General features: G+C 40.4%; 1 protein-coding gene across 1 annotated transcript; it reads left to right on the forward strand.

The window, feature by feature from the left end:
* Nucleotides 1–105,109: 105,109 nt before the first annotated feature.
* Nucleotides 105,110–106,854, forward strand: ZNRF4 (zinc and ring finger 4). The gene has a single exon (XM_031947798.1). The coding sequence runs from the start codon at nucleotides 105,584–105,586 to the stop codon at nucleotides 106,631–106,633; it is 1,050 nt and encodes a 349-aa protein (XP_031803658.1). The 5' UTR covers nucleotides 105,110–105,583; the 3' UTR covers nucleotides 106,634–106,854.
* Nucleotides 106,855–288,358: the final 181,504 nt, after the last annotated feature.

Raw genomic sequence — 288,358 nt, forward strand, 5'->3', positions numbered from 1 at the left:
GCTAGGAGAAAGTCCACTTGCTATATACATTTTATACATCATAGGAGACAGGTTAAGGATTTGAGTGGACCTGAAAGGCCATCTGGTTTTACAGATTAGGAAACTGAGGTTGAGAGCCTTAAGGGAATGATTCGAGGTCCCGGAGGTTGTGGACAGCAGGGCCGGGTCTCGAACCCACTGATGCCGCCACGCCGCCTTCCCGAAGCACATCTCCGCGCCCCATTGGGCTGGCAGGGCGCCCCTCCCCTCCAGCCCGGCCCCGCTCAGCATCCTCCCGGGCCAGCCCCGCCGCCGCCTCCCCCGCCCGCGCCTCTCCGGCCGCCCGCATCCCGGCGGGGGCCTGGGAATGGAGGCTGAAATGACCCGGTGATTGTCGGCGGAGGCCTCTGCTCTAATTTCCCCGGAATAGGTTTTGAGCGGCTAATGCGGCCCCCACTGCGCGGGAGATGGAGGCAGCGGCGGGGTCTCCGTAGGCGACGAGCATTCACTCAAATGGCATTGTCTGGCTCGGCTCCCCGAGGCCCCGGGGAGCCCTTCACCCAGGGAGGGGGCTGCGCCGGCAGCTGGAGAAGCCGCCGTCGGAGGCTCTGCGCAAAGTTTACTTTCTTTCGTGGGGGGAGGGGTCTTGGAGGCACTACACCCCCTCCTCACTCCCCTTTTCCCCGAGTAGGGGGGGAATCCATGGCTTGGGGTATCAACTTTCTGGTCTCTCGGAGTGTGTGAGTGTGTTGCGGGGGGGGGGGCAGAAATTATCATTGAATCTCAACTCTTTAGTTTCACAGAGAAATGGACCCCTGAGATCCAGGGAGGGAAGGGACCCCCGGTGCCACAGATGTAAGTGGCAAAAGCAGGACTTGAATCCAGCTCTGTTTGCCTGTCTCTTTACTGTACTGAGCAAATGGAGTAATCAGACTTCAACCTGGAGTCAGGCCCCAGGGATGATGCAATTCTATGGACTTTATGGCTTACAAAGCACTTTCCAAATAACAGTCCTCTGAGATAGCTAGTACAAGGATTATTTTCCCTGTTTTAATAGAATCATAGATTTAGAGCTGAAAGGACCTTGGAAGTCACCTAGTCCATTAACCCCCTCATTTTTACAGATAAAGAAACTGAATTCCAGAGAAGTGATTTGGTTCAAGTCACACGATTAGACTTGAACGATGGAGGGGATTTCAGTATGATTCAATTGAAAGAATAATGAGTCTTAGGGTTCAAAGAGCTGGGTTCAAATCATGTATCCTCTATTAAATAGAGCAAATCACTCCCTCTCCCCTGAGCCTCAGTTTCCTAAAATGTAAAAGATAGTGGGTTCCCCCCCCTTTTTTTTAAAATTTCTGATCTTCAGCTTGCCAACTAGGTCTCCCTCCACTGTATCATTTGGTCTTTCATGGGCAGAAGCCTGAAGTTTTGTGGATCAGAGGTTTACTTAATCAGCCAATCATCTAGCATGAATTCATGCCAAGATAGGCTAGAGAGACAAAGACCCCCAAGCTTCTTTGTAGCTCCACAACTTCTGAACTTCTTGTGCTAGCAGGTGCCCTAGACACTCCAGCAAATTTGGGGACGGCAGGGGAATTGAGGGAGGGGGAAGGAGAGAGAAGGTGAGAATACTGGGAGAGAGCAGGGTTAGCATTCCTATCTAAACACTAAGGGGAAGGAGCTACTACGCTCCTATTTTTGGTGGCATCCAGCATATCCCCTCTTCCGGGCTCAGCTCTTGGCCCTTGTCCTCTGGGATTTTAGAATTCTGATCCAGGAATAACACCTCTTGCTTCTATGCTGCTTTCCCCATAACCATCATGGAGAGGAAGGTAGTCCAGAGGAAGGAGAGACACAGAGAAAAAGTTCACATACTGGCAGTAAGTAGGATGGCTGAGATTTGAACCCATGTTATCCAAATTCAGTGTTCATTACACTATCCCAAGCCACACAGCTGCTAAGTAACAGAGTTCAGACTAAATCCCAAATTCTCTGACTCCCCTAAAAGAAATGAAGTGCTCAAGTATTCTAAGTCTCATTTAATGCATTATCCCCTCCCTTCTCAACTTGTCTTTAATTTCAGAATTCCCCATCAGAGATGGAAAGGGCTAACTTGACTTCTTAGATCCTACAAACTTAAATTCCTTGCTCAGCCTCAGTTTGCCCATCTCTGAAAATGGGAGAATAGTACTTATACTCCCTCCCTTACATGGGTTTGGTGAAGCAAGTAATTTTCTTTCTCCTCTAGGACAAGCAGGTGACTCTGGAGTCAAAGATGTTCAGGTCCTGCTTTTATATTGGGAGAAGATACCTATCTAAGGAATCTCTGGCAAAGTTCATTGATGGAGTAGGGGGATGTAAGTAATTAGGCTCAATGGGAGTCTAAACCACAGCTCTGGTAGGGAGGAGCCTGCCTGAACACTTTCATTCTTTGATTCTCTCTCCCCATCCGTATCTTTTCATTCATGCCCATCTCCTTCTTTCCCATACCCTTTTTTTTTCTCCTTGACATCTTTCCACCTTCTTCCCATCTTTCCTGTTTCCAGTTGCCTTCCATCCTCCCTCTGATCTTTCCAATGCTCCCCTTTTCTCCTGTTTCTGCCTCATCCACGCCCTCTCTTTCTTCCCTTCCTTTCTTGTTCTCTTTCCCTTCTCTCCTCCTTTTCCTCTGCCTTCATCTCTCTTCTCCTCTCTCCTCCATCCCTTTTTCTACCCTGTTTTTCACTTCCAGTCTCTTCTCCTCCTTATTTCCTCCCCTTCTGCTCAGCCTTTCTTCCCTCTCTTTTAAATCTCCCCTTCTTCCCCTTGTTTGCCTTCCCTCTCCCCTTCCTTTTTCTTTCTTGGATCAGGAGCAGCAGCTCAGGAAGCACTGGGAATTCATCCAACACTTAAGAGTTTGAGTCAACAAGCCCTGATTGTGTCAATTTGCTCACTGCCCACAATGTTCTGTGCTAGGGTGTGTGTGTGTATGAGTGCATGTGTGTGTGTGTGTGTGTGTGTTTCTGCTCATGCATGAGCTCGAGTGTGTGTTACAGCACATCTAGGAGTCAAAGAAAGACCCAGGGCCTATTGTGGCCAGAAGGGCTCTCCTGGAGATGGTCTTGTCCAATTTCATCATTTAAATGATGGAGGAGTGAGGCTTAAAGAAAAGAAATTTGCTCTGGTTTAGAGCTCTGTGTGTGGTGGAGATGGGATTCAAAGCCAGCCCATCTAGTGCTTTGTCTGGGACTCTTTCCATTATTCAGCATTGTCTCTCCTGGAAGACCCACCAGCTTCAGGCCCTGGGGAACTCCCCTCTGACTGGAGCTGGAAGGTCTGAAATTCATGTTAAGCACTGAGAACCCCAGAAGGAAGAGGCTTTGGAGGCAGATTTAGATGACACCATAGTGAAAAAAGATTTCGAATCTATGGTTTCTAAGGCCCCTTCCAGCCCTAAACCCTGTGATCTTATATGACAAGCCCTGGATTTGGAATCAGGAAAGCTTGGATTTAAGCACTGACTTTCTCTGTATCCTTAGGCAATCCACCTCCTTCCCCAGGCTTTGGCTTCCTGGGCTGTAACAGGAGGGATTTGGATTTGGTGATTTCTAAGATTCAATTCAGCAAACATTCATTGTATACTCTCTTTGTGCCAGACATGGTGCTAGGCGCTAGAGATACAAAGGCAAAAATTCAAACTCTTCTCTGCTCCTGGGGAGTTTACATTCTGTTAAGGGAAACAAATGAGATACCAACTAGTTAAGATTGGAAAGGTTGGTTATCAAAGGGTTGGCCACCAGGGCATCCATTTTTCTCATTGGAGAGGACTTATTAAGGATGGTGATGATGATGATGATGGCAGGACATAATAGCAAAATGAATATGGAATACTCATATTCAAATCATGCCTTAATAATACTGATTATGTGATAAATTAAGCATTTTAACATTCAATGTTCTAGGTGAATCTCTTAGACTAATTGCAGAGAAGGTGCTCACTTGCATTGGTTTCCTTATTTGGGAGTTCCCTCTCTTACTAAATGGGGTAGGTAGGTGTTGGAGTCAATCATATATTGGTCCAGGAGTCAGGAAGACTCATTTTCCTAAGTTTAAATCTGGCCTCAGACTTTTAGTAGTACTTAGTTACTTAGCTCTGCTTGTCTCAGTTTCCTCATCTGTAAAATGAGATATAGAAGGAAATGGTAAATCACTCCAATATTTTTGCTAAGAAAACCACAAATGGAGTCATGAAGAGTTGGACATCACTGAACAAAGAAATCTTATTAAATGGTTATTAGGGATATGAATTGTGACTGGGATAAGTACTGAACCTGTGATTTAATTAGCATGGGGACCTCTCTCTATGGATTGGTTTAGATACAGAGTGGTCCAAAAGTTTTATGTTTAAAACTACACAAAGACTTTTGGGTCACCCTGTATAATGGTAATTTGGGATTAGGCTAGCACCCTTAGAAATGACGTTAGGCTTAAGGAACTCAGATCTCAGAATAAGCGATCATGAAGACGATGGAAAGAAATAATAGGAACTGTGCAACCCATCACTGCAGGCTGTACAATTTAGCACTTTCCCAATACCTAGCAAGACATGACCTGATGGCTAGAATTATACATCAGAAGCTCATTATCTTTCATGAACTGATAGATGACATATCCATGAATGACAAATAGAGACCCCAAAACACTCAAGAAATGCAACCAATAAACCACACTGGAACAAGACTCCCATCAGAACACTGAACTGTTGTCTAGAATCATTGAGACATAATACTGTTCTAGGAAAACAAAGGAACAATGTTTTTAATTGGTTGCCCTATCAAACACCCAGAATTTCCAAGCTACACGTAATGAGATAATTTCAAAATATAGAGACCTAGCAGAGAAGAGATCAAAATCATGCTAGAACAGGATGAGGTGCCCAGCAGCCCTGTTGTTCTGCTGATGGTACCGAGGATACTTTCGATGAGCCTGCAGAGGATAAAGCTCACATTCTACTACTTTTATTTGGCTACAAAGAGCCGTTATTTTATCCACCTGGGCAACAGTCTGGAGAACATTAAATGTGAAAGAATAAAGGCAGGACCATAGCTTGTCTCTGGACCATTTCTATCTGAATCCCATCAAAAAAAGACAAGAAGAATGAGATAATAAAAAACAATAGCTAACATTTATGTAGTGCTTTATGGCATGCAAAAGTGCTTTACAGACATTGTCTCATTTGGTTCTCACAATAACCTTGTGAAGCAGGTGCTTTTATTATCATTCCATCAAATAACAAGCATTTATTAAACACCTGCTATTTGCCACGCACAAGGGATACAAACAATCTTTGTATTCATTGACCCTACATCAGTGGTTCTCAAAGTATGGTCTAGAGAATCCTGGGGATCTCTGAAACCCTTTTAGAGGGTCTACAAATTCAAAAATAGTTTTTATTTGCAATATGGTAAATGTCTATAAATATAATCCAGATAAACAAAAATGCTTTGGAGAGATCCTCAATAGTTTTTAATAAGATAAAGATACTGAAAACAAAAGTTTGAGAACCACTGCCCTACATTCTATTGAGAGTGAGCTAGAAAGACTTGTTCATATGAACATTGACAAAATATAGAAAAAAGAAATACTAGGTAATTTTGCAGGATGGTGGTGCTGGTAGGGAAGGAGATACTAATAGCTTGGGGTGGTGGTGAAGAGGAATTGAGAAGGACTTCCTGTGGAGGTTTCTTTGTAGATAAGGTAAACAAAACTCAGAGGTCACTTAGATGACAAAGGCAGGATGCAACCTTGGGCTTCCCGGTAATAACTCCAGGGGTCTTTCACAATCTTGTTTCCTAAGGTTTGGAGGGATTGGGATAGGAGCTAGTGGAGGAATGGTAGAGGGAGTCACTCACAAACAGAAAATCATGAGTCTTTGGGTGACAGAAGAATTCCAACCAGGCTTTGACTTTTAATTTGTCAAGGATCTAGGAGTTGTGTGTGTGTGTGTGTGTGTGTGTGTGTGTGTGTGTGTGTGTAAATTGAGACTGGTCTCTTTATGTCAACGAGGCTAGAAGGGCAATGGGCACTCATGGGCTGGATCTAAAGTACTGATCAGCACAGAAGCTTTTAATCTGCTCTGTTTTTCTGACGTGAGTCAGCTCATTTGACCTTAGGCTGCCTGTGCTCCCCAGGATGGGGGTGGAGGTTCAGAATGCTGGTGCTGGACAGCTCAAGGACATCCTGAAGTTCAGAACTCCCTAACTCAAGGATCCATCAGCCTCAGCTTCCCTTGTGTAGCAGGGATTATGATCATACTTGTACCACACCAGAGCAGATCTGTGTTTTTATGAATACAGGAATGCTTTTCTTGAAAGCAGCAGCCCCTAGCCCATTTATAACTCAGCAGACAAGTCTTGGCTGCCTGAAATGGTGAAGTGACCTGGCCAGTCACCCAGCTAGTGAGTTACCAGATATGGGATGCAAACCTAGGTTTTTCTGTCTCAAAGCCAGACTCTTTATCCATTATGCTTCTTTGCTTTTTAATAATGACACTTAGACCATAGATTTAATGCTGGATGTATCCAAGAGATCATTTAATTCAACCTGTAGTGCTGCAAAACCAACGCCAAACATTTATTAAGTATGAACTGTGCTGAGAACAGAAAGCACGCCAACCTGAGCTCAAACTGGGGCCCTCTCCTCCGCTCCCCCTCTCACCCCCTCGCCAACCCCCATTGAGCCCACAGTCCAAGAGTACTAGCTTTGGAGTCAGGAATTCTAATTCTGGCCCTGACACTTGTAAAATGGAAATAATAATACCTACCTCCCAGAGGGTTTTGTGAGGACCTTGCAAACCGGAGAGCCCTGGAGATAAGTGAGCTGTTGCTATGGAGAACAGTATGGTTTGAAAGCGGCCTGCTGATCCTCACGCTATGGACCTCATTTGGGTTGTGGGAAGGAAAGTGGTTGTTTTTTTTATTTTTTTATTTTTGTAACCTGAAACCGCCATGGAAAGGTGAGTTGCTATTATATCCCTCTCCTTTTACAGATGAGGAAACTGAGCCTCAGAAATTTTAACATATATATTTACACACACATATATATATATAATTGGTAAATTCAAACACACACACACACACACACACACACACACACACACACACAGAGAATCTTGTGTTCACAATTCTTGACAAATTAAAAAGCAAAGTCTGGGTGGAATCCTTCTATCATTCAAGGATCCATGATTTTCTGATTGTATGTAATCCTTCTACAATCCCAGGAGAGTGATATGCATGCTAATCCCAGAGATTTCCCAGAAAAGGGAAAGGGGGATTTGGAAGAGAATTTAGAAGGTTCTGTAGTAGAAAAAAAGAAAAAAAGGGGGAGGAGAGCATCTCTTTCAGAATCCTATGAACCTGTGATAGAGTTTTAGATTTTAAAGTCCTATTCCTGACTCACTATTAGACAATGTCCCTCACTTCTCTGAGGCTCAGCTTCCCAGTCTGTAAGTAGGGAGCTTGGATTAATTATCCTTTTTGGTCTCAGTATTCATATGTGATTTTTAAAATTACTGAGAACCCCAAAGAGCTTATGTATTATATTTATTGATATGGTATTAGAAATTAAAATGGATAAAATTATAAAATGTTGATCAGTTATTTAAAAATAATAATAAACCCATTGCATATAACATTTTTTATTTTTAAAAAGCTATATTTTCCAAAACAACAAAAAATTTTAGTGAGGAGAATAGTATTGTTTTACATTTCTTTGCAAATTTCTGTACTACCTAGCTTAGAAAACAGCTGGATTCTCATTTCTGCTTCTCTGTTCAATCCATTGTGATAAGTTGTTTTGGTTGAAGTGTATCAAGAAAACTTGTCCTCACAGAGATATGTAGTTAGAAAAGGGAGGAATATTTTAATAGGCAAACAGTGTCTTAGTATTATTATGAAAATAGTTTTGACCTCATTGATTCCCTGAACTGATCTCAGAAACCCCCAGGCATCCTTGGAATATACTCTGACAACTGCTAGATTACTTGATTTTTAAGTTCAATTTGTTTCAATTTAATTTAACTCAATTCAATCCAACAAGCATTTATTGAGGACATAAATACAAAAAATGAAAAAAAAAAGTATTCTCTTTCCATTCACTGCGTTGATACCAGGTCCTGGGAAAAGGATTTACTTTCAAAAGGTGTTAGATTAGAAGAACTAATTCTCTAGGAGGAAAGCCTTCAAAACTGTCTGTCAAGGGTCTGTCCTTGATCCACTTCTCTCTATACAATCTTTCTTTTCATGGTCTCATCCAATCCCATGACTTCAGTGATCACTTCTGGACAAATGACTCTCAAAGCTATATATCTAGTCCTTACTTCTTCCACAGCGCCAAGTATACACCTTCAACTGACTGGAGGATATCTTCTTCTGCTTCATAAATGCCATAAATATCTTATTGCTAAGGCAGCAAAGTGAATAGAGCACTGGACTTAGAATCAGTAAGACTCATTTCCCTGAGTTCAAATCAATCCTCCAACATATACTAGTTGTGCAACCCTGGTCAAATCACAATCTTGTTTGTCTCAGTTTCCTTATCTGTAAAATGAGCTGGAGAAGGAAATGGCAAATCACTCTAGTATCTCTGCCAAGGAGACTCCAAATGGGATCATGAAGATTTGGACGTGACTAAAAAAACAACTGACCACCACCAATGAATACCCTTTAACTCATCATGTCCTGGATGAGATGATTATTTTTCCCCAATCATATTCTTCCTTCTTCTGTGTCTGTTACACTCCCAATTTCTCCATCCCCTGTGTCCTTGACTTTGACCTTGGGATTATCTTGCATATTTCTCAATCTTTGAAGAATTCCACTTCTCAGCATCTCTTGACTCTGTCCTGTTCTTTCTAATCTTCATCCCCATACTGACCCTAATAACCTTCCCCTGGATTATCTCATTAGCTTCGGTCTTCCTGCCTCTACTCTTCCCCCATATTTGATCTTACGATGTATTTTTAGGTCTGGAAGGAACCTTAGAGGACATCTACTAAAGTTATCCTTATAGATAAGGAAACTAAGGTCCAGAGTGTTTAAGGGATCTGTCAAAGGTCATACCAGAAGTAAGACATAGAACTGGGATGGGAATCTACTCCTCATATGGGTCTTAGAATCATCTTCCACTGATCTGGTCAGGCCCTCTGCTCTAAATTGCTCAGTGGCTTCTAATTATCTCCTGAAATAGTTCAAACTCTTGCTTGGACTCAAGGTTTTCCACTCCCCTACTATCCTCTTATATTTCCAACCTCAGCTCATGATACTCTCCTCTATTCATTTTAGGCTGTAGTCAAATTTCTCTGACCTAGTAGACACTGGATAGGGATTCTCCTCTTCTGCTTTCATGTTTTGACTCTTGTCAAAGGGCTATATTTTGATTCCTTCTTCTCCCTGTTCCCCATCCATCATGGTACCTCCTTTCTGAGATGACCTCCCATTTACACTGTATTTGGGCAGTTAGGTAGTACAGAAGAAAGAGTGCTGGGTTCAAATCCAGCCTTAGACACTTAATAGCTGTATGACTTTGGACAAGTCACTTTATGCTGTTTGCCTCAGTTTCCTCATCTGTAAAATGATCTGGAGAAGGAAATAGCAATCTCTTCTAGTATCTTTGCCAAAAGAAAACAAACCCCAAACGAGGTCATGAGGAGTTACCCATTATACCACATATACCTTGTATATACATAGGTAGGATGTGTCTCTTCCATTAGAATGTGATTTTTCTTTCTTTGCATTCCAAGTACAGGACATATAACTGTTAATAAATGTTTGTCGAATGACTAACCAGTTTATTGTTCCCTATTCTCTTCTCCACTTCCCTCATGAACTCCAGCTCATCTTTTAAAGCCCAGTTCAAATACTGGCAACTCCAAGAAGCCTTCTCAAATCCTCCCATTTCCATCAGTAGTGATCTTCTGAGCCTTCACAGACTTTGTTTGCATCTCTCCAATGCACTTACTGTGTGATATTGTGTCTAATCTTCCCACCAAGAGCAAGGGACCATGGCTTATCTTTGCTTTGTATCAGAGCCCAGAGCTCTGTACCCAGTAGACACTTAATAATATTTGCAGCATTGAATAATAGCTGAAGTTTCTGTATCACTTTACAGTTGGTTAGGAAGTCATTCTGTACCCATTATCTCATTTGATCCACACAACAACTGTGTGAGGGCGGTAATGCAAGCATTATTATTATAGACATTTTAGAATAGGGACTGGATCTGTGATTCTACCAATGGAGTGGGCATTTTCTTTTCAACATACAGTGTTAGAAGTTGTATGGCATTTAAAAAATTTGAGGGATATAGTTTCTGGTAATTTAATCATTTTATTCATAAGGCTAATGTGTTTATTAATAAAAACAAGTCAGTGTGTCTCTCAAATGCCAAAGACTCTCATGGAACCCACTCAATGCTTATATGTCCTTGGAAGGGAGGGTGTTTCTTAGGCTGACAATCAACTTTGATTGGTTAACAATTAATGAGAAAATGAATATTATGAGAGTCTGGTTATATTACAATGAGGATCTTGGGCTATTAACTTGGATCATTCAAATCTTGGTCAAAGAGACATCAATTTCCATATCCCCTGGCAAAAGGGAGAACCCACATTTTTTCAGACTTGTCTGAATAAACATAATGAGCAAGAATCTACCCATTAATCTAAACTTAGAATATTTCTTACTGTCTGATTAGATAATAGCCTTGAGTAAATCTTTGCCTACGATTTCCCAAACTAGTTGATTTCTGGATGAGGAAATAGAAAGGGGAATAAAACCGTGGTTCTTGATTTCAATAATGAGTTATTAATACAAGAGAAGAATAATCCTTTCTGTCAGTTGTCTAGAACATTAAGAGGGTAAATAAGTCATCCAGTCACACAGACTTGATAGAGACTATCCTTGAACCCAGGTCTTTCTAGCCTCTCTATTTTCTTGGTCATATTATCTCTCTTACTCATTTTGTGGATGTGGAAACCATCCCTCAGCGACAGGGAGAGTTTTGCTTTTGCATAGACCGCTTGACTCTTAAGTCTGAACTTCACTGATAAAGCTTGAGGTGAACCTCCACAACCTCCCCAGTCTCCCTTTCCATCCTAATCTCCTCTTGCTTCTTCCCATACATTATGTGGTCCAGTTTGATGGATGATTCTTCCCAACGTGCCATGGGCCTTCCTTTCCTGTCTCAGCCTTTGGTCTTCCTTGGTCCTTATCATTATTTAAGCTCTATTTTTCTTTTAAGGGCTAAATGATACCTTTTTGGGGAAATCTTTTTTGACCTTTCACCCCTCACCTTCACCCTAACCTACCAGGATCTCTCTTCCTCTAATTCCCTCCAGCTTGACAATTTGGGCCCGATGCAAACATAGTGAGTTCTTTTTGCTTCAGATTGGAAGTCCCCCAAGCAAAGCTTGAGTCTGTCCCTCTTATTGTTCCCCCTACTAAAGTTCATGGTGAACTTTGTATCAGAGGACCTGAGTTTGGGGGCTAATTCTGCTCCTTGCTATCCCTGTGGCCTCTGAAAGTTACTTCTCTCTATGTGGGCCTCAGTTTCCCCACACAGAAAATAAGAGGGTGGTCCTAGATGAAAGGCTCCTAATGTTTTCAATGTCATGGGCCTTTTTGGCCATCAGCCTGGTGAAGACTATGAATCTTCTCAGAATGATGTTGTTAAATGCATACAATAAAATATATAGGATTGCAAAGGTACCACAAAACCAACAAATTCATAGACTCCAGGTTAAGAACCCCTTACTAGATAATTTCCATGTTTCTTTAAGGTTCTGTAATTTTGGGGGACCTCAGTAAATATTCATGTGTGAACACGGACAGACAAAGGCAAAGAAGAGAGACAGAAGCTAGAGACAGGGACAGATAGAGACAGAAGCAGAAGCGGGGGTGGGGGGGAGAGGGAGAGAGAGAGAGAGAGAAAGAGAGAGAGACAGAGAGAGAAAGAGAGACAGACAGACAGAGACACACAGAGAGATAGAGAGACAGAGATGAAGACAGAAACAGATGGAGAGATAGACAAGAGAGAAAGAGACAGAGAGACTGACAGAGACACAGAGAGAGACAGAGAGACAGAGATGGAGACAGAAACAGAGATGGAGAGATAGAGACAAGAGACAGAGAGAAGCAGAGGACAGACAGATACACAGACAGAAAAAGACAGAAAGACAGAGCTGACAGAGACACACAGAGAGACAGAGATAGACACACAGAGAGAAAGACACGCAGAGAGACAGAGACAGAGAGAGAGACAGACAGAGAGTTATAGGAGGAGGGAGGCACAAGGCCCAGCTATATCTCTGTGGCTTGACCTGGCTTGACTGTCAGGACTCGGGGGGCTGCTCAGGGCTATGGCCCGGAGACCCTTTAAGCCCCCTGAGCTGAGCACTGTTCAGCCTCTATTGTGGGGCCTGAAAGATGCAGGTGTTGGAGCTCTTTCTCAGGCTGAATGGTCTCTCCTTCCCCCACAAGGGCCGCCTCTTTGTGGAAGCAGCCAGTGCAATTCTAAGTTCCGAATTCTGAATTCCAGATTCGGCAGGGCCGGCATTGTATCCCTGGATCCGGGCGCCTTTGTCCTTCCCTTCTCTCCCCGGTTAATCTAATCGCTTCCTCCCAGCAAAGAAATAAATGAGAATAGCATCCAAACGCAGGCGGGACTTCCATTCACAGGCATTTTTGCTGCCTCTCTGAAATATTTACAATGGTGAGGATGGTGGGGGCCGGGGCCCAGGCAGAGGCGAGCTGAGTTTGGGTAAATAGGGTTTTGAGACTTGGCAAGACAAACCCACCAGTCGGGCTCCTGGATCCCTCTGGGCCCTCTGGGCTGACACCTATTTGCCCCTTGATCAGCTCTCCATGCAAGGCCCTGGACTGGTTATCTGGGACTGGTCTCCCCCTTCTGGGGGGGTCTGGGAAAAGGGGGACTGAAGCACTGGGGAGAACTGCAGCTAGACTGTAACAAATGAGGAAGGAGGCAGAGGCTGCTAGGTCTGTGGTAAGTGCTAGAGGGAGCTGGACTCTGGCCTACACTTAGGCTCAGAATACTAAAAGCTGGGCAAGACAGGCCCTCCAACCTGGGGCTTTAGAACCAAGAAGCCCAGATGGCAGAGTTGTGGCAGTGAGTGGGATGGAAGGTCAGTGTGGGCAGCAGAAGGGAGAAGCCCCTGGAGACCGCAGGTTGAGTTTTTGGTGGACCCAGTCAGGAGAGCTGCTGGACTTCCCTCAGCATGGGCATGGGAGCAGAGGGGGCAGATCTGGGGCTGGTCCAGGACTGGGATTTGGAAAAGGAGTAGCAGGGACAGCACAAAGGGACATGGTTCTCCGAGGTAGATAAGAGCGTGAAGCTGAACAAAGTCAGGGAACAAAGTCAGAGCAGGGGTGGTGATCCGGGAAATGAGAAGGAAATGTGGGGGACTGAAGGCTGTGCTGAGGGTAGTGAAGAAGTGGAGTGGGAAGAGGCAGAGCACAAGGGAAGAGGAAAGGGTTGGGTTGTATGGCCACTTTCGGAGTTCTTGATCATGGAGGTGAAAGGGTGAGCCATATTCTGCACAGAGTAAGCCATGAAGGAGAAGAGTTTGCTGGGTGGAGGTGAGGCAGCAGGGGAGAATCTGGTCTCAGGATATCAGAGGGATGAACCAGGGAAGGTACATCCTGATTCTGCCAAGGGTGCTGGTCAGCAGCATCTTCCTCATCTTTCTCTCTCCTGGTGCCCTCTCTGACCAACGTGAGACAACATAAGGATCAATAAATCATTTCAGCAAAATTGTCTAAACCTAGACCGACCCCGAATCCCAAATCCCAGCACAGCCGAGTGTAGCTTTTGGGGGCTACCAACTTCTCACTCCAGCTCTTCTACAGGATCCAGCCATCCCCCAACTGCCTTGTCATCATGTCAGTTCTTCCACTTTATGAAGCAGCCCTCTAGTTGTTCCTAATCCCCTTAGGCTGTACGGTCTTAAGAAGGATTTAGGGAGTCTGGGTATTGATTTCTGTACCAATAGGTTTTGCTCTATGATCTTTTTCTTCCCACCCCCATCCCCCACTGCCAAACTTAAAGATTATTTATATGCTAGAGATGGATACACCATAATCTACTCAATTAGGGAGTCTCCAATTAAGTACCAGATTTATCTCTTTACTTTGTCAAATTTAATAGTAGTTTAAGGATAAACTTCAATGAAACCCTTACTTCCCCGCTGGGCTAATTAACACCCACTTAGGATCTTAAACCTTTGATGGGTGTTTTTCCCCCCAGAGCATGATGCCTTATAAATCAGGGTGAATTTAGGGTGCAGGCTGCTGCCGCCAGATTTAGGGGACCAAGAGAGAAGAGGGCCATGATAAAGAGGGTGGCTATAGGACATGGCCAGGGCTGGAGGGGTGGCCCTGTAATAGTGCCGCTATGGGAGAATTAAAGACTTGCCTAATTTACCTGGACATTATTAGGTCTCTTAGGACTCAATCTCCATTGGCTGCTATAATAATTACCAAGACCATTGCCATCATCACCGTCACTATTACTATCATTTTTATCATCCTCTTCCCCTCTATCATCATCATTACTACCCCTCTCAACACCATCACTATCATGGACCACCAGTATCACTACTATAATCAATTATGACCATTATTTTCATCTAATCCCCATTGTAATCAATACCACCATCTCCATAATCACTATCAGAACCATCATCATCATTCCATATTCACTGCCACTGCTGGGCTAGCAACCAGTTCCCATCCTGGCTAACTCTCTTATCACCACCATGGTCTCCACTATCTCCATCTTCCTCCCTATCAACATTATCATCATCCCCATCATCATCCCCACCATTATTACATCACAAAAACAACTATCACCATTATCACTATCAATATTCTCATATAATCACCACTGTTTCTCCCTCCTTTCTTCCCTCTCTCTCCCATCTCTTCTCTCTGTTTCTTTCTTTCTCTCTTTATCTCTCTGTTTCTATCCCTGTTCCTATCCCTCTCTGTTTCTCTTTTTTTCTCTCTTTTTGTCTCTATCTCTGTCTCTCTGTTTCATAGTCTCTCCCCTCTGTCTCAGCTTTTCTCTGTTCTCTCTCCCTCTTTTTTCTTACCTTTTAAATCTATTAAGATCTTATTCCAACTAGCTGACAGAATCCAGAATCTGCTATAAGAAACATAAGTTGTATGATTTCATCTCAGTTGTGCAAATCTCGTCTCCTTTTCTTTTCCTATTCCTGCCATCTACAAGTAGGGACAAGATTTCCTGAGGCAGAAGGGGAGCCCTCAGATCTCTAGTCTTGGGAGATCAGCTGAGAAAATACCCCCAAGTTCTGTTCTTCATGTTCTTTGCATTCTGAGGGTCACAAAAGATATCAGGGAATGATTGGTTTGGATGGAAACCGAATTTCAGAGCCAAAAGGTCCTTAGAGGATAGAATATATAGCCAGAAGGGAACTTAGAACAAAGAACATAGAACAGCAGAGTAGAAAGAGACCTCAGAAGAGAGAATCTGAAGTGTCAGTGCTAGAAGTGTTAGCTATCATTTAGTCCAATTTCTTTATTCTTATGGAGAAAGAAATGAAACCCAGGGTAGTCAGGGACTTTCCTGAGACTACTCATTTAGTCACTGGCAGACCTGAGACTTGATCTCAGATTTCTTTTTTAAATTTAATTTTTGAATTTGAATAACATTTTATTTTTCAAATACATGTAAAGATAGTTTTCAACATTCATTTTTTAAATAGCTTTTTATTTACAAGATATATGCATGGGTAATTTTATAGCATTGTCAATTGCCAAACCTTTTGTTCCAATTTTCCCCCTCCTTCCCACCACCCTCTCCCCTAGATGGCAGGATGACCAATACACAAAATTTGTTTTTTTTTTAAAGACTTTGTGTTCCAAATTTTTCTCCCTTCCTGCCTTACTTCCCCCTCCCCAAGATAAGTAATCTGATATAAATTAAATATGTGAAGTTCTTATAAACATATTTCCATATTTGTCATGTTGCACATGAAAAATCAAACCAAAAGGGAAAAAACCATGAGAATTAAAAAACCCAAACAAACAAATGATGAAAATATTATATTATGATCCATATTCAGTCTCCATAGTTCTCTCTCTGGATGAGGATGGCATTTTCCATCCCAGTCTATTGGAGCTGCCTTGCATCACCATATTGTTGAGAAGAGCCAGGTCCTTCACAATTTGATCTCAGATTTCTTAATTTTATGGGTAACCCTCCCAAGGAGCAAATTTCCTACCCTGACAGCAGGTCTGCTTTGGGTGGCCCAAAAGGACAAGGTACCTGTCAGAGCTGGTGCAAATATGGTGGAAATTTCAGTAGCGGAAATACAAGAGATATAGCCAGCTCTAGAAAATTCAGCTGGAAACTTCTAGGCCCCCAAGAGGAAAACCACAGGGTTTTCCCTTCTAGTCCTAATCAGGGGACCTAGGCTGGAAGAACCAATAATCCCCATAAAGATTAGAAAAATCCTTTTTCTGGAGTCTGGGGACCTAGGTTCAAAGGCTATCTCATTATGTGACTTTGAGTAAATCATCCGTTTTCTTGGACCTCTGGTTTTTCATCTGTATATTGAGAGAATCAGACTATAGCTTCGAGGACAATCAGTTTTTAAAGCACCTACTATGTGCCAGGCAAGAAAGGAATTCTAGGCCTGGGGAAACTCAAAGGTAAGAATCTGAGGGAAATAAAAAACTTCAAAGAGTTCTTAGTTCTGAGGCCCAGAAAGAGTACAAATCCCTTCCTTTCCTTGGCCCTCCCTTTGCTTCTCACAATATGAATAAATGATATCCAGACCCTTCTATTGCTAATATTCCATGGTTCTTGTGTTCTCTGGTTTTAACATTCCATGTTCTATCAACTGTAACATTCTGATTCTAAGACTTCATGATTCTAATGTTCAGGAGTCCAACATCTGAATATTATTAATCTGAGAATAGAAGCACCTAAGAGTCTAGTCTTCTGTGCTCAGACCCAGGGGCATTGAATGGTATGTTTTGTTTCTAACATTTTGAAATGCTGGTCGAGTGTAAGCAAGACTGACCTGCCCATGGGCAGGTGGGAAGAGCAGGAGAGACCTGAGCGGAAGGTGGCGGGAAGGAGGGGACCTGCGAGTGTGTATGTGAGAAGAATCCAGGAGTAATTATGGAAATAAACAAGAGTCAGCCCAGAAATGCAAAATGCAAATTCTGGCTGTTGTGAATTACATGACAGGCCGAGTGACAGCGCTTTATTAGGGGGATAACAGGGAGGATTCGAAAATAGAATAATCGTCGCAACAAAAGCAATTTTCCTCCTGAAATTTTCATTTTAAATGGATGATCTGGTTTTAATCAAGGAAGTCGTCCCAAAATGCTCTTAATTACTCCGAGTCAGGAGCACCATGGTAATTCAGTGTCTACGATCAGGCGGGTGATTAGATTTATACAAAACAGGCTGTTTGCAAGCGCACTCCAAACTTGAGTTGGCTTTTTTTTTTTAAAGGAAAAAAGAAAAAAAAAAGTTTCATCTGAGCCCTTTCACCCCAGCATGGAAGCTAAACTAAAATCATCAGTTCTAAACAAAGTGAATTTCCATCCTTTTTTAACCAAACGACATGGTATCCTTTGACACAGAAGGTTGTCACAGGTTGGGTTTTGTCTTTTAAAGGAACATTTGCTTATTATCCTGTGAAAGATGGTTTTAAGGTACCCTGAGCCCAGTGGGAATGGGAGCAGTTGATCCTGACCCTGGATAACTCCAAAGAGGTTGATTTTGGAACGGAAATAAGCTTTTAGAATTGCTGGTCACAGCATTAGCAAAAGCAAGAAGAAGGGTGGCGTTTTCAAAGCAACTGGTCTCCCCAAAGAGAATGGGGGAATATGGACTCAGGAAGCAGAGGCTTGTACATAGAGTTCTGGATAGGGGAAAAAAATTGAAAGGAAAGATCCTATTCCTGTCCCAGAAAAATCTTCCTATATCTATATCTATTTAGCTATCTCTCTGTGTGTATATAGACAGACAGATACACACACACACACACACACACACACACAGAGACAGAGACAGAGACTGAGACAGAGAGACAGACCGAGAGACAGACAGAGACAGAGAGACAGAGAGAGAGAGAGAGAGAGAGAGAGAGAGAGAGAGAGTCAAGATTCATAGATAGGGATACAGAGACAGGGAGATATGCAGAGATAGTGATAGATGAAGACACAGTGATTTTCATGATAATACAGAAAGAAGGAAAGGAATGCACAAAAATAGAGGGACATATAAATTAAAAAAGAGACACAGAGAGAAGAAGAGGCACAGAGACAAGTAGAGGTACATAGACCAATGCAGAGATATACATAGAGACATATACAGAAAGAGAAGTAGTATATAGAGAGATTCACACACTACACACATTCACACACCGTGTACCACCATACCACACACATCCATATACTTCTACCCTTACAGAGGAAGAACTGAGACTGGGAGAAATTAAACCATACAGCTTGTGATGCAGTATCTCAGTCAGTCCATCTGACACAAGATTTCTGAGAAAAATTCAGCATTATGTTTGTTAGTCCAGAGCTGCTGATGTGGGAAAGGGAGGTTTGAGGAAGTGATGAAGGTCAAGGGGTGAGAAAGGAGGGTCAGTCCCCTCTGTCCAACAGAAGAGAGAACAGCCAGAATCTTAGAATGCAAAATGTTAGAGCTGGGAAAGCTCTCTCTGAAAAAATAACAATAACAATAACAACCAAACCTGACATTTATATATCCATTTAAAGTTTGCAAAGCACTTTACATACATTATCTCATTTGAGCCTGACAGAACATAGAATGTCAGGGTTGGGAGGGCCAGAATAAATGAGAGCTTAATAATGATAACTGACATTTAGATAACTCTTCAATGTTTCCCAAAATGTTTTTACATATGTTATCTCATTTTAGCTTCCCAAGAACCCTTTCAGGTAAGTACTCCAGGGGCTTTCTCCATTTTACAGATTGAGGAAGTTGAGGTTAAAATAATATGGGGAAAACAGGAGGTAGAGATGTAAGGACTGGTAGGAACTTAGAATACAGAATGCCAGAGCTGGAATGAGATCTCTATTAATCTAGTTGCAATTTTTATTTTATAGAAGAAGAAAATGAGATATAAATGTGTTAAATGTATATGTACATTTAATATGTGTAATAGCTTGAACTTGAAGCCAAAATCTTAGTAGAGAGAAAGGGTATGGGCTTTGGAGTCAGTAGAGCTGAGTTTGAATCTTAACTCATTTCATTTCAGTTGCCGTGTCCAAATCATTTCACTTCCAAGGAATCAATTTTCTCACTGATAAATGAGAGAGATTATAGAGGTAAAATGGCATAGGGAAGAAGAGAGCTGCTTTGTGGAGTCTGAGAGCCTGGATGTGAATCCAGCTCAGCTACTTACTTATATGACATTGGGCAGGTTGTCACTTCCCTCCAGAACTCAGTTTCCTTTTCTCTAAAATGAGGGGTTTGGATTAGATGATCTGAGAAGTGTGATCTGAGTGTGTGGTGCCTCCATTATCAATCCCCTTCTCCTTGGCTTTTTTCTTCACAGATTCAGTAAGCAAAGCCTCTTTTCAAATGCCAGGCCAGGCTGATCTGTGACAGGCTGAGTAGGGGATGGGATTTTATGAGCTCCAGGAAACCTTTGCTACTGAGAAATCTCTTCTCCATCACTCCCATGAGTGTCTGAAATCCCCTCTTATACTTTAGTGGGTAAGCGTTGCCCTCTCCAAATTCCCTTTTTAATGCACTCTCCTAACAGTCCCCATCCACCCCACCCTTCATCTCCTCCATCCTGGAAGGGGGGGAACATTCAGTTCCCAGGGTAAATGGACTGGGGATAGCAGGGAAAGCCCTCTTTGCCAGGTGGAAGGGAGAAAAGTGAGTGTGTGTTTGTGCGCGTGTTGAATATTCCCCCCAAATAAGAAAATGAAAAAGGGAAGGGGAGAGGTGGTGAAGAGACAGAATTTATCAGTATTACACTTTGGCCAAGGTTGACTTTTTTTCCCTAGAGTCAAACATCCAATCTGAAACCTCCAGAGGAAGATACCTGTTACTGAAGACATTCAAATAGAGAACAGACTCTTTTTTGTGTGTAGTATTTATGGAAGAGATACATATTTCTGATAGGAAATGAATTAGATGACCTCCTTGGCTCCTTCAACTGTGGGTTTATTAATAATAACAGTAACTGATATTTCTACGCTTAATATATATTAAGGCTTATAAAACAATTCTCTCATAACAACTCTGTGGAGATGGTATTATGAATATTATTATTTTCTTTTTATAGATGGGGAAAGAGAGATAGGATATTGTGGTGGTGCAGAAAGCTGGTCACAAGATCCAGGAAGGCCTGCATTCAAATGTGGCCCCTGATTCATGCTGGCTATGTGATCCTTGGCCAGGTATTTAAGCTCTCAGTGTCATAGGCAACTCCATAGGTTTCAGAGGAGGTGCTACTCTGTATTGGTAAATGCAGTTTCCTTATCTGGGAGTTTCCCTATGTTAATAAAATCACAGAACTAGTTCCTTTCTCTACAGATGAAGAAATTTCAGAGTTAAGTAGCCCGTATATTGTCTGAGCCACCTTTGAGTGTAAGACTTCTGAGTCCAAATTCAGTATTCTGTCCACTATATCATTTGTTAGTTAAAAGGCACTGATGTGGGGAAGAGGACTTGAGGAAGTGATGGAGGTCAGGGGTTGAGTATGGAGGGTTAGGACCTAAGCATTTCATATTGGGAAAGTTGCCAATCTCTTTATATTCTGAGGTAGCAGCTTCAAAAGGCTCATTGAGTTTCTTGCCCATCCAAAAACTCTTAGCAAGTCACAGTTTGATGAGTTAAGTGTAAATGAGTGAACAGTACATCGGTTTAATTTTCCTTGAAATTCCCAGGGGTTGAGAGAGAAAGAAAGATAGAGACAGATTCTCTTTATATATTCTATATATACAAAGAGAGATACAGAGAGAAAGAAACATATACATAATATATACATATATATGAAGAGAGAAAAAGAAACTGAGGTTTTATATATATATTATATTATATATATATATATATATATATACACACACACACACACAGAGACAAAAAGAGAAACACATGGAGAGACAGAGAGAAAAAGAAACATATATAATGTGTGCATATATAATATATGTGCAGATAGAAAAAACTGAGAGATTATATCATGTATATTTAATATATATGTATGTGCATATATATGTATGTATATATATATATATATATAGAGAGAGAGAGAGAGAGAGAGACAGAGACAGAGAGACAGAGACAGAGAGAGACAGAGAGACAGAGACAGAGACGGAGAGAGATAAAGAAGAAGAGGTAGGGATAGACAGGTATATATATATAGAGAGAGAGAGTTACAGGGAGAGATGCAGAGATACAGTGTGATATACATGATAAGACAGAAAGAAGGAAAGGAATGAGCAGAGATAGACATGTAGACTAAAAAGAAACAAAGAGAAGTAGAGGCCCAGAGAAATAACTTTAGAAAGAGAGTACAGGTACACAGAGAAATGGAGGGCTATACACATAGAGACATACACAGAAAGAAAAATAGTTATAGAGAGAATTACACAGAGATGCAGAGAACTACAGAAAGATAGGTGAAGAGAGATACAGAGACAGAAATGGTGATGGAGAAAAAGAGAGGAACAGAGAAATAGGAACCCATAGATGTACATGGAGACAAAGATACAGAGAGGAAAGACAGGCAGAAATAAAGAAAGGGACAAAGAAAGAAGAGAGACAGAGAAACTGAGATAGAATCAGAGAGAGAAGAATATCAATGAAGAGAATGAGAAATACACATCAATCAAGAGACAGAATGTCAGACAAAAGGGGAGTCCTTCTGGAGACAAAGACATAGAGTCAGAGCTGCCTGGGGTGTGAGTTCCTTTCAAAGAGCCAAAAAAAGGCAGAATCAGAGGCTGGTGAACAGGTGACATGGCATCTAGTATTGTTGGCCCCTAGCATGGACTGTTTACTCCCATCTGGATTTGAGGTAGAGCCTCAAAGAAAGCTTCGCAGCAGGAGAGTTCTAGGATGGGAGGGAAGGGACAGAAGCTCCTGGATTTGAGGCACAGTTTTTTTCTTTGACTCTCTATTTAGCCCAGTTCTCTATATGACTTCAGGCTAATCCTTTCCTCAATCTAGCCTCAGTTTCTTTTTAAAATTAAATTTATTAATATTTTATTTTCCACAAAGTACAGGTAAAAACAAATTTTTTCATTAATAGCTTTTTGTTTTTCCAAATACATGCAAAGATAGTTTTCTACATTTACCTTTGCAAAACCTTATGTTCCAAAATTTTCTCCCTCCCTTCATCCCTTCTCATAGACAGCAAGCAATCCAAATAGGTTAAACATGTGCAGTTCTTTTAAACATGTTTCCATATTTGTAATGCTGCACAAGAAAAATCAGATCAAAAGCTGGAAGAAGGAAAACTACTAAAAAAAGGTGAAAATACTATTCTTTGATCTACATTCAGCCCCCATAGTTCTTTTTCTGGATGCAGATGACTCTTTCCATCACAAAATCTACTGGATTTGCCTTGAATCCACCTCATTTTTGAAGAGAATCAAGTCCATCACAGTTGATCATTTACTGATCAGTTACTGTATACGATGTCCTCTTGGTTCTATTAGCTTCCCTCAGTATCAGTTCATGTTAGTCTTTCCAGGCTTTTCTGAAATCAGCCTGATCATCTTTTCTAATATAACAACAATATTCCATTACATTCAGGTACCATAACTTACTCAGCCATTCCCCAACTGATGGGCATCCATAATATTCTGCCTACCTCACATGATTACTATGAGATTCAAATGAGAGAAAGGGTAGGGGCACTCAGTGAGTTATCTCAGTTTTGTGTTTACTCAAGAGCAGAGTTAAAGAACTCCCAAGAAGTCATAGAACTCAACCAATAAACATTTATTAAACACCTACAACATGCCAGGCTCTGTGCTAAGTGCTGGACATACAAAAAAAGGAGGCAAAAGTTTTTGCTCTCAAGGAGCTTACAATCTAATAGGGAGGACAACTTGTAAACAAATATAAAAACACGAATACAGGATTTTACCCAAGGTCAATGAGCAAAGGACTCAGCAAGTTCTCATATCAGAGGTACTAAATCTCCTTTACATCACAGATACCTTTGTCAAGAAAACTCCAAATGAGGTCGCAGAGTTAGACATGATTGAAACAGCTGAGCAACTATAACAACAATAGTAGCAAGTTGTTAGGAAGTTTTTTCTTATCCTAATCTTAAATTTATTTATAGTTTTATCCCCTTCCCACCTTTGTCTGTAGTTTTGTGCTCTGGGGCTAAACAGAACAAATCCAGTCCCTTTTCCACATGAAAGCTTTTCCAGTTTTCCTGGCTCTCAGAACCTTCTCTTCTCCAAGCTAAACACTGCCAATTCCTTTAGCTAATCCTTAGATGACATAACCTCAAGACCCTTCTCTATCCTAGTTGTCCTTCTTTGAAGACTGTCCAGATTGTCAATATCCTTCTTTAAAATATGGGAACAGCGTTGAATACATTACTCTAAATATGGTCTAACAAGGGCATAAGAGGGTGGGACTGTAACCTCCTTATTCTTAGAAACTCTGGATCAGTGCAGCCTACGCTTGAATGCTATTTCGCACTGTTGACTCATAATGAATTTGTGATCCACTAAAACACTTAACTCCTTTTTGGTTTACCCTGTTTTGTACTTGGGAAGTTGATTTCTTGAACTCAAGTGTAAAACTTTACTTTTGTCCCTGATAAATTTCATCATCTTCAATTCAGCCCAGTGTTCTAGCTCAGTGTTTCTGGACAGGGGATCGCCATAAAATGGCTTCAATGATCCCCTCAGCCCATTCTCTCCCCACTTGCCAAGTTCCTACTTGTTTTTTATGGATTATGCACATGCATGTCAACCCATGGGATGGACATACATGCAAGTATAAATGCACACGTTATGCATGCATTTGTTGACCCTTGTATGATCGTACTGTGGAAGGGCAAGGTTACATACTCATGGTTTGCAATGGTGGATGAATATCAAAATATGGCATGATCCTTTGAGAACAATGTGAGTATTGGACCTCAGAAAGAACTGAGGCTGGAGAAGAAAGCTAATGACAACAAAAAAGTTGTTTGCTTTTTTTTTTTTTGTGTGTGTGTGTATGGCTATATGGGGAAAAGGAAGAAAGGAAACAAGCACTTGTTAAGCACCTATTATGTTCCTATACAATCTCATTTGATCCTCACAACAACCCTGGATGAGTTAGATACTCTTATTATCTCTGTTTTACATCTGGGAAAACTGAGAAGACATTGGCCAAGTGACTTGCTCAGGATCCTACAGCTAGTATGTGTCTGAGGCAGGATTTGAACTCTGGCCTTCCTGAGGATCATAGACTCTTGGTGGAACAAGGTTCTAGGTGCCACTGATCCGATCCTGTCATTTTTTAAAATGAGGAAACTGAGGCCCAGGGAGATGAAATGATTTGGCCAAACTTATATAGTAAATATCAGAAGTGGGATTTGAATTCTGGTCCTTTAACTCCAGATCTCTGGTACCATGCTGGAAAAAAGATAGATCTAAAAAAAGCAGGACAACCTCATGTTATGGAACAATGGCAAAGGAAAAGAGAAAGGACAAGTCAAAGAACTCTGATTTTGCTTCTGTTTATCTGCCAAGAAGCATAAGACCTCACCTGGAAAGACAGAATTAAAAATAAAATAGCATCAATATGCAAGGCAAGCAGGAAGCAGGAAGAGAACACCTCACTGCCACTGAGAAGTTACCTAACTATATCACTATTGACTCACAATGAATTTGTTGTCCACTCAAATACATAAGTCTTTTTCAATCTACCCTGTTTTGCACTTGGAAAGTTGATTTCTTGAACTTAAGTGTAAGACTTTACTTTTGTCCGGGATAGATTTCATTGCCTTTGATTCAGTCTAGTGCTCTAACTCAGTCCTTTGGGTTGTTGGAAGAACTGGTAGATATGATTCTTACTCCTCAATGAGATATTTATAAAGTGCCTAGGCACTCAATAAATGCTTATTCCTTTCTATCCTCCCCTCCTTTGATTGGTGGTCTTTGAAAGACCATGGAGAATAAGAGATTTCAAAAGAGAAAGATAAATTTTCTATATTTTCAAAGAGAAACATAATGTTCTCGTTTGGTTTTCTGGAGGTCTTTGGGGCAGCCTTCTTTTCAGCAGATTGATCACCACAAGAATGTTAAATCCAAAAGTCTTTATTGTCTCCTTCGCCTGGTGCTCAGCTAGCTTTCTCGTGGCCTTCAGAAGGGACTTGGTTTCAGTGGAGAAAATGCAGGAGAATAGGCCAGCCACCACAAGGCTGATGAAGATGGAAATGAATCTCTCTCTCTCCTTGGCTCCCAGAGCTTGAGTTCCTGCCTCCTGTTAGCTTGTCCTCTCTGGCCCTGACTCTGGCTGAGGCTCCCAGCTTATATATCATAGGTGTGAATCTTGTAGAGCTATATTAAGTACCAAGTACATGTACTGAACTAGAGAACTATTAATCACCATGCTAAACTAGATAACCATTGTCTCATCAATTCCACCGACTTAACACCTTGTAAGAATTCTTGTTTCAGAGTTCTGGCCCAAAACAGAAAGAGTAGAGATCAGAGTAAAATCAAATGGACTAAGAGTTGTTAAGCACCTACTATATGCTAGATCTGTGCTAAATGCTAGAGATAGAAAGAAAAACAACAAAACTAGACTAAATTCACTCCCTCAAAGAATCACATTTTAAACTTAACTTCTGCTGCTGCTTTAATTCTAGAACATTTAAATGGATAGTTATGATACATCTAGAAAAGCAAGTAGGGATAACTGCGAGCTAACTGAATTTCATCAAAAATAGATCGATTCAGTTTAATATTCTTTCATTAAAAAAGTGTTACTACATTGGTATGTTAGGTGAATGCTATAATCTGTCTGTAATTTAATTTGACAGTTTCTTTTGTGTTCATGGGTGAAGAGGGAAAGGAGATGGAGAAATGTGAGCTAAGAAACAATATGAGCAAATGGATTTATTGAAATGCTGTACCCAAAGAATAGTCTTTAATTATTAGAAATCCATTTGGAAAAAGGTTTCTACTGGAGTGCCACAGGGATCTATGCTTAGGAGGGAACAAGCATTTATTTGTGCCTACTATGTGCAAGGAGCTGTAAAAAGTATTTCACAAATATTATCTCATTTGATCTTCTTAACAGCAGTTGAAGAAACTGGGACTGAAAGGTAGTTATTATTATTTATATTTTATACTTGAAAATTAGGTAGGTTAAGTCTGAAACTGAACTTGAACTCAGATCTTTATTACTTTAGTCCCAGTCATCTATTCACTAATAAACCACCTATCTTGGCCCCGTATTGTTTAACACAGCACAGAAAATTAAAAAGCATACTTATACAAGCCTTAGATGCTACAAAGCTGGAGATTTATCTAATAAATTGGATGATAAATAGGATTCCAAAAGACTTTGACAGGTTAGATCATTGAGCCAAATCTGGTAAAATTAAACTTAAAAGAGACAGGCAGATATCAAGCATTTATTAAATACTTCCCAGACACTGTGTTGGATGCTAAGGATATAAATATAGGTAAAATGGAAGACATTCCCTGTCCCAAAGAACTTCTGTTCTAATGAGAAGAGAACAAATAAATGAGAAGTGAAAAGTGGAGGGGTGGCAGGATGGTACCTGCTCATGAGCATGGGGTCCAACTCTAGAGAGTCCAAATCAGAGCCAGGGAGGAAGTGAAGTCAAGGCCCATCCCCCAAATGGGAGTCCCAGGAAGGGAGGAATTTGCTGATGAGAGAAAGGAGGAGTCATGGTAGAAGGGATGTTCCAAAGTGAGAAGGTAGCTGAGTCATGGTGTTCAAATCTAGGTTGAGTCAGAGTCATAGCCAAAAGGGGGAAGATGATAATGTTATTGTTTTTGTTGCCATTAGTGGTATAGTGGATAGAATACCACGCCTGGAGTCAAGAAGACTAATCTTTCTGAGTTCAAATCCTCCTTCAGACCTACTAACGTTATGGTTCTGAACAAGTCACTTCACTTTTTTTTACTTGTTTACTTCAGTTTCCTCATCTGTCAAATGGCAAACCAGTCCAGTATGTCTGCCAAGAAAACCCCCAATGGAGTCAGGAAGAGTTGGGCATGACTGAAAAATGACTGAGCAACTAGAAGAAGTTCAAAGAAATGTGACTATCACATCATTTCTCCTGTACAAAATCTAGTGATTTTAGTGAATTTCAAACTCAATAGAAGTCAGTGATATGTCAGTCAAGAAAAGACTTAGGTTTACTTAGCAGGAACTTATTGTCCAAGAATAAGGAGATAAAAGTTTCACCATTTCTGTCCTGGCCAGACCCCATCTGGAGTAGTATGCTCCATTGTAGGTATCACATTTTAGGAAAGACATTGACAAATCACTGGAGCAATAGTAAATGATGATTTGGAATCAGAGATCTTAAGTTCAAATCCTCACTCTGCCACTATTTACATGCGTGATCTTTGGAGTGACTTAACCTCTTGGGGTCTCAGTTTCCTCATTTGAAAATTGAAAAGGTTGAACTGGAAAATCTGTGAGGATCCTTCCACTTTTAATATTCTCTTTTAAGCTGGAGTACATTCAAAGGCAGGGAGGGAAAAGGTGACTGGGGACCAAGATGTTGAAGGAGCCTTGCTTTCTCATTATATGATGATTGGTTGGAGGAACTAGAAATGTTTGGTCATAGGGGGGACATAGTAAATGCCTTTAGGTATATAAAAAGATGTTATGTGGGAGAGGGATTCATTATGTTCTGCTTGGCTCCAGAGGACCCAACTGGAGGCAATTTGGGTAGAGGGAAAGTTTCAAAGAAGCGCTTTTAGGTCTGATATCAGGAGACATTGTCTAATTGAGAGCTGTCCAAGGTTAGAATGGGCTGCTTTGGAAGGTAAGGGTTCTTTATGACTGGAGGGCTTTAAGGAAAGGATGGATAGTCACTTGTTGGGTATGTTGTTGAAAGATTCAGAGTTGACCATCATTTGGTCTGCATTAGAAATTCTTAACTTTGTTTTTTAATCCTTCTAGTTCTGAATCTAGAGTCAGGAAGATCTGAGTTCAAATGCAGGGTCCTCCATCTATCTTTTAAATCTATAAAAGGGGGATAATAGTAGTACTTTCCTTCCAAGGTTGTTGTGAGGATAAAAGGAGATAATTCTTCTAAAGGGCTTTGTAAACCTTAAAGATATAAATGCTATCATTTTAAATTTAATTTAATATTTAATTATTATTATTAAACAGATTTTCATGGTCATTTTTCAAAATATTTGGTTTCTTTTGTATCCTCTATTTGGTTTTATTTGGTATATTAAAAACTTTCTTCTGAGAAAGGGTCCAGACTGCTAGAGGAATCCAGGGCATAAAAAAGATTAATTTCCTTTAAGAGGTCACTCAGATGATCTCCGAGGACATCCTTTGAGATTTTGTATATGCTATCTGTGTTGCTTATCCTTAGTTTCAAGCATGCACAGATCCATCTACCACCCACATGAAAACTTCCAATTTTCTAGCACTTCAGGGTTTTCGAAGCATTTTCTTCTAATACAGAAAGTGCAATTACCATTATACCCATTTCACAGATGAGAAAGGTTCAAGGAGTTTGGGTATCTTTCCCAAGATCACACAGCTGGTAAGGGACAGCACTGGGACTTGAACCTTTATCTCCAAGTACTCTTTCTGCTGCTCCAAAGTAGTTAGACTTCTGTGGGCACATTCTGTTCTGCCCAAGCGCGTACCTGGGAATACTTGGGCAATGCTATATTGTTGACAGTTGACACATATGTAGACACATATGCCTGCCATTACCATTTCTTGGTTTGGTTCTTCCATCTGCTGTTCCGAGCTCAGACATCCATTTATCATTGTTACTTACAGGACCATTTAAAGCAGGCAGTTAGCCTCTTCTCTAGACGCCTGGCATTTCTTAGTGGGTTTACTTATTGCAAACAAAAGTCTATTTTGAATCTCCTTCCATGGCAGATCCATCACCCCCTCAACGTGTTCCCAGATCCTCCTGCCTGTCTGCCCTCCCAGCCTATCGACAGGATCAGGCCATATGCACAAAAGCACATGTTTGCCCATCCCAGGCTTACTTCCACATGTGACAGCGCTGGTCTCCAAACTGTTTACCTCTGGTGTGCCTCCTTACTCAGGAAAGTAGCCACCTGTCACTTGGAAAGGGCTCCTCCCAGACGAGGAAACCTGGATCATCTGGCGCAGGATCCCCACAACTGCAGTCTCTTCTCTGGCATAAGGGTGAGAATGGGGAACTGCCTCTTTCCCTTGGGCTGCATCCTGGAGTCTTCTTCTTAGGGTTAACTGTGCGGGCTCACAGAGCAGGGTCTAGCTGCTTTGGAGATGAGCCTCAGAAAAATCAGGTTCCTACTAAGGACATGAAGGTGATTCTGCATCACAAAAATCTAAGCAAGAATCTTGCTTAGTTCAGGATTTAGAATTTCTTCTGAGGCTCTTTCTCTGAAATTACTCCCTCCCCCCCACAGTAATTTCTCTAACGCCAGAGTTCTTAGCTTGTTTTTAACCTTTATCTAAGAAGGGCTCAGTGGACTTTGTCAAATGAATACATGACCCAAAATGGTTAAGATTTTCTGCTCTAAAGGGTGGTTTTGAGAACTCTCTAGAAAATATATTTGGGTCATGTGCAAAAATATTTGTAGCAGCCCTTTTTGTAGTGGCCAGAAACTGGAAATTGAATGGATGCCCATCAACTGGAGAATGGCTGAATAAATTGTGGTATGTGAATATTATGGAATATTATTGTTCTGTAAGAAATGACCAGCAGGATGATTTCAGAGAGGCCTGAACTGATACTAAGTGAAGTGAGTAGAACAAGGAGATCATTATACATGGCAACAAGATTATACAATGATCAATTCTGATGGACGTGACTCTTTCCAACAATGAGATGATCCGGGCCAGTTCCAATGATCTTGTAATAAAGAGAACCATCTGCACCCAGAGAGAGGACTGTAGGAACTGGGTGTGGACCACAACATAGCATTTTCACTCTTTTTGTTGTTGTTTGCTTGTATTTTGTTTTCTTTCTCATTTTTCCCTTTTTGATCTGATTTTTCTTGTATAGGAAGATAATTGTAAAAATATGTATACATATATTGGATTTAACATATATTTTGACATATTTAACATAGATTACTTGCCATCTAGGGGAGGGGAGGAGGGGAAGGAGGGAAAATTTGGAACACAAGGGTTTGCCAGGATCAATGTTGAAAAATTGTTCATGCATATGCTTTGAAAATAAAAAGCTTTAATAAAAAGGAAAATATATTTGGGTTTCAGTTCTGGAATTCCATGGACAATCTCCTTGAGCTCAGGTCCCAGACTTCTCCAAGAATTCTTCTTGGAACTAGGTTCTGTAAGCTGCAAGACAAGCCAATTTGGGTTTGAGTTTGAGAATTCTTAAGACCATCCATTCAGGCTCTGGTGCTGGGATTTTCCCGACAATGCACTTAGGCATTGTCAGCTCTGGAATTCTCTAGATGATCTATTTGGGCTCTAGCCCAACAGCTCTCCAAGCAAACTAATTATGTTGAGGTGCTAGGATTCTTCAGTGAGTCAATTTGACTTTAGCTTCTGGAATTTTCCAGACCTGGGTCCTGATTCCAAACCTCTCCTACCCCGCTCCCTCATGACCTTGCTTCCTTGCTTGCCACGTCACCTATTTGCTTTTCCTTCCCCTTAAAGAAACTCAGCTATTCAAACAGTGCAGAAATGTCAGACAGGAAAATTAATTGAGCCTTCTGAGGGCTGCTTTCTCCTCTGCTCAGCGTCAATAATCGCCAGTAAAAGGGAATTTATGCGGCTGGTGCTGGGCTGTGCACAAAAGCAGGGAGGAGAGGGGGAAGTTTGCTAAAAGTCAAACCCTCTCCAGGGGCAGGCTGGCAAAGCCTCTGCAGAGGGAACATGCCGTCTGTGCGGTGGGCTCCTGCCCTCTCTGAAGGTCTCTGTTTGCTCCCCGGGTTTGCTCTTCAGGAGAAGCAGCCACAATGGAGTGGAAAGAATGCTACACTTGTTGTCAGTAGACTTATGTTCAAATCCTGGGCTCAATACTCACTGCCTGAAGACATCCATGTTTAGTCTAGGGCAGCAAAGACCTGACAGGGACATGACTTAGGGGACGTCCCCTTTCTGAGCCTTCATTTCCTTACCTGCAAAATGGGAATGGGAATATTACCCAAGTCAGAGGATTGTTGGGAGGAAAGGGTAGAAATGGGAGCTATAATTCACTGTAGGAGAGCCCTGGGGCTTGGACTGCTGAATGAGGAGAATGAATGAAAGAATGAAAAAGCATTTATTAAGTCAGAAGAACAGAGTGAACTGGGGCCATGTGCTCCCAGGGGAGACTCTGTATGGTTTCATGGCAACAGTACTGAATCAGGAATCGCAGGGGTTGTGCTCAGACTTCAGCTCCAGCACTTGGCCAAATTTCATTTTCTTCTTACCAAATAAAAGACGTCTTAACACTTAGAGAGCTGGGCTGGACTTTGGAAGACCTGAGTTCAAGTGCTAACTTAGCCACCTCTTGAAGCCCCAGGTAACACTCTAAGACTAGAGCGAAAGCCTAAAATAAAACAAAACCTTTATTAGGCTTGTTATGTGCCAAATCCTTTGCTAATTGCTGGGATAGATGCAAATTGAAAAAGTGAGACGGCTCCTGCTTTCAAGGAACTCAAACCATTGCAATTAGAGGATCAACCAATGGGCATGTCTTGACTAGAGAGGGAATTGGATTGAAGGGAGGCAGAGTTGCAACCTCTCTCTTCCTGAGTCTCTGAAGCCCAGAGGCCAGACAGAAGTGGAGATGATTGAATGTTGATGGCCCGAACAACCTTGCCATCTTTGATGTCTGACCAAGTCCTGAGCTTACCACTGCACCTGCTTCAGCAGCCATTGGGGCTATTGGAATAAATTGTCCTCCACCTGTTCCACAGGGGAAAGTCTTCATAGGTAAGGGGACATGCATCCCCCTGACTCAGTGACAGGTTTGAGGCCTGTTAGTTACTCTCCGCCTGGGTTAGCCCATCCATCAGAGATGGTTTTATGGGGCTGTGATGCTACAACTTCTTGGAGCCACAAATGAGAACAGAATGAGCCAGGTGGGCTCTAAAAATGAGAGCAGCCCTGAGAGGGCTCAACAAGCCCTTGCACTAGAAGTTCTCTGAACATCCCATCCACCCCTGTAATTAGGGGAGACGTAATACATAATACATAAAGCAGATTCAGCTCTGGAGGGTAGGGTGGGAGAGGGAGGCAGGGCAGCTGTAACTTACAGAGCAGATGACAGCCCCCATTGGTGATAGTGTTTCACAATGGGCTCACTACAGCAAAGAAATCACAGCCCTAATTGAAGATTCAGCTCTGGAGGGTAGGGTGGGAGAGGGAGGCAGGGCAGCTGTAACTTACAGAGCAGGTGACAGTCTTCAGTGGTAAAACTATTTTACAATGGGCTTACGATCTCCATGAAATCACAGGCATAATTTAAAAAAAAGACACTATGCCAGATACTGAAAATACAAATTTAAAAGAGAGACAGTCACTATTGTTAATGAGAGCCCCATTCTCATGGTGATGGTGGTGGTAAAAACATATATGGCAATATGGTGGCCAAGGGTTTGGGGTGTCTCATCCTAAAGTAGTACACTATCATGCCCTTTCCAGAAGCAAGGTAGTGTTAGTTTATTTTTGTTTCCAGCACAAGAGGTAAAAAGAAAGACAGATGGTAAAATGGCCAGAGTGGTTGGTGGGCTGGGCAGAATGCTAAGCATGGGTTGGTCTGCAGCTGGCTAGCTACATGTAATCAACTAGGTGACCTTGAACTCCCTCACAGAATCAAGACAGAATGGCCTCAGGGCAGTGGTTCCAAAATGGAGGAGATGCACCTCCCTGAGACCAGGGCAGGATTTCTAAGTGGACAAGGCAGTGGGAAGGCAAATGGTGAGGAAGAGAAAACTTTCAACGTGAGACTTTTCCTTATCTCCTCCAGGGCTAGTGCCTCCCTTCCTGCTTCCTTGTCCCAAATGAGATGTATTTATTTACTTTGCATGTATTTTCAACATACTTATATCTGTATATGTTGTTTCCCTGGTTAGACCATACGCTGTTTCATTCTTGTCTTTGTTTTTTCATCCTCAATGCCTGGTACTGTGCCAGATTCATGATAGCAGAGTCATAATAAATGCTTTGTTGGCGGATCAAAGCTTTTGCCTCATTGTTTGACCTCTGACTTCAGGGTCAGTGCTCTTTCCACTGAGCCACCTGGTTGTCTTTGTTGATCTCATTTTTGATTTTCTTCTTTAAGATTTAGAATGGAAAGGGATCTTAGTATTGGGAAAGTCCTAGAATGGAGGTCAGAATACCTGGATTTGAGTTCTTGGTTTGACTTAAGAATTTAATAAAATCATGGGTTTTGAGCTAGAAAGGATCCTAAAAGTAAACCCTTCATTTTATATATGAAGAGACAAGCTGAATGATTTGCCCAAGATTACATAGATTAGAAACGACAGAGCCAGGATCTCAGGCTTCTATCCCCCATCATCACCTTTGGGCAAAGTACAGATAGAAACCTTAGAGATAAACTAAGCCATCTCCCTAATTTTACAGAGTAAATCAATGCTCAAGAAGTTGTGACTTGCCCAAGTACATTTGAGTAGTGAGGGGCAGAGACAGAATTTAACAATAGCTAGCTAGTGTTTATATAGCACTTCAAAGTTGTAAAGTATTTTCCAAATAGTATCTCATTTGGTTCTCACAACAACCCTGGGAGATAGTTGCTATTATTAGCATCCCCATTTTACAGATGGGGATACCGAGTCAAATAGAGGGTTTTTTAAAAATGATTTTAAGTGTAAGAGGATGGATTTGAACTCAGAGCTTCCTGACTTCAAGCCCAGTGTTCTATGGCACTATGATACTACAGGACTTTAAAAGGAATATTGATTTCTTCAAATAGAGCTTTGGAAAACCTGGAATTGATAAAGTCATTTGGACTCAAATGGAGTGACTGGATTGTACCTTAAACCCCAATCCCTCTGGCTCTAATTGGCTAATAATGAGCCCCAACACAAGTCTTAGTTGGCCATTGGGTTTTGTTGACTCTAAGTGTAAATAGTATTTCTGTTCTAACCAGAAACCCTGAGGATCTTCCCCTTCCAGATTTATTTTTTTCTTTTTCTTTTTTCTGTTTTTTTGAGTAAGTAAAGAGGCCCTTTTTTGCTTCATTTTTTTACCTAGCCTTAATCACTGAATAGGTATTGCCTCAGACAGACTGAGACCGAGGAAAGATCTTAGCTTAAAAAGATGAAGATTTTCCCCTGCAACCAGGGCCATCTCTAGACATCCTGATCTATGTCTGGCCCCTGGAGGAGAGAGGGAGGTTGGTGATTTTGTATAGCCCTGCGCCACTTAAATCCAAATCAGTTGCAAGTCAAGACATCATCTTGTTTTTGTCAATAGTCCTCTTTAAGAATGAAGGACAAACAATTCCCTACAGCCAAACTGGACAACTTCTATTCCCCCCAAATGATTCTGAATTTTTTTTATTTTCATGCAAATCCCTCAATCTGTAATGCTTTTCTTCTTCCTATCCTTTCCCTATGTTCACCAGTTAAATTTCTGTGAGTCCTTTAAGGCCAAGGTCTAGGGGCAATACTTCATGGAAGTTTCCTTGAACCATGGGGTGAAACTTCTAGAGGGATCCATCAGGATGGGAAGGAGATCGGAGGCCATTTCCTGAATGGATCTGGGACCAGGAATGCTTAACCTGGTGGAGAAAGGACTTTGAAGGATATGACAACTGTTTTTCAAAGAGTTGTCATGGGGATGAAGAGTTCACTTTATTCTTCTTGACCCAGAAGCAAGAAGTTTCAAGGAGGCCAGTTTAGCCTTGACCTCAAGGCAGACTTCCCAACGAATATAGCTGATTGGCCAGTGTTTGGAATGCTACATTGCAGACCCTTTTTAGGGTCATGTGGCCTAGAAGCTCCTTGATGTTGCTTTTGATTATGAAACTCAAAGATTCTAAGATTCTCCATAACCAGAACTGAGTGTTTCCCCCCTTGGATTTTCACGGGTCAGTGTTTGTCCTCCTGTATCATGTCCTGTCTCATATTCCACTTCATTACAGTTTGGTACATTTGAAACCAGAAGGGACCATAGAGAACAACGTAAGTCCCTCATTTTACAGAGAAAGAAACTGAGGCTCACAAAGGGTAAATGACTGGCCTGAGTAGCAAAGATGAGATTTAAACACAAATCCTCTGACTCCAGATAATCCCTATGTCACAATGCATTATCCATGGGAGCATGAGGCTCTGCCCCAAGGCTTGCTTTCCAGTACTTTGAGACTGAGAGACCTAATTCCCAGCTCATCAATTCAAAACACCTAAAGACCAAAACTGAAATGGAACAAAAGAGAACAGAGACAGAAGGCTGGATGCATTTGTGTCTTATCTGCCACACACTCACTGTGTGACCTTGGATGAGTCCTTTCCATTTTCTGCACAGCTCTCTTCTCCAAAATTCAATTAAATTCAGTTCAATTCAATTATGTGCCTTCTCATTGCAAGACATTGTGCAAGGTTCTGGGGATACAAAAACAAAATCAAAACAATTCTATCCTCCAGAAGGTTACCAGAGAGGAAACAACGTGTATACAAACACTGTAAGTAAATACAAGGTAATTTGAAGGGGGAGAGAGTACAAACACCTTGGGGGAAGGGCAGCGCATAAGATTGGGGAAGGCTATGCTTAGGGGATAGTGCTGAGCTGAGCCTTGTAGAGAAAGATAAGACTGAAGACATATAGATATGAAGAGGGATTACATTCTAGGGAGGAGGAACGCTTGAGCAAATGCATTGGAGACAGGAGATGGAACACTGGGCTGGGCAACAGCTAGTAGTCCAATTTGGCCAGACAATAGAATATGTGATGGAGAGTTATATGAAACAAAATTGGAAAGGTGGGTTGGAACCAGATTGTAGAGGGACTCAAATGCCAGGCTATCCTGGAGCCAGTGGGGAGACAGGGACAGCTGTGAAGCAATGGAGTACCACCATTGTCAGTTCTGTGCCATTATGGAAAGATGATTTTGTTAACTTGAGGAGGATGGATTCAGGAGGGGAGACTAGGTGAATGGAAGGAGGATGGATGTGAGACATGCTTTGAAATGTTAAAACACAGGTCACAGGAGAGATAATGGTTCCCACGTTAGAAATAGGGAAGGGAAAGTGTCCTGTTTTGGATATGTTGAGTTAGAGATGATGATAAAATATTAAAGTGGAACTGTCCATGGTCAGTGTTGGAATCTGGGCAAGAGGGTGGAGCTAGATGTATACATCTGGGAGTCATCTTTATCAAGGTGGTAATTAGACTAATGGAAACTAATCAGATCACTAGGAAAGAGATTGAAGAATAGATGGTTCTGGACAGAATTTTGGGGAATCTCCATCCATATCCATTTCAGAACAGGTGAGAGTTGATACTTTACTACTGAGGAGTAGTGAAGGCAGGAAGAAAACCAAGTCAGATAATGCCATAAAACTCAAGGGAGACGAAAATATACAGAGGGACATAGTGAGCCACAGTCTTAACAGCTGGATAATTCAAGGAGAATAAGTACTGGGAAGAGTTTGTGACATCATCAATCACTTTGGAGGATTCAGCTTCAGTGATGTGATAAGAGGGCAGATTATAAGGCCTTTAGAATTGAGTCTGTGTTAATGCTGAGGACGGGGGTTGCCTCGATGTGGTGATGCTCTGAATCCCCTCTACCAGACTGTGAGCTTCATTTGGGCAAAGGCTCATTAGCAAGCATGGCAGTTTTCTGTCAGCCCCAGCATCTTGAATACAGTAGGTGCTCAATGAACATCTATTCAATTGAATTTAGATTACAAAGCTACGGTCATTCCTGGACTGAAGCTTTTGAACTAAAATTTAAACTCCTATGATAGTGATAAGGAGGAGATGAAGAATGGTGTTGGGAAGGGAATGGTGCTGATCACGCCTTATCTTGTAACTTCATGTCCCTTCCCAAAGAAGACCTGGGTCAGGCAACATTTCATCTCCAGATTTTACCTGGAGAGGCAACTATTTTAATACTCAAAATTACTGTGTTGAGCTGATTTTTTCTTCTCTACGTCTTCTTCCTTAAGACTATATCAAGTCCTGATCATAACGAGGTACTGGCTCTTCCAAAGAACATCTATGAAAGACTGAATGGTCTTTATTTCTGGAGAGCTTCAAGAACAAAAATAATTTCCCACCCTTCAGGTCTGAGCTTTTGTCCTCCCTGAATATGATAACAGGGGCAATGATCAGTAACAATAACCATACCAATAACCATATACCCTTCCCCTCTGACATTGATTATTATTGTTATTAGTACTAAGAATAATTACTATCACTCTCCAAATAGGCTTTATTTAAGTCAAAAGAAGGAAGGGACCAATTCAATGCCATATATTCCCCCACTAACAAGTTCTTAAATGAATCATAAGAGAAGTGATTCACTTTGGGAACAAACAAATGCACATAAGTGAACTTGGCCATTTGATAGACTTACTGATGGAAGCAGGAATTGGTTGGTTGAATAAGGGGGGGGGGTCATAATTAGCTGATTTTTAAACAGCCCTTACTGTTTGCAAAGTGCTTTGTGTGCATTATCCCATTTGGCCATACAATAACACAGATAGTATTGTCCCCATTTTACAAATGAGGAAATTGAGACTCAGATAAGTAAATGACTTACCCACAATCACACAGTTATTATATGAGAGATAGGATTCTTTCTTTCCTGATTCTCAGTGTCGCACTCTCTGTCCAGGTTTTTCCTATTCTCTGTCCAATCCATATCCCCAAAGGGATCTTCTCTGTATCTTGCCCAAGACGTGGCCATACAAACATCTGTTTGGGGAACATCCTGAGCTAGCTAGCACAAGCCCCTCTGGGACAACTCTGATTGTTGAGCAGGGTTTTTTTCCTCTTACTTTGAGATAAAAATGTGCTTCCTGTGACTTTCCCCCAGTTCCCAATTCTGCCCTCAGGCATCAAGCAGAATCTTTCCTACGATAGAAAATGCTTTGTCTTTGGAGTCTGGGTAATTGGGTGAGATTCTTAGCTCTGCTACTTAGTTAACTATGTCATCTCAGTCTTTCCCTTTGAGAGCCTCTTTGCTCTAGGTCATTGCTTCCAGTGGTTCACACTCTATTTCATATTAGCTGACTGCAAAGGGTGTGGGAACAGGTATTCATGTATTCAAGGATTCACTTATTTCAGACCTTGATGGACCAGTGTGAAAGAAATATAAAGAACTGCTTACTCCTTTAGGAGATGTGAAGCAATTCTTCAATCAACTTAATGGAATTTTAAAGTGGCTGGCCATTGATTGGCTAAAGGATCAACCACACCTGTGGTGACCTTAAAAAGTATAAGCAAGCTCTATATTGAGTCATTGATTTCTGGCATTCTAGTCGAGTGATGTTAAACTCAAATAGAAAGGGAGGCCCTCACTAACCCAGACATAAGGATTCCTGTGGACTGTATATCGATTTAGTTTTAAAATGTAATGTTAACTATGTTTTATTGTATTTTTATTTATTTTGTTTAATGTTTACCAATTACATTTTAACCTGGTTCCACCTTACTCAGGAGTGTTGTGGGCCCACAGGTCATACGTTTGACACCTCTGGTCTGGAAGAGAGCCATTGAAAAAGAAAGAACCGAGTTCTTGGCTAGGAATTGTTCCCTGCGTATTCTCTTGCACCCGGTTCAGAAGGACCCATTCCCATCAATCATTGTGTCTTGCAATGGGGAAACTTACCCAATAGAATATACTGCACCCAGCAGAAAGAAGGCCCAATGAGTTCATTTATGGACACAGTTAAGCTGTGTAGAGAACAGATCAGCAGAATTATTTGTCTGGCTGAGACATTGGCACAGAGGGAGTGGCAGGAGGATGCCACGAAAGAAGAGGAATCATCAGAACATGATAGTGCCAGAGGTATGAGTTACATTGGCATCTGTGTTCCCTAATGTCCGGACCTGTCTGCTAGTATACCCTACGTGAGTACTTGCATCTGAAGTTACATTGTGCTTGTAAGATAGGTTATGGGACTAATGTTTTGCTGCTATTGTTCACATTATATCATTTCAGTAAATAACTTTGCTCTGAGCTAATTGTGTCCTCTGGCTAGTTAAAGAGAAATGCATTTGTTGGGGGTGAGTGAATTATAATTTTGAGTAAAATATACACAGAGTACCTTGCACCTGGGGCAGTCATCCCTTGGAGCAGAGGTATCAAACTCAAATAAAAAAGGGGGGGGGCCTAAATGGTTTATAAGGATTCTGGCAGGCTATATATTGACTTAGAAAAATCACACAGCATATTAACATTATTCATGTAGTTTTGTATTTTTATTTATTTTGTGAAATATTTCCCAATTTTGTTTTTTAATCCGGTTTCTGGACATTGGGGAGCGTTTTGCATATGTCTGACACCTCTATCTTGAAGTATCCAATTTGAATGTGAATTAGGAGAGTAGCCACAGAGGGGCCGCTACATTGCCAATGAGACTACAGCCACCTAGAAAAGTCAAATAATTTGTGGCAAGGATACATTGTAAGTGAGGGAGTTAGGATTAGAAACCTGTGGTAGAGAAGGAAGACAGGGCTTTGGAAGGAGAAGATCTGAGTTTATAACTTGTCTCCCTCACTGACCAGCTGGGCAAGTCACAACTCTGTGTGCCTCAGTTTCCTCATCTGTAGAAGGAGGAAATTGGACTCAAAGGCTTTGAAGGTCAGTTCTAGCTCCAAGTCTAAGGTCTTGTTATTTAAAATACAAAGCCTTTTCCTTTGTTTCATTGTATCTTATCCCAGTATCAAAAGCACACAGGCAGATATTGAATGAGATGAAGCTGGGACTGTGTGTCTGCCTTCTGCTGTGACGCCCCTTCCTGGCCTGAGTCCAACTTCACCCTCCCCCACATCCAACTTTCCTGACTCATGACCAGAGATCAAGGACCGGGGGATTTAACTACAGGATTTACTGACCACGGTTTTCCTCCCTACTCTCTCTGGGAACTAGAAGATGCTACATGAGCTTTTTGATCGACATGTTTTTTGCACAGAGAAAGCTGGAAAAATTATATTTTGCCAAAAGTGTCAGCCTGAGATAAAATATTTCCCACTGCTCTCAAAAGCTTGGGTATTTTAATGCCAGCTCTGCTCCATCAGGGCCTTTAAACTCCAAGCTTTGGCTCACCCTCCTTCCCTTTCTCCCTGTGCTTTCTTCATGGTGCCTGTGACAATTCCCTCCCTCCCTCTCCCCCCCCCCCCATCTCCCCTTCCTCTCTTCGTTTTTCTCTTCCTTCCTCATTTCTCAATTCACAATCCTTTCCTTTGACAGTCATTCTTCCCTTGTGCTCAGTACTTTTCTCTCTTTCTGTGTCTATTTTTCTCTTCTTTTCTCACTGATTCACTTATTAATTCCCTCCCCCCAGTCTCTGTCTCTCTGTTTCTCTGTCTCTGTGTGTGCCTCTTTCTGTCTCTCTGACTATATCTGTCTCTCTCTCTCTGAGTATATCTCTGTATCTGTCTCTGCTTTTTTCCCCCTCTCTATTCTCTCTTATTGTCTTTTTCTGGTTGCTTCTGTCTTTCTTTCCTTTTGTCTCTGTATCTCAGTCTCTGATTAGAACAAGATATAGAAATGATCAGTCTGACTCCCTCAGTTTTCTGATGAAAACAACTCAGACCCAGAGAGATCAATGGAGTTTCTTCAACTTATCCTAATTCTTTCTTTCTCTCCTTATAGCTTAGTCTCTGTCCTTTCTTTCTTCCTCTCCCATGCCTGGCTTTTAAAATTTCTCTGTGTTTATCTCTCTCACTCTGTTTCTCTCTCCTTTTCCTTCTCCTCTTTGTGTCCTTGTTTTTTTCTCTCTTTATCTGGCTCTTCCTTTTTTTATTCTGCTCTGTCTTTCCTTACTGTCCTTTCCCTCTGTCTCATCCTTATGTTCTCTTTTTCCCTCTCCTCCTCACCTGCATTTTTCTCCTATTTCACAGTGCTAACATCCTTCGTTATGCCCTCAGTTCCCCTCCTGGTTTTGATCTCCCTTTGACCACCACTTCTTGGCCCCCAAAGCTTCACTCCATTTCCATATTTAGCAATTCACTCCATGTATTCTCTTTATTCTCTCTTGCATCCCCTACCACCTGCTTCTCCACCTCTGTCTATATCTCTGTGGCTGTCTGTTTTCCTGCCTCTCTTGGGCTGTATCTATCATAGCACAGAATACTTGGAAGGGAACAGAAAGATGCAGTAAAAAAAAAGTTGAAAGTTTCCAAAAAATCTGGATTTTTGGCATTACATAAAGGCAGCTTAAATTTCACCAGACTCAGCTCTCTTTTTTTCTCCTTCCCTTCCTCTCCTCTTTATCATCAGGTCTATTTGTCTTTTTCCTGACCCATCCATAGACTATATGAGGCTGATATGTGTGATTTCAGAGGTTTTGGCCAACTTGAAACTTTATGAAATTTTCTATTTACTACTTGTGTGACCTTGAAACTCAATTTCTTTGTTTTTAGAAATGAGAGGGTTGAATTGTATCATCTCTAGGTCCTTTTATCTCTAAATTCTATGATTTTCTCCTCTCCCTTATCCCTGCTCCTCTCTTCTCTTCTCTCTATTTTTGTATCTCCTTTCTTCTTTCTCCCTGTTTTTGTCTCTGTACAGTGCAAATTATGTTAGCCTGGCTTTCAAAGTTCTCTGTAATTTGGTACTGACCAACCTTTCTAGCTAAGTTTATTTCCCACTTGCCTTTCATGTGTTGTTATTGTTATAAGGTCATTTTCAGTCACATCTGACTCTTTGGGATCCCATTTGGGGTTTTCTTGACAAAGATACTGGAGCTGTTTGTCATTTTCTTCTCCTCCTTTTATAGAGGAGGAACTGAAGCAAACAGGGTTAGGTGGCATGCCCAAGGTCACATAGCTTGTAAGTGTGCTAGATCTGAACACATAAAGACAAGTCTTCCTGATTCCAGACCTAGTGCTCTATCCACTGTGTCACTTAGCTATCTTCCTCCTTTCATGTTCCCTATCCTAAAGTGGACTATTTAGGAGAGAAAGTGTGATGTATAAATATTATACTGCCTTTGGAGTTAGGAAGAGCAGACTGTAAATCACTTATGTTCTCCAAACCTCAGTTTTCTCATCTGTAAAATGGGTACCTCACGGGATTGTTGTGGGACTCAGATAAAATAATGTGTCTAAAATGCTTTGCAAGCTTTAAAATGTTATATCAAAGCCAATCATCATCATTGTTGTTGCTTGTTATTCCTGAAAGGCATATTTTCCCAGCCTCCCTAACTGGAATAGCCATCTCACTCCACCCCACCCCACTCTAGTAACTTCCTACTCATCCTTTCAGGCCCGATTTTAGGTGCTTTTTCTACCAGAAAGCCTTCTCTGATGTTATGATGACCTTTCCCTTTATAACACTTTTTTGTTCTTTGCACATTTTATTCGTGAAAATTACTAATATAGTGGTGAGTACACCAGACCTGGAAATGGGATACAAGAGTTTTAGCTCTGACTTCTCTATGTGTAAGCCTCATTCAATAAATAAATCTGTTGCACTAACTCCCAGAGGTACCAGAAAGGACAGTCTTTGTCCGAGTCCAAAAAAAAAAAAAAAAAAAAAAAAAAAAAAGGCAATTAATGCTACTCCCATGTCCTAGTCCATCTCCTACCTATTTATACAACTTTTGTCTCCTTTCTTTGACTGTGAGCTCTCTCCCAGTGAATCTGAATTGAGTGTTGATGTAATTTAAATGTATACATACCTTGACTATGACTTTAAACAAATAAATCACTTATCCTCTTGGGTTGTTACTTTCCTCTTCTTTAAAATAGGGAAGTTAACCCCATGACCTCACAGTCCCTTCAAGCTCTATATCTATATGCTTTAGGGAAATTCAAAGATGGAAGGTTTCTAAGAAGAGGTAGGATCTGACCATGATCATTCCCACCCCCTTCACCCCAGGCTGTCTCTGAATCTTGCCTAATTCTTATTTTATGCAGGTATGGCAGAACTCTAGAGTTGTCTTAGCTTCAGTACCCTGAACAGCTCCAGAACCCTGAATAGCTCCAGATGTTTTTTTCCCCTTGGAGATGGAGAAGAGGAGGGAGTGGGGAGGCATTCACAACTTGACCATTGAAACCTGGAATCTTCTGGTCCTATCAGACTGATAATTCCACCATTAGGCCACATAAAGTCCCCTGAAAACATGACTAGCTTTCTGTGCCAAGGGACTACAGCACAAATGCTACCAAATTCAGAAAGTAAAATAGACCTATTCAGCTTTTAGGAGTTGTTTTTGAAATGAAATAGTACCAAGGCTTTTTTCAAGGATGAAGTTTGGCCTTATGTCATTAGACAATGACAACTGCCCTTTCCCTTTCCATCCCTTCCCAACCATTCCCAGACTTTGACTCCTATAAAATGACAATGTTAGATGAGATGATGTCTAAGCTTCTTTTGTATAATTGTGACATTTTATAGCCTAAACTATAAGGGGTCCTCCCCAGTTCCCATCTTCTATTTGTAAGGTATTTCCCACTAGTATGAGTAATTACAGAATAAGTGATCTCCTCCATCCAAATCCCTCAATCTTAGTCCTTTGAAGTAGTTAAGCACCTTCCCAAAAGAAGTCAACAAAGTGACTGATGTCCTCCAGTCATAGGGGTGCTTCTTAGGCCACCCAAGCTGTTGGTAGCATCTTCCTTGAGATGGGGGTGAAGGCACACTCTATCATATGTGAAGAATCAACATCAAGATCCCAGTATCCCAATTGATCAGTAATGAATAGAACCAGCTACACCCAGTGAAAGAACTATGGGAAATGAGTGTGAACCACAACATAGCATTTCCACTCTTTCTGTTAATTTGCTTGCATTTTTGTTTTTCTTCTCAGGTTATTTTTATCTTATTTTTAAATCCAATTTTTCTTGTGCAGCAAGATAACTGTATAAATATGTATACATATATTGCATTTAACATTTACTTTAACATATTTAACATGTATTGGACTACTTGCCATCTAGGGGAGGGGGTGAAGGGAAGGAGGGGAAAAGTTGGAAGAGAAGGTTTTGCAGGGGTCAATGCTGAAAAATTACCCATGCATATGTTTTGTAAATAAAAAAGCTATAATAAAATAAAAAAAGATCCTGGTATCCCTTCATAGCTGGCTTCCCAAGAGTGAGACTCTTGGACACTCCCATTAAAGAAACAAGGAATTAGGAGAAGAGACAGTGTGACAAAATAGAATGAGTATTGACTTTGGAGCCAGAGGACCTGGGTTCCAATCTTGTATCTTATCTACCTGAATTTAAGTAAGTCACTTAACTTCTCTGATCCTCAGTTTCTGCATATGCCAAGTGAAAGGGTTGAATTAAGTGATTTCCAAGTTCCCTTCATATTCTAGATCTATGATCTTATGAATGTTATTTAAAGTAAAGAAATGGGTAAGTAGAGTGTCCTGGGTGTTATTTCTATGGATGAGACAATGCAATGTCATATTAGGAATCAGAAAATGTGGTTTCAAATCCTTAATTTTTTATTAAAGCTTTTTATTTTCAAAACACACCCATGGATAATATTTCAACATTCACCTTCTGTTCCAAATTTCCTCCTCTTCCCCCTTCACTCTCCCCTAGGTGGCAAGTACTCCAATATATGTTTGACATGTTAAAATATATATTAAATTCAGTATATGTATACATATTTATACAATTATTGTGCTGCACAAGAAAAATCAGATCAAAAAGGAAAAATGAGAAAGAAACCAAAATGCAAGCAAACAGCATCAAAAAGAGTGAAAATGTTAGACTGTGATCCACACCCAGTTTCTGCCGTCCTCTCTCTGGGTGCAGATGGCTTTCTCCATCACAAGATCAGTGGAACTCGCCTGAATCATCTCATTGCTGAAGAGCCACGTCCATCAGAATTATTCTTAGTATAATGTTGTTGCAGCCATATACAATGATCTCCTGTTCTTTTCACTTAGCATCAGTTCATGTAAATCTCTCCAGGTCTTTCTGAAATCATCCTGCTGATCATTTCTTACAGAACAATAATATTTCATCACATTCCTATACCACAATTTATTCAGCCATTCTCCAACTGATGGGCATCCACTCAGTTTCCAGTTTCTGGCCACTACAAAAAAGGGCTGCCATAAACATTTTTGCACATGTGGGTCCCTTTCCCTCCTTTATGATCTCTTTGGGATATAAGCCCAATAGAAATACTGCTTGATCGAAGGGTATGACCATTTTGATAGCCTTTTAGGCATAGTTCCAAATTACTCTCCAGAATGACTATATCAGTTCACAACTCCACCAACAAAGTATTAGTGTCTCAGTTTTCCCACATCCCCTCCTACATTCATCATTGCCTTTTCCTGTCATTTTAGCCAATCTGAGAGTACCTCAGATTGCCTTAATTTGCATCAAATCCTTAATTTGCCCAAACTTTAATTTTCTTATCTATAAATTGAGGATAATTATCTTTGCATATCTGTTTTTCAGGATGTTGTGATGAAAACACTTTATAGATCTTAAAGTGCTTTAGAAAAGTAAATAACTGTCTCATTTGTCATTTTTACCTATTATTTCCCCTTTTTCTTCTGTCAAAGGATTTGGAAAGAAATTTAAATGTTATCTTTTCCAGCTTTCTTCGACAGACAGCATACAAAGATTAAATGATTTCCTCATGGTTACACTCCAACAGAGACAGGATCTGAACCCATGCCCACTAAATCTAAATTTAGTGCTCTTGCTACAATATGGGGAGGATGGTTTATTCATGGATATAAATCTTTAGGAATTTCCCACTAAACAGAGATAAGATACTCCCAGGTTCTTTAGGAAAGTTATGCCTTTGGGAAAGTAAGGCCTTTGCCTAGACTTTACACTTCAGGGGGAATCTACAGTTAACAAAAAATGCGACTATACAGTACTGTTCTTTGGGATTCCTTAACAAATATACTCACATGGATTCAGCATTGCAGCCCTCAGAAATGGCTTCCTCCCTTCATTAGGTAGACAGGCTGCCTATATAAAAATTCATGTTCTTATTTTTGAGTTTAAAACTACAGTGACAGGAAAGGAGGGGTCTAGTTAGTGATCTGTCAGATAAACCAGTCCATTTCTTAGACTACTGGATGTTGAATCAAATAAATACTATCTCTGCCATTTACTATCTGGAAAAATCATTTCTTTCTGGGCCTTAGTTTTTACCATCTTTAAAATATATAGATTATACTATATTATTTCTAAAGTCCATCAGAATTCCAAATCTATAACCCTGTGACAAAGCCTAAATGGTATTCCTAAGCGGCATCTAGGTTGTGCAATGGATAGAGCACTGGCCATGGACTAAGGAAGACTCATCTTCATGAGTTCAAATCTAGGCTCAAATATTAACTTGTATGACCCTGAGCAAACCATTTAACCTGCCTCAGTTTCTTCATCTATAATATAATCTAGAGAAGGAAATTCAAATTACTCCAGTATATTTTTGCCAAGGAAACCCCAATGGTGGTCATGAAGAGTCAGACATGACTGAAAATGATACAATAACAACACCTTAATTAGGTTTGCCAGTCTCTGCATTTCCCCACCCAGCCCTTTGAGCAGAGGGAGAAAAGACTCCCTCCCCTTCCCTCCTTTCAAATAGATCCCATTATTCCTATTTTTTTGGCCTGCATGAAATTATGGAGAATAAATGACTTGGGGTGTGTGTGTGTGTGTGTGTGTGTGTGTGTGTGTGTGTGTACGCGCCAGCACCCATAAAATATTTAGAAAGCTTCTAACACATTTATGACCATAATTAATTGGAGGAGAAGGGGACATTAAAAAATGACTTCCTGATGGCGATGACTGCTGGGTTTCCATGGCTTTCCCACCACGTATGACTCTCCTCCCCCTGGGATGGAGATTGAAGGCTGGGGGGAAGCCAGACTGAGCTCTGCCTCTGTATTCCAAGAAGGATCAGAATGAGGGAGTTGAAAATATCACCGTCCACTATGCTGATCAGACTACATCTGGTGGATCAGCATTTGATGAAGGGCATTAACAGTCTGGAGTACATCCAGAAGAGGGTGATGAGGAGAGGGAGGAGACTGGAGGCTAGATTTAATAGCAGGAAGTGAAGATGTTTGGCTGGAAAAGAGAAGACTTAAAGGAGACATAATCACTGTTTTCATGTTATCTTGTGGGCAAGAGTAAATGACTCTCTCTCTCTCTCTCTCTCTCTCTCTCTCTCTCCATGCCTGTGTGCACTGCTATCCAAAAATATTTAGAAAGCTCCCATACTTATGGCACAAGAATGAGAGACAGTGTTAGGTGAATTCAGAGTGTTGTGAATGATTGGACCTAAAGACATCACTAGTGTAAAGACAATATGGTATAGGAAATAGAGGTATGGATTTGGAATGGGGAGGATATAGATTCAAGTTTTGCTTTTGACATTTGTGTGACAATGGGCAAGCTACTTTAACCTTTTTTTTATTATAGCTTTTTGTTTGCAAGATATATATATATGGGTAATTTTTCAGCATTGATCCTTGCAAAACCTTTTGTTCCAATTTTCCCCTCCTTCCCCCCACCTCCTCCCCCAAATGGCAATTTGACCAATACATGTACTTTAACCTTTTTCAACCTGTTTCCTCAGTTACCTCACCTGAAAATTGGGGATTGTAGTACCTCTACTACTTACTTCAAAGGGTTGTGATGAAGCTTAAATGAGATAATGCTTATAAAATGTTTTGCAAACTCCATACAAATTTATGTTATCATTAGTAATGTTTATGGCAACTTGGAGGGGAAGTCACTAGAGCAGAGCTCAAGAGATCTATCCTCTTGCTTTCCACATTTTTATCAGTGACTTGGGTGAAAACACAGGAGGTATGTTTTTAAAATATGAAGATACCAAAAATGGGAAGGATAGTTAATGGACTAGGTGATAGGTTTAGCATATAAAGAGTTTTCTAGGTTAGAATGGCAAATCAACTATAGGGAGTTAGGGACTAAATCTGCATTTTCACCCAAGTAATCTGACATTTCCAGATTTGAAAACTCCGTTTAGCAATCCAGATAGGCACTTGAAATCTGCCATGCTGGATAGTTACTTGGGTGGTTGTACTGAAAAAGTTAACTGACTTGCCCTGGGTCACACATCTATCTGTCAAAAGCAAGTTTTGGGCAGAGGTCTTTCTGTTCCTAGGCTGGCTGGTTATCCCCTAGGCCATGTTCTCTCTCTAATAAGATGAAATTTAAGAGGGGATAAATGTCAATTCCTATATTTAGGTTAAAAAAATCAATTCACAAGTTTAGGTTAGAGAAGATTCGACTAGGTAGCAGTTTATGTGGAAAAGACTCTGTGAGCAAGAGTTTCAATATAAAGTTTTATTTAAATTTTTAACTTATTTTTATTCAGAATTTACCAAGTGCTAAATAAAATACACACTTTCATATACATAGTAGAACAGAAAAAGAGGATTATTCATGAAACTGTAAATGTCTATTACATAGAGCTTTTGTTTCCTTTTAAGTATAGAATATATTCAACATATAACTTTCAAAGCTCCTTGCTTGTTTCTGTTTTCCCCTGGTATTACTTCTGTTCTCTTCTGCGCATTAAAAATTCCTCAATGACTCCTTTTGCCTTTTTTTCTTTTTAAAAACCTTATTATTAGCCCAGGCTCTTCCTAATTCTCCTCACTCCAACTGAGGGCAAAAACCCAAATCTTTTGTAACAAATATGCATAGTCAAGCAAAGCAGATTCCCACACTGACTTTATACCAAAAATATGTATCTGATTCTACATCTTGAGTCTATCACCTCTCTGTCAGGAAGTGGGTAGCATACTTTATTAATAATTCTCTGGAATTATGGTTGATTATTACATTGATTAAAGTTCTTAAATCTTTCAATGTTGTTTTTTATAGCTACATTTCAAAGTTATATTTATTTTTTAATAATATTTTATTTTTCCAAATACATGCAAAGATAGTTTTCAATATTCACGTTTGCAAAACCTTGTGTTCCAAATTTTTTCCCTCTTTCCCCCTTCCTCCCTCCCCAGGACAGCAAGCAGTCTGATATAGGTTAAATTACATAAATTATATATAGAAATATAGTTTAAAATTCTTCTAAACACATTTCCACATTTATCATGCTACACAGAAAAATCAGATCAAAAGGGAAAAAAACAAGCAAGCTCACAACAACAAAAAAGGTAAAATAATGTTGTGATCCAGATTCAGTCTCCACAGCCCTTTCTCTGGATGCAGATGGTTCTTTCCATCACATATCTATTGGAATCGGCCTGAAATAGGGCTGCCACAAATATTTTTGCACACGTGGGTCCTCAAAGTGAAATTTATAATGTTATTTAGCTAGCTAGCATTTATATAGTGCTATAAGGTTTGAAAAATGCTTATTAATCACATTTGATCCTCACAACAACCATTGGAGATGTGTATTATGATCATCCCTATTTTACATATTGTGGAACTGTGGCAGATAGAGGTTACGTGTCTTGCCCAGGTCACACAACTAGTGTCTGAGGCAGAATTTGAACTCAGGTCTTTGTGACTTTGTGGTTTAGCATCATCCTTTGCTTCACCTAACTGCCTCTATTATTATTGTTGTAAAAACTGTCCTCCATATTCTGTTCATTTTACATGCATTCATCATATGTCTCACCAGGTTTCTCTGAAATTGGACTTTTATCATTTCACAGAGCATGACAATATTCCATTGCATTCATGTGCCAAGAGTTTTCTAACCATTCCTCAACTGATGAGTATTCTTTTCACACTGTTTGCTATAACAAAAGAATTGTTATAAATATTTGTGTGTATGTATATATATGTAAACATATGTATGTTTGTTTCCTTTTGTTTTATTTTTTGGGGGACATGCAGCTAATAAGGACATTGCTGAGTCAAAGGGTATGCAGCATTGAAAATCTTCTTGAAAAGATTTCCAAACTACTTTTTCGAATGACCGGACCAATTCACAGCTCCACCAACAGTGCATGAGTGTGCTTGTTTTCCTATAACCTCTCAGATAATTATCATTTTTCTATTTTGCTATCTTTGATAACTTGACAGGTGTGAGATTGGACCTCAGAGTTGTTTTAATGTGCATTTTTCTAATTATTAATGATTTGTGGAATTTTTCAAGTTGCTGATAGCTTGGATTTCTTTCTTTGAGAACTGTCAATTTAACTGGCATTTTATTACTTTAGGAATGACTCTTGTTCTTACGTGATTGAATCAGCTTATTTTCTATCTTGAATTAAGAGACCTTTAGCAGAAAAATGCTGCAAATGTCTCCCACTCCCAGTTAATTGTTCCCTTATAATTTTATCTGCATTGGTTGGTTTGTGTAAGGATGTTTAAATTCTTGTAATCAAAACTGTCCAATTTATCTACTGTGATCATCTCCATCCCGTCTTTGGTCATGAACTCTTCCCCATCCCTCCTTACAAAAGGCATTTCCTTCATTGCTCCTCTAATTTGTTTATGATGTGACCTTTTCTATCTAACCCAGGTGTCTATTTGAAGCTTATCTAGTTTCAATATGAGTTGACAGTGCGACATTGCAGTCAAGAAAGCTAACATGATTTAGATTGCATTAAGAAAGGCATAGTGCAGAGAATGTGGGAGGCTTTTAGGTAGAGGGGTGGACAGAGTTGGGTGTGGAGTCAGAAAGACCTGAATTTGAATTCACCAGCTGTGTGATCCTGAGCAAGTCACTGGCCTTTGAGATTTTCATCTATCAAATATAGGTTAGGTTTGATGGCTTCTAAGGTCCATCCCAAATTCTAAAACGATGGTCCTTTTTTTCTCCTCCATTTTTGTGATCTGTCACAGGTTCCTTCCTGTTCCCAGAGGCTTATCCCACATGCAGGGTGTGGGGGTTGAGTTTTAGGTAGCACATCACAAGAAGGACAATGACAAGGGAACAACCACTAACATGGTGAGACGCCTGGAAGCTATGTTAGCACTGATTGAAAGGCTGGAGATTTTTCCCCCAGAAGGGAGCTGACGGGAGGTAAGGAATGACATGACATCTGCTTTCAGATAAAGTATTTATTTGAAGGATCCTCATAAAGGACAGGGTTTAGATTTACTCTGCTTGGGCCCAGAGGACAAACTTAAGAGCAAGAGTGGAAAAAGACACAAAGTAATATTTCTGACTAATATAAGGAAAGACATTAGAACTGTTCAAATATACAGTGAGCTGATTGGAAGGAATTGGGCTCTCCATGTGTAAGTTCAATGGCCTCTGACCAAAAATCATAGCTCTCCTGCTGGAAGGGACTTTGTAGGGTATTGAGTCTATCTACTCCACTTTCATTGTACATATGTAGAAGTCAGATTAAGTGATTTGTCATATCTATGGCAGGATTTGAACTCAGATCCTTATTGTGTCCAAGTCCAGTGTCTTCTCCATTGTACCCCTCTACCTCTCATAATAAGTCAGGGACATCTGATTCTAAATTCACCATGCTTTCTACTATACCAGGCTAATTTCACATAATGTGATAGAGGGTAGGTCTGGTCAACCAAAGATTAGAGCACATCTGCTCCAAAGCTCCTCCCAGCTCTGAGAATTTAGGTGTTTAGGATCCAATCCAATTTTAAAAAGTACTTATTAAGCAAGTTTTACTGAACGGCACTAGGCTAATAAAGACAAAATGCCCTTAAGGAGCTTCCATTCAACTGGGGATACCTTGGGATTTACCCTTCCTACTCCCCCTCTGAGCCTCTGCTTTCTCGGTGACAAGAGGCCCGAGATGATTAATACTAAAAGCTGGCGCAAGACCATGCATTGCTCACTGGAAGGGACCTTGGAAGACATCTGGTCCAACCCAACCAAATCCAAGTCCAGCATGTTCTCTCACTTGTACAGCCCCCTAAGGTTGGCAAAGTGTCATACAGGAAAAGCATAGATTCTCAGAACTGGAAGGAAACCACGAGGCCAGCTATTATAAGCCTAAACCTGAGCAAGAGCCTCCAGGGAGGGAGGACCCTTCCACGACATCCTGGAGCAACACACTGACCTCTGAGACTACTGGTTGTCAAAACATTTTTTCTTTGCATTGAAGTTTAAATTTGTCTCTTTGAAACTTTCATATGTTGGTGTAAGTGTTGCCCTTCCCAAGTTGGAGCAGCTAAGTGCTACGACGTGTAGTGTTGCAGAAAATCAGAAAGAGCTGAGTTCAAATGCAGCCTCAGATACTTACTAGTCCTGTGGTCTGGGCTACTCACTTAACCTCTGTCTGCCTCAGTTTCCTTAACTGTAAAACAGGGATAATAACAGCATCTGCCCAATGTTGTTATGAGATAGTCTTATGGGTTAGATCTGATGGGAAAAGGGTTGCTTGCCTAGTTTAGTTTAATACCTGGCACACAGGAGGCATTTCATAAATGCTTATGGATTAATTACAGCAAGTTCATTTTCTTTCTTTCTTTCTTTCTTTCTTTCTTTCTTTCTTTCTTTCTTTCTTTCTTTCTTTCTTCCTTCCTTCCTTCCTTCCTTCCTTCCTTCCTTCCTTCCTTCCTTCCTTTCTTTCTTTCTTTCTAGAGGCCAGTACCTGACTGTGTCTTTGGGTTGAAATTAATCCTAAATTAATGTGAGAAAGGAAAGGACCGGATCAAGGTCACAATTGTCGGCAGCTTTACCTGGAATAAAAGCAAGACTCATAACTCCAGAAATGGCACTCTGTTTAATGACATTAAGGTTCCTCTAGGCTAGGGGGTGGAACTGGGAACTCATATGGCCAAAACTTCTTCCTGCCAGCCCAGATTAAAACCATTAATTGATAGATATGTTTTGAGAACTACCCTAAAGATTCTGCCTCTCATCACCTTCTGCCTCATCCCACACCAACCCCATGGTCCTCTATCTTCCAAATTCAACTCCTTGCAGCTAGGTGGATAGAACAGTAGATTTGGAGTTCAGATCTGAGTTGAGATTCTGCTGCAGACATAATCCTCTGTGTGATCCTAAGTAAGTCACTGAACCACTTTCTGCCTTACTTTTTACATCTGTAAAATGGGAATAATAAAAGCACCTAAGTCTCCGGGTTCTTGTGAGGATTAAAAGAGATCATATCTGTAAAATACTTTGCAAACTTTACTACTCTGTGTAAATGCTGTTGTTCTCACTGTTGTTATTTCACAGAGGAAGAAATGGCAACCCAGAAAAGGGGAAGAGACATGCTGAAAGATTATATGGTGAATCTGCTAGAGTCAGGAGTTGGATCCAACTCTCTTCTCCCAGTCCAAGTCTTTCCCCTGCCCCACATGGCTTCTGGGGACCTGAGGCTCCTCACAGCCTCTTGTGGGCAGCCCAGGGGAGCAGATCCTGCAGGGTCTGGGAGCTAGGATGCTCCAGCATGTGGCTGTGAGTATTACACCCGTGCCTTTAGTAGGAGGCCCCGTGTGCACCAAGCACAGATGCTGGTTATTTTAAACCTACTGTTCACTCATTAAAGCAGCTGTTTCCCATCCCCGAAGACGACTCAATTAGAATTAAATTCATCCAAGAATAAGAAACAATGTGACCATTTGGAAGTAAAACTTGTTAGCATTTAGACAAGCTGTGTGTGTCGTGGGCCCTGGGACTGACTGCTCCACGGGCTTCTCTCCTCATTGTCAAGTTAGGGGATAAGTCTGTTATTTCTCAACAATCGGTGTTGGGACCCAGACCTAATTCCGGCTTCCTACCATGACTGAGGACTGGGGTCTGCCAGAACCTGCCACGTGCAAGAGATCATGGGGTGACAGACTTAAAGGTGAAAGGGACTCCCTCTCCCTGAAAATAGGAGGAGACTTACAGAGGGAAATTAAGAGATCTACCCAAGACCACATGGATAAAAAGAATCTGAACTACTCTAAAGCAGGACAGCCAGACTGCTGAGCTGTTTTTCTCCATGGCTGCATGCACTCCCCAAGGGGCCAGGGAGCAGAAAGAGACTTTCTGCTACTCACAGGGGAGCAAGAAGCTCCAGAGAGGTCTCTGGTGATGAGCAGAAAGCCTTCCTACCTCCTACCCTATCTCTTCTCCCTTATCTCACCTTCTGCTCCTTTTAAATGCCTCTGTCTCCTATCCCTGCTCTCAGGGATCTCTCTCACACATTCTCTCTCCCTCTCTTTCCCTCTTTCTGTCTCTGTCTCTGTCTCCCTCTCCCTCTCTCTCTCTCTCTGTTTCTCTGTCTCTCTGTCTCTCTCCTTTCTCTTCCTTTCTCTCTCTGTCTCTGTCTCTCTCACCTTTCTCTCTCTTTCTTTCTCTCTGTCTCTGTCTTTGTCTCTCTTTCTCTGTCTCTGTCTCTGTCTCTGTCTTTCTCTGTCTCTGTCTCTCTCTGTCTCTGCCTCTGTCTCTTCTCTGTCTCTCTCTGTCTCTGTCTCTCTCTTTCTTCCCTTTTTTCCCTCTCTGTCTTTGTGTCTCTCTGTATCTCTCTCTGTCTGTCTCTGTATCTTTCTGTCTCTATCTCTCTGTTTCTTTCATTCTCTGCCTCTGTTTCTCTCTCTGACTTTGTCTATATTTCTATCTGTCTGTTTCTCTCTCCATTTCTTTACATCTGTTTCTATGTTGTCTGTGCCAAGGCTGCTCACAGTTCAATCCAGGTCAGTTCAATAATACTTCATGTTTGTTCAGGGCAGAGTGCTAACTAGCGTGAATACAAAGGTAGTATGGCAGGGACCCTGTTCTCAAGGATCTTCATTAGTTTTTCTATTAAAGAGCTTACAGTCTAATAAGACAGATAGAAATGTATGCAGATAATTCTGATAAAAGAGAATGTGAGATAAGGGCAAAGTAGAGGAGTCTGGACAAAGTGACATGAGAAATGTACAGTAGTAATCACTTTCAGCTGGGATGGGAGGAAACCTTCCACAGAGGAGGCTGTGTCTCCATTGGTCCTTGAAGGAAGGGAGGGACATCACTAAATGGAAACTGGGTTGCAGGGGAGAGTCTATTCCAGGCATGGGGAGAAAAATGTGAGTAAAAGCATAAGATGTAAAGGAGATGATTCAAGGAGAGAGAAAAGAGAGTAGTATTATGTGCCTAGAACATAAGTTACAGTCAGTTGGGGAGAGGTCTTAAATTCTAGTCAAAAGAACTTAGACTTTTATTTCATAGTCAACGAGTCAATGGGGAGCCACTGATGGTTTGGAACAGGGAAGCGAGGACCAGAGCGGTGTGAGAGGTACCTTAAGAAGATGACTCAGGCAGCATGTGAAGGATAGATTGGAGAAGGGAGAGACTGGAGTCATGGAAACAGGCTCAAATTTGGGCTTGTCCTGATTGTGGTGCATCTCTCTGATTACTAATGGATCACTCAGAGCCCCGGGCTGCAGAAAAACAATGTCTTTTATACACACACACACACACACATACACGCAAAATTATATATTTCTCTTTCTGTGTGTGTGTGTGTGTGTGTGTGTGTGTGCGCATGTGTGTGTAAACCCTGGAAAAATCAGTCCTCAAGGTGGTAAAAAGCAGTCCAAGAAAATAAAAGCTGCCAGGGAAAAGTAATTGGCAGGGAAGTTCCTGGGGTCTCAAAAACTCCCAGCCTAAATCCCAACATTTGTTTTTATTTCCTTCCTGCCCAAAGGGCCCACAGCTGGGCCCCAAACCAATCTGCTCCACAGTCTTGATTTGTAATGAGATGATGGGCATTGTGAAGGTTAGCCAAGCCTCCCCACTTCCACCATCAGGCCTACAACATGGCCTGCATTAGAATGGTGGCAGTGGGAGAAAGGGACTGATATAAGACATGGCAAAAACAGACTTGAAAGGACTTGGCAACTTGATACAGTGGAAAGAGGAAAGACTCAGAATCTAAGTTAGAATCCAATCTCTGATCCTTATTATGTGTGTAACCATCTGCCAATCATGTACCTTCTCTGGATTTCCCTTTTCTTCACTGCAAACTGAATTAAACTAGATCTTGGAAGTCCTTCCCAGCTAAGAGCTAGAAAGTTATTCAGTTGGTTTTTCAGTTATGTCTGACTCTTTGTGACCTTATTTGGGTTTTCTTGGCAGAGATCTAGGAATGATTTGCTATTTCCTTCTCCAGCTCATTTTACAGATGAGGAAACTGAGGCAAACAGGATTAAGTGACTTGATGAGGGTCAGATAGCTAGTAAGTATCTCAGGTCACATTTGAACTCAGGAGGATGAGTCTTCCTGACTTCAAGCCAATACAATATCTATTGTGCTCTTAGCTGCCCTAAAAATATATATTGAATAATGAACAGTGAAGGGGAAGATAAGGCCAAAGTTAAATCTCAGGTGTAAATCCTGGACAACCAGGAAGCAACTGATGAAATAGAAGTGATGAGAAGGGGCTGGTTTTGGGAACCAGGGGAAAGTTGACAAGTTTAAATTAAACCTGTAATGGATTTGAAGCCAGGAGAAACATTAGAGATCCTGCTTCAGATTCTCATTTTACAGAAGGAGAAACTGAGGCTCAGAATGTTGTTCAGTAAGTGGAAGACAGGAATTTGAACAGAGGTCCCCTGGCTTCATGCCTTGTTGCTTCCTTAGGGTTAAGCGTGTATACGACCATCCTGGTAGGGTTGTGTGACACACATTCGGAGGTGTGGGGCTAGAGCTCAGGAGAGAGATTAGGGCTGGATGTATAGATTTAGGATGCATCTGGAGAGAAGTGATCATTGAAGCTATAGAAATGTGGGTATCTGTAGTTAAAGAGAGAAAGGAGAGAAAGAGAACAGCAGAAGACAGAAAAGCAGCAACTTGAACGGCAGGAAAAGGATGATTCTCTCTGTTCCCTGGTCTGTTTTCTTCCAGCTCAGCCCAGATCTGATATTTTCTGTTTGAAAGGCCTTGCAGGTTGAACATTTTATGGTTTTGTGATTCTATACACCACTGCCTCCAACTGTTTTAACAGCTGAAAGTAAATAAATCAGTGATTTCAAGCTCAGAATAAAAAATGGCTGCATTTGTGGATTGTTGCTTTTTCAAAAATGCCCATGTGTAGATGAGCCTTCACGTGTCTCCCCTCCCCATATACAAAAATATAATTCAATTCAAAAAGCATTTATTAAACATTTATGGTGTTGTGCTAGAGAGACAAAGATAAAAATAATCTCCTCAGAGAATTTCCATTCTACTGGGCACAAACAATATATATACATATGAAGAGGTAAAACCAGATTACATGCAAAATAATTTCAGAAAGACTTGAATGGATTGATGCAAAGTGAAAAGAAAAGAACCAGGAGGACATTGTACATAGTAACAGCAATGTTGTATGTTGATCAACTATGAATGACTTAGTCCTTCTCAGCAATACACTAAACTAAGATAATTACAAAGGATTCATGATGGAAAATGCTATCCCCATCCAGATAAAGAATTGATAAAGAATGCAGATCAAAGCATACTATTTTTACTTCTTTTATTTTTTTCCATGTTTTTTTCCCCATTTGGTCTGTTTCTTCTTTCACAGCTGTGACTAATATGGAAATGTTTTACATGATTGCACATATATAACCTATATCAAATTGCTTACCATTTTAGGAAGAAGGGAGGGAGGAAGGGAGAAAAAATTGGAACTCAAAATCTTGTAAAAATGAATGCTAAAAATTGTCTTTACATATAATTGGAAAAACACTATTGAAATTATTTCAGAGGCACTTTTCTTTATCTAGGAAAGATTTCTTGTAGGCAATAGGGTTTCAGTCACTCTATTAATAAATATTTATTAAGCACCTATAGTATAGGAGGAGACAACTAGCAAATAAATATGTACAAACAAGTTTTGTGGGAGTTATTAAGAAAGGGAAGGAGCTAGAATTAAGAACGGTTGGGAAAAGCTTCCTATACATGGTGGGATTTTAGTTGGGACTTGAAGGAAGCAAGGGAAGTCAGTAGCGAGAGTGGAGGAGGGAGAACATCCTCAGCCTGGGGCAGAGCTGAAAGATAGAGTATCTTGTTTTTGAAACAGACAGGAGGTTGATGTAGGTGCATCAAAGAGTGCATGAGGAGGTGTAAGATGGAAAAAGATTGGATTGGGAACGAGCAGGGTTTCTTTTAGAGAAATTCCCCAAAGTAAAGATGAGGAAGGAGGTCAGTCCAAGCATGGGGCACAACCTATACAGAAACACCAAGGTAGGTCATGAAGAGGCAGCTACAGGGAATCATATATAGTGTAGCTTGGTGGGATTGTAGAGTGTTTGAAGGGGAGTAATATATATAATCAGCCTCAAAAGAAAATACTAATACTAATAATAGTAATAATATATAGCCTTTATATGCTGCTTTGAGGATTACAAAGGGCTTTTTACACATTCCCATTTGATGTTAGCTATTTTGCCCATTTTTACCATTGAGGAAACTGAGGCAAACAAAGATTTTTTAAATTCATTTGCCCAGGGTCACAGACTTAGTAAATATCTGAGGGAGGATTTGAATTCAGAAACTGACTTCAGGGCCAGAGCTGTCTTTCCCGTGTTACCAGGTTGTGAAAGGCTTTAACTGCATGAGTTTTTATTTTATCCTACAGATCAGAGGATCTCTAGCCTCTTGTTAAATTTTCAGTGTGAACATTTATCTCTCAGATTACAAATCAGGGCTTGATTTATTGTTTTGTTGATTGTCTAGACTTAAGAAAGTGATGGAGGAAATGTTACTCACAATGCAGATTCAACTGGAAAGTTTCTTGTTGTAGTACTTTTCCCCCCCAGGGTGCTGGTTGTTGACTATTTCCCAGCACACCGTTGAAACCCCTAGAGAGTCTAGAGCAGATGACAGACATGATTAGAGCTGAGTTGTGTGTAATGATCTCTGTGTAAAGTAGGGCGAGGGGAGATTTAAAGGCAGGGAGACCCATTAGAGGGACTATGGCATTGGCCCAGGTGAGAGGAGCTGAGAACTTGATCCAGGTTGATTATGTGTACACTTATGCATAGTGTGTGCACTGGATATGAAGTCAGAAGGCGTGGTTTTCAACTTCAGCTCTGCTCTTTCCTTAAAAATTCCTTTCTCCTTCTCTAGAAGCAACTAGCTACGTGGTCTGGAGGATAGAATGCTGGGCCTGGAGTCAGGAAGAACTAAGTACAAATGTAGCCTCAGACACTTACTAGCTGTGTGACCCAGGGCAAGTTAGTTAAGTGCTGGATGACTCAGGACTCTCAACTGTAAAATAAGGATTATAACAGCAGCTATTTCCCAGGGTTGTGAGGATCTCAGGAGACAAGATCTGCATAGTGCTTGGTGCTTTGGTATCTAGTAGGTGCTTAATAAATACTCCTTTCCTTCCTTTTTAACTTCCTCCATCCACTCCTTTCTAGGCTAAGTCTAAAAATGAGCTGGCCTAAACCAGGACTACTTAAATTTTCCCCACTCACAATCCCTTTTCACTAAAGAAATTTTTATGTAACCCCAGGTACACAGGTATGTAAAATAGGGATACACATTAAACATTTACTGATAATAAATTATAATTTCATGACCCCCATATGGGGTCTCAACCCATAGTTTAAGAAGCTTTGGTCTATACAGTCTCTAAGGTCTGGCCTAGCTTTGTATCCTAAGGGCCCTCCTGGGTGCACTGGAGAATGAGAAGTGCTTGATTTTGATCAGTGTTTTCCCTGACTCAAATGCTAATCACTCACATGAGCCCCGCTTCCCTTCTGGGTAGTAGAAGGCCGGAAGCCTTATTGCCTGACTCAGACAAAGAATCAGGTCTACTCTGGGAAACATCAGCCAGCCAACAGCTTCTAACTCTGCAGGCCCTGGAGGGGATGGGGAGACCCTGTGGGTTAGGTGTGAGCCGGAGGGCAGAGACCAGAGGAAATGGGGCTGGCCACTGTTTGCCCAGATCCTTCCAGTGATCAGAGTCGCTATTCTGAAAAAAAGCAAATCTATTTAAGGAGGAAGATGGGGCTTTGAATCTTGCATCCATGTGTGGGGTCTCCAAGGGTGGAAGTTACTTCCTCTATCCAGATCCCAGCATTATCACACCTTTGGAGATTAACTCCCTACTACAGGCAGCTGAAAAGCAAATGGAAAAAACCCAGTCAACCAAGCTGGATTTGCTGCCTTTTTTGGTTCAAATCCCAGCTGTATTTTACCTACTTGAGTGACTTTAGGTAAATTACTTCCTCTTTCTGGGTTTCAGTTCCCTTCTCTGCAAAATAAATCCCATGGTTTCTGTCGATGGAGTGTGTGAGTGAAGTTGAAGTCAGGGAATACCTGGGTTCAAATACCACCTCTGACAGACACATACTAAGTGACCACTCACTCAGTTTACTCCTCTGTAAATGGCCTAGGAGAAAGTGTGAGTCTCATGGATGCTGGGAAATGATCAACACAAATTTGAAGTTTGAAGGAAATTTGAGGTTTGTGACCACAGGAACATGCCTGCTTTTTGGATGAGAGAGTTGCTTGGGAGGGGGGAACTGAGAGGGCAACTCACCTTGCTCAGGGTCACACACAGACAATATGTGTCAGTGATGAGAGGAGAGCTCAGGTCCTTCTGATTCTAGCTTCATTGGTGCCTGCTGTGGGCAGCCACTATGCTCTCTCCCAGAGTTTCTTTTATGGGAGAGGAAATTGAGGCTCAAAGTGGACAGGTAACTTGCATAAAGTCACAGGGATAGGAAGCAGTAGAGAGAATTTGAAGGAAATCAGAGTATAGATTCAGTGCTTTGCCATCATTCTGTAACTATTTTAGATGGGAAGCCATTCATTATCTATCCTTCCACTGATTTATGTATTCATTCATTCAGCTTCCCATTATATGTGTGTCTGTCCACCTATCCACTCATCCATCCATCCGTTCATCCACCCATCCAATTATTCATCCAACCATTCATCTATCCAATCATCCATCCATCCAATTATCCATTCATCCATCTATCCATCCATCCAATCATCCATCAATCATCCATCCATCTATCCATCCAATCATCCATCTATCCCCTTGTTTATTCATTGAATGGTGAATGATACAAAGGTATAGAAAATATCATTTCTGCTTTCAAGCAGTTGAGAATCATGTTAGGGATATAGGTCATAATAATAATAATAATAATAATAGTCAGTATTTATATAGTACTTTAAAGTTTACAAAATACTTTGCAAATATGATCTCATTTGATCTTCACCCCCCCCCCCTCCCCTGGGAGGTAGATGCTATTATAATTATTTCCACTTTAAAGATGAAAAAACTAAGGCAGAATGAGGTGAAGTGGCATGAAAAGGGTAAATAATTCAGACCACATCCCTAAGAGTCAAATAATTTGTCAGAAAGTACATGCTCAAGAAAAGAGCAGAAGGGTAGAAAAAGAAGCCATTGTGGAAGAGCAGCTAGCTGAAGAAGGCTTCCTGCCAAAGATGAACCTTAAGCCCATGTCAGAGAGTCAGCCCAACCACTTAGTCAGCATAGAGGGTGAGGAACCCAGAGAGAAGTAGGTGTGGGGCTTTGAATGAGTCACTTTGTCTCGGTTTTCTCATCTATAAAAATGGAGATGATCCAGCTGTGTGACCCTGGGCAAGTCACTTAACCCCAATTGCCTCTGCAAAAATAAATGAATGAATGAAAGAATAAATAAATAAGCAAGTAAATAAATAGATAGATAAAGGAAAATGGAGATAAGAACACAGTATAATTAGGAGACGTTGTTAAGAAAGCATTCATGGAGTTCTTTAAAAAGCATTGTATAAATTTGAATTAATGTTATAACCTTTTGGTACCAGTGGGAGAGCATGGATGGCTCACTGTGATTTCCTTGCTGTTTCTGGGGACCTTGATCTTTGATTTCAATAGTTAAAGGCTAGCACCTAATCTATGACATAAAACACACCCACCAAATAAGCAGGAGGTCCAGCAGCAATAGGGTGCTGCCCCCGGGGCCTTCTTGCCTTGCCCTAGGCTCAAACACACTCTATTTAGATCTAGAGCTAGAAGCGATCATAAAGGTTCCCTAGTGCAGCTGCCTTGTTTTTACAGTTGCAGAACCTGAGGTCTAGAGATGATAAGGAACGTGCCCAATGTTACTCAGGTGTCATGTGAGAACATTTGAATCCAGGTCCTTTATAGGCTGGATTCAGGGTTCTTGGCAACATGCCTTGAGATAGGGCAGGGGCTCAGAGAGACTATGAGTGGAGAGGAAGGGAAGCAGCGGCCCTGAGAAGGACAAGGAAAATGGGAAAGATGAAGAGGGAACATATCGCTTCAGAACTACATGGAGCTTTTTAGATCTTTTATTCTAATATCCCCTTTCTACCCCTTTTACAGATGAGGAAAACTGTGGAACTTAAAGGCATGTGAGTAATAAACAGCAGAGCCAAGATCCAAACTTAGGTTACTCTTTCTACTCTATCATACCCACATTCCCTCATTTCACAGATGGGGGTGGGCAGAGGGGGCAGGAAATCTAAATGGAGGAATGAGTCAGAGCCAAGACCAGAGGCCTCAGGAACTGACTCCCCTGCAGGAAAGGGGGCTCTTGTTTGTCAGCAAGCAGCCTAACCCGGAGGGAGGGACGGCAGCCGCCCATCTTGCCATTCACCAAAATCGCCCGCTTCAGACACAGACAGGAAATTGTGCCCTCTGAGCTGCTGTGATCTGTCCTCAGATAAACGTCTCCCATCAGTGGCAATTCTGGCACGAGGGAGCCTGGGTTCTGTGTGAGGGAAGGAGGGAGGTCCAAGAGACAGACCCACCAACGGCACCTGAGTCTCGTCTCAGGGACCTACCTCCCCTGTGGCCCCAAGTTCTCAGCTCTCAGTTAGTCAAAGATGTCAAGATCCACTGCATGTTAATGCCAGGGATAAAGGGAAAGGATGAGAAGGGACCCGGGCCCTCCTTTAAAGGAGCTGGCAATTGAATGGGGAGATGGTGCACAATATAGTGGATGGAGCACTGCACCTACAGAAAGGAAGGAGTGAATTCAAATCCTGCTTGTGATTCTTAACCATGTCATTTATCCTCTGTCTGCCTCAGCTTTCTCATCTATTAAAAGGGTTCAATAATAGCACCTTCTGTCCCAGGATTGGTGTGAGGTTCAAATGAGATAACATTGGTAAAACACAAAGCTCTTTGAAAATTGTCACGATACAAGGGAAAGGGATTGGAGATAATAATAGCATCTTCTTCTCAGGCCCGGGTGTTTAAAAATTAATTTTTATTTTTATCCTGAACTTAGCAAACACCAAATAAAGTAGGCATTTGCGTATACATAGTAGAGCAGAAAAAAGAAGATTGTATGGGGAACTACAAGTCTCTGGTGTATATGGCTTGCTTTTCTTTTTAAATATAGAGTTGATCTAGCCAAGAACTTTCAAATATGTCTTACTCATCTGGACTTTCTCATATTTTCTCCATTTAAAACAAAAAAAGAAAAAGATGTTCAGATTAGCTTAGTGCTCAGTACACAGTAGGTGATTAATAAATGCTTGTTTCCTTCCTTCCTTTTTCATCTCTTTCTCCTTTACTTCTTTCTTCCTTCCCTCTCTCCTTTTCTTCCCTCCTTCTTTCCCTCCCTGGGTCCCGCCTTCCATTCCTCTTGTCCTCCTTTCCTCCCTCCCTTCCTCCTTTCCTCCCTCCCTTCCTCCTTTCCTTCCTTTCCTTCCTTCCTTCCTTCCTTCCTTCCTTCCTTCCTTCCTTCCTTCCTTCCTTCCTTCCTCCCTCCCTTCCTCCTTTCCTTCCCTTCCTTCCTTCCTCCCTCCTCCCTCCTCCCTCCTTCCTTCCTTCCTTCCTTCCTTCCTTCCTTCCTTCCTTCCTTCCTTCCTTCCTTCCTTCTTCTTTCCTTCCTTCCTTCCTGCCTTCCCTCCCTCCTTCCTTCCTTCCTTCCTTCCTCCTCCCTCTCTTCCTCCTTCCTTCCTTCCTTCCTTCCTTCCTTCCTTCCTTCCTTCCTTCCTTCCTTCCTTCCTTCCTTCCTCCTCCCTCCCTCCTCCCTCCCTCCTTCCTTCCTTTTTCCTTCCTTCCCTTCCTCCTTCCTTCCTTCCTTCCTTCCTTCCTTCCTTCCTTATTTTCTTCTCCTATCTTACCTGACATTTATGTGACTCTGGGCAAGTTGTTTTACTCTTTAAGCTTGTTCCTTCCACTGTAAAATGGAGGTGACTATCATGTTTCTTACTTCCCCCTTGTCATGTAAATAGTTATGCAGAAAGTGTTCCATGAACACTCAAGTGCTGTAGAAGAGGTATTATCAGTAGTGTTGTTATTACCAACCCACCATCAGGGGGCTGCATTAGGTAGAGAACCAGATCTGGAGTTGGGGAGATCTGAGTTCAAATTTAGGACAGACATGTATTACTGTGTGACTCTTGGCAAGTCATTTCCTTTCAGGGTAGTTATGATGATCAAATGAGATAGCACCATACATATAAATCACTTTACAAACTTTAAAGTGTTTAAAGTATACTTTGGTATACTTTATTGCACAGTCATTGACATTATTGTCATTATGGGGAGTGCCATCATCATTATCATCACCATTGTTAGCACCCCCACACTGTGCTAGTAGGTGCAGCAGAATGAAAAGGCTGGGCCCCAGCTTTCCGGATACCAGTGACTGCTTTTTTTTCCCCTAATCTCTTAGAAGCTCTCTCAAGGGGAGAAAATGAAAAAAAAAAAAAAAAAGGAGGGGCATTGCTTAACACAATGGATTTTGACTCCCAATCCATGGCAGGGACCCCAAGTTGTCACTTTCAAGATTTTGCTCCCTGTCCCCAGTCCTCCCTCAAACTACGTTTATCCCTTCCCTGAAGAAAATTCAAAGAAGTGCTTTTAGGAGAATTGGGTGGTGGACTGCAGCATCCAGTCTCCTTTGGAAAAGGGAGAAGTATAATTTGGGGGAGATCCAGATTTTGGCACAGCCTAGCAAGGTGTCTTACAAATGTGGTTTAGGGGAAGAAAGAATGGGAAATATGGGTCTCCCATTGACAATCTGGTAATTAAATACCTATTTATAGCTAACATTTATATAGAACTTTAAGGTTTGCAAAGTGCTTAGCATACATATTCTACATAAGTAGAAGAGATGACCTAGAGATTGCTCCATTGTCCTTCTGCTCTGGAGACAAGGATTTCTAGAATCTTAGCTACCAGGGGCAGCTGGGTAGCCCAATGGATAGAGTACTGGGCCTGGAGTCTGGAAGGCTCATTTTCCCGAGTTCAGATCTCTTCTCAAACACTGTGTGATCCTGGGCAAGTCAATTTACCCTGTTTGTCTCGGTTTCCTCATTTGTAAATTGGGCCAGAGAAGGAAATGGCAAATCAGTCCAGCATCTCTGCCAAGAAAAACCAAATGAGGGTCATAAAGAGTTGGATACACTGAACTATGACTGAACAGCAAAAGCTTCTCAGATCTGGGTGGGGCTGAACTCAGACTGCATCTTGTCCAGTCTATCCTCAAGAGTATCCCCTGTCTAGTGTTCTGGGTCAGTGATCAGTGGTCATAGTGCTTCTGCTTGGAGACTTTCAATTGAATTGATCTTTTTACCTGCCAGGAGGTAAAATCCTCCCCTTTCTTTTTTTGGAGGGGGGAGATTATTTTTCATCTCTTTGTACGAATCAGCAGCAAAACTATTATTTTGATAATGTGATTGATTACATTATAGCAAGATGTGGAACAAGAAGATTAAAGGCTGGCTCACAATTTTGTCACTTACTTGGTCTTTAATAAATCACTAGTTCTGTGGGGCTTAGTTTCCCCATCTGTAAAATAAAGAAATTGCTGTTACATTCCAAGGTTCTTTCCAGTTCTAAATGCTACAGACCTAAGAGGGCATGAAGGACAATCATCATGAGCTGGGAAATTAGTAACAGAAACTTGGATTTTCAGACTGCCAAAAAGTGAAGCAAAAGGCCTAGGGTGTCTCCTGGATTTGTGTCTGACTTTAACCAAGCTTCATCACATGCTAGAAGTGTTCTCCCAATTCTGACATTTTAATGTTCTTGGGCTTTGTCAGGTCTGAGATTAAAGAACAGAAAACAGAATATCAGAGACTAGGAGGGACCTTAGAACATAGAATAATGAAGTTTGGGGGAAACTTGGAATATAGAATTTCAAAGTTTAAAGGGCTCCTAGAATACAGAATATCAGAACTGAGAGAAGGCTTAGAATACAGAATAAAAGATCTGGGAAGGTCCTTAGAACACAAAATGTCAGAGCTGAGAGGGCCCTTCATAGGATGTCAGAGCTGGGAGGGCCCTTAGAATACAGAATGGCAGAGTCTGGAGAGCCCTTAGAACCTAAAGCCTGGGTGGGAGGGCCCTCAGAATACAGAAAGTCTGGATGGGAGGTTTCTTAGAACACAGAACATCAAAGCTAGGAGGACCCTCAGAACACAAAAGGTCTGGGTGGGAAGACCCTTGAAACACAGAATGCCAGCTGGGAGGACCCTCAAAACACAGAAGGTCAGGAAGGGAGGGTCCTTAGAACACAGAACAACAAAGCTAGGAGAAACCTCAGAACACAAAAGATCAGATCTGTGAGTGTTAGCCATGGTGTTTCCTTAAAGCATCTTTCCAGGTATTTGTGACATAGTGACAAACAAGAGCCAGCCATATTCAGAGAAAATTGCTAGCCCAGGAGTGGGGCCCTAGCATTGCGTACCTAATCAGAATCAAACCTTCCTCAGGAGACCCAAAGAAGAAACTTCCTTGGTGCAGGGGTGAAGGAGGGTAAATGCTTCTGGAATTCTGAGTTTCCTTTCTGCTTTTCAAAGGGTCTGCACCTGCCTCCCTTTTCCTAATTTAATTCCTTCCCTCTGAACTCGATTTCCCCACTGTCCCTTACTTTTCTTTCTTCCTCCCCATCCCCACCTTTAGTTTCCAGTTTCTCTGCTTTGTTACCAGTCTTTGGCTTTGTTTCCCCTCATTCTCTCATTTCCTTTTCTCTGTTCAGGTTTCTTTTCTTCTTTGTCTCTCTGTGAACCCCTTGGGCTGGAAATACTGAGAACGTTTCGTTTTAGAAAAAGACTATACAGGGGATACATGCCAGCCAACTTGAAGAATCTGAAAGGCTTGTCATGTGACTGGGCTGCCCAGTGGAAATGGAATGTCTCTCAAGAGGTAATAGCTTCTCCCTCCTTGAAGGGAGGTTTTCCAGCAAAGCCCCTATGGGGCTTGTTCTGGGGAGGGGGAGGTGAATTCCGTTAGCATATGGACTTTCCCCTTTTATTTTTTGCTTTTGCTCTTTGTTTCCCTCCCCCTCTCCTCACTCGTTTTTCTCCATTTCCTTCTCTTTTTTGTTTTTTAAAAAAAATTTAAAAATTAATAAGTATTTAATTTCCATCTTCTCTTTCCTTTCTCTCCCATTAGAGAAAAAAAAGGAAAGAAAAATAATAGACAGAAACATGGACTCTCAAAGCTAACAAATCATCCTGGCCAAGTCACATCTGAATGAGAACGTCTCCTCCAACCAACCTGATAAAAAGCCGTTGAGCCTTGGTTTGAGGATATCCAATAAAAGGAAACTTACTGCTTCCTGGGTCTGCCCATTATATTTTGGACAACTCTGATCAGAAGGAAGTTTTCCTTGTATATCTTTCCCGGATCTGACAGCACTGGACCTCAGTGCCAGATGGCTCCGCCGTAAAGCAGAGTGCCTCCAGAGGGGCTGACCTTTTGCAATGGATAGATATTGCCAAACCCCAAGGTAAAGTGGAGCAAAAAGAACCTCTCTTTCATAAGAATAACTCTTCAAATACTTGGAAAAAAAAAGATCAAGTTCCCTCCTCTGCAGGCTAAACATCCCTACTTCCTTCAGAGGATTTTCTTCTGCCAAAACCTTGGAACTCTTCAACATGCAAGTTGTTCTGATCTGGACATTCTCCCCTTGGTGCCCTGACCAGAATGTACTCATTGACTGATTGACCTGATGGATTCTTGACTCTGCTGCTCGTGCTCTGTGTAATGCACTGACACTCACAACCTCTCTGGCTCTGTTTCCTCGTCTACAAAAGAGGGGCGAAAACTAGGTGACCTCAAAGGGCCCTCCCAGTTCCACCATTTGAAGTGTTTGCTCCTATAAGGGGGAACGAAAGATTTTCTTGGGAAACACTCCCATCCCCGACAAGTGCAGGTAGGAAGGCTATGTCCTTACTGAGAACAAACCAAAATCTGCCAAGAGGAGATGATTACTTATTTTCCTCCCAGCGTGTCTAAAATCTTAACACTTTGGGGGAAGGAGGTTCTGGGGAATCCAAAGAGGGAATTATCACCTACATAAGGTGTTTCCTTTAATAAGTCAAAGCTTAGGTAGCATTTTAGAGTTTCTAAAATGGCTTACAAGTGTTATCTCATCAGAGCTTCAAAATCTCCCTGTGGGATAAGTACTATGGGCTCTATCTCCATTTTACAGATGAGGTAACTGAGAATGTGAGTGGTTAAGTGCCTTAATGCACTGCATCAGCGGCTGGCCGGGGCAGATCTTCAGCTCAAGACTTACTTGATTCCAAGTCCCACATTCATTCTACTACATCCCACTATAGACTGATAAACTAAATGTGGCAAGTTTTCTGGAGAGACACACCATTCATTCTCCACTCTCTGGTCTCTCCTGACCTCTTCCTGCTTGCCTGGGAAGGTAAAAAATTCCAGTCAGTCATGTTTCCTTCTTTTTGAGTCACTTGATGGTGATGTGAGACTTTTTGTGAACCCTTTTGGAGATTTCTTGGCAAGTATAGTAGAGTAGTTTGCCATTTCCTTCTCTAGTTCATTTTACAGACAAGTAAACTGAGGCAAACAGGGTCATATAGCTAGTAAGTGTCTGAGGCTGGATTTGAACTTGGGAAGATGAGACTTCCTGAGCCTGGACCCAGCACACTATCCATGATGTCATTTAGCTGCCACTTTGTCCCTTTGTTTAAGCTACTAAATGCTTTATAAGGACACTACTCTGAGGTTAAATCCCTGGGTGTGTCCATGACCCATCTGAACTGATTGCCCTATGAGCCTGGAGTCAATCAGTGAACAAGTATTTTTAAAGCATTTACTATGGAAAAGTCAAAATAGGGCCTGCCCTCAGGTAGCTTACCTTCTAAGTGGGGGGGACAATGTGAAAAAAACTCCAGACATAGAAGAGATATTCAGAGTAAAACCAAGATACTTTCTGTTGTACCACAGCCGCTGCTCCTTTTGTGCCAGCTTTGGGATGCTCTCTGCCTCTTCTCCATAGTGTGAGTAGCTATTCTGCACCCACCAATGGGAGCACTGAGCTCTGCTTCAAGGACAGAGAGATCAATGGTGAGATACAGCCATACATTTTAGGAGATATACTCATCTAAAAAGCCCTGGCTCAGGAGTTGGGCCACATGACCTCTCCCCATTCCCATGGAATTATAAATATCAGACCTGAGAAGGATATTACAAAGGGCATCTAGTTCAACTCATACCTGAATCCCTTCTAGTTCATCTCTGACTAGCCGACCTCCAGCCCTGCTTGAAGGCTTCCAATGATGGGAAAATCATGACTTTCTGAGGCAATACATTCCTTTTTTTTTTTTTTTTTTGCTGAAGCAATTGGGGTTAAGTCACTTGCCCAGGGTCACACAGCCAGTCTGAGACCAGATTTGAACTCAGGTCCCCTTGACTTCAGGGCTGGTGCTCTATCCACTACAGCACCTCGCTGCCCCAATCCATTCCATTTTTAGATAATTTATTTTTTAGACTAAGACCATACCTACTTTTCTACAATTAGAACTCCCTAGTTGTGTGAGATTATGTAGAATAAGTCAAGACTCCTCAAACACTCCAAATCTGATGTCAATATAACTACAATAAAATATGATATAATGTGAAGTCACATAATATAATATGATGTGACTTGACATAATATAATGCAATATATGATATAAGTAATATGATATAATAGAAAATGATCCTCTAAATCTTTCCTTCTTTAGGCTAAACATTCTCAATTCCTTTCCCTGTTTTTTGAATGTTGTGGTTTCCAATCTCACATTTGCTTAAAAAATGTATCAATTGATTAATTGACTGATTGTTCTGAAGGCCAATTTAATCCATTCAGTATCCTTTTTAAAATGTGCCCTTAGCATTGGACACAATATTCAGTTGTTTCCTCCATAAAGTGAAGGTTTAGATATATGATAATTTAGGATGCTGAAGGGCCCTAGAGATTATATAGTTCAATCCCTTTACTTTAAAGAAAAAGAAATAGACTCAGACAGGGAAAGGGACTTCTATTGCAAGATTTTCCCAATTCCTCTTAATTCTCCCTCTATTAATTTATTCTATATATAATTTGTTCATACCTATTGTTCACAAGTCATTTCTTCCAATAGATTGTGAGCTCTTCAAGGACAGGGACTGTTTTTTTTTTTAACTTTCTTTGTATCCTCTGTGCTTAGCACAATGCCTGGCATGCAATAGGTGTTTAATGTTTATTGACTAACTGACTTGCCCAAAGGTAGTGACTGGGGAAGGATCAAAGTCATTTCCTCTGACTCTAAATCCATTGTTCTTTCCATTAAATCACATTGCCACTCATGACTTGATATTGATTGATTGATGAATTGACTGTTCTGAAGAGTCTCTGAGACCACCTCACTCCCATCTCCATGGGTGGGGTTGTCATGGAGCCTTCTTCCTCCCACACACAGACCCAGAAAGAGCTAAAAGGAGCCTTTGAGAGCATTAGGTCATGAGCAACAGCATGATTCAGACTCTGAGCAATGCACATCTTGGGGGCATTTCCAGCATCAACTGGCCAGGAGCTGATTCATCTGGCCTTATTTAGACTGCCCACCCTCCGTCCCCAAGCACACCTGCCTTTCTGGTCCCACATTACTGACTTCTACATGGACCAGTGACCAGAAGGGGATGGGGAGAGGAAGAAGTACAAGTCATTGCCTTTGACTAAGGGCAAATCTCAGTCCAAGCCACCTCCATAGTCAGCTTACCAGCTTCTGTATGGCCCCAAAGCTGCCTTAGTACATCATGGGAGAATTGGCCCTTTTAGTTTCTACCACCCTGCTCCCTTACTGGTCATCTCTTTGGAGTTAAAGAACCTGGGTTCAAGCCCTGGCTTTGTTCCTTCCTACCTGGATGATCTTAGGCTTTAACTTACTTAACCACTCTGGGTCTCAGTTTCTTTATCTGTGAAAAGTACGATGTGATGATTTCTGAGTCACTTTCCTATTTTCTAAAAATAAATAATTTTAAGCCTTCATTTTTTTTCTTTCTTTTGGTAAGGCAATTGGGGTTCAACAACATGCCCAGGGTCACACAGTTAGTAAGTGTCAAGTATCTGAGGCTGCCTGACTCCAAGACCAATGAGCTAACCAATGTGCTACTTTGCTGCCCTTTAAACATTCATTTTCAAAATTTTGAGTTCCAAATCTCTCCCTCTTTCCAGCTCTTCCTTCATGCTTGAGAAAGCAAACGATATGATGTCAATTATACATATGGAGTCATACAAGAGATATTTCCATACCTAAAGTCACTTCCAACTCTAAATTCTATGAGTTCTTATTCCTTGGGCATGGACAAAGACTTGGATACAAGGTGCTGAGCAATTTCTGTCCATCCCTAAGCAATATTCTACCTTCTCCACATTACCAAATCTGATCTTTCCTAAAAGGCCCAATTCATGTCTTACCACTATCACTTAGAATTCCTTGACTACACAAAACAAATGATTCCTGCTTCCTCTGAATTTTCCTAGCACTTAGAATCATTATGGCACAGGTTGTTAATTGTAATCTACAGACCTTGAGAGACCGCTTGTATTGTTACTGAATCACCTTTATCTTGTATTGTTACAGAATCATCTTGTCACCTGATGACAGAGCTAGAAAGAACCTTAGAGATCTGAGAATCATACAGAATTTGTAGAATCTCTGAGCTGGAAGAGTTCATGGACAAAGAATGTAAGAGCTAGAAGGAGATTTGGAGATCACCTGGTCCACATGATCTGGTTACCTACAGACAGAGACATAAACTGAGAAGACAATGACATTGGAAATGCAAATAATACCATAATATTAGCATATTTAAAACACAATTATACTTTGATTACTCTTGTCTTACAGAGACTGGGCTTATTCAATCTCTCCATAATTATATGAAGGGAGGGAAAGAAAATGAGGTCTTCCTTTCTTCTGTCTTTCCTTTTTTCTTTTTTCCCTTTTCCCTTCTTTCATTTTCTTTCTTCCTTCTTTTTCTTTCTTTCTTATGAAGAAATATACCTCCCAATGACTATTACAGCACTATAGTAAATTAACAGTTCTGCTAAGATGGCTTCCCGAACAAAAGGCAGGCCACCCAACTCCCTCACTTACCTATTCCAAGAAAACTGAAATTTGATGTCAGATAAAAATAATGACTAATAAATCCAATGAGAAACTACAGTGAGTGACTTATTCTACTTCAGAATGGCCCAAAAAAGTTATCCAGGAGTCCACAGGCAATAGGAAAGGAAGCTTCTTAAACAGAGTGATTGCCAGAAGGACCAGATGTGTCAATGTATAGGCTCTATGTGTTGCGGACAGCAAGCGTGAAAGACTCCCCTGAAAAGGTCCCAGGATGATCAGAAAGCCTGAGAATGGGGACTTGAGAAGCTATATGGTAGTAGTAAACAGCAACCAGCATTCAGATCATGGCATTCCAGGATCAGAGAATCTAAGGTCCTTAATATTCTGTCCTAAATTGCCAGAGATCCATGAAAATTTGGGGTTTTTTGTTTGTTTTTGCTGCTGCTATTAATTTTGAGTCTAAAGGAACTTACCTCTAGAGTATAGAAGTCAGCATAAGAACCTACAGAATTTAGAGAGGGATCAACTAGAACAGACAAATCCATTCCAAAATGTTGTAAGGGGGCTGGAACCTGGTCCTGGTACAAAGCCCCAATTCAGGAACTGAATTGCTGGGGAAATGAGCAAATCAAAGAACACATAAAACAACATAAAAATATCTACTATGAATCCAACTCTACAACAATTGTAAGTAGAGGCTCAGGGGAAAAATGTATTTTTCACAATGACTACATTACTCCCTAGAAGAAATGGAGCAGACTAAATAAATAAACCTTTTGAGGAAAAAAAATAGAATGAAAATAAGTAGCTTACTAGAGAAAGTTGTAAACAATATCCAAGAAAGGTGTTCCCTGAAAACCAGAATAGAGCAAACAGAAATCAACAATTTGCCATGAGATGCATTGACAAACAAAATTAGAATATTGAAAAATAAAAGAAAATGTAAGATATTTGATATTAAAAAGAAACAAAACATCTGACCTAAAGAACAAGTTAGGAGTCAATAGACTATCTGAAAACCAAATTGTGATTTAAAAAAAAACTGGACGCCATATTTCAAAAAAATACAATTCACTATTCACTTCCTTAAAAAAAAAGGAAAAAAGTGTAAGGAATGTCATAGCCAAAATCCAGAGCTCTCAAGTCAAAGGAAAAAAAAAACCCACCACAAACTTTTGAAAACAGAATTCAAGTGTCAAGGAACTATAATGAGTATCACACAAGACTTGACAGCAACTACTTAAAACAAAAGATACTGGAATGCAACATTTCAAAAGACAAAGATACTGACTTAAAACTTATAATAGATTACCTTGTGAAGCTGACTATAATCCCATGGGATAAGGTGGGGGAAAGATGGACTTTTAATGGTAAAGAGAACTTGCAAGCACTTCTGATGAAAAGAACAGAGATAGATAGGAACTTTAAGAGGCAAACACAGGAGTCCAGAAAATCTAAGAAAGTAAACTTATTAGAGCATTTGGAAGGAGTTATAGGATGATGTAGTACAAACTTTCTAATAGGAAGAGAAGAAAACAAGATTCCCTTCAGAATTTTAACACCTTTAAAGAGTATTGAGAGTTAAATAAGAAAGATAGGGGTGCTTGGTGTGGATTGAACCTCTTCTAAGTGTTTTAAAAGGGGGAAAGAGAAAAAAGAATAAAAGGAATATATGAGTTGCAGAAAGGAGAATTTGCTATTTTTCATAGTGATGTGAGAAGTATATTTTTACAGGGAGGAAGAAGTAGGCATCAGTAAATTTCACTCCAATCTGAAACAGAAAAAATAGTATTGAACACACACATACACACACACAGATTCTGATGTAGGAGTGCATTAAACTCAACAAGGAAACAGGTAGGTGTAGAGTGTGGGGTGGGGTTAAGAAGGAAAATAATCCTTGTGAGGAAATAGTAAAAAAACAAAACAAACTTACTGATCTTGAAGGATATAGAAAAGGGGAGAAAAAGAAAAGAATTATACTCTAAGGAGGTGCTTTAGATTACCTTCTAGACAGAGAATGTCTGAACAAATAGGATGTGATGTAGTATATAATTGTGGCAGTAATGTAACTATCCAATCCTAAGAAATGCCAAAATGCATAATTTCAGAAAATTCTGGTTAGGATAAACAGACCCTGTTGTTGTTTGTCTTTCATTTTCAAAGAGGACCAATGATATCATGGATAATGTCTTAACTTGTGCGTGCATTGTGTTTAAGTGAGGCAAAGCTGCACAAAGTCGTCAACTTTACTCTCTCTTCCAGAATCATCAAAGTCCAGTGGCAGGAAAAAATCAGAATAACTGGTGGCCCATTCTCTATACCCCAAACTGACACTAAATGAAGTAAGAAGAACCAAGGGAATTTCTCTTGGTTTCTCAAATTTCTCAAAGAATGGTAAGATCAGAAAGAAAAAAAATGATCCTGAAAGCTTTATCAACCCCAATCAATGCAAGGACTGGAGGACCTATGATTGAAGCACATTCCCCCTCTCCTGACTGAGAGGTGATAGACTCAGACCTTCCCTTTCCTCTTCTCCCAGGGCAATCTCTTTTTCCACCCTTAAAGTCTTTTTCTTTGATATCATCACATCAGAGTCTATTAACAACCAAACTCTCAGTCGATGTAATACCCCCTTTAACTACCATTAACAGATACAGTTCTCAAGAGTTACAGATATCATTTTCCCATCCAGGGATGTAAACAGTTTAATCATTAAATTACAAACACACACACACACACACACACACACACACACACACACACACATTCCTCCTGTTTACTTTTCTGTGCTTCATTAAAGCTGTGTTTGAAGATCAAATCTTCTCTTTAGTTCTGTTTTTTTCAGTAGAAATGCTTGGAAATGTCTTCATTGAAGATCCATATTCTCCTCTGAAAGATGATGCTCAGTTTCACTGGGTAGTTAATTCTTGGTTGTAATCCCAGGTCTTTTGCCTTCCAGAATATGGTATCCCAGACCCTCTGATGCTTTATTGTAGATGCTGTGAGATCCTGGGGAATCCTGACTGTTACTCCTTTATATTTTAATTGCTATTGTCTGGCAGCTTGCGGCATTTTTTCCTTGAGATTATAGTTCTGGAGTTTTGCAGCAATGAGGTTTTCCTTGTGGGATCTCTTTCTGGAGAGTATTGATGGATTCTTTGAATGAGTATTTCCCCCTCTGTTTATAGAATATCAAAGTAGTTTTCCTTAATGATCTCTTGAAGAATGCTATCCAGTCTCTTATTTTGGTTGTGGCGTTCAGGTAGACCAATAATTTTTCAGTTGTTTCTCCTGGATCTGTTTTCCATATGGCTGTTTTTCCAATGAGGTATTTTTCATTTTCTTCCATTTTTTCATTGTTTTTTCATTTGTTTGAATGATTCTTGATGTCTCATAGAGTCATTAGCTTTCATTTGCCCCATTCTAGTTTTTAATGTGTGATTTTCTTCAGTTAGCTTTTGTACTTTTTTTCCATTTGATTAATTCTATTTTTCAAGGCATTTTCTTCAGTGGATTTTTTTTGCATTTGACTTATTGTGTTTCTTAAGGAATTGACTTTTTCAGTGGATTTTTTTTACATTTAGCTAATTGTATTTGTTGACTCTCTCTTGCATTCCTTTCATTTCTTTTCTCATTTTTTCCTACCTGTCTTATTTGCCTTTTAAAATCTTTTATGAGCACTTCCAAGAAGCCTCTTTGGGCTTGAGACCAATTCATATCACTCTTTGAGATTTCTTTTGTGGATATTTTGTCCTCTTCTAAGTTGGTGTTTTGGTCTTCCCTGTCATTGTAATAGCTTTCTATGATCAAGCTTCTTTTCTGTTTCTTGCTCATTTTCTTTTCTTTTTGTATTTGCTCTTTTGTGACTTTAAGGTTGAGCTCTGCTCCTGGGATAAAGGAAGTGCTGTCCCAAGCTTCTTGGGCATCTCCGAGCTTTGGCTTTCATCACAGGGGCCCCTTGAGTTTGCAGGGCTTAGCTTTATCTGCCCTTTCCAGGAAACAGCCTGGTTTCCCAGAATTTGCCTCTGAGCAGGAACTAAAGGCTGCCTCATTGGTCTGTTCCTCTCTTGAGTCTGGAACGTGGGTCTTAGTTGCTGATCTGCTATGTTTAAGACCCTCTCATTGGCTTTCCTAGACTCTATCTGAGCTGGACTGAACACTCTTTTCACAAAGACTGACTTTTCTTAAGTACTTCCAATTTATCTTGAGCTGGAGAGTGGTTTCATTCCACCAGACTCTGTTTAGAAGTTTGTTTTTTGGGGAAAACTGGGAGAGCTCAAGCAGCTTCTTGGCTTTACTTAGCCATCTTGGCTCTGCAATAGACTCCAGATGGGAAGGGAAACATTTTGGGACAGGGTCACTGTGAAGATTTGTTTTTCTTGACAATGTTTATTTGTAATAAGGGCTTTTTTATTTTTCAGTTTTTAATTGGGGTAGAAGGTTAGCATTAGTGAAGAAAAAAAGAGAGAGAGAACCATTTGTAACTTTTTAAATACACAGAACAGAACAAAAGGAAGTTCAGAGAGAAGTACAAACAGGACAATTTTTCAAATAATACACAAAATTTATTATATGCTTAAACAAGAAAATTATGAAATAATGGTTCACAATTTTGTGTGTTCTGCTGTGTGTTTGAAAGTGCTTGCTTTTGGTAGTTTGGTTTAGATAATTTTAAAAAGAGAGAGAAAAGATGGTCATTTAACAAGTAATACTTTTGAAGCTCCTGAAAAAGAAAAAAAAGAGAGATTAAAAAAGTGATGAATATGATGAATATAGGGAATTCTGGAAAGACTTATATGAATTGATGCAAAGAAAGTCAGCAGAGCCAATTAAAGAATCTATAAGATGACTACAATAATGTAAAAGGAAAGAACAACCTCAAAACAATCAGAATAGATATTGGCATTATGGATAAAGCGTTGGACTTGTAGTCAGAAAGATATGAGTTCAAATCTATCCTCAGACATTTACTGGCTTTTTGACCCTGCGCAAGTCTTTCTCTTTCTCACGTGTAAAATGGGATTGTTGTGAGGGGCAAATAGGATAATAATTGTAAAGCACCTGGAACATATGGAATCTATACAACATGTTAGTCATTATTATGAAATAATATTTTGACAAACTAAGCTTGACCCCAAAGAAAAGATAAATAACAACACCTCTACTCAGCTCCCCCCATTCCTATCCTATGCAAATGTTAGGGTCCATGGAAGTGAAACATTGCATATTGCAAGGGATCTGTTTTTCTGGTTTTTTCTTTCTCTTTTTAAAAAGTCTTTGTTATAGAAGAAGACTATTTGGGAAACAAAAGGATGCAGGAAAAATTCTAGGTGAGGTAAAACAAAAGATATCAATAAAAATCTATTTAAAAAAAATAAAGAGCTCCTCTGGCGCCTGAGCCAGCCTCCAAAACCAGGATCAGGGGAAAGAAAATAGCTCCAACCACTATGTTTCCCCTCCATAAAACAACTCACTCCTCCCAGTTCCTGAAATCCTGCAGATGCTGGACATTTAACAAGGGAGTAGCAGTGGCCAGTGATGGCATTGGGATGCTGTAAATGAGCAAAAAGAGGTATAGTGATGGTGGTTGGCAGGCTGCATGGTTTAACATTGCTAGACCCTAATTTTCACATCTAAAAAACTGAGAGATTTGAACTAAGTTTATTCAGTGACTTAGAGAGCTAAGAAATATTGAGCAGGCATGGGAATCAGAAAGGGAGTGGTAGAGGAGGCATTAAAAAGAAAAAAAAAAAGATCTAAAGACAATTGTTTAAAAAATGCTGTCTCATGTGTGAAACTGTGACCTAGTACAAAAATAGCTTGTACCCTGAGCTTCTCTCGGAGCAGAATATGATGTTTAATATTGCTGCAAGTTATCTGGGTGAATTGTACTGAAGAAGACAGGCTAGGGGACAGCCATGGGGGGATTCATGAGAGAAAAATTTCCCTCTTGGCCCATTGTGATAAGGGCTGGCCCTGCTTATGCCATACCTTGATATGGAATTATAAGAGCAAGGAAGGACCTTAGAGACTTGCAAGTCCATGGCATCATTGACTTAGCAAAGCCCAAACCCATAGCATCCCTCAACCCCTGTAATGGAAGGAACCATTATAAAGAAAACCAAATAGAATTGGCCACAAATTCCTTCATCCAATTAAGAACTGCACAAGAAGACTGAGAGAAACCTACAGAGGCTCTGATCAGATAAAAGCCAGGATAGGCAGAAATCTCAACATGCCAGAATCATAGAAAGAGATAGGGCCAGATTATAGCCCAGAGTAGGACCCTGTCAGCCTGCATCCCAGCCACAGAAAGGGCCACACAAATACCCATAGAGTCTACGCCTGGATCAAAACAGGGCAGGAAAATCCCTAGGGAATCACTTAGCTCAACCCTCTCATTTTATAGATACAGAAACCAGGACTCACAAGTGTTATTTGCACCTACTACGTAGCAGTGTCAGAATTTGAATCTAGGTCTCCTAATTCCAAATTTAGTGTTCTTTGTGAGGAGAACTTTTCTGTCACAATTCTCTCCATCAGAATGATTCACGGAACCAACCAATATGTCCATCCAGTCCCTGCCCTTCCATTCTCTTCTCTTAGAAACCCTTCACTAAAACACCTAGTACCCAATAGTAGAAGGAGCAAGAGCTCCTTGTCTGTTTTGTCTGAGCAAAAGTCTCAGTTTTGTCACAGACATCTTGTGTGACCTTCAGCAAATACTCTCTGTACTTGGGATCTCAGTTTCCTAAGTTGTAAACTTAGAGGGTATAATTGGGTGCTGTCCAAGGTCCTAATAACAGTTCTCTGCTTCCCCTCCTCCCCTCGGTTGTTAGTATATGCTTTAGTTTTCTCCATCCCCGTGACCAAAAAACTAAACCTAAAGCTGAAAATTTCCAGTACCAGTCACTACAGCTTTCCTCCACTTTTCCTAGTTCTGCCTTCTGATACCAAGCAAAAAAAGTCTCCCCCTTCTTCCACAAGGCAGTGAGATACCAGTGTAATGATTGGGGAAGGACAGAGAAAGACTCTTGGGAAAAGGTTTCTAGCCCCAGGAACCAGGAGACAGACATTTGTTGTTTATAATATGTTTTTTTAATTGAAAAGCAGAAGAATAATATGTTGGAAAGAGCCCTAGATTTGGAGGTAGAAAATCTGGATTTTCTATTCTGGCTCTGCTATTTACTAGTTGTGCAAGCATAGGCAAGTCTCTTCACATCTGTGGGGCTTCAATTTGGCATGTGTAAAAGAGAAGGGATTATACTGAATGATCTCTAAAGTCTGCCTTTTCTAGCTCTATATTTTGTGAGGCTGTGTCCTTTCTAGCCTTTCTAGCATAATCATTTCCATCCTAGCTGCACTCCTTTGGACTTTTCCATCATACTCCTATGTTGGGTACCTTTTCTCCTGAATCCTGTTTTTCAATTTCCTCTTGTGTGTGGTTTTCTCCCATTAGATTAGATTTGGGAAGAGGGACTGTCATTCTTTTTTCATATTTGTATACCTAGTGCTTAACATAATTCCTAGCACATAGGTATATAATAAATGGTTCCTAACCAAGTGACTGAAAAATAGGTACTGCTAAAACTTATAATCTACTTTACATACTAATTTTCATTTGATCCTCATGGTCCTCCTGTGAGGAAGCTACTATAGAAATTATTCATTATAGAAGATAGGGAAACTGAGATTCAGTGAGGTTAAATGATACATAATTACCCCAGACATTTATTAGCTGTGTAAACCTGGGCAAGTCACTTCATCTCTCTCACTTCAGGTTCCTCATCTGTTAAATGGAGATAATAATACCTCACAGGTTGTTGTGATGATCAAAGGAAATTTTACATTTCATATATGCATATATACATACACATATGTATGCATATATAAATATGTATATGTGTATATATAACACTGCAAACCTTAAATCTTTATTTAGAACTTGTTATCATTATTATTACCTGGATATTTCTAACAATTGTTGGTCAGTTGTGACCCTATGATTCAAATGGAGTTTTCCTGACAAAGATGCTGGAGTTGTTTGTCATTTACTTCTCCAGTTCATAACAATTGGAATTATTCAAATGGAGAATAGTATATTTCCCTTTCCAAAGGACCTTAGAAGCAATCTTTTCTTATCCCCTTATTTCATACATAAAGAAACTGTTGGGAGGTTAACATAACCACAGTCACACTTAGTTAATAAGCATTATAGAATGAATTTGAACACAGATTTTTTGAGTTCAGTGCCACTGATCTTGCTTCTATTCCTATCACTAGGAGAAAGAAAAATCTGGATGACCCTTTGTTAGAAATGTTTTACAAGGGATTTTTATTCAGGTTGGACTGGATGAGATTAGGAGGCCCCTTCCCACTTTGAAATTCTGTGATTCTAAAGTGTCTAAGCTCATTTTCAAAGCTAGGTCTCCTACTCCTGCCAACTTCAGGGATCTTTCCACATTACACTGCCTTGTGGAAAAGGAATGAGATTTGTCAGCTAGACATCAAAGGGCAGAACCAGGAACGATGTGGGAAGGCTGTAGTGTGCGGTACCTCAAACTTTCTAACAGTGAAGGTACTCTAAACAGGAATAGACTGTTTTGAGATATGTTGAGTTCTCTTTCACTGAAGGCCTTCAGATAGATGCTGGATAATGACTCATCAAAGATATTTTAGAGAAAATTCTTGGCTGGGTAGAACCTGGGTGCTCTGTGGTCCTTTCCTAAGATTCCATATTTAATTTTGATACCTGTGAGTCTTCTCTCTCTGGGAGGGCAGGAATTGATTTTATTAGTGTCTCAGTAGTAAGGGATGGACAGGACAAGCTTCCTGAAGGACATGGGACTTGATCTGTACCTGAAAGGCTTGAGAAAAGTCTGAGAGTTAGGGAGAAAAGAGCTATTTCCAGTCTGGATGATAGTTTGAGACAAAAGCATAGGATCATGGAGTTTAATATTGGAAGGGACTTTGAGACTGTCTGAACCAATGCCTTAATTTTATGAATGAAGAAACTGAGGCACAGAGAAGTGAAGGGATTTGCCCACGATCACATAGAAGGTAAGCACCAAAGGAGGGATTTAAGCCTGGTATAGAAATGGTTATGAATTGAAATTATGTCAGGAATGAAGAGAGATCTGATTTTCTTGGAGAGAAAGATTTGTGTAAGAGATGGTGTTGCAAAAGTAGAATAGGAAAATAGACTATGGGATACTTTAATTGTAAACCTAAGAAAACTATAGGCAGTGGCTGGAGGACATGGAGTACCCCTAAAATCTCAGTTATATAGTACTTGACACATAACTCTTGAGTAAGGTCAGCAGGGCAAAAAATTTTACTACCACTCCATTTTGTAGAGAAGAAAGCAGGCTTAGAGAAAGGAGAAATGACTTTCCTAAGATCTCACATCTAGTATATAGTAGAGCTAGGATTCTAATCCAGATCACCCATCAAGTAAACATCAGAATGAAAACTTATGCCATGGCTCCTGACCTCAAGTCCAGAACTCTGTCCATTCCCATTAGTCTAAAGAAAGAGAGGAACTGTATTCTATCCTGAAAAAAGCCCAACTTCAGAGAGTTGGCTCAGTGGATAGAATCTGGAACTTGAAATCAAGAAGATCTGATTTCAAATCCTAACTCAGAAACTTAGTAATGTGACTTCAAGTAAGTCATTTATTTACTTGCCTCAATTTCCTCATCTATAAAATGTGGATAACAATAGTACCTACCTCATAAAGTTGATTTTGAGGATCAAATATTATATGACACTTGTAAGGTATTTTATAATATAACTTCTAAGCAACATATAAATGCTAGCTATTATTATCACTGAATCCATCCCCATCAAACTCTTTAAAAAGGCACTCAATTAACTCACCAATGTTGTTATTTCAGATATTCAGCCCAAAGTAGAGAAATTCTTTCAGTTGACACTTGTGTCTCTTCTCCCTCCTGCCAGGTCTTAGTAAGTGAATTCACCCTCCTGCTGAACCCTGAGTATGGTGTGTATTTGAGGATTCCCCTGATATCAAATTGGTAGCAGGGCTACAACCCCAAATAAGTCTCCGAAGAGTTGTTCAAAAGTAATATCCCCCCAAATTATTGAGGTGACCAAAGATCTTTTGTTTATGTGGGTTACACCTATCAATATTTACTATATTAAACATTAAAACATAGAAATTTAAAAGATGTATTAATTCACTAAAATTATAATAAATCCATTAAGACAAATAACATTATAATGAAAACGTTGCTGAAAATGTGATGAAAATATATGGGAAAAATCACAGAGAAATTTAAATGTTTTCAAAACAAAAAATCAGTGAGAAGAGTGGTATTTTTTGAACCTATTTTTGCAAATCTCTTTAATGTTTGGCTTAATAGAAGACAGCTGGATTCTCAGACCTGCTTCTGCATTCAATCTTCTGTGATATGTTGTTTTGGTTAAAGTGTATGGAGAAAATTCAGCTTCACAAAGAAACATAGTTGGAAAAGGGAGGATTATTTTAAAAGGCAAATGATTTCTTAGTATTATTATAAAATAGTTTTGACCTCATAGACATCTTGAAAAGGTCTCAAGCCACACTCTGAGAATGGATATAGGTTAGAAAAACTCCAAAATCCCTTCTAAATATGACTATAAACTTCGGTGTCTATTTCTTGGCATCTGTAAAATGGGAACCTCAGTCAGTTAGACTATCTCCCTCAAAGGGTTGATGTGAACAAAGTACTTGCAAAACTCCAAAGATTATGCAAATATGAGGTATTCAAGAAGAGACTGAATGATCCCTTGAAGATAGTACAGGAGAATTCTTTCTTTATTGAGCTAGGTTACTCCAGTATCAAGATTCTAAGATTCTATGATCCTTCAGATTAAAGCTCTGGATTCTAGAGAGCTTCTTGTTACACATTCTCTGATATCTAAAGGGTAACTAGAAAGGGGTGACTGATGTTTAAAGTTCACCAACTCTTTTGTAATCTTACATATTAACTGGATCATCTGTGCTTAAGAGCCACCTAGTTCAACGCTCTCATTTTTGAAGTGGGAAAACTGAGACCAAGATAAATTGTGACTTGTCAAGGGTAACAGAGTAGGAAATGGAAGAGCTGGGACATACAGAATCAGAAGCCCAGAATCTGAGAGTTAGAAAGAATCTTAGCAGCCATTCAGAAGCAAAAAGACTATTTGGGGGAAACAACCATTGGTATTAAGTGATTTGCCCAGGGTCACACAGCTAGTAAGAGTTTGAGACAGGATTTGAACTCAGATTATCATTGACTCTAAGGTCAGCGCACTAACCACTATGCCACCTAGCTACCCATGCAAAAGGACTCTTGATCATAACATCCCTGGCAAGTGCTCTGCTTGCAAAACCGTGAAGAGGGAAAAGCCCTCTCACCTCTCACTGCATCCTATTCTTCTCACCCTATTAAACAACTTCAGGGATAGATTCTGAAGGACTAAAGAAAAACAGTGGAGTTTATTAATGTGTTGAGCACTTAGAAGCACAGCTTTTTATGGGCTGCTATTAAGAGATTGTTACAATATATTATATTCATAATTTACATAAACAGGGATGTTGTTTTCAACATCAAACATCTTGCAGCGTGTTTGTTGGTATCAAAGCCCTTTTACAAATACATCCCAATTTTATCTTCCCAACAGTTATGATAGGAGGTTAGAAAAGATTTTTCATCCCCATTTTACAGATAAGTAAGCTGAGGTCCACAGGCAAAAAATGACGTATATTTACCTACCTTATTTTTACTTTGTATTTATTCCATAATACATGCTGCTTTCCGCTATAGAGAGTAGTGACAGTTTCAGTCTTTGTCTTTGTATTTTCAGTGCAAGGCACAAATTAGGCACTTAATAAATGCTTCTTGATTGAGTTTTATATAAATATGAATATATATTTTGCATGCACTGTTATATATACATGTTATCTCCCCAAAAGAATATTTCAGTTGTGGGACGTTAGGGAAGTTACTTAATCCCTCTTAGCTTCAGTTTCCTCTTCTGTAAAATGAGGATATTGGGCTTGATCAATCAATTAATAAGCATTTATTAAGCGCCTCCTATGTGCTAAGCTGGATGGTCTCTAAGGACACTTTCACTTCTAAATCTGTCTTTCTATAAGCTCTCTGAGAACAACAATGCTTTTATCTGTAACTTTTTATCTCCATTACTTGATGCTTAATAAATATTTGTGATGGGGATTAGATGGCACAGTAGATAGAACACTGGACCTGAGTTCAAATCTAGACTCAGATACTTAATGCTTAACTAACTGTATGAATCTGGGTAAATCACAACCCCAATTGCCTCTAAAACAAAAATAAAAAATAAATTTATTGTTGTTAATTGCCCAAGTTCAGACTGTTAGCTGGTGGTAGAATAGGCATAACAATTTTATATATTTCTATGACATTTTAATATTTATAATGTTTATAATTTTTGTTTATAATACTTTAATAATAATAATTAATAATATAATACTATAATAATGTTTACAAACTTTTTTCTTCACAATGAACGGATAGTCAACCAATCAACAAGCACTTATGAAGCACCTACTATATTGCTAGTTATGATGATCGGATGGTCCCTACCCTCAAGGAACTTATCCATTCGATCATAGTAAATGACATGCACATGTATAAATAGATGCACATTCATACAAAATAAATACAAAGTAATTTATGGAGGAATGATCTTGCATCTGGGGCAGAAGGGCAGGGGATCCAGAAAAGCCTTGTGGAGGTTGGAGGATAGTTGAGCTGAGCTTTGGAGGAAATTAGGAATTCTAAGAGGAACAGATAAGAAAAAAGGACATTCTAGGTGGGGGTTATAGACCACCACAAAGACTTGGAGAGTGGAGATGGAGTGCTGCATGTAAGGATCAACAAGAAGGCCGGTTTGGTTAGCCCATAAGGTAATAATAATACTAGCCAGCATTCATCTAGTACTTAACACTTTTCATATATTTAACTTATTTAATCCTCACAACTCTGCCTGATAGATGCTATTTATTTTTCCCATTTTATAGAGGAGAAAACTGAGGGAGAAAGGGGTTAAATGATTAGCCCTAAATTGGAGGATTGGCTAAGTATCTGGATTTGAATTCAGATCTTGAGCTCTATTGACTGAACCACCCAGGGCTAAGTGGGAATAATGTAGAGTAGTGATATCAAAGTCAGATATATAACACGGGCCTACTAATCCATATATAAGGATCCCGGAGGCCACGTATTGACTTAGTCTAAAAATGTAGTGTTATCTGTGTTTTATTGTATTTTTATTTATTTTGTTAAATGTTTCCCAATTATATTTTAATTTGATTTGGGCAACACCGGGCAGTATTGCTGCCATAATTGGCCGGCAGGGTGAGGGTGATTGACAGCTCTAGATTGTAGGAAAAGAGTGGTGAAGCTCCAGATGCCAAACAGAGGAACCTATGCTTAATTCTAGAGGCAAAAAGGAGGTAATATAAATATTATTATCCCCTTGTTTTCCAAAGGAAGAAACTGAGCAGGATCAGAGATGTCAGCTGACTGCAGTAAGGAAATAGCCCTACAAGGTCATGAGGGAAGCCAGGTTTCCTACCTCTCAGTCCTGGTGCTCTGGACAATGTCCTGGAGAGAAGAGCATTTCATGTCTGAAAGAGATGCTCTGGTCCAAAGGGCTTGCTCAAAGTCACACCATAAATGTTTGGCAGATCCAGGATTCAACAGAATCCTCCTGACTTGCTGCTCTGGAAGTACCAAAGAACAGGCTGACCTGAGCCCGGCGCCGACCTGGCCAAAGATAGCAGACTGAGATCATACCTGATTGTGTGTGTGTGTGTGCTCCCCTGTCCCAGAGGAAAGGATCACATAAGCTTTGGAAGGGCCCTAGGAAATATGCTATCATTAGGATTATTATTGAGGGCCTTGGGGCTTCTCCCGAACCCTATCCCCAGTGCTCAGTGCAGAAGAGGGAGGTAGGAATGATTCTCTCAACATTCAATTTGGTGGGAGATGAACCAAGAAGAAGGAAAAGGCGATGGAAATGGCTTCCGGGGAAATGAGCGATGAATGATGGCAGGTGTATACTTGACTGACTGGTCTGATTGGTGTCTCTTTCCGCATCTTCTTCATTCTCCCAGCCCACTGGAGCAGCCGGCTGCTTCAAGGTTACTTAAGCGATAAATTATGTTATTTGGTTAACAGCCCAGCCAATCACACTTGCCGCTGACTTACTGAGCCTCCACCTTTCTTACCTCCAAGCAGCTGTGCAGGCCCCTCTGTCTCCCTTCTCTTGGACTTATTTCAGGAGGTCTAGGCCCATCAGTTCAAAGGCTGGTAGATGAGCCTCCGTGTGACTGGGAGTGTTTGGTGGGGGAGTCAGAAGACCCCCTGACTCCAATACCCACCACTTTTGCAGGAATGGAGCAAGTTGGGGGTCCCAGTTTCCTCATCTGTAAAATAGAAAGGGGAAGGTTGAATTAAATAATCCAGGTCCCAGTCCATTAACTTATAAATGCTGGTGGGTCCAAGAAGTAGCTGTATGACCTAAACTGCTTATGGAGAGGAACAGATTGAACTCCCTACCCTCAGGCAGCTTCCAATGTGGAATGGGAGCCATGATTCAGCCATGATTCATCCCAGTACAAGGAAATAATAACCTAGGATTTTAGAATCTACTTGCTGCCTTTTGTATATCAGGATGCTGAGTCTCCATGAGGGGAAGGGACTTGACCCAAATCACATAAGTATAAGAAATAAATGTGCCCTCTGAGGTACTTATTGGTAAACTTGGGAAAATTGACCAAGGCTTTCCCAAGGTGAAAACTTGACTTGATACTATCGGGGCCATAGGAGGTGGGGGAGTGGTAAGCCACAATAGTAGCTACTTATTGTGGAAAGAGAGAGCTGGCATCTGAGGAGCTGGGTTCCAATCCCAGAGGACTTGGATTTATTTTTGCTTCCTTGTGCCTCTATGAAAATGAGAAGGTTGGATGGCATTACTTCTAAAATTTCCTTCTAGCTTTAAATCTGATATCCTGACTGGAGGGAATAATAACATAAGCGTAAGTGAAGAGCTAGGATTGAGTAAAGGCTAGTGGTGGGGTAAGAGTAAACAAGATGAAGGGAGACCAGGGTACAAAATACACTGAAGAAGAGGTGGTAATATATTGTTGTTTATGGTCTGCAAAGCACTTTATTAATACATTTATCCTATAAATCCTAGTGAGTCTAAGAACTAACTGTGTGACCTAAACTGCTTATGGAGAGGGAGCAGGAGGGTGCTGGTAAACATTTAACAATCATCTTTTGGGGTAGGGGAGGGAATGGTCCCATAACACACTTTTAAGTTGAATCTACATTATTATTTACTATTTTTCCCTTGCTTTTTTAAATCTAGATAACTAACAAAATAATAAATCAAACTCTGATTTGTAGCTTTTTTCTACATCTGAGGTATACATGTTCACATCAAAAATGTAACTATCCACTCCTGAGATGCAGTTTGAGGTGGTTCCAACATACCCCTGCTCTACAATCTGGTTCCAACCTCCTTTCCTAGTCTTTTAAAAATTTTATTCCCCTTAATGTCCTTCGTGTATCAGCCAAAATAAATGCTCACTCTTTTCTGATTGTGCCTGATACTCTCATGCCTCCATGCATTCACAAAGTGTTTCATGCTTGAGAGGTACATTCTCCCTCCACTTCTCTGCTGTTTAAAGTTCTCTTCGTTTAAGGCTTAGCTTAGGTTCCTCATCCTCCATAAAATTTTCTGGGATTTCCCCTCCAACAAGCTGAAAGGGATTTCTCCCTCATCACCATATTTTCCCAGACTGTCTACCTTTACCTCAGTCAAGCCAGAACTTGTATCATACTTATTTAATAGAAAGCTGTCAAAGCTGCCCATTAGAATGAAAGTTCCCTGAAGGCAACATCTGTCACCTTGACTTTTAAGCAGGTAGATATGGCCAACGGAGAGTTAGCTTCCAAGACAGGAAGACCTTGGCTTACATATGGCCTTAAACACAAGGAAGCCCCTTGGTAGTAGGCATTTAAAATCCACTTAACTTCTCAGTGCCCCCGGACAGCTCTCTAAGACATGTACGGTGCAGAACAATTGCCAATCTGCACTGACTGGGGCACTGTCTCCACCACATACTTCCTGTACAAATAGAACCATAGGTCTATCCCCCCTTTTTTCCTGCAAATGAGTAAACTGAGGTACTAAGGCGTGAAAAGACACCCAAGGTCATCAGAATCATTTCTGCCCAAGAGTCTGATGGTCTGTGTCAAATAGGAAACAGCTGGCCTCCCACCATGTACTGGCCCGGGGGGCCCTGGGCAAGCCCTCCTGGCTCACCTCAGTGCCCACACCATGCTTTGGCCACTGAGTGGGGGACAGCCTGTCGAGGCACTGGCTCTCCTGTGCATGGAGCTATGTATGGGGAAGATGAAACTGAGCCAAAGTTGTCAAATCGATTTTATCCTCAACTTCGTTTGGCTCAATACTTGCATGAGAAAGCAGGCTTAGAGAGGGAGGGGAGGAAAAGGACAGTGTAAAGATGGTGGGGAAAAACGTTCTTCCAATATAAATATAGCTGGTGAAACAATATTATGTGTGTGTGTGTGAGTGAGTGTGTGTGAAATTCCATGGGCCAACATGAGCCAGGGAATAGGGATATTTACATTTATAGTATTCAGCTTCTCTAGGACAAAGTTAGGGGTGTTTTTTCATTTAAGGTGTTTCTAATAGCAGGGTTGCCTTCTGAGAACGTTCAAACTGGAAACCTTAAATATATAGAAGGCAGGTCTAGTAGGAACCTTAGAGAATAGATTGTCAGAGCTGGGAAGGTCCTTAGTACACACTTCAGGGCTCTTAATATAGGAGGGAGTCTTAGAATGATCTTAGAACAGAGAATATCAGAGCTGGGAAGGGCTTAGAACCCAGAGAGTTAGAACTGGAAGGGCCCTTAGAACCCAAAGTGTCAGAGCTGGGAGAGGTTTAGAACCCAGGCTTCTGCAAGAAGCCTTTCTTGATCTCCTTCAATGCTAGTGTTTTCCCTTGGTGACTATCCCCAGTATGTGGCTTGTTGTACACAATTGCTTGCATGTTGAATTCCCATTAAACTGTGAGTTCCTTGAGAGCAGGACTTACCTTTTGCCTTTCTTGTATCCCTAAGGTTTAGTGCAGTGCTTTGCATATAGTAGGTACTTAATAAATAATTGTTGACTGACTGACTAACAGAAGGTAAGGTAAGAGCTGGGATGAATCTTAAATCTAGAGGCTAGAAGAGACTTAGAGCATAGAATGTCACAGGCCAAAAGCATTTCTGGCCTACACAAGGACTCAGCCTCCATCACCTGTGGTCCACTAGGAGGTCCCCTTCTCTTCACTATGTCCCCAGAGTCACAGACACAGATCTGAAGTCACCAAACTGGCATGAATTTTCAGGTGTATCCCACCATTCACCTCTTGCACCAAGTGACATCTCAGTGCTGTTAGAATTTGACCCCAGTACTGGTAATTTGTAGGAACCTTGAAATATTGCCAAATAACAGGAAAACTGATCTACCAGGACTGGTGGTTTTACACATGCATGGAAAGTGTTTAATATGTACTTGTTTCCTTCTTTTCTCATGCAATGCTAAGGAGGGAAGAGAAATAAAAGCTGATTTCTTGGATTTCTTGAAAATTAATGTAGTGAGAAAAGCTCTGAGCCCCATCAAGAGACCTGGATTCTGATTGTGATTCTGCTGTTTGGTCCTAGCTAAGTCCCCTCCCCTTTCTGAGTCTTAATTTCCCCATCTGTAAAATGAAAAGGTTGGAAAAGATGTTTCTCTAAATTTTTGATTCTCTAAAATCCTACAATCCACTGGGGGCCCTTTCCATTATCAAATGCTGCTGCTCCTTGGGAATATGGGTTGCATGAAGAGAATTTTCATTTCTCCCCTCATCATTTATTACTCCCATCTTGATATACTTTCAGCCTCTTTCAGTTCCTTCTCTAGACCTCCCTCCCGCTAGCCTTAATTCCCACATTCCCACAGCAGAATGACAGAGAAAATTTATGTCCTTTTCCCCTCCCCCTGGCTCAACTAGACAGACTAGCCTCAAGTTCAGACAGCCAAATCTCCCCATTCATTCAGGCCTCGGGGCCTTGAAATAGGACTCTCTGTTTTAGAGCAGAAACATGGCAAGGTCTTTGAAAAGAATCACAGCATCTCAGAACTGGGAGCGACCTCAGAGGTCACTCGGTCCGACAAGTCCCTGAGTAGGAATCCTCTTGATGGTATCTCCTAGGAATAGCCATCAGCCTCTGTTCAAGGATTTATGCTGGGAGAGGGGAGGCAGGCTGGGGAGAGCCTGCACTCTTGCTGAATGGCTCTGATGGTTAGAAAAATGATAGTGTCTTATCTCTCGAACCTCAATGTACTTCCTTGCACCTGTTTCAACCTGAAATACTTGAAAGTAGAGACCATATTTCTCCTAAATTTTCAGTTCTTCAAGTTAAACATTCACCAATGCTTTCATGGCACCGTCTTCAGAGCTTGTTACCATCCTCGTAGTCCTCCCTGAGATGCTCTCCAGCTCATCAACACCTTCCCCAAAATGAGACACCTCCAGAGGAACACAATACTCCAGAAGTGTTTTAACCAGGGGCAGAATGCAGCCAAGCTATCCCAGTACCTCTTTCCTTCTAGACACTCTATAAAGCCAACAGTAAAGTGTCTTATCTGTCTATTATCTATCTCTAATTTATCTCTCTCCGTGCATCTACCTAATATCTCTCTGCATTTTATCTGTCTACCTATCTATTTATCTAATTTATCTGTCCATCCATCCATCCATCCATCCTTCTCTCTCTATCTAGTATCTATCTAACTCTATTTAATGTATATCCATCTATCTATCCATCGCTTCTCTGTCTAGTACCTATTTCTATTTTATCTCTATCAATCTACCTAGTACCTATCTCCATTTTATTTATCTCTATCTATCTATCTAGTATATCTATTTACCTATCCATCCATCTCTCTCCATTTAGTATCTCTATCTATCTTTCTCTCTCTTTTTTCTCTTTCTCATCCATCCATCTATTTATTTTGCTTCCACATCACATTTTTAATTCATATTTATCTTATGGTCCACAAAAACTCCTGGATATTTTTTTTCACGTGGACTGCTGTTGAGTCCTAGCCCATATTTGTCAAGTTGATTGTTTTTAAACCAAAGGAAGAACTTTATATATTTATCCATTAAACAGGTTACATTGGTTCATTTTTCTGCCCACTAAAGACTTGTAGGGTTATGACTCTGTCATCTAACATATTAGCTCTCCTTCTAGGCTTTAATGTCACCTTCAAATATGGCAAGCATGTCACTAGTGCCTTCATCCAAGTCATACATGGGAAATGTCAAACAGCATAGGACCAAAGACAGACCGGTCTCTCCAGCACTCCACAGCTCTCTCTCCCCAAAGCTCCTTGTGGGGTACAGCTCCAAATCCACCTCACTGTTACTATCATCTATCCAAGGGTATGCTGAGCCATCTTGTACTGGCTCTTTGGCCCTGAGTATTAAATTATCACTGTGAGTATTTATACTTCAGAAATTGGCCAATGCTACAAATCAGGGATTGAGTTATATAAATAACTCAATAAATAACTCAAATAAATAAATAGTAACTCAATCCTATTTTGTGGACTCTTTACATTTAAGAAGATGATGAAGAAAATGTTAATGTCAATTAAGTATTTTTCTCAGAGAGCTGATTATTTAACATTTACTAGCACGACCCTGCATTTATACTATATACCCCCTCAAAGATGGCAGAAAAGATCTTGTTAAATACTTAGCTAAAACCTAGTCATTTCATGTCTGTGACATTTCCTTGATTTACCTTATAATTATTCTGTTCAAACAATAAATGAGGTTAGCATGTCATATCCTCTTCTTGAAGAAATCATACTGGTTCTAAGTGACTACAGCTTCCCTTTCTAAATGTTCACAGCCCACCTCTTTAATAATATATCCTAGAGTATACAACTCCCTTCATTGGAGAAGCAGGAACTATGGATATAGAATATTACATATGTCAGACTTAGTAGAGTCTGTATTAAATTATCCAAACTATTATTTTCTCCTCCTTTTTTATTCTTTGCTACCAGCAATGGCTCTTTGGGAGGGATGGGAAGAGAAATATATTTCCCAATATACATATCCCTAGATGATGTAAAACCAAGAAATATTAATAAAAGCTTAGAAATTTGCTACTATGTTCTAGAATTTTACCAGGAATTAACTCAAGTTCACTGAGAAATGTAGATGATGTAAACCCAAGAAATATTAATATAAGTTTTGAAATTTGCTGCTATGTTCCAGAATTTTATCAGGAATTAACTCAAATTCACTGGTCTATGACTTACAAACCCCACCCTTTTGTAGAGGTCAATGAGACCTCCCACTACCCTGAGGTAACTGTTCCCATGCTGACTCTTTCCTCCTGAGGTAATTTTATGTATACAAGGTGACATTCCCCCTTCCTCCCATTAGCACCAGCACATGAGGCAGTCCTCAGCAACAGCCCCCCCGGAGTGCTTACCCCATGTCCAACACGTGCACCCCTTCACAGAGACACTGCACAGAGACCACCCCTGAGGTCACCAACTCTCCACAGTGGCTTCTCCCAACTGCTCCTTTCTCCTGAGATGGTTTATTGTCCTGAGTGACTTTCTCCTTTCCCCTCATGAGGTAACTTCTCATAGTCGGCCTCTTCTCCTGAGTTAAGAGCCCTCCCTCCCCCTTGCCCCCTGATGCAGTCATGTTCTCCATTCAACCTGCACCTTCTGAGGTAATGATATGACAACACCCTTTCCCTTCATGAGGTAACTTCCTGTGACAAGCCCCTCTCCCTCAGAGGTCACCAGTTGCATAGGGGATGTTCTCCTTCTGCTCAGGAGGAAGGCACCCATGATCAACTCTCTCCTAACTCCCTCCCCTACCACCAGTACTATGAGGTAACTGTCCTTCACCAGAGCATGTCTCCCGAAGTAACGGACCACATCCCTCCCTGAGAGGACCCCCTCCACGCTCTGTCCTCTCCTTCTGAGGGGACATTGATCATCCAGGGTGGCCTCCTCTGTTCTCCCCTTCAGCTGACTGCCCTCAAGATCTATCCCCTGGATAATAACCATACACTGACGCTCCTTCCCTCCCTCCAGACTACTGACACCCCCTCTTCCTCTTTAGTGCAAGAAGATGCTTAAACCAGCAGTCTAAGACCCCTACCCATTAGTTCTAGATTCTTTGTGGTTCCCAACATGCAGCTGGAACCCAGCACAAGAATTACCCATAAGGCATCCCAGACCCAGACCCTACCATGAGGGTATCCCCTCAGCGATGACCCTACTAAGACAGGTACTGTGCCTATATCCTGCTGTACAGATAGAAAGGAAGACATGTTTTCAGAGAGCTAGACCTTTCATGCCCACCTTTCTCTGTTTCTTCTGTGACCTTGGGCAAAACCCTTTGGCCCTCAGTTTTCCTAACCTAAGGCATAAGACAAGGAGGAATATTCACGGGCTGTGAAGAATGCTGGAAGTAGTATGCGTGCTTTCTGTTTCATTCTGCCCTCCCCCAGTCCACCACCTCCACATCAAAATCAAGCCCAGATTCCCACCAAGGCCTTGGATTTATATTCTTCAGATATAGCAGTTCTCGGTTTGGCTTTTACTATACTCAGGGGTGGCTCCAATTATCTCCAGGGGAGCCGCCAAGTTCTCAAAATACAATTAATCTTCATTCACCTTAATGTAAAAAATAAATGTGTGCAACATAGCACTTATAGAAGGGGAAGAACCACTGAACATCAGAGCCAGGAGGGAGCCTAGAACATAGAACACAGGATACCAAAGCTGGGAGGGATGGAGGAGGGACCTGAGCAAGCAGGTTGTCAGAGCTGGGAGAGATCTTAAAACAAAAATCCTAAAATGTCAGAGCTGTGGATATCTTAGAACACAGAATGTAGAATGCAGAATAAGAAGGGACTTTAGAATCTTAGCTCTGTAAGGGACTCTTCCAGAGGCCCTTGAGTCCAAACCACTCGTAATGCAGATGAGGAAACTGAGGGCTGGAAAGAAAAAGGTGACTGATTATTCAGAGATTCCATGGCAGAGCTCAGACTAGAACTCAAAACCAGCATGGTTAAATCAGCAATAGAGTGTTAAAGCCTTATAAAAGATGGTAATTACTTCTTCCAAGCCTCACAGATCAGGGCACAGAATCATCATTTCCCTTCTTAGCCCTATGGGTCAGGTGGATGTAAGGAGATAACACTGGGCAGAGTAACAGTGCACATGGAGTCCAGGTTCCAATCTGGGCTGTATGGTCCTGTACAGACTTCTTTCCCAATCTGGACCTCAGCTTTTATCATCTGTGAAATGGGAATAAAGAAATGAGCACTACAAACTTCCAGGCATTCCTGTAAGGAAAGCTCATTCACTGTAAAACCTCAAACATGATGGGAATATAAAGTTGTCATATTATTTTGATGGACCCAAGGCAGACTTTAGTTTCTTCCCTACTACAATTTTTCTCTGCCCTACTAGTGCCTGAAAGCCCACCATCGGAGTTCTATAGTTTTCTGCTTTGATCCCTGCTCAAACATCACACAGCACTTTTGAACCCTGCCTCCACTTTAGCCCATGTCCAGATGCTTCCCACAGACGAGCTCATGAGGCCACAGGGGCTACGATTTGAAAGCAAAAGTGTCCTTTTTTCCATAGATGCACAACTGGCTTTGTGTCCAGCCTGATTCCTCATCCTGTTGCCAAACTCTGATTGATCACCAGTTTCTTGGAAGACTGCTCCATCCCCAGACTGTATCAGTTAACAACCCACGTTCAGAGCTAGCCATAAAAACCTCTTGCAGCAGAGAAGAGGGGTAGGAGGTGAGGAGGGGGCGGGGAGGAAAGATGGCATCCAAGGACCCTGGCAAGGGGAGAGTAGTGCAGTTCCTCAGAGAAGAGAGACACAGGAATGCCTTGTAAAGGGAGCCCCTTGTTTTAGGGACCCAAAGAAGGGTGTAGCAAGCAAGAGGAAGGCACTAGAGCCTAGTTTACCACAGCTCAGAATCAGAGTTAAAGGAAGGCTGAAGAGGTAATGGGATGATGATGTTCTGGGAGAGAAGGTTGGGACGTGTGCATGTATGTGTGTACACATGTAGAAGGAAGTAAGGAGGGTCAGAGAGAATAAGAGAGAGGTAGACAAAGAGAGACACAGAGATAGAGAGAGAGAGAAACAAGGAGACACACAGACAGAAAGAGAGAGACAGACAGAGAGAAGACAGAGAGACAGAGAGACAGATAGAGAGAAACAGAGAGAAAGATGCTGACATGTCCCATATGTTCCTGGAAGTGCCTCTCCTCACTCTGTGCTATGAGCAACAACATCTCTTGACTCTCCATTTAATTACCGTTTGCTTAAAATGTCAACAGGCCACATATGGGATTTAATAGTTATGAGAGAGTACAGAGCAATTATGGGAAAAGAGCCCCTTTTTATGGTTGAGGCAGCAGAGAGAAACTGAGGAGAGAAAACTCAGAGAGGGAGCTGCCATCCAGGCCACCCACCTCAAAGCAGGATTTTTCTGAAAGACCCCTTATTTCTGGGGGCCCCCTCCAGGGTCCATCCCTTACTGCCCCTTGCCTCCTCACACAGATGGCCTGAATCGCCTATAGAAAACATTCCTTTTCATATCTCTCATCTTTAGCAGGTCCCTCTTTTTTGCTCTTGATGGATCCCCATTTCCTCACTACCCCCAGCCTTTCTACTGGACTTTTCCAGCTTCCCCAAATCTGGCTCTACTTCAGGGTCATCTCTAACTCTTCCCTCCCTTTAATCTCCCATATTCTATCTCCTTGTCTCCTCTCTTGTTTAAACCCTCATCATCTCTCACGGGAAGAGCTTCAAGAGCCTCTGGGATGGACTCAACTTTCTCTGCTCAGTCCATCCCCATGCAGCTGCCAAAGTTGGTTGCTTAAAGCACCTCACCATGTCACCCTTTTGCTTCCTTACTATTGCCCCTAAGATAAACTACAAACTCCTCAGAATGGCATGAAAGCCCCTCATACTTAGCTTCAGCCTCCCTTCCCAGGATAATTTCATATTTATTCCTTTAACAAACTCTCCTTGCAGGCAAACTGCTGTTCAAACTTAACAGTTGCCATTCTGTTTCCCACCTCTTTGCATTTGCACAGGCCCTCCCCATGCCAGAAATGCCCATTCTCCTCTTATCTCCACCTCTTAGAATTCTTAGATAAAGTACAACAGGTATTCATTTGGCCTTTCTATGAAGCTTTTCAATGAGATCCCTAGCCTGGGCTGTTAGGGTGTTTTGCCCTCAAGTAATTGCATGTTTGTCTATCTGTTTGTGTTTTTTAATTCTCACATTAGAAAGCAAGCTCCTTGAGGGAAGGAATTTTTAAAAATTCCTTACTTACAATGCCTGACACATAGTAAGTGCTCAATTAAGGCTTCTTGCCAGCCTACATTGCACATAGTAGTTGCTTCATAGATGCTCATCGGGTTGAATAGAAATTACTGTATAACCTTGGACAAGACTCATATTTCTTGGGGAGGTATGTATGTATTGAATCAGATACATCCGATCTCCCAGGAAAGAACTTTTACCAGTGAGAATCAGCAACTTTTTAGAAATTTAGAGAATTGATTGGAGTTAGTAGGTTAAATGGGGCAGCAAGGTAGTATAATGGATAAAGTTCTGGACTTGGAATCAGGAAGACTTGCCTTCCGGGGTCCAAATCCTGCCTCAACTAGCTGTGTGATCCTGAGTAAATCACTTACTCCATTTTGACTCAGTTTCCCCATCTGTAAAATGAGCTAGAGAAGTAAATGGCAAATTACTCTGGTATCTTTGCCAAGAAAACCCCAAATGGGATCATGAAGAATCAGACTTGACTGGAATGACTAAGCAACAATAAATTAAATGCTGAGGATCATACAGCTGTTATGTAATTAGAGGTGACATCCTGAAGGAGAGGTAGGGAAAGGGACTGCATGTGTCTGGCAATTCAGATAATCACCACAGCCTTAATCACCATTTCTCCTCAGCCCTTGTTGGGCACAGCCCAGGACCTTGAGCCAAAGAGCCTTGAGAATAGTGCCCCATGGACTACCAGGCCTGCTTCCAGCAAAACTGTTATTAAAGGAAGAAATCAGTGTGGAGAAGGGACCCACCTTCCTCATCGTAGCTGTGGCCCAATTGGCATCAAAAGTCAGATAGGGACAAGAGTTCTAGGAGTGGCAGCACCTCCCAGACTACCAGTCAAGACCACCTTGAGCCCAGCCCCAATAGCCACCACCCAGGGAGATAATTCTTGTGGTGAAGGATCCAGCAATCTCTATCAAGTGTCACACCTTGGACAGGCACACCAGCCTAGCTGAAGCAACCAGACTCCCTGAGGGTGCAAGAGGCACCATTAGCTACCATTATTATCTTGACCACTATCACCACTCAGACCCTGATGGAGAATACCCCAGACCCTAAATGCAAAAGACTTGAAAATGGCAAGTATTCCAGCTCAGTGCCCAAAGCCATTATTATTTTGAGAAGATATAACCTTGGCCACTGCTCCTGTAGGAGCTGCAGCCACAGCTACTGAAGATAGAAAAAAGAAACCTTGTTATTAAAGTCCTTGGCAATGTCAAACAGTTCTACATCAGAAATGGATAGGATTTCCATCAGTGGAAATGACATTTTAAAAGAGTCATTACCATCTGTTTTCCTGTTGTCCTCTAAGGACCATGGGACCTTTCCATCTGAATTGTAGTTGAAACCTTCCACAAGTGTTCTCTCCCTTATTAGAATGTGAGCTCCTTTAGGGCAGGAACTGTTTAACTTTTTCATTTGTATTCCCAGCACTTGGCACAGTGCTTTGAGTGAAGTAAGCACTTAAACTCATTCATTAATGTGTGACTTGAACCTAGGTCTTCATGATTCTAAGGTGAATTCTCTTATATGTTATGCCATAATGCCTTTCTAAGACTCATTTTAGGTATTCATTTTCCAATATGTCTAGTGTTTGTGGAGGGTAGGAGTGAGAGTGGGCTATGGCGGTATCATTCATGATTACACATAGCAAGTAAGGGGGTTGAGTTCCCTCATGGTAGATGTGGGCTCTAGGAATGGATCTACTTACTTTAAAAATAAATCTTAAGGTTTATGATTGGAAGAGATTTTTGATTCAGTAAAATATATTTATTAAATGTCCACTATTTGTACAATGCTGGAAATATAGAGGCTGAAACAAAAATAACTCCTGTTCTCAAATAGCTTACAGTTCAATAGGGAGACCACACCCAAAAAACTAAGAAAAAGCAATATATATGTATGCATATATTCAAGATGAAATCGCTGTCAGGGGAAAGGTACCAGCATTGAGGAGGATTAGAAAAGTCTTCGTTTAGAAAATGGAAATTTGATTGAGATTAAAAAACACCTAGGGAGGGTTCTTGGAACACAGAAATGCCAGAGCTAGGAATTTATTTAGAACATAGAATGTCAGAGATGAAAGGGACCCTAGAGACTACCTGGATCAGTAATACCTAATTTTTTTATATATTATGGACCCCTTTGACAATTTGGAAGCCTAGAAATCCTTTTTCAGAATGTTTTTAAGTTCATAAAACAAAACAATCGGATTATAAAGGAAACTAATGATATTGAAATAAACATGAAATTTCCACCCCACCTCCATACTAGTTCACAGATCCTCTGCAATCTACTCATAGACTCCAGAACTGCCTGAGATTTTCAGGTTAAAAATCCCTGATACAGATGTTCCACTATCTGAAGCCCAGCTTGGAGAATGGATGTGAAACCATCTTGGTTGGATGAGGTCTCCAAGGCAGTCACCAGGATCTCTGTTCTTGTTTTGGAAGCTTTCCTTCCCATCTTGAGAAAGGAGGTGCTAGAGGCTTTTCCTCAAGGAAGCCTTTTTTACTTGGGCGCTGGCCAAGGTGCTGATAATGGTCCCAATCTGACCTAGCTAGGCCAAAGGCATGCCAATAGATTCTCAAGTAATTTAGTCCCCAATTGGATATTGGGTGATTTCTCAGGAGAACCACCATGGCCAAGAAGCCCAAAAGGCAGGTGATGGTGGTGGTGATCCCTCCCACTTACTCACCAAAGAAGGCAAATAATAACCATGTACAGTATTTCAATAGAGAGCTACTTAGATTTATTGAATTTTATCAGTCAGTTTTATCAGCAGCACCTCCCAAGAGTTGACATGAGTCTTCAAAGGGATGCAAAGAAACAAGAGGTATTCCCCCCCCCCCGCCCCCATTTCTCACTTTCACTGTATTTGGCTTGGAGCATGATGGGATTGATTATAGGACCTACCTTTCAGTCAGGATGGCCTGGATTCAAATCTTACCTCTGACATATTCAAGCTATGTGATCTTAAAGACTTGCCTGAGTCACTGAATATTTAAGTGACAAAGCACTTGGTGCTCCAGGACACTATGAGGTAAGAGTTAGAGAAAAACTCATGACTCACTTTGATGGAAGCAGATTCCATACCAGGATCTCCTCACACTGATAACATAATAGATCTGGAGCTCCCAAAAGTTGCAGTTGCAGCAAATGGATACTGTACCAGAAGTCTAAAAATTAGCTTGAAGGAAATTCATCCAATCAATTAATAAGTATTTATTAAAGACCTCCTGTATGCTAGGCCCTGTGCTAGCCCCTGGGATTGCTGTTATTCAATCATATCCAACTCTTCATGACCCCATTTGGGATTTTCTTGGCAAAGGTACTAGAGTAGTTTGCCATTTCTTTCTCCAGATCATCTTACAGATGAAGAAACTGGAAGTTAGCATGTGAGTTAAGATATGAAGGAAGCTAGGGCTTCCGAACTAAGAAAGAAAGGAGAGAGTGTATACCAGGTGTGCCAAAGTTTGGCAATGTACGATGCAGAGGTGTATGTGAGAAATAGAAATAAGGTTAGTTTGATTGTGTGAAAATTGTGTGAAAAGGTCTAATAGTAGATAATATCATTTTCCACTCTGCCTCCTTCCCACCATTGGTGACAATTTATTCAATCTAGCCAGTCTAATCCTCTAGACATCTTTCTGTCACCTGGCCTATAGCCCATTGCCCTTTTATTCACTTTACTGACTATATCTTTGACTTCCTATCCTTCCTTTCCTATAGGGGCTCTCTTCCCCTTTTAGAATATGGGTTCCTTATTGAGTGTGGATCACAACATAACATTCTCACTCTTTTTGTTATTTGTTTGCATTTTGTTTCCTTACTCATTTACTTTCTTTTTTTGATGTGATTTTTCTTGTGCAGCAAGAGAATCATATAAATATTTATACATATTGGATTTACCATATTTTAACATGTTTAACACATATCAGATTGCTTGCCATCTAGAGAAGGGGTGGGGGGAAGCCTGAAACACAAGGCTATGCAAGGGTCCATGTTGCAAAATTATCCATGCATATGTTTTGAAAATAAAAAGCTTTAAAAATTGAAAAGAGGAATATAAGTTCCTTGAGGGCAGGCATTGACTGTGTTGCTTTTTATATTTGCACCACGAGCTTAGCACAACGTTTGACACATAGTAAGCACTAAATGTTTTCCCATTCAGTAAGCTAAAAAGAAAGATTATAGTCAGATTGTAATGGATGTTAAATGTCCAACAGAAGACTTCCTATTTTGTCTCAGAGGTCATAAAGAGCCCCTGTAGTTTATTGAGGAGGGGAAATGAATTGGTCAGCTTTGTGCTTTAGGAAGTTTGGCAACCACTTTGACTGAGTATGATGGTGCAATATGCAACCCTTGCTATGGAGGAGGCTCAGGCTAATGGACCTGGGGTGCAGGAGTTCTGAATAGCAGTAGGCTAATCTATTTGGGTGTCCATATTAGGTTGGGTATTAAAATGGTGAATCTATGAGGGCCAGATTGTCTAAGAAAAGTAGTTTCTTCTAACTAAGCTGAGTAGTTCCCGTGCTTCCAACCAAACTGACACAGGAGATCCAGTCTTTAAATAAATAATAAATGAATATCACTTTGACAGCTGTGTGGAGGATGAATTAGGCAGGTAAATTTAATGGAGCTGCCATGATAAGGGACTGAGTTGATGCAAATTTATTATTTGCTCTGACATCATTGTCCCTCCCTCATTTCACTGACTGCAGACTATGCTTCACATCCCACTGAACCATCTAGAAATGACTATTCCCTTCCCTCAAATCATTTTGCCATGCAATTTATGATTTATTATCTATATGCCTTCTTCATAAGAGTAGTCAGTCCATAAAGCATTTATTAAGTGCTTATTCCTATTGTGTCAGGCACTGTGCTAAGTGCTGGGGATACAAAAAAGGCAAAAGACAGCCTCTACTCTCAAGAATCTCAAAATATGAGATAAATCACATGTGATCTAAAGCAGTTACAGGTAGAGAGTACAAGTATTATTCCCATTTTATAGTTGAGAAAACTGAGAAGGAAAGACAGCATAGTCAATAAATCATTAAGCATTTATTAAATGCTAACTATAAGTCAGACACGGTATGCTAAGTGTGAGGGGTGCAAAGACTCTTGATTATGGACAGCCCCTGCTTTATACTCTAATAAGGAAGACAACACATAAAAGTAAATTGAAAATCAGAAATGTTGGTGGGGGTTTGGTGGCATCCATACATAGAAGAAAGAGTCTGGGGATTCAGTAGGGCCCTGAAAGGAATGAAGGAAAGACAACTGCAGTCCTAATAGCCCTTCCTTAAAATAGAGGTTCCAGCTATGTCCAAAGGGCTACAAAACTGCATTTGGTTCAGCAGTGACTGTACTGGGACTATATCCCAAAGAGCACAAAAGAAAGAAAAGGATCCACATGTGCACAAATGTTTGTAGCAGCCCTTTTTGTAGTGGCAAAGCTGGGGAATGACTGAATGAGTTATGATATATGATGATAATGGAATATTATTGTTCTTTAAGAAATGATGAGCAGGCTGACTTCAGAAAAGCCTGAAAAGTCTTACATGAACTGATGCTGAGTGAAGTGATCAGAACCAGGAGAACATTGTACATAGTAAAAACAAGAGTATGTGATGGTCAATTATACCAGACTCAGTTGTTTTTAACAGTGAGGTGATTCAAGGCAATTCCCATAGACTTGTGATGGAAAGTGCCATCTGCATCCAGAGAGGGAGACGGAACCTTTTGTTGCTGCTGTTATTTGCTTGGTTTTTCTTTCTCATTTTTTCCCCTTTTGATATGATTTTTCTTGGCAGCATAACGAATATGGAAATATGTTTAGAAGAATTGCACATGTTTAACCTATATCAACTTGCTTGCTGTCTTGGGGAGGAGGAAGGGAGAAGAGAAGGAGAAAAATTTTGGAACACAACCATTTACGAAGGTGAATGTTTAAGACTACCTTAAAGTAAAATACCATTAAAAATAGAGGTTCCAAGATGAAGCAATCAATTAGAGGAAGGGATTACAGGTCAGAGAGATCTTCCAGGGTGAGAAGATGGCTGGGCAATGGAGACATAGCATAGCAGAAATCCTGGATAAGCTGTGGAATTGCTCATTGCCTCAGTTTACTCATCTGTAATATGGCTGACTTGGATTAGATGATCTTTAAGGACATTTGGGGGCTTAAAAACTTTAGCAGTATGGTGTGCAAATCCAACCACTTGCACTTTCTAGGTGTCAGATCCCTTCACTTCCCAAGTGTCTTCATCTGGTAAGCTGATTAATATAATCTGATAGGATTGTTGTGAGAGCAAAATAAAATAATGTAAAGCACTTTGTAGTTCATATTTCAAAGTGATTGGGTAATGTGAGCTTCTCCTCCTTCTGGGCCTGATACTCCAGGGTAGATGATCCAGGGAATAAAAGGAGATCTCCTCTGGACGACAGAAGCTTAGAGGACCATTTCTGGAGGTCACAGTCTTTGGGGTCTCCCATGGTTACTCTGGCTTCCAGAGGGGCAGCAGGGGCCTTCTTCTGGAGTCTGGACCCAGATACCTCCATAAGAAAGTAGGATAGGAAGAGGGGAAGATGTCTCAGTCACCTTTAACTACCTGCTTCTATCTTTTAAGCCACGGCAGCCTACCTTACCTCCTTGGGGGGTTACCCAGAGAATCACAGAATATCAGAATTAGGAACAACTTAAGAAATCAGAGTATTCATCCTTCCCCATGCCATCCTTCCTACACTTTAAAAATGAGGAAACTAAGGCCCACAGAGAAGGAAGGACTTGCCCAGTTACATAGAGAGTAAATGGTAGGGTCAGGAATTGAACTTACATATCAGGACTAAAAACCCAAGTTCTCAATATTGGATTTCTTTCAGTTTCCCTTCCCTTCCCGTAGCCTGGTCTGTTCACTTGGGTTGAAGAGTTAGGAGCACCAGAGGTGCAGAGGGAGGGAGATGTACCTCAGCCTGTATCCCACTATGGATGGCAAGCTCCTTCCTGTGTCAGAAGGGTCTAGTCTATTCTAGTCTATTCTAATCTGTTCTATTCTGTTCTAGTCTATTCTAATCTGTTCTCGTTTATGCTAATTTAATCTCTCCTACTCTTTTCTTTAGTCTATTTTCTTCTACAAAATTAGCATTTATTAAATGCCTACTGAGTATAATATTGTGTGCTAGGGATGCAAAAGCAGAAAACCAATCCCTAACCTCAGGGAACTTAAATTTCTTTGGATGAAAAAAAAGCACAAAGTACTTTGGGAGGGGGAGAGAGGGAGGAAGCCAGAGAGAGAACAGACAGAAAAAATCTCATGGAAGAAGGAGGCAGTATCCGAGATAAACCCACGCCCCAGCCCAACTAGGGATTCAAATGTCCAGAATCCCCCGAGGCTTCAGGTCTGAGGCCATTAGGACACAGAAGTTCTGTTCTGGTTTCAGTGGCTAATGGGAATACAGAGAGATTAGTACAGATTTGAACCTGGACCTTAGGAGATCTCTGATGTGCACCAGATCCTGAGAAAGGCCCAGTAATTGGCAGGATCTCCCCTTCAGCCTGTCAGAAGATACTTGTGGGTATGTAGCAGCCAGCAATTCTTGCTTCTCCATCCCCACCTCCACCCCCAGCAGGTTAATTCTGGCTGCCAAGGCCTGGGGCTCTGGAGCCTGGGAAAGGAGTTGGAAGCCATTGATAAGTCCCAGAATGGGACCTTTCCTGAATCTCTTATTAGGGAAGGACTCCAACAAAACCCGGCCCGGCCCCTCAGCCATTCAAACAGGGTCCAGGCCCTCCTTCCTCCCCCTAGAATCTGGTGCTCCTGCTATTCAGGCCCTGGGCCTAGGAAAAGAAAATAAGGAGGAGGGGCTGGGGAAAGGAAGGGTGGCTGTGGGGAGATGGGAACTGGGCCAGAGGGAGGCAGGGAGATGAAGGTGGGATGTGTATGGAGTCTGGCAGGCTCCCCAGCCAGCTCGTGGGCTCTGGGGGAGGGGGAGAGGAGGGGGGCCTGTGAAAGGGAGAGCTCCTTCAGTGATGTCACAATGAGGGGCTAGAGAGATTCTAGGATCACTCACCTCCCCGGGCAGACAGGGCCCCCAAGGGGTAGGGGGAGAGACTAAGAGTTACCTGGCAGAAGCAGGCTGCCAACGGATGCAAAGGAGAGCATCCAGAAGGTGAGATGCTCCCTCCCCTGAGTCCCCAGAGGTTAGTGATTCTTTGGTGAGACTGCTGATTCTCTCTGGCCTCCCGTTTTTGCTCCATCATCCTGGGAGGCCCCCCTCTCCCTGTTATGGCCCCCCAGACACTGTGGCCCCACTGAAATCCTCTGACTGCGGCTCTTGCCAATGAAAGAGGGATGTAAACATCTCTCCAGAACTCAAGCCACCCACTGACAAGAAGCTGGGTCCCCACTCAAGCCGCACCACTCCCCACAGGAGCTCTAAGTGTGAGGCAAGGGGAGAGTGGGACCCCATTCGCCCCCCTGAGCAGGTCCCGCTGGGGTGGAACCCCTCCGGGACACAAGCCCCCCACCATGGGGGCCACGGCCTTCCACCTGCCGAGGCCCGTGGCCTTGCTTTTGCTGCTGCTGGAGCTGCCAGCGGGCAGGGCGCTGGTGCGGGCGGTGTCCGATGGCAGGGCCAGCTCCGTGGACTTCAGCGACGCCCCTGCCCTGTTCGGGGCTCCCCTGTCTGAGGACGGCGTCCGAGGCTACCTGATCGAGGCCCGACCACCCAACGCCTGCCAGCCCATCGAGGGCCCGGTGCCGTCCAACCACTCCCTGGGCTCCATCGCGCTGGTCCGGCGCTTCGACTGCACCTTCGACCTCAAGGTCCTCCATGCGCAGCAGGCCGGCTACCAGGCCGTCATCGTCTACAACGTCCACTCCAACGACCTGGTCAACATGGTGCACGTGTACGACGACATCCGGCAGCAGATCGAGATCCCGTCGGTGTTCGTCGGCGAAGCCACGTCCCAGGACCTGCGGGTCATCCTGTGCGGCCACAAGGACGCCCACGTCCTCCTCCTCCCCAACCACCGCCACTACTCGGAGCTGGACTGCCACCCCGTCCTGTCCATCTCCTGGGTGCTGGGCCGCGTGGTGACCCTGCTGATGTCCACGCTGCTCATCATCAGGAGAGTCTGGCTGTACTGGTGGCGGTGGCGGGAGCGCAGCGGCGCCGTGGCCAAGACCCCCGTCCGCAAGAAGATGCACCTGCGGGCCTTCACCTGCCACAACGACGTCTGCGCCATCTGCCTGGACGAGTACGAGGAGGGGGATCAGCTGAAAGTCCTGCCCTGCACCCACATCTACCACTGCAAGTGCATCGACCCCTGGTTCTCCCAGGCCCTGCGCAGGACCTGCCCCATCTGCAAGCAGCCCGTGGCCACCGCGGAGGAGGGCTCCGACTCCAACCCCGAGAGCCTCAGCGAGGACGAGTCGGCCAGATCCCGGCTGGACCACCGGGCCGCCGAGGTGCTGACCCTGGTCCGCCAAGCGCCCTCCCACACGGACAGCTCCAGTCACAGAACCGAAGGGTCCGAGGCCGAGGTGGTGCCTCGAAGGGAACCCTCCCTCCCCTGAGACGTCCCCTCAGGCCCTGCCCCCTCCTCACTCCCCGCCCCCTCTCCTTCTCCCAGCCAGCTGGCTGTGTTGGCTGCTCCTGGGACCCGGCTGAACACCACCGCGTGCCCGTGTCCGGCACGGCTTGGCTTGCCTCGGTAGAAGCCCAGATGCTGCAGTACCTGTTTGGAAATGCAAAACTTTATAGGCCGGAGACAATAAAATGCATTTGAAATCAGGTTCTCTGCACGTCAGATTGAAGCCTTCCTGGGCAGGTTCTCCTTGACCGTGTTATCTGGTTCTCGCCGCACCCCCGCCCGCCCAAGCCCGAGAGGCTGGTGTCCCTGTAGCCTTATAGAATCTAGAAGTGGTTTCCCGGTCCAACCAACCCTTTCCGTTTTACAAATGGGGAAACTAAGGCCGAGAGCCAGGATGTGACAAAGCCAGGGAGATAAAGCAATAAAGAGCAAAGTGGGCGCCTGACCCAAGCTCGTCCGACCCTCTTCCTTCCCCCCGCCTCCCGCACCACACACTGTACAATGATTCCCTCCCAAGGTATCAGATCTCCCTTCGGGAGATAGCATTTGGGGCACAAGAGCAGTGGCTGGAAGGAGGGGCAAGCCAGACTAGATGTCAGGGAGAGCTTTCGTTTTGCAGGTAGGAAAACTGAGGCTGGCAGGAGGATAAGGGCACACAGCGGCAGAAATCAAGACCGGCAGAAGCTTAGGTCTGAGTCTGCTGCCTCTGAACTTCAGTCCTGATGGGGAGGGGGTTTCACCACCTAGCAATAGGATGGTAGATCTCTGGCTGGCAGTCAGAAGACCTAGTTCTAGTCTTGGCTCTGTTATTGTTCATTAGCACTACTTGTGACCTCCAAGTTAATTCCCCAATCTGGACCTGAGTTTCTCCATCTATAAAATGAGGTAGGTATACCAGATGATCTCAAAAGGACCACTCTGTTCTTCATTCTAAGACTGTTCTTCCCAGCTTTGATAGCCGGTGTTCTAAGGGCCCTCCCAGCTCTTACATCCCATGTTCAAAGGTTTTTTTCCCAGCTCTCTCACCCTGTGTTATAAGGACCCCTCTCAGCCCTGACATCCTGTGTTCCCTCTCAGGTCTCTCATCCTGTGTTCTAAGTGTCCCATCCCTGACATCCTTCTAATGGCCTTCCCAGCTCTGAGGCTCATCTCTGTTCTAACCTTCTTTGTTCTAAGGCCCCTCCTAGTTCCGATGGGATCTCCTAGCTTTGATATTCTGTATTCTAAGCTCATCTCTGTTCTAACCTTCTTTGTTCTAAGGTTCCTTTTAACTCTGATGTGTTTTAAGAGCTCTCCCAGCTTTTATATTGTGTTCTAAGCTCATCACAGCTCTGACCTTTTGTGCCTTAAGGACCCTCCCAGCTCTTTGACATTGTATGCCTTAAACTCCCCCTCAACTCAGACATCTCTATTCTATTTTTTTTTTTTTTTTTTTTTTTTTGCTGAAGCAATTAGGGCTAAGTGACTTGCCCAAGTTCACACAGCCAGGAAATATTAAGTGTCAGAGATCGAATTTGAACTCAGGTCCTCCTGACTTCAGGGCTGGTGTTTTATCCACTACACCACTTAGCTTCTCCGACATCTCTATTCTAAATTCTGACAGTCTCAGCTTTGACTCTGCCTTCTAAGATTCCATACTGCTCTGGACCCCTGGTTCTCTGCTAGGCCCCTAAGACCAGCTGCTTTGGCTGGTGTGGTTGCCCCAGCTGCCCCACCCACCGGAGTGCCTGTGTTCCCCACCTCTTTCTTAGAGCCTAGCAAATCTCAAGTCTCCCCAAGCACCAGCTGAATGTTTGTGGAGCCCATTAGCTCTGCAGCCCCTTTCCATTAAGTCTGTTTATCTGATAGCTAATTATAATTCTGGGATTCTCCTTGGGACCTACCAGAAGGAACAAGCCAACAATAGTTTCAGACTCTAATCCTGCCTAATTCCAGCCTTGGCCCCAAGGCTACGGTGGAGAGTGGGAAGGGGGGTTAGGGAGGAGGGAGAGAGAGAGAGTTCCCACAGTCCTCCCAGCCCAGATGGGCCTCTTTCTCTCCCTCTGCTTATCCTAGCAGCATCTCTCTGCCAATCCAGAATCTCTCTAGTCACAGCTCAGGGCACCCAGCCCTCAGCCCTCAGCAGGGAACTAGCCCAGCAGGGTGGGCGCCACCCCTTTTCTGAGCTGTTTGAGCCTTTTACAGCTGATAGATGTGCACAACATAAAGAAGCCTGGAAGACAGATTTTGGTATTGTGACTATTTCCATTTTACAGATAATGAAAGTGAGAGGTAGAAAGATTAGGCAGCTTTGTCTTGAATCTGTAAGTTTGTAAGCCTGAGAGCTGAGATTCCAGCTTAGGTCTGAGTTCAGGGCTCTTACCATTGCACCTCCCAGCCGTCTAGACCCATCTGGATCTACTTTTCTGCAGTGAGGTGGCACACTAAATAGAGCAACTGAATGGGATTTTCACGAGTTCAAATTTGGCCTTAGACACTTACCAACTGTGTGATCACCTTGTTTGCCTCAGTTTCCTTATCTCTCAGATGAGCTGGAGTAATGGCAAATCATTCCGGTATCTTTACCAAGAAAACCCCAAATGAGGTCAAAAAGAGTTGGATAGAACTAAAGTGACTGAACACTACAACAATAACAAATCCAAAGTAGGGCAATCATGATTGCAAAGAGCCTTGAGTCCAGATCATATGAGGTTTGGTTGAAGGAATGTAGGATATTTAGCTTAGAGAAGAGAATATATGTTAACTGTCTTTAAATGCTTGAAACACTAACACAAGAAGAAATTGACTTGTTCTGCTTGGTCCCAAAAGAAAGAATTAGGAGTAATGGGGAAAATTGGAGGGAAACAGAATTTGACTTGAATTACGGACATTTTTTGGCAATTATATTTACCCAAGAGGGGAATGGACTGTCTCTTCACTGGAGGGCTACAAGCAAGAGTTTGATGACCTGTTAAATATGTTGTAAAGAAGATGATGTTTGTAAAGTGTTTAGTACAGTGTCTAGCATACAATAAGTACTTAATAATTGCCTGTTTCCTTCCCCTTCTCTCCTCTTTCCTTTACTTACCAATGGCATTGGATGCCTCTTGAAGTCCTTCCATCTCTGAGCAATTGTGATTCTTTCCCTGACACCTTAATATGGTACTTTCCCAAGGGTCTTCTTGTTATAAACTCTCTCTCTTGGCAATCTTATCCATTCCCATTTCTTCAATCATCATCTCAAGTGGAGTACTCCGTATCTATATTCTCTAATCCTTCCCTTCCCTGGAATGCCAAACTTCCAACTGACTACAGGACATCCCTATATGCATATCCGAATGGTACCCACGAGTGAACAGGTCCAAAATTGAGTTTATTTTCTCTCTGATCTTCTTTCCAACTTTCCTCCTTGTCTGACTTCACTCTTTACCCCTTCTCCCATGTTTATAATCTTCCTGTTATTTTTGACTCTGCTCCTTTCCTATATAACTAGTTACCAAATCATATCAATTCCATCTCTAATCACCTTCTATATTCCCAACTACCAGCCTGCCAAATTTGCATGAACTGAGATTATAGACTCATAGAGCTAGTGCTAGGAATTTGCCCAAGATCACACGGGCTAAATACAGCAGAGCTGAGATTCTAACCTAGCTCCTTCAAATTCTCCCTGCCTTTTTTTACCTTGTAAATACTTGTACACTTTACTGCCAACCACCTTTCTTTCCTCCAATGTCTGTTCAATAATGGTTAAGTGATACAGTGAAGAGTACTGGACCTTGAGTCAGGGAGAACCAAGTTCAAATCCCACTTCAGACACCAATCATGTGATCCTGGGCAAATCATTTAAACCCACCTGCCTCAGTTTTCTCATTTGTAAAATGGGAATAAAAATGGCACCTACTTCCCAGGGTTGTTATGAGGATCCAATGAAATAATATTTGGAAGTACTTCTCAAACCCTTAAGTGCCATATAAATATTAGCAATGATGATGATGATGACATAAGATGGAGATGGTTACATTTAGTGCTCAAAAATCTTCAATGGCCCCTTAGTAATTGCAGTTCTAACTCATCTGTTTGATGTTCAATGGACTTCCAGAGCTACCAGAACCCCCACCTTTCTAGTTTTATTTCAGTTTACTCCAGTTGCATTTGGCAAAACTCCAACTGAATACCTTTCTTCCCTTGGCAATTGCCCTATATTGTCCCACCACGACCATTTTTTTTTTTGCTCAGGATATTTTCTATGCCTACAATACTCTCCCCTTCTCTCTTCCTATTGAATTTCTAGGCCCCTCTTAAAATACAATTCAAATTCTACCTCCACTAGGAAGCCTTACTTGATAAACTCAGTTCTTCTCAAAACTCACAAAACACTTTGTACCCATCTGATGTAAATGTGTGTATTATAGTTACTGTATTTTTTAATCCCTTGACTGAACTATAAGTACTTTGAAGTTAGGGAATTATACAATCAAAGCATCACGGAGCTAAAAGAGACCTTAGATAGCTAAGAATGAAAATGAGTAGATACTCATCAGCTGGGGAATGACTGAACAAGTTGTGGTCTATGAAGAAATTGGAATATTATTATTCTATAAAAATGATGAAGAAATTGATTTTAGAAAGGACTGGAAAGATTTACATAAACCAATGCTGAGCAAAACAAACAGAACCAGGAATATGTTGTACATAATAACAGCAAGAATGTGCAATGATTTATTATTAAAGAGTTGGTTCTTCTCAATGGTTAGGAATCCAAAGGAATCCCAGTAGATTTTGTACAGTAAATGCCATGTGCATCCAGAAAAAGAACTAAGGAGATTGAATGTAAATCAACACATGCTATGTTCCTTTCTTTTTTCTGTTTTTTTTTTTTTAATCTGTCCCATGGTTTTTCCCTTTTGCTCTGATTTTTCTCTCCCAACAAGATTCATTAAGCAATATGCATTAAAAATAAATAAATTTTTAAATGAAAAAAGAGACCTTAGAAGTCATTGAGTCCCACCCCTCATTTTACAGATGAGGAAACTGAACCACAAAGAAGTTAGATCACTAGGGTGCCTAAGGTCACACAACTAAAAAGTGCCTAAAGTGGCACGTGAACCTAATTATTCTTGACTCTGAGGACAGTGAAGTGGCTCAGCATATAGAGCAGCCCTGTGTGACCTTGGGCGAGCCACTTATCTCTGTATGCCTTAATCCACTGGAGAAGAAAATGGCAAATAACTGAAGTATCTTTGCCAAGAAAACCCCACGGACAACATATATGGTCCCAGGAGTCACAAAGAGTCAGATACAATTGAACAACAGCAGTTTCTGGCTACAAGTGTAATGCTCCATGTATTGTGCCCCAACACCTCTCCAGTGAGATCGCATCTCATCTAAAATTTAAATCTCTTCCACTTCCAAAATGAAACTGTGTCCTCTGCACACAGAAGGAGATCAATTAATGCAGCTGTTGTATTTATTATTGTGAGAGTACTGTTTTTATAAATTATCTGTGGATTCATTTCCATTCCTTCTCCTTCAGAAACAGAGTAATGAAAAAAAGACCTGAACTGGGAGCTAGGAAAACTGGGACTTATTCCTTCCTCTCTGGCCCTTCTTGACAACCTCCTAAAGTTCTAGGCTATTGAGCAAATGTAAGTCACTTAATCTCTCTGTGTCTAAATTTTCTCACTTGTAAAATAGGGAAAAGGAAATTAGTGGCCTCTGCCGCCCCTTGTAGCCCTAAATCTACCTTAATGGCCTTCTAAAATCACTTCTTCTTTATGGGCCTCTTCCCATCTATGTTATGGGAGCATTGATGTATAAGATTCCTTCTGGCTCTTAGAATGAATTGATTGATGTGAGAGGAGTGAGCTCCCTGTCACTGCAGGTGGTTGAGGCTGGATGATGAAGGGAGTGATTCCTGAACTGGACTGATTTAAGAGGTTTCAGAAGAGTTCACTGAATTTTTTATGGACTTCCCTTTGTCACTGACCTTCCCCCTCAATCTGTGGTTCTCATTATACTTTCTCCACTTTTTTTCATTTTCCTTTTTTTCCCCTCTCTTTGATTTCATCCCCTCACTTTGTTGCCTACCTTTCCCTATCCTGTCTGACTCCTTCACACATATCCCCTCATTTTCTCTCCCATTCTTTCCCCACTCCCTTTTCACAATCCTTCCTTAAATGACCAATTTTCCAAATTGACCATTAGAACAGATAATGGGACCTATCGTGTAAGGGGGTGCAGAGAAGGAACTGGGCCTGAGAGGCAGCAGACCTGAGTTTGGGGCCTAGCTCCATCACTCTGTCTGTATGTCTGTCTGTGTATGTGCCTCTTGGGAGGTTTCAGAGATCTGTATCTTCCCCACCAGACTTACTTATCTAGATTATCTTATGTTTTGTTTTGTTTTCATTAAACTAAAGAGGAAATTCTTTACCTCAGTTGCTATCTATTCTTAATCCGAATGCTTGCAGCCTCAGTCAAACTGAGGCCTGTTGGAGACCTTAGCTTAAAAAGGCCCAGGTCTCTCACTGCATCCAGGGCCATCTCCAGTTCTCCTGACCCATATTTCCAGACCCAGATGGCTCTGAAGGAGAAAGTGAGGCACGTGATTTTGCACAGCCCTCCCTCACTTAAATCCAATTTACCTGCATGTGACGGTATCACCTCCCTGATGTCCTGATCCTCTTCTAGAACGAAGGACAAACAAGTGTGTGTGTGTGGAGGGGGTGGGTGGGGGCGCATTTATGAGACTTTACTGTTTGACTCTGGGCAAGCCACCTGACATCTCTGGGCCTTGGTTTCACAATTGTAGTATCTTAGACCTGGAAGGAACCATTTAACCATTATCTGAGCGGAAATCTCCTTCATGATCCCCTAGGAAGGAGCAGGTAGCCTTTACTTGAAGACCCCAAGACTTAAGGAACTCACAACTTATTACCTCAGGCATCACATTTCACTTTTTCAAAATCCTAACGACTAGGAGATTTTCTTTACAAGGATCTTTAAACAAACTTCCACTCATTACCACTGGGACCAAAGAGAATAAATCTTAATGTGTATAAGAATGATACTTCAAAACACATCTGCCCCTAAGTCTTGTCTTCTCCAGACTAACCATTCCCAGTTCCTTCATTTGTAGTATAATGCAGTCTTCACCACTCCCAGCCACTCCACCTCTGATGGACTGTACTTTGTCAATATTCTTCCTAAAATGGGGCATCTGGAATGGGACACCACATTCTAGACATGGACTGATGAAGTCAGAAGACAAGGTTGGTGACTTTCAGCTCCCTCTTTCTGGATATTCTGCACCTGTTATTGCAGTGGTCCACCATCAGGCTAGCTTTGGGGCTGCCATATCTCACTGTGACTCATACTAAGCTCAGTCTATGTAAATACCCTAAATGCCTCATTTTTCCTTAACCATGTCTTAAAATAATATTTATTGATATTTTTGTTTTGTTTTTTATCACTTTTTCCCCAAATATATCCTTCTCCCCTCCCCAGCAAACCATCTTTGTAACAAAGAATAAAAGAGAGAAAAAATGACTCAAGCAACTAACCAATTCTCCAAATGAATCTAACAATTGATCCCCCCATCCCCCCAAAATTGCCATCTCTGCAAAGGAGGGAAAGAAATGCACTTCTTCTTCTTCTTGGTCATCATATTTCCTTCCTTCCTTCCTTCCTTCCTTCCTTCCTTCCTTCCTTCCTTCCTTCCTTCCTTCCTTCCTTCCTTCCTTCCTTCCTTCCTTCCTTCTTTCTTTCTTTCCTTCCTTCCTTCCTTCCTGCTCAGCATCACACAGCTAGTAAATGAAGCCAGCATTGAATTCAGGTTTTTCTGACTCTATGACTGATACTCTATCTACTGCATCACCAGCTGCCCCATATTTTCAAAATATTCAGGTTTGAGGTTAGGTTGAATTTTTTTGTTTATCCATTTACATTGTTGCATCTGTCCAGATACAGTTGTAGAAATTGTTCTCCTGGTTCTACTTTTGTCTCTTTAGTCTTCACAAGGACTATTAAGCCGACACCTCTCCCATGAAAGATCTCTTACAGTTTACTCATCTAGCACATGGGGAAGGATTATTAGACGATTTTTGAGGACACTTTCAGCTCTTCAATTCTATGTTCTAAGCCTTCCAGGTTCAGAAATCAAGAGATTCATATCCTTAGAGATCAGAATCAGCCAGAATGGTAGAGATGATCAGAGTTAGTGAGTATCAGTCCTAGACCCCAGCTTTTGTTTTCTGTCACCTTGGATGCAGCACAGAGTCCTTCCCTTGCAAAACCTTGCGTTCCAAATTTTTTCCCTCCTTTCCCCCACCTACTTCCCTACACAGCAAGTAATCCAATATATGTTAAACATGTGCAATTTTTCTATACATATCTTCACATTTATCATGCTACACACGAAAAAATCAGATCAAAAGGAAAACATGAGAAAGAAAACAAAAAGCAATCAAACAACAACAAAAAGGTGAAAATACTGTATTGTGATCCACACTCAATCCCCATAGTTCCTTCTCTGGATGCTGATGGCTCTCTATCACAAGTCTGGCCTGAATCACCTTGTTGAAAAGAGCCACATTCATCAGAATTAATCATTATATAATCTTGCTGTTGCTGTTCACAATGTTCTCTTGGTTCTACTTACTTCACTCAGCAGCAGTTCATGTAAGTCTCTCCAGGCCTTTCTGAAATCATCCTGCTGGTCATTTCTTACAGAACAATAATATTCCATAACTTTCACATACTATAACTTATTCACCCATTCCCCAAATGATAGACATCCACTCAGTTTCCAGTTCCATGCCACTTTAAAAAATAGCTGCTACAATCTTTTTGCACATGTCTTCCTTATCTCTTTTAATTAGATCTAGTATTGCTTTTGCTTTGTCTGAGATCAGGATGCCTAACCCTGCTTTTCTTTAACTTCAGTTGAAGCATAATAGATTCTCTATAACCTCAGTGCCCAGCCCAGTGCCCAGTACGTCAAGCCCAGAGGCTTGAAAATGAGTGTTGGTTCCAGCCCCAGTAGGCCCTGCTCTATCTTTGCCCAGTTTTCTGTATGCCCAGAGAAAAGACTCCCTCATCTTCTCTGCTAATTGACCCCTTCTGGTTAGCCCCAGCTCAGGCATCCTTTGCTCTATGAAGACTACACTGATTCTACCCAGCTCAAAGAGCTTCTCTCTGCCAGGACAATTTTGTCTGACTCTCTTTATATGTTGGTAGAAAAAGCATTGGATTTTGGAGGGTGGGGTGGACCAAAGGGGCCACATTCATATTCTGACTCTGTAGCTAATTTGCTATGTGACCTTGGGCAAGTCATATAACTACTCACCATAAAATGATCAGGGTTGAATTCAAAGATCTCTTAGATCTCTGTCAACTTTAAATCTATGATCCACTTTGAGGAGAGGCTGCTTTTGTTTTGTTTTTGTGTTCCCCCCACTTCTTGTGCCCAGCAAGTGATGGGCACCTAACAGGATCAGATAAGCATTTGTTGAATTGAATCTCCATGTTTCTGTTCAGTTCTCCTATGCTAGATCTTTGATCTGTTATACTTGGGAATACCTGAGGATCGGTACTGTGGTACTTTTCATCACTGCATTTCTTCTAGTGCTGAATACTGGGCCTTACTCACAGGAAATACTTTAGACATATATGTTGAATTAAGTTGAAAACCTGTTTATAGTACAAAAAAAGAAAGAATACCATTCTGGAAGCTGGGAGACCTTAGATATTCTTGGTTGGATTTGCTGTATGACTTCAGCAAGTCATTTGCCCTCTCTGGGGTTAGGGGGATGGACAAGATGACATCTTGGGGACCTTTCATGTCTAATGCTCTGCAGCCCTAATGCTTTATCTTTTCTCCCGCTATCTTGGAGGACCAGGCTGAGAGAAATTTCTGTGGGTTGGCAAAGTTTCAAGGCAATCCAGTTCTCCAAGGGGCTGTCCCTAATACACAGAAATTCTGCTGCAGAAGCAAAATTTGCCCTCATCACAACAAATTAGGCAGCTTTTGATGGGTACCATTAATTCCTGTCCATCTCTATTTGTGGCATTTAGCGGGTGAAGGGATCCAGGGCTGGGAAGGGCCCAACAAGAGAGTGAAAGAGCCTCTCCAGACAAGGTTATTAAGAGAGAGGAGACTGGAGGCAGTGGTGGTTCTGGCTGCATAGGGCTTTGGGGAGCAGCTTCATTAAAGGGAGGAAGGCTCCTTCCTGAAGCCACATCCTTTCTGGTCAACCCCCCGCCATTTAAAGGCAGATTAAGACGCTTCATCTAAGTCTTACTTCAAACCTGAGAGAGGACTGGGCTTTTAGGGTAATTTCCTCCCCTCCCTGATTTAATGAGAAAGAGGAAGGAAGAAGGAGGTGGAAAGAAACAGGAAAAACTTTTTTTCTGAAGCAATTGGGGTTAAGTGACTCGCCCAGGGTCACATAGCTAGGAAGTGTTAAGTGTCTGAGAACAGATTTGAATTCAGGTCCTCCTGACTTCAGGGCTGGTGCTCTCTATCCACTGCACCATTTAGCTGCCCCTGACAGGAGAAACTTTAAAATGATCATGTCCACCCAAATTTTGGAGCATTAATGCAGACTGTCCAGTTTGGAAGGCTGGGTGAGTTTTGGCTAATCCCCTTACTTCTCTAGTTCACCTGCAGAATGAAGAGGTTGGACTATATGGCATCTGAGGCAGGAGTTCTTAACCTGGGTTGCATGAAGGTGGTTTTTAAAATGCTTATTTTGATAATCAGCATAGCCTGTTTCCTTTGTAATACTCTCTAATTTATATTATAATCTAAGCTCATGGTTTTGAGGAGACCCTAGGTTTCACCAGACTAATGGTGAACAATAACACAATAACAAAGTTAACGCAATTATATTGACACAATAATAAAGGTAAGAATTCGTGCTCTTAGATGTTTTTCAACTCTCTGATCTTTTGTGAAAAAGGAAGAGGGATCTCAGGAAGATCCAGCCTCCTGCTTTCCCTTCCCGCCTCCACAAGAGAAAGAACAAACAGGGTGGGGAAAAGATGGTTATTCAGTCAGAGTATGGGAAAGAGCCCTGCTTCAGGAAATAGGAAAACTGCCAATGACTGTCTGCATGATCTTGGTCTTGTCACTTTCATTCTCTTGGCTTTATTTTTCTCATTTGTCAAAAGATCAATAGGATAGATATAAGAAAAATAATGTAAACTGTCAAAAGTGAGGTGATTTCTAGCTGGAAAGGACCTTAAAGGCCATTTAGTCCCAACCCATCTTCTGTTAAATGTTGAAGCCTAGACCTAGAAAGGAGACTCATAAATCTCGAAGTTTTCTATAATCATTATAATTTGACTTACCAAAGGACATACTGGTAAAGAATAGATTGTATTCTTTTTAGTCAATTATTGACTCTTTGTGACCCCATTTGGGATGTTCTTGGCAAAGACACCAGAATGGTTTGTCATTTCCCATTACAACTCATTTACAAATGTGGAAAGTGAGGCAAAGTGAGGCAAAGGGTCACACAGCTAGTAAGTGTCTGAGGCTGGATTTGAACTCATGAAGATGAGTCTTTCTGACTAGGCTTAGCACTCTGTGCACTATGACACCACCTAGCGGCATAAAACAGCAGAACCAGGATTCATACTAAAGTTCTCTGGCTCTAATATTCTACATAACAAGCATCCATGTAGCACTTTTAAGATTTGCAAAGAGTTTTACAAATATTATCTCATTTTATCCTCATAACAACTTTAGGAAGTAGGTGATATTATTATTCTCGTTTTACAGATGGAGAAATTGAGGCAGGCAGAGGTTAAGTGACTTGCCCAGGATCACACTGCTAGGAAATGTCTAAGGTAATTCCCCACCCTGCTACACATTTTTTGGCTTCTCCAATATCCCCCTTCCCCTCTGTCAAATACCTTATCTCTCCCTGAAATCCTCTTACTTCTCATTGTTTCTTCCCCCGTTAGATTGTAAGCTACTTGAAGGCACAAGCTGTCTTTCCTTTTTATATTTACATGTGCCCAAGGTTTAGCATGACACATACTAGGTGCTTCATAAATGTTTATTGACTGACCAGTCTTGAACTCATGTCTTCCTGACTCTAAGCTGTACCATTCAGCTGCCTCTAAATCCAATACTCTTTCCATTAGCCCAGACTTCCTGTATGCATGTGAGCTACTGCATTATTAATATCTAATAAGACTATGAAATTGTCTTGGGACAGGACCTCCCAGTCCCCAACTTCCTTGAGGAATAAAAAAAAAAATTAAGTCAAGAGATATAGAAAGAGAGAGGAGAAAGAGAGGTAGAAAGAAAGAAAGAGAGTTAAATAGACACATACATATACACAGAGACAGACAGAGAGATACACAGAGACAGAGAGAAGGAGAGAGAGACAAAGAGAAACAGAAAAAGACAAACAGATAGAGAGAGAGAGAGAGAGAGAGAGAGAGAGGTAGAAAGAGAGAGAGACAGAGAGACACAAGAGAGCAACAGAGACAGAGAGGGAAATACAGATGGAGAGACAGAGAAGCACATAGAGAGAGGAAGAGAAACAGAGGGAAGGAGACAGAGAGAGAAATTAGGGCCTCAAATACTAGGATAAAGATTCTAGACTTTTTTCAAATAAAATATCCTGAGGATCATATTCTGAGCATGTTTGAGCAAAATAATATGGTGGCCAAGGCAAGTGTAATGGGATAGGTGGGAACACTCAGAGAGAGCATAATTTTAATAGTCAGTGTGTGTCCCACCCAGTCTCCTTCTGCAGTTAGAGAACTTGGGAAAGCTTTCACAAAAGAATCTGATTCCAGTAAGAATTACAGCAATAGGCCTTTAACTTATGTGAGTTTTAACTCACACAAGGGAAGGTATAAGGATGAACATGAACTTTGCAGAGGCAGGAGCCTGAGAGCAGGATAACCAGAGAAACCTTGGGAAATTTGATGATATTGCAGCTGTGGAAGGGAAAAGAAAGGGCATGGAGTGGGGTTCAGGATCAACCTTTTTCCCTTGGAGAGACCTCACAGCCAGTGATAAGATCTCTCTCTTATTCATCCTAGAAGATATGGGTAATGAATGGAATCCACTGGTTTTATGGGAAATTGGGGTGGAAGGAGGCGGGGAGGGGTGGGGTGGAGTCAGCTTCTCTCAAATTGCCTGGCAAGATCCTGCCTGTGCAAACTTCAAATAAGGATGCTTTCTGAACAGGGTATTGGGAAAATTTCTAGAAAGAGGGAAGGAAGAAAAGAGTTAGACATGATGGAGGGATGGAGCTATAATAAAGGTAAACTGCTGGAAGACCCCAAATCAGAGAAGAGTTTTAGATACAGTGTAGCACAGCATTATTGCAGTGGATTTAGAAGACCTGGGTTCAAATCTCAGCTCTGTAACTTTTCAGCTGTGGAATCTTGAGCGACTGATATAATTTTAGAATAAGTGAGTCAATGTCCCTTCTAGCTCTGATGACTACTACATATTGGGGCCTTTTTCCCTTTTGTGGTGAGCTCCTCTCCAGGTAGAATATGGCCATCCACACAATCTGGCTTTCGAACCAGGTCTGGGACTCCTGGGGGAGTCCATGGGGGTGTCAGTACCTGAATGGGCAGAGAAGTAGAACGAATCCATTCCTTAGAAAAAGCAGCAGGGGGCTCACAGCAGGCGTCCCAGTCACCCTGAGAAGCCAACAGCTCTTAATTGGAGCAGGTGTTCAGTGTCTATGGCATTAAAATGGTCTAGACATTGATTCTAGTTTGGACCTTCAGGGAGCTCAGCTTGGTCTGGTGGTCTCTGGGTTAGATGTGGCCAGGGTGGATGGGGAGATGAGAAGGGGTAGAAAGAGGGGCAGGTGGTATTGGAGAAGGGAATGCAAAAGTAAAAGGCCTTGAGCCAGGCAAAAGCATCCCCCTGAGTTGATGCTTGTCAGTCAGATAATCACAGATCTTAGAGCTGGAAAAAACACAGAGGGCATCTGGGAGCACAGATTCTACAATAGCAACAGCAACAGCAGTACCATGAAAATAGCTAGCATTCATGGCACTTTAAGCTTTACAAAGCAACTATTTATTTAATATTTAAATATTTAACTCATTTTATCCTCATGATAATTCTGGGAAGTGGGTATTATTATTATTCCATTTTGCAGATAAGGAAACTGAGGCACAGAGATAAAATGATTTTTCCCAGAAGCACACAGCTAATAAGTATCTGAGGCAGATTTCCTGCCTCCATAACCAGCACTCTATTCACTAACTCTACCTAGCTGCTTAGAGCCAATAGTTCTGGCACAGTGGCCCTCCTAAGACCTCCAGAAGTCCTTTCCAAGACCATCTATTCTCTTTCACATATAGCTCTCCTTGTTAGGGAACTTTTCCTGAGAGTGAACCCCAATCTATGTGACTCGGCTCCCACCAGTGCTCTGGGACCAAGCAAAATAAATCTCACCCTCCTTCCCAATTACAAAACTAGATCATAAATATTCAGAGGCTATCTAATCAAAGTCCCTCATTTAACAGAAGGGAAAACTGAGATCCAAGGAAGGTAAGGAACTTACTTAATGTCACGTGATTAGTGTCAAAGGTGGGACTTGAATGTAGGTCCTTCAAACCCCAAACTGATACATTTTCCATTGAACCAAGATGCTCCTTAATGGAGCATAAGCTTCCCCTGTAGAACGTTAGCTCCAGGAGGGCAAGGATGTTTTCCATCATGTCTTTTGGGGCAGTCTTACACATATTAGGCACCTAATACATACTTGTTGAATGAATGAATGAATAAGTGGTCTAAATAATGACATAATGTAAACAATAATATTATAGATATAAATATTAATGATGAAAATTGTATCACCTCCTTAGGGTGGTTGTGAAAAAAGCTTTTTGCAGCTTTTCAAGTGATAGAAAATGGAAGTTACTATTAACACTTCTACTCATTGGCTCTGAGATTGTGCCCCCACAGTGCTCTGCTCTTCTGGTAACTCCCTTGGGTCAATCAGGGAGAACTGATGGCCTCAAAGGAACTATGTTAAGAGTAAAACGTCCCACACCTTACATTTTCTCTGCTTTGAGAATAGTTCTTCATTTTATCTTACTGTGAAGCTTGCAAAGCAATTACTTCCCAGCCTGCCTCTCCCCACCTCCCCACCATGAGGGAGACAAGGAAAGACTTATACTCTCTACTCACATCTGAGAAAATTGACGTTCAGAGATGGTCACTGACTCTCCTAAGGTCACCAAACAAGGACAGAATTCTGGTGCTTTTGCTACCATCAAATGCCACGCTAGATACAAATTGTGGGGGCCAGGCTTTCCTGGGCTACAATCCTAAACCCTTTGTCAAATCAGCTGAGCTAAGAGTAAGAAGAGTGGGGAGGGGCTCTGGGTGGGCCTGGCTAGGCCTGGAAATCCTTCCCCACCCCCACAGCCTTTGCTTCTTATTCCTTTGGCTCCCCTCCCTAGCCCTGGCATTGATGAGTGACCTGGCATTCCCGAGGTGCCGGGAAAGCATTCAAAAACAATACGGAATCAATCCTCTAAAAAGCCTTTTATCTCTATTGGCCGGGTGCTCCTGTGGGGTCAGGCGCCGGGTACCTCAGTCCATTTAATCAGCTGCTTCCAGCAGAGTTGCTCCTCCTTGGAGAAGCAGGCTCAGGAACCTTCTTCCCCCCCTGCGCATTAGAGAGAGAAAAACTGAACACTGCGGGCCTTACATCATCTCCCCAGCACAGACCTTCTCATCCCTACCTGCCCTCTCCATGGCAGAGGCTCACAGGAAGGAGAGCTGAAAGGATCCAGAGATCCCTGACCACTCTGGCCCCCTCACTTTACAGATGGGAAAACTGAGGCTCAAATCAGCATTATATTTTTTCTGCTCAAGGTCACATAGGAAATGAATGGCCAAGCTGGGATTCAAAGCCAGGGTAGGAAGCCCCATTTTCACTGCACTGTGGCCGCAACTTAGAATGGTCCCTTTGATTGTGCAGATAGGGAAACCAAGGCCTAGGGCAGGAAAAAAGACTCAAAGGCATTGAATATCAGAACCAAGAAATCACTTTGTAAGCTCTCATTTTACAATGGAGGGAATTGGGACTCAGAGGTGACACTTTATAGGATCTCAGAGTTTTATAGGACCTCAGAGATATCTGGTCTAACCCATACCTGAGCAAGCATCCCCTTTACTATATCTCTCAACTAGTGGGCACACCAACAGTGTGCTGTATGCAGAGGAAAAAAACACAGTTGGCTTCAGTCAGCAGACCTGGCTTCAAACTGCAAGTGGGATTTACCCCCCCCCCCCCGCCAAGTGACCTTGAGCAGGTCTTTTTGGGGGCTTTCTGGGCTTCATTTTCCTTATCTAAAAAATGAGAGAGTTGTTCAAGAGGCACTAAGATCTTTCCAATTTTAAATCTCAGATCCAGGTTTTGCTTGAAGATCTGTAGTAAGAAGGAATTCATTACTCATTCCAACGTTGGACAGCTCCCATTGTGACTTAATATATCCAGGATCAATGTGCCTCTCTGCAGCATCTCTCCTTCTCCTTCCCCCATGACTTCCAATTCTGCCCTTTGGGACCAAGTCTAGGGTCTCTTTCAAAGGAGAGACCTTCAAATACTTAAAAGATGATTTAAGGTTACACAGCTTGTGAATAAAAGAGAAAGGGTTCAAACCTTGGGTCCTCTGTCTCTATGTTAGTACCCTTTTAGCTATACCTTTAACTGCTCTGGCTCTCATTCTCCCATTTTGGGTATTTCTGGGACTTGGCTTCAGATCTCAGATTCCCAATTATCTATGACAGAAGGAAGATAATGGGAGACCTCTACTCAGCCACCAAAGGCTGGGGGCATAAATCTTGAATTTTCTGTCCCCCCTCCAGTTCTAGAGCCAGTGTCAATGGGATTTCAAGATAGAGCTAGCCTCCAAATCCAATCTCCTTTTATGGAAGCTGTCTCAGGACCTGCAATGAAAACAAGGCAGAATCCTGGAACTGTGAGAATCAAGCAGTATCAGAGGTCAAGAGCCAGAAGGTAGGCAGAAGTCAAGGAGCACATGGTTACTGGAGGTCAGGAAAAGCTAGATTCATCAAATTTAGAATTGGAAGGAGCCTTAGACACCAGCTAGTCCATAACTCCCATTATGCAGGTGAAAAGACTGAGACTCAGATTTGGGAAGGAATTTTTTCAAGGCCACAAGATCAGTACCTACATAGGCAGATAGGGATCTAACAACATTGGGGCTAAAGAGCAGAGCAAGAATCCATAGGTTTAGTAGCTCATTAAAAGTCCAGAATTTATGCTGGGGTGAGGACCCCAAAATTATAATAATTATAACAGCAGCTCAAAGAGATATAGCTTCCACTTCTACTTGTGCTTTGCAGATTGCAAACACTCTCCCCCCACAACATCTTTGGGAAATAATCCAAGCATTATTATCACCACTTTATAAATGAGGAGACTAAGATTTAGTGAGGTACCCAAAATTTTTTAGCTAAGACTCAAACCAATCATTTTTGGTTTCAGATCTGGTGCCCATTTTATAGCAACCCACTGTTGTCGGTTACTAGAAAACGGGTGCACAAAAAGGGTCAGGAACCCAGAGGTTGGAGAGAATGGTTTAAAGGGATAAAGGAGGAAGGCTGGAGAACAGAGATGCTGGGGATTCATGAACTCTTCTCTCACCTTCCTCATTCCCTGCTTCCCGTGGAGAATCTTCTCAAGTTATATTTCCATTCTTCCTGCCCTAAAGAACAGAAATACTTCCCTAGCTAGAATTCATTTTTATATCTGCTCACCTATCTTCCAGCTAAGCCAGAGTTCCTCCTCCATGGTACTTAGTCTTAGAGCCATACCCCTCCCCTTTCCCAGTCTCTTTAGTTTTCCCTTCTTCTCCCACCCCCACTACTCAAGTTCCATTGTCTCCCTGCAGTAACTGAAGTCTGTATCAGACTCAGGCAACCTCTTCTAGGGCCATGTCTCCTGAAGGTACTTCTTTTGTTGATGGCCATTTGTTTAATTAATGTTCTCTTTTGCCAGGATCCTGCCCACCTTCCTGGAAGGCCATCGCTTGGCTGGGAGATGGCTAATTAATGAATCTTCCTTGTTCCATTCTGCAACATAGATCCCCATATGTATTTGTTTAAGACTCACTATGGCATACAGAAAGTTGTGATAATGTGTGTGCATCCATGCATACATATTTGTGTGTGTGTATGTACTTGGTTTTGGGTCATAGGATCACAGATAGTGCCTTTGAAGGCATATTTAAAATGTTAATAATCACATACATTTAATTAAGGCCTCATATTTTCTGATGAGGTAGTGAAGTTTGATAGGAAAACCCCTGGATTTAAATTCAAGAATTTTGGGTTCAAATCCCAGTTTTGCAGATGAATATAGTAGACATATATAATTTTAAAAATTTCAATAATCCACAAAAATATACATGTTAAAAGCACATTTATTAGAGGTGTATACTGATAAATTGAAATAGATGGGTCTAGAGGATAGTCAGGGTTGATAGGGAAATCTAAGATATGTAATATAAGTAACAGTTGAAAAAATATGGATATGGGTAAAATCTGGAGAAAAGAAAAGGGCTTGGACAGGTATTATCACAATTTTCACATTTCACATTTCCAAAAGGCTGTCATTATGCAAAAGGATTAATTTTTTTTTCTGTTCTAGACAATTAAGTGAAACTTAATTAAACTCAGGAAGACCTGAGTTGAAATATGGGCTAAAGCATGTACTAACTGTATGACTTCAAGCAAGTCACTTGATCTGTTTGCCTCAGTTTTCCCAACTGTAAAATAGTAGCATCTACCTTGAAGGGTTGATGATCAAATAAGATATTTTTAAAGCATTCAATACATGATTCATTGTTGGTGGAGTTGTGAACGAATCCAACCATTTTGGAGAGTAGTTTGGAACTATGCTCAAAAAGTTATCAAACTGTGCATACCCTTTGATCCAGCAGTGTTACTACTGGGATTATATCCCAAAGAGATTATAAAGAAGGGAAAGGGACCTGTATGTGCACGAATGTTTGTGGCAGCCCTTTTTGTAGTGGCTAGAAACTGGAAACTGAATGGATGTCCATCAGTTGGAGAATGGCTGAATAAATTGTGGTATATGAAAATTATGGAATATTACTGTTCTGTAAGAAATGACCAACAGGATGATTTCAGAAAGGCCTGGAGAGACTTACACGAACTGATGCTGAGTGAAATGAGCAGGACCAGGAGATCATTATATACTTCAACAACAATACTAGATGATGACCAGTTCTGATGGATCAGGCCATCCTCAGCAACGAGATCAACCAAATCATTTCTAATGGAGCAGTAATGAACTGAAATAGCTATGCCCAGAAAAAGAACTCTGGGAGATGACTAAAAACCATTACATTGAATTCCCAATCCCTATATTTATGCACACCTGCATTTTTGATTTCCTTCACAAGCTAATTGTACAATATTTCAGAGTCTTGATTCTTTTTGTACAGCAAAATAATGTTTTGGTCATGTATACTTATTGTGTATCTAATTTATATTTTAATATATTTAACATCTACTGGTCATCCTGCCATTTAGGGGAGGGGGTGGGGGGGTAAGATGTGAAAAATTGGAACAAGAGGTTTGGCAATTGTTAATGCTGTAAAGTTACCCATGTATATATCCTGTAAATAAAAGGCTATTAAATAAAAAAAAAAAACAAAAAAAAACCATTCAATACAGTGACTGGCACATTATAGGCACTAGAGAAATGCTTATTCCCTTCTCCTTCTCCTTCTATCTCCTTTTTCTTCTTGGCCTCATAGGATGAAGCTAGAGCCTGTGGGTGGAAAAGATATGGAGGCAGATTTGGACTCAGAATAAGGGAGACCTTGCCAAGTAATGGAGCTGTCCAGTCCTGAAATGGGATGCTTTGGGGAAGTGGGATTTTCTTCATTATTGGAGGTGCTCATGTAGGCAAATTACTTAGGTTAAAAGATGACTAGACAACCTCTTAGGACCTTCTTTGTGATTAAATGGATAATACTGGACCTGTGAGTTCATTAGTATGTACAGGTCCTAACTTAAAAGTTTTAGCAAGTTGCTTAGATAAGTGATTTGTCCAAGATCATATCACCTATATATTTCAGTTTGCATTTGAAGTTGTCTTTCTAGTTCAGAGGCTGGCTTTCCATGTATGCTTCTCAATTATACTCTGAAATGATACCATTAGTAATAACTAGAAATAGAGTTGTGCCATAACTGAGCAATTCCTGATCAGCTCTGAATTGGGCTATTTACTAGCCTGTAGTAGAAATTGCAATCTAAGATTAACACTATACATGTTGTGGGAGCTGGTGTAGAACAGTGGTAAGAACATGACTGTTACACCAGAATAACTGGGTTCAAATCCAACCTTTGACATATTGCCTATGTGATATAATATATGTCATCTACCTGCTCTATGGCTAAGTTTTTCCAACTATAAAATGAAGACATTAGGCTAGAAGGTTCTACCAGTTCTGGCTCCATGGTCTTAGTTTTTCAGTTCCTTTCTTCACTCCATTTTTCAGGTTCCTCAGCTATAAAATGAAAGGGTAGAACCAGGTGATCCCTAAGAGTGCTTTCCAGCTCCAAATTCTGTACTCCTTATGGCCCATTTAGTTTTTCTCCTGGGCATCAAAAAGCGCCTGTATGCAATAAGGACTGCCAAGGTGGGAAGGGTTTAAGAAAGAGAACACTATTGTCTGCAACATGTGAGGAGGGCCTCCTAGAGGAGGTGGGGCTTGAGCATAGACTTGAAAAATAGCTAAGATTTGGGGAAGAGAGGGCAAGACATGAGCAAAGTGTGTTATGGAGACAGTAAGGAGAGAGGCCAGCTATAAGGCAGAAGAAAATATTGTCAAAATGAGATGGAATAGACCAGGGAGGCTTAGGGGTAAGGAACAAGGTAGAGAGGAGGGATGAGACAGGGGGCTGGGAGGAGAGAAGATGAGACTGAGAATTGGGATAGGGGAGAAGGGATGGGCCAAGGGACTGGGATGGGGGAAGAGGAATAGGAACATAGAATTGGGGTGAGAGAAGAGGGGTAGGAGATGGGACAGAGGAAGAATAATGGACAAAAGGCTGCATCAGGAGAAAAAGGATGGAATAGGGAGCTAGGGCAAGGGGCACTCATGGAGAGAAATTAAATTCCCTGCAAAAGTCTGCTCAATTGTGAGGAGAAAACATTAGGATTACATACGGGGAGCCGCAGAGCTGAGCCTGGGCACAGAGCCAGTGTTTGGGGGAAATAGGTCTGCCAGCCATCATAGCCCACATAACAAACAGACCCAACCCTCATGGAATTGGTAGGGTGTGTGTGTGTGTGTGTGTGTGTGTGTGTGTGTGTGTAGATACTCTACCTCCTCCCTAAGCATTCCTCAAAATAACATCTCCTCCAGGCATTACCTGGAATTCTCTTCCACCCCCAATCCACAGGCACATACAATTGTGACATATGCTGTTGGGCTTTAGCCTAGCCTACAGGCAGCACAGTAAAAGGGACAAAGTCCAGGATGCAAAATCCAGAAAATCAAGATCATATTCTAACTCTAACACTGACTTTCTGATCTTGGGTGAATCATGGCCTCCCAATTTTCCCACTTATCAATCAATCAAAAACATATTAATCATGCCTACTATGTGCTAGACACTTTCCTTGGTCTTAGAGATTTGAAGACAAAAATGAAATGACCACTGCCCTCAAGGACTTTTTTATGTAAGAAAGAAAACATACATTTATTAAGCACCTACTATGTACAAAGGACTATGCTAAAGAATTCATTTGATCCTCATAACAACTTTAGGAGGTAAGTGCTATTATTAACCCCCATTTTGCCGATGAGAAAACTGAGACTAAGAGAGATTAAGTGGCTTGTCCAGGTCACACAGCTAGTAAGTGTTTGCAGCCGCATTTGAACTCAGGTCTTCCTGATTTCAGGTCCAATGCTCTATCTAACTGCCATGAGACATACATGAAGAGTATAAACATACACTCACGCTGAAGAACCAGGAAAGGCTTCATAGAGAAGATATCATTGAGTAGAGAGCTGAAGAAAAAGAGGGATCCTAAGATCTCCCTGAGGTGGGGTGAGAGAATCAGGGCATGAGGCATGGCAAATGCAAGTTTGGAGATGGGAAATGGAGTATTATGTGTGAGGAACAGCAAGGAGACCAATTAAGCTGGGTAGCAGAATACAGGAAGGGGAATAATGTAAAATAAAATTGGAAAGGAAGGTCAGATGGAGCCAGGTTGGGATTAGGTGCTTAGTAAATGCTTATTGATTGATATTTGATTTTAGAGGCAATAGGGAGTCCCTGGGATTTACTGAGTGGGGCAGTGACATAGATCTGCACTTTAGGAAAATCATTTTGACATCTGTGTGGAAGACAGGCTGGAGACAGGAAAGGTTTGGGGCAAGGGATCAATTAGTGGGCTACTGTAATAGTTCAAGCAACAGAGGGAAATGGATGATTTAATCTCTAAAGCCTTATTCAACTCTATATTTGAAGGCCCTTTTACCACTAACATTCTATATTCTAAGATCGCTTCTAGGTCTAATATTCTCTGCTCTGACATTTTATGTTCTAAGGGTTCTTCCAGCTCTGACATTCTGTGTTTCAAGGGCCCTCCCAGCCCTGAAACTAAGTCTATGTTTTAAGGGTCCTCCAAGCTCTGGCATCCTGTGTTCTAAGGGCCCATCCCGAAACTGACATTTTATGTTCTAAGGGCCCTTCTAGCCCTGACAGTCTAAGGACCCTCCCAGTTCTGATATTCTCTGCCTTTAGGTTGCACCTTTATCTCTTCAGCAAGTCTCTTTTCTCTTGGGACCTCAGTTGTCTCTTCTACAAATCCAGGAATTGAACTAGATAATCTCTAAGTACCGACCAGTTACAAAACCTATGAACTCCTAATCTGTTGTTAGTCACTTATTTAGTGACTTAGAGTTAGTCACTCTTGCCTCCACCTCTAAAATAACCTAATGCTTTTAGCTTTCTTTAATGCACACTTTCCAGAACATTTTTGGTCCTAACTGGAATCTGGAGACCTGAGGGGTGGAGTTAGCAAGGTGCCATGTGGAGAGGGTCAGGGAGCCTTGAGTTCAAGTCTAGCCTCAGATATTTGCTTAGCTGTGTGATCCTAGTCATTTAACTTCTGCCTGCCTCAACTTTCTCAACTGAAAATGGAGAGAATAATAGTATCTACCTCCCAGGGTTATTGTTTGGATCAATTGAGATATTATTTATAAATTAAATGAGATAGTATTTTGCACAATGCCTGATACAAAATAGGTTGTTTCTTTCCTTCCACTGTAGAGGAGCATATAATCAATAAATCAGGTGCACATTCAGTTCCTGGGCAGATATACTCTACTTTAAAAAATAGCAGGTACAAACCTGAATTTCATTATCATCTTCACCATCATTAATTATTCAAAAAGCATTTATTAAGTACCTACTGTGTTCCAGGCACAGGGCATTAATAACCTACATTGTTAAAATGTGTATGGTACTTTACAAAGCTGCTTGTTTTACAAAGCCCTTGATGATCTACACAGTTTTTAACCTCACTCTGCAAGGTAGTATCCAGTCCATTAAGCTCTGGAAGCACTGGGTAGTGGGGAGAGTTCTATGTCTGGAATCAGGAAGAACTGAGCTCCAATTTCATCTCAGAAAGCTCCTGTGTGTGACACTGGGGAAGCTTCTTTGGGCCTCAGTTTCCTCATCTGTGAAAAGATGCTGTATCTTCTGACCTTCAAGATCCCTTGACAATTTAAATCTACAATCCCAGGACAGGTAGATGGTGAAGTAGTTAGAGCACCTGCCCTGGAATTAGAAGGAATCAAGCCTCAGATACTTAATACTTTCTAGCTGTGTGACCCTGGGTGAGGCACTTAACCCCAATTGCTTTTCAACTAGATGACTAAATAAATAAATCTACAATACTGTGAGCCACTTGATATTTTATTATCTATTGGATAATTTTATACAATCTACAAAGGAGTTTCCTATCTACAAAAATCTTCTTAAAATCTATAAAGAATTTTCTCCCTTATTTCATTCTTTCTGCGTGGTATCAGTCATGTAGCTCCTCAGCTCAGAATTCTGCTGTGGATCCCTATTGTTCAAAGCTTCCTTCCTACCTCCTAAGACAGAAAGACACATGGCACAGGGAATCTGACATCACCCCTCTGTCTAGCTTTATTTCTTATTTCTCCCCCCTGTATATTCTAAGCACTAGCCAGACTGGATGATAACTCTGTCCCTACCCCTCCCTCCAAACTTGTCCTTTGACTATTGTCTCATAAGACTGTAAGCTCCTTGAGAGCAAGAACTCTCTTTTTATCCTCAGCCTTTAGCACTACATGCCTGACATATAGTAGGCATAATAAATACTTTTTGCCTGACTGACCTCAAGTGAGACTTTGTTTTCACTTTTCCCAGTTCTTAGAATGCCCTCCCTCCTTCCTTCAACCTCTTCACATGTTGAATTTCCACCTGACCTTTAAAATCCAATTGAAATGTTACCTCTTTAAAAAGAAAAATGTCACCTCTTCAGGAAGTTTTTCTGGCCCCAATTGGCAATGACCTTCTCCCCCTCTCCTTAGATTTCACAAGCATTTTGTTCTTCATCTCTCTAATTCCCCTATCATATCATAGTGTGAATGGGAGTTAAGTGTGTTTGGTGTAGTTTTTGGAGTTTCTTTTTTATTATACCTCTCAACTAGACAGTTGGCCTCCTGGGGATGGGACATGTGTCCCATTACTTAACTTTCACACCTTCCCTGGCCCTGTCTAGCACAGACTGTTGTCTAGTTGTTTCAATCACGTACAACTCTACATGACCCATTTGGGGTTTTCTTGGCAGAGAGATTGGAACGGTTGACCATTTTCTTCTCTGACTCATTTTAAAATGGATGAGGAAACTGAGGCAAATAGGGTGAAGTGAATAGCCCAGGGTCACATAGCTAGTAAGTATATGAAGCTGAGTTTGAACTTTGGTCTTCCTGATATCGGGCACTGAGCTTAAAAATATTTGTTGAATTGATTCTCACAATACCTATAGGAGATTAGCAGGTGCACATTATTATACCCATTTTAAAGATAGGTAAAGTAAAGCCAAGAGAGCAGATGGGACAAGGTCACATAGGGAATCTGAAGCAAGACAGGACCCACAACCAGGTCCCCTGGGTTCTCTCTACTTCATGTCTCTGCCTTTCTTTCAAATCACCTCTCTACTAGGGGACATGACTCATATCACAACCAAATTCTTCATTTTGTCAAAGGAATCGCCACAGGGATTCATCAGACAGTCTGTTCCCTTGGTGCAATTAAGCATTTGTTTACAGAGCATTTATTAGACTCATCTCACCCTCTAATGTCAAAACTGGAAGGGATCATAGAGACCTTTCCAGTTGTCCATTTTACAGGCAGGGACAATGTGGACCAAAAGGATGGGGGGGAGGAAGAAGACCAACTTAGTGAGTAGCAGAGTCTGAACTCACATCCAGGGGGTCTCTAGACTCCAAGTAAGTTTTATTTCCATTACATTATTGTTCCCTGGACACTTCCTTCTGTTTCCAGACCACGGCAACAAGGGGAGATAAAATTTCTTGGAAGCTATTCTCAATACCCTTAGTCCTGGGAGAGCTTACCTTCAGTTTTAGGGCCCTTAAAGATCATCTAATCCAGAGTTTCTTAACCTTTTCGGGGTTGGAGACTATTCCAGCAGTCCATCTGGTGCAATCTGAGGACAAGAGGAGTGCTTCTGAGTGCCTAAAATAAAATACGGAAGATTGCCAAGGAAACCCATTCCACTGACATAATTTTCATTTTTTTCTAGAAGACCAGTGCAGAGTCTCTGAATTAAAAACCCCTGATTCCAGCCCAACATTCTCATTTTTGCAGATGAAGGAATTGACTTGTGCAAGATCACATACACAAGAAGTGAGTAGGGAGCTATGGCTGGTAAAGGGAAGAAAAGGGTAGATGTCCTCGATTGATTTCTGAGGGGATGATAGAGTCAGAGAAGTAGAATTCAGAAGTCTGGGTTCGTTCCCATCTTTGTCACTTATTCACTCACTGTATGACCTTGAGCCAATCCATTAACTACCCTCCCTAGGCCTCAGTTTCCTCCTATACAGAATGAAAGGGGCTGAACTCAATGATCTTTTCCTGTGCCGACTTGGTGATTATGACTTATTGCCTGGTTCCACTGAAAGTCTCCTCCTTCTTAACATCTTCTTTCTCCCTCTGGGGCCTTCTTCACACCCACCACAGTCACCACCTTCGGAAGCCAAACTATTAGGTCCAAAATGAGGAGGGGGAGGGAGGCAGTTTTTAAGCACAGATGGCCCTACTCTGGTATTGCAACACTTTGCCAGTTAATTAATGCTAGCTGTAATTAAACTTTACACAAATTAGCTGTCAGCTCTGCTAAAGGGAGCTATTCCTCTCCAATGCCACCTTGAATTGCTGAGTTGGAAGACTTGGCTACGGTGTAATTAAAGGGAAGGGAGGAGTCTTAATTTGTAGTGTGAAAGGCCAAGACTGGGGCTTAGAACAGTTGGAGGGCTATGTCCTATACCCAAATGGCCTCATGTATAGGCTAAATAAGGGGTTACCCATGTGATATAGGTAGACTTAGCTTCCTTACTCTTGGCATTTGTAATTGTGTCCTTCTGCTCAAGAGCTTTTCATGGCTCCCTATTGCTTCCCAAGTCATATTCAGATTCTTTTCCATAGAATTCAAGCTCTTCACAATGGAATGTCATTCTGATTTTCTAAATTTTGCTCATATTCCTCCTTTTCATGTACCCAAAATGGTGAATTCCCTGCCTTTTGAACTTGTAGTGTCCTCCCTACTCCCACCTTGTGGCTTTACTCAGGCTACTGTCTAAGCCTAAAATCCCTTTCATTCCCTTCATAGAATGCTGAAAGACTAACCATTGTCACATTAGTTGTGGCACAATGGGAAGAAACCTGATTTTGGAGTCAGAGGACCTTACTTCAAATCACAGTTCTTTTCAGACAAATCTGTGGCTGGTCTCCAAGATCCCAAACAGATATGTATCTATGGTCTCAACTGCTTCACAGAGGCAAGAGATCCATCAGTGTAGAATTTTGCATATGCAGGTAGTTTCAATAATCTTAGGACAGTTTTAAGCTATTAAAATGACTGGTCTTACTGATTTGTCCCCCCCTTTCCCCCTTTTTTTCTTTTTTTTGTAAGAGATGCCTCTTTAAAGAGAAGAAGGGATATGAAGAATTAATTAATCAAAAAGTATTTCTTAAACACTTACTATGTGGTAGGCTCTATGCTAAGCATTAGGAATATAAAAGATGAAAAGGAAGAAGTCCCTGTCCTCAAGAAACTTATACTCACATAAATGGGGAGCTAAGATCGCTGAGTCCAGAGAATAAGCTAGTTTGGGTCTTTCCTCTAAAATTAATCTCCAGGGAAATGAGAGAGAGAGAGAGAGAGAGAGAGAGAGAGAGAGAGAGAGAGAGAGAGAGAGAGGAGATATCCATAAAAATTTAAATAAAAATAAATAAAATATCTGTTGAATGAATGAATGAATGCACATAATTCTATTTAGTATAATGTTTCCTAATATTTATCAGGTTGGGACATTCATACTAATAAAAGAGCCAGCCCACCTTTTCAGCCTCCACCAATTCAGATGATGAGACAGACAGTTACAGGGCTTTTCTCCATCCCCATTGTCCCTGTCCCCAGAGCCAGCACAGTAGGGTAAGGAAGTGATGAAGAGTCCTACAATCCCCCTAGTTCCTGGACTTTGGGAGAATTTATTAAATGCTTATTATGTGCTGGGCACTGCTCCATGGAGCATTCAAAGAAAGGCAAAAAACAAGGTTCCTGTCCTCCAGGAGGTCACATTCTAATGGCAGAGACTGCATGCAAATAACTATGTATATACAATACATTTGTTGTTGTTTGGTTATATTCCATGAATCATACTGTCCATTGGATTTTCTTCACAAAGATGTTAAAATGATTTGTTATTTCTTTTTCCAAAGGCAGAGTTAAGTGACCCATCCAGGGTCACACAGCTAGTAAGTGCCTGAGGCTGAATTTGAATTCAGGTCTTCCTGACTTCAAGCCCATCTACTCTATCTACTGAGCCCTCCTACTGCCTCCTACACAAAATATTAGGCAGGATAAATGGGAGTTAAGGGAAAGACTGAAATGTTGGGGTTCAATTTCCAGTGTTCCACCTGCTCTGTGACCTCATCTCAAGGATGCTTCTTTCAGCAGCACAGGAGGCAACCCATTAGATGAGTCAATGACAAGAGCACTGTGCAAGCCATTTTCCTTTTATGGAACCTCTCATCTTATAGGGTTTCTGACTGCAAGGGCCCTGGGAGATCATTTAATCTGACTTTCTCATTTTACTGAGGAAGAAATGAAAACCTGGGCAAGTGAAGCTAAGGTACCTGCTGAAGTCACCTAATTAACAAGAAATAAAGTCAAGATCCTCTTGACTGCACATTTAGTGCTCTTTCCACTGTGAGTTTTGAGCTGGGAAGAAAAACTCCTTGTAAGGGGACTTAATTGCATTTGAGTGAAAGTCAGCGGATCTGAGTTCTAATTCTGCCTCTGCTACTTATTAGATGTGTGACCTGTGCATAAGTCATTCTCTCTCTGGACCTCAGTTTCCCTTTCTGCAAAGTAAGGATGTTAGTCTAAATGGTCAGCCAAACACCTGCTCATTTAAGCAGCAGCATGGTTTCTTACTCATCAATACTCTCCCTTCCCTTGTTCCAGCTTGATTTTACCTATCTGTTCTGTAAGACACCAGAATGAGTCTTCCCAAACTTCAGGCTGCCCAGGAAGATGCAACCAGATCCCCATAGCATGGCACCCACCAACCCAAAGCCGCCTCCTGGTCATGCTGCCATTCTTACGTGCAGATCATGGCTCATATGATTGTAACATTTAAAGATGAAAGAAAATTCAACTATCATTTAATCCAATCAGAAACTGAGGCCTTTAGAGGGGAAGTGACTCATTTTGAAGGCTCATGGCTAGTCCATGGCAAAACTAGTGATATACCAACCCAAGCCCCCTGACTGCAGAACCAGAACAATTCCAATCACATCACAGCACTCCCTTGTCAGAAGAACCCAGGTTGTCTCCAAGCTTGTCTTCAAGTTCTGTCTCTTTCAGAAAGTCTTATTTGAATAACGGAGCCTTATATTGATTTTTCCCCCAAAGGCTTGGGCACTGATGTATTGTTTGGTCCTAGACTGGGGTCTCTGGATCCAAATCTCATGCAAACATTTAGTAGCTGTATGAATTGGTGCAGAACCTTTCTATGCCTCAGTTTCCTCATCTGAAAAATGGAGTGGAGGGACTGGACCTGATGGTCCCTAAGATCCTTTTCAGGCACTAATCTATAGTCCTATGATCTTGCAGACAGCTCCTTCTATTCTGGGCAGAAAAAGTGAGACTGGACAAAGTCCCACTTAACCAGCCTGCCTTCTGTCCAATCAGTTCTGATTGTACTCTCTCCCCAGACTTCTTAGTCCAGCTTTAATGAATAGAAGAAGAGAAGATCATAGATTTAAAGCTCAGAGAAGCTTTAGCAATCATTTAGTTAGTGTCTAATGTTTATATAGCAATTTAAGTACTATAGATGAAAGCACTTTAGTAAAGCATTTATATATATATATATATATATATATACATACACACACACACATATATATATATAAATATGTATATAGGCATATATAAGTATACATAATCTTATTTGATCCTCCTAACAATACTGCCTACAAGGTTGTTGCCATTATTATTCCCATTTGATAGAGCAGAGGCAGGTAAGAGGTTAAGTGACTTGCCTAAGACCACACAGCTGGTAAGTATCTGCAGCAGAATTTGAACACAGTTCCTCCTAACTCCAAGTCCAGTCTATTCACTGTGTATAAAAACAAATGGGAAGGGGCAGCTAGGTGGCATAGTGGATAAAGCACCAGCCCTGAAGTGAGAAGGACCTGAGTTCAAATCTGATCTCAGACACTTAACACTTCCTAGCTATGTGATCCTGGGCAAGTCACTTAACCCCAAATGCCTCAGAAAAAAAAAAAAAGCACAGGTAATACCTATGCTTCATACACAATAGGAGCTTAATCAATGTTTGTTGTTTGAACAGAATAAACAAATATCCAAACTCTAAAGGCACCAGAGAACAGCCAGCTCTGCTCCCCCATTTTCCAGATTGAGAAACAGAAGGGTTCCAAGGTGACCCAAGGTCCCACAGCTGGCATGTGCTAAAACTGGAATTCCATTCCACTAGGGAACCTCTGATTCCCTCTTCTGCCCTTAACCCAACTCAACTCAACTGAGTCACATGAAATGACCCCTTCTGATCTCAGACTGCCAAGAGAAGATTCAGAATAAGTCACTCATCCTGGGAGGCAATACAGATATTTGTTAGGAATCTCTGACTTGTTATGTGATCCTGGGCCACTCCCCACCCCTACCTGGGGTTTGGTGTCTTTCCTCTTCTGTAAAATAAGCATATGGGACTACAGACGTCCTTCCAGCCCCAATGGTGTAGATTCTTTTTGTGTTTTTTTCATAATTATAACTTTTTTATTGACAGAACTTATGCCTGGGTAATTTTTTACAGTGGTCTAGGTTCTTAAGTCAACAGGAAGTTAAAGAAATTCTTTTTAGACGTCACAGAACAGAGACTATCAGACCTGAAAGAAACCTAAGAACATAGAATTTCAGAGCTGGGAGAAGCTTAGCACACGGAACATCAGAACTTAGAATATACAGAGAATATTAGAACTGGATAGGACTTTTGAGGTCATCTGGTTTAACCTCTTCATTTTATATAGATGGAGAAACTGAGAAAAGCAGGGTCTTGCATGAGGTTACATAATGAGTGAATGGCTTAGCCTTCTCCTAATTTCCCCTCTCCCCTCTTTCCTTCTCCTTTCTCTGCTCTTTTTGCTTCCCCTCCTCCACTCTGCCTCCTTTCCCATTTGCTGTCCTGGCCCAGGCTGGTGCTGTCAGAGCCAACCCACCTCCCCCCACCCCACTTAGGAGCTACTTTGCTGCCAGAAGATTCTGTCTCCCACCTCTCACCATCAGTCATCCCAAGCTGGAACAGACCTAGCAATAACTAATGAGAAAGGGGTGGGGAGGAATAGAAGGGGAAGCAGGAGTCTGAGGGTCTGGTCCTGGCACCACTCACTGACCTGCTGTGTGACCTTCAGTGAGCTACCTCTCTGGTTGTCGGCTTCCCTTTCCTAGAAATTATGAGCAGCTACGTGAGATCTGTGTGCCTGAAAGTGCCATGGAGAATGTAAACTTCTATTCATGGTTAATTCTTGAGGTTAAAGCTATTAGCCAAAATAACATTTTGTGGGGTATGGACCTAAATTGTCTCATCACTCACGGCCTCCTTTGATCCTCACAATGCTTCTGGGAGGGGTTTAGGGCAGGGCAAAGCATCCAGGGGCGGAGATGGAGCTTAGGATCTGGATTTTCTGATATCTGGTCCCTGTATTTTCCATAAGATCAAGCCTCTGTTCCCTCCCAACATTGAGGTGTGCTGCCCAACAGCCCGATCTCTCTCCAGACTCTGGTGGATGGTGGGCCCCCAACAGGCGCTCTCCAAGGTACTCCAAGGTACATGGAGCATCCTATGGTGGGGAAAATGCTGAATCTGGAATAATTCGTGGGCATAGTTTAGAATCCTGGGTCTGCCACTTATGATATCATATGAATCCGAAAATGACACTGAACTTTTCATTCTAAACTCCGATGATTCTCTGAGCCTCAGTTGCATTATCTGTCATAGGAGAGCCTTAGCAGGTTATGTGCAGGGTCCTGTGATGCTGGTGTGTTCTGTCTTGGACACCACAGTACTGTGAGGACATTGATGAGCTGGTGTGAAGCTAGAGGAGAAGAGCCAGGATCATGAGGAAATTGGAGACCATTCTACCATCAGCTAGAGGAGTTGAAGTTATTTAGCCTTAGGAAGAATCAGGAAACAAAGACATCTGCAATCAAGTATGTGAAGGGTTGCCATGTGAACTCCACAACATTACCGAGTTTTAGAGCTGGGAGTTTAGTGGTCATCTCATCTATATGTGAAAAATAATCCCCACCAGGAACAGTGGGAGGAAGTGTCAGAGAGGTAGATTTCCGCTCAATATGAGATTAGGTGGTACAGTGGATAAAGCACTGGGGGGGGGGGGGGGGGGGGGAGCTGCCAGGAGGATGTGAGTTCAAATCCAACCTCACATACTTTACTTTTACTAGTTGAGTGACCCTGGGCAAGTCATTTAACCCAATTTCCTGCCCCACCTTTAGTGGGTGATAGTAAGTTTCCAAATCAAAGCAGTTCTTTAAATTAAAGCCTGCATAAACCCTTGACAGGATGAAAAACAGGAGATTCGTGCTCGGATATGCAGACCAGATGCCCTCCACAGGAATTCTCTGATGCCAGTATTTGGAGGGGGAGGGGCTCGAGGGGGAAAAAGAGCAAGAAGGAAGAAGAGAACAGGGGGCCCAGCTGTTTCTAATGGCTCAGCTCCCCTGTCCAAGGCTGCTGGCAGAAAGTGTGAGGGTCCCCATTGGGAGGATATCAGGGAAGGAAGAGTGTTGGGGGGGGCAGCTGGGGCCTCTTTGGTTAAAGTGGGGCCATGGTGTCTTCTGTCTGAAGACTATCATAGAATCATAGACTGAAAGTAAAGACTTTATAAATCATCTGGTCCAAACGATTTATTTTACAGGTGAGATGGAAGGGTTGAATGTGCCAAAAGTCACAACAGTCAGTGACAAAGCCAGGTCTTCTGACTTCAAATTCAATTCAGCAGACATTTATTGAGCTCTTACTAAATGTACCAAGCACTTTACTGGGCAATAGGGATAGTAAGAATATTTCTATAATGATTACCATGTGTCAGACACTGTGAATGGGGTTTCATTGTTGTTGATGTTTTACAAATATTATTTCATTTGATGCTTATAACAATGTTGATAGGTAGATTCTGGGTTGTCATCCCCCTTTTGTAGAAGAGGAAACTGAGGCAATCAGTTGTTACAAAGAAAAAATAAAACAAAACATTCTTTCTATTATACTTGCCTTTACTTCCAAACATAAGAGATTGATTTTTGTTATTGTATCAGCTGGGGCCAGGATGGAGAGTGGGGGTGGGGGTGAAGGGGATGGAAACCAACTTGTCTCCTTTCTCACTCATAACTGTGGAATATCAGAGCTGGAAAGGGACGTAGAACATAGAATGAAAAACCTGGAAGACCTTTTATCATAGATAAGAGAAAACTTAAGAGGATGATTATTGTGTGTGTGTGTGTGTGTGTGTGTGTGTGTGTGTGTGTGTGTCCTGCAGCCCTTGGCAGTCTGGGGAAGCCTCTTGGAATCATGTTGTTGCTGCTACTGTTGTTTTTAATAGTTGAAGGACAATATGTTCAATTATGTCATAAAACATGACTTGTTGCTAGTGAAGGGAACAAAGTACTGTTTAAAGTTTTATTCAGTCGTTTATATTATAAATTTTAACTATTTAGAGTAAAATCAATTTTAAAAGAATGTATTTTTCTAATAATCATGATACATTTATTAGAAAATGCTAATACATAGGGGAGGGGGTGGGGGGGTAAGAGGTGAAAAATTGGAACAAGAGGTTTGGCAATTATTAATGCTGTAAAGTTACCCATATATATAACCTGTAAATAAAAGCTATTAAATAAAAAAAAATTAAAAATAATACAATGAATGTTTAAAAAAAATGCTAATACAATCTTACAAGTAAAAGGAAAAAAAATAGTTGAAGGAAATGCAATTTCTATTAGAGGAAGTACTACAGTTGCCCGCCCCCCCCCCCCCCCCCCCCGTTCAAGTTCATCAAACCCCAGGATAGATAATATACCTTAAGGTGTTCTATAAATGTCAGCTATTATTACCATCCATTGGCCCTTTGGGGTTTAGTGGATCTCTAATCTACTCTATTTTACAGAGGGGGAAAATGAGGTCCACGGAGGGACTGACTTGCTCAAGGTCGCAGCCAGTGACAGAGCTGGAGTGATATCCATGAATCTTTACTCCAAGTCCAGGATTCTCTCCATGGAGGCTAAAGAACAAGAGGCCAGTTGCTGAGATCCTTGGTCTAGGGAGGTCTGAAAGCCGAGGCCAGGGAAGGAGGTGTGGAGTTCGGACTGGGATCCCTGGCTTCCCCACAGTTCCCTGAAATATTCAGAGCGGGGACCTGGGAGCATAAAACCAGATCGACAACCAACTCGACCAATAACTTCATGAAGCGAGATGCATTACCTCATCGTTTTAGGTTCCCATTGGTCAGTTTGCCTCTAGTGGGCGGAAACTCATTCCTTGATCCAGTTTCTAGGTAGGGTTGTAGAACCTGGGCTCCGAGACCCCGCCTGTTGGGATTCAGGCATTAGGCGCGCGTGCGCGCGCGCGCCTGTGTATCTGTGTCTATTCATCTCCCCAAAATTCTTGATTGAAAAGGATAAGGATGGGGAGGAGAGGAATAGAGCTTCCCCCCACTCCAACCCCCGACCTCCCACAATGGGTCAGACCGAATTTCAGTTTAGAGTGACAGCAGGGCGGGAGGGAAGATACTGGAGGCAGAGGTTCCTGCCCCTAAACAATCCCTACGATTGGATCAGAATCAGCCCCTCCTACTCCAGATCACTGGGGTCCCCACCCTGGTCACAGATACTAAGTGGGGTACATCCGACCAAACAAGAACCAGCCCTTGATTGAGTCTCCCAATCCTGTCACAGATTCACTTTTGGGATCTTCAGCAATTCCCCGGCCCTATCTCGACTTAGTTTCCTCATTTATGAAGTGAAGATTTGGAATCTCCAAGATCCCTCCTCACTCCGTTATTCTACCGTCTAAAGTCTTTGTTCTACGAGTTCTCCCAACTTTGGTGCGTTGTGTTCTAGGGGCCCTCCCAGCCCTGACATTTTGTATTTTAAGCACCTTCCCGGCTCTGACACTATGGATTCTAAGGATCCGCTGGGCGCTGAACTTCTATGACTATCAGTCCCAAGAGCACTGGTTCGAGGCAGCCAGTTTATTAGCCTTCTTGTTTAAAACTAAAAGAAGAAAATTTTCTGCCTATCTCAGAAAAGGCAGAAATTCCCATTCTCCCAGAACTGAGATCAAGTGGTTCAACTGAGACAAAATTAAATCCAATTTAACATTTATTAAGCTTTTATTGTGCTGGGGATAGAAGGATAAAAATGAAACAGTCCTGCCTTCTAGGAGTTTTCTCTCTGCACAAAGACACCCACACATTTTATATGCATACCAGCCTACCCACAATTCTCTCAGAAGTCTTCTCTGCTCTGTAAGCTTAGTTTGGTTAAAAGCCATTGGGCTCTTGTCCCTTTCTTCTCCTAGTCAGTGAAGCCCCAGGACTGAATCATTTCTTCTTTCCTCTTGCTGTCCTTCCCTAGCTTCCCTTGCTTAGATGATGCCCTTATTTTCCTGCCTGCCAAATTGCTACCCTGGAGCCCTCCTTTCCTCTTTGGGATGCCATTTTGGGAAGAACTTCAGCTATTTTTCACCATCACTCTTCCCTCAACTCACATGGACTTCCCCTTCTTCTCCTTGCCTGTTGCATCATCCCCTTCCTTAGCTTTCTAGGACCTTCTAATATGTTATCTTCTTTTATTAGACTATAAGCTCCTTGGAGGCAGGAACTGTCTTGCCTGAATTTGCATCCCCAGTGCTTAGCATCATTCCTGGCATTGAATAACTGCTTAATAAATGCTTTATCTAGCCACTCATCCTAGAGATCCCAGATTACAATTTCAGACGATCCCCCAATGCTTTGTCATCAGAAGGCTTTATAGAGGAGGTAGAGTCTAGAAAACCCTCTAATAGAATTTAATCCCACCACATCATTTTACAAAAGAGGAAATGGAGGCCGAGAAAGGGTGGGGCAATTTACCCAAGATTATGAAGGAGGCCATTGAGAGTAGTAGGTACTGGTAGGATTGGCCAAATTCATGGTCTCCCGGGTACCACCTCTCTTTTGCTCAGGAAGTCTGGGAGCCACCTCTAAAAGGCAACTTCAGTCAGCTTCAGACCAGCAGTTCTCTGTCTCTTGACACCTGGGATAGATCTGACCAATCACTCCTGGGAGAACTGCCAGGTATCCATTAGCTGAACCACATGTAAGACACAATTCGTTCTGGGACCTGGCCTTCAACTCAGCCTCCTCCACCCTCAAAGAGAGCAGAAGCCAAAACCAGCTGTGAAATACTATTTAATTTAAAGGTCAGTCCTGCTGCACCTTGAGGGAGAGGTTCCAAGGAGTCACATTAATGGAATGTGACTGTTTAAGGAAGGGTTTGACACCTGTCTTGACATCAGTGAGCTTGGAAAAAGAGCCCTGGGCTGGGAATCAGAAAACATGAATTCTATACCAGCCTGCAGTACAGATATGCTGTGATTTGGGCAAATCAGCTACCCTGGCTGGGTAAAATATAGAGGTTGAACTAGATGAGCTCTTCCAACTCTAATATTATATCCTAATATTTTCTTCATCTCGGAAGTTCTACAGAAAACGTGCCTTCTCAGCTCTGATATTTCATGAGCTCCAAAACTCTTTCCCTCCTGAAATTCCTTTATATTTACTTATGCACATATATATTGTCCCACTCTCACTCCCACCCTCAATAGAATGGAAGCTCCACATAGATCCTTAAAGGCAGAAATGCTTTGGGTTTTGCCTTTGTATTCTCAGACCTAAGCAAAGTGCCTTAATCATAATAGGCACTTAAATATTAGTTGAACTAAATTGAATTGAATGAAAATGAGTTAAGGAATCTCTCAGTTCTAGAACTCCATGTTCAATTTGCTATGTTTTTTTTTTTCCTTCTCCTTCCCTCTTCCACTCCCCAAGGCAAAATCATGTCCACTCTATCTGCCTAACATCTCTAACATCTGTTCCTTTCTTTAGTTCAGGCCCTCATCATCTTTCTTGGATGGCTACAATAACCTCCTAACTGATTACATTCTCTAATCTATTTGCTCCACAATTGCCAAAAGAATCTTCTGAAAATATAGGTCTGATCATATCACTCCCTGCTCAGAAAACTTCAGGGATTCCCCATTGCCTTGGGGATCAAATACAGCAAATATCTGCCTGGCATTAAAGGGTTCCTCATAATCTGGCTCAATTTATCTTTCCAGCCACATTTGACTTCATTCCCCTTCACATTCTCTGCATTCTGGCTCAAACGATCGGCCAGCTCTTCTATTCCATACTCCATCTCTTGTCTTCATGCATTTTCACAAGCCATTCCCTATCATGGGAATGAACACTCCTCATCTCTGCCTCTTGGAATCCTTATCTTCCTTCAAGGCTAAGCTTATCTACTATCTCTTCTAGAAAGCCTTCCTTAATTCCCTTCCTCCTCCCTCCCCAGCTGCTGCTGCTTTCTCATTTCTCAAATTATTTTTGTATTTATTTGTCAATGTTATTCCCCCGGTAGAATATAAGCTCCTAGAAAGTAGATGTTATTTTGTTTCTGTCCTTGTATCCCCAGTACTTAACAGCATTTGGTGCATCATGGGAGTTTGATAAATATTTGTTGAATTCAATTGGATTGGAATCCTTTGTTTCTCCACTTCCAATCCCAGGTGTTAGATAGAATATCAAAGTCCCATATATTTAACCAGTGCCTGGAGAAGAGTCCAGGCCTGGTTAAGGCTACATGCAAAACAAATGGATGAAGTCCTGGGTATGGGTCTCCCCATATTAACCTCTTGACATTCAGAAATCAGGATTTAGAGAATCGGAATCCCAAGGGGTAAAGTCACAGATGAGATGCCTATAAGCAAAAGATAAGGTGTTATCTCCAAACCAGATGTGGTAAGAACTCTTAACCTAGTGTGGTCCCAGTATTTAATAAGAAAGTTTTCAAAGTCCTTTATATACATTTTCTATCTCACTTGATTCTCACCACAGTCCTGTGGTGAGATAGGTACTTCAGATAATACTTCCTCTTTTTTTACAGATGAGGAAATTGAGACCCAGAGAAGTGACCTGCCCATGATCATACAACCCAGGTCTCTCTAGACTCTCAGTACAATAGTCTTCCCCCAACACCATGTTATTTGCCTGAGTCACCGGAAGGAATCTACTTGAACGGCCCTCACAGACTATTTTATCTACTAATCCTTCAGTTTACATGTGGGGAAACTAAGGTCCAGGAGAGGAAGAAGTTTTTTCCACGTTGGGACTGACATTTGAATTCAGGGTTCCCGGCTCCTTGCACAAACTACAAATCTTTTTCTCCCCCTGCCACCACCACCTCTCCACATGAGTCCAGAGGCTGAAGCTGTATTGAGAGAGTCACCTATTCATTTTGGAACTGGCTGAGATAGGGAGAATGGTGAAAAAAGTTAGGGTGGCAGCACCATGATTAAGACAAAATTCTCATGATTGTTGGAGGGGATGTGGGAAAACTGGGACATTGATGCATTGTTGGTGGAGTTGTGAACGAATCCAACTATTTTGGAGAGTAGTTTGGAACTATGCTCAAAAAGTTATTAAACTGTGCATACCCTTTGATCCAGCAGTGTTACTACTGGGATTATATCCCAAAGAGATTATAAAGAAGGGAAAGGGACCTGTATGTGCACGAATGTTTGTGGCAGCCCTTTCTGTAGTGGCTAAAAACTGGAAACTGAATGGATGTCCATCAGTTGGAGAATGGTTGAATAAATTGTGGTATATGAAAATTATGGAATATTACTGTTCTGTAAGAAATGACCAACAGGATAATTTCAGAAAGGCCTGGAGAGACTTACATGAACTGATGCTGAGTGAAATGAGCAGGACCAGGAGATCATTATATACTTCAACAACAATACTAGATGATGACCAGTTCTGATGGATCAGGCCATCCTCAGCAACGAGATCAACCAAATCATTTCTAATGGAGCAGTAATGAACTGAACTAGCTGCCCAGAAAAAGAACTCTGGGAGATGACTAAAAACCATTACATTGAATTCCCAATCCCTATATTTATGCACACATGCATTTTTGATTTCCTTCACAAGCTAATTGTACAACATTTCAGAGTCTGATTCTTTTTCTACAGCAAAATAACGTTTTGGTCATGTATACTTATTGTGTATCTAATTTATATTTTAATATATTTAACATCTACTGGTCATCCTGCCATCTAGGGGAGGGGGTGGGGGGGGGTAAGAGGTAAAAAATTGGAACAAGAGGTTTGGCAATTGTTAATGCTGTAAAGTTACCCATGTATATATCCTGTAAATAAAAGGCTATTAAAAAAAAAAAAAGACATTCTCTTTTATGCCCTAATAAATCCTTCCCTTTCTTAGGGACAGATTTCAGTAAAGGGCTCAAGTAAACATTCCCTGATGTTTCCTCTCTCACTAGATATTCTAAACTTGATTCAAACAACTCACCGACCTATTTTGGAGTGGGTTCAACATCCTCAACTTTCTTTCTTACCAGCCCTTCAGTGAATGATTCTGCCTCTGCTTTCTTAGGTGGCTTTTAGCTAGGGTTTCCTCCCAGATTTAGTCCTGGCCTCAACTGAATTTAATTTGTGAAAACAAACATTTATTAAATACCTAATATGTATGCACAAATCTTTATCTGGGGCACTGAAGAAACAATGACTCCTCAAATGATATTACGCTGGAATAGTTTACAATCTAGGGGTGCTGGGGAGGAGAGTGGAGGACAAATTCACAGATGTATTACTCAAGATATCATAAGGACAAAATAGAGCCAAACAAAGGGCCCCATGAAAATCTGAGATCTAGATTTCATGGAGATTTCACATCAGAAGACTGGGTTTGAATTTTGGTTTTGATCCTAACTATCTTCCTTACCTTCCTGACTTTACTAGGTGAAGGCCCTCTCTGGGTCTCAGTTTCCCCAACTGTAACTTAAGAGAATTGATCTCTAAAGTCCCTTACAGCTCCACTCACAATCCCTGTGACTGCCAAAGGAAGGGTTTCTTAACCTGGAACTGACTCTTTCCTGACATGGGTTGTATTTCCCAGGTAGTCCCTGGAGGTTAAGGATCCGACTAATTTTCTTTTTCTTTTCTTTTTTTCTTTCTTTTTATTATTATTATAGCTTTTTATTTAGGAAACATATGCATGGGTAATTTTTCAGCATTGATTTTTGCAAAACCTTTTGTTCCAACTTTTCCCCTCCTTCCCCCCACCCCCTCCCCTAGCTGGCAGGTAGTCCAATACATGTTAAATATGTTCAAATATATGTTAAATCCAGTATATGTATACACAGTTATACAGTTATCTTGCTGCCCAAGAAAAATGATCCGACCAGTTTTCATATTTGTATCCCTAGTGGCTACAAGACAGCGTGTTTAGCCCAGAGTAGGCGCTTCCTAAAATGCTTCTCCCCAGAGGGAGCATTCTTAGTCCCATTTTACAGACGAGGAAAGCGGGACTGACTCACAGAGGCCCCGCTCTCACGGCCGTGATGGGATTGGAACCCATGGCTTCTTGCTTTTCGGAAGTGCCTCATAGAGGGGAAAGGGTCTGCTGGCCCACGAGCTCAGGAGGAGCTTCCAGCGGGCCGACGTCCTCCAAGCGGGAACCCCAGCTTGTAGCTCCCGGAGGGCATCATTAGCTTTAAAAATGATTCGTCTAATCTCCCCTCCAGCCGTCCTTGCGTGCCCCACGCGAGGAAAACGCCTGTTCTCCCTTTGAAGCCCGATTGACTAACAACGTGGAGATTAATGGGTGATTCTGGGCGCCTGCACTTCCGCCCCATTGACAAAGCCGAGCGTTCTCGGGCAATCGCAATTAACCACATGTTCGTGGGCGAGCCGCTCGCCCAGCCGGCGGACCGGCCTCCCTCCCTCCCTCCCCGCCTGCCTGGCTGCCTCCGCGGCCGCTCCCCACTCTCCAGCCCGCTCGCTCCCCCTCCTCCTCTCCCCACCCCCACTCCCCAGACACTGCCTTTTCCTCAAGCTAACAAAGTGCTCATCGATTTTCTCCTTTTTCCCCCTCTCCTTCCTTCCCCCTCCAACACAGCGCGGATGATGGGCTTCAAGGGGAAAAAAAATCTCAGCCACCCGCATGTTGATCCTGGGCAGCTGAGTCACTTCGGCAGGCTGCCTAAAATATATATCGAAAGGGTTCTAGGTGTGGAGTCAGCGCACCTAGGTTCAGATCCTGGAATTACTCATTTCTCACCTCCTTCCTTAAATAAGCGTCTAAAAGGCCTTTGTAGCTCTCAGTCCTATATATAGATGGCTTTTGCTCTCTTTGTAACTGTCTCCTCCATGCTACTTAGCCACCTGGAAGGGCAGTGATCCCTTGATTCAGGTATATATCCCTTGGGGGAGGGATGCACCCCCGCCCCCGAAAATCTTGGGGAATCACTGAACAGAAAGAGCCTTAGACATCATCAGAGTCCTCCCCTTCTTTTTTAGAGAAGGAAAACCAGAGCACAGATAGGCAGGCCCGAGTCACCCGACAGGGATGAGCCCACACCCACCATCCAATTGATTAGTGGAGCAAAGCGTGAGTTAGAATGGAGAATCACAGCTGGTGGTAGGAGACGTTGCTGGTGCTTGTAATACCAACGTCGTGATAAGGCGAATGATGCCTTTAACTCAGTATTTTATCAGTCGGCCTCCCCGGCCGCCCAGTCAGCCACACTCCAGCCCTCATTCAGCCAAGACCCGTTTGGGGTCTCCTTGGTGGGACTAAGCCAGGAATTCAGATGTCTCATTTTTCAATCCTGGGGCTTTCATCATGGTGCTCTGGGTCCCCGGGGAGAAAAAGCCACTTAAATTGTCAACTTCAATCGTAGGTAGGGAAGATAGACTCGGCGCTATAAAAACCTGGCTGGAGCTGGGAGGGAGCTGTCCCCACTCAGCCTCTCCGGCTATCCATTTGCCAGCCCGTGGGAATACCAGAGCCAGTGGCCTTTGGCTGCTGGAGTCGTCTCTTAGTCTCAAATGGGTTGGGGGCAGGACTTGGATCAGGCCCTTAAAGGACCATACAAATTCGAGAAATAAAGAAAGATATGAGATCACCTAGTTTTTAACCTGCTTATTTTAGAAAATAGTTTGATAACTACATTTCAACATAATTGATTTCTCTTGTGTATGTAATACTCTTATGTATTTCATTTCATGTATTTTAAAACATGATTCGGAGAGGGCTCCAACAGGCCAAAGGAGTCAAGATCACTTCAGACCCTTGATTTTAGGTCAACATCATTTTTTCCAGTGAGATAACTGAGTCCCAGAGAGATGGAACCATTTGCCCCAGGTCACACGGCTAGTATACAGCAGAGCTGGGAATCCAACATAGATCCCTGATCCAACATCATTTTTCCAACGAGATAACTAAGACCCAGAGAGATGGAACCATTTGCTCCAGGTCACACAGTTTATAGAAGAGCTGGAAATCCAACATAGATCCCTGATCCCAAATCTAGTGTTCTTTCCATAATACCATACTTATCTAGGTCAACATCATTTTTCCATTGAAATAACTAAGACCCAGGAAGATGCCCCAGGGCACACAGCCAGGAATTCAACATAGATCTTTGATCCCAAATCTAGTGTTCTTTCCATAACATCACACTTATCTTATCACACTGGGACTGGATAACACTACAAATCATATTAGATATATTTGTTGTATGTTATTCAGTCGTTTCAGTTGTGCTTAGCTTTTTGTGATTCCATTTGGGTTTTTCTTTGCACAGATCTTGAAGTGGTTTGCCATTTCTTTCTCCAGCTCATTTTGCAGATGTGGAACCTGAGGCAAACAGGATGAAATGACTTGCCCAAGATAACACAGCTAGTGTCTGAAGCCATATTTGAACTCAGATCTTCCTGATTCCAGGTCAAGTGCCTGGATTAAATATACATATGTCTATAATAATCTATTATGTTAATTGTGTTATATTATATTACATTACATTTTACATTATATTATATGGACATCTGATACACATTCAATGAATTCCCCATTTGTTCTTCTGAGTCACTTTTAGCAGAATCTAGGAGCCTGAGCTATTCTGATCAAACTCACCAGGACCCTCATTTTGCAGATGGGGGTTGGAGGAAGGACTCTTTCCTTTAGGCAATCCAATGATCATTGAGTTAAAATCACCCAGCTTTTGATGAGGCTTTTGAAAAATGGGGAAGGTCAGAGATGGCCTATTTGTTCCTTGTGGGATAGTGCTGAGCACATCATGGTACTCCATGATGGGGCAACCTCGATTAAAGAGGAGAAGGCAGACTTCAGAGGGAAGGCGGCCTCTAGATACATACATAGCTCAAGCAGAAGGGCACAGAGTTCTAGGCACCAGGCTTGCTGATAAGGAAGGGATGTTTATGACTTATCCTAGCTAAGAAAGAACAGGCACACATGCTTTTTGCATCATGCCAAAAGGGGCAATGGGAATTCCTGCAATATTCAACCCTATTCCATTCCTCTGGTTCATCTCTACATTGTCAAATCTTTTCACTGTAGCCTATCTACCACTAGCAGAATGATGTTTTCTTCCATTATTTAAAATTTTGGACTTAAAAAATCAACTAAAATGAGTACAGCCACATACACAAGCAGAACAGAAAGAGGGTTATATGTGAAACTGAATCTCCATTATTCAAGGATCACTTTTTTTTAGTATAGAATTAATTCAACATTCATTATTTTCAGAGCTGACCTGCTTGTCTGTTCTTCTTTCTATTCTCTTCTGGGCATTTCAAAACATTTTTCAATAACCCTCTTTTCTTTATTCTTTTCAGCAACTTTATAACTAGCTTCCCTCTTTCTACTTTCTCCCCCATGGAGAAAAATGAAAACTAAATCTTTATAATAAATATGTATAATCAAGCAAAACACATTCCCACATTGGTTATGTCCAAAAAAAGTACCAGAAAATGTTACACTATCTGATCTAACCCCTCATTTTGCTGAAGAAATTGAGTTCTAGAGATAAAAAGGGATAGTAAGTATGTTCTGTGATTAGAATCTAATTCTCCTGGTTCCAGGTCATTACCACATAAGGAGATGGACTTTTCATGAATTTATACAGTACTCTCAACTTTCAATGTCTCTGCAAATAAAGCCTGGAGTCCTGATCACTAACTCACAGTTTGGATCTCCTCTCTGGACCTCAGTTTCCCCATATCTAAAGTGGAAGTGAGGTGGGGACAGAGAATGTTCTGCATAGCCCTCTGATATTCTAAATTCTGTGCTCTAAGATCCCTCTTAGTCCTATCATTCTATGTTCTGTGTTGAAATCCCATCCTGATTCTGAATGGCTTTAAACCTGAGGGATCTGATAAATAAAAAAATAATACCCAAAGGCAGCATGGTTAGAATCCTGCACTTAGACTCTGGAATATTCAAATTTAAATATTACTAGCTTTGTGATGTTGGGCATATCACTTAACCTCTCCCAGCCTCAGTTTCCTTATCTGTCAAATGGGGATAATATAAGAGCACCTATCTCACAAGTTTGTTATGAGGATCTAATGGGATATTTACATAAAGTACTTTGCAAACCTTAAAGGAAGGGAACTGGATTCACAGGATGGTAATAGGATGAACATGGCTCATAGGAACAAGGATTCATAGATATACAGTAAGGAGTTCCCAAATGAGGGCTGGGCCAGCTCCAGTTGTCTTGACCTATGTTTTGCTACTAGAATCCTTTGGCTCAGAAGGAGAGACTGGGATTGGTAACTTTGCACAGCTCTGCCTCCAAATCCAATTCATTCTCAGGTGGAGACATTACCATTGTGATATCATTGTTTTTCTTTGAGAATGAAGGATGAACAACTGCGGAATGAGGAAGCTCCATCCACCGAAGCAGGTTAGCATCTTCTCCACAGTTCACAGTCAGTCTTGAAGAGCCAAGAGCACAGAGGATAAAGGATTTGTTTGGGGGACACAGTCAGAGGGTGTCAAAAGTGAGACTACAATCCAAGTCTTCTTCACTCTAAGACCAGTCCCTGTCCCTTATCCTTCCCACGACAACTTAAAGTTCTATGTAATGATGATAAGGACGTCCTGTGACTTCCTCCTCTTCTCCCAAGGAACCGGAGCTGGACAAAATGACTTCTGCAGCCTCCAACAGACTCTGAAAACAGAACTGGCTACCACTCATCCTCCTTCCCCATCTGCCTAATTCTTGCACTCCCAGCCTGGCCTGAGCTCCCCAGACATTGATTGCCAGAGAGTGACAGTCACCAATAGGAGCAGCCGCCATGGTGGCTGGGAGGTTCCTAGTGCAGAGCTGTCCACAAAGATGTTCTCTTAGTTGAAAATGCTTACAATTCAGACTGACTGCAGTCTCCAGTCTTGGAGTGATTTCTGATGTGGAAGGAGGGTGAGGGTGGGGTGAGATGTTGGAGGAAGGGGAAGAGAATTCCTATAAAACGGTCCCTGATTGGGGGGTAATATCTCCCCCAGTTCTCATAGAGTCCACCATAGCATGTCCCTTAACAAAAAAAAATCTTCCTTTTAGCCCCAGAGGTAACTTGTCCTCCCCATTCTTTCTGAGACAATAAACAAGTCCAGGAGAAAACCAGCAATACTCTATAATGAGGGAAAATAAAGATTCTCAAAAAAATATAGTACAACACAGGAAACCAATTACTTTGAAAAACAATGATGTATATAGTGTTTTTAAAGTTCATAAACCAAAGGTTTAAAAAAAACCTAGGTGAGAGGGTATAAAACCTGGGCAGTTAGGTAGCATAGAGCCCTGGGCCTGACCTCAGGAAGACTCATTTTCCTGAGGTCAAATCTGTCCTCAGACACTTACTAGCTGAAAGGCCCTGGACAAGTCACATAATCTTGTTTGCCTCAGTTTCCTCATCTGTAAAATGATCTGGAAAGGAAGCAGCAAATTACTTTAGTAGATCTGCCAAGAAACCCCAAATAGGTCATGAAGAGTTGGACAAGACTGAAAAAAAAAAAACTAAAAGTTTTAAACCTCAAAGCAAAAATCTCTATTCTTCTTCTTCTGCTAGAACCTTGTCAAGATCATGTTTAATGATTCCTGACATTTCTATAGCACTTTGAAGTTTGTAAAGCATTTTTCATGTTCTTGTCCCTTTAGATCATACCAATGCCCCTCTGAGATAGTTATCACAGACAATATTATCTTCACTTTACAGATGAGGAAACTGACCCATTCTAATGCAGGAGACAACTTGCAAACAACTATATACAAATTAAGTTCTTTGTGATTTCTATCCACTGCGCCATACTTTTCCTTCCATCTTTCCTCCTGCCTAGTCACTTGTATTATTTTTAAAGTATTTTTCATTACTTTTTGAGTATTTTAAGCTTTAAGTATTATTTCATTGCTTCATTCATTTCACTTCATTTGGGAATTCATTCCAGGGACCTTCTCACTAAGGAAAGTGTACTGACTTCTCATTTTAGTGCCCTTTCTTTCCTGGGGTTGGCACAAGCTGAGTCACAAAGATTTTTGTTTGTTTGTTTGTTTTGTTTTTTGTTTTGCTGAAGCATTTGGGGTTAAGTGACTTGCCCAGGGTCACACAACTAGAAGTATTAAATGTCTGGTGCCAGATTTGAACTCAGGTCCTCCTGACTTCAGGGCTGATGCTCTATCCACTAGGCTACCTAGCTGTTCCAGTCACAAAGATTTTTGAGCTGGAAGTACCCTTAGAGGCAACTCCCCCATTTTACAGATAAGGAAGTAGAGGTCCAAACTAACAAAGACAGGATTTGGACTCATGCCCTTTGACTTCTAACCCACCAATCTTTCCACTGTATTAAGCTGCCTTAGGATATCATCACTATATAAAGGATTATTAGGAATAGGATTAGGATCCTATATTAGGATATATCACTATATAAAACTCTCCAGCCACAGAAAATGATGGGTCCTTCAGAGTGGGAGTGACCTGCCACTTCATAACCACCTTGAAAAGTGGATGCTATTATTATTCCCATTCTGCATGTGGGGAAATTGAGGTTAAATGGGTCAAAAGATGTTCAAGATCACACATTTTTTTAAAATCTAAAGGAAATTTGAACTCTCAATTTTCCTGATTCCAAATTCAGCACCTAGCTGCTGCTTAGCCCAGCTCAACATTTGAATTACTCAATATATCTTGACAGTAAAATTATCTCATTAACCATGATGACATCAATAATATTTCTGCCCAGAGAACCTTGGAAAAAATTCAGTAATGCTTGTCCAGCTTAGTAGAGGACTAGGTCATCACTTTTTCTTCCTTTCCTTCTTTCTGTCCTGAACCTTCTAGGTCCGCTCTTGCCTTCTCTTTGGCACCAGCTTCCTACCTCCTGATTTCTGAGAATTGCCTTAGAAGGTAAAAGAATTCAAATCGTTTGGAAAGACTTTTCTGAAATAATATAAATAACTAAAAGGACAACAAGAAGACTGAAGGACAATAACTATGACAGGAGGAGGGAAGCAAGGAAAGAAGGAAGGAAGAAAGGAAAGAAGAAAAGAGAGGAAGAAAGGAAGAGAAGGAAGGAAGGAGAGAGGAAAGATGGAAGGAAGGATAGAAGGGAGAGAGGGACAGAAGGGAAGAAAGGAAGGAAAGAAAAATTGAGGGAAGGATGGAGGGAAATAAGGAGGGAAGGAAGTAAAGAAAAGGAAGAAGGAGGGTAGGAATGAGGGGGAGGATGATGGGAGGAAAGTAGGGAAGAAGGGAGGGAGGAAGGACACATTGAGTGACACATTGTGAAGGACACATTAAGGGCACATTGTGAAGGACACACCAGGTGCTAAGCACTTTACAAATAATATATCACTTAATCTTTATAACTCTGCAAGTTAGCTGCTATCATTATTCTCATATTACAATGGAGGAAACAGGCAGAAGAATAAATAAATGGGAATGATGGACAAAGATAATAATAGTAATGTCTTATATTTATATAGTACCTTAAGATTTATGAAACACTTTGCATATATTATCTCATTTGATCCTTACAACAAACAACCTTGGGAGGTAGATGCTATAATTACTCCCATTTTCCAAATGAGAACACTGAGGTTGAAAGATTGAGTGATTTGTTCATGATCACATAGATTTTACATGTCCAAGGCAAGGTTCAAAGCCAGTTCTTCTGGGATTGAAATAGTGTTTTATCAAGGTATAACATGTTATATTTTGAAATCCATTTATCTAAATATAAGTAAGATGACAGTTAAGAGCTGCTGAGCCCCAAGAACAGGGTGACTTGACCAACTTTAAGTGGACAATAAATTTCAGAGACAGGATTCAAACCCAGGCCCTCTCAGTACAGAGGCAGTAATCTTTTCAGTGTGCCATATTGTCTCCTTAATGGCAAAACAAATTTAACTGTATGTATTAATAACAAGTTCATAATATCATTCATAATAACTTTAATATTTTACACTGGGGTATAGGTTAGGTTGGAAAACCAGTTCTAAACCATTTCTAGACTTTGTACCAAAACATTCTCCAGTATTTTCCAGCATTAGCTTGATATTTACTTCCTCCTTTAATCTAAAAAATAAAATCATCTTAATGTACCCAACAAAACAGACCCAGCCCAAGCACTCATCTAGTCATTCTGCTATTAGCAAATCTTCCATAGCTCCCCATCGTTGTTTCCTGCAAGATGCTAAACTCCTCTGCCTAGCTTTCAAGGGCAATCTACAACCTTCTCTTTATTCTGTAGTAGCACAGTGCATGCAGTAACTTAACAAATGTTTATTTCCTTCCTCCTGCTTTCTAATAAGGCCATCTCTTTGTTTCATCATCATTGTTTTATCTTTTCTAGGAAGCTTCCCCTGATCATTCTAGATGATAGGATCTCTCTCTCTCTCTCTCTCTCTCTCTCTCTCTCTCTCTCTCTCTCTCTCTCTCTCTTTCTTTCTCTCTGTCTCTGTCTCTCTTTCTCTTTGTCTCTCTCCTCTCTCCTCTCTCTCTTTCCCTGAGTCTCTCTTCCCTTCCCCACCTCTGTCCCTGTCTGTCTTTGTGTGTCTCTGTATATCTGACTCTCTCTGTCTCTGTTTCTCTCTGTTTCTTCTCCCTCTTCCCTCTGTCTCTCTCTTTTTCTCCTCTCTTTCTTCTCCCTCTCTGTGTCTTTCGTGTCTTTGTCTTGGTTTCTCTATCTCTGTCTCTACTCTCTGTGTCTCTATCTCTTTTTCTGTCTTTCCTCTCTCTTTTCTGTCTCTGACTCTGTATGTCTGTTATTTCTTCTGGTGAAAGAAGATCAACAATTCACCTGTAGCTTAGATTCTTAAAGAGTCGCCTGGAAGGTTAAGTTCAGTGACTTACCCACAATCACAGAGCCAGTGTATGTCAAAGGTAGAACTACAATCCAGATCTTATTGACTCCAAGGCCAGTCTTCCATCTTTGCTCTTTAATTGTCTTTCCTCTCACTCTTTTGAGAAGAGAAACTCACTGAGAGCAGAATCAGGATTTGTTCTTTCTCCATCCTCCCAGAATGGGTACTCCCTGAGATCTGGGGCCGAACCTGTATTTAGTAACAGGAGTTCTCTGAGGCAAGTATGGGAGTTGGAGGGGCAGTACTATTTCTCCTGAGAACTGGAAGTCGCTGAGAGGGGAGGGCCTGGATCAGCATCTACTTAATACTGATAAAGGAAAGGTTTTTTGAAAGTAGGGTCTGCATCTGTTCTTCCTCCATCTTCTTCCACCCATCCACCAGCAGAACCAAGGTCAAGACTGGATGAAGTGGGCAAGCTCCTGGAATATCTTGCTGGATATAGTTTTTGGCATCTGCCCTCCCCCTGCATTGTCCTGGTGCATCCATCCTCAAAGCCCAGGACTCCCTCTCTAGTCTTGGGAAATCCTCCTTTGACTGTCACGGATTCTCAACACCCCTGACATATTGAGAGAATTAAAACACATTTAGGAGAAAATCTCAAAATCAGTCCCTGCTTTTTCCCTCTGCATTAAAGAACAGCAGTGACTGTTTCAAGCTGTGGCCGTGCTGGAGAGGAACAACAGGCTGAGTCAGAGTTAATTGAATTTAAAAGCTCTAAGCCCAAGCATTCGGAGAAATCACTTCGGTGAGCAAGTTCTTCAGCCTGCCTCCTGCTTAATCTTCCTCCTCGGAAAGCAGAATTAACCCTGCACTAAGACCTCATTAGGGAAACCCAAGGAGATTACCTGGCAGGGACCGAGATGGCTAACAAAGGACATCTGTACCAGAGGTCCAGGATGGAAGAGAACAAGACCCTGCACTCTGCCCAAGGCTCAGCCCCATGGGTTGATGGGAGTATCTGACTTAGGACACGAGGGAAACAGATCTTCCTATAGCTTTAAAACCTGCTAGTTATTACTCCAAAGCCCCTTCACTTCCTTGGGCCCTAGTCTTCCCATTTGTAAAATGAAGGAAGGAAATAAGCATATATTAGGCAACTACTATCTACCAAGCACTTAATAAATATCCTCTTGAAAGGGACCCACATGTGCAAAAATATTTGTGGCAGCCCTTTTTGTAGTGGCAAGAAACTAGAAACTGAGTGGATGTCCATCAACTGGGGAACGGCTGAATAAGTCATGGTATATGACAATTATGGAATATTATTATTCTGTAAGAAATGACCAGCAAGATGATTTCAGGAAGGCCTGGAGCGACTTACATGAACTGATGCCGAGTGAAACGAGCAGGGCCAGGAGATCATTATATACTTCAACAACAATACTATATGATGATCAATTCTGATGGACCTGGCCATCCTCAGCAATGAGATGAACCAAATCAGTTCCAATTGTTCAGTGATGAAGAGAGCCATCTACACCCAGAAAGAGAACCGTGGGAACTGAGTGTGGTTCACAACATAGCATTTTCATTCTTTTTGTTGTTGTTTACTTGCCTTTTATTTTGCTTCTCTTTTTTTCTTGTGCAGCATGATAATTGCATAAATATGTATGCATATATTGGATTTAACATATATTTCTACCATGTTTAACATATATTGGACTACTTGCCATCTAGGGGAAGGCGTGAGGGACGGGGGGAAATTAGAACATAGGCTTTTGCAAGAGCTAATGTTGCAGGATTGTCCACGCATATATTTTGAAAAATAGAAAAACTTTAATTAAAAAAAAGAAAGAAAAAAAGCAAAAGGAATTTTAAAAATCCATAAAACCAAAAATAAATAAATACATACATGCATACATACATAAATAAGTATCCTCTTGATCTTTACAATTCTGGGAGGCAATCCTCATTTTACAGTTGAGGAAACTGAGGGAAAGAGTGGTTAAAAGACTTACTGAGGATCATACACAGCTACCGGAAGCTGGATTTGGACTCAGATCTTTTTAACACCAAACCAAATTCTATTTACTGCATATGTAGCTATAACCAAAAATGATTTCTATGATTTTTTCCTTAAAGTTAAGATCTTCTTAGAGATCAGCTAGTCCATTCGACAGATAGAGAAACTGAGGCTCAGAAAGGAAAAGAGATTTGGATAAGACAGTGAAAGGAGACTAGAATCCTTCAAGAACTTTGAGATTTTTTCCAGATGGGAAATGAGGCTCAGAGAGGAGAAAGGACTCGAGAATCATGGTGGAGTGGATAGAGCACAAGACTCTGAATCAGGGAACATTGGGTTCAAATCCCACTGCTGATACTAGCTATCTGCTCATGAGCAAGTCACATTGTTCTCAGACTGTTTCCTCATGGTAAAATGAGTACTATCATTCAATAAGCATTTATTAAACTCCTGTCAGGCACTGTGCTAAGTGCTGGGGATATAAAGAAAGGCAAAAGCATTCCCTGCCTTCAAGATTACATTGTAACAAGAGAGATACTATGTGTATGTGTATGTGTGTATGTATATATATATGCTGGTTGTGTAGAGAGAAGCAAGAAGATAAAGAAGGGCAATAATAATAATAATAATAATAATTCTACACATACTTCACAGGGTCCTTTTAAAGATTCAAGTTAAGTGACATATGGAGCATGCTCAGCAAACTTGATAAATGTCTTTTATTATCACTGCCCTAGGTCAGCATAGCAGGATGATAGAACCAGGACTAGAATTATTCGATTCAGCAAGCAATTATTAATCCCCTGCTTCATTAGGTACTAGAGATTCACAGACAAGAATAAGAAAGCCCTGCCCTCAAGGACAATCAATCAATCAATTGGTAAGTAAACATTTATTGATTAGCTCTGATGTCCAAGGCACTCTTATTACACATGCAATGTTCAAAAAACCTCAGAGGAATATTGGAGGGCAAAGTCTAGGTATGGGGGAGGGGGCTTTGGTTTTCCAAGTTTTGAATGAGTTTCTCTGGGATCAAGCAGAAAGTGTGACCACAAGAAGGCCTAGACATAAAGGAAAATTAGTTTTAGCTTTCTTGTATCTCAAAAAAAAAAAAAAACCAAACCAGGAATTGTAACTCATGTCTATAGCTAGGAAAAGAATCAAATCAATAAATTAGTTTTAATCCTTGGCAGCAAAAACATATCCATGGTGTCTGGAGACATTATACATCTGGCAGATATTGTATTAATTCACCAGGCTAGAGATTTTCCCCACAAAGAATCAAAAGAGAAAAAAACACAGCATTTTAAGGAGGCAGTGTGGTATAATGGAAAGAATAATAGATTCAGAGTCAGGAATCCTGGGTTCAAATTCCTTCTTCTGGCATTATTTAGCTGTGGGAATATGAGCAAATTGCTTTATCCCTCTGAGCCTGTGTCATCATTTGGAAAATGAGGATATAAATATCTCCCTGGGTAAAAATGATCTATGGTTATTTTATTATTATGTAACCCAGGGTTCAGGATCAGTATAATTGATTAAAACTCCCATTAATGGTTGAGCTGAAATATCTCACTCTCAGTGGGAGAACCCATTCCCTCTGTATTTTGTGGTATAGTCTAATCTTTATGAAATATAAGGAATATATGATACATTCTAACTTTTATAGGGTATGAGGGATGTTAAGAAGAACTAGCACCTCTCTTATGAGGGCTTGCCAAGTACTTTTTAGCGTTGCTCTTCCACTTTTGGTGTCCATCTGACTCACCCAACTCTCACAATATGGCTCCAAGAAATTGTCCCATAAGCATGTGAAGATCTTCCCCAGCAGAAGGAATGTTCCAATGACCACAAAGGCAGCTGAAGCAGTGATGTGGAACATTTAGAGCCTGGTCAAACATCAAAGATGACAAGGCTTCCCAGAACATCACCAGTCATTCTGACTTTTGTCTTGCCATTGGAGTTCAACGACTCTGGAAGAAAGAGGACTCTGCAACTTTTCCTGACTTAAATCCAATTCACATACAAGTCAAAACATCATCCACGATGTCACTGGTCTTCTTCAAAATGAAGGATAAACAACAACAATCTTTGTAACTTCTTTGATATTTGTTTGCTATTTACTTAGAGAAATGGGTTTACTCACTATTTCTTAAGGTTTTTGTATAATGTGCATTTGATGGGATAGAAGTCAAACCTTCTGATATAGTTTGGGGCACTCCTTCACTGTTAAAGGATAGTGATCAGGAAACTGGTTCGTGCCTAAAAATGAAATAAGTTTCTCTAGACCAGTAATATGCAGGAAGGCAGATGGATCTAACTCTAATCTGAGAAGACCAGAGTAATCTGCCTTGTGGCGCCATCTCATGCTCCCCTCCAAGTAGGAATCATCTCCCTTAGAAAGGGGACTATGACCTTCCATAGGTTTATGCTTCTTTGCAAACTGCATTTAGACCAACTCAAGTGAAAGACATAATCTGTATTTGGGAAACATATTACCCCCGATTTTTAGTAGCAGCAGCCACGGCCATGGCAGCGGTGGTGGTACTAGAACTAGTAGAAACCCATTAAAGAAATCATGATTGCTCAAAAGGATGGCAACTTTGGGATGGTAGATCAATATATGAATAGCCTATCAAGACTCTTGTCTTGGCCAGAATTTCCACTTTTCTCCATGGCATCAGCTTTGGAACAGAGTGCTCTTCCTCTCCTTCTTGTTCCTCTTTCTGCCCTTTTTTCCCTTCCCCTCCCCATCCCTTTCCTCCTTCCTCCTCCTCCTCCTCCTCCTCCTCCTCCTCCTCCTCCTCCTCCTCCTCCTCCTTCTTCTTCTTCTTCTTCTTCTTCTTCTTCTTCTTCTTCTTCTTCTTCTTCTTTCTCTTCTTCTTCTACTACTTCTGTTCTTCTTCTTTTCCTTCTTCTCTGCCTCCTTCTTCTTCTACTTCTTGTTCTTCTTGTTGTTGTTCTTCCTCTTCTTCTTCCTATTCCTCTTCTTGTTCTTGTTCTCCTTCTCCTTCTCCTTCTTGTTCTTCCTCTTGTTGTTGTTCTTCTTCTTCTTTTCCTTCTTCTCCTCCTCCTTCTTCTTCTTGTTCTTCTTGTTGTTGTTCTTCCTCTTCTTCCTATTCTTCTTCTTGTTCTCCTCTTCCTCCTCCTCCTCCTCCTCCTCCTCCTCTTCCTCCTTCTCCTCCTCCTCCTCCTTCTCCTCCTCCTCCTTCTCTTCTTCTTCTTCTTCTTCTTCTTCTTCTTCTTCTTCTTCTTCTTCTCCTTCTTCTTCTCCTTCTTCTCCTTCTTCTTTTTCAATTTGCCCAGGATCACACAACTGGCAAATGTCTGAGGTCCCATCACTTTTTTCTTAAATCTAGTCAATCAACAAAACAATATGGTTTATGGTGCTTGCTGATTCCACACTAAAATTTTACCCTCCAATTGTGCTTCCAAGTTCCAGCATACCCCGTGGTCTGATGTTCCTTGTGGCTCAGAATCCACGAGCCTGTGATTCACAATGAGCTATAAATGGATCACTATGTCCTTAGGCTGAGGAGATGGTCTTACCCCTTTCATGGAGATGACGATGAGCATGTCCATACCTTTCACCTCTAAAGGGAAGTGAAGGTCAGACTCCATCATCAACTCTCTACATCTGAAATTAAGAGGCTAAACCAACTGAGCTCTGAGGACTCTTCAGTTTAAAACTCTGCAATCTCACAGTAATTCCTCACAATTATATAGTATTTTTACAGCTAATGGATTGCTGAGGTAGTCCTGTGAAATAAGGAGTTCAATGCATTTCACAGAGGAGGTCCATAGGAGGGAGTGATTTATCAAGGTCGGACAAAGTCGGCAGCAGAACTCACGCTTGAACCTACATCTCCTGACTGTTCTTAGTTGGAAGCATGCAACACCTTGATGTTGGGAAGTGCCTAAAAGGGGCTGGTCCCGTGAGGTGAGATGGAGGAGACTTTTCACAAAATCCCAGGCAGTGCAGGAAGTTGCAGAAACCATCACTTTTCAGGGGCAAAGGAAATTCCCAGGCTCACCCACAGGGAGGACAGTGGGAAGAGGAGGGAGGGAGACCTGCCCCTGCCAATGAACTGCCCCCTTTTCTCTGCTTGGCCTCCCAGCTGGGGATGCTGGGTTTTCCCTAGATGACATTTGGAATCTTTTCATAGTTGTCACATTTGCATATATTTGCATAACTTATGGTAATCACATTATTGTTGTGGTTTGTTTTTTTTTTTTAAAACACTTTGACTTGCCTGAGTCTTTTAATAAGCAGGTCCCAAAGTCTGTTTCCCCAAACTCAGGCCTCAAGATCACCCACCAAGTGAAATCAATCAACAAATCTTAACTGAACATTTATTATGCACTAGGTATTATCCTGGACATTGGGGACATAGAAATAGAAGAGCCATGACTGCTCAGGAAGATCCTTAGAACCCAGAATGTCAGAGCTGGGAGGAACCTTGGACATTACTTAGCCCAACCATTTAATTGTACAGATGGCGAAACTGAGTCACACAAAATCTAGGAAAAGAATCAGACATAGAAATGATTCCTGTTTTAAGGAGAAATGAGTCATTCTGTCATCCTGGTGGTCTGCAATCATTGCAACCCTCTTAGAAAAAGTGAAAATGTTAAATTGGATCTTGAAGAGTAAAAAAAAAAAGAGCAAAGAATGGGGAAGAGAGAAAAAAGCACCCATAGAAGAGAGGTAGAAATGATCAGGATATGTCAGGAGAGGAAGAAATTGGCCAGGATGGAGAGAATGGAGCAGACAGAAAGACCTCTTTGTGGAAAGCCTCAAAGGTAGTATCAGAATTAGGGTTTGTGAGCTATGGAAAATTCCTGAGTAACAGGACTAGAGTCGAGAACATGGGTCTGGTGGCCCATGCAGGAAGGATATAAGGGACACAGATTGGAGAATGGGCCCCTAATGGAAAAATCTTTTATCTCACTAGCACTTTCTCAGCTCCTTTCTTTGTATATTGTTTCTGTTATTGTTTTTATCTGTCCACCTGTCTCTATTCATTTCTTATTCTGTTCCCTTCTCTGGACCTTTTCCTTCTCTATCTCTGTGTCACTCTGTCTCTCTCTAGATCTTTGGAAGTTTCACTAAGGTGTATGTGAGTGCAGGTAACGGTGTGAGATCAGCTAAGGGTCTGTAGGTGTGAGGGGGGCTCTGTAACAATGCTTACATTGAGACCAGAAGACTCACCAGAAAGACGAGCTCCTCTGAATGGTCCCGTGACCCCTCTGACACAGCAGTCCTTCTTGTCCTTCTCAAAGAGCTGGCGGTGACATTTGTGAGACATTCGATTTAAACATTCCCAATAAAGAAAAACGATCCCTTCTGACTTATTGAATCATAAAATTTTAGAGCTGGTAAGGACCTTAGAACATAGAGAGCATTAGAAAGGACCTTAGGACAAAGCTGAGCTAAGCTGCAAGGACCTTGAGAGTCCATTCAGTCCAATCCCCTTTTGTTACAAATGAGGAAACTGAGATTGAGAGAAGGAAAGTGTCCTGCCTGAGGCCATGCAGCTGCCAGTGAAACAGAGTCAGAATTTGAACCCAGGATCCCCTGGCTACAGTTTAGTCCTATTTTTTCTCTGTCCTGCTTTATAATTCATATCACTCGCAGCTCAGGGAGATGAACCATCAAGAGGCTGTGGGCAGCCTGAGTGCGGGTTAGGCAAATGCATTACCCTAATAATACAGGAAGACAGGCCACACTTCTAAAAAGGGCAAGATAAATATCGTAGCAGGATACTATGGAATAGATGGTTTGATCACCCAGAATTGCTGGGTGCCTATTTACTTTCAATTTAGATTTCCAGAAAGCGACACTTGCCACTTTTTATGTATGAAAGAGAATGACTTGAATTGGAAAAATGACCTTATTTCTCCATCAAGTAGGGAAGGAGCCACAATTTTCCTGGGAAATGATCACCAATCTGTGTCCCATCAAGGTCCACTTTTGCTCTGTCTGCTCCTCTGAAGCGTTGTGGGGAATAAGAAGTCCACTCCCTCATTACTGAGGGCCAGGAGTCCTGCCAGTTTCCTCAGGGCGGGAGGGGACCCAGCCCTTGGCAGAGCGGAGATTCAGACCCCAGGGAAGCTTGAGACCCAACCTCCTCCTCCTGCCAAGAGGCCTGAAGCAGTAGTCTTGTCCCTTTCCTCATGTTCACAGACCCTTCCTCTGAGCAATCAATATCACAAAAGATGCCAGACGTCCTAATTTCCACCAAAGAGTACTGGACCTCTCAGGCCCCAGAGGGCTGGATTCACACTTCCCTACACTGGTCCTCCTAAGTGCTCTCTCTCTCTCTCTCTCTCTCTCTCTCTCTCTCTCTCTCTCCCTCTCTCTCTTTCTCTATCTCTCTCTTTCTGTTTCACTCTCTTTCTGTCTCTCTGTTTCTCTCTCTCTCTGTCTCTGAGTCTGTCTCTGTCTCTTTGTCTTGTTCTGTCTCTATTTGTCTCTCTTTCTGTCTTTTGACAGAGATAAAAGACAATATGAGTTGTCTCCAGCACATCCCAAATTTATGTTACCATCACACTCAAAAGAAAAGCCTTCCCTTATGAAAAAAACTGTAGCCCAACAAAGCAGATCAGCATGGGAAATGTAGGTCCCATACTGCACCTTCCATCCCTTCCCTCTCTGCTAAGAGATAAGAGACATTTTCCATCATTATCCTTCTGCAGTCATGACTGGTCACTGGTCACTGTTTAGGATGCTAGGTTTAAAGTTAGAAAGAAGCTTAGAGAAAATCTTCATTTTAGAAAACTGGATTTAGGGAAAGGACATTACTGGCCCACATCACCCAAACAGGAAGTATCAGAGCCTGGGTTCAAATTTAAGTTTTCTGACTCTCTCTACTATGTCATGGAGTCTCATCTATTTCCCATCCAGGCCAAGGATTTCTGGACTCTCTATGTTTTGGTCCCATCAATATTCTCCATCTCCTTTCCATCTGGCTGTTCTCTGCTCATCAAGGGGAACTCATTTTTACTAGTTTAGGACAGTCCTGATGCTCTCAACACTTCTCTGCTCTTTTGTGCCTAGAAGTCAAGAAGCACTTATTAAGTTCTCAGTACAGTCACAGAACTAGTCAGAACCAGAACTTTAAACCAGGACTTCAGACTCCAAGTCTGAAATTCTTTCCCACTCCCCAGTTGTAGTCAAGTCTCCATGACCCCATCTGGGAATTTCTTAGAAGAGATATTAGAGTAGTTTGTCATTTCATTCTCCAGATCATTTTACAGATAAAGAAACTGAGGCAAAAAATTAAGTGACTTGCCAAGAGTTACACAGCTAGGAAGTCTCTGAAGCCAGAATTGAAGTCAGAGAGATAAGTCTTCCTGACTAGGTTTAGCTCTGTATCCACTGTGACACTAAGCTACCCTCCCTCTACTCTCCAGCATTCTCCAGTAATTCAGAGCCCTACTGCCACACACTGAGAACAACAACTTATCCTCCATCATTTGGTCTCAAGCATTAGAATTTCCTTCAGTGTTTCCTGACTCTGGTTTTCTTCCCTCAGTTGATTTGTGCTGGGTGCTAATGGTATAATGAAAAGAACTCTGGTCCCTGAGTTAGAAGACCTGCATTCAAAGCCTGCCTTTGTTACTATCTGGATCACCTTGAACAAGTCACAACCTTTCTGGGTCCCATGCAAAGTGAGGAAGTCGGTCTAGCTGATGGCTTCTGAATTCTTTTCTATAACTATGATCCTATAAAGAGGTTCAAGCTTCATTAGGGTTGTTCAGTTCATGCAGGAGATGCCATGAGAAAAGAAGGGACAGTAAGACCATATGGTACAGGAGTTACCATGGCTAAATATGCTCCCGTTGAATATATTTTTGCTGCAGCATGGGATGTATGGAGTGTTCGAAGGTGTGAGGGCCCTTTTCAGGGCTGCTTGTCCACCTTTGGTAGATTTACCTGACACTCAACTCTCACCTGGGACTCTAAGAAACTTTACCATGAACATCCTGGAAAATTAACTCAGCAGATGGGCTAAACCAGGCTGAGGGTAACTGATGGGCCTTAAACTCATCAGTGGGTTTATTTGAAAAGCATGTAAAGACTTTCTCCAGGGAATGGATGGATGAGAACAATTTCCTCCAACAGACATGAAGGTGACCAAAGCAAAGAGTGCTTAAAGCTTGGTCAGACATCAAAGACACCAAGGTCATCCACTACATCCCAAACCACTGTCACTTGTCTTGACTTTTGCTTTGTCACTGGACTTTGATGACTCTGGAAGAGAAGGTGAGCTGAGGATTTTATGCAACTGACTCACTTAAGTACAATTCACATGAGTCAAGACATCACCCCTGATGTCATTGATCCTCTTCAAAAATGAAGGGCAACTAACAACTACAGTATATACCACGTATGTGTCCATTCTCCCTACTGACCTTAAGTACGTTCGTGAGTCAGTTTATGGTTTGATTTTTGAGGCTATTAAGTTTATTATGCTATGTGAAGCTACTGTTCTTACTGTCTTACCAAATTAATTGAGCTAATTGAATGAATTGCTTTGAGATTATTGTGCAAAGTTGCTTTGAAATAGAAACACAATGGCAGGGACTTCTGAATTATATGTAGTTTTAGAAGTGTGGACCCACAGTTTACCTTTGTAAGTGGGATAGTAAGTGTGTGATTTTAGAATGGAGGAGATAGTGGGATAAGGAAAGGCTTCACATGGAAAGTGATGCTTCAGTTAAATGTTGAAGGAAAAAAAATTCTGAGAGACAATTATGAAGAAAGAAGGCATTGCAGGCATGAAAAAATAGCCAGTGCAAATGTCTGGAGATGAGAAAAGGAGTGTTGTAGGTGAGATAAGAGAAGGTCAATGAAAGGTAGGTTGAGACTAGTTTGAAACAGGCTTTAAATCCAAAACAGAATAATATTTATTTTACTCTAGAGACAACAAGGCATCACTGGAGCTTATTGAGTAAAGGAGGGATATGATCAGACCTTTGACTTTTCTAAGTCACCCTGGTGGCTATGTCAAGAGGTGAGAGACTGGAGGCAGAAAGATCAGTTAGGAGGTGGATGCAACAGTCTAGTCAAGAGATGATTAAGATCTGAAAAAATTCTGTGGCCATGTAAGTAGAGGAAAGGATTTAGTACAAGAGAAGCTTTGAAGAAAAAAAAACAACAACAATATTTCGCAACTCATCAGGTCTGTGAGGTGAATGAGATCAAACAGTAAAGCACAATACCGAGGTTGTAAGCCTGGGGGACTGGAGGGACTGTGGTATCTTTGACACACATGGGAAAGTTGAGAAAAGGGGTAGTTTGGAGAGAAAGACAAAGAGTTCCATTTGCAGATGTATCGAGTTTGAGATGTCTCTAGGATATCATTTGAAATGTTCAATAGACAGTTGCTGGCGTGATTTGGGAATAATCAGCAGAGAAATGATAATTAAACCCGTGGGCACTGACGAAGTCATCAAGTGAGAGAATATCAGAGAGAAAAGAGCCCAGAACCAATCTACAGTTAGGGGAAGTGATATAGATAATTGACCAGCAAAGCAGACTAAGAAAGATTGGTCTGACAGTGACTGTTGGAGGAAAACCAAGAGACAGAATATCATAAAAATCCAGAGAAGGGAGTATCTAGGAAGAGAAAGTGATTAACAATGTCAAAGATCACAATAAAGTCAAGAAGGATGAGGCCCGAGAAAAGGCCATCTGATCTGGCAATTAAAAGATCATTAGTTAGTGACAGGAGTCCCTTATTCTCCTCAGAGCTGACATTGATAGGGGGAGAGTAGAAGGAAGTACCAAAAATAAGAAAAAAAGCCAGAAAAGAAAGGTTGGGGAGTCTTAGACCAGCTACACCAATATTATAGTTTCAAGAAAGGGAAGCACCAGTATTACTATAAAATACTTGATATCTCTGGAAAGGTTGTAAAGGCTCCAGATATGAGCCAATTTCTCTTGGAAATTGGACCCTTGAACTTTGCCTTCCTGTGTTTCCCTGAATTAACTAAAAACCCCAAACCTCAAGCCTTCCTGGTTCTTTGAGTTTAGACACAATATTTCTCTTCCCCAAGTAACATTCTTATTTATTCTTTTTCCCCTCTCCCTACTTTTTTGATATGATTTGCTCTACAGTGGCAACTCTGGGTATGGAAATTTCCTCCACTAATACACATCATTAACTAGTCTGTCAACAAGTAGGTGGCAAGGTAGATAGAGCACCAGCCTGGAGTGAGACTCAATTTCTTTCATTAAACTCTGACTTCAGATACTTATTAGCTTATATATCTGGGCAAGTCACTTAACCCTGTTTGCCTCAGTTTCCTCATCTGTAAAATGAGCTGAAGAAGAAAATGGCAAACCATTCCAGTATCTTTGCAAAGAAAACCCAATTGGATCATGGAGAGTTGAATATGACTGAAAAATGACTCAGTAACCACATGATCACCATCCAGTATATGTCAGAGACAGAATTCAAATCTTAATTTTCTTGATTCTATCAATTCACAGACTCTCATTTTCCCTTACTCTACTAGCATTCTTATCATTTTCCAGTTGTTAGTGATTCTCCCACCCTGCCCCAAAATATTTTGCATTAATTTTGTATTTATTATAGTTGCATAGTGAATAAACTTGGAGTCAGGAAAACTTTAGTTTAAATCCTAACTAAAATATTTATTAATTGAATGATTCTGGACAAGGCACTTAAGCTCTTTCAGACTCAATTTCCTCATCTATAAACTATAGATAATAACAGTTTTATTTTTACAGGATTGTTGTAAGGATCAAGTAAGGTAACATAGATCATTTTGAAAACACTAAAGCTCTTTATATAAGTTATTAATATTATTAACAACAACAAAATGATAATAATGAATGAACCTGTATAGATTATTCTGGATAGAGAAATCCCTTCCATTAGTTTAGATAACTATCATCTCTATAATTTACATTCTTAGAGATTTGCCTAAAGCATTGAGAGATGAAGATGATTGCCCAAGGTCTCACAGCTAGAATGGGTGAGAGATGAGATTTGAACCAAAGTTTTTTGGCTTCAAGGCCTGTTCTCTATCCATTAGGCTATGCTGCCTCACTATTGTTATTATTATTATCATTACTATTGCATTATGCATAGATCTTTTCCCACTGCCAGCTTCTTGACAGCAAGGACTATCTCATTTTTGTTTTTGTAGCTCCAGCACCCACTCTAGGTACTTGTTGCTTAATAAATGCTTATGGAATTGAATAAAACAGAACTAAATTGAAATATTCTTATAGGAACCAGATGAATTGGTACTTGTTCCTCCTGAGCTCAATAGTTTTGTGCAATTTCTACTCCTTAAAATCTGTAATTGTGACCAGGACCAAAGAGTTTCTGTTTGGGGCTGGCTATGCCCTTAAGAATATCTGGTCTTTTGGGGTCATGAGAAGGAGAAGGTAGAAGGCAAAGACAGGCATTGAGAGGGACCCCAGGGAGTTCTTGGGGAAGAAGGAGAGGGAGGGGAGAATCCATCAGAGGGAACAGTCTGAGAACTGTTAAATCGAATATCCCACCATCATCGCTTCCCAACTCGGCTCGTGTTTCTTCCCCACCACAATTACTTTGGCAAGCTCTCTGCAAGCAACCTCAGGCTCTTTACCCTTGACAAAAGATCCCTTTCATCTGAAGGTTTGGGGGCACTGAAAGGCTGAGCAGCCCAACTGCTTCCTTGTAGGAAGCAAGTCTGAACAGAGTACTGTCCTGTCATGTACATTCTGAGTAGCACCCCCCGGCAGGGATAGCTCCTTTCTTTGGAACTTCAAAGGGCCTGGGGAACTGGAGGAGAACCCTCATCAATGTCAGAGCTGCTGAGAAAAGTGAGAAACATAAAGATTTCAGAGGAATATGGAAAGATCCAGGTGAAGTGAAACCAATTTAAATCAGGCCAAATCGGGACAGTAAATGCAGTGATAATAACTGTGTGAAAAGAAAAAAAAAACGCCAAAGGTAGCAGAATTCCCTCTAACTCAGAAGGGACACAGAGCAAACATATCTTTGTTTGCTGCTGCTAATGTTCTTGGTCCTACTTTGTCAAATGCTAGGGTCTTATATAAGATTGTGTGCCCTCCTTTGTATGTTTATTTGATTCTTTTTGTTATTGGTGACTGCATTTAAATTTAATAAGTGGTTGAGAAGCAACATAACAGTGAAGACAGAGATGGATTTGAAGCAAGAAAGATCTGGATTCAGGTCATGCTTTTAGTGCCTGCTGGGTAAGACACAGTCTCTCAGCTGTCTATAAGAATATACATTGCAGAAAGGGCAGACCTACATTTATAAAGAGAATTCCTCACCAAGGAATTCTCTATACCAGTTAAGTCACAGCTAGGTCACTCATTAGATAAAATGCTAGACTTGTGTCTAAACATCTTGAGATACTTACTATCTTTGTGAGAGTGGGTGAGCCACTTAGTTTCCACTTGCCTCAGTTTCCTCAATTGCAAAATGTGGCTTATAATAGAACCTCCTTCCCAATGTCATAGTGAGGATCAAATGAGATAACAGTTGTAAAATGCTTAACACAGTACCTAGCACACTGTTGTCGCTTAATAAATTCTTGTTCCCTTTTTTTAATATTATTAAATGATTATTAGGGATATGGATGGGGACTGTATCTGTGGCTTCAAAAGTATAGGGCAATGCTTGCTGGTGAGGAAATTTCCTATATCACTATAGATTAGGAATTTTTCTGCAATTCATAATCTTAAAGAATTTCATAGGGCATTGAAAGACTTGCATAGGGTCACACAGTTTATTCAAAGGCAAGTCTTGAACCCAGTTTCTCTTAGCTCTAAGGCTAGTTCTGTTCAATATCAATCAATCAATCAACATTTATTAAACACCACTATGTGTCAGGTATTGTGCTAAGCACCAGATAATCTATCTGTTTTCTAAGTCAATTGCTTTTAATGGTATATAGCTTAAACTTTCTTCTGTTTGATTCAATATTTTGATTTTAGTATTTTTTTTTAACATTTATTGTTGTAACATGGAATTGTAGTTTTCTGTTTGTCCCATTCTACTTTTCCAGGAGTTCAATTCTTACATGAGGGAGGAAAATGCACTGAAGCTGGGATAGACTAGTCAGGAAGACAATTAAGAGGCTACCTGGAGAATCCCCACTTAAATAAATTGATAACATTCTATGCTCTGAGGGCAGCTAGATGGTACAGTGAATAGAGCACCCGCCCTGAAGTCAGGGCTTTGACTGAAGTCAAATTTACTCTCAGACACTTAACACTTACTGGCTGTGTGATCCTGGGCAAGTCACTTAACCCCAATTGCTTTGTCAAAATTTTTTTTTAAAAAAATCTATGCCCTCATACATTTTTTTAGATGAAAATTCATTGAGTAAAGAAAGACTGGACTTCTCCCTGAAGTCAACAGGAAAGCTATTCTGACTGGATAAAATATGCAGGCTTTTTGGAATTAGTGGTTCACTGACTGGCAGTGGCAAGGAGCAAGTATTCCAGTTAAACTCCTGATCCCCTCAGCTTCCTCTACCCTCTCCTCTTTGACCAAAGGAGGGCCCTACAAGTTTCAAAGAGTCTATAGGATTGTAAACGTCTCATTAGCATCTTAGCAAGTGTTCCCAGGACAATAGTGACTGGCACCAGGGACCCAAGGACAGATCACATGTGATGATTTTTTAAAAAGCTCAGTAAAAACCCCTGCCATATGAAGGAAAATATTTTGAGGATTCTGGGAAAATGACTTGCAAGAAATATATTACCCCTTTGCCACATGTATTCTTTAAGCTTGGACTCACCTTATTCTGGACTTTCAATAAACTTGTGGGATGAATATATCACAGACTTTTGGAAGATCTTTTTTTACTATACCACCTCAATAATGATCTCTTTCCAAAAACTAATTAAATCTGTTAAGTTTATCTGACTAGATTGGCTAGAATGACAGGGAAACATAATGCAGAATGTTGGAGGGGATGTGGGAAACTGGAACACTGATACATTGTTGGTGGGATTGTGGACTGATCCATTCTGGAGAGCAATTTGGAACTATGCTCAAAAAGTTATCAAACTGTGCATACCCTTTGATCCAGCAGTGTTACTACTGGGATTATATCCCAAAGAGATCATAAAGAAGGGAAAGGGACCTGTATGTGCAAGAATGTTTGTGGCAGCCCTTTTTGTAGTGGCTAGAAACTGGAAAATGAATGGATGCCCATCAATTGGAGAATGGTTGGGTAAATTGTGGTATATGAATGGTATGGAATATTATTGTTCTGTAAGAAATGACCAGCTGGATGAATAGAGAGGCTTGGAGAGACTTACATGAACTGATGCTGAGTGAAATGAGCAGGACCAGGAGATCATTATATACTTCAACAGTAATACTATATAATGATCAATTCTGATGGATGTGGCCCTCTTCAGCAATGAGATGAACCAAATCAGTTCCAATGGAGCAGTAATGAACTGAACCAGTTACACCCAGTGAAAGAACTCTGGGAGATGACTAAGAACCACTACATAGAATTCCCAATCCCTCTATTTTTGTCCGCCTGAAGTTTTGATTTCCTTCACAGGCTAATTGTACACTATTTCAGAGTCTGATTCTTCTTGTGCAGCAAAATAACTGTATGGATATGCATACTTATATTGTATTTAACATAAACTTTAATATATTTAACATGTATTGGTCAACCTGCCATCTGGGGCAGGGGATGGGGGGAAAGAAGGGAAAAGTTGAAACAAAAGGTTTTGCAAGGGTCAGTGCTGAAAAATTACCCATGCATATATCTTGTAAATAAAAAGCTATAATAAAAAAGAAAAAAATTATCTTATTAATATCAACTAATATTCATGATAAAAAAACACCCTAATTGGGGCTAACAACACTAGAAAGACATCTAATGGCTTAAAATTATCCCTATCCTTTGAGGGGAGAGATGGCTGAGCTCCAAGGACCTGACTTTCCAGTACAAGTGAGGACTAGGATGATAATTCCAAGAGTCTGTATAGGCTTATGGTTATTTACTCGTGTCCATCTCTATGTGACTCCCTTTCCTTTTCCAGCGTGGCCCTATTTTACAGGTGAGGAACTGGGTTACACTTAGGTAAAGTTTCTTATGTTTTCAAGTATTACTTATCCTTACTATTGTTTCCACCATAGCTGTAATTTTCTTTAACATTATTTTTTTTGCCTCTCATTTTATTTCTTCTAAGTACTCTTGTAGTGTTTGTAGTCAGGGCATTCTTTTCTCTGAGCCTTTACTTAGATTCACAGGATTGTGCGGTGATTATTCTTTTGAGTTTAATCCTTGGACTTTTCTCAGTGCATAATCTTTCTTTAGTCTCTCTGGAATTTTCTTCTGTTTACTCATATCTTCACCCTCACTTTCTGGAGTGAGGATTTGGCTTGGTTGAGACTCTGCTCCCTCCTATTCTGTAGGATGGTGCTAACCCCCCACCTTCTGTAGTAATTCTTGGATTCTGCTTCATTCTCCAAAGCTTGGGTTGGAGGTTTGGCTCCTATCTCTATTTCCTTCTCCTTAGGAATCCCAAATCCAGAGTTGGCTCCATCCTTTGCTGTGAGCCTGGTGGGCCCCAGACAGATGCTGTGGATTGTGCTGGCTGTGGGCCTCCTGCGTTACTCCTTTGCTTTGCTTCCTAGGTACTTGTACTCCTGCTGTGGTTTAGAGATGGGCTGCCTGGTTGTGTACTGCCTGAGTCTGAGATGAGAGCTGGTCTGGTCCTGCCTCTCATTGAGCCTCAGCGAGGCTTCTGGGAGCTGGTCCTGTCTCCTATGGAGCCACAGGTGAGGCTTCTGGGAGCTGGTCTGGTCTTGCCTCTCACTGAGCCTCAGTGAGGCTTCTGGGAGCTGGTCCTGTCTCCTATGGAGCCACAGGTGAGGCTGCCTGGGCACTGACTGGCCTAGGACAGTCTTGGCCCTAGTTTGTCCATACCTCCTTCCCTGGGACTGTGATGCCTGTGTGCTTTACCTTGGTTTGTCTCTTCTCAGAGCTTTTGTGAGATTCTGGCCGTCTTTTCTGTGCAGTCCGGGACTAGATGGAGGAGTTTATAATGTTTTTCTTTGGTTGTCTTTATCATTATTCCTTCTGGTGCATTTTTAGAATTTTGTTGAGGTGTTTGCAGAAACTGTGGGTTTCTTTGTGTCCTAAACTGCTGCCATCTTCCCATAATTTGCCAGCTCTTTATCTGCCGTGAATTTATGAAATTAAATTTGTAATTTAAAAAATTTTAACTGTCAGAGCCAAACACTTAAACGCTTTAGATTTCAGTTTCCTGATCTATAAAATGAAGAGTCAGACAAAATGGCCTCTCAGGACCTTCTTTTTTGTAATCTATAGTGTTATATTGGCTTTTTTTTTCCTGAGGCAATTGGGGTTAAGTGACTTGCCCAGCGTCACACAGTCAGGAAGTGTTAAGTGTCTGAGGTTGGATTTGAACTCAAGTCCTCCTGACTTCAGGGCTGGGGCTCTATCCACTGCCCCACATAGCTGCCCTACATTGGCTTCTGATTTGAAGTCTGAAAGCTAGCTGCTGTAGCCATCAATATTCTGTAGACTCATAGCTATGATTACTTTCACCAGAGGCAAGAATTATTAGGTTTGCCATGTGGAAGCAGCAAGAGGACAATCTGAACACAAGGGCAGCCGGTGAAGGAGAGAGGGTGGTCTGAACCTCTTCCCCAGATAGGTAAGAGAAAAAGGAAGGCACCATGAGAAAGCTGCTGAGATAACAGGACCTTGGGGGGAATGAGGAGCAGCAGTCGTAGAGCAACAAGAGAAGGACCTCAACCTGAACTGGAGAGACGGTGATCATCATATACAGAAACACACCCTTCCATGGAGGAAGCACGTTCCTCCACCCCCAGCAGCAGCAGCCATATCAGTGCCCCTAAGGCAAAGCCCCATTTTGTCCTGTGTTGAGTAAGTCAAATTAAGAAGCATCTTAAAGTGTTTGCTGTGTGCCAGGAAGGCCTTATGCTAAGATCTAGGGGTAAAAGAAAGGCAAGAAAGGCAAAACATAGTCTCTGTCCTCAAGGAACTTACAGTCTAATGTAGGAGATCATATATAGCCTAGGTACATGTAATATATATATATATATATATATATATATATATATATATATATATAATAGTAATCTCAGAGGGAAGGCACTAGGAATTTGGGGGGAAGGAAAGGGTAAGGGAGATCATAAAAATGCCTTCCCTTCAGAAGTGGGATTTGAGCCAAGTTTTGAAAGAAGCCAGAGAAACCAGGAGGTAGAGAGGTGAAGGGAAAGAATGCAAAGGATGGTGGATAGAAGGGGAAATAAAAACACAAATCAAGAGATGGAATGTTTTGTGTGATGAACTACAAGATCAGTGTCCCTAGAGTGCAGGGTGCATGGGAGGGACTAAAGTATAAGAAGATTGGAAAGGGAGGAAGGGTCTAGGCTGTGAAGGGCTTTAAAAGCCAAGCAAGGATTTCATATTTGGCTCTGGAGGTAATAGGGAGTTATTGTATTTTAGGACTCTCACAATCTGGGATTGAATCTTGATTCCAAACTTACTAGCTGTAAGATCTTGGGCAAGTCACTTAGCTCCTCCGATTTTTAATTTCCTTCTTTTTAAATGGGGAAGGTGATTCTTGCATTGTTCACTGTACAGGAATATTTTGAGGAAAACCTTTTGTCAACCTTAAAGCTCTTGAGAGGTTGTCAAGAGATACACAGACCACTTTCAGGAGGTATAGAGCTGTGCTCTGCACCACAGAGTCCTAAACCTGAAGAGGCCCTCTTCCAGGACTGATAAAATGAGATCAGGTCCCATGAGTAACTAAAATCTGAGAAATGGGAAACCTGGGAATGCAAGGGTGACAATCTGAATTTACCTGAATTAACACGGTACAAAGAGCCATCAGCTTTTTTAAGGTCCCTGGAGCTGCCCTGTTCCCTTCCCTCAGGAGCCATTCCTGTCTTTGCTCTTCTCTTCCAGGCTGTGATAAAGGAATTGACCCAAGAGCATCAGTTCTTCCATTGAGCTAAAGCAGTCCAGATAGGGACAGAGAGCTCAGCTACTGTAGTTCAATGGAAAAATCTCTGGCTCTGGACTCAGAAGATCTAGAGTCAAACCCCACCCTTGACATTCTCCGTGACCTGGGCAAGTCTTCCTGGATCTCCTTTTCCCCTATTGTAAAATGAGGGTTTTGAACTCAATGGCCTCAGAGATTCAACTCTAGCTCTCTGCCCCTAAATAAGGTCAGCTGGAATCCTCTGTATCAAAGAAACGCTAAGTGGTCACTCCCACTGGAGCCGGGGCTGCCTACCTACAGGGGCTCATAGCTTCCTTGTCTATAAAATAAAGATGGCTCTGTCTGCAGCCATTGGGAAGTTTAAGAAGCCACTCTATGCACAGCAATTTGCAGACTTTAATGCTTTCTATAAAGTCAGCTACGATCATTTTAATGTGAAATATCAAACCTAGGATGAGCTGGCCTGCTGAGGCATGTGGGAGGAGGCCACGACTGAAGCCCATGGAAACCTTAGTTGCTTAGTAAAAGCTCTCCACTTAGGATGAGTCAGCCCAGGGGCCAGCCCGGGTGAGCAAGAGGAGAGGAACCTGAGAAGATTCAAAGATGGCTCCGAGGGCACCGAGAGCTCACACAATCACCGGCCCACAGGATGAAGGCTAGATTTTTCCTCCACTTGGTGCTGGAGGCCATAATATGGTTCCATCCCATCGCATCAAGATGCGTTCTCTGTTGCAGCTGGGCAGGTCAGCTCCTGGCTCCCCACACACACTGCACTTATTCCTCTTATTGATCCCCTTGCCTGGAACATTAACCCTCTCTTCTCTGCCTGGGAGTGTGTATGTTCCTCAACTCCAACCCCACCACCAGCAGCCATGTCAGCGCCCCTTAGACAAAGACCCATTTTGTCCTGTGCTAAGTCAAGTTACCGAGAATTTTTTAAGTGCTTACTATGCACCAGGCAGGCACTAAACTAAGATCTAGTTAATCTAGTAAATGTAAATATGTATCATGTAAATGAGAAGTAATCTCAAAGGGAAGACACTAGGAAACTGAGGGGAAAAGGAGAATTAAAGGAAACCAGAAGACTGTAGGACTTGGAGTCAAGAGACATGGATTCAAATCCTGGTTAAATCATTTAAAACTGAGTGAGCTTCTATATGCCTCAGTTTCTCCATCTGTGAAATAGGAATGATGCTGCTTGTACTCCTTGACTCATAGGAAGCAATGACTTGGTAAAAAGAGAGTGTAATACAAATGAGAATTATTAATATTGTTACCAGCAGTTCCATTTAACCTCCAGAAAACCATGTCTGCCTCCACCCTTTTCCCTCCAGGACACAGTGATCTCTCCTTTCCTGGAGCTTCTCCAGCTCTTAGAAACCGTCCTAATCATTTTGACTCTGAATTATATGCTACAATGGGCTCATTATTTACTCATTCCCTGGACCCAAGGCTTGTCTCTCTGGGATTCTCAGTTCCCTTGGGCAATCATATTATGTCTTCTCTTTCTCTTCCTTCTCTCTTCTTTGACACCTTGAACAAGCGCTCACATACTCTAGGTACCCATTAAAGGTGTGTTGAATGGCTAGAGAGCTGTCAGTTAGGATAGCAGGCTAGCTATGCAATCCGACAGGCAATGAGACCAAGATTCTAATATCTGCTCTGCCCTTTCCTGTGAGACTTTGGACAAGTCAATCTCTAAATCTCTTTTTGCATGGAAAATAGTAGGGTATTGGGACATTGTTTGCTAATTTTATTTTCCTAGAACAAATAAGGAAGCTGAGCCAAGGCAGCCTGGAAGAATGCTGGGTTTGGGGAACTGAAACCTGTGTTAAGTTCTATTTTTGTGACCTACTAGCTATGTAGGGTAAGTCATTGATACTCTCTGCGCCTCAGTTCCTTCCTGTGTAAAATGGAGACATTGAACTATATGATCACCAAGATCCCCTTGAACTCTAACCTTCTATATTCTGTGTTCTAAGAGCTCTTCTAGCCCTAATAATTCATTATTCTAAGATTCTTCCCAGTTCCAACGTTCTGGGTTCTTTGTTCAAAGGGTCTTTCCAGCTCTGATGTTCTGTGAATTTGTGTGTCCAGAACTCTGCATGGGGATGGGGAGGATGGAAGGAAAGGCAGAATCTTCCATTCTAGAACCATTGACAACTTGTCTCCTTTACTTCTTCTGCAGGTAAGAGTTTCACACAGGGTAAGAAATTCTTCCTCAAAAGACCTTGCTCAGGTATCTTAGTCTAACCATGGCTCTCCAGAGGCAAGTAGCAGCAGTTGGCTTATTAAACAAGATTTTAGAGGGCACATATTAAATTAAAGTATCTTGTTTGCTGCCTCCAATCTTAACTACACATAAACAGCTAAAAAAAACACTAGAGCAGTCTCATTACAACCATTTATAAAATATTAAAAAGACTTACACAATAAATTATTCACAGGCACCTAATGTTACGGTGTCAGTTGACTTAGGATAAGAAGATAGAGGGGAAGTGAGCACCTGGAGATTGGGAACAGAGAAGAGAGAACATAGGAGCTAGAATAGATCTTAGAATACAGGATTTCAGAGCTAGGAAGATTCTTAGAACATCAAATAGCAAAATTGTAAGGACATGAGAACATAGCATATCAAAACTGAGAGGGACCTTAGAATAATAATAGTTCCCATGGATACAGTTAGGTGGCAAGTCAGGCAGTTTGGTAGCACAATAGATAAGAATATGAGATTCAGAATCAAGAATATCTGAATTCAAATCCTTCCAGACTTACTAACTGTGGGACCCTGAGCAACTTATGCTCTCAGTTTCTCAGTTTTCTCATTTGTAAAATGGGAATAATCAAGGGACAAAAGATGAGAAGGACTCACATTTCTGTAACATTTATGATTTATAGAAAGGTTGATCTTTCAAGAATTATTCCCATTTTACATGAGACGAAATTGAGACTCAGGTGAAATGACTTGCTTCTGGGAACCTAACTAATGCCGGATCCTGGATTCAAACTCTTTGTCTGGTTGCTCCAAACCCAGCACTCTTTTTTTTTTTTTTTTTTTTTTTTTTTTTTACTATGCTACACTGCTTCTAGAACATCAAAGGTGGGAGGGACCTTAGAGACCATCTTTGATCTCAGAAAACCATGTGGCACATTTCACTGTCTTCATAAGGTTTACGACATTGAACACCAAGTCCAACTTGCTCCGGCTCCCAGCGATTCTGGAGTAGAGCTAGAGCAAAGCCCTGGAGTTGTCTGCCTCTGAGATCACTCCCTGCATCCCTGTACCCCACATCTAGCACCAGGAGAGTTTTCTCCAGTTATACTATTCTTGTTGGAGATGCTGAGCAGGCCACAGTTCTTAGGCACTGATGGCCTCGGCCATCGTTTTGACAGGAGCCCCATGGTGCTGCTCTATGGATTCTGACGTGAAGAGAATGAGAATTATGAGATTAACCAGGATGCTTATCTTCAAGCTTGTGCACAGGAAGCTTGGGGGACAGGACTCTGAAGGGAAGGTGGCCAGGGGAGCAGTGGCTGCTTCTGAAGCCCTGGGATTGAGCTGACAGAGGAGAGAGGGGGTGGCAGCCCCACCGTAAATGTCATTTCTGTAATTACTCCAACAATTATTGTCATCCAGCAGTAGCAGCTGATCTGTCAGAGCACCAGAGGAACAATTAGCCCCAGGGCATGTGGCGGGGCTTGTTCCAAACTCTAAATGGGATGAATATCATGGAAATCAACTTGTCAGGCAGGGAGAACAATAGCATGGTGTGGTGAACAGAACTCTGGTTGTGAAGTCAGAGGGCATTACTGGGCCATATACCACCTATGTCACCTTGGACAGAGCCCTTCCCTTCTCTTTACCTCAGTTTCCTCCTCTGTTTCTGAAGGGAAACTATATTATCTCTGACTCATTGCAGATCTAAATATTGTGATTCTATTCATCAGTGAATAGAGCACTGGACTTGGAATTAAAAAGATTCATTCATGAGTTCAAATCCACCCTCAAACAGTAGCTGTGTGATCCTGGACAAGTCTTTTAACCCTGTTTGCCTCAGTTAAAATGAGCTGGAGAGGGATACGGAAACCTCAAGGGACTCATGAAGAGCCAGACACTATTGAAACTACTGAACAGAACAACATGGTTCAAATAAATTTACCCAAAGTGAATGGGCTACCTTTCAGCACCATGGACAAAGGACACCTTGTCCATCCTGAACTCCAACAATTCAATTATAAAAACTCCACTGAAATCCCAGGACGTTCAAAGTAGAAAGGCCTTTAGAACATAGAAAATAAAACTAGAGGAAACCTTAGGATATAGAAAGAGAAGGAACAAAATACAGAAGACAGAATGTTAGAATTATGAAGTTACTTGTTAAATCTGGGAGATGCCTTAGACCAAAGGATATATAGCACCTTAGAGCCAGAAAAGACTTCAGTACACAGAATGTTAGAGTTGAATGAGCCCTTCAAAATAGAACATAGATTTTCAAAGCTGAGAGGTGTAAGAGATAATCTAATTCAATTTCCTTTTTTTCAGTTACAGAAACTGAGTCCAAAGGAGAAGTGATTGGTGGGAATGATACATAAATAGCCATTATAGCCTAGTTGTTACTCTCTAGGGGAGCTTGGAATAAGTGTCTTCCTCTCCATAAACCTTGATCTTTGGAGCTCAGGGATGGGGTGGGAAGATAATGAATGAAAAGGCAGCAAACTCAGCTGAAGAGTAACTAACAAAGACAGGCCAGGAAACCTGAATCAGGGAAAGCTAAAATAATGCTAGAGAGGACAGGTTAAGTCTAGAAGCAGGACTGGACCGGACCAGGTTGTACCTAGCACCTGGGAAGGAGGTCAGAAAAGTTAGTAAATATGGTATATATATATGGCTTCTGGAGTTGAAGTCCGAGGCCCTGATTCCTTTCCACCTGTATTACTCTTTGCAAGTTACTCACTTTTTCTGGACCTCATTGCTTTAGTTATAAAATAGGGTAGTTAGACTTAACAACTATTTTAAGGCTGTCTCTTCTAGCTCTAAACCCACATTCTGAAGTGAAAGGGGTACCTAAAGTAGCTATCTGGATACACACATAGGATCACAGCTTTAGGGCTGGAAGTTTCCAGAGAGAGACTCCAGTTCTTTCCTGGAAATAAGGAATAAAATAAGGAAATATGGAAATTGGAAATAAGGAAAATGAGGCCTAATGAAATGAAGTAGCTTGCCACAGGCTATACCAGCAGGAAGTAGAATAGCTGAGAGAATTCAAACTCTCTTCTTTTTACTCAAGACCCAAGGCTTATTTTCATCACACTGTTAAATAACCTCTAGGGTACTTTATAACACCAAGATTATTTTTTCATTTTTGTTCCCTGGTCACCAACATCAGGTTGAGTTTGAAATGCGACAATCTGGGCCCCACTATTTTCTAGCTTTATACTACTCTTAGGCAAGCTTTTTTTTTTATTCCTGGGGTCTCAATTTCTCTGAAATAATAATGAAAGGTTCCCTTCTCTTCTTTTCCCTTCCTTTTTCTTCTTTTCCCTTCCCTGTCTCTTCCTTCCCATCATTCTCATTCTATCCTAAAGTGCTGCCCAGTTAGAACATATCCTATGTTCTAAGGATCCTTCTAGTCTCTGACATTCCGTGTACTAAGTACCCTTTCAATGCCTGACATTCTATGTTTTAAGGACCATCCCATCTCTGACATTCTGTGTTCTAGAGTCTCTTCTATCTCTGACATTCTATGTTCTTTTTTTCTGAGGCAACTGGGGGCAAGTGACTTGCCCAGGGTCACACAGCCAGGAAGAGTTAGGCGTCTGAGGCTGGATTCGTACTAAGATCCTCCTGACTTCAGGGCTGGTGCTCCATCCACCGCACCACCTAGCTGCCCCAACATTCTATGTTCTAAGGTCCTTCCCAACCCTGACAGTCTATATCCTAGAGGCTCTCCCCTACTATGTTCTCTGGTTTCCGAACCCTGACAATCTGTGTTCTAAGTTCTGGCTCCGACACGCCCAGCTCTCTGTCGCTGGCAATCCCCCAGTACAACTCCTAAGAAAAGCAACAAGCAGGAATGTGACTTCCAGACCCCCCCCCCCCCAATCTGCTTACGGAGGAGGGGAGGTTATGAATACATTTGACAGCAGCACTGAGACAAAGAACCATTAATAAGAAAAAAAAGGTTCCCAAGCCTCTTTAAAACAAAACAAAGCAAAACAAAAAACAGTTATCACTGCACTGGGGAGGTTGGAACTGCCATTAGCAGGTTTGAAGCATCTCCTGAGAGTTACTCCTTTTCAGGCTATGAGTCCTGTTTTCTCTATAGCCTCACACAGGGATACACACACAAACATAGAACTACCTTGTGAAATGAGAAAAGAGAAAGAGAAAACAGAAGAAAAAGAGAAAGCATCATCCTTTGTTTTCCCTTGGGCCCAGAACCTCCTCGTCGCTCCATAACCTCACTGGCCCACGAGCATCCCCTCTCACCTGCTGCATATATTCATCTCCCCAGCCCTTCACACCAACACACACTGACAGTCCCACAAACAAGAGAAAAACACACAACACAGCATCTCCTCGCAATGTCAATCAGGCCCAGGCAGCCGAGCCGTCTCCTGATTATGTAAAGGGCGTCACTGTCAGAGCAGTGAACGTACCAACATAAAGAAGATGAAGAGAGAGCAGAAAGCTTGGTGGCAGGTTCCGACATCTTCATAGGGCCCAGCTCATGCAGAGACAAAGAAGAGTCCTCCCAAAGGTTCCTGCGAGAGGAAGGGAAGGGAGAGGGCGAGCAGCCTTCGCCAGAAGCAGTTGTCCCATCTCCCCTCCCTGCCGTCACCATTCACAGTGGCCAGGATGTTAGGAAGGCTGCCAAGTGCTGGAGGTGAACCCATGCTGCCAGGGATTATTCTCCAAACTAGTAGCATGTCTGTCAGGATTCAGGGCTGGGGGAGTGGAGATGGGGAGATTGGGCAGAGGGAGGAGGAGGAAGTGGGCTCTCACCATCCCAGCCACTTGGACTCAAGTTGAGTATTAAATAGTTTAAATCATCAGGTCAAAACCTGAAATCAGAAAGACTCAAGTTCAAATTTAGCATCAGACCCTTTCTAGCTGTCTAGCTGAACCTGAGCAAGTCACTTATTAACCTCTGTGCCTCAGTTTCCTCAAATCTGTCAAATGGGGATAATAATAGCACTTAACTCCCAGGGTTGTTTTGAAAATCAAATAATATCGTATTGTTTTTGCTGAGGCAATTGGGATTAAGTCACTTGCCCAAGGTCGCACAGCTAGGAAGTGTTAAGTGTCTGAGGCCAGATTTGAATTCAAGTCCTCCTGACTTCAGGGCTGGGGCTTTATCCACTGTACCATCTAGCTACCCACCAAAACCCACTATTCTAAGAAGTTCATAGGCTTAACTAGACTGCCAAAGAGTTCTATGACACACACAAGTGTCCTTAAGAATTCTTGTTCTAGCAGAAGTGAGTGCAAGGGATAATGTTGTAAAAAAAATTACCCATGCATATGCTCTGTCAATAAAAAAAAGTTATTAAAAAAAGAAACATAAAAAAGAATTCTTGTTCTAGATCCTATGTCTGCCATTGTGTGACTTTGAGCATTATAACCTTGTCCCATAATAATGCATGGTGAATGATAACCAAATAATAAATGCTTAATAAATACTTCTGATTTCACTTTTCTCTGTGCCTCAGTTTCTCAATCTGTAAAATGAGGGGGCTTGATTAGATGACCTTTAAGTTCCCTTCCAGCTCTGAATCCTACAAATTTTGATGAGCTTGTATCCAGTAGTTCTTGGGAGTGGGGTCTATCAGGTAGCATGAGCCCTGAGTGTCATAGAAACATGCCTCCAACATGACAGCCTTCGCTTTCATTCCTGATCTGAATTAGCAATCAATTTCTGATGTTTCATACATTTAAAAAAAGCCAGACATCACCTCATGGATGTCTCATCAGGTTCAGCATCGGTCCTCCTGATTCATGCTGATGAGTTGTTCCTGTGATGGAAGTGGAAGGAAAGGGACTGGTGGTGCAGGGGTGGTCTGGGGGGACTTTGGTAGCTTTGATAGCTACAAGAGAATTGATAGCTACTGATTATCTGAAGGAGCGTCTCTTGGAAGATGGATTAGACCCAGAGGGGGGTCTAGGAGCAATAGAGGGCAGTCACAAGGAAGTAGATATGACTCATGATAAGGAATACCTTCCTAACAATGAGACAGTTGTCTCCGTGAAATAGGCTGTCTTGGGAGGTGGTGAATTCCCCATCACAGAGACAGCTAGACAGCGTAATAAAAAGAACACTAGAGTTGGGAAAACCTGGATTCAAATTTGACTTCAGACACTTAATAGTTATGTCACCATAAGAAGGTACACTTAACCTGTTGGTCTCAGTTTGCCCAGCTTTAAAATGAGGATATTAATAGCACCACCTTCCCAGGGTTGTTGTGAGGATCAATTAAGATAATACATATAGATACTTAATATAATACCTGTCACAAATTGGGCACTTAATAATTGCTTATTTTCTTCCTTCTATCACTAGAGAGTGAGGAAGCTGAGTGATCCCTTGCCAGGGATACTGGAAAGGGGGTTCATTTAGGAGTGGATTAGACTAGATGACCTCTAAGGTACTTTCCAGTTCCAGAAAGATTTTTGAAATGGACCTTACACCAGATGGAAAGTGAATAATTGTTTAGACAATGTTACTATCACAGAAGACATGAAGTGCATTTAAAAGCATTAGAGAGAAGGGTTTCAAAGTGTTCCAATTTTTCCCTCTAACTTTTTCAGAAAAAAAATGGATAAGCATCATTCTCTCATCTCTTTGCAGATTGCCTACTTATGTCAGAATACTTGGATTTATGACCTAGTCCCACCCAAGAAAATTGAGAAGGACTCAGAAAGAGCTATAAGAAAGAGGCTATTGTTCATCTTGTGACAGAGTCATCAGCACCCAGTTCTTTAGTGTTCTCTGTGCCTGGGACCTCAGAAAGCTCACAACATAGCCAGTCTTAGAAGATTTCCTCAGGGACACCCCCATATCTTCATCTTCACTCCCACGCTGCCTCCCCATCACTACCAAGAACAGGGATAGACAAGGAAAGAATCTCAGGAACAAAAGACCACTTAGCAACATTTCATGGCCATGAAGAACTATTATCTGGCTCATTCTCCCCCTTTCCTCCTATCTACCTTTGTTCCCTGCTTCTTTTCCTCTCTTTTCTCTCTATAGGAAACAGTAAAATGGACCTTCCTTGAATGTCATCCCAGTGGTTCTGGTTCTTCCCACTTCAGACATGGAAGAAACATCTGGACTCTTCTCAAGGGTATTCTACTTCTTACTCCTATGATTCATTTGCCCTGGATTCGTCAGCACAGTAATAGTCCAGCCCTTTGCTGGACTCTTCTGTGCACATATAATCAAACAAGTGACAAGCATTTATTAAATGATTATTCTCTATCAGGTGCTATGTGAAGTGTCGAGTGTGCAACAATAAAAGTAATGGTCTCTGTCCTTTAGGAACATACATTCTTCCAGGGCACACATAGAGTCATAAGTAATATTTTATAGATAGATAAATATAGATATATACATACCAGGAAAAACCTCATAGAGAAGGTGCTCCTTGAGCCAAATCTTTGTGTGTGTGTGTGTGTGTGTGTGTGTGTGTGTGTGTGTGTAGGTAATTTGGGTTAAGTGACTTGCCCAGGGTCATACAGTTAGGAAGTGCTAAGTGTCTGAGGCCAGATTTGAACTCAGATCCTTCTGACTTCAGGGCTCATGCTCTATCCACTGTGTCACCTACCTGCCCCACTTGAGCCAAATCTTAAAGGAAACCAGGGATTTGGGGGGTTGCACCAAGGAAGGGATTGCTTTAGAAGCAGAAGGGCAACAATGCAAGAGTCTAGAGGTAGATGATAGAGTGTCATGTGTGAGGTATGGGAAGAAAGCCAGTCTGGTTGGATCCTAGTATGAAGGAGAGTAATAAATATGTAATAAGACTGGAGAAGTAAATTGGGACCAAGTTGTGACTCAATGGGCAAACATTTATTAAATGCCTAGGAGGGGTCATATGCCAAGTGTAGGGGGTCACAAAAACAAAAAAAATTAAAATAATTCTTCTTAAGGAGTTTATATTCTATAATTTGAGAGCTTTAAACATGAATTTACATTCAAGAATTTGAAGAACTTTGACAAATAGAGGTTTGTTTTGATTCTAGAGACGATAGGAAACCATTGGAATATTTTTTTTAAAGCAGTATTCCTGCCCCAAGGAATATCCAGTTTGCCTGGGCATTCTTTTTTTTATTATTATTATTATAACTTTTTATTGACAGTACATATGCATGAGTAATTTTTACAACATTATCCCTTGCACTCACTTTTGTTCTGATTTTTCCCTTCCCTCCCTCCACCTCCTCCCCTAGATGGCAAGCAATCTTATACATATTAAATATGTCCTAGTATATCCTAGATACAATATATGTGTGCAGAACCCAACAGTTCTCTTGTTGCACAGGGAGAATTGGATTCAGAAGGTAAAAATAACCCAGGAAGAAAAACAAAAATGCAAACAGTTTACATTCATTTCCCAGTGTTCTTTCTCTGGGTGTAGCTGATTCTGTCCATCACTGATCAATTGGAACTGAATTAGATCTTCTCTTTGTCGAAGAAATCCACTTCCATCAGAATATATCCTTATACAGTATTGTTGTTGAGGTATATAATGATCTCCTGGTTCTGCTCATTTCACTTAGCAATAGTACATGTAAGTCTCTTCAGACCTTTCTGTATTCATCCTGCTGGTCATTTCTTATAGAACAATAATATTCTCTAACATTGATATACCACAATTTACCCAACCATTCTCCAATTGATAGGCATCCATTCATTTTCCAGCTTGTAGCCACTCCAAACAGGGCTGCCACAAATATTCTTGCACATACAGGTCCCTTTCCCTTCTTTAGTATCTCTTTGGCATATAAGCCCAGTAGTAGCAATGCTGGGTCAAAGGGTATGCACAATTTGATAACTTTTGGGGCATAATTCCAGATTGCTCTCCAGAATGGTTGGATTTATTCTCAGCTCCACCAACAATGCAGCAGTGTCCCAGTTTTCCCGCATCCCCTCCAACATTCATCATTATTTTCTCCTGTCATCTTGGCCAATCTGACAGGTGTGTAGTGGTATCTCAGAGTTGTCTTAATTTGCATTTCTCTGATCAACAGTGATCTGGAACACTTTTATATGGATAGAAATAGTTTCAATTTCATCATCTGAAAATTGTCTATTCATATCCTTTGACCATTTATTAATTGGAGAATTTACCTGGGCATTCTTCAGAATAATTTATAATCCCTATCAAAGTATGCTACAGATAGTCAGTGTTGACAGAAGAAGAAAAGGGGCTTGGGGGCTAAGATAATCAAAAGGGCTTCCTAAAAAAAGTATCTAGAACAGAGCTTCTCAAGCTTTTTCCACTCAAGACCCCTTTTCATCCAAGAAATTTTTACATGACTCTGGTATATAAATTATCAAACCTATACTAATAATAAGTCATCATTTCATGACAACCACAATTCAGTTACAAGATTCCTTAAGGGGTCGAGACCCACAGTTTAAGAAGCTGCAGTCTAGAAGACCTAGAAGAACGGGTGGGAGATGAGCACTCAGTGAGAGGGGGACAAGTCATTCTAGAAAAATGACATGTGGGAGGATGGGAATGAGCCTTGTGGGTTTGTGTGTTTGAGTGTTGACAAGGAGATATGGCAGAGAGAATGAACCCACAAAAAGCCAGATCTCTCCCTGGGCTGAGGGAAGCCTTAGGCAAAATGGACATTCAGAGTTGTCTGTGTTATCTGAGATCAATTATACAACCAGAACTCTCTAATAAAAGGAAAAGTTGGGTCTGAGCAATGGAGAATGCTGGTGGGATAGAGCACAGCAGGTGCTCTAAAGTTGGAAGAAAGAGACCTCAGCTCCATTCCTGGCTCTGAAATGTTTTAACTGGGAGTAAGTCATATGTTCACTTAGTCCAACATTCTCAGTTGATAGAAGATAGAAGACAGAAGAAAAAGCCCAGGGAGTAGAGGTGATTACTCATCATTACAGAGGGAATGAGTGGTTGAGTCAGAATTTAGACACTTCAAGCTCTACCCGCTGTACCGCACTGACCTCCTGGATTATTAAGAGGATCTTCCTCTTCTGCCTTCAGACAGACCTAAAACACTCCCTGGTCCGGTTCTCTCCCCAACCAGATGAAACAATAGAAAGCCTTTCATATGACAGCTAGATGGCACCACAGACTGAGTGCAGGTCCTGGATTCGGGAGGTTCTGAGTTCAAATTCTCCTCAAATACTTACTGACTGTGACTGGGCAAATCTCTTAATGCCTCTGTGCCTCAGTTTCCTCATTTGTAATATGAAGATGATAATAATAGCACCAGCCTCCCAAGGTTGTTGTGAGAATCAAATGAAATCACATTTGTAAAGCACTTTGCAAACTTTAAAGTGCTACATGAATGTTTGCTATTATGTCTAATTATAAGACATTGCTGCCCAGCTCCCCAAAAGCTGAAAACTAGATGGGAAATGAGAGCAGGAAAAGCAGTCCACAATGCCTGAACAAGCTTGGGCAGACTGAGACTCCAAGGGAGCTTGGGAAGCATCTGTAACTTCATGCTTCACATCCGTCTAAGTATTTGCCATGAACAGGGTCTCCTTTTCATCATAATTAACGATGGCTGTCTTCTGGAAAATGCAGGGGGTTTAGGGATTGTCAAAAGCTCCAGCTCCATCCCAGCTCAGGCAAAGTTGGGGCCTGGCCTGGACAGGAAGCAGCCTTTCCAAAATACCTGGTCTTTAAAGCCCAGCTCAAACGCCACCTCCTCCAGTAAGCCTGCCCTGATCAATGACCCCTCTTCATTCACTAATAGACTTCCCACTCTTCCCTACCATTAAGAATCATAATAATTATCATACTATATCTATGTCCATAACATTTTAAAGATTATAAAGGAAACTGATAAGAAGGAAAAGAATGTATTGCCTAGATACTTGATAATCTAATTAAAAGGCCTTTAAAATGGAAAGGACAAGGAGAAAATTGCTTATTTATACCAAGCAAAATACCTACTAAGGACAAAAAAGAATAATAGTAGACAAAATACCCAATAGCGTTTGGGCAACAAAATTCAAGAAAGGAGCCAGAAGGAAAACCTGTGGCCTCAGATTTCAAGGCACAAATGCCCAAAAAGTAGATAAAAAAGTAGGGTGAGCTAGAGATTCTAAATATAAGGTCAATTTGACCTTAGAATTGTCACTAAGACCCATCATTGATTGGCATATGGCTTTGGAAAGTTCTGTTTTATTCAAAAGAACCAGAGCAAGTTAAATAAAAATAGGGAAAGCAACAGAGTAGCTTTGTATGTTAAGAAGATTTACCAATATATACAATTATGGTCTGATCCCATCTCATTTGAGAAAATCTGGGAATTAAGAAGGGCAACCAGTTGTATCCTTGTATATATCCCATGGCTACTTATTTATGAATATGTTACACTTCCCCAGTAGGATGCTAGCTTCTTGAGGAGAAGGTTTATCTCATTTTTCTTTTATACTAATACAATCCCAGCACTGAGCACAGTGTTTGGCACATAATAGAAGCTTAATAAATGCTTGCTTTGATTAATTGAGAGAGTATTAATTGATTAGTGAATAATTAATTTTATCTAAATAAATAATTGATGATGAAGAGCATTTATGTAAAGGTTTATGTAAGTGGGGGGGGAGATAGAAGAATTATTGGAATAGGTTACAGCCCACCTAGACAGAAGGAGGAAATAGGTTAGAAGTTCTGAAAATGGGTAACAAATTTTGGAAATAAATAACAAGCCTGGTACAGAGAAATTTTATAGTAATGATGAAGGACTTCAATGATCAAATACTTACTAGTCTACTCTTTCTCTATTCTCTGCTCTTCCTTCTCCCCAAAACTGAGTAATTAATAATTTATTTGCTTGATTAAATGATAATTTCATCTTTCAAAAAGTAGAAAAACCAATAAAAAAGATTCTATTCTGGAATAGATAACTCTCCTCAATCAGGGAAACTAATTGTTGGAAGCAAAATGATGAGGAACTTGGTTTCTAGAGTTTCAAGGGAAGGAAGTGAAGTGGTCTTTGCATTTTAGCATCTGTGATACAAGAGAGCAAAATCAGGGATAGTCTCACATGCATCCTAGGTTTGGGGAGAAAAAAGAATAGATAGGTTCCCTCAGACTACAAAACAAAAGGAAAATCAGCCCAGGAAATATGGGAAGCTATTGAAAATGAAATTCTAAAAATACAAAGAGACAACAATTTTGATGAGAAGGAAAGGGAGAACAGAGTTGATCTACTTCTCAAGAGATCAATGTGGATAGTCATAGTTGTGATGATCTAGCAAAGGAAATGATGCTCACAAAAAGTCAACATGGTTCTATCAAGAGTAGGTCATGTCAAGCTGACCTCATTTCCTCTTTTTGACAGGTTAGAAGACTGACAGATTAGGGGACTGATGTAGCTATAGCTTACATTGATTTTAGCTGAGCATTTGACAAAAGTCTTTCATGCTATTCTTGCCAACAAGATAGAGGGATATGAGCCAGATGAACAAAAAGTCAAATGGCTTCCAAGCTATTTGAGTGACTAACTGCAGAGGAGTCATTAATGGTTCAATGTCAGTTTAGAAGGCAATTGCCAGTAGAGAACCCCAGGAATTGGTGGTCCTGGTTAACATTTTTATCATTGACAAAGATATCAATGACAAGCTCATGAAATTTGCAGAGATTATAAAGTAGGGGAGGATGGCCGACCAACTGTATGGCATATCCAGAGTCCAAAAAGAGTCAGCTAGATCAAAACATTATGGGGAGCTATTAAAAGAAAATTTTATAGGAATAATTTTAGTCTAATCTAATCCAATAGCATTAGCATTTGCCAAGACTTAAATATGAGTTATAAAAGTCATATAATTATATTTTAATAGATGCAGAAAAAGCCATTTACAAAATCCAATACCCATTCCTATTAAAAACACTAAAAATCATAGGTAGGAGTCAATAGAATCTTTCTTAAAATGATAAGTAATATCTATTTAAAACCAAGAGCAAGTATTATCTGTAATGGGAATCAACTTGAAGCTTTCCTCATAAAATCAGAAGTGAAGCAAGACTGTCCACTATCAACACTATTATTTAATGTTGTACTAGAAATACTTATCTGTAACAATAAGAGAAGAAAAAGAAATTGAAAGAATAAAATAGGTAACGAGGAAACAAAATTATCACCCTTTGTAGATTATTTGATGGAATACTTAGAGAACTCTAAAGAATTAACTAAAAAGTAGTTGAAATAATCAACAACTTCAGCAAAGTTCCTGGACATAAAATAAACCCACATAAATCATTAGCAAAATGATTGTGATTACCACAAAACCCAGTAGCAAGAAAGAGAAATTTCATTAAAAATAACTATAGACAATATTAAATACTTGGAAATCTACCTGCCAAGATAAACCCAGGAACTGTATGAACACAATTACAAACATTGCACACAAATACATTCAGATCTAAACAATTAGATTCTATTAATTGCTCATGGATATACAGAGCCAATACAATAAAAATGACAATTCTACATAAATTAATTTATTCATTCAGTGCCACATCAATAAAACAACCAAAGATATATTTTCTAGAGATAAGAAAAATAGTAACAGAATTAATCTAGAAAAATAAAATGTCAAAGATTAATATCTACCTACCTTAATAGGGAATCAATGTAAAAAATATGAAGGAAGACACCCTAGAAATTCCAGATTTTAACTATATTATAAAGCAGTAATCATCAAAACACTCTAGTACTGACTAAGAAATAAAATGGTAGGTAGATCAATATAATAAATTAACTACACAATACATAGTACTAAATGATCATAGTAATCTAATATTTGATAAACTCAAAGATCCAGCTTTTGGGGAGAAGAACTCAAACATTTGACAAAAATTGTTGGGAAAACTGAAAAGCAGTTTGGCAGAAACTAGGTATGGACTAACATCTCAAACTATCTCCCAAAATAAGGTCAAAATGGATAAATGATTTAGATGTAAAGGGTGTGTGTGTAGGGAAATGAGTCAAATTGATAAGAGCCATTCTCCAGTTGATAGATGGTCAAAGGATATAAAAGAAAGTTTTCAAAAGAAGAAATTAAAGCTATCAATAATCATATGAAAAAATATTCTAAATGACTACTGATTAGAGAATTGCAAATTAAAACAATTTTGAAATAATTCACACTCAGATTGGCTAACCTGACTGAAAAAGAAAATTGAGGGGAATGTGGAAAATTGGGACACTAATGTACTATTGGTAGAATTGTGATCTAATCCAACCATTCTGGAGAACAACTTGGAACTATAACCAAAGGGCTATAAAACTTTGGATGCTTTTTGACTCTGAAATATCACTAGTAGATCTGTATTCCAAAGTAACCAAAGAAAAGATTAGGGTCATTGGTGGTTGTCCTCCACCACTTAATTCTTCCCCAGTCATATCACATCTAGAGAACTGTCTTTAGTTTTGAGTGTCATATTTTAATATTAAATTATATAATAATATTATATTTATATATAATTATTATAATGAAAATAATAAATTAAATTAAACAATAATAAGTGTCCGGAGTGGAGCAACGAGCATAGTATCGACCTACCATGTAATGGAAGTTGTATAATGATTAGTTAAAGGAAGTAGGGATATTTAATCTGGAGAAGAGAGGACTAAAAGGAAACGATAGCTATTTTCAAGAATTTGAAGGATTGTCATGTGAAAGGAAGCATGGCAGAATGGATAGAGTGCTGGACCTGAAATCAGGAAGATTGAAGTTCAAACATTACTGGAGACATTTAGTAGCTATATAACCATGTGCAAGTCATCAATCTCTATGAGTTTCAGTTTACTTTTCTGCAAAATGAGATAATAGGAAGTATAGTGCCAACCTCATAGACTCACTATGAGACTAAAAGGAAATAATGCATAGAAAGTGATAGACAAAATATTAAAAAATAAAAATATAATATCGGTTATATTTATCATGTGGAAAGGGATTAGACTTGTTTGCTCCCAAAAGGAAGAATTACAGTAGGAGCAATGGGTAGAAGTTAGATTTAGACAGAAGGTAGAAGAAGTTAGATTCTTTGTAAGATAAAGTTTCCTAATCATTAAACTTCCCAAACACTGATCCTGGTTGCCAAAAGAGGGAGAGAATTCTCTAAGATCGAAGGTCTTCAAGCATAGGCTGGATGACCGGAAGAAAAGATGTTAATTCTGCTATAGATTGGAACAGGTTTCCTCAAATCCTTTACACTGGTGAAATTCTATGAAGGATTTCTACAACCTTATAAGGTCAGTGTGGTATCCATTTTACAGATGGAGAAACTGTTACCATTATTGCGCCTGCTTGTACTCAAAATTCACTGGGAATTGGTACTCTTTAGATCTTTTTTTATCTGACCAGTGGAGTGCCAGAAGCTGAACATCCAAGAAAAGAGAGACAGATCCAGACACAGACACAGACACAGAGAGAAAGAGATTAAGTACATAAACTAAAGGAAAAGTTCTTACCTCAAAAACAAAGATAAAAATCAAGTCTAAAGTAAAAATTCACCAAGCACCAGACTTTCAGGGGCAATTTCCAGTTCATTACAAATCTATGTATGACACTATCAGGAATGATTCTTAAACAGGATATCCAAAAAGTTTTAACTCAGTTTTAAATTTTAATAGCCTAAAGCTACTAAAGGCTGCTACTTGTTCAAGAGAGAAGCAGTATCATATCCCTTATATACCTAGTTCTGGGAAATCTGAAGGACAATGGAGGAGATGGTTCACCTTTTATGAAGAAGGAGTCAGTTTTACTCAAGACCCCCGCTCCATTAGCAAACAGAAAGCAAGCAATCTCCTCAATCCAGCTCACAGGACTTAATGGAGACAGATAGTTTAGAATCAAGAGAGTCCTGCCTTCTTCATCTTAGAAAGGAACCCTCTTTCAAATTATGACCTTTTAAGCCCACCCTTTTTGAAACGTTGTGTCTTAGAAGATAATTTAGTGTCTGTGGGTAGCTATGATGTTGCCAAGGATGGCTGAGCAGCTGGGCAGTGTCCCCATTAAAGGTCTGATGATACCCATCATCATGACTAAACAGGCAAGCACCCAATTTCCTGGCATGAAAGCTGGTAATAAAACTGAAGTTCAGATGGGTTCATTTCCATAAGACAGATCTAGGACCAATGGGTACAAGTTCCCATTGCAGAGGAGCAGATTTAGGTGTGGATTATTTTGGCCAAAGTAAGCAAAGGATGAATGACTACTTGGCAGGTATGATGTAAAAGGTATTCTAGTTGGAATAGAGAGTCTCTGAGGACAATAAAACAAAACTAAAAAACATTTATTGAATATCTATTATGTATAAGTTGAGTTAAAATGGCAGGCCTTGGAGTGAGAAAGACTAAAATCTGGTGTCAAACACTTCCTAACTATATGACCCTGGGCAAGTCACTTAATCCTGTTTGCCTCAGTTTCCTCATCGTAAAAGGAGCTGGAAAAAGAAAGGGCAAACCATTCCAGTGTCTTTGCCAAGAAAATCCCAAATGGGGTCTTGGAGAGTCAGACACAACTAGGCTCCCAGAGATTATGACATGTAACAGAACAGATGTCTAAAGCAAGATTTGAATCCATATCTTCTGACTCCAATTATGGGCCCTCTTTACTACACCATTTTTCTTCCAAATGTTAATGGGTGGTTGTTGAATTAGGATTGAGATAAAAATCTCTAAGAAGGAACACTTCTCTCCTTTCCCTTCTCCCAACTTCCCTTCTCCTTATGTGATCCCAAGAGGGCTTAACCCTCATCCCTGTTCCCATTCCTATTGCTAGCAATTTGGAGTTGGTGAGTTCTGTGTTCTGGAGGTACAAGAGGGAGTCATGGAGGAAGAGGGAGCAGCCTACCCACAGCTGAAGGGTGGAACACACCGTTGCCACTGGTAACAAGACCTGTGAGAAATCTTTCCTCTTTCTCCCTGCCCTTTCTTAGTGGCCCCTATTTTGAGGTGTTCAGTAAGACACAGAAAGTGAGATTGAAAGAGAAGCCCAGGGGGAGAAAGGCGGTAACTGTTTATTTTGGCACCTCCTACACTTGATGGGGAGGGAGAGGAAACAGCATCTGAGATGCTGATTAGATCACAGACAGACTCATGGGAGCTTGAGTCAGTATCACCATTGTCATGAAAGCAGCTTCCATTTCTAGAACACTTTTAAGGCTTACAATGTGCTTGTTTCACAATAGTCCTATGAGGAATATTAGTTAGTTAGAGTTAGTTAGAAGAATCCAGGATTCTTTTCTCTCATTTTTGGATATAGGAACAGAGGGGAAAAGTGATTTATTCAAGATTACACAGTAGGTGGGGGAAAGGAGAGAAAAATCTGAAACACAAGGTTATGCAAGGGAAAAACTATCCATGAATATGTTTTGAAAATAAGAAAATTAAAAAAGAAAAAAGAATAAACTCAGTAGAAAATAAGTTTGATTCATTTAAGCCTAGAGTACGAAACATTTTTAAATGACTATTGGTTATGGAAATGTTTAGAATACCTGATGTCTAAGGAAGGGAATGGGAAGAAGGAAAGGAGAAAAATTTGGAATATAAGGTTTTGCAAGGATCATTGTTGAAAATTATTATTTTAAAATAAGAAGCTATTATCAAAAAAAAAAAGATTACACAATCTGTAAGTGGCAAATCTAGGATTTGAGCCTGGCATCCCTGACAAGCAAAATACTAATACTAATGATAATAATAACCATGAAAATAATGATTACAGTGATGATAATGATGATAATGATCATCATAATGATAACAATGACAATCACAATGACAACAATAATAATAACAATGAAAATAATGATGACAATGATGACTATTGTGATGATAATGATCATTATAATGATGACAATAACTATCATGATCACAATGATGACTATCGTGACAATGATCATCACAATGATGATGATGATAATGATCACTATCATGATGATAAGGATCATCATAATGATGACAATGACTATCACGATGACAATGATGACTATCGTGATGATAATGATCATCATAATGATGACAATGACTACCATTATGACAGTGATGATGACTATCATGATGACATTGATGATGATGATGATGATGATGAAGAGGATGATAATGATGACAACAATGATGATGATGATGGTGAAAACAATGCTGCTGCTGATTGTTGCAGGCACAAGCTCTAGCACCAGTCCTCTCTTAGTTCAAGTTCTATGTTGGAATGAAATAAGGCATTTGAAAGACATGAATATTTAATAAAATAGGATGACTTTGCCTTAACATAGTAAGAATCTGTAACAAGGATAAAATGGTACGGTCCTGCTCTGCATCATGGCCCTCTTGTCTCTATCTGCACTCTAAACACCCCCTCAACTTCTTTGCACCAGAATCTGGACTCTTCCCATGGGACCTAGGACTTTGAAAGGAGATCTTTTACCTTATCTTTCCCAGGTCCAAGCCTCTGCCAGCTTCTCCTGGCCTTTCCAGATCATGTTACCAGATGTTACCTCATCCCTTTTTCTTTGTAGCTCCCTTTTAAGCCTTGTTACCTCCAACTTTCTGAAGACAGAGGCTATCTTGCTTATTTGTATCCTCAATCCTTAGCATAGGACATGAAGAAGTGATTAAGAGATGCTTTTTCATTCATGCATGCATGTATGCATGAAGGAATGTCATATTTACAATCTCAGAATATCTGGGCTAATTAATCAATATTAAGCATCTAATATGTGCCAGGCACTGTGCTAAGTGCTGGGGATGCAAAAAGAGAAAAAAAGCAGCCCCTGCCCTCAAAGATCTTACAATCTAATGTGAGAGATAACACTCAAACAAATGTATTCAAAACAAGCTAGATAAAGGATAAATAAGAAATAATTAAACAAGAGAAGGCAATGGAATTTTTAAAAGGTTAGGGAAGACTTCCTGTAAAAAGTGGCATTTCAGTTGAGATTTAAAGGAAATTAGGTAGGTTAGGAGTCAGAAAGGAAGGAGAATGTTCAAGGCATGGGGAATAGCCAGAAAAAATGCCTGGAGTTGAGAGGTGTGGTAACTTGTTCATAGAATAGTTAAGATGTCACTAGCCATTAGAAACCTCTGGATCAACTTATTTATTTTACAGAAAAGGAAACTGAGACCCAAAGAGAGGAAAAGAGCTTGCCTAAGGTCACACAGACTTGGCATAATAGAATCATAAAATCTCACCGCTAGAATGAATCTCCAAAGCCATATAATTCAACTTATACATGAACAGGTTTCTTGCACAGAATCTCAAAGAAGTTATTCCTTCTTTGTTTAAAGACTTCCGGGGAAAGAGAAGATACTGCCTTGTGAAGCAATCTTTTGCCCTCTGGAATTGTTCTCATTGTGAGAGAATTTTTCCTGACACCAAGTCAAAATCTACATTTCTGTAACTTCCATCTATTACTTCCTTTTCTGCCCTGTGGAACCAATCACATCAAGTGAAATCCATCTTCACCATGACAGCTCTTCAAATACTTGAAGACAACTATCATGTCCTCTCCTAAATCTTCTTTCCTTCAGGATAAACAACTTCAGTTCCTTCCACCAGTCCTAATATGACATGACCTCAAGTCCCTTCACCATCATGTATTCCCTTCTCTGGACATTCTCCAGCTTATCAAATTTCCTTCCTAATGTGGTGCCAGAATTGAACATGATATATCAGATATGGTCTGATCTGAAAAGAATCCAGTAGGACCATCATCACTTCTCTTGTCCTGGACACTGACCTCTCAACACAGCCTAAGATTAGAGTTGTTTTTGCCACAATTATCAAATAATTCACCAGTATTTGTTTTTTAATTAAATTGTATTTTCAAACAAGATCCATTTTCTCTCCTTCCTACCTTTCCCCAAAAGAAAAACAGTTATAAAAAAACATAGAGTCAAGTAAGACAAATTCCTGTGTTGGCCATGTCCCAAAAAATATGCCTCAAGCTGTATTCTGAGTCCTTTACTTCTCTATTTGGAAGTGTGTTTACTTCTACATCGATCCTCTGAAACTCTGATTGGTCATTGTGTCGATCAGAATTCTCAAGACTTTCAAAATTGTTTGTCTTTAAAATAATGTTGTTACTGTATACATTTTTCTCTTGGTTTTGTTCAATTCACTTGGCAATTAATTCATGCAAGTCTTCCCAGTTTTCTCTCAAACTATTCCCTTTATCATTTTTATAGCAAATAATTTTCTATTACCTTCCAATATCATAGCTTGTCCAGCGGATCCCCAATTGATGCCCAATACCAACAATTTCCAATATTTGGCTACAACAAAAAAGGTTACTATAACTTTTTTTGAATATGTGGGTCCTTTTCCTCTTTTTAAAAAAATTCTTTGGATTATAAAATTAACTGTGGTTTTACTGCATCCAATTGTATGCATAATTAAATAGTTTTTTAAATTGCTTTCCAAAATGGCTGAACCAGTTCACAACTCCAACAAAGGTGCATTAATGTGCCTGTTTCCAAAACCACAGCTACCTTAGCATCTGTCATTTTCCTTTTTTGCCAACTTTGCCAATTTGGTGTGAGATGGAAACTTAAATTTGTTTTTAAATTGAATTTTAAATTGTTAATTATTTAGAGCATTTTTTCATATGGCTGTTGATAGTTTGGGTTTCTTCCTCTGAAAACTGTCTTTGATCATTTATCAGTTGGGAAATGAGTCTTTCTATTGAGGCATATCTCATTTTATTTCACTTTATTGTACTTTACAGATATTACAGTTTGGGGAGTGTGGTGTTTGTTTTATAAATAGAAGGTATGTGGCAACCCTGCATTGAACAAGTTTGTTGATTCCATTTTCTGAATGACTATGTTGTCTCTGTGTCACATTTTGCAATTCTCACAATATTTCAAATGTTTCATTATTATTATAGCTGTTATGTGATCTGTGATCTGTGATCTTTGATGTTACTCTCTTAATTGTTTTGAGGTGTTACAAACTGTACCATATAAGATGTTGAACTTAATTGATAAATGGTGAACTTAATTGATAAAAGTTAGGTTTTGATTGCTCCACTGACCAGCTGTTCCCATCTCTCTCTTTCTCTGTAAGCCTCTCTATTTTCTGAGACACAACAATATTGAAAAATATTATATAAACTTGATAAAGAAAAATATTATATAAACTTGATAAAGTAGTGGTAAAGTTTGAGAGAATGGCCTCCAATTTTGAAAGAAGTTCTACTGTGAGTAAAATGTTCTCAAACAGCATCACATGCTACAGAGAATCTTTTGGGAAAGTAAGAATCAATCAATAGAGTAAACTTGATTGTTGTCTTATCTGAAGAAATTGCCACAGTCACCCTAGCTTTCAGCAACCACTCCCCTGACCATTCAGTAGCCATCAAAATTGAGACAAGAACTAGGGAAAAGATTGTGGCTTGCTAAAATCTCAGAGTAAAGGTTAGCATTTCTTTAGCAATAAAGTATTTTAATTAAGGTGTGTAATACCATTGCACACTTAATAGATACTATATTGTGTGAACATATTTTTTTTTTTAATGTGACTTGCTTCTTTGCCACCATTTGCTGTACTGGGATGGTCTGGAACTGAATCCATAATATCTCCGAGCTATAGTCTATATTTGAAACACTTCCCTATATACCTTAGAAATAAGTTATCAGAAAAACTTGCAGCAGAAATTCTTTTCTCCTTTACCTGCTTCTTTTCTAATCGTAGCTACATTGAATTTATATAAAAACTTTCAAAGCTTATACAATCAAAGTTATTCATTTTATCTTCTACAATCCTCTCTCTTCCTTGTTTCATCATGAATTCTTCCAATATTTATAGATCTGATAGGCAATTTCTTCTTTCCTTGTTTATAATTGATTTATAGCATCCTTTTTGTCTAAATCATGTGCCTATTCTAAGCTTAACTTGGTGTATAGTAGTTTCTCCCAACCTCCTTTCCAATTTCCCAGTGGTTTTTGTGTGATAGTGTTTTGCTCCACTAGCTATGATTTGGAGGTTTATCAAACATTAGAGCACTGTGCTCATTTACTTCTATGTATTATATAACTAATCTGTTCCATTGATTCATCTCTGTTTCTTAACCAATGCTATATTGTTTTGAGGATTACTGCTTTGTAGAATAGATTGCAATGTAGTACTGTTAAGCCCCCTTCCTTCTCACTGTTTTTCATTAACTCTCTTGAGATTCTTAACCTTTTGTTCCTCCAGCTGAATTTTATTATTTTTTTTGGCTCTATAAAATTATCATCTGATAGTTTGATTGCCATGGCACTGAATAAGTAAATTAATTTCATAATACTGTCATTTTATCACACTGGTTTGCTGACCCATGAGCAATTAATATTTCCCCAATTATTTGGATCTGTCTTTATTTGTGTAAGGAATATTCAATAGCTCTACAAGTATTTATTAAGCACCTACTATGTGCCAGACACTGTACTAGGCTTTGGAGATACAAGTGCAAAATTTCTACCTTTAAGGATCTTACATTATAAAGATACATAGTAGCTATGTGATCCTAGACAAGCCATTCAACCTTTCAAGGCTCTAGGCCGATGGCATCAAACTAAAAAATGAATTATTTTCTCTAAGTTATATACTGACTTAGAAAGTCACAGATTAATATTATCTATGGTATGTTGTATTTTTTTTTCATTTTGCTAAACATTTCCCAATTATATTTTAATGTGGTTCAGCAAAGATGTCTATTAACTTTTGGCTTACAATCCATTAAACTATCCCCCACTCCCAACCCTTCCTCAAAGAATCTGCTGTCTAGCCATAGTTTCTCCATATTGTACTAATAAGACAACTTTTGAACTCAAGGGCAAAACTTTATCTTAATCCTAGCAAATTTTACTTTATTCAATTCATCAAGAATTCTAGCCTGTCAAGATCTTTCTGGAAGCTAATTCACTCAGTGTGTGAATTATTGATATTATACTACTTAAGACTTTTTCTATATCATTAATAAGAATACTAACCAGTGCAGGGCCAAGTTGGAGGTCATCTTCCAAGTTGATATGGGGCTACTTGATGACTCTGGCTTTAGCCATTCAACCAATTCCAAATCCACCCAATTGTATGCTCATCTAATCCACATCCATCCATCTTGTTCAGAACAGAGACCTAATTAAATGCTTTGCTCAAGTCTAGTTCTGTTCCATATTTTGGTAGGTCTGAGTACTAACATGTTTCTTCACATTGAACCCAAAGCCCTAACCAATTTTTCATTCCTCCCTTCAACTCCTTCATTCTATTTTCTGCTCTTTCAGGGAACAGAGAACATCTTTTCTTTCTTCCTCACATCCTTTCTTAAGTCTTTCTTTTTTCAAAGTAAAAATCATCAATTCCTTTATTCAGTCTTCATAGAATCTAGTTTTCAATCTAGCTTTGTCATCCTGAATAAGTTAGGGACTCTGGATATCAATAACTCTTTCAAGCCCTTGAAATTTTTTCTTTTACAAGTGAATTAGACCATAGTCCCACTTCTCCCAAGTGCTCTCTAGAGTTATACTCATATTTATTCATGGAACAATACATTATCAGAACTAGAGGGAACCTTAGAATTATGAGGGAGGAAGATGGAAAGGAATATTGGGTTTGGAGTGAGAGGTCCTGAATTCAAATCCTGACTCTTTCACTTACCACTTGTGTGATTTTAGGCTTTTAGTTATCCTCTATGGATCTCAGATTCCTCATCAATAAAATGAGGGGTTGGACCTTTATGATGATCCCTCCCAGCTCTAAAAATCTATGAGCATTGGTCATGAAATGCAAAAGCTAAAAGGGACCGTAAAATGTAGAATATCAGAAGCCAATTTTAGGACTTAGACCAAAGGGACCATAAAGCAGAGAATTTAAGAACTCAAGGAACTTTAGAACTTAGTCCATGGAATACTGGAGTTAGGAGTAATCTTAGAACATCAATCTTCATTGTTGGAAGAAACTTGAGACCATTATATCCAAGGTTTAAAAGAACTGTATATATAAAAATATTTATAGCCACTCTTTTCATGGTGGTAAAGAATTGAAAACTGAAGAGATGCCCATCAATTGGAGAATTGTTAGACATTTATGGTACTGTTTATGAATGTAATATATTATTATATTATTATAATAATAAATAATATGATTATATTATATAATACTATATTATATATATAATATATGCCAAAATAATTAATCAAAGAGATTATTTCAGAGATATTTTAGGAAGACTTATATAAACTAATACAGAATAAAATGAGCAGAGCAAGAAGAAAAAATTATAGTATTATATCAATTATATGAAAATGAACAATTCTGAAAGACTTAAGAATTTTGATTAATGAAATGATCAACAATGATTCCAGAGTACTGATAAAGAAGAATTTTATCGATCTTATGACAGTGAGATTATGGACTGATATGTGAAATGTGAAATACATTTTTGGATGTGGTCAATGTGGGAATTTGCATTTTTTTGGCTAAGCTTATATGATGTAAAAATTCTGTATTGCCTTTCCTCCCTCCCTCCTTCCCTTCCATCCTTCCTTTCTTTTTCTTTTTCTCTCTTTCTCTCTCTCTCTCTTCCTTCCTTCCTTCCATTTTCTTTCTTTCTTTTCTTTTCCTTCCCCCCTCTTTTATTCTCTCCTAGTGTTTTCAGGAATCAAGGAGGAAGAGAGAGAATATGCTTGATAATTGAAAAGGAAAATAAAATTAAGAGGTTAAATTTTAAAAGAGAGAACTCAAAGGTGATTCTTGAATTATCATTTTAATAACTTCCTTTTTTCTTAAAAAAAAGAATGAAGTTAAGTCCGATTCTTCTTGTGAAGCAAAATAACTATGGCTATATATACATATATTGTATTTAACATATACTTTAACATATTTAACATGTATTGGTCTACCTGCCATCTGGGGGAGAAATGGGGGGAAGGAGGGGAAAAATTGGAACAGAAGGTTTTGCAAGGGTCAATGCTGAAAAATTACCCATGCATAAATCTTGTAAATAAAAAGCTAAAAGAATGTTTAAAAAAATCTCAAAAAAAGAATGAAGTTCAACTGATTTGGATCAATAAATAGAAGCACACTAATAGGGGCTCATGGTTGAAATTATGAGAAACCCACTCCTCATGGTTATCTTTAGTCCCCTGAGGGAAGAAGTAATTATTGCCATTTGGAGACCAGAAACTGCCAGTTGGACAGTTAGAGACGTAAGTCCAGAGAGTATGTTACATATACATACATGTATGTATGCATGCAACTATGTATATATTTATGTGTGTACATGTATGCATATATAAATTAAAAAATAACTTGAAGGCAATTTGAGTAGATGAAAGAAGCACTAGCACAGCAGCAGGAAAAGCCTCACTCCTCAACCCTTTGTAGTCTGGCTTTTGACCACTCTATTGAAAATATTCTCCCAAAGGTCACCAATGACTCCTTGCTAAATTCAGTGGCTTTGAAACTCGGAGTAATTGAAAAACCAATAATGGTTCTGGAGACTAGATAATGAAACATGCCTCCCTCCACAAAGAAGAGAGGCCAAGGATTGTTAGGGCAGAATGTCATATACATTTTCAAACACTTATCCTTTCAGATGCTTTTGCTTAATGGCTTTCTTTGTTACACAGGAAGATTCAGTCCGGGGGGGGGGGGGGGGGGGGAAGGGAATGATATTTCCAGAAATGACTATGACATAAAAACAAAAGGCACCAATACAACTTGTTTTTAAGATGAATAAATAAATTCCATGGCTTTTTCCCAGTCCCCAGCCTCCTTTATTTCTCCGCAGCTGTTTACCAGCAAATCTTCCTGAACAGTCCCTCCTCCCCAGTCTCATGACTTCTGGGAATGCTGCTCTCCCCTGTTTCTCCTCCTACCTAGCTGACCACACTGCTTCTTAGGTCCAGAATCTTTCTCTTTCCCTCTGACCTTGGATATATGCCCTCCAAGACTTAATCCTGGGCCTCTTCTCTCTCTCTACACAATTGCTGCTGCCATGGTTTCCAATGTCACCTCTATGCAAGTGACTCCCTGACCCAGTCTCTTGCAGCTGATTTTAGAGACTTAGTTCCACAGAAGAGTCAGACTAAGCCAATGACGCTATAAGCAAGAACCCTTTTTATGTTTCCTATCCAAAAGGCAATGTGGTATAACGGAAGGAGTTCTGGATTTGGAGGCAGAGAACTTGTGTTCTCATCTTGATTCCTCCACTTTCTCCCCGTGTAATCAATTCCTCATCTGTAAAATGAGGGGGTTGGATCAGATACCCTCCCACTCAGCTCTAGATCTATAATTCTCTATCCTGTTAAAAAAAGGTATTTAACTGGAGAAGCACAGATATTGGGATTACAGTCACCAGTGACCTAAAGATCCAATTGGAAAACCACTTTGCCATCAGAGAACACTGAGCCATAAATGCTATGAACCCATGCAGAAGGAAAAAGGAAACCAATGATCCCATAATGGACTCCCTCCAGATCTGGCACCTTGTTCTTCCAAGTTCTGTTCCTTCTTCTCAGGTCACTATAGGTACATTTGGGTCATTCTCATATAACAGGACTGCTCAGCAATGCCAATAGGGTTCATGGAGGGACATGATCTCACTCAGGTGTGTGTGGATCATTTCTCATCTCTGAGGGTGGAGAGGTTTCCAATTCAGGAAGTTTCCTGAAAGGAAGATCTGAGGGTTTTAGGTAAGGTAAAGGACTGGGTTGCCAAACAGTAGAAAGGTATGTTTAAATCCAAGGCTGTTTGTTGCAAAAAAAAAAAAAAAAAAAAAAAAAAGTCTAGGTCTCCCCAAACAGGGCTTTGGGATGATCTGGCTCTTCATTTCTTCTCTCTTCAATGATGGTCTCTTTGCTTCAGTGAGTCAATTAATACTTTCATACACATGACATCCAAACCTAGAAGTATAGTTCTCTTCCCTAGGCGTCCCATAGCTCCAATGCCCATCTAGATATCTCCAAGTGCCATTAACATCTCAAACTCCCTAGGGTCAAAACAAATCTCATTATCTCTCCTTCAACTTCTCTTTCTTCCAACTTCACCTTTTCTATTAAAAATACCATCATTTTTCCAGTCCCACCCCTTTTCTATTGAAAATACTACCATTTTTCTATTTCCAGATCCTAACTTCAGATATATCTGACCTATTGTGTTTTCTTTCTTTTTCATCCCCATAAATCACAAAGTCATGCCCATTCTACATCTGAAGTCTCTCTTATATCCATCTCATCTTTTAAAAAAATTTTAAATTTGTTTTATTTTTTGCATATATTTAGAAAATAAAATACTATTAAAATTAAGTTTGTTTTTAATTTATGGAATAAAAAAACATTTTCATTATATTGTTTAATAAAAAATGAATTCCCATGAAGCCGCAAATCTATTATATAGAACTTGTTATTCCTTTTAAATATATAATAAAATTATCATATAAATTTCTTTTTTCTTCCCTTTCCCACACCACCCATTTGACATGAATATATGTATGTCTGTATTTATTTTTATATATACACATATGTATGTATGTGTATATAAATCATTCTAGACATACTTTTATTTAACAGCTCTTTCTCATACATTCTCTATCCAAACTCAGGCATTCAGCATTCCTTGACTAGACTATGATAATTGCTTGCTAATTGGCTCCATTCTCTATCTTCCTAAAACACTAATCTGAACATGTCATTCTCATACTAAAAATCATATCTATCTTCAATGGCTCCCTGTTGCCTCTAGAAGAAAACACACACTCTCCATTTTGTCTCTTAGAGCTGCAATCTGTCTCAGCCTTATGAATTATTATTCTATTTTATATGCTCTGAATTCAATCCAAATTCAACAAACAGTCAATTGCTCATTTTGTCCTGTCATCTCCCACCCCTCTGCATTTGCCTTTGAGGGCAGGCCCCATGTCTAGATGACACATTCTGCTCATCTCTGTCTATTGGAATCTTTCTTTTCCTTCAGCTCTTCTAAGTTCTATCTTTCTTATGGAGTATTACCTTATTCCTACACACACACACACACACACACACACACACACACACACACACACACACAGGGGGGGGGGGGGGGGGAGAGGAAGGGAGAGAGAGAGAGAATCATTTCTTTCCCAGAACTTCCTAGAGAATGTCTCTTTTGTGTCTCTTTGGCCCCTAAAATGCTTCTCTACCTTGTAATACATTTATTTATTATGTACATGTCACATACTCCTGCCACCAGCAGACTGTAAGCTCCTTGAGGGCAGGTACTGTGTCATTTTTCTTCTTTATATGCTCAATGCTGCGCAAAGAACCCTACACAAGCAGACATTTACTAAATGTTTGCTTAGTTGAATCCATCATGCTGTAACTCAGTGTTTCTGCCTCAAGCTCCTTCACATCCTGCCATGTTGGCAGCTGCCTCCTCATCAGGATTGCCCTGGACTCACATCACAAGGCTCAAGGCGACAGTCACCCTGCTTAGTCCCAACCCCTCATCAAGGCTGGTGGAAATAGACATCATCTGTCACTTAGGTACACTCATATAAAAGATAACAACATATCCATAGAAATAAAGGCTCTTTCCCGAGGAAACAAGCAGGAGGTAGTCTGAATGTTGAGATGGGGTTGGAGTTGGATGGTAGATCTGCCTGCCTCAGGCATAGCTTTCCCCCTTCTCTGACCTCAGTTTCCCCACTTGCAAAGATGTTGTGTTAGATGGTCTCTGAGCTCCTTTCCAATTTTGACATTTTACATGCTAATGTTCCTCCCAGCTTTGGAACTCTGTTTTAAGCTATTGATTCTTCCAGCTTTGATGTTTTATATTTTAAAGGGTTTTCCAGATTTACCATTCTGTGCTCTCCTGACAAGATTAAATTTCTGTTTTTCCTTCCTCCTCACACCTTACTTAAGCCTCTTACTCCTTGTGTGACATTTGAAAGCTGCCTGACCTCTCTGGACCTTAGATTTTTCATCTCTATTGGACTAAGATTTCTTTTGCTTCTAAATCTGTGACTTATGATCAACTAGGAATTTCATGTAAAGGAAGGAAGGAAGGAAGGAAGGAAGGAAGGAAGGAAGGAAGGAAGGAAGGAAGGAAGGAGGAAGGGAGGAAGGAGGAAGTAAGGGAGGAAGGAAGAAAAGAAAGAAGGAAGGAAGGAAAGGAAGGAAGGAAGCAAGGAAAGGGGAGAGGGAGGGAGGGAAGTAAGGAAGGAGGAAGGAAAGGAGGAGCGAAGGAAGGAAGGAAGAAGGAAGGAAGGAAAGAAGGAAGGAAGGAAAGAAAGGAAGGAAAGGAAAGGAAGGAAGAGAGAGAGGGAGGGAGGGAGGGAAGGATGTTGTTGCTTGTCCTTCATTCTCAAAGAGGCCCATGACATCAAGGAGGTGATACCATGACATACCAGTGAATTGAAATGAGGGAGGGCTATGTAAGGTCACTTGCCTCACTTTCCCCTCCAGAGCCATCTGGGTCCAGTGACCAGATAGAGATAAAGACAACTAGAAATGTCCCTGGATGAAATGGGAAATCTGGCCATTTAAGCTAAGGTCTTCACAGGTCTCAGTTTGATTGAGACCACAGCAATTCAGTGATTAAGGCTAGGTAGCAGTAGAAGCAAAAAAAAAAAAAATCTCCTCTTTCACCTAGCCAATAATTAAATAAATAAACCAACAAACAAATAAGTAAATAGATAAATGGATGAATGAACAAATAAATAAATAAACCAGCAAACAAACAAATAAGTCTGGAAGGGGAAAACCCTCAGGATTTCTGATCAAAGCAGAAATGAATTCTATTTACATTCAATCTGAGTCAATCTGGACCCAAAAAATGACCAAATGGGACTTGTCCTGGGACCTTTTGATGGCTAATGAGAATCAGCTTCATATGCATGTGTTCCTGTACGTATATATGTACGTGTAAAGATGAGAAAAAGGGGAAATGGCAAATATTAAAAGGGTATCAGGAAAATAGGAACATTAATATGTTGATAAATATACAGTCATTTGCTACTATATCAAAAAAAGTTACTAAACCACACATACCCAGCAATATCACCATTAAACTTAGACCTAAAAGAGATTTAAGAAAAAGGAAATGGATCCATATGTACAGTACAAAGCCAGAATTGCTTTTTTGATAGTAGCAAAGAACTGGAATTTAAGAGTGGCCATTAATTGGGGAATGGCTGAACAAATTATGGTATGTGAATGTAATAACTACTACTGAACTAAAAGAAATGATGATATACTTTCAGAGTAATCTGATAAGATTTATATGAACTGATAAAAAGGTAAACTGAGCAGAAGCCAGGAGAACAATTTGTGCAATAATTACATTGTGCAGACGAACAATTTTGAAAGTCTTAAGAACTCTGTTCTGATCAATGCAATGACCAATCACAAATCCAGAGAGCTTAATGATAAAGTTATTCTCACCTTCTGACAAGGAGATGATGGACTCCAAGTGTATAATGAGACATATTTTTTGAACCTGAACAAAGTGGGAATTTGCTTTCATTATCTATGCATGTTTATTACAAGGATTTGTTTTCTTTTTTTTAATAGAGGAAGGAAGGAAAATAGATATTTGTCCACTGGAAAAAAATAAATTTTAAGTTAAAATAAATAAAATGGGGTCAATAGTACATACCTTAGAGGACTATTGTGAGAATCAAATAAAGTATGTATAGTGTTTTGCAAACCTTATTAAGAAAGTGTGCTGGAGCACAATTATGAGCATGATTAAATGTCCCATGTAATTGTATTTCTTATAGCTTTTGGACATGATAAAAGGTAGGAGAGAAGAAGAAAAGGAGGGAAAAGGAAGAAAAGGAAGGAAGGAAGGAAGGAAGGAAGGAAGGAAGGAAGGAAGGAAGGAAGGAAGGAAGGAAGGAAGGGAGGGAGGGAGGGAGGGAAGGAAGGAAGGAGGGAGGGAAGGAAGGAAGGAAGGAAGGAAGGAAGGAAGGAAGGAAGGAAGGAAGGGAGGGAGGGAGGAAGAGGGAGAGGAAGGGAGAGAAAGAGGGAGGAAGAGAGAGAGAAAGAAAAGAAAAGAAAGCCCTAGAAAGAACTGAAGGACAGAGTCAGACCCACAGCCTCCAGCCCTACTTTGAATAAGGGTCTTTTGATGAAGAAGCAGTATTGAGCACCATAACTGAATTCTTGTCCATTCATTCAATCAATCCATTAATAAGCATTTAAGTTTTATGTGCTTGTCATTGAAGATACAAAGACAAAAGAGAAACAGCTTCATCTGCATTTATGCAGTGTGTACTTAAAAAGGTAAGTTCAAAACAAGTGCAAGGTCCCTAAGAGTGGGGGTTGAGGGAAGATACTAATAGCAAGAAGGACCAGAAAAGCAAGGAAAAAAAGCATTTATTGAGTAGCTACCATATTCCAGGAATTGTACTATTTTACAAATCTTATTCTATTTGATCTTCACAGCCACCCTGGAAAGTAAATGCTATTATTATCCCTATTTTACAGTTGGGAAATTGAGGCGGTCAGAGGCTGAGTGCCCAGGGTCATACACCTAGGAAATATCTGAAGTTGGATTTGAATTCAGTTCTTCCTGACTCCTGACCCAACCCTCTATACACTGTACCACACAGTAGCTCCTAGGGAGTCCCTAGGCTTCATCATACTGTCAAAGGGGACCAGGACACAAAAAATGATTAGAAATCTCTGTTTTCAGTGATCTCAAAGGGGTCTCCCAACTCTAAAATCCTATGTTCTATGTTATCGGGTCCCTTCTACCTCTGAAATTCTATGTTCTAATAAATTCAATTCAATTTCCCCAATGCTCACTAGGCATGTGCTATGGGAATTTCATTCACTGACTCTAGGGATAGATGACTGTCACAGGGCCTCTCTCAAAGAGCTTACAGTCTAAAGAAGAAGGGGGCATGACATGTATGATCTATATCATATTTCTTACCTTCTTAGGGAGGAGGAAGGGGACAGAAAAAAGGAGGAATTTAATTTGGAACCCAAAACTTTAAAAAAATTGGTGAGGGAGTAAAATATTTTTTTAAAAAGAGGGAGCATGGTAGTGAGGAGCAGGAGAGCCCCTCAATAAGACATGCATCCAAATGTTGGAAGACCAATTGAGATAGAAGGAAACGATCGAAATTTCATAAAAAATGTGGAAATAAATCCCCATCACACTGATATTGAACTTCATGTATCAGTTGGGGGGGGGGGGAGGAAAAGAAATTTACAATCCTTCCAAGGCAAGCCCGATGAACTTTAGATAGAAAATGCCATCTACATTCAGAGAAATAACTATGGAGATTAAATGTAAATCAACACATGTTATGTTCACTTCTTTTTTCTGTTTTTGTTCCTCTTATGGTTTTTCCCTTTTATTCTGATTTTTCTCTCCAAATGTGTTTCATAAAGAAATGTGTATTTTAAAAAGTTAATATATAACTAGAAAAAAACAATTAATAAAAAAATTATAGTCTTGCTCAATTCTATGAGATTACAGTGAGTTATTATGTTGTTCTCCTTTGTACAATTGTAATAAAGCAAATGAAGCCAGGGATGAAAACTCCTTAACAGTTTCTGAGGGAAATGTAACATTTTAGTAACCTTCTATAAATATGAACTCACTGGGACTTCTCTGTGAGTCTCCTGTGGGTCACTGGCCCTGATATCTCTAATCACAAAGCAGCCCCCAGCTCCCATCCCACTCCTGACTCTCCTGAGTCCAGTGGAGGTCATGCTGATTCTCTACAGTCTTGGCTGTTTGGGCCATAAGAACCCTCAGCTTTCTGCCCCTGTTGGTGGGATTGTGGATCCTGGCAAGTGAAGGAGACTGGGCGATTCCCAAGGTCTCTTTCTCTTACCTCCCTTCCTGGACTCAACACTGAACACCCAGTCAAGCAAGACCCAGTCATGTTTTTTGATCAACTAACAAAGGAGACCTAAGGAACTCGGGACCCCTTTACATTCTTAAAAATTATCGAGGATCAGACTGCTCCCCCAAGAGTTTTTATGTCTGTAACCATCAATTCATCATTTACTGTATTAGAAATTGAAACATCTTGATATGTTTATGAAACATTTTGAGATTATTGTGAAAATAGTATTGATCTCACATATCCCCTGGGAGAATTCCCTGGGGTCTACGGACCGTGGCTTGAGAAACATGGGTGTAGTAGAAGTAAGTGTTGGACTTAAAATTCAGGAACATGCAGATTCAAACCTTGCCTCTGACAGGTACTGAGTCACCCTGAGCAAGTCATTTAGGTCATCTAAACCTCAGTTTCCTCACCTGTAAAATGGGGAGATTGGATTTAGAAAGTCTCTGAGCCCTTCCATCTCTAAAGACATGAAGTTATGAGATTAGTAGAAGGCAGTGGAGAAAGCCCTGGATCCCAGTGCCCAGCTCTGCCACTGGACTTTTTATCTGGCCTGTGAGAAATCCCTTCCCTTCTCTGGGCCTCAGTTCATAAACGAAGAGGTTGGATTCTAAGGCTCCTTTCGGCTCTGATATTCTACAAAATTATCGGCATGAGGTATAGCTGCAGAAGGCCACCCGTGTTTCCATGGCTCCCTTAAAGGCCCATGGTCTGAAAAAAAAGGAAATCCATCTTCCAAGGAAACCCACTCTTGTGGTACCATGGAGACGAGTGCTGCTGGTCACCTCCCACCCACTCAGCCTAAGGCAAGCTCCTTCATTTGCCAGACCGCCCTCTGAAGTCCTGGCTATGCTGCCTAAAGCAGTTATTGGGTACTGGGATAAACAGACTTTTATTTCCTCTAAGTAGTATTTGCTCTACTTCGTCTCCACCTGATTCCCATGTTAGTCTTAGAGATTAGTTAGAAAATCAGAGCTAGAACAGGCTTAGAGCATAGAATGTTAGCATTTGGAAGCACTTAAAAATGAAAATATCAGAAATGGAAGAGACTTTAGAATGCAGATCATCAGAACTGGGAGGGACTTTAGTACACAAAACTGGGTGGGATCTTAGAACAAGAGATGTCAGAGCTGGGAGAGCTCTGGAAACATAGAATATCAGAAGAGGTACCTTAAGACAGGTTTTCAGAGCTGAGAGGGCTTTTGGAACACAAATTGTCAGAACGGGGAGGGGGTGTTGCTTTAGAATGTAGGGTGTCAGAGTTTGGAGGGCCTTTAGAACACAGAATTCCAGAGGAGATTAGAACCTTAGAACAAAGAACATGGACTGGCCAAACTGGAAAGCCCTTAGAAATTACTCAATTTGACCTCCTTATAGTGGATGTTTTTCAATTCAACAAGAATTGATGGGGATGTGCTATGTGTAGGGTTCTGTGTCAGTGAAGGGGGTGATACAAAGTTTAGTTAAAACCTGACCCCCATCCCTGGGCGGGATTTTACAGCCTAATAGGGAGGCTAAGACAAAAACACAGAGAGCTAAACTTCAGCCCATCAATGCTGGGTATTCCCTCTGCTGGAATCCTACTAATATATATATATATATATATATATACAAAGTTTAGTCTAAACATATATATATATATATATATATATATATATATATATATATGTAGTTCTTGAGTATGTCTTTCCAGTAACACTAGAAGGAGATTTCTCTGCTGCCCTGTGACTACTCACAATTCTGTGATTCTCAATTGCCTACTGCATAACTCAAGCTATCCTTGACAAGCTTCTCCTGCCAATCCTCCTCAGCTCTTTCACTCCCCTATTCCCCTTCCTCTCTGCCTTACTCTACCATTGTGCCCAGTGGAATCCTTGTTCTATTGTTAACAAGCTGCCCTTCATATCTAACATGCGCCTTCCCTCTGGACATTACTTCGTATACAATTTGTATTTAAGTGTCCTTGCATGTGGTGCTTCCCTGCAATAGAATATAAGCTTTTTTGAGGAAAAGAATTATTTTGGCTTTGTCTTTTACATTTCCAACTCCTAACACATTTCCTGATACATAGTAGGATCTTAACAATTGGATCATTTGTCTATAAAGGTAGTTAACTGTTAACTATAAAAATAATAGAAATATGAATTGGGGGGGGGACAAAGCAAAGGACCAGGTTGGGGCTGAGGGAGAAGATCTTTACAAATGAGAGAAGATCAAAGGAAGCTTTCTGGAGGAATTAGCATTGGAGATGAGCTGTAAAGGAGGAATATGAATTCACCCTCTATTGAAGAAGTTATTTGCCAGACTAGGAAGCTGAGGTCCAGAGACCTCAACCAAGGACTCACAGGGAGTCTTTATCAGAACTAAGAGTAGAGACAACATGATTTAGTAAAAAGAACAACAAATTTAGAAACTGGTGAAACCTAGTTCCCTGTGAGAACCTGGGCAAGATCCTTCCTTTTCTGGACTTCCATTTCTTTAGAATGCAATTAGGGCTTTGGGTTTAATGAGGGAGAAGGAACTCTAGGGTCCTTCCCAGTTTTAAATCTATGCCTATCAAGACTATCCAGTTCTAAATCTATGACTATTCAGACTATCCAGATTTTTTTCTGGGCTTCAAAGAGGGAAGAAAGTTTAAAAAGTAATAGGTGAAATCCAGGGCATCTTCAGCCAGGAACTGTCCCTGCCAAGTTTTGAGCAGAGGGAAATACCTGCCTTTTCTTGAACTAAGGAAAGAAGTTAGTTAGGAAGAGAGTTAGACCAGATTCAAGTATCCAGTAATAGCCCCATCTACTAGACTGTGGCTTAAATAGCCAAGAAAAAGGAGGTGATAATTCCACTGCACTTTGCCCTCCACAGACCTGGATACTGACCTTGGTGGTGCAGTGGATAGAACACAAGCTGTTTTCAAGTATCATGCTCAGATATGGGCACCAAGGTTTATGAGGAACGTTGAAATGGAAGCTCTTAATTTGTGATCTATTACCATGTATTTAAAGAATATGCTGAAAACTATATTTCATTATAATTGGTTTCCTTTGCATGCCTCATTTTATGTATTTAAAAACATTATTCAGAGAAGGAATCCTTCAATTTCCCCAGACTGCTAAAGGGAAGGTTCAGGACAAAATGACGTTAAGAACCCTTAAGCTATGCTTGTTTTTTCCTTTTTCATTTTTCCCCTTTTGATCTGATTTGTCTTATGCAGAATTACAAATGTGGAAACATGTTTAGAAGAATTTCACATGTTTAACCTATATTGGATTATTTGCTGTCTAGGGGAGGGGGAGGGGAAGAGGAAGGGAGAAAAATTTGGAGCACAGAGTTTTGCAAGGGTGAATGTTGAAAACTATCTTTGCATGTATTTTGAAAAATAAAAAGCTATTATTATATAAAAAAGAACCCTTAAACTAGAAGGTGTTCAGAGAAGGGCAAGTGAAGTCCTTATCATACACAGAAAAGTCAGGAATTGAATATGTTTAGTAAAGAAGAAGAAGGAGAGGAGGAAGAAGAGGAGGAGGAGGAGGAAAAGGAGGAGGAGGAGGAGGAGGAGGAAGAAGAAGAAGAAGAAGAAGAAGAAGAAGAAGAAGAAGAAGAAGAAGAAGAAGAAGAAGAAGAAGAAGAAGAAGAAGAAGAAGAAGAAAAAGAAGATAAGGAGACAACGATGATGATGGTGATGATATGTGCTAACATATCAAGTATCTAAAGGGTTTATTATGTGGAAAAGAGATTGGCTTTGTTCTGTTTGGCCTCTAAGGGCAAAACAGTGGGTCCAAGTTGCAAAGAAACACATGAAGATTGGATATTCAGAAGATTTTTTTTTGGTCAATTAGTCATGTTTGATTCTTCTTTATCCCATTTGGAATCTTCTGGGCAAAATATTGGAGTTTCATTTCCTTTTCCAGATGAGGAAACTGAGACAAGTAGAGTTAAGTGACTTGACCAGGGTCACACAGCTAGTAAGGGTCTAAAGCTGGATTTGAACTTAAGTCCTTCTGACTCCAGGGCTAGTGTTCTATCCCCTGTGCCATCAAGCTGCTCTAATTTCATAACAAGTAGAGCAGCCCCAAAGTTGGGTGGGCTGCCTAGGGCAGTAAAGACTTCCCATTCTTTGGAAACCTTTAAGCAGAGCCTGGATAAACATTTACTGGTTGGGATTTCTTTCAGGTAGGGGTTGCTTAGATGACTTACTAGTTGTGGGACCTTGGCCAAATCTCTCTCACCCTCTCTCAGTCTCTCTCAGCCTCAGTTTCCTCATCTGTCAAATGAGGATAATAATAGCACATCTCATAGGTTGTTTCTGTGAGGATCAAATGAGGTAACACATGTAGTACGTCACACACCTTGAAGTATCACAAAAATGTTAGCTAGGAATTCTTTCTGTTCTGACCAGAAACTCTGAAGCTCTTCCCTTCCCAGGTTGATTCTTTTGTGAAGGCAAACAGGGTCATGTTTTGCCTCAGTTCTTACCTAGCCTTAATCATTGAATGAGTGTTGCCTCAAAGAAACAGACCTAGGAGAGACCTTAGCTTAAAAGAAGAGACTTTAAAAGGGCCAGGGTCTTCCTGGATGTAGGACCATAGCCAGTTCCCTTGACCTAGGTCTTGCCGCTGGACCCCAGGGACTCTGGAACTTAGAGTGGGGCTGTTGATGACTTTGCATGATGCCACTTCTCTTGAATCCAATTCACTTGCAAGTAAAGACATATGTCTGCTGATGTCATTGGCCCTCTTTGAGAACAAAAGGTAAATAGCAACTATAAATGCTAACTATTATTATCATTGTTATTAATGTTTTTAACTTTTTAATTCTTGTTTTTTTTGAAAGAGGACTCCCCCTTTTAAAAATCAGGACACAATTTGCTCTTCCACTGCCCCATTCCACCATGATATGAGAGAGACCTTAACCCGGGGGCTGGATGTTCAGTTTCATATAGTTGACTTCCTTCTTCTTGATAATTAAAGGCCCAATTAAAGCTGAATTTGGAGTCCATGTGATGGGGTTCAGGGGCTCCCCTCATCACATGGGCCCACCCTCCAATTCTGGCTCTCATTCACCATCCATATGGCCATGAGCAAATTACTTAATCTCTATGATTCTTGGATTCTCAGCTTTAAGATGAGGGATTTAGGTGACCTCTATGATCCCTTCTGGCTTGAATTCTAAGATGCTTTGTCCTATGACCTCCGCTCTCTTGCCCAGTCAGGGGGAGGTGCCTTGTCCTATAGCTGGTGGTAAGAGGAATGTCATCATGCTGGGGTTGGGGCAGGAACACAAGGAGGCAGCCAAGGGAAGAATAAAAGAGCCCGCTCAGGGTGGTACTAAAACAGCCTGATGCTCAGACCATCAAGCAAAGCAAATGAGCTGATCAGTGGTCCCCGAGAGGCAGCTCATTGTCATGGAAACAGCCCTCGACTGGGAGTCAGGGGAGATTCAGGTTTAAACTTCAGGTCTGACACTTACAAACTGTATGACCTTGGCTAAGTTAGTTACTTGTTCCCTTAGAGCTTCAGGTTCCTTGCCTGTAATGATATGGCTTGTAATGCCCACGTGACTCACTCTCGGGGGGCATTGGTAAAACTTAAAATTCTCTAGAAAAGGAAATTACTGCCTCTCCCATTCCCCTCACTGTCCCCTGACATCCTGTGATCCTCAGAGACATGGAAGCAAGGGAGAGGCAGAGTCAGAACACTTATCTTTGGATCTCTCTGTGGCTTTTATTAATACAAACACATTGCTGCCCAAATTGCTTCTCTCCGGCCTCAGTTTCCCCGTTTATAAAATGAGAGGGTTGGAGCAGCCGACATCTCCTCCCTCCCAGTCCTATAATGGTGCCCAATGTCGGTGTAGGGGATGGGGGTGGAGATAAAACTAAGGAGGGATACTGGGGCTAACAGAGATCTCAGACTTTTTCCTCTGATCAGGAAGAGATTTCCTGGCTTTGGGAGGAGAGATCTGCCAGCACATAAAAGATGTAGGGGTAGTGGAGAGAAGGGGAGGATGAAGAATCTCTTAGGAAGTTGTTATCCAGGTGAGAGGCTGCTCAGTTAACCGGCTTCTTTGCAGGGAGTGGGCATATTTTCTCCCTGGCCATCCAGTAGATGACTGAGGAGACTGAGTGGTCGCCAGGGGGTGAAGCCACAGGGAGACACCAGCCGGGCAGCAGATGGTGAAGAACAGGGAGCTGGCAGTGGACAGCACCGGTCCCTACTACCATTGCTGTAATCCATTGAAAGCACAGCTCCCTGCCAGATGCCAGCAAGATTGGCCAGATGTTCCTTTTGGCGACATCTGTGCAGGGGCCTCCTAGAGTAATTGATCTCGTTTTGTCTTCCACACTAGGCAAAACTACCCACAGAAGGGCTGGGCTGGGGGCTGGGGATATGAGGACAGTTAATCTTAGTCTAAGAGGCTGTCACCTGCTGAATGGCTGATAAAGGTTGAGCTAGGCTCATAAATCAACAAACATTTATTAAGCACCTACTGTTTACCAGGCATCATGCTAAGCGTAAGGTTTCTGGGGGAAATAAGGGTTAGCTGACCCCCAATTAATGGTATCCTAGGGAGCCCTGGATTTGGGGTCAAAGATCTGGTTCCAATCTCAGTCAGATCACTTTACTATAAATGTGTAGAAAAAGAGTTGGATTAAACTCTTAAGTTACTCATAGCTCTAACTCCACTGATTTTCTGGTATTTTTATTGGAGTCTGTGACTTTCTTTCCATTATTCATCCCACCCAGGACCACCTTCCTGATCCTCTCCAATGATGCCCCCTGAGACAGCCTGAGGAAGTAAAGAGAACAATATTCAGACTTTATATCCCCTCATTAGAATCCCAGCTCTGCCATCTACTAACTGGGTGATTTGGGTCAAGTTGACTCTCTCTGGACCTCACTTCCTTCATCTGTAAAATGGGAGGACTGAGTTAGAGGGTTTTGGAGGTCCCTTCCAGCTCTCCCATCATCTTTTGCCAAATCTCAGATTCTTCAAAGAGAAGCTAAGGTCTAGTACACTCTTGTATCTCTCTTCCTCAGGCCTACTGAAGCACAGAGCTGGGTATGTAGAAAACATCATTAGAGAGGATCAGGAGGGTGGGATGAGTCATGGAAAGAAACACACAGACCCCAAAAAACCACAGACCTCCTGTTAAAAAAATCTTAGAGATCAGCTCCTCTGATCCCTTTACTTTGTACATGGAAAAATTCAGTTCTAGAGAGGGAAATAGATTTGCCCAAAGTTAAGCCATGAATCAGTGATGGAGAACTCAGGTCTTCTGGACCCTGTCCAGAGGTCTTTCTTTAGAAAGCCTCAAATATTTGTTGATTTTGTTTGAGCTTGAACTTGGGAGTTTTAGGAAGGACATTAACAAGCTGGAGCCAATCCAGAGAAAAGCAGCTAGGAAAATGAGAGGTCTGGACTCCACACCAGGCAGAGACTGTTTGAAAGAGCTGGGAAGGTTTAACATTTAGAACAGAAGATTTGGGAGGGGCAAAAGGGGGACATGATAGGAAGTATTCAAACATTGGGAGGACTAACTCATGAAAAATGGATTCGATTTGTTCTGCTTGACCCTAGAGAGTCAAGACAAGGAGAAACAGCTGGAAATTGATGAAGGGGTCTTAAATTTGATAGGAGGAGTAACTTTCTAACCATTAGCACTATCCCAATTTGGGGGTAGTAGATTTCTCTTTATTCAAGAACTACCCATGGAGGCTGGATGACAATTTAATCAGGGGGTTTATAGAAGGGAATCTCTGTTCAGGGATGGGTTTAACTTGATGGCTTCTGAAGTCATGTCCAGCCCTGGGTGTCTGCTTAGGATCTTATCTATTTTAAGTCAGATAAAGAAAGAGTAATAATAACATATATTTTGATGGTGTTTGATGGTTATAAAGCATTTTCTTGACATTCCTGGTTGCAGTGTGAATGTTACTTTCCCCATATTATAGATAAGGAAACTAAAATTCAGAGAGATGAGGTGAATTGCTCACATCCAGGCAGCTGGGGTCAGGGGTCTGTTTGGACCTCCATCTCCTGACCTCACATTTTGGACTATTTATTATTATTATTATTAAAAACCTTCTCCAAACACAGTTGTCCCTACAGTGCCCCCCACACCCACACCCACATGCACATACACAACTTACTGACAATTGGCAATACTCAAGTATTCTCTGGAACATCTGAAAGTAGGTTATTTTCTTTAAAATTCTCCTCTCCAGTTAAACCCCTAAAAAGAATCAAGCCCAGGCTCCAGACACCACCCTCAGCGCCCTCTCTACTAATCTGTTTTCCAGGAGGTCCTGAACTTCTGAGACATATGCGTGGGGGACTTTCACTAGCTTGAACCTTATTCCAAAGGACTCTGAAAAAGTCCTGGGGATCATTTCCCAAGTCCCCAGGTCAAAGGATAATAGGCAGCCACTTGCCCCCAAAACATTTATATAGCAAAAAGAAAATACTATATACTAGCACAGACTCAGAGACACTTGTCTAAAAATATGCACATGAAGATGAAGGCTCATACATACATACATAAGTACATGTACATTTGGGCTCACATTTACATTCACACAGGCTCACATACATTCGCATTCTTCCATAGACTATACCCCCTGAGGGCAGGGGGTATTTTTTGCCTATCTTGGTATCCTTAGTGCTTAACACAGTGCCTGGCAACCAATAGGTAATTAATAAGTGCCCGTTAATTTGATTATCACCACACCCTCACATATAGATAGAAACATTTACATTCATATTCAGAGACATAAAAACAGTATATGAATACATAAATATGGTCATTGAGACACGTTAAGACATACAACTTCTCACACAAATTTAGGTATACTCACCCCAGGTCCTTTTCATGAACATACCATTTAACAAAGAGATACAAATGCCCATTTATATACATACATGTTACATTTACACTCATACATGAACACATGTGTAGATACTAGTTTGCACACATAGGCATGTTCAGACATGCTAGCAAACACTATTCTACACTTGCATCTATATACACATATAAGCCTTTTTCCATATCTTCACATTCACATGCTTTTATTCAGTCTCCCACCCACAGACACCCTCACACATTCTCTGTAGAGACTTGATCCCCATTCATGATGAAATGAGAGGGAAAGAGAAAACAATATTTCTATTTGTTCTTATCCAAATAAATTGAGATGTATTTGTTCACGTGTCAGAGGAGGATGCAGGAGAGAAACACGGGTTCCCACAGCTGCTCTCCTACCCATCCGAGTCATGACAGACAGCATAGATTAATGGAGCCGTATTTTTATGGTCTGTTAACAACTGATATGGGTTTTAAATATATTGCCTCCCCTATATTGTCTGTCATTTTAAAAACTGCTCGTCTCTTTTGTGTTTGTGTGGAAAAAGCTCTTCTCTAAGTTCAGCCCTCAAATTCCCCTGTTCTGCAGTTCCCCAGGCCTTCGTTGCATCCCAGGTGGTCCTAGTCTCACCCAACACTCTGCTGTGGGAGCTCCCGAGGGCTGTCACCTGTTGTCCTCGCTTATCCCGCTCTGTCTGGTGACAGCTTTTGTGGAGGTTAGACCTTTAGTCAGAACTAGGTTTTCTGGTAGCTGGAGTTTCATTTAGTTGTGAGTGGGTAGGATTTCTGTATCCTGCTGAGGAAATTAGCCAAGCCAGCATTGCTATTGATCTCAAGTATCCCACAGGATTGCCCAGAAGGCAGAATATAGGTTGGCTACAATCATCACCAGTATGGGAGTTTGGGAACTTGGTACCCAGGAGAAAGCAACAGGCCACTGAGGGATGGTGTACAGGGCTCCCAGGATCCCTCAGTGAGCCAAGCTCTGAGATCAGTCTATGGTGCTATGGTCATGAAACTCCAAGGACCATGATCCAAAAAGACCTGACCTTTTCTCATGGGTTCATGGCATTTAACAAAAGAGGAAAATTAGGAAATCATCTAGTCTAACTCCATTCTCTCTCTCTCTCTCTCTCTCTCTCTCTCTCTCTCTCTCTCTCTCTCTCTCCTTTTTCTTTTTTTCTTTTATTAGGATTAGGACATAAAGTGATCTTTTCCAATCCAGTGGCCATTGTTATGTGTTCCAAATTTGATGTCATACTGAGTACAGTACTTTAACAAGATCATCTTTTAGGGTTTTAAATAGCTCAGCTGGAATTCTATCACCTCCACTAACCTTATTATTAGCAATGCTTCCTAAAGCTCAATTGACTTCAATCTCCGGGATGTCTGGCCCTAGATCAGTAACCACACCACAGTGGTTATCATTGATGTTGAGATTTCTCTTGTGTAGTTCTTTTGTGGATTCGCCCACCTCTTCTTAATCTGTTAAATCCCTACCATTTTTGTCTTTTATCACGCACATTTTTTTGCATGAAACATTAGCTTGAAATTTCTAATTTTCTTGTAGACAACTTCTGTCTTTCCCTTTTTCTTATTTTCTTCTATTTCTTTGTATTGCTCATTTAAGAAAACCTTCTTATCTCATCTTGCTATTCTCTGGAAATCTGTATTTGGTTACATATATCTTTCCCTTTCTCCCCTTTCACTTTCCTTCTCTCCTCAGCTATTTCAAAAGCTTCATCAGATGGCCATTTTACCTTCTTGCTTTTTTTTTCCTTTGGAAAGTCTTTTGGTGCACTTCTGTACAGTATTATGAACTCCTGTCCATAGTTCTTCAGGCACTCTATCTACCATATCTAATCCTTTAAATAATTTCTACTTCATATTCATAAGGGATGTCATTTAGGTCTTATAGTCATTTATGCCATAGATGGTCTTATAGCTTTCCTTACTTTCTTCAACTTAAATCTAAATTTTGCAATAAGAAGCTCATGATCCAAACCACATTCAGTTCCATTTCTTTTTTAAACTGATCTTATAGAGCAAATCTTAAACTGCTGTGATCCCATATGAAGTCATATAATTGAAAAAATTTGGCAACAGTAAAAGGTATCAAATAGTCCACCAAGATTTGATTCTTTATGTAATAATAAATGATCATATCCATCTCATTAGTATGCAAATTACTTTCATCTTTAATAAATGACAAAATTATATATACTAATGATTTGTTTTAAAATAAATTTCTTTATGATTTATTATAAGTAAGTTTTGATTTGTGTATCTATTTTATATAACTATTTACCCAGGGTCACATAAATATTTATTGGATAAAAAGGGGTCACAAATGGAAAAAGTTTAAGAAGCCCTGATATAAAAGTTCTCCACCATTGTGCTCATTTCACACATAAACCAGCAGGGCTATGCTTAAGATTCCTCAGTTTAAGTTTCAGCAATATGTGAACTGAGAATTACCAAAAGAGCAGGCTGGTTTTTCAAGAGGCAGAGGGACTAGAGATCAAATTGCTAACATTCATTGGATGAAAATAATGGAATGTCAGAAAAAACCCCAACCATCTACTTCTGCTTCATTGACTACACTAAAATCTTTAACTATGTGGATCACAACAAAATATGGCAAGTCCTCAAAGAGATAGGAGTTTCAAGTCATCTTACTTGTCTCCTGAGGAACTTGTGTGTGGGCCAAGAAGCATGACAGAACTGAACGTGGAACTACTGATCTGTATAAGATTGGAAAAGGAGCACTACAAAGCTGTACCTTGTCACCTTATTTATTTAAGTTAGAAACAGAGTACATCATGCAGAATGCCAGATTGATGATGTTTAACACTTACTAGCTGTGTGACCCTGAGCAAGTCACTTAACCTCGATTGCCTTGCAAGAAAGAAGAAGAAAAGAAGAAGATGATGAAAAAGAAGAAGAACAAAGGAAGAAGGAGGAGGAGGAGGTGGAAGAGAAAGAAGAAGGAAGAAAGGAAGGAAGGAAGAGAGAAAGAGAGAGAAAGAAAGAAAAAGAAAGAAAGAAAGAAAGAAAGAAAGAAAGAAAGAAAGAAAGAAAGAAAAAGAAAGAAAGAAAGAAAGAAAGAAAGAAAGAAAGAAAGAAAGAAAGAAAGAAAGAAAGAAAGAAGAGAGGGAGAGAGGGAGGGAGGGAGGGAGAAAGGGAGGGAAGAAGGAAGGAAGGAAGGAAGGAAGAAAGGAAGCAAGGAGGCAAGGAAGGAAGCAAGGAAGGAAATGCCAGGCTGAATGAATCAAAAGCTGGAATTAAGGTTGCCAGGAGAAATATCAACAATCTCAGATATGCAGATAATACCACTCTGATGGCAGAAAGTGAAGAAACCTCTTGATAAGGGTGAAAGAGGAGAATATCAAAGCTGCCTTGATATCAAAAAAATTAAAACCTTAGCAAGTGGTCTCATCACTTCCCAGTAAATAGAGAAGAAAGAAATGGAAGCAGTGTCAGATTTTATATGCTTGAGCTCAAAGATCACCACAGACAGTGACTGCAACCATGAAATTAAAAGAAGCTCATTGGAAGAAAGGCATGTCAAATATGAACAGCATACTAAAAAGTAGAGAGCTCACTTTGCCAACAAAGGTCCATATAGTCAAAGCTATGGTTTTCCCAGTAGCAATGTATGGCTGAGAGTTGGACTACAAGGAAAGTTGACTGCTGCAGAATAGATGCTTTCAAATCGTGTTGAAGAAAACTTTTGAGAATCCCTTGGACTGCAAAGAGATCAAAATAGCCAATACTTAAAGAAATTAAATCTTGTTATTCTTTGGAAGGTCAAATACCAAAGTTGAAGCTTAAATACTTGGGCCACATAATAAGATGAGAGTCATTAGGAAAGATCCTGATGCTGGGAAAGATTGAAAGCAAAAAGAAAAGGGGACAGCACAAGCTAAGATAGAAACAATAAACATGAACTTGGACAGACCTTGAGAGATAATGGAGGATAGAGGGCCTGGAAAGCTATGGTCCACAGGGTCACAAAGTGTCATATATGACTTAATGACTAAACAACGACAACCCCCCTCATTTTACACAGATAGGACTGAGAGTCCATCTTATAGCATCCTTACGATTCTGGCACTTGCTGGGCCAAAGACCACTGAACTTAAACTGAGAGAAGGATGACGTGTGAATGTATATATGTGTGGGCACATATTACAGTGGGTAGCCAGAGAGAGAAAGCATTGAGGTATACCTGGTAAATCTCAAACAAATTGTGTATCTAGAGAAGTTTTGAACATAGCTTTCCTTGGAGTGATGTGAGAGCTCCTCAAAAGCCTCACTAAATCATGAAAGGCCAGCTGGCATTCTACACACACATACACAAATACACATATACATGCATATAGACTTATATAAGAATACAGGAGAGAGAGAGCGAGAGCGAGAGAGAGAGAGAAGAAATGTAATTGGAGTAATCCAGATGTCACTGTAAACAGCAAAGTGAAGTGTTATTTCTATGTTGTGCACTTGTTAAAAATCAATAAAAATGATATCACCAAACAGGTCCTTTTAGGAGTGCTATTTGACCTAAAAAAAACTCAGGCTTAGTATCAAGAGCCCTAGATTCTAGTTCTGTTTCTTTTGCTAATTCGCTATGTGACTTAAGATATTTGATTCCTTATCTCTGGGCCTCAGTTTCCCCTTATGAATTTTTCAGGTTCTTTCTGGACCGACATTAGACATTTATTAAGTGTACAAGTACTGGAGGTATAAAGACAAAAAATGACTTAGTTCCTGCCCTAAAAGAGGATACATTTTTGGAGCATACATGTATAAATGTATATGCAAATATACATATGTAAAAATATCTATTCTGGCCTCCGCTGCTTGAGAGCCAGCTCTATTACATTTCCCTGCTCCCCTGGGGTTTTCTGGTACCCTTAAGGGGGTGGGTTGAATCACAGCTAGTCTCATGCCATTGGCCTATTAATAGTATTCCTTCTATTATAAAGGAATTTAACCACTTAACAGTCAGATGAGCTCTTACATGAGAACATTTAATTTAAAGGTATAACACTTCCTTCCTCCAGACTTTGGGGTCATGATTTCCCACCCCCCCAACACCACCTCAGATTCTGGGTAAGAAGGGAGATTAGGTTTCATGATTAACTCTGTTCCCTCTAGCATCCTTCCCACCAAGTTACAAGTCCAAGTGCCCTTGGGCTCACACCCTTCTAGGCTTTCTCTAGGCCATGTATTCATATTTTGTCCCAGAGGGACTTGGGAATCTCAGAAGATTTTTGAGCAAGGAGATGACATGGTCAGGGATATGCTTCAGGAAGATTTTTGCCAGCCACAGGAAGGCTGGACCACTACAAAATCCTGCTCTCCTGCTTCCTCTTGTCATGTAGATGACCAGGAGTATCCAAAGGCTACCCACCCAGAGCACACACTTGCTTCCCTGAAACATCCAGCTTGAAATCCTGCCTCTGAAGTCACCATGGTTCAAGCTCCCAAGTCAGGGACTTTACTCCCTACAACTAAAAAAGCACAGACAAAAAAGAACCCCCTTCTCTCCAACTCCTAGTCCCACTTATCCCCAAGTCTATTTCCTAGGGCCAAAGGCTTAAGAAGAATATAGTGCTTCCACCAGTCAGTCTAATATATGGCACCAATGGCACAGATGAACAAAACTCGACCAGAAAGACAGTGACTATGCTTCAGTCAGGTGGTTTTAAGGGTACAGTTAGTGCTGGCTACAGAAGTCAATAGAAGGAGACTGCTCCCCTCCCAAATGGCAGGGGAATACAAAATGACTTCTCCCAGAAGCAGATCCCCAGCATCTTTCCTATAAGTGCTTCCATCTTGGATGATCTAGGTTATGTGCAAAATGTCTCATTTACATATATATATATATATATACAGACATATATATGTGTGTGTGTAAATATAATATCTATATATGCATGTGTATATTTAAAATTTGAAGCCAAGGGAGGAGAGAGTATCCAGTAGAAGAAGGTAGTAACAGTGTTGGGGCAAAGAAACGGTTGATACAAAGTCTCCAGAAAATTTGAAAGGGAAAAAATACAGGAATCCAGGCAGATTAGCAAGGCTCCATGGAGGAGGTGTGCATGAGCTGAGCCTTGAAGGAAGAGGAGGTGTGAATGCAAGGAGGCTGGAAATCACATGTCAAATGGAGGTAACAGCTTGTTGTCTAATTTGACCAAAAGGGAAAAGGAATAAACCTTTATATAGTGACTACTATGTTCTAGTCACTGTACTAAACACCTTTTCACAAATATTATCTCATTTGATACAGTAACCTTTTGATGCAGGTACAGTTAAGATTTCCATTTTACAGGTAAGGAAACTGAAGCAAATTGAGTGATGTGCACAAGTTATTTTTCTTGTAAGTATCTATGGCTGAATTTGAACTCAGGTTTTCCTATTTTAGATCCAGTGCTCTGTGCATGGTGGTACTACCTAGCTGTCTCTAAGCACAGTATATGTGAACAGGAGTAATTTGAAATCAGGCTGGTGTGGTAGGAAGCTCACTTTGGGAGTCAGAGAACTTGGGTTTGACTCCTGCCTCAGTTTCTCTACTGTAAAATGAATGGGTTACATTAAATGATTGGCTGTAAATCTACACTCCCACAAACTTCTAGGCTACATATTTCTATTCTTTTCCAGAAGGACTAAAGAATCGTGGAAGATTTTTGAGCAAGGAGGTGACATGGTCAGAAGTGTGCCTCAGAAAGATTGCTTTGGAAGCCACAGGAGAGCTAGACCCCTACAAAATCCCCTTCCAGTGCCTCCTCATGTCACAGAGGTGGCCAGGAGTTCCCGAAGGCTGTTCCCACAGAGGACACAATCTGGCAAGTTCTTCCAAGCTGGGATGGCTTCAAGGACAGAGCCAGTTACAGACTATGTTTCCTTTCTGAGAACCAGCCTAGCTAAGCATAGAGAGGTTTGTCCACAGCAGGCTGGCCACCTGCAAATGAACGTTTTGACCGTTGCAACTCACAAAAGAAACACTCACAAATTACAGACTGGTCTTCGGTCCCACATGGTCCCCTCCTGCTCCCAGGGTGCCTGGGACAGAAGCACATGACTTTTAAACCATCTATAAACGTGAACTCAGCTGCAGCATTCTAAATATAAGATCCTCATCCAGTGACCAATGAATGGGCATCTTGCTAGAGGAACTGAGTCATACCCATCTTGACGTCCTCACTATAAATGAAAGAAAAAGACAAAAGGATGCTGCAGCTGGAACAACTTGAAGGAGCCAGGGGTCAAGGATGTGGATTCTGTGCATTACTCCATAGGCTCACTTACGCAGTAAGATTATGCTAGTTCCTCAGATGCATATAATCTTTCCAATCTTCAGGAACTGCAGTTTGCAAAGTTGCAAAGAATACAAATCTTGTCTCAAACACTTCTTGGCTGTATGATCCCAGACAAATTGCTAAGACTCTCTCAACCTCAATTTTCTCATCTGTCAAATGGGGACAATAATAGAACCAATCTCCCAGGATTGTGAGAATCAAATGTTATAATATATTTAAGGCCTTTTGCAAATCTTAAAGTGCAATGTAAATGCTTACTATTATTGTTGTTGTTGCTATTGTTGTTATTGTTATTATTATTTCCTCAATGTGGAGGCCTCTGTGTCACTTGGTACTCCCTATTACAATCTGCCTTTATATTTCTGTGAACTCTTCCACAGAATCTGTGGATTATCAGAATCTAGAGATATATTTTGCAAAGGTCTGTCATAGAACAATGAGAATTCACTTGTCACTACCCACCAACTAGCCAGCCTAGGACACTTACATCTTTTTTATTTAATTAAATTGTTTTCAACTAATAAAAATTCACTTTTTCTCCCTTTTTACCTCTTCTTCCTCCATTGGGGAAAAAAAGCAAGTTCTTTATTACAAATATGCATAGTCAGGCATAAATCCCCATGTTGATCTCATCTGGAAAATATCTCATTCTGCTCTCTCAGTCCATCCCCTCTCTATGAAGAAGTGGATCACAGGTTTCATTATTAGCTCTCTGAAATAGTGTTTGGTCCTTGATCAGAAGTCTGAAATCTTTCGAAGTTATTTATTTTTATAATGATGTTGTTTTCATTTAAATTGTTTTGCTGGTTCTCACTTCACTCTGCATCAGTTCTTTTAAGTCTTTCCAGGTTTCTCTGAAATGCTCCCCTCCATTGTTTCTTATATCACAATAGTATTCCATTGCATTCACATATAATAGTTTGCTCAGCCATTGCCCAGTTGATGAGCTTCTCCCTTAATTTCCAGATCTAGTTATTTGTCACTACAAAAGGAGTGCTATAAATATTTTGTACACATTGGACATTTTCCTCTTTCTTTGTCCCTTTGTGATACAGGCCTAATGATACTTTGCATCTTTAATCCTCAGTCACTAATGTATGATAGCCTATATCTCTCATAAGTTGTAGTTGAGCTGTTGAGTCATATCCAAGGATCTTTGTGACCCTAGGGACCTTAGCATGTCAATACTGTCCATGGGATTTTCTTAGCAAAGATACTGGAGTGCGCTGCCATTTTCTTCTCCAATACATCAAGGCAAAAAGGGTTAAAGTGACTTGCCCTGGATCACACAGCTAGGAAGTGTCTGAAGCTTGATTTACATTCAGGTCTTCCTGCCTCTGGGGCCACCCATCTGCCCTCCACACAAACAGTCCTAAGAGAGACTCCTGATGCACTTCAATAAATAATTCACCTGTTCTCAGTACCAAACAATGTGCTTTCAACATTCTTGTCCTCAGTATCCAAGGGCATTTAAAAAACCCGGAGTCTTTGGTGAGGCTCCAAGAAGAAAAGTATTAACAAGTATTTACTAAATGACTACTATGTACCAGACTCTGTGCTAAGACCCCATTGATACAAAGGAGCCCACAAGCTAATGGAAGAGACTAGTAAAATGACTATATACAAACAAGAAGTATATGTGTGTATGGACATATGTGTATATATGCGTATACTTATATATGCACATGTATATACATGCATATATGTGAGTGCATATATGTATATATTCATATTTATGTGTGTATATGCATATAGGCGTGGGTCCATTTGCACATATGCATATATGTATGTTTACATGCATATGTGTGTGTGTTGAACTGTGTGTACATGTGCATGCATGTGTGCACATGTGGTAATGTCCGGGCTAGCTTTCTGGAGCTCCTTGGGATCAGCCCAAGTCCTTGGTCTTAGTGGAGAAGTGATCAAGCAGGACAGCCACCACGAGGCTGGTCAAAGATGGAATGTCTCATTTCTAGTCCTTCTCAGCCCTTATGTACCTCAGTACAAGTACATCATTACGGCACACTGATTATGTGTGAACTAGAGAACCATTACATCACCTTGCTAAGTACTAAGTATATGTATACTAAAGAACCATCATCTCATCAGTTCCACTGAATTAACACCTAGCTGTAAGTATCCTTGCTTCAAATAAAGTTCCACCCTCTACAAATGTATACATACGCATGTACTTATATGTGATTGGATGTATTGTATATTTGCATATTGTGTATTGCATGTGCATGTATTCACATGTATCAGGTATATGTGTGGGTGTGTTTACACATGTGTGTATGTGTACAGACATATTTGTGTTGCATTGCATGCATGTATATGTGTGTAGATGTACATGTGTGTGTTTATATGCATACATGTGAGTTGTATAGGTGTATGTGTATATATTGTATTGCATGCATGTATATGCATATGTGTGTGTAGAAGGGAATCCTAAGCATGGGGAACAGTCAGAGAAAATGCTCAAGAGTTGGAAGATGGGGGATTCTGTCAGAGGGATGGTAAGAAGGTCAGTATCATCAGCTATAGGAAAACTGAAAAGGTAGAAAGAGCCAGGTTATGAAGGGTTTTAAAAACCAAATATTTTACCCTGGAAGTAATAGGGAGCCACCTGAATTAGTTAAGTACAGAAGAGGGCTGAGCGACATAGGCAGATCTATATTTTAGGAAGATTGGTTTGGTAGCTGTGTATAGAATGGACTGCAGTAGGGAAAGAATTGGGGTAGGGAAATCAACGAGGTGGTCCAGGTGTGATGGGAAGACAATGAGGTGGCCCAGTGGATAGAGCCTTAGGCGTGGAGTAAGGAAAACTCATCTTCTTGAGTTCAAATCTGGCCTCAGACACTAGTCACTTCATCCTGTTTGCTTCAGTTTCCTCATCTGTAAAATGAGATGGAGAAGGAAATGGCAGACCACTTCATATCTTTGTCAAGAAAACTCCAAATAGGATCAGGAAGTCAGACATGACAGAAAAATGATTGGATTGAAAGAGAGAGGGGGGTCTGCACCAGGGTGATGGCCATGTTAGAGGAGAGGAGGCAAATTGAAAAAATATCACAAAAATAGACATTTGTCTGTCTTTGATCTTTCAGATGTCAGTCTCTGCACAAACTGTCATATCATTTAATCTGGAGCAAACCCTTCTCTCTGCAGGAGGAGTCTGACCCTTTGTAGCAGCTCCTTGTCCTCAGTAGAAAGTCTCATTATCAATTTCCAGATGTTCCCCCGAACTTTTATCCAGGGATGCTGGAATGAGTTGCTGGTTCAGCTAATTTACAGAACACAGCCACACCTAGGTTTGACTCCTGGCACATTTAAGTAATTCACACCATCCTCAGCACCACACAATGTGCTCACAACGTCCTTGTCCTCAGCATCAAAACTGGGATCCTTGGTGAGGTTCCAAGTACAAAGCCAGAGTCTAGCTCTCTAACGATGGAACATCATTCTCGCTTGTTTTCTTGCTTAAGTCATACCTAGCGTCACAATGAACATGTATAGTCAATTATACAACTATGTGACAATTTTAAGCAACACCACCCAACAACAGCCTAACATTAGAGACATTAACATTAACAATGTAACGCAGCTGCTCCTTCAGGAAAGGAGTTCCAGTAGGAGCAACATTTTTTTTGAGCTGTTAATTCCGTCTAAAATAACATCCAACAGGAAAAAAGAGAGAGATTCTTTTTTTTAAATTCTAGCCAGAAGGAAACATTCTCAAGCTTGGAACAATATAATACTCAGGCTCCCAAAGAAAACAAAATTTTAAAAAATTATTTTACCCAAATGAGTTCACACATGTTGCCACCAGTGGGCACTGTGGAAAGCAGCCAAGCTGCCTGTCCCTCTGAGAATTCTGATTGTCAATCACTTGCTGGTCCCACCTACCCTAAACATGGGTTCCAGCCTAGGTATAGATATTTATGTTATACCCAATAAATCACTTGGGTCATCCTTCTACTCATTCTCAGGCCCCTCCTTTTTTTTTCACAGCTATCAATCAAAAGTGTTTGTGCAAACTGTCATTGCCTGAATTGCCCCCACCATCTGCATTTTCCATTCCTACTCATATGGTGTTCAACTCTCCCTCCTGGAGAAAATCAAGCAACTGTGACTCCTGAGTTCCCAATAAAGCAATAATCACTAACATTTATATGGTGTTTTGTGGGAGATGAGGAGAGACAATCGGGCTTAAATGATTTGCCCAGAGTCATACAGCTAACAAGTGTTTGAGGGTGAATTTGAACTGGATTTCTCCTAATTCCAGGACTGATGCTATAACCCCTGCATCACCTACTTCCCCCCTTGTAGTGCTTTAGTGTTTGCAAATACTGTCTTATCTCATTTGATCCTCACAACAATGGAAAGATATTATCTCTACTCTATAGATGAGAAAAGGGAAAAATGGAAGTTAAATGACTTGCTTAAGGTTACATGGCAGCATTTAGTCTGAGGTCTTCTTCCCTCTAGGTCCAGTGCTCTTTACACTAAGAATGAGTCATACTTGAGAGTTGACAAGTGGACACCAAAGTGGATAAACAGCACTGAAAAGGGTTCAGCAATCCCTCACACCAGAGGCACTAGTCCTCCCTAAATACCACATACTCTTGTGATGTTATTAGTCCTCTTTGAAAAATGAAGGACGAACAACAATCCTACAGTCACCACCTAATGAAATTCACATTGGCTTGGACAATCTCACAGGCTCCACATAATGACTGTAAAGCCTTCACCTTTCTCCTCAGATGTACTACAACTTCTCTCCCTTCCTTCTTTACTTCCCACTTTACTGAAAAAATAGAGAACATCTGTTGCAGGCACCCACTCCTTACCACAGAGCTTTTCTTCATTGTCCCACAAACCTTCCTCATTTGCTCTGTGTTAGGTGCTAGTAATGTGGGAATATAAGGACAAAAACACAACAATGAAACAGTCCTTACCCTCAGGAAGTTTATATTTTATTGAGGAAGGCAATATGTACATATAGTGAAAACATTTCTATATATGCTTACATGCAAAGTGTCCCAAAAGTTTTAGGGTGGTATGAAGTATAAACACCACATAATTACAAAACACATTTGAAGCTTTATTATTGAAACTTCTTGATTTTTGTGAATTTGGGATAATTAAATGTTTAATTTTTACAAAACCAGGTACTCTGCCATTCATCATTTTGTGTGTGTGCAATTGTTTCTAGATGACATTTTGTGAGACTGGTAGATCAGTAAAAGAAGCAAGGTAGCATCTTGCTTGGCTACCTTGTTCCCCTGATTTAGCTCCATTAGACAGTTTCTTGTGGAGTCACATCAGAACTGTCACATGGGCATCAAAAGCTCAGTCTTTGATCTTAAAGTGAGACTTACAGGTATAATTCTTTTAATCACTGAGCAGAAACTGATGAAAGTTTTTACAAAGTAAGAAAATAAAACAGTGCAATGAAGAGTACAAGTTGGTGGTGGTAGTGAATTTTGATAAGAAACATCAATATTTAAAAATTTTAATAATTTTAAAATTTTTGGTAGAAGTTACACTTCTAAAGTTATTTAAGTCTGAAACTTCACCAAAACTTTTGGGATAATCTACATATACAAACAACATGAAGAGAAGTTAATAAGGGTTGGGGGAGTGAGAGTGTGTGTGCAGGAAAGACTTCACAAGGCTTGAGTGAGCTTTGAAGGAAACCGGAATAGAAGTCAGGAGGAAAGGGATCCAAATATGAGGAACGACCAGTATGAAGATATAGAAATGGGAAAGGAAGTGCTTTTCATGAGGAAAATTAGTGAGGCCATTTTGTCTGGTGCAGTAAGGATAGATAATTTAGAGAGAGAAGGTAGATCGGGGGGGAGGGGAGAGAGAAATAAGATCGATAAACAGAAAGACAAACAAATAGACAATCAAATAGAAAGATGGACAGATGGATAGACAGACAGGTAAATAGACAGACATAAGCAGATATATAGAAACCAGGTTGTGAAGGGCTTTAAATTCCAAATAGAATATTTTTATATTTGATATATATTTCTGACAAAGAGGTAGGCTCTCTTCTTGCTAAGATAAATTCTTTCATTTGTGCTATTATTGCACAATCTCTCTCCATCACTTCTGAGAACTTGTGTACTCTTGGTCACTCCCTTTCTTTTACCTTCAAGCACTCCACTGGTTCCTTTCCTGCTACCTAAAAAACATGGCCATCTCTCCCTGAACCTTATAAAATCTTCACTCAACCCTACCATTCCCCCAAGATATTAATATATATCCTTTCTCTCTTTCACAGCCAAACTCCTAGAGGTGGCTGTCTATACTCATTGCTTCCATTCCCTCACCTCCCACTGATTTCTCAATCTTTTACAATCTGGCTTCCAACCTCACTATTCAGCAGAAACTGCTCTCTCCAACATTACAAATGATCTCTTAACAGCTAAATCCAACAGCCTTTTCTCAATTCTCATTTTACTTGATATTTCTGTAGCTTTTGAAACTATTTGATGACCCTTTCCTTCTGGATTCTTTTCCTTCCCTTGTTGTACATACTATTATTCTCTCTTGATTCACCTCTTAAACTTGCTGACCTTTCCATTTCAGTCTCCTTTATTGCCTCCTCCTCATCATCATCCTAACACCCCTTTAGAGTGGTCACACCCCATAAAGCTATATCGTAGGACCCCTTTTATTCACTCTCTACATTCTATCATTTGGTTGTCTCATTAGTTCTTAAGGATTAAATAATTGCCTCTACACAAATGACTCCCATACCTACATATCTCGCCCTCATCTCTCTTCTGAGATTGAGTCCACATTATTATCTGCCTGCTATATATCCGCTTTCAAATTTCCCAGAGGCACTTCCAATTCAATATAACCCAAATTCCTTTTATTCTACCCTAATCCCACCTCTCCTCAAATTTTTCTATTTCTGTTGAAGACACCATTATTCTTACAGTCACTCAGGTTTGAAATTCTTAATGTAATCCTGGATTCTTCCCTATTCTTCAAATTTTATATCCATTCAATGACCAAGTCTTGTCAATCATTACCTTTACAACATAATCCATAACTATCCTCCCCCCTCCACTCACACACCTTATACTCTGTTTCAGAATCTTATTTCCTCTGGTTGGGGTATTGTAATACCTTCCTAATTAGTTTTTCCATCTCTGGTCTCTCCCATCTCTAATTGTTTCTACACATAACTGCCAAATTAATGTTCCTAGAACACAAATGTCATCACGTCACCTTTCCACCCCATCTCAAAAACCCTCAATAGTTCCCAATTATCTCTAGAGTAAGGTGTAAGCCTCTCATCCAGGAAATCTTTACAATCTGGCTCTTACATGCTTGTCCACACCCTGTTCCAGTCAAACGGGCCTACTCATTGTTTTCAATACAGTGGAAACTATCTTTTGTCTTTTGCCTTTGTACAAATGGATTCCAATATCTAAACTGTACTTCTTCCTCATCTCCATACTGAACACAGTTGCTAGCTTCCATCAAAGCAAAGCTCAGATACCACTTCCTACAGGAAGTCTTCCTAATATCCTTATTTTATATTTTTCTCTCCTACTTCAAACTATCTTGGATATATTAAAACAAAAGATCCACAAGGTCAGGGATTGTTTCATGGTTGTTTTTGTATAGTTAGTGGCTAATTCAGTGTCTTGCACAGTGTAAGGACTAATTAATGTTTGATGAGTTAAATTGAATTGGATCTTATTAAACAGTTTAATTGGATTAGGTAAAAGGATATTAAAAGATAAACATAGACATATGTAGCTCAGAAGCAATATTCAACTTGATTTATCAGATCCCCAGCTGGAACAGAGCCTCATTCTTGTTGGACTTCACCTCTACTTAGAAATAAACAGGATTTGGGGGTGCTTAAACCATCCTCCTAATTCTTGCAAATTCAGGGATAGGGTGGATTTGATTCAGCTACATAGTCTATTTTGCTTTGGAGGGGAGGGTTGTAATTATCATTTATCACCACATTATCCCCATCTACATGTGACAAGGAGTTAGATCTTACTCTCCATGTTATTCTTTGGATTGTTTAGGATGGTACTTGCTCTGCTATTTATGCTTACTGATTCTCTGTTGGTTGAAAGGGGAGAGGTCAACAAGACATAGGAAGGACTTCTTCCACTCTTAAGATCCCATCTTTCAACAATCAACAATTCAACACTTGTTAGCTTTGAACTCAGAGATGTCTGTGCTTTGCACACAGGCCCCTGGGAAAACCTCCAGAACTCATGCACTCAAAGTGTTCTAGGAGATGTGGTCCAAGGGAAAAGCAAGTCATTTCCCTGGCCACAGTTCTACTACACAATTAAATGGAACAATGCATGTTCATAGGTTATCCTTGAGGATAGTTAGTAGTTTGATAGTTAATAGAATTGATTTTATTGTATATTCAAAGGCACTAAGAAACATAATTTCCCTGAGAGATTTGGTAGTGTTCAGATCAGATAATAGTAGTTTATATGCTCATAATTATTGTAAAGGATGAGTAGGCTGAGAATTCTTCTATTAATGGTACCAGGAAGCTACTAGAATTTATTAAGTCAGGAAGTACCACAAGTCAGGAAGCACCAAATAGTGCTAGTCACACCTGCACTTTAAGAAAATCACTTTGGCTGCTATAATAGAAAATAAATTGGAATAGGGAAAGACTTGATACACTACAGAACCTGCATACCTATGTATATGACAAATGCTTTCCTCAAGAAGAGATTTACCAGACATTGGACAAGGTGAGAAACAAAGAGTACCAGCAAAAATGAATATGATTATATGCTGACAGAATATAATTGATTACCAATGGAGCAATTGTTTCTGAATCGATTATCTATATCCAGGCTGACCAATAACCTAGGAGAGCAAAAATCAAAATCAACATAGAATTAGAAGAAAAAGAAAAAAAATTGCAACGATATGAGACATAATTGAGTCAATTCCAACTTGACCTTTCTAGACAAGCTATTAAAGATTTCTTTAAAATGGGAAATGGATAAAAGAACAAACATTGGCATAAACTAGCACTATTTTCTAAAGAAATATAACCAATACAAATCAAAAAAGTCTTGGAACCATCTCAACCATCAAATATTTGATTTCTTTGTCAAACAATGAAAAATAGCAGCCAAGGGCAACACTGGCTAATTTATTAAATTTTACACTAGAAAATTTTAGAAGATGTGAGCATTATCAACTCACAAATCAATGAAAAGCAGTGCTAGTCGATCAATTAGTCTATAAACACTTATTAAGTACTCACCATGGGCCACATACTATAACAAGCAGTGGGGTTACAAAGAATAGCATAAGACAGTCCCTGTTTTCAAGGACCCCATAGTCTACTAGGGGACATAACATGCAAATAGCTATGTACAAATAGGATACATGAAAATTTAGTTTAGTATTGTCAAGAGAGGGAAGTCATTAGCAATAAAGAATATTAGGAAAGACTTTTTTTTTACTTTTTTAAAATTTATTATAATAACTTGTCATTGACAGAAACCATGCCAGGGTAATTTTTTACAACATTATCCCTTGCACTCACTTCTCTTCCGATTTTTTCCCCACTCTCCCTCCATCCCCTCCCCTACATGGCAAGCAGTCCTATATATGCTAAATATGTCATAGATACAATATATGTGTGCAGAACCGAACAGTTCTCTTGTTGCACAGGGTGAATTGGATTCAGAAGGTAAAAATAACCCGGGAAGAAAAACAAAAATGCAAACGGTTTACATTCATTTCCCAGTGTTCTTTCTTTGAGTGTAGCTGCTTCTGTCTCATTGATCAATTGAAACTGAGTTAGGTCTCTTTGTCAAAGAAATCCACTTCCATCAGAATACATCTTCATACAGTATTGTTGTTGAGGTATATAATGATCTCCTGGTTCTGCTCATTTCACTTAGCATCAGTTCATGTAAGTCTCTCCAAGCCTCTCTGTATTCATCCTGCTGGTCATTTCTTACAGAACAATAATAAGGAAACACTTCTTATAGGAAAAAAGGTGGGATTTTTAGCTAGGAGTTTAAGGGAGCTAGAAAGCATTAAAGTTTATATAAATTCATAGAAAGCACAGTGAGTGACCCAAATAAGAAAGATCCTCTTGAAGGCATCCAAGGATGAAACTAGAAGAAAAACAATGAACTGATGAAAATGGTGAATGCTTGTAAAGATTTATATGATAAATTCTTTTCCATCTATCAATGACTGTGAAACATTACATTTGTGCTCTGGTATCATAATCCCCAATATGATACAAAATGATGTAGAAACCACACCAAAGAAAACAAAAATGGTCATAGTAGTTGGACTAGATCAAGGATACACAGAATAGGTCCAACCTGGAAGACACACAATTTTGAGGGAACTGAGGGATTTATTCACAATTGAAAGAGAGGAGGACAATAAATATTTGGGAGATAATCATGGGCTTTTTATTATAAAAAAATAGGCAACTAAATGTGTCAACAATTTCTGACTTATCTGCCTATTCTCTCATCTTAATAAAATATTTATAAGAATAATCACATTGATTAAGGGTATCTTTGATGAGGATAAGAAAGAATAAGCAGATTTTCATTTAACAACAAAAGGAAATAGAGCACATTCTAACAGCCATACAACTGACTGAAAAGATAGAGAACATAAGAACCCACTGCTTTTTATTTGTTATTTGTTAACTATAAAAATATATTTGATTTGGCAAAACACCCTATTAAAGTTTAACCTCCAGAAAACTTTCTAGTGAACATGTGAAAATTGTGAAAGAACTACATCTTGAACAAGAAAAATAAACTTGTTGGACAGTTCTTTGACTTATCAATATCATGATTCAAGAAGCAGGGAAAGTATGGTAACTATTACCAAAATGTAGGATTTCAGGGCAAATTCCTAATTGAAGAAGCTTTTCCTACATATGATGAAGGCCTCCAATTGTTCCAATAGGCAGATTACATTATACTGATTGTGCCAAACCCTGACAATATGATTCATAATTTCTCAAAGGAGGTCAAACTCACTGTTGTTCATCCTTTGTTTTTGAAGAAGACCAATGATATCACAATGTAATAGGTGATATCTTGACTTGTACATGAATTAGATTTAAGGGAAACAAAGTCATATAAAGTCATCAGCTTTACTTTCTCTTCCAGAGTAATCGTAGTCCAGTGGTAGAACAAAAGTCAGGGCCACCGGCAATGGCCAAGATATCTTTAATGTCTAACCAACCTCTAAGCTCTCCACAGTGCCTGCTTCAGCTGCCTTCATAGACATTGAAGCAAATTGTTCTCATCCTCTCATTCCACTGGGGATAAGTCCTCATATTCATGGGGTATACACTCTCCTAACTCATGGATGGCCCTGTAAGTTACCTTCAATTTGGTTTAGCCCATCTGCTAAAAAGATTTTACTGGGATGTGCCCGCTACATGTGCTACATCTTCTTGGAATCAGAGGTTGGGAGACAAGTGGACATCAAAGATGGAAAAGCAACCTTGAAATGAATTCAGAAAACTCACACAAGTGATGCTACTCTTCCCTGAGTATCCCATACACTCTTGTTAAGTTAAGTGTCCACTCAAGAAAAACCAAATAGACAAAGCTAGGGAGCTAGGGAGGTAGATAAGATGAGAAACAGAAAAATAGATAGTGAACATTTATTAAGCCCCTGGGATATGATAAACACTATGCTAAATGTTGAGGATACAAATATAATAAATAAAACAAGATAATTCTTGTCCTCAAGGATTTTATGTTTCAGGTGAAGATAAGACACAATGGGGAGTTGTAAAGGGACTACAGCAAACTCAGTGGTATTGGTTTGGAGCTAGTAGCTGGGAAGTGAGGTAGAAGCTTGAATGTAGGTGAGATAAGTTAACAGATCATATGTCAGACTCAGGGTGATTCCAAAGGAGGACATTAAGGTTCCTGTGAGAGTTAGGGATAAGGATGAAGACTAGAGGGAAGATGGCATAGTTTGAAACTGGTAGCGGAGAATTACAGCTAGTTAAACAATTCATAGAGCTAGTCCCCTAACTCTATAATGGACAGACACTACAATAGAACAATGAATTAAGCCAAGAATTGAGTAGGAAGAGAATGAGCTGGGTTGCATTTAGGAAAATGAACACTGTTTTTTAATGAACCCATGTCTCTCCACTAAACAAAGGACTATTTTTTAAAACATTGATATTCTTCCAGCGATGCAGTATAGTTTTAAATCATGGAATTCCACAGTTTCCAAAGAATTAAAGCTCCTGTTTAAGGGCAATGGAGAAGCACATGTGGGTGGGTCATTAAAGCATATTATTAATGAAGAATTATATGGGAGGAGCAGTGTTGATGATACAGTCAAAGAGCTGTATGATCAAAAAAAAAGTGATGAGCTGGTTATGTAGTGAGAGAAAGAAATTACCAAGAGGCACTCCATATGCTCCACTGGTATACATTCATTATGGAAAGACTAAATCCAACTCAACATGCATTTATTAAGCCTTTACTCTGCTGATAATTATAACTACTATCATTTAATAGATCACTCTAAGGTTTACAAAGCACTTTATAATTCAGAAGGTGGTCAGGAAGACATGTAAGGGGAGTATATTGGAGAGAGTCTGGAACATGTGTAGACATTTTACAAGTAGCTCCAGTTGGCTAACCACCTGTTGAAGAGGAGTTTCATTGATTGGCTACAGAGGCCTTCCAAATTTAGCCATTTCTTTTTTGCCTCATTAGGTGATTCACTCACAGAGTCCCATAAGAGACTATGTTGCAAGGGGAGAAGTGATGGAGTCTTTTCTCTCTGAGGTTATATAGCCCCAAAGAAATAGGGGCCTGAGGCCTTGACCTCTGCATTTATTCTTTTCCCTTTGGGGCAAAATAAGCAGAGCATTCATAGCCTTGTGAGTTTCAGAAGGTCAGGAGAGTGCTCAGGTATCCTCAAAGTTCAGATTCTAAATTCTGGAGCCAGTGCAGCAGTGATGTCCCTAGGAGGGAGAAGTGACCTATGAGACCCGGGCCAGTGGACATGATGATGAAGATTCATCCAGCAATCATGCCATGTCTGAATACGAACTTAACAGGACCAGTGCCATATGGGAATTGACCTGTTTTGACCCTTGTCCTCCAGATACCCAAAGGGTTTGGGGGGGAAGAATGCTGTATCTTTGAAATAACTATCCTTCTGGAAACACTAATCAAAGTTAGCAGTAAATGTAACTGTGGTGTTGTTCACATGTCCCTGACAAAAAGGAACACAGCCAATTGGGGTAACCAATGGCAATGGAAAAGAGAAATACTCTAATCACTTCCTTCACAAGCTAATTGTACAATATTTCAGAGTCTGATTTTATTTGTACAGCAAAATAATGGTTTGGTCATGTGTATCTAATTTATATTTTAATATATTTAACATCTACTGGTCATCCTGCCATCTGGGGGAGGGGGTGGGGGGTAAGATGGAAAAATTGGAACAAGAGGTTTGGCAATTGTCAATGATGTAAAGTTACCCATACATATAACCTGTAAATAAAAGGCTATTAAATAAAATAAATAAATAAAAATAAAAAAAGAAATACTCTAATCACTCAAGATTCTTAAGAACCCTGAAAAGAAATATAACCAGTCTTGCTCTAAAAGAAAGGAGTCCAAAATATATTTGCTACAAAACTAAGATTAAAGATGGAAGATATTAAATTCTGGGAAATCAGTTAGAAGGTTGTTAAAATAATCTGGAGTATAAGGACTAAAGGACTAAACTAAGATGATGAGATTATGAATGAAGATGAGAGGATTGTGGACCCAAAAATATGGAAATAGAATTAACAGAAAGTAGAAATGACAACTGGCGGGATGTATGGGGCAAGAGAGATGAAAGTATCCGGAACTATTCCAAGCAGAACTTCCAGCAATGGATAAGTAATATTCCTACCATTCCCTGCTGCCATTGTCAGAACTCATCTAGAGCGCTATAGTTTTATAGGGACACTGATAAGTTGGAGAGCATTCAAAGAAGGGTTTCCAGCATGATGGAGACTTTAAAATCTATTTCCTCTGAGAACACAGGGCAGAGGTTGGTGAGCCTGAAGAGAAGATACAAAGAAGACATAAAAGCTGTGTTCAAGTCTCTGAAGGAGGAGAGATTGGACTCATTTTATTTGTCCTGAGATGGCAAAGCAAGGATCAATAGGTGGAATTTGCAAAGAGGTTAAGATTGATGTCAGGAAGAACTTTCTCCCAATTAGAGCTGTCCCAATGGATGAAGCTACCTCAAGAGATGGCGTGCTCTCTCTCCCTGGATGTCTTCAAGCGGAAGCTGGATGCTGACTTGTTGGTCATGTATGGCTTGAATTAGATGGTGGCTGGGGTCCCTTCCAATTCTCCAACAGCCTGACTGGGTAATTTTGACTCCAAGGTTTGGGGGGAATAGCAGGATCAACACCAGAAAGTGGGAAGATGTAAATGTTCAGTTTGATTCAATTCAACAAGCTTTTATTGGGTACTGTTTACCAGGCACTGTTCTAGATGCTGGACACAGAAAGACAAATAAAAAACAGTCTCTAAGATCTTCCATTCTACTGATTTGGGTTTAACATGAAGGATAATGAGGTCAGTTTGGGACACGAGATACTGAGACACACGTCAATGTGGTGCTGTCTAAGGGTCAGGGGAAGATGTGGGCTTGGAATTGAGGAGAAAGACTGGGGTTTGTGATTAAAGATAATCATTTGCACAGAGGCTCTAACTGAAACTGTGAGGATACCTGAAATCATTAATTCAGCGTGATAAACATTAAGGGTTTACTCCATGCAAGATACTGTGCTCAGCAGAAATATAAAGACAAAAATGAAATAGTCACTACCCAGTAGGAACTTACATTTTATCCAGGGAAATAATGTGAATACAGATAGATAAATACAAGCTAATTCAAGGACAGAGAGAACAAATTAGAGGATCAGAAAAAGCTTTCCTTTGCATAGGAAATGGCAAGGAAGGTATCGATTCTAAGAAATGAAGTAAGGAGAAAGGACATTCTAGGGATGGTGATTGACATATGCAAAGGCATGTCCTGTGCAAACTAGTAGTGTCATTTGTCCATAATACGGAGTATATGAAGGGAAGTAATGTAAAATAAGCCAGTTAAGGTAGACCAGAGTCAGACTTTGAAGGATATTAAATGCCCAGCTAAGAAGTTTTCAATTTATTAAAACAGTGATAGGAAGTCACTGAATATTTTTAACTAAGGGAGTAATATATTAAAAACTGTACAAGAATACCATTTGGGGGGCCATTAGATGGCAGACTGGATAGAACATTGGTTCTGGAAGCAGGAGGACCTGAATTCAAATCCAGATTCACTCACTTAACACTTCCTATTTATATGACCCTAGGGAAGTCACTTTAATTTTAATTTCCTTGCCAAAAAAAAAACAGTTTAGCAGATTTATGAAGGATAAATTAGAAAAGTGAGACAATAGAAAGGGGGAAAGCCAGAAGATTATTACAATAGTTCAAGTAAGAAGTGATGGAGGATTGAACTAGGGAGGATGGACATATGAGTAAAGAAGGCCAGGTGTAGAAAATCAATATAACTTGGCAACTGATTGGATGAAAAAACTGAGAGAAGGGGAAGATTCAAGCCTTGCACCAAGGTTCCTAACCTTGGAGACTACAAAGGTGATGTTTTCATCAACATAAATGGAGAAATTTGAAGAAGATATGAACTTTGGATCAAATATCACAAGTTTGGGACATGCTGAGTTTGAGATATTAGTGTTGTAAAGAACTAGACTCAAGCCCCAGCACCCTAACTCTATTTCTCTGAGACTTCAGGATAGAAATGTAGATTAATAGAAATCAAATAATAGGCAACTATACAGATTATCTCTGTGTAGAGATAATAATTGAACCCATGGGAGTAGATTAGCTCACTGAGAGAGAATACAGGAAAAGTAGAGAAGAGGACCTAGGACAGAGCCTGGGAGATACCTAGGGAGATAGATAATCATCTAGGAAAAGAAGAGTAAAAAAGGAGCAATTAGATAGGAGAAGAAGAAGAAAATTAGTTTGTGCAAGAAAGTATACAAAGAAAACAGAAGCTCAGTGTCATAGCTACATTTAGTGAGTCAAAAGATGAAAAGTGAACCAGAGAAGAGATCCAGTGGAATTGTCAGAAAGAAGGGTAAACTCAAACATAGCAATATTATAAAAAGAGGAAAAGAATATTCCATAGGATTAACTAGTCAACATCTTCCAAAACTAGGGGGAAAGTACCTTCCTTCTCATACTTTATCCCTAGCATATCAGCTTTCTCTAGTGTGCTATCTTCCCCAGCTGGACTTAAACTCCTCGAGGGCACAAAATTGCTTTTTTCCCCTTGTATTTGCATCTCCAGTTTTTAGAACAGTACCTGGCATTTAATAAATTCTTATTGTTTTGCCTTTTTGTCTTGCTGCAATAACATAACAAAAATATAAAAGATCAGATGGACAGAGAGAGGAGAAGGATGGAAAGAGACAGACAGAGAAAAAGAAGAGAAATTCAGAAAGAGAGAGAGAGAAAGAGAGAGAGTGATCGAACATTGCATACTTTTGCACAGCTATGGATTGAGGAAGAATTTTTGATCAAACAAGGAGTTGAGATGATTATAACAGATAAAACAGATTATTTTAACCACATAAAATTGAAAATTTTTGCATGAACAAAATCAATGAAGCTAGGATAGAAAAAGAAACCATTAATTGGAAAATGTTCTGGCATCAAAGTATCACTCACAAGGATCTAATATACAAGATATAGAGAAAATTAACATAAATACATAAGGCTAAAAGTCATTGTCATACATAGTGGTCAAAAAAAACAACAAAAGTCAATTCTCAAAGAATTGCATATGATCATAACATAATATGTCCAAAATTGTACTGGATCATTAATAATAAGAGAGATACAAATAAAAGCAACACTGAAACCTTATCTCAAACCCCAAAAGTTGACAAAGGTGATAAATGATAGAAACAATTAATTATAGAGAAACTACAGGAAAACAAGTACACTCATACATTTTTGGTGAAGTCTTGAATTGATCCAACCACTCTAAAAAATAATTTAGAGTTCTGGTTTTTGTTTTATTTTGTTTTGTATTTTAATGACTAACCAGGTATGATGAAATATGCCAGTAATCCCAGTTTCCAAGGATGCCGAGGCTGGAAGATCTCTTGAGTTGGGTAGTTGTGAGCTGCTGTTTTCTATGCAAATTGAGTGTTCACACTAAATTTGACATTAATTTGGTGAGTTCCTAGAAATGGAAGGCAACCAAATTGCCTCAGGAAGGGCAAAGTTATCCAGGTCAGAAATGAACTAAGTCAGAGATCCCATGTTGGTCTACAGAGGGATCAGGCTCATGAATATCCCCTTCATTTCCAGCCTGAGTAAAAGGACCACACTTAATCTTGTTTCTAAGTGACTAAAATATTGATACCCTTTGACCCAGAAATCCCATTGCTAAGCAAATATTCCAAGACAAAGACGGAAAAGTCACCAAAATATTCTTAGCAGCATTTTGCTTATGGTAGCAAGGAAACTAAAGGCAGAGTAGATGACCATCTCCCCATTAGGGAAATAACTAAACAAGTTGTAATGCATGAATATAATGAAATATTACTGAGATAATGACAATAAAGAATTTAGAGAAGCATGAGAAGACTACATGATAGATAAGGGTATCCATCTGTTTGAAGCTCTTCCAGCACTGACTACCTTCTGTCATTGTCGACAACTTACTGGATATGAAATAATGAAAAGTGGAGGAAATGGGACTGGGGAAAAAACCATACATAACGACTACAACAGTGGAAATGAGCATTTATTAAACACATACCATATGCCTGGTACTGGGGATATAAAAAAGAGACAAAAACAATCATTACTCTCAAGGAGCTTACAGTCTAGTTACAGGGGTCCTTAAACTATGGCCCGCGGGCCAGATGCTGCAGCTGAGGACAATTATCCCCCTCACCCAGGGCTATGAAGTTTCTTTATTTAAAGGCCCACAAAACAAAGGTTTTCTTTTTACTATAGTCCGACCCTCCAACAGTCTGAGGAACAGTGAACTGGCCCCCTATTTAAAAAGTTTGAGGACCCCTGTTCTAGACCTTCAGAGAACAGAACCAGGAGCAATGGTTGAAAGTTGCAAAGAGGCTAATTTAATTTGGTGGCAGAAAAAACTTTCTCACAATTAGAGGTGTCCAAGAATGGACCCATCTCCCCAGAAGGTGGTGAGTTTCCCTTCATTAGAAGTCTTCAAGCAGAGTCTAAACAGCTAATTAAGAATATTACATTAGGGATTCCTTTAAGGTATGAGCTGAACTGAAAGAATTGCAAAAGTCCCTTCCATTTCTGCTATTCTGTGATTTCCATCCTCTCCTCTGCCTGTTTCCCTCTTTTTGTTCTTTCTCTCAAGTCATAGAACCTTAGAGTTGAAAAGTTCCATAGAACTCAGGGCATAGAAAGTCAGAACTGGAAGAGACTTAAACAGAGAACAGAAAACATAGGACCTGGGAAGGTCCTCAGAGATTATCTAGTTCAACCCCTTCATTTTACAGCACAGGAGATTGAGACCCCAGATGATCCAAGTTCGTGTGTTAAGAGATTGAATTTAGACCAGGTTGATAGTTTATGACCAAACCAAATGACAGAGTCTGATTCTATCTTCCCATTTTTCCTTAGAGTCATGGGACCCTTTCTTCTTCTCTCTAGCTATGTCTCAACTTCACCCCAGGTATTCAGGAAAAGAGATATTTCTAGATAGGAAGTGAAGGCTCAAGGAAAGGCTGTAATGGCAAGTATACTCATTTTGAATGGAGTAACTCACATAATCTCCTTCTTTGGTTGGTATAGACTTTGGCCACACTAGGGATAGGAAGCACAGTCAATTTGGAATCAAGACTTTGATTCAAGTTCTCAGACCTTATCCCTCTACTTTTTCTAGGTCAAAGCCTCCAAATTATTCTTGACTCCTCACACATACTCACTCCACATAACCAATCTATAATTAAGTTGCTGTTTCTACCTTTCCAATATTTCTCATGTACAAATTCTTCCCTATTCTGACATCATCACCACCCTCATACAGCGCTTCAATGCCTCATGCCTTCAATTGCAAGAGGCTGCTGTAAAGTCTCCCTGCAACAAAAGTCTCCCCACTGATCCATTCTTCACTCAGCTGTCAAATGGATTTTCTTAAAGCACAGATCTAATTAATCATGTTGCCCTTCCATTCAATAAACTCAGTGGCTCCCTATTACCTCTAGAATCAAATTTTTAAAAAATCTTCTGTTTGTCATTCAAAGCCCCTTTTCAGTCTTCTTATACTTCATCACTCTCTGTCTTCTGTGATTCATAGACAATAACCTTTTTGTTGTTCTTCTAATGTCGTACTCCATTTCCTGACTCTTCACTGGCTACTTCCTATGAGAGAATATTCTCTCTCCTCACCTCTATCTCCTGACTTCCTGGGGCTCAATTTAAACCCCATCTTCTACCAGAAGCCTTTCCTAGTCCTCCCACTGCTGGTACCAGTGGTCCTCCCATGCTGGTACCGTCACTCTGAGATGATACTTTGCAAATATAATCATTTGCCTTTTGTCCCTTCCACCAGGCTGTAAGTTCCTTGAGAACAGGGAACATGTTTTTACTTTTCTTTGTGTCTCTACCACTAACACAGTATCACTACATGATAATAAATGCTTATTGACTTACTATGTGACCCTAAAAATTCACTTCCCTCTTGGAGCCTCAGCTTTCCCATCTGGAAAATGAGGGGATGGCACTAAGTGGTCTGAAAGATCCATTCCAAATCTGATCAAATGAGTCTGAAACCTGCTGAGCCACTGACCTTTCCAACGGCTGCTCTGAACCTTCACAATGGCTTGGCCCAGACCTCACACTCCTAGCTCTCCCACTCTCCCAACATCGATCTGTCAAAGACTTCTCTGTGGGCAGCACTTCCTCATTTGGAACACACTGTGCTTGACTGATCAGGAGGGAACCAGAGAGGGAGGAGGGGATCGATGGGAAGGAACAGTCCAACCGAGAAAGACCCCTTCCCCCTTCTTACTTTCCTTCTCCCTTTTCCTACACAGACACACCTGTCCTTCTGGTGAGAAGCAGGGTGGGAAGGGAGTTTCCTTCAGAAAACCCAGGGAAAAAGAGAATGCAAGGAGAGTAAGGGCTTTGTATCTGAGTACAGCAATCTGAGGGTAGAGCTGGGGTTTTGTGTACCACATCCCATGTGTGTATATTAGGGATTATATTGACTCTGGCTGTGTTGCATTCATTGTATGACAGTGTGTAGTGGGTTTCTGCTGATTTCTTTTTTAGCTTTGAATCCCAAGTGCCTAGTCTCATGCTTTATATATAATAGGAATGTAATAATTGTTTGCTGAATGAATGAACAAATGACCCAGAATCCTAGAGTCCATCTAGTCCAACTTGTACCTAACCAGGAATATGGTATACAACTTCTTTTCCGAGTGAATTATTAGCTTCCACTTCCACTTGAAAACCTCTAGCAAGAAAAAAATTCCTCCCTCCTCAGCTTGTGAGAACAATGCATGGTGTAGTGGAAAATGAAAGAGACATGGAGTCGCAGGACTTGGATTTACATTTCAGTTCTGTATTAGTTTTGAACCATATACCTTAAGCAAGATGAAGATAACTAACATTTATTTAGCACTTACAATGTGCCAGGTGTTGTGCTAAACATTTTACAATTCATTTGGTCCTTACAACAACACTGAGAGGTAGGTGCTATTATTTATCTCCATTTTATAGATGAGGAAACTGAGGCAAGCAGAGGATAAGTAATGATGATAATGATGGTAATGATTGATGATGAGGAAGAGGATGACTGGATTTTTTTTTAATAATGTTATGATTAAGATTTGCAAAGCTCCTTAAATTCATTATTACATATAAGGCTTATAACAGTATATATAGTAGGAATAATGAGTAGTTATTCCTATAAGTGTTTTTTTATTGTGTCCATGGTTACACAGCTAGTATGAGGCATTATTGCACCCTAGATTTCCTTGAATTCTGGTTACTAGACCAGGGATTCTGAATCTAATTTAGGTCATGGATCTGTCTCTGACAATCCATTAAAGCCAGTGTTCCCTCCCCCCCACTTGGAGTCATGGTTTTAAATGTGTTTAATAAACTGAATTACAAAGGAAACCAATCATATTGAAATATAGTTAATGAAAAAACTTTTAATTTATGGATCCCCAGGTTAAGAAGTTCTGTACCATACTGTACCCTTTCTTTGGGCCTCAGTTTCTTTATTTGTTGAATGAGGAAAGTAGAATAAATAATCCCAGAGATCTCTTCCAGATCTAAATTCTATGATCCTAAAATTATTAGATATTTATTTTCTGATATAAAGCTAAAATCTTTCTCACTACAACTCCTACCCATTTCTGCTAGTCCTGCCTTCTAAGGATTAAACAAAATCCCTCTTCCATATAATAACAACACACACTTTCTACCTTAGAAGTCTGGAATAAGACAGGGAGAATTGGAAGAGGGGAATGGCCCAGTGTCAGAAGGTATCCTAATACAACCTGTATGGGAAGGAAGCAAGAGGGGGTACTTGGGTTTGTTCCTATTTTCCCTAATCATCTACAAGAATAAATGTTATCTGTTCTATGCCCAGGTCATGGTGCATGGCACAAACTGTGACAAGTGAGGAGGCAGTTATGCTCTTGGATCCATTTTTGCCCTTCCCCAACCCGGGCCATTTTTTTTTATTATGGGGCACCAAGTTGGTGAAAAGGGGCTAAAGTTCCATACTTAAGGGACATACACTTGTGGAATTCTTTTATTTTCTACAGATCCTCTTACATTAATAGAACTAAGCAAAACTAAGGACTAGATGAGATATTATTAGTGGTATAATATTTCATTCCTATTTATACATGTATGTGTTAAAAACACACATATATATAATGGACAGAAGCAGCTATACCCAAAGAAAGAACACTGGGAAATGAATGTAAACTGTTTGCATTTTTGTTTTTCTTCCCGGGTTATTTCTACTTTCTGAATCCAATTCTCCCTGTGTAACAAGAGAACTATTTGGTTCTGCACATATATATTGTATCTAGGATACACTGTGACATATTTAACATGTATAGGACTGCTTGCCATTTGGGGGAGGGGGTGGAGGGAGGGAGGGGAAAAATCAGAACATAAGTGAGTACAAGGGATAATGTTGTAAAAAAATAACCCTGGCATGGGTTTTGTCAATAAAAAGTTATTAAAAAAAAAAAGAAAAACAAATATAATCCTCAGCTATCTTCCTAAAAAAACAACAACATATATATATATATATATATATATATATATATACATACATACATATACAGTTGGAGAAACTGAGGCCCAGAGAGTATAGTATATATACCCAATGATATATACAAGAAATCAATGACAAAGCCAACATTCAAACCCAGGTCTTCTGACTCCTTACCATTCCAGAATTCTTTATATAATCCCCAGGATGCCTCCTGGCAAACCCAGGCTGTTAACTTAATTATTTAATTCATTGAGATAATTGATTATGTCCATTGACACCTCCTTCCTCTCCCCAACAGCTGGAGTGGAGAAGAATAGAGCTCCCTTTTGGCACCAGACTGGGACATCTGGACTTCCCAAGACTAACTGAGTGTCAGAAGGCATCCTAATACAACCTGTGTGGGAAGGAAGCAAGATGGGGCACCTGGGTTTGTTCCTATTTTCCCTAACCATCTACAAGAATAAATGTTATCTGGGCTAAGGCTAGCCTCTTTGGATTAAATGATGAAAGTTAATAAGTTGTCAATGGTCAAGAGTAACTAGGGAAGTAATGGATTTGAAGAACTTAACTGGGTATGGGTAGGTAGAACCTTAGGAGACAAAGGTTTTGCTGGGACTAGCCTAAAGCTGATACCCATCCCTTCCCACTCTCATATCTCTTTGGTCCTCCCAGTCAAAACCCACTTTCGTGCTGTATCAAAATTGATACTTAGAGACAAGGGTAATGAAGAAAGTCTTAGAGCTGGTATTACTGGCTGGGTTACATTACAACTACTTGGTCACCTAGAAGGCTTTTGTTACGCTCTGCTTTTCTCCATCCATCTGGGTTCCAATTCTCATCTCAACAAGAGAAAGATGTAGGGGTAGATGAGGTATCTAGGGTCACCCCACAAAGGAGTCCCACAATCACTGAATGACCAAATCTGGAGTCTTAGAACTGAATACCTAATCTTAGAACTGATAACTAAGAAGAAACTGTTACCTATTGGGGGCATGTATTCTATACTGACTTCTACTCCACAGAATTCCTTACTTCCTTCAGAATAGAGCTAAGATTCCAACTCCTATCTCATGTTCTTCTTTCCTGATTTCCTCCTCCACACTCTCCCCTCCCCTTATTTAGGATTCTCTCTCTCTTTTCTTGAAATTCCTTTGCATTTACTTTCTTATAAATGTGTATCCCCTTCCTCTGCTCCAGGAGAATATAAACTCCTCAAAGACAGGTACTGATTTAGTTTTGCCTTTCTATGCCCAGTTCCTAGCATAGCACCTTGCATGTAAAGCACTAATAATAAATGTTTTTGATAAATTGAATTGAATCAAAGACCTCCAGAGACAGGCAATTCCCCACTCTTTCAAGTAGCCCATTGCAAGTGTATGGTGGACAAGCATATCAAACATCCGGTAACCTGGGCTCTAATCCCAGCTCTTGCACCTACTATTTCTATGACTATGGACAAGAAAGGTCACCTCCATGTGCCTCAGTTTCTTTATCTGTGAAATTATGTTTGATTCCTCCCAGCTGAAATAGTTCTCTCCTCCTCAGAGTTATCCTAAAGCATCTTATGAAGATCTCTCTTTTCTCCCCTCCTCTCTCCATTCTGTATTCTACTTATCTGGGTTCATGCCAAAGCCTCATTTTGTATTCAGTTTTGTCTGACTCTATGCCTCCATTTGGGGTTTTCTTGGCAGACGTACTGGAGTGGTTTTCCATTTCCTTCTCCAGTTCATTTTACAGATGAGGAAACTGAAACAAACAGAGTTAAGTGACTTGCCCAAGATCACACAGCTGGTGTCTGAAGCCAGGCTTGAACTCAGGTCTCCTGACTTGTAGAATTCTATTCCATTAACCTATTCAGCTTCCCAAAGGACCATGGAATTGTAGAGAATGATAAGATTGTCTAATCCCACACCTCATTTTACAAATTGAGGCTCAGGGAAGGAAAGGAACTAGTTCCACAACTAAACAACTCACAATGTATGCACACACAAACACACAACCAGAGTTTAAATTCTTTAAGTTTAAGGACTTTTTTAGTTTAGTTTTCCTTCTTTGTACTTTCTGCTGCCAGAATAGTGCTGGGCATATCTGAAGAATTTGTTCATCTTCATAATTATCATCATCATCATCATCATCATCATCTTCAATACCACCAGACCTAGGAGGAAATCTGTTTGCCATAAATGGGAGGGATTGTCCAGAAAGTGTTCAAAGGTTTCTTCCATTCTGCCATACTATTTTCTGTTCTAAATTTCCCTCCCCTTTCTTTCTGTTATTTTTTTTACCCTGTGACCAAACTGGACCAGACCTTCATTGCATCAGAAGTTCCTCTCTATGTTTGATTTCTCCAGAAGGTAAGAGCTCAATCTATCCCAGAAAACATTATGAGGCACAAAAAAGGTATTGCATTTGGGGACAGAGATCTGGCACTTTTTGCACTTCATGACTTTGGGCTAACATATTTCCACCCTCTGGACCTCAGTTTCTCCATTTATAAAACGAGGAAGCTGAAGCCAGTGATCTCTGTGGTTCCTTCTAGCTCTATTAGCCTCTCTCTAGAGAGTTGAGGACCAAGCAGCATCCAGAACTCATTCTCGGGGTGCTCTGTGGTTCCCTGAACCTGATAACTCTGTGTGGCTAATGTGCAAGCCAGGAGAGAACAGTGCAGAGCTGAGCCATAGAGCTTCCGGGAGGGGGGGGGGCGTGCTCATAGCAATGGTGCCTCTCAAACCCACGCACTTAGGCAGCTCCATTTAAGCACCATTGATGTTCATTCTTAATAAACTTGCTCCTTTGCTAACTGGCTCAGGCTCATTAGCTTGGCCTCCAAATGCAACAAAGCCAGGAGACATGCAGGTTCTAATGGAAGACTATTCATTAATGTAGGTCCATCTCTCCAACCGAACAATAAAAGGTGTGAGCAAAGTGCAGGGGGTTATAATGATGGCCGATGCATTTGACATGGGAGAGATTTGGCAAGTGTTTGAGGTAGAGAGCTGGGCCAGGGCTAGGAGCTGCTACTCTGTTAGCCCTGTTTTGCCAGCTTACTCTCCCCTTTTTAGCAAGAACAAAGACTCTCTGGAACGGCGGCACTGTGGGATGAGTCTGCAGCCCTAACCCTTGTCCATCAGGTCCCAGAGATTCCTGAACATCTAAAGCAGAATACAGAAGGATGGGGGTAGGGATGGAGGGACTATGGGAAAACACAGAGTTAGCTCTAACAGTGTCTTGGAAGGAGTGCCAGATAGGCTCAGATTCTGGCCTTTACTATCTGTGTGAACTTGTTCTCAAAAAAGAAACACTTCTTGGGCCATAGAACTCAGTTTTCTTACCTGCCTTAAAGAGAGGTTTTCTCTCTAAGGACCATTTCCCACTCATTTCAATTGCTTCTAAAGCCTTTCACTTTGGTGACCTCAGTTTCTCCTTTTGTAAAATGAAAGGGGAAGATACTACAGAGTAAAAAGCAATCTGAACTCAGTCAGGAGATCCAAGTCTGAATTCCAATCTTGCCACTTACTATTAATGTGACCTTAGAGAAATCCTTTTCTTCCTAGGCCTACCAGTGTGTATGTACAGAGTACAGATTGTCCTTTTTCCTGATGATCAGAATGAGCTGTTCCTAGAAGGAGTGTTTTCAACAGAGAAAACAAAGAGGAAAAAGAACCCAAAATAGCAGAGAGTAATTCTCTCCTATGTCAGGAGGCTGGACAATAGAAGAATGTGGCTTGGAGAAGGAAAAGGAGAGTCATGGAATCATCACAGGATCTCCAAATGGGCAGGACCACCAGAGGACACCTCATCCATCTCTCACCTGAATAAGAGTCCCCTCCACAAAATCCTCACCTTATTGTCCTAAGGACTTTGTTTGAAGAACACCAACTATTCTGAAAATAGCCCCCAGTCTACTCTGAGATGGCTTTAATCCCAGTGGTAATGGTGGTGGTGGTGGTGAGTGTTATTGAGTTGTGTCAAATTCTTTGTGATCCCATTTGAGTTTTCTTGGCAAAAACACTGGAGGGTTTTGCTATTTCCTTCTCCAATTCATTTTACAACGAATTACAATTGAGCCAAATAGAGTTAAAGTGGCTTACCCAGGGTCACTCGGCTAGTAAGTATCTGAAACCTGCTCTGAACTCAAGTAGGTGAGTCTTCTTGTCTCTAGGTCAGGCATTAAATTGTTAGGAAGCTCTTCATTTTTTTCTGACATCCAAACTAAATTCCCTTCTTGGCAACTTCCATATTCTGGTTATTAGTTCTACTCTCTAGAATCAGATGGACCAAGTCTCAGTCCTTTTGCTCATGAAAGCCCTTCTTAAACTTGAGATAGCTATTATCTCTTCTGCAGGATGTCTTTTAAATATGTTTTTTTCAATTAACAAGATTTATTTTCTCTTCCTCCCACCTACCTCTACAATGGGGGAGAAAACTCACCAAAATCCTTAGATTAAATATTCATATTCAAGCAAACCATATCCCTGCATTGTCCATGTCTCAAAATGTAGGGCTCATTTTGTAGCCAGAGTCCATGACCTCACCGGCAGGAGGTGGCCAATATGTTTCACCATCTATCCCCAGGAATTATTGATCACAGCAATAATCAGAAATTTTAAGTCTTTTCAAGTCATTTATCTTTACATTTTTGTTGTTATAGCATAAACTGTTTCTGCCTACTTCACTCTTCATCAGCTCCCACAAATCTTCCTGAGTTTCTCTGAAACCGTTCTTTTTGTCATTTCTTTTGTTATTGTTGTTATAGGAGGAGGAGGAGCAGTAGTAAAAGCAGCTGCAGCAGCAGCAATAGTAGTAGTAGTAGTAGTAGCAGTAGCAGTAGTAATAATAGTAGTAGTAATAAAAGTAGTAGTAGCAGTAGTAGTAGTAGTAATAGAAGTAGTAGTAGCAGTAGCAGTAGTAGTAGCAGTAATAATAATAGTAGTAGTAATAGAAGTAGTAGTAGCAGTAGCAGTAGTAGTAGTAGTAGTAGTAGTAGTAGTAGCAGTAGTAATAATAGTAGTAGTAATGAAGTAGTAGTAGCAGTAGCAGTAGTAGTAAGAGAAGTAGTAGTTGCAGTAGTAATAATAGTAATAGAGTAGTAGTAGCAGTAGCAGCAGTAGTAGTAGTAGCAGTAGTAATAATAGTATAGTAATAGAAGTAGTAGTAGCAGTAGCAGCAGTAGTAGTAGAAGCAGTAGTAGCAGTAGCAGTAGTAGTAATAGTAGAAATAATACTAGCAATAGTAGTAGCAGTAGTAGCAGCAGCAGCAGCAAGAGTAGTAGTTGTAGCAGCAGCACTAGCATTAGCAGTAGTAATAGTGATGCGGTAGTGGTGCTTGTAGCAGTGGCAATAGTAGTAGTAGTTGTTGTAGTATGGACAAGATAAAGGAATGTGGACTAAACAATAATATAGCTAGGTGAGTGCAGGACTAGGTAAACTAGATTCCACAGTCCTTGATGAATTCATGATGTGTTCAAATATCACTAAACTATGCATACCTTTTGACCCAATGATACCAGTACTAAGTCTTTATCACCCAAGCCAAAGAGATCAAAGAAAGAGGAAGTGGAAAAGTAGTAATAATAGTACTAGTAGCACTAGCAGCAGCAGCAGTAGCAGTAGCACTAGCAGTAGTGGTGGTGGTGATGGTAGTAGTGGCAGCTGTAGCAAGAAGAATGGTAGTAGCAATAGTAGCAGCTGTAGTAATAGTAGTAGTAACAGCAGCAGCAGTAGAAGTAGTAGTAGTAGTAGTAATAGTGGGGCAGCTAAGTGGCACAGTGGATAGAGCACTAGCCCTGAAGTCAGGAAGAGCTGAGTTCAAATCTGATCTCAGACACTTAACACTACCTAGCTGTGTGACCCTGAGCAAGTCACTTAACTCCAATTGCCTCAGCAAAAAACCAAAACAAAACAAAAAGTAGTAATAATAATGATAGTGGAGAGTAGTAGTAAAGTAGTAGTAATAGAAATAATAGTAATGATAGAAGTAATAGTAATAATGGTGGTGGAGGTAGTTAGCATTAGTATAGTGCCTACCATGTGCCAAGCACTGTAAGATATATAGATACAGATATAGATATATACATACAGCAACCTGGGAGTTAGGTGCCATTATCATCCTTATTTTACAGTTCAGTAAACTGAGGCAAACAGAGGTTAAATGATTTTATCAAAATCATACAACTAGTAAGTGTCTGAGGCCACTTTTGAACTCAGGTCTTCCTGATTCCAAATGAAGTACTCTACCATTGTGTCACCTAGTACTTCATATACTTGATTTGCTCAGCTATTCCTTAGCTGATGAGGGGCACTTCCCCCATTTAGAATTAATTTTCTTATCTCCAAGCTAACATCCTCAGTTCCCTCAACAAATCCTTATATGGTTTGATCTGGAAACCCTCCATCATACCTGCTTACCCTTCTTATCCTGACCACCCTGCCCCAGATGTAGTCTGACCAAGGCAGAATGCAGTGGGGTGCCATGAAGCTCTTTACATGGAGGGAATGGCTGGGTCCTTTATAAAGGAAACAGTTTCCTAACAGATGTCAAAATGGAACTCATTATCCTACCCCTCCCCCAAACCCTCTATTCTTACTAAGGAACCACCCTTTTCCCTGCCTTCTAGTCTTGGAAGCTTAGTGTCATCCTCAACTTCTTCTCTCTCACCCCCGTAAACTATCAGCCACCACATCCTGCCATTTCCACCTTCATAGCTTCTCTATTATCTACCTCTTTCTCTCCTCTGACCCTATTATAATCCTTGTGCAGGCCCCCATCACCCCCATATCTGAACTGCTTCAAAAGCCAAATGGTCAGCTCCTGCCTCTCCCCAATCCAGTCCATCCTCCAGTTGTCAAAGTGATCTTCTCAAAGTGAAGATAGAACCACATTATTCTCCTACTCCAAAAACTTCAATAGCTCCCTATCACCTGCAGGATCAAATATAAAATCTGATAGACTTTAAAGCCTTTTATAATCTGATCCTTTTCTACCTTTCCAATCTTATTATACCTCACTCTTCTGCATATACTCTATGATCCCACAGCCTCTGGTTGCACCTCAAACAAAACATGCCATCTCCCCTCTCTGAACATTTTTCTAGCAGCTTTCCATATCTGAATCATTCTCTGTTCTCTTCTCTAACTCTCAGCTTCCTTGGCCTTCCTTCAAGTCCCAGGTAAAAGCTTATCTTTTGCAAGAATCCTTTTCTGATCCCTCTTAATGCTATCGGGCCACTTTGCTAAGTAATCTCCAATTTATCTTGTATATAGATGTTTGCATGTCGTCTCCCCATTAGACAGTTAGCTCCTGGAGGGCAGGGACCATTTTACTTCTGGCTTTGTATCCCCAATGTTTGGCATGGGTGCTTAATGAATGCTTCTTGACTTGACTCCAAGAAACAATGATACAGATCATCAAAAGAGAAGTCATCCAGAAAGAATCGGGGAAAGAAATGATGAGTAGCCACAGTACCATCTGTTGACCTGACATAAACAACCGCAAGGGCAGCTGTCTTCCTGGGACATGTATCCAGGCTTGACAGACTTGTCAAACCTGACAACCAACTGGTTTCAGGAACAGCTTGTAGGGACGTTTCTAGTGTTACGGCCCAGGCCTCTGTCCTTGGCCATGTGCTATTTAACATTTTTATCAATGACTTGGATGAGTGTACACTTAGAAAACTTACAGATAAATGAAGCTGAGAAGGAAAAGGAGGGGAAATAGGGAGCTAATGTATTTAATAACGAGTCAAGATCTCAAAAGATTCTACTAAAATGATGGGATAAAATCTACAAAGATGAAATTTCATTGTAATGTAGGTCAGCTTAGGGGAGTCTTATTGCCAATCACATTTACATAAGAAAAGCAGGAATTCAGAACAAAGTTAGGTGAAGATTATGCCTCAATGGAGCATGGAGATTTTGTTCTTTGCTGTGTCAAAACCTAGAGAATTTTGAGATTGAGGGAAAATGTAACATCCAAGACCCACACTGCTCTTGTGTGGGGTTTATTTGGTAAGTAGAGTCCTTTAAAATAGTCTCCCCATTGTACACTATTTCAAAGTCCGATTCTTTTTGTACAGCAAAATAACTGTATGGACATGTATACATATATTGCATTTAACATAGACTTTAATATATTTGACCATCTGGGGTAGGGGAAAAATTGGAACAAAAGGTTTTGCAATTGTCAATGCTGAAAAATTACCCATGCATATATCTTGTAAATAAAAAGCTATAATAAAAAAAATTAAGTCTCCCCAGAAATCAATTAAAGTGGAAGTTGCAATAACTGTAAATTATATAGAATGTTGGGACAGGGTATGGACTTTAGCAGGAAGAAGAGTTTAAAAAAGTAGATTGAATCTCAGTATTAGAGCTCTCTGTCTAACTCTGATCTCAAGGACTGATCAGCAGAGAGTTTCTAATTACTGCATTCAAATACAAAGAGCCAGGTCCTCTGAAGTTCTGAAACTCAAAAATTTGTATTAGAAATGAGACCAACAGAAATACACGAGACTGCCCAGCAACATTCATGTGAGAACAGAGATCAATACCTGGCAGAGACATTTCGTGATCACAGCCCCAGCAATAACTATGTGTCTTTTAGAGATTGCATATTTCATGAGATCAATGTAACACTGTCTAGCAACATCCATGTGAGAGCAGAGATTGAAACATGGCAGAGACAACATTTTATGATCACAACCCAGGAGTAACTGTGTCTTTTAGAGATTGCATGTTTCCTGGGAACAATGTGACACTGTCCAGCAACATCCATGTGAGATGAGAGCAGAGACCAATATCTGACAGAGTCATTTCATAATCACAAGCCCAGAAGTAACTATGTGTCTTTTAGAGACTGCATGTTTCATGAGACCAATGGGAAGTAGGCCTAAACAGAACAGATGTTATCATTGGGAGCCTTGGTTGCCCTGCACTACCAGGGGAACAATGTATGTACCCTGGCCATATGTGTCCCCTACCTATTTACCTCTCAGTCTGTGTCCCCTAAGTATATCCCTTCTTTTCAGTCATGGAGAGTGCATTTGTGAAAAAGTAGAATCTAGGTTTATGTAAGAAATGTTCTATTACTAGTTTTCTTAATAAGCAATTTTATTTCATGCCTGTTTAAAAAGTATTGTATCCTTTGGTTTACTAGTAAAAATAAGTGCACAGTAGGGGCTCACAAGCTTATCAACTTCTGAGAGGCTGTAGATCCACAGAGTATCTAGAACTTGAGGTCACTTTTCTGAAAACTCTCAATGTGAGACAGAAGAATGATGCAAATGCTACACTATAACTCAAGTTTCTAGAAGGAAGAAATTGTTTTACTTTTGTCTTTCTATTTTCAAACCCTAGTACATCCATTGTATGCAGTAGGTATTTTATAAATGTCTGTTGAATTGAAATTAATAAAGATAATTTTTTTAAAAAATCAGCTGCAGTTTACAGCATTGGGAAAATGTGGCTAGAGAAATTGATATGAAAAAGACTGGAGATCTAAATGGTCTACAAGCTCAATACCAAAATGACAGCAAAAAAGCTAATGCAATTAGGCTACATTATAAGAGTTAGAGTGTCCATAATTAGAAAAAGAATAGGTTTTCTCTACTCTGCCTGACACATCATTGGTCCTTGATAAAGCTAGTTGACTGACTGAACATGGTGTTCAATTCAAGGGACCACATTTTAGGAAGAACATTGACAGCCTGGAGCTCATCCATTAGAGGAAGACGAGGATGGCAAAATAAATAAATAAAATAAAAATAATCCTGAAGATTAGGATCAGTTATAAAGACATCAGATGTAAAGATAAATTGAAGGAACTAGGAATATTTAACTTAAGAGAAGATGGAGTCCTGTGCTAAGTACTGGGGAGATGAAGAGGAGGAAGAAGAAGGAACAGGAAGATGGGAAGTGGGGAAAAGACAGTTCTCTTCTAGAAGCCTAACACTTTAAATTGGGAAATGACACAAAAGAAGAATGCAGGAAAGAAGAAAGGAGATGCAAAGCAGAGTGCAGTTTCTGCCTTGCATAAGGGAAAGCACTGAGGAGGAATTGGATAGTTCACCCTTCGGCCCTCCAATCAGAAGGCAGAGAAAGCTGAGGGAAGTGGAGTCAATCAAGGTCCAATTTAGCAACATAGTAGTGAGTTTTAGAAGTGATGAACCTATTCTGGGATGGACAACTTGTTCAATAGAAACCAGGCAGGGCACCAGATATGAAGTTGGAGTCGTCATTATCATCAGTAGCATTTATATAGACATTTATATTTGCGAAATAATTTATATGTGATTTCATTGGATCCTTACATTAAATCTCTGAGGTGGTTGTTTTTCTTTTCTTTTCTTAAAAAAAAGCTGTTGTTTTTCTCTACTACATGTAATTTTTTTTAATTTTTTAATTTTGATTTCTAAATTCGCTACCTCCCTCCATTTCTTTTCTTGAGAAAGCAGGAAATTTGACATCTATTATATATGTGAAGTCATACAAAACATATTTCCATATTAGCCAAGCTGCAAAAAAAAGCACACACAAAAAAAATAAAAACAAGAAAAATATTTTTTCAAACTACATCAGTTCTTTCTCTACAGTTGTATAGGATTTTCCAGTATAGGTCCTTTAGGATTGTCTTGATTCTAGGTATCAGGGCAATTTTCCTTGATAATTTTTTAAAATATGATGTCTAGGTTCTTTTTTTTTATCATGGATTTCAGGTCACCCAATAATTCTTAAATAATTTTTCCTGGATATATTTTCCAAGTCATCCAAATATCCAAGTAAATATTACACACTTTCTTTTTTGTCATTCTTTTTATTGTTACTTGATGTCCCATGGAGTAAATTGATTTCCACTTGCCCAAATCTAATTTTTAAGAAATTGTTTTCTTCAAAGAGCTTTTGTGCCTCTTTTTTCACTTGATCAATTCTGTTTTTAAGGTATTATTTGTGCCTTTCTTCAAGCTGTTGACTTTCTTTTTTTATTATGTAAAATATTTTCATATTAGTCATTTTGTACAAGAAGGCTTGAATAAAAGAGGGGGAAAGAAAAGGAAGGAAGGAAGGAAGGAAGGAAGGAAGGAAGGAAGGAAGGAAGGAAGGAAAGAAGGGGAGGGAGGAAGGGAGGGAGGGAAGGAAGGACTTAATATGTTGTTACTATATACCACATTCTCCTGCTTCTGTTCACTTCATTATGCATCAGTTCATATAGTGACTCTCTTTTTCATAATTTTCTTGTAGCACACTCATTTATTTACCCAATTTTTCCCTACCTCTCTGATTTTAAAAAAATCTTTTTGAGCTCTTACAGGAATTCTTGTAGTGTCAATGTTCCATTCATATTTTTCTTTGAGGCTTTGTTTATGGTTATTTTGACATCAGTCTTCTGGGTTTGTGTCTGAATCTTCCCTGTGTCCCAAACTTCCCACATAGTAACTTTTTATGGTCAGGTTCTTTTTTTATTGTTTGCTTATTTTCCCAGCCAATATTTTGACTTTTAGCTTTATTTTTAAGTTGGGCTCTACTTTTGAAGTAAAAAGGGCACTGTTGAACTATATGAACACAATTATAAAACACTTTCCACACAAATAAAGTTAGATACAACCAATTGGAAAAATATCAAGTGCTCATGGGTAAGCTGAGCTAATATAATAAAATTAACAATACTACCTAAATTAATCTACTTATTCAGTACCATACGAATCAAACTCCCAAGAAATTACTTTACAGATCTAGAAAAATAATAACAAAATTCATTTGGAAAAACAATAGATCAAGAATTTCAAGGGAATTAATGAAAAAATGCAAATGAAGGTGGCCTAGCTGTATCAGAGCTAAAACTATATTATAAAGCAGTGGTCATCAAACCATTTAGTAGTTGCTAAGAAATAGAGTAATCAATTAGTGGAATAGGTTAGGTTCATAGGACAAAGTAGTCAATTACTATAGTAACCTAATGTTTGACAAACCCAAAGACCCCAACTTTTGGGATAGAAACTCAATATTTGACAAAAACTGCTGGGGAAATTGGAAATTAGTATGGCAGAAACTAGGCATTGACCCATACCTAACACCATACCTAATACCAAGGCAAGGTTGAAATGGGTTCGTTATTTAGATATAAAGAGTGATATTAAAAGAACAAAGCATGGTTTACATCTCAGATATGTAGAGAAGGAAGAAATTTGTGGCCAAAGAAGAACTGGAATACATTATTGAATACAAAATGGATAATTTTTATTATATTAAGTTTAAAAGTTTTTATACAAACAAAACCAATAAGACAAGATTAGAAAGAATGCAATAAATGGGGGGGGGGGGGGAAATTTACATTCAAGGGTTCCGAAAAAGGCATCATTTCTAAAATATATAAAGAATTGGCTCAAATTTATAAGAAGTCAAACCATTCTCTAATTGATAAATGATCAAAGGATATGAACAGACAATTTTCAGATGAAGAAATTAAAACCATTTCAAATTATATGAAAAGGTGCTCTAAATCACTATTAAACAGAGAAATGCAAATTAAGGCAACTCTGAGGTACCACAACATACCTCTCAGATTGGCTAAGATGACAGGAAAAGATGATGAATGTTGGAGAGTATGTAGGAAAACTGGGACATTGATACATTATTGGTGGAATTGTGAATTGATTCAACCATTCTGGAGAGCAATTTGAAATTATGTCCAAAGGCTATCAAACTGTGCATATCCTTTTATCCAACAGTATTTCTATTGGGCTTGTATCCCAAAGAAATCATAAAGGAGAGAAAGTGACCCATATGACCCATATGTACAAAAATGTTTGTGGCAGCCCTTTTTGTAGGGCAAGAAACTGGAACCTGAGTGGATGCCCATCAGTTGGAGATTGGGTGAATAAGTTATGGTATATGAATGTTATGGAACATTATTGTTTTATAAGAAACAATCAGCAGGATAATTTCAAAGAGTCCTAAAGAGACTTATATGAACTGATGCCAAGTGAATTAAGCAGAACCAGGAGATCATTATACACAGCAACAACAATACTATATGATGATCGATTCTGATGGACATGGCTCACTTCAACAATCAGACCAGTTCCAATGTCTTGTGATGAAGAGAGCCATCTGCACTCATAGACAGGACTATGGGAACTGAATATTGGATTACAACATAGTATTTTTCACTCTTTTTGTTGTTTTTGCTGGCATTTTGTTTTCTTTCTAATTTTTCCTATAATGCTCCAATTCATTCCTGACTCCACCCTTTGTTTCTTTTCCTCTTAGGCAGCTGCCTTATGAGTATCTTTCCTCTCTTTTCCCTCCTCTACTTTTTAGCTCCCCTTTATGTGTTGTCTTCCTCCATTAGAATATAGTTTCTCAAGACTTACTTGAACTGATGCCAAGTGAAACAAGCAGAACCAGGAGATCATTATACACAGCAACAACACAATTATACTACCATCAATTCTGATGGACATGGCCCTCTTCAACAATGAGATGATTCAGGCCAGTTCCAATGTGTCCAATGTCAAATGAGCAGAACCAGGAGATCATCGTACATGGCAATAACAAGATTATACGATGATCAATTCTGATGCCTGTAGCTCTCTTCAACAATGAGGTGATTCAGACCAGTTCCAATGATCTTGTGATGAAGAGAGCCATCTACACCCAGAGAGAGAACTGTGGGAACAGAGTATGGACCACAACATGGCATTTTCACTCTTTTTGTTGTTGTTTGCTTGCATTTTATTTTCTTTCTCATTTTTTCCAGTTTTATTTGATTTTTCTTGTGTAGCAAAATAATTGTATAAATATCTAAGCATATATTGAATTTAACATATATTACTACCATATTTACCATATATTGGACTACTTGCCATCTAGGAAAAGGGGTGGGGCAAGCAGGTGGGGGGGAATTGGAACACAGTTTTGCAAGGGTTAATGTTGAAGAATTATCCATGTATATGTTTTGAAAAAGAAAAAGCTTTAATTAAAAAAAGAATATAGCTTCTTGAGGGCAGATATTATTTTGTTTGCTTGTGTTCCTATTCTTTACCCAGTGCTTTGCACACTTGGTAAATAATAAATGTTTAATAAATGTTTTCTTTATCTACACAAGGACATTTAACATATATATATAAACACACATATATGGAGATTCATTTATAAGGACACAGCCATATATTAGTGCATATTATATAGATAGAGATAGATATGCACAAAGATATAGACAGATACATCTATAAATACTACATTTGCATTCACACACTGAATCACATGTGCAAAGTAAACACATGGCTGAGGACTGACATATATATATATATATATATATATATATATATATGTATATGCTCTGCACAGGGAACACATATATATAGAGATTCATTTATAGGTACACAGCCATATATATGTGTGTATTATAGAGATAGAGAGATATGCACAAAATATAGACAAATACATCTATAAATACTACATTTGCATTCACACATTGAATCACATGTGCAAAAGTAAACACATGGCTGAGGGCTGTCTCTCTCTCTCTCTCTCTCTCACACACACACACACACACACATATGCTCTGCACAGGGAACACACACATATAGAGATTCATTTATAGGTACACAGCCATATATATGTATGTATTATAGAGATAGAGAGATATGCACAAAATATAGACAGATACACCTATAAATACGACATTTGCTCATGTACATTCACACACTGAATCACATGTGCAAAACTAAAGGCATTGCTGAGTGCTGACATATATATATATGTGCTCTGCACAGGCAAGGTGTGTAGGACAATGAAGAATAAGCCTCCACATACTGAATTACTCTCCTCAAAACCACAAATTCATTCTGTCCCTCTACTCCTCTCCACTAGCACAATCTAAACTCTTAGGAAGCCACTATTTTTATCAGGGGAAATTCAAATATAGATGCTGACCTTTAAAAATTTGAAGTTTCACTCATGGCTGGTCCGGGGTGCGAAATAATCTCTGGGAAGTTTCAGAAAATAAACTTCCTCGCCTTCAGAAATTCCAGGGGAGGAAGGAACTAGGGCAGGGAAGGTGGGGAAATTCACTGGAAGCCAGGCAAGGCTTAAACCACAGCAGGAGAGATGAAGTGGGATCAGAGGAAAAACATTTCTGGTCTAGGTTCAAAACCCCATCTCACTAGTTAGCATTTATGTGACCCGGGCTTCATGAGAAGTTTGGACAAGGTAGCACAAAAGTCCCTTCCGGCTAAATCTGTCAGCCGGTGATTCTCATGCCTTCTATACATAGTCTGAACATGGTCACCCCCTCTGGGAAGGAAAATTGTGGTTCAGAAAAAAGCATTTTTTCAAGGTCACATAGTGAGTACTTGTCCCTCCCCTTCCAGTTACCTGATTCTACTAGAGATGAAATGATGACTGTCAAAGTTATTTCCTCACAATAAACCTGTGAACAAGGTAGTCCATTTCATAGATGAGAATATGGAGGCTTAGAGGGATAAAATGATTTGCCTCCAGTCACTCAACTAGTGAGTATTGGAACACAGATCCAAGGAAAGGGGTGGGTGAGTGCAGGCAATAGAAAGATGTGGGAGAAACAGAGGGTCTTGGGTTGGTGCCTTTGAGATCTACAGCTATTCTAGTTGGACCCAGAAGAATTGGAGTTTTCATGGAAAATAAGGATTTTCTTGAAGAGTGGGGGCCTCCAGATTTTTAGGTCTCAGGACCACAGGACAGCCTGAGCCTGGATCTCGGCTGCTGTGGGAATGGAAGAACAGTTCCTGAGTTTTACCGTGGTCAACCAAGCGGAAAATAGACAAGGAGAACACAAAAGCCAGAGCCGTCACTCAAGCTAACATTATCTTAAATTAATCCTACCACCTCCCCAAGAGGGACGAGGAGGCCCCAACAGGGGGGCTGCCCTGTGCTGGGCTCTCAAGCAACGAAATGTCAAAGCAAGGGCAACTCTGCTCTGCTGAGACATCCCCCAGGATCCCCAGGACCCCAGAGGAAAGGCTTCTTCAGCCATTTATGTTCCTATCCCAAGAGAGAATCAAAGCCGGGAAATGGAGCAACAGACATTGAATTAGCCCCATTCTCCTTCTCAGCCCCACCCACGTACCCCCACACCAAGTAATGACCATAGTCTGTATTTGCCAGGCTGATTAGCTGATAGGTATTCTAATACATCTGACAGATAAGGAAGATGAAAATGGAAATTATTTGCCTAACATCACACAGAAATGTCAGTCTCTCCTGGTACTCACAAAGTCACCCAACCAGTGGTTTGACTCAAACAAGGGACCTGTGGTTTACATGTGTCTATGCATAGCTGTGTGTATATATGTGTACAAGCAGGTATATTTGGGAGAGGACTACAGTGGAGGTACTTAGGTGCACACAAGTAGCAGGAATGGTTAATGGTTGAAGCAATGGGTGGATTTATGGGTATAGGGGAGAACAAGGTGACATGTGTACTTGCTTTACAAAGGATGAAAGAACTGGAGTATAAGCTCAGAGAAATGTGCTTTGTGGTATGTGTACATTATTTAAGAGAGAGCAGAATATGATGTGGTGTTTTCACATGTGTATGGATGTAAGGATATGTAGAAATGCTCAGAGAGAAATATGATTGTAGGTAGATATGTGTCTATGAGAAAAGAAAGTAGCATGTTGGTATGATTCTGTGTGTGTTTTTATAAATATAAGAAGAAAAGGACTGACAAGCACAGACATGCTCAGATATGTAGAGATGCTCAGAGAGAATTATGATTGTGAATTAGCATATTGCTATGACTGTGTGTGTTTGTAAAACAGAGAAAAGGGGGACTGACGTGTAGACACATCTCTGAGCTTAAGGGAGGAATATGGTGATATGTGAGGAGGCTCAGTGGCTACGGCTCTGGGCTTAGAGTCAGGAAGACCCAAGTTCAAATGCAGTCTCAGAGTGTGTGACCCTGGACAAGGTACTTTATCACCTAACTTAATCCATTGGAGAAGGAGATGGCATATCTTTGTCCCGAAAATCCCCATGGAGTCCATGGGGTCACATAGAGTTGGACATGACTGACACGACTAAACAGTGATATGTAAAAATGGGAAATATAAGTGACAAAGGCACGAGAGTATGCATTTCTGTGCATTTAGGTGAGGAAGGAAGTGGTTCATGGAGATGGGAAGCAACACAAGAGCATTGTGCTAACATGTATGTGCTGGGGAGAAATGAGGTAACATGTGGGCACATCTCTCTGCAGAGAAAGAACATGGCATGTGGGCACATCTCGGCACTCTTGGAAGAAGGAACTGGCATGGGTATATATGTGTATGCAGCAGAAGACCATGTGTACGCCTGCCTGGGTGAAGAATGAGCTGGCATATGGGAGTGGGTGTACATACAAGCGAAATGTGGCAACACGTGGCTCCTTGGGTCTGTGGGAAAACATGGTGGCTGGCAGGTACGCATAGGCATGTACTCCAAGAAAAAGGAGACGCACGTGTGTTGGCGTGGGTGCGTACCCAGGCTCATGCACGCCCATGAACCTAGAAGAAGAATGAGGTGACAGGTAGGGGGAGTGACATGATAGTTTGAAGATGTCCATGTGTGCTTAGAAAAGGAAGCTGTCTGGGCTTCTATAGGGGTGTGTACACATGTATGTGCGTGCTCGGAGGAGGGATGAGCTGGCATGGGGGTGCTTGTGTGTGACGATGTGTGAAGGTTTTCTGGGAAAGCACTCGGCAGAGTTGTGTTTGTTTAGGGGGCAGTGTGGGAGGAGACGTGAATTCTGCCTCAGGAGAACTGTCAGTCCTCTTTTTAAAGTCACTGTCCTTAACGGATTTTCTCTGTCTCTACTCTCCTCCCTCTGTTCTTCTCCCATCCTTCCCTGGGCATCCTCTCCACACCCTCTCCCCATCTGCTTTCCTCCCTGTGAAGCTCAGCCAAGAGTCTTCCCCACTGGCCAGGCAGCCCCACGAACTACTTCTCTGGAAAAGGAGGAGGCAGGGAAACCAAATCCTCACCCCCCTGCCCCTCATTCTCAGCCCACGTGCAGAACCTCCTATGGCATGGTTCATTGTGAGTCCAGCCCCAAGCTTAGTGCTGGGATGGAAGTTGAAGGGAAGACGCAGGGAAGATTGGGGAGAGAAGTGGAGGAGAGACACAGAGAAGGTGGTCCAGTCTTTGCTCTCAGAGAGTTCTAGGGCAGTGTCATACTTGGAATCAAGAGAATTATATTCAAAATTGGCGCAGCCACTTCTTAACAGTGTGAGCTTGGCAAATGAGTGCATCCCTGTGGCCTCAGTTTACTCACCTGTAGAAATGAGGATAACAATAGCTAGGCTTTCACAAGAATTAAATAATGTCAGTTCAGGATGCTGAGTGAAATGAGCAGGACCAGGAGATCATTGTATACTTCAACAACAATACTATATGATGATCAATTCTGACAGATGTGGCCCTCTTCAACAATGAGATGAACCAAATCACTTCTAATGGAGCAGTAATGAACTGAACCAGCTACACCCAGCGAAAGAACTCTGGGAGATGACTATGAACCATTACATAGAATTCCCAATCCCTCTATTCTTGTCCACCTGCATTTTTTTATTTCCTTCTCAGGTTAATGTACACTATTTCAAAGTCTGATTCTTTTTGAGCAGCAAAATAACTATGGATATGTATACATATATTGTATTTAACATATACTTTAACATATTTAACATGTATTGGTCTACCTGCCATCTGGGGGAGGAGGTGGGGAAAAGGAGGGAAAAAATTGAAACAAAAGGTTTGGCAATTGTCAATGCTGTAAAATTACCCATGCATATATCTTGTAAATAAAAAGTTATAATAAAAAATGAAACTAATAATAATGTCAGTTCAGAGTTTTGAGTCATGTGAGCAACAAGATAGAGGATTAGACATTTTCTCTGATCTCCAAGATCTCTCAAACCTCTCCAAAAGAGAAATTATATGTCAAAGATAAAGCAATTTCATCTGTTTCCATGGTCTAGCACCCTCAGAATACACAATAAGATTTTTAAAAAAGAACCCACAAACTGATGCTCACTTACCCTGAGCTCATTTAGCATTCCTCTCCCATCCCCAGTGTGACCATCAGCAACGCTGCACTGGCAGACCCACGTACCCAATCCATGGGCTAGGATGTGCACAAAAATCTATCTCTACACCCCTTCCTCCCCTTCCACTGTCCAAGGCTGGGTAGATACTGCCTTCACATTGCAGAAGTTTTCTTGTGTGCCACTAGACATCTAGTGACATGGGAGACAACCCCCAGCGCCAGTGCTGCAAAGCTCTAAACTGCAAGACTATTCTGTACCCACTAGGAAACATAGGAGGGAATGTAACAATATGTTTCAAAGAGCAATGGAGATTGAGATACAATCCAGGGAGACTTATCCCTGCAAGAACGTAATCATAAACAAAAGAAGATGGACATTCAATAATAAATAGATGTCTAGATCAAATTTTTTAGAAAGAAAACCAGAACTGAAAAGATTATTTGTTTCTTGAATACCATAAATAATAGAAATGCCAGAGGATGAAATAAATATATCAGTTAATGACAGCAACAACAACAGAGTAATAGCAGAAAGATCAGTTTAAAAAATTCTTCTTAATTGTACATAAGAAGACAGGGATGAAGGCAGAAATCAGGAGTGAAGAGACAAGGCTGGGGCAACAAGGACAGAATCTGGAGACATCCTACCATCAGGTAAATCAATGTTTTGTGGAGGAAAGGAGAATTATATCATAAAATGAGAGGGTATATGAAAAAGAGAGAAGGAGAGGAGGAAGACAGAAAGAAATGTGTGATCTGATAAGGCTGACATTGAAGGGAAGTCTACTGCTGAAGTCTCAGAAAGAGAAAAGTCTAGAGGATAGTGGGTGGGGAGTAGGGGAAAGATTTAAAAAGGGGGAAAGACAGAAGATTCCATTGATTAATGTTTTTATGAGTGAGGAGAGATGGTCTGTAAAGGGAGATGAGGCCCTCATGCTAAGGATTTGGTGCTTGAAAAGTCTCTTACTTCAGGAGGGGGTTAATTTTAACTCCTGGGGCAATTGGCACCTGGAGGAATGAGACAACATGGTCTCAGGAGATTTTAAGTTAATTGAAGTGGGGAAGAAACAAGGAGAGAATGCAGATCAGTGGTAGGTTGTATAATCAAAGATAGAGGGAGGGATCCTACCATGAAGCAGTGTCTTCCTTAACAGAGAAAAGAGAAAAACTAGTTAATTATTTAAGTTATGAATCAGAGAATTAGAGTCTAGAATAATCATAAAGAGAAGATAGATAATGAAGGGAATGAGAAAAATCTTTTTTTGGAAAGGGATGCAGAAAGGTGAAATTTTGAAAATCTAATGAACAGCACTGGTTGAAGGGGAGAAGATAAGGAAAGTATCCTTTTGACTGAAGGAGAAAAGGAGAAAATGAATTATATAACCAAATAAAATCAAGAGAAAAAGAAACAAATAAGCAAAATCCCAAAGGAAAAAGGGTAACAAGTGAGAAGAGGGGATCAAAGGTGAGAGAGAAAGAGTTGGTAGAAATAAGGCAACCTTAAAAAATAAGATAAGTAACTGAAGGAATGCAGTACTGAGCTAACAAAAGAAGAGGGGAATAATCATAACTCAAACAACTCAAATTTTTTTTTTTTGCTGAGGCAATTGGGGTTAAGTGATTTGCCCAGGGTCACATAGCTAGGAAGTGTTAAGTGTCTGAGACCAGATTTGAACTCAAGACTCCTGACTTCAGAGCTGGTGCTCTATCCACTGCACCACCTAGTTGCCCCTGAAAAACTCAATATTAGAGACAAATGGAAGAAAATATAAATTTCTCATAACTTTAAATGTGAGTAGGTTAAACAATCCAATAAAAAGAAAATAATATCAGATTGGATAAGAAAACAAAATCATACAGTCTATTGCTATACACAAAATAAAACTGACCAGAGGGGAAAAAAGTCTACTATGCATCAGCTGAATCCACAAAAGTAAGAGTTTGCAATTATGTTGACAAAGCAAAAACAAGCATTCAAAAAAGTAAAATAAGCTAAACAAGGAAATCATATTATGTTGAAAGGAGTCATAGACGACAAACTCAGTAATAAACTTATATGTTCCAAATGCCTTAGCATCCATGATCATAAAGGAAACATCTGATTCACAAAAAGACATAGGTAATAACATGATATTAATGGTAATGATATCATTAATGATAATGAATTTCAACATTCCTCTCTCACTTTTAGATAAAAACAAAAAAAGAGAAAAAGAGAAAACCTGGAATTGGACAAATTGCTGGAGAAACTAGAGTTAAAAGAAAACTGTCTTCTGAATGGGACAGCAAAAGAATACACATATTTCTCAATAACATATGGAACCTCTACAAAAATGAACATATACTAGGGCACAGAGATATAGACCAAAAAATGTAAAAATGCAGAAATATTACATCTTTTCCAGACCATAATGCATAATTGGTTCAGAAACCATAAACAAAAGATATAGTTACAAATAAAGATTTAGTAATGAAATCATAAGTAATGAGTGTGTCAAAGAATGAATTATAGATTAATAATTATGTAAAAGACTGATGTATTGTTGGTGAAGTTGTGAACTGATCCAGCCATTTTGGAGAGCAATTTGAAACTATGCCCAAAGAGCAATCAAACTGCGTATACCCTTGGATTCAGTAGTACAACTACTAGGTCTATATATTATAAAGATCATAAAAAAGTGAAAAGTACCCACACATATAAAAGTATTTGTAGCAGCTATTTTTGTGGTGACAAAGAATTGGAAATTGAGGGGATGCCCATCAATTGAGTAAGGGCTGGATAAGTTGTGGTGTATGAATGCGATAGAATATTATTGTGCAATAAGAAATGATAAGCATGCAGATTTCAGAAAATCTGGAAAGGCTTACAAGAACTGATACTGAGTGATTAGAACCAGAACATTGTACACAGTAACAACAACACTAAGTAATGATCAACTATCATAGACTTAGCTCTTCTAGCAATACAATGATCCAAGACAATTTCAAAAGATTCATGATGGGAAATGCTCTCCACATTCAGGAAAAAATAATGTATTCTGAATGTAGATTAAGCATACTATTTTTACTTTTTTGTTTGTTTCTTTCTTGTGAATTTTCTCTTTTGTTCTGATTTTTCTTTCACAACATAATTAATGTAGAAATGTAATTAATATGATTATACATCTATAACCCATGTCAGATTATTTGCTGTCCTGGGGAGGGGGAAGGAAGGAGGGAAGGGGGAAAATGTGGAACTCAATATCTTCAAAAATGAATGTGGAAAACTATCTTTACATGTAATTGGGGGGAGGAGGAGAAGATACTATTAAGGGCAAAACAAACAAACAAAAAATAACGGTGTAGAAGAAAATATTAATTATGCAACATACCAAAATTTATGGAGTGCAGCTAAATCAGTCCTGAGGGGAAAATCATATTCTTGCAACATAACATTAACAAAATAGAAAAAGAGAAGATTGATTAACTGAATATGCATTTTAAAAATTAGAAAACTAACAAACAAACCTAAAATAAGCACAAAAAAGATGATAAAAATTAGAATGGAAATAGGTAAGTTGGGGGAGGACCACAAAGAATTTATAAATAAAACTAAAAGGTTATTCTTTCAAAAGATTAATAAAATTGGCCAGTCTTTGATTAATCTGACTAAATAAAAGAGAGCCCATAACCAAATCAACCATTAAGCATTTATTGAGCATCTAACTACCATTAATATGTTTCCTTACCTGTTCAGTCAGAGAGAATATCACCTGAGTAAGTTGCCAGATACTATGCTAGGCACATGAACCAGTGCTTTCCTTTATAGTTTATTAAGGGAGAAAACATGCATATGTGTAAGTTCATAAAAAATAAATTCAAGATAGTTTGTGTGGGAAACTCTAACATTTGGGGGAAGGAGGGCAAGAAATAGAAAAAACCTCACATTGAAGGTGGTCTATGAGATAAGCATTAGAGAAAAATAGGAATTCCAAGGGACAGAGAATATATTCCAGGCAAGGGGGGAACACAGGTACAATGGGAAACTAATTGATTGAATAAACAAATGAATAAATTAAAAAGCATTTATTAAGTCTTTTCTATATGCTAAGCACTGGTGATGCAAATAAAAAAGTGAGTTAATTCCATTTTTCAAGGAGTTCACATCTAATAAGAGAAGGCAACTCATAAAAAATTCAGCTATAGGGCAAATAGAAAAACCCAGAAGTTTTAAAAGTGCTCAGTATCAGCGTGGATAATAAGGCCTAGGTTTAACTTACATTGCACCAGTGGATAAAATGAGAATATCCAGAGGTCTGAAAGGCTCAAAGGCAGGGTAGATAGCAAAGACTGAAGGACTTTAGCATTCAAGACAGATAGGAAGGGTTGGTGGTCTTCCATCTTACTGGAAGGAAAAGAACTGGTGATTCTCATCTTATCCAAACAGCATGAGCAGCCAAGCTATCTGAATGAAGTCTAGACAAGCAAGGCTAGGGGAAGGTTCAAAAGACATAAGAGGGAAAGGTACCTCCAGCATGTCATATACAAGGGAGATTTTAAAAAGATCAATTGAATTAAAAAAGAAGCGTATGAAGGAAAAATGATGTTCATTAAGCTGATAAGGGTAATATGAATATGAATTACTTTTGCAGTATCCTCAAGTAATCTAACTTCCATGATCACAGGCCAAGGGATGTTTTCCTCTCCCTGGACAATCCACTCTTGGAAAATTTCCATTGTTAGAGAACATTTCTTTTTGTGTAACCAGAATCTACTTCTCTCCAACTTTCCTCCACTTCTTCTAGTTCTGTAGGGCTAAGCAGATCAAGGATATTCCCTTTTCTCCAACAATTCTTCCAATACTTGAAGATATCTATCAGGTTTTCTTTCTTGCTCTCTCTTCTCCAGGCTAAATTTCCCCAATTTCTTCAACTGATCCTCTTAAGACCTGGCCTATAATCTCCTCAGCCTCCTGATTTTCCTTCTGGGTCAACCTCTTCTGGATTTGCTCCAGTTCATACCAGTCTTCCTAAAAATGAAAAAGGAGCATCCACCCAATGCAGAGACCAGAACGGTGTGGGCAAAATGGACTTTATATGCTTTCAAGGAGAACTGAATGGTAGTGGGATGGGGAAAGAGTAGGGCTTTGTGGCATTGCTACATACAGAGAAGCAGAAAAAGGAGTGCATTTCAAGGATTCAGCCAAGGTTCCTCTAGCAAAGCAAGAAGAACTTTTCCCAAGAGTGAATGGTGAGTGGAAGTGATAGACAAAGAGACCATGCTCCACAAGGAAGCCAGTACCAGAGATAGAAAGATGAAAATGAAACAATCCCTGCTCTCTAAAACCTTACATTCTATTAGAGCAAGTGTGCTTGTATATATATTTAAATGTATGTGTATACGTATGCATGTGTATATATGACAAAAAAAAGGACAAGCTTATAATTCTGGCTGCCTTTAATGCTAGAATGTGACAAGTTCCAATGATTTTGTGATGGAGAGCCACCTACACCCAGAGAGAGCATTGTGGGAACTGAATGTAACATAACATTCTCACTCTTTTTATTGTTGTTCGCTTGCATTTTGTTTTATTACTCATTTACTTTCCTTTTTGATCTGATTTTTCTTATGCAACAAGTGAATTGTATAAATATGTTTACACACATTGGATTTAATATATAGTTTAACATATATAACGTCTATTGGATTGCTTGCCATCTAGGGGAGGAGGTAGGGGGAAAGAGGGCAAAATCTGAACTACAAGGCTATGCAAGGGTCAATGTTGAAAAATTATCTGTGCATATGTTTTGAAAATAAAAAGCTTTAAAAAAATTTTTAATTCTCTGCTGCTTATGTTAATTTTGGCTTAACTTAACACCAAGAAAACATAGGTTCTCTATCAGCCAGCACCACACCATCCATTTATGGAAGCATCAGTTACAAATAAATGGTGAAGTTTTGAATGCTATGGATAAATTCACTTACCTTGGCAATATACTTTCCAGGGATGTCCACATTGATAATGAGATTTACACACAAATTGCCAGAGCTAGCTCAGTGTTTGGGAGGCTCTGAAGGAAAGTTGTGGAAAAGGAGAGGTATTTGACTACCACTGAAGGTCTACAGAGTCATTGTGCTGACCTGTAAACCCTGGACAGTATTCCAGTGTGTGCCAGGAAACTGAATCACTTCCATTTGAATTGTCTTGGTTCTAAAGATCACCTGGCAGGATGAGATACCAGACACTGAAGTTCTTTCTTGAACTAAACTGCCAAGTATTCCAACTCTACGGCAGAGAGAACAACTCCACTGCACTGGCTGCATTGTTCGAATGCCAAATATACATTTACCAAAAACATTATTTTGTGGAGAACTCACACAGGGCAAGTGCTCACAAGATGGTTAAAAAAACAATACAAGATATTCTCAAGGTATCTCTTAAAACCTTTAGTATGACATGAGACACTCTGGCACAGGACTGCCCCAGTTTGTCATACCCTCATATGAGAAGGTCTTGTCCTTTATGAACAAAGTAGAATTGAATTAGTCCAAAAGAAATGTGAAATACACAAAGTTAGAGAGTCCACCCCAAATATTCATATGGACTATTTGTGTTCGATCCGTGGCAGAGCATTCTGAGCTCATATTGGTTTGCTCAGACACACTCTAACTCAATTTTAACAGAATGATGTAATTTTGGTCTTCTTCAAAAACAGATGACAACAACAATATTATATATGTTAAGTCAATTCTAACAGTGATGTCATTTTGGTCCTCTTCGAAAATGAAGGACAACAACAATATTATAAATACATATTCATATATCACATATATTTATAAATAACAAAATATTTATAGGATGCAGAATAACATATATAGAGAGAGAGGCCATGACCAATGTGGATATTTGTTTTGCTTGACTATGTTTATCTTTAACAAGATTTTTCTCTTTTCTTCCCTTTGGGGAAGGGAATTGGGAAAGAAAGAAAATAAATGCCTATTCATTGAAAATAAAGGGGGCAATTAGATGGCACACTTTATAAAGCACAGACCCTGAAGTCAAAAGGACCTGAATTCAAATCCAGCCTCAGACACTTAACACTTCCTAACTGTGTGACCCTGGGAAAATCATTTAGCCCCAATTACCTTGCAAAAAAAAAAAAAGGAAGAAAGAAAATAAATATAAAACAAAATATTTACAAAATAAATCCAAGGTAGTTAGGGAGGGAAAGCCCTGGCAACTATGGCGATCAAGAAAGGCCTCATATAGAAAGTGGTGCTTTGTTCTTAATTCTGAAGTAAATCAGAGGTACTGTTTATTGAGAAGGCTTAGTGGTATAGTTAGATCTATACTTAAAGGAAAAAAACCCTTTAAGGCAGCTATCTGGAGAACAGTTTAGAGAGGGGAAGGACTTGAAGCAGGAAGGAGAATGAAAAGCTCACTGCAACATTCCTGTGGGGAAATGATAAGAAACTGAACTATGGTGATGGCCAAGAAAGTCATGAGAAAGAGATGGTTATGAGAGATGTAAAATGGCTATGTAAAATGTAAAAGTAAAAACGGCAAGGTTTGTAAACTGATTGTATATGTTGGTGAGAGAGTAAAAATTTGAGGATAATGTCAAAGTAGCCGATCTGGAAAGCCAGAACCTGAATCATGGCAAATTTAACTGGAGGGGCAGAAGCGGAGCCTAAGGACAAACCCTGGCTGTCGATTATCCATTGTACTAGCTTGGACAAGATCCTTAATTGAGAGCAGTGGCTCCCAGGTGCCAAGTCTTACGCTATTCCTTTTGGGTTTGGGCAAATTGCTTTCCTTTTCTGGGTCTCAGTTTCTCCATCTATAAAATGAAAAGATTGGGCTAGAAAAGGAGTTCTTAACCTGAACTGATTTCAGGGACTCCATGAATTTGGACAAGAAAAAAAATTTTTTAATGAATATCTACCTGAAATTTAGCATTTTCTTTAAGTGTATCCCCTTGAAATCTATAGGCTTCACCCCATTTGCAAACACTTCTGTGATAGCAAGGGAAAAAAAACAGCCCCAGGGCTGTTAGAAAATAAAAAATAGAAAATATCTGAGATCCATTGTAATCTGACAGGCTCCTGTTTGGCTCTTTGGGTATCTTTCATCAGGGGAAATGGCTTCTGACCACTCCCTCTCCACCAGCAACCTCCGGCCTCTAGGAACTTTCATCCCTGTAGCACTTTAAGGTTGATAGTGTATTTTCCTTACAACATATCTTAAGAGGTTGAGATTTTGTTGTTTTTCAGTCATTTTTCAGTCATGTCCAATTCTTCATAACTTCATTTAGGATTTTTTTCTTAATAGTATTTTCCCCCCTTAATTCCATGTCAAGACAATTTTTAGCACTGAAATTTACAAGATTTTGAATTCTAAATTTTTTCTCTTCTTCCCTTCCTTCATACTAAAATGATAGGCAATTTGATATGGGTTATACATGTGTAACATTTCCATATTAGTCACAGTTGTGAAAGAAAAAAATAGATCAAAAGGGAAAAAAACATGAAAAAGAATAAAGTAAATGAAAAAAAAAGTATCTTCAATCTACATTTTTAATTCATCGGTTCTTTATCCACGTGTGGATAGAATTTTCCTTTGTGAATCCTTTGCATTTATTTAGGATCATTGTGATGCTGAAAAGAGTTGAGTCATTCATGGTTTATTATTACACAATTTCACAGACACCATGTACAGTGTTTTCTTGGTTCTGCAAAGTGAGAATCACTTTGCATCAGTTCATGCAAGTCTTTCCAAGTTTTTCTAAAATCTGCCTATTCATTTCTCATTGCACAATAGTATTCCATTATATTTATATATTATAACTTCTTCAGTCATTCCCAAATTAATGGATATCCCCTCAATTTTCAATATTTTGCCACCACGTCAAGGACTGCTATAAACATTTTTGCACATAAGTCTTTCCCTTGTTAATGATCTCTTTGGGAAATAGACATAGTAAGTGGTATTTCTGGGATCAAAAGTTAAGCACAGTTTGGTTGCTCTTTGGGCGTAGTTGCAAATTGCTCTCCAGAATGATTGGATCTGTTCACAATTCTACCAACAGTGCATTAGTGTCACAATTTTCCCATATTCTCTCCAATATTTATGTATTGTCCTTTTTTTTATCACATTAGCCAATCTGAGATGAGGTAGTATCTTGGAGTTGGTTTAATTTGCAGTTCTCTAATCAAAAGTGATTTAGAGCACTTCTTCATATGTCTATAGATAGCTTTTATTTCATCACATGAAAACTGCCTGTTGATATCCTCTGAGCATTTATCAGTTGGGATTGTATTCTTATAAATTTGACTCAGCTCTTTATATGTTTGAGAAATGAGATAGATCTTTATGAGAAACAATGGCTATAAAGATTGTTACCTAGTTTTCTCTTTCATTCCAATCTTGGCTGCTTTGATTTTGTTTGTGCAAATTTTTTTTTAACGTAATATAATCAAAATTATCTATTATATATTTCTTAATATTCTCTCTATTTTATTTGGTCATGAACCTGTAATTCACTTAACTTCTCCTTTAGGAATGTGGATGCTACAGCACTTAGTGCATATATGTTTAGTATTGATATTATTACTTCATTGTTTATGGTACCTTTTAGCAAGATGTAGTTTCCTTCCTTATCTTTTTTAATTGGGTGTATTTTTGCTTTTGCTTTGTCTGGGACCAGGATTGTTCCCCCTGATTTTTTTTTTACTTTAGCTGAAGCATAATAGATTCTGCTCCAGCCCCTTACTTTTACTCTGTATGTGTTTCTCTGCTCCAAGTGTGTTTCTGCAAACAATATATTATTTCTGGTTTTTGATCCACTCTGCTATCCACTTCCATTTTACTGAAGACTTCAACCCATTCATAATCCCAATAATGATTACTGTGTATTTGCTTCTATCCTATTTTTCCTCCTGTTTTTTCTCTTTCTCCTTTCACTTTTTCCCTCCTTGATAGTGATTTACTTCTATCTTCTACCTCTCCCGGTCTTCTCTCTTTTCAGTTAGTGTCATCTCTCTCCCCACCACAAACACATACTTTATTTAATCTCCTCCCCTCCTACTTTCCTATCAAGTAAAATAGATTTCTATATTCAACTGATTGTGTATATTATTGCCTCTTTGAACCAACCCTGATGAAAGTAAAGTTCAAGCAATGCCCATCACATCTTTCTCTCCATTGTAATAGCTTTTTCATGTTAAATAATTTACTCCATTCTATTTCTCCCTACTTTCTGTGCCCAGTGTATTCTTCTTTCTCATCCCTTAATTATTTTTATATCATTCTCTCAAATTTACTTTATATCAATACCCTTTGTCTATGTATATTCCTTTTAGCTATATTATTAGAGGTATAATTTTTTTTAATTACAAGTATCTTCCCATATAGAGATGTAAACCATTAAGCTCCATTGAGTCCCTTATATTTTCTTTTTCCTTTTCCCCTTTTTAGACTTCCCTTGATTGAAGATTAAATTTTTTGTTCAATTCTAGTCTTCTCTTTATGAAAGCCGAAAATCTTTCTATTTCATTGAATAACCATGTTTTCCCTCAAATTATGATGCTTAATTTCACCAAGTAGGTGATTCTTGGTTGTAGCTCAGTTCCTTTGACAATTTGGGCTTTTCTTGGCAGAAATGCTAGAATACTTTGCCATTTCCTTCTCCAGTTCATTTTAAAGATAAGGAAACTAAGGCAAAATAGAGTTAAATAACTTGCCCAGAATCAGCTATCTAATAAATGTCTGAGGCTAGATTTGAAATGTGGAAGAAGACTCTTGTCCAGACACCAAGCCTGAAACTCTCTCTACGCTACTCCCTAGCTGCACAGGTTGAACTTACAAAACTTATTATCTCAGTTTCACCAGTGAAAAAAACTGAGGTTCAGAAAGATAAAAGTAACTTCCCCAATGAAATTTAAAAATAGGTGACAGTTCTCTAATGCAAATATTTACTAAGCCCCTACACGTGCTAGGTCCTAGAAACACAAAGCAAAAAGGACAAATCAGTTCCTGCCCTCAAGGACAGGAAGAGGGGATATTGGTAGAAACAAATGAATACAACATAAATCTGAGGGAGGAGGATCCAGGCAGATTAGGAAAAACTTCTGCAAGATATGAGAAAACTCCTCTTCCCTCTCCTTTGTAAAGGTGGGGGAGGGAGGGAAGAAGAAAGTCCACAGGTGTGGGAACAATGCATAGAACTGTCATGGGATTTTATTTGTTTATTTTGTTGTTGATTAATTGATTTTGTTGAATTTTTTTTTCTTCTCTTCTTCCTCTTTTTCTTTTTTGGAAAAATTCTTTGTAATAAAGAATGACTTTTTGGGAGGAGAAGGGATACTGGAAAAATCTAGGCCGTGTAAAAACAAAAGCTCTCAGTAAAAATCTATTTCTTTTAAAGGAAAAGCTTCTCCCAGAAGGTAGAAATTAAGCTTGAATCACTCTAATTAATGGAAAGGGGGAACATTTCAATCCTGATATGCAAAAGAACAAAGATGAATGTCAAGGTCAGGTTACACCAAGTTCAGGCCACTTTTTGTTCTGGAACACAGAGAGTAGGAAGTAGAGTAAGAAAAAGGACTAGAAAGTTCAGACTGATGGGCTTGAAATCAAGCTGAATGAGGCATTTGCATTTTATCTGATGAGCAATAGGGAGCCACCAGAATTTCTTGAGCAGAACAGGGACATGATCAGATTTTGAAAGATAATTTTAGTTGACATGTGGAAGAGAGACTGGAGAGAAGAGAGACTGGAAGCAGAGCCACATACAAGTCTCAAACACTGTCTTTAATGCTTGTCTTCTGCCTCCAGAATCAGGGCTCTTCACTACACCATTGGCAGAAGGAGTATTGAGGAGGTCGGGGCAGAGACAGCTCCCCCAAACCTGCCTTTCAGAAGGGAACCAGACAAATAATATCTCATATCTGTAGAGCTCTTAAATTCCACATGCAACTTTCCCGAGTTACTTTGATATGTTAACAATTGCCTCTTAACTGGATGTTCCATTGGCATCTCAAACTCAAAGTGATCAAAACAGAACTCATTATCTTTCCCCTAAAAATGTTTTCCTCATCTTTTAAGGCACCATGATTTTCCCAGTCAGCCTTGTGGCTCAGAGTGCTGGATCTAGAGTCAGGGACTCGAATTCTAATTCTGTTTCATGCACTTAGTAGAGTAAGGTATGTCTCAATAATTTTGATGTTTAATTCGGGACAAGTCATTTAAGCTGTTTGCCTCAGTTTCCTCAATGTGAAATGTGAAGAGTATAACAATAGTGTCCCCCAGATTTGTTGTGAGGATTAAATGAGATAATATTTATAAAATCCTTAGCTTAGACTGAACTGTTGTTCAGTCATTTGAATTGTATCCAACTCTTTGTGACCCTGTTCGGGTTTTCTTGACAAAGACACTGGTAGGGTTTGCCATTTCCTTCTCCAGCTCTTTTTATAGATGAGTAAACAGGGCTAAATACTTGCCCAGAATTAAATGTCTGAGACCAGATTTGAATTCAGGAAAATGAGTTTTTCTGACTCCAGACCCAGCCTTCTAATCTACTTAGCTGTCCATGCTACACAGTAGGAACTACATAAATGATTATTCTCTTCTATTCCCCCTTCCCTTCCTCTTCTTCCCAAACTCTGTATCAGTCTGTCCCAGCCAAGTCCCATGCTTCTTACCCTGCTCCATAATCCAGTTACTCTGATGTGCTTATTATTCCTCAAACTTCCCATTACGTGTCCCACCTCCACACCTTTGCAGTGTTATCCTCCTGGAGTGCCTCCTCCTCACCTCTCTCTCTTACTTCAGCTGGCTCCTTTCAACTCTTAGCTCAAATCCCACCCTTTATGACTTTCCCCAGATACTAATGTCTTCCCTTTTGCCATGCCTTCCTGTGCATTCTGCAAGAATCTGCCTCTCTCCTTGAAGACAGAGTTTTATCTGTCTATTCCCAGAGCTTAGCACAGTGCAAGGCACAAAATCAATACTTAAAGTTATCATCTTTTCATTGACTGATTGATCACTATCTGTATTACTTCAGGGATTTCATTTTATTTCTCTGGTCCTCAGTTTTCTATTTAATAAATGAGCTTGTTGGTCTAGATGAACTCGGATTCCCTCTAGATCTATGGTTTTATGGTCCCCATTTTACAGATGAGGAAACTGAGTCTCTGTAAAGCAAAATGGCTTGCCTATGGTGACATGACTACCTAGTAGTCTGTTGGAGCAGTGGCTGGAGAGGAGCTCTTGGAAACCAAAGTTCATTTATACCCAGAATCACAAAATAGCAGGTTTGAAGAAATAGCACCTAAATTGAACTTTAGTGGAATTGATTTAATGGAATTCAACAAATGAAGAAAAAGTTATTCTAGGCAGCAGAAAGTTATTTTAGAAATTTATATTTATTATTAGAAATTATTCTTATATTTATATTTATTTATAAAATATTTAGGCTTAAGAGTAGAACACTGAAAAGGATTAATATCAGATAGGTAAAATATTAGGTGTCAAATTACAGAGGGCCTGAAAGCCCAAGCAAAAAGTGACCTTTAATGGAGAAGTACTGAGAACTTGGGGTGGGTTGGGAGAAGGGTCAGATCTTGTGCATTTGAGTGTAAAGAGATGCAAGACCCAGATCCCTTCTCTTTTTCCCTTTCTAACCATCAACTCTTTCCAAAGTTGAAACAGTGGTCACAACCAACACAGGTCCATCAAGAACAGGTCAAACCAGACTAACCTCATTTCCTTCTTTTGACAGGGTTATTTAACTGGTAAATTGGGGAAATGTTGTAGATAGAGTTTACTATTATTTTAGAAAAGCAAATATTTTCAGGCTAGGCTTGTGGACAAGATAAAGGGATGAGGGCTAAACAATAATACAGCTAACTGGATGGAGAACGAGGCAAATGACTGAACTTCCACAATGAGTCATCGATGAATCCGTATTGTATTCAAAATACCACTAAACTATGAATACCCTTTGACCTAGTGATGCCTCAGCCAAAGAGATAAAAGAAAGAGGAAAAGACTCATATGCACAAAAAATGTTTTTAGTATCTCTTTTGTGGTCACAGAATAGTAAAGCTGAGGAGGTACCTATCAATGGGGAAACTGCTGAAAAAATTCTGGTATAGAAATATAATGGAAAGTTATTGTACTGTAACAAAAGGTAAGATGAGATTTGGTCAAACTGACGCTGAGTGGAATAAGCAGAACCAGGAGAATGATCTAAACAATAACAGCATTGTAAAGAAAAACAAGTTTGAAAGACTTAAGATCTCTGTTCATGATGCTCTGTTTATGAGCAGAACCAGGAGATCATTATACACAGCAACAAGAAGATTATACGATGATAAATTCTGATGGACGTGGCTCTCTTCAACAATGAAATGATTCAAACCAGTTCCAATTGTTCAGTAAAGAAGAGAGCCATCTACACCCAGAGAGAGAACCATGGGAACTGAGTGTGGACCACAATATAACATTTTCATTCTTTTCATTGTTGATTGCTTGCATTTTATTCTGAATCTTTTTTTTACTGGTTTGATTTGATTTTTCTTGTGCAGCATGATAATTATATAAATATGTATGTATATATTGGATTTAACATATATCTACCATGTTTAACGTATATTGGACTACTTGCCATCTAGGGGAGGGCATGGGGGAAGGGAAGGAAAATTGGAACACAAGGTTTTGCAAGAGCTAATGTTGAAGAATTATACATGCATATGTCTTAAAACATAAAAAGCTTTAATTTTAAAAAAATCTCTCTTCAATGGGATGACAAACTACAGTCTCAGAGATGTATTGATAAAACGTGCTGTTGTTGTTTATTCTTCATTCTCCAAGAGGCCCATGATATCAGGGAAAGTGCAAGTGAACTGGATTTAAGTGAGGGAGGCTGTGCAAAGTCACCTCACTTTCTCCTCCAGAGTCACCTGAGTTCAGTGGCAAGATGTAGATCAAGATGACAGGAAATAGCTCTGGATGAAATCCTACCTACCTTATGACACAGTGGTAATTCAAGGTAAAGATTGAGGAGACATTTTTTATTTTGATATTAAAAAACGTTATGTCCAATGTGAGAATGTGTTTTGCTTGACCATGCATATTATTGCAAGGTTTTTTTTCTTTTTTTAAGGGAAGGGTAGAAGGAAGAGAAAGAGTTAGTGAGTTCCCCTCACTTCCCCCAATAAGAAGAGAACAGAAGGAAGACCAGAAGGATTAAAAAGCGAGCTGGACAGCTATGAAATTGACATGTTGAATTTATTATATATGTAAAAGGAAACACAAGCTCTCTATACTAGAGATTCACAGTTTCACGTGCAATCCTCTCCATCTGTTCCATGATGTGTATAAAATGCTCATTTTATTTGATGTTTGTTAGTTCAGGATTTTAAAAATTTAAGGCTAAAAATCTAAAGCTTCTAAGAAAGAGGTCTCTAGGAGAGTGCCCTGGGGATCTGTGCTTATGTCTGAGTTATTAAACATTTTTTCATTGACTTGGATGAAATCATAAAAGGTGGATTTGTGATGAGGAAAAGTTGAGGTGCCTGCATATGCAACACATTGGACAACAGATTCTGCATCCAAAAAGATCTCAACAGGTGAGAATGCAATGTGTTGAATCTAAAGAGATGAAATGAACAAAGAATAAATATAAAATCTTATACAATGGCTTGAAAAATTATTTCTGTAAGTTCAGGATGGAATGGAGGTATAGACACTACCTCTTACAAAGCAATCTGGAGTTTAGAGGTACCATAAGCCAATGAGATTCAGCACTGAGATATGGAAGTCAAATAAGTTCAAGCGATCTTTGGTTTGATTGAGAGACAGTGTCCAGAACTAGGGAGATGAAAATTTTGCTGTATTTATTCTACCAGCCAGACTTCATTGGTGATGAAGGATATTCAGGTGTGAGCCCCACGTTTTAGGAAAAACGTTATTGAAAAATTGGAACGACCACCAAGATAGTTAGGAGAGTGGAGATTAGGTTGTATGAAGTCCAGTTAGGGGAACTGGGAATATTTAGACAGGACAAGAGAAAATTTTAGGGGGAATGTGATAGATGTCTTTAAATACACTTTTTGTGTAGCTTAATTCAACTCAATTTCATAAACATTTTAGTATATAGTTACTTTGTGTGAGACAAAAGAAAAAATAAATCCTGCCCTCAAGATGTTTATATTCTCCTGGAAGAATATGATGATTTTATTTGAAGGACTATGAAGAGAAGACAGGTGCAAAGGAGATTTTGTAAGTGGAATCGAAAGAATTTGGCAACTGATTGGATTGGGGGTCCCAGAGAAGGGGCAGAGATGATTAGGGACAATTGGGGGATAGTGGTACCCTCTTCAGAGAAGTTTGGAGGACATGTGTGTTTAAAGGGAAATTTGGTGAAATCTGTTTTGGATGTTTTAAGTTTGAAGGGCCTATGAGATGTTCAGGTGGAGATGACTGGCAGGCAACTGACAACATAAACTTAGAATTCAGGCAACATCTGGATCTATAAACTTAGAAGTCATCTGCATAGAGATGATAATTGCTCCATTGGGAGTAGATGGGCTCACTAAGGGAGAAAGCTTAGAGACAAGTGAAAAAGGCTCAGGACAGAAGCATTAGAAATATTCCCCTTGGTCCCAGAGGATAGCACTAGCAGCAAGGAACAGGGGCTGGAGGGGGGAAATGGAAAGGATTGAGTTCTGAGAGGTAAATTGAGCTGCATATAAGGGAGAATTTCCTAACAATGAGAACTGTCCCAAAAATGGAATAGGCTTCCTCAGGAAGTGATCAAAATAATAATGAATAATAATAGATCATCAAAAAAAGAATAAATTGCATTTATATAGTGCTTTAAGCTTTGCAAAGCACTTTTTTCTTCTTATCTTCATAACACCTCTGTAGTGCTGATGCTATTATTCCTTTTACAGTTGACAGTCAAGAGGGATGATTTGCTCAGGGTAGCAAAGTTATCAGTGGATCAATGCACAAGCATTTATTAAATACCTACTGTGGGCTGAGATCTATGCTCACTGGAGATCCAGAGGCAGAGGTGGAAAAGTTCCCACACTCTGGGAAAATGACCAGATTCCACAGAGTCATTGGTGAATCCATAGTGTGTTGAAAATACCACTAAACATGCATCTCCTTTGACTCAGTGATACCAGTAACCCCAAACAAAGAGATCAAAGAAAGAGGAAAAAGACTTATATAGACAAAAATGATTATAATATTTCTCTTTGTGGTAACAGACTGCATTCTGACTGAAGAGATGACAAATACTTGCATATGCTGTTGTTTATTCTTCTCAAAGAGGACCAAGGACATGACAGCTTGACTTGGCCAGTGAACTGAGTACATCAAATAGAGGTGCACAAAGCCATTGGCTTCCCTCTCTCCTCCAGGGATAGCAGCAAGACAAAAGTCAAGACCGCTGGTGAGGGCCTGGGAGTTATTTAAGATCACTACAAAAGGATTCGAGATAGTTCCGGGAAAAGGCTCTAGAAGTTAGGAATATCAAGATCATTTTTTGGTGTCACTTGTGGGATTCCAATCCCATTTTTCTTCCCCTCCCAGCCTCTACACCATACAGTGGGGGGTGGATGGAAGGAGTCTCCCTTTTGGGATGTCTAATTTAGAGGCTGTTCAGGTGCCTGCTGGACTAGATGCCTCAGGAAGTCTGTAACTGTGTGTGTCAAAGGGCACACAGGTAATAAGGATTCAAATCCATATCCTGTGAAAGCAAACTCAGCACCCTTCACACTCCTGAGTGTTGCTAAGCTCAGCACTGTTTCTCTCCTTCCCTCCCAAGGGCAGAAGCAATACCTAGAGCCCTGATGGAAGGGCTGGGGGACTAAGAGAAACAGGAAATTGGGAAAACCCAGGTTGGCCAGGGGACCTTGGGAATGGGAGAGAGGGGTGTTGGTTGCCAAGGTAATGTTTCTCCTACCTTGCATCATCCTCTCCCAGATACACCAGACACAGCTCTCTCTTTCCCCAGAGCCTAGCACCAATTCTGGGAGGGGGACAGGGACCGAGAGTGCCCAGAGACCCTGGAGCACCATAATGAGCCACTTTTAGGAAGTTCTAGGGATGCAGACAGGAGTTGGAGCAAAGGAGTGGACAAGAAGGAAAAAAGATAGGTTGAAGAGAAATCTGATAAGGTGGTCTATAATTAAGTGTTAAACTGAAATTCAGGTCTGCTTCCAGACTCTGCACTCAGAGAAGAAAAGGGATTTAGCATTATGTCTGGAGAGAGGGAAAATCAGGGAATGCCCCTGGGGAAGGAAGGGTTGGGATTGTGGACCATAAAGGACATCTAAGATTTGGGTAGGTAACTAGTAACTAACTACTCTGGGCAAAATAATAACATTGAGGCTGAAGTTTGTCTTCAAAGCCTGAGCTATCCCTTTCTCTATCCTGGACTATTTAGAACTAGCTCCATTTAGAACTAGCAGCCTTACAGAAAGAACCCTGGGTTTGGAATCTGAGAATATGCATTCAAATCCCATTCTCAAGGAGGCTAGGTAGAGTAATTGAATGCTAGATTTGGAGTCAGGAAAATCTGAGTTCAAATCAAGGGTTGTTGTGAGGATCAAATGAGAAAATATTTGTAAACTAATTTGCCAATTTTAAAGTGCTATATGAATGCTATCATTATCATTATTATTGCTGTTATTATTTCATCCTTAAAGTCAACAGATTCTAGATTGGAAAATACTTTTGAGATCAACCACTTTAACTGTTCCATTTTAAAACTGAGACCCAGGAGGGAACACACATTTATTTAGCACCTACTATATGCCAGGCTCTGTGCTAAGATTTTACAAATATTATATCCTTTTTTGTTTAAAGTGACTCACCCAATATCCCATACAGTAGCAGAGCTGGAAGGTGTAACCCAGGTCTAGAAATTGTGCAGTTTAAAAAAAAGCCACTGGATTTGGTGTCAGGAGACATGGCCTGGAATCCTAGCTCTGATATTTAATGCCTATATGATTTTGAAACAAGTTACTTAACTTCTCTGGACTTCAGTTTAGTCATCTGTAAAAAGAAGGGCTGTACTAGCTGAGTTTGCAGAGGCAAGTCTGGCTTGGTGTCAGGACAAACTTCCTAACTATTGTTCTTGTTCATCAATCATTTCTGACTCTTCGAGACCCCATGTGGGGTTTCCTTAGCAAAGATACTGGAATGGTTTGCCATTTCTTTCTCCAGCTCATTTTACAGATAAAGAAACTGAGGCAGTAAATAATTTAATCTGGATTTGAGGCTGGATTTGAACTCATGAATGTGAGACTTCATCATTCCAAGTCCAGTGTTTAGTCCATTGAACTATCAAAGAGGCAATGGGCTGTTTCAAGGATTTGGTGGGCTTCCTCTCCTTGGAAATCTTCAGGTAGAAGTTGGACAACTTCTTGTCAGGGATGTTATAATGAGAATTCCTTTCAAAATAGGAATTATATACAGGCTTAAAAATGGATGGTCACTAAGGACTCTTCCAAATCAGAGATTCTGCGATTCTGTGACCTCTAAACTTCCTTGCAGTGCTAAATCTGTGGTCCTATTATAAAGTAGGATCTAGGGCCATGCTCTCAATCCTCACTGGCCTTGGCAGGGCAATTCCCAAGAGTTCAACTGCTATGGCCTGTTATGGGATCTAAAGGCAGTCCTGAAG

Source organism: Sarcophilus harrisii, chromosome 1 (assembly GCF_902635505.1).
Source record: "Sarcophilus harrisii chromosome 1, mSarHar1.11, whole genome shotgun sequence".
NCBI lineage: Eukaryota > Metazoa > Chordata > Mammalia > Dasyuromorphia > Dasyuridae > Sarcophilus > Sarcophilus harrisii.

Coding starts and splice junctions, on each gene's coding strand:
- ZNRF4 (XM_031947798.1), top strand. CDS start 105,584: ATGGGGGCCACGGCCTTCCACCTGCCGAGGCCCGTGGCCTTGCTTTTG.